The 274,787-nt window shown below is 45.4% G+C and overlaps 1 protein-coding gene across 3 annotated transcripts; it reads left to right on the top strand.

Annotated features, from left to right (window-relative positions):
* Positions 1 to 66,215: 66,215 nt before the first annotated feature.
* Positions 66,216 to 246,398, top strand: INSR (insulin receptor). Of its 3 annotated transcripts, XM_064280451.1 has the most exons (22): positions 66,216 to 66,338; positions 94,483 to 95,034; positions 181,608 to 181,929; positions 186,166 to 186,314; positions 188,775 to 188,919; positions 190,723 to 190,937; positions 192,308 to 192,434; positions 194,865 to 195,115; positions 197,644 to 197,811; positions 202,177 to 202,378; positions 205,897 to 205,932; positions 214,411 to 214,685; positions 217,269 to 217,408; positions 226,664 to 226,823; positions 229,666 to 229,768; positions 231,360 to 231,427; positions 232,159 to 232,403; positions 234,195 to 234,305; positions 234,395 to 234,554; positions 236,104 to 236,233; positions 237,070 to 237,204; positions 241,010 to 246,395. In XM_064280451.1, the coding sequence occupies exons 1-22, from the start codon at positions 66,239 to 66,241 to the stop codon at positions 241,362 to 241,364; spliced, it is 4,149 nt and encodes a 1,382-aa protein (XP_064136521.1). In that variant the 5' UTR covers positions 66,216 to 66,238; the 3' UTR covers positions 241,365 to 246,395. The 3 variants fall into 3 exon arrangements, with proteins under 3 accessions (XP_064136521.1, XP_064136522.1, XP_064136523.1); XM_064280452.1 differs by lacking the exon at positions 205,897 to 205,932 and having other exon boundaries at positions 241,010 to 246,129; XM_064280453.1 differs by lacking the exons at positions 66,216 to 66,338; positions 94,483 to 95,034 and adding an exon at positions 126,547 to 126,681 and having other exon boundaries at positions 241,010 to 246,398.
* The last annotated feature ends 28,389 nt before the right edge of the window (positions 246,399 to 274,787 follow it).

Genomic DNA, 274,787 nt, shown 5'->3' with positions numbered 1-274,787 from the left:
TCACTGGTACATTCTTGTGGCTTTTGTGTCATTTTGTCTCATGGAGGGTTTCCCACATATTCATTGGCCCCCTACTTTACCAAACATGATGTCCTTTCTAGTGGTCAGTCTTTTCTAATGACATGCCCGAAGTCTCACCATCCTTGTTTCTAAGGAGCGTTCTGGCTGTACTTTCTCCAAGACACATTTCTTTGTTCTTCTGGCAGTCAATGCTTTTCGCCAATATCACAATTTGAATGTATCAATTCTTCTTTGGTCTTCCTTTTTCATTGTCTAGCTTTCTCATGCACATGAAGTGATTGAAAAACACTGTGCTTTGGGTCAGGCACACCTTAGTCATCAAAGTGACATCTTTGCTTTTAAACACCTCAAAGATGTCTTTTGCAGCAGATTTGCCCAATGCAATATATGACTTGATTTCTTCACTCCTGCTTCTATGGGTGTTGACTGCAGACCCAAGTGAAATATGAGAACTTCAATATTTTATCCATTTATCATGACATTGCTTATTGGTTCAGTTGTAAGGATTTTTGTTTTCTTTATGTTGAGGTGTAATCCATACTGAAGGCTGCAGTCTTTGATCTTCATCAGTAAGTGCTTCAAGTCCTCTTTGCTTTCTGTAAGCAATATTGTTTCATCTGCGTATTGAAGGTTGTTAATGAGTCTTCCTCCAATTCTGATGCTGCTTTTGTCTGTCAGTTTGCCATCAGGTGTCTATCAGTTTGTCGTACTGTGATGGCTTGCATGTTGCTATGACGCTGGAGGCTACGCCACCAGTATTTCAAATACCCGTGGTAGACAGGTTTCAGTCGAGCTTCCAGACTATGACAGACTAAGAAGAAGGACCCGGCAGTCTACTTCTGAAAAAGCTGGCCAGTGAAAACCTTATAAATAGCAGCAGAATATTGTCTGATTACAGTGCCGGAAGATGAGCCCCTCAGGTTGGAAAAAAAAAAAAAAGGTACTCAAAATACGATTGGGGAAGAGCTGACTTCTCAAAGTAGAGTTGACCTTAATGACGTGGATGGAGTCAAGCTTTCGAGACCTTCATTTGCTGATGTGGCACGATTCAAAATGAGAATGTTGTAGGGGAAAAAACATCACAAAGTTTACTAAAGCCACAAGAAAGTTTTATTCAGCATATATTCAAAAAGACAAAAGTTGAGGAGCAGACAAGAATGCTGCCACAGCTGTGTCTGCTTGAATTCGGAGAATATCACAGAATAGGCAAGGATGTGAAAACAGACAAGCGTGCTGCTACAGACCTGTCTGTCCGAGTCCAGAGAATATTACAGAACAGACAGAAGTGGGAAAACGGACAAGCACGCTGCCACAGCCATATCTGCCGGAGTCCAAGGAAGGTTACGGAGTCATCAGTATATATTAACTTTACAAATGGGCAAAACCTTTGAAAGCTTCACATTTTCACTGATTGGCTAGAAACTGTCATCCTACATTTGAATTGTCTTCCTTAAGGATCACTGGTATAGGTTTCAGGAACGACAGTCAGGAGGGTCTTCATTGGCCCAACAAATTTCTGTTCACTATATGTTAATAGGGAAACCCTGGTAGCGTAGTGGTTAAGTGCTACAGCTGCTAACCAAAGAGTCAGCAGTTCAAATCCACCAGGTACTCCTCGGAAACTCTATGGGGCAGTTCTACTCTGTCCTATAGGGTCACTATGAGTCGGAATCAACTCGATGGCACTGGATTTGGTTTATATGTTAATAGAAAAAGATAAGAGTGGAAAGTCTTTCGTGTTCCGGCTTATGTGAAAGGCTCCCTAAAAAGAATTTTTCTTAAAAGATAATTTCTAAGATTTTCTCATTTATCGTCTTTATCCCAGGGCCCAGTTGATGTGTCCTTGTGAGTCCTTGTGAGCTCTTGTGAGCCCAACTCCAGCTGAGTCACATTCTCTACATTCAAGGACAGGGAATAATGATTCCAATATTATTTCCTAAATCAAGAAGGAACAGCTTCAGACATCCACCAATTAGGAGGCTGGGAGTCTGAATTCAGGGTGCCGGCTCTAGGAAAATGCTTTCTCTCTCTGTTGGCTCTGGCGGAAGATCTTTGTCTCTTCAACTTTTGTTTCCTGGTTTCTTGGAGATCTCCATGTGGCTTGGCATCTATCTTCCCCATTTCTGCTTGCTCAATCTACTCCTTTTATATTTTGTAAGAGATTGACTCAAAACACAGCCTACACTAACCCTTCCCATTAACATAACAAAGAAAATCCACTCCCTAATGGAATTATAACCACAGGCATAGAGGTTAGGATTTACAGCACATATTTTGGGGGACATAATTCAATCCATAACATGTGTGAATCCATCTGAGAGTTTGAATTGCGGATGAAACCATCCTGTTTTTATGGCTTTAACAGGTGACTTTTTCTTCAGCTTGTAGCCGCTATTACTGCAATGGCCACTAGAGGGCAGTAATTTTCCGTGGCTTCTCCTCTGGACAAATGAGGCAAGAAAAACAGGCCAGGGGTTGAAAACCCAAAGGCCTGTAGGGGCCAGGCCATGACCTGAGGGACCTGAGTGTGAGACACAGGTGGCCTTGGGTCTACTCTACTTTCTCCTACTTTTGATAGGAACGTGGTAGCATGCACTATTTCTGCGCTGAGGAAAACAAAGTAAACTCCAGATGGGTTAAAGATAAAATACGTAAAATAAACTAATACAAATTCTAGAAGGAATTTTCAAGGCTATTTTTACAACCTAGCATTGAAAGCCTGTATTTTTTTTTTTTTAAACCATGTCAGGAAATCTGGAGGCCATGAATGAAAAAGACAGAAATATCCAATTATGTATAAATTAACAAGACATTTAGGGAAATAATATGATGAGCGAAACCAAAAAGTAAAGATCAATTGGTTGTCTGAGAAGGGTTGCCCAGGTGCTGTCAGGTTGATTCTGACTCATGGAGACCCCATGTGGGTCAGAGTAGAACTGTACTACTTACAGTTTTAAATGACTGAGTTTTTAGATGTAGATCACCAGGCCTTTCTTCCGAGGCACTTCTGAGCGGACGCCAACTTCCAACCTTTCATTTAGCACCTGAGTGTGCTAACTGTGTGCAGCACACAGGGACTCTCCGAAAAGGGTCAGAACCTTCATATACAAACAGTGTTTACACATTAATAAGAAAAAGGCAAACAAGAAAAATAGAAAACTGAGAAACATGAGCAGCCACTTCTCAGAAGAGCACAACCAAGTAGCCGCAGAACATATGAAAATTAACTCCCTGGAGTTCAGAGAGTGCAAATATCAGGAACAGTGTGCCATCACCTCACATTAAAGGGAGTGGCAAGAACAAAAAAAGAGTAACAGTGTGTATCTGCTTATTATGTTACTGTCATTGACATTAAAGTGAAAATTAGAAAATCCATTTGGGAAATTCTGCAGGTTTAATTTTTCCGTGATTTCCAATACAGTGAAACCTGTAAGAGCTGGAAGTCGATGGGACTGCCTTGTCTTTCCGGGTATCTAAAGTTTTCTGCCTTTGACAGGGTACGGTCTTACCCCTTTTCTATCACTCGTTTTAGTGGAAAATACATGAGTTTTCCTTCTCTGATAAATTTCCACGTTGCATAGTTTCCAGCTTTCACAGGCTTTAATGCGTTTCTTAAAGCTGAACAAGAGTTTTCAAACAATTGTCATAAAATACACAATAATAAAATGATTTAAAAAAAAATTCAAAAGCAATAACACCTACTGCTGGCAGAGATGCAGAGAAGAGTACCGGCACATATTATCATGTCATTAGAACCTGTCTCCCACGACATGTATATAAACCCAAACCCATTGCCATCCAGTTGATTCCGACTCTTAGCGACCCTATAGAACAAAGTAGAACTGCCCCATAGGGTTTCCAAGGAGTGGCTGGTGGATTCAAACTGCCAACCTTTTGGTTAGCAGCCAAGTTCTTAACCACTGCGCCTCCAGGGCTCTCACAAGTATCGGCAGTAAAAATCCACATCTGAGGCCGCCCCATAGCAGCCTCTGCTTTGGGTCATCTTGTTTTTAGTGGTAAAAGTGTGTTTTCTAGGACTCGAGAGCCTTTGTCCATCCCGTCTTGGGTAAGACCCAAGGAGCAAGACACCCAGCGTGGTACCATTTCCAGAGTATAAGGCCTTCCCCTTCTTGGAGTTTTAGAAATTGAGATATGATTTACATGTAAATATCTCTTCACTTTTTCTGGCGTACTCTTTTTAGTGCATAGTTCTATGAGTTTTTTAATTGCTGTAAAAAAAAAAATACACAGTAAAACATTCACCAATTCAATAATTTCTACGTTTACAATGCAGTGACATGGATCACATTCTTCAAGTTTTGCCATCATTCTCACCCTCCTTTTCGGAATTGTTCTTCCCTTGTTAACATAAAATCATTGCTTCCTAACTTCCTATCTAACCGTTGGAGGTGCTGTTGTCAATTTGATCCCTTATAGATGTTTTTGTATTGGTTAAGCTAAAGTATTGTTTGGTTTGAAGACTTCAGGGGATATTTTTGGTTTCAGGTTTAAAGATGATCTCAGGGCAGTAGTTTCGATGGTTCACCCAGCCTCGATGGCTCCAGAAAGTGTGGAGTCCATGATATATTGAAATTCTGTCCTGCATTTCCCCTTTTTTGATCAGGATTCTTCTATAGAATCTTTGATCAAAGCATGCAGTAATGACAGCCAGGCGCTGTCCTGTTCTTCTGGTCTCATGGGAAAGGAGGCAGTTGTTCACGGAGGCAATTAGTCACATATTCCATTTCCTCCTCCTATCCCTGATGCGCCTTCTTCCTCTGTTGCTCCAGGTGAATGGAGAACAATTGTTGTGCCTTGGATGGCTGCCTGCAAGCTTTTAAGACCCTGGGCACTATGCAAGGAACTAGGAGGCAGCAGTCTTATGAGTTTTGACAAATGCGTATAGCCATATAACCATGTCATAATCAAGACACAGAGCAATTCCCTTGCCCGGTAAATTCCCTCCTGGCTCTGTGTAGGCATTCTCTTTCCCTACCCATAAAATCACCGATCTCTTGTCTGCTCACATAGTTTTGTCTTTTCCAGAATGTCATATAAATGGAGGACCCTGAACAAGATGGCTCAAGCATATAGCAAGGATTGTGAGAACGGCGCAGGACTGGGCAGTGTTTCATTCTGTTGTACATAGGGTCGCTATGAAGCAGAACTGACTTAACGGCATCCAGCAACAACACAGTTGTTTTAGCGTCTTGACTCTGGCTTCTTTCACTTAGCACAATGCATTCGAGATCTGTCGATGTTGCTCTGTGTGTTAGTGTTTCCTTCCTTTTCTTTGCTGAGTAGTATTCCATAGTATGGCATACCACTGTTTATCCATTCACCTGTTCACACACGTTTAAGTTGTATTGAGTATTGGGTGATTATGAATATTGTCACTATAAACATTTGTGTAGAGATTTCTATGAGAAAATCAGTTTTTGTTTCTCTTGGGAAAATACTTAGAAGTGGGATTAATGGGTGTTATGGATTGAATTGTATCCTCTCAAAAATAGGTATTGAAAATCCTGGCCTCTGTTCCTGTAAATATGATCCTGTTTGGAAACAAGGTTTTCTTTGTTATGTGAAGAGGTTATACCCAAGTAGGGTGGGTTCTAAATCTAATCACTTCTCAGTTATGAAGAGAGCAGAATGGACACAGAAAACCACACAAGGAATACAGATACCATGTGAGGATCATTTATAAGGCAAGAAATGCCAAGTAATGCACGGGGCTAACCAACAAGGAAGGAATCGACACAGCTGAGACTTTTAGTTTCCAGAAATGTGAGAAAATAAGTTTCTTTAAAGGCACACATTTGTGGGATATGTGTTACAGCAGCACTAGATAAGAAAATGGGTCATATGGTAAATGTATGTTTAACTTCATAAGAAACTTTAAAACTGCTTCCCAAAGTGGCTTCACCATTTTGGCTTCTCACCAACCATGTATGAGAGTTCTAGTTGCTCCACACCCTTGTCAGCACTTGATATTGTCACTTACTAATTTTAGCCATTCTAATTGATGTGTAAGAGGCCCTGGTGGCACAGTGGTTAAGCGACCAGGTGTTAAATAAACTGTTGGTAGTTCAAACCCACCTTGCCGCTCTGTGGGAGAGAGATCCGGCAATCCACTCCTGTAAAGATTATAGCCTAGAAATCCTGTGGAGTAGTTCTACTCTGTCATATGAGTTGAAAATTGACTTGACGGCACCTAACAACCACAACTGATGTGTAGTGGTACCTCATTGCATTAGGTACACTTTATGACATCAAAAAACTTGGTGGCACACTGTATGATTTTCACTGTGGCTTTTAAAATCCCTGGATTGAATTGGGATGCAATAGAATTTGCAGAGGCTAAGAGTGTGGGGGGTTGGGTTCAAATTCTGATTCAGCCAATTACTTGCTGTGTGACCTTGGGTGAGCAACTGAATTTCCTTTTCCGTAATGTGACAATATTTCCATCTCATAGGATTAGATGAGACCAGTCATGGTAAGCAACTGCCAGGCCTTCTCATGGTTTCTTCTGCCAATCTCTTTCCAGCCTCAGGGACTTTGTACTTGCAGTTCCTTCTGGGGGAACATTCCCCTTTTGGTCCCCTTTCAATGATCTAACTCCCTCTGTGTGTGCGTGTGCTTGCTTGCACGCGTGTGCGCGCATGTGTACAGGCAAGAATCTAAGATTAATTCATTAATGCCTTTAAATCCATTTGTGCTTTTTAAGAAAAGCAGCACCTATCCACATTAGAGAAGTTGTTGTCATTAGCCTCCATCGAGTCAGCCCCTGACTCATGGCGGCCCCATGCACAATGGAATGAAATACTGCCCGGTCCTGCACCATCCTCATGATTGTGATCCATACGGTTTTCATTGGCTGATTTTCAGAAGTAGATCACCAGGTACTTCTTTCTAGTCCATCTTAGTCTGGAAGCTCCACCGAAACCTATTCAGCATCATAACAACATGCAAGCCTCCACTGACAGGCAGTTGGTGGCCGCACGCGAGTTGCACTGGCTGGGAATCGAACCTGCATCTCCCGCATGGAAGGTGAGAATCCTACCTCTGAACCACCAACGTCCCCATTAGAAAAATAGACCTACCTGTATGCAGGAGACATTACTTATAGGGTCGAGAGAGGATCCCTGGTGCACTGTGGATCAGGGACCAGGACGCCAGATAAAATATAGGCAACTGGGCTTCCGGTATCTTTATCTGCTAAATGTGGCAACTTTGCTCAGAGTTCCTTTGTGGGCCGGTTTCACAACTTCAGACAGAGCACAGTGCAGGGATGAATGCTGGGCCCCTTTTACCGCTCGCTCTTTTCTGAGGACCCGCCCATTCCCCAGCTGCTGGACATCCAGGGGAACCACAGAGTGCCTTAGAGGCCTCAACAGGAAAACCACATCTGAATATAACCCAAGAACCCAATGTCCCCATAACAAGATATCCACAGAAGGGTCATTTCTTTACATACTTCCAATGACAAGATGCATTCCAAAGTGGCTTCCAGGGCTGGCTATGACAAATAAGAGAGGAGCCACCACCCTCTGGACACCTTCCACATGGCCATTTGAAGTCATTATATGCAGCTTGTCATTTGATCTTTACAACCCTCCCTGGGAGGTAGGTCCCATTGCCCCCATTTTACAGATGGGAAAGCCAAGGCTCATTGAGGTGAGGCCCTGTGACATGCTGTCTCCCAGAGGCTGCAGTGCACAGAAACCTTTGGAACATCTGCTGTGGGAGGGACAGGTTGGGAGGGATAACTTTGGGCAGGCTGGACTGGGGGCCGTGCACCTGTATTGCTAACCCTGCCTGTCTCTGCAGGTGACCCGGTCTCCTGTGGCCAGCGAAGCGGATAGTCTCTGCCCACCACTGCACCCATTGAAGACCTGTCCGAGGACCCAGTGCTCTGTCCCAGAGCTGCTCTTCCCTTCACTGCATTCTTCACGAGGTTCCTTAAATTTGAATCTTCAGATTTCCTGTCATAGTCCACTAGGAAAACACTGAGGCACCATCGTCCCTCAGCTGTGACTTACTACTGTCAGCCCCCATCCCGGTAGCATCTTTTTCCAGCCAAGGCTCCCTCTTGAGGTTTATCTGGATGGGGCAAAGTCATTCTAGGCTGTTGAGTGGGATATACCAAAGTGGGATATACTCAGCTTCTTCTACCTCTAATAGTCAAGGTCATCCAACAATGAGAGGGAGTGAGTATCCCGCTCCTGGGGGCATCCAAGCCCCCTGCTGGGGGAGTCCTGCTTGAAACTTTTAGAGTCAGATTCTATACTGGATACCACTGAGAAGGTCTCCTTTTGGCCCATGAGGGTTGTCTTGGCTAAGAGACAGGGCAGAGAAGGGATCACCTGGTAACCCCCAGCAAACCAATGAACAGCCACTCAGACAGCAGCAGGCTACCCTCTGCCCTCCACCAGTAAACAAGCTGCCGTCAGGACAACTCTGATTAGCGGTGACTCCATGTGTGTCAAAGTTGAACTGTGCTCTATAGGTTTTTCAATGGCTGATTTTTTGGAAGTAGATTGGCAGGCCTTTCTTCTGAGGCACCTCTGGGTGGACTAGAACCATCAGCTTTTTGGTTAGCATGTCTTAGTCATCTAGTGCTTTTATAACAGAAATACCACAGAAGGATGGCTTCAACAAACAGAAGTTTATTCTCTCACAGTCTAGTAGGTAGAGGTCTGAATTCAGGGTGTCAGCTTCAGGGGAAGGCTTTCTTTCTCTGTTGGCTCTGGAGGAAGGTCCTTGTCAGCAATCTTCCCCTGGTCGAGGTGCTTCTCAGTGCAGGGACCCCGGTGTCCAAAGGATGCGCTCTGCTCGTAGTGCGTATTTCTTGGTGATATGAGGTCTCACTGACTCTTTGCTTGGTTCTCTCTTTTACATGTCAAAAGAGATGGGCTCAAGACAAAATCCAGTCTTGTAGATTGAGTCCTGCCTCATTAACATAATTGCCACTAATCCCATCTCAACAACATCATAGAGATAGGATTTACAACACAGAAGAAAATCACATCTGATGACAAAACGGTGGATAATCACACAATACTGGGAATCACGGCCTAGCCAAGTTGATACATGTTTTTTGGGGACACAATTCAATTCATGACAACAACCAAGAGTGTTAACTGTCTGCACCACCCAGGGACTCCCGGCCTCACACTGGAAGTAGCAGATTGTTTGTTGAGCATCTTCTTTGCACAGGCACTGTGCCAGGTGTGGGGTGTCCATGACAGACACAGGTGGTGCGCTCGTGGAGTTCAGATCTACAGGGAATTACAAAACAATACGGTAAATGCTGTAGTGGGAGCCCAAGTGATTGGCTCTTGAGCCCCAGACTTGGGGGTCCAGGAAGTGATGCCCCAGTGAGTGGAGAGGAGAAACCCCTAGTGAGCATAGGACCACAGGGGAACTGGATGTGAGGCCACCTCTCTGCAGCAATGAGAACTACAACGGAGAGTGGAGGAAGATGGAGGTAGAGGCCATTATGTGCTGAGTCTGATGGCTGGGTTTGGAAAGAGTTTTAGGTTTTACCCCAGGGACACTAGGGAGCCATGGGAGGTTTTATGCAGGGAGCAGGGAGGTCTGGGCTTTGTTTTCGAAAGATCCCTCTGGATGGCATGAGGAGGAGGGATCAAAGGTGCGAGCCAAGGGGGAGAGGACAGTGTCTTGGCCCAGGCAGGGGAGGGACAGAAGTGGTGGCTTTAAGGAGGGTTCAGGAGGCAGAAGGAGCTTGGCTTGGTGTGGACATGGGGGATGGGAAGGCAAAGAGGAACAAGGATGCTGCCTGGCTCTCGGCCTGGTTTTCCAGTGGCCAGGGCTCAGGGAGGGTCCAAGGTCAGCACTTTGGACCTGCAGCCTCAATTCCCACCAGTCCCCAGTGGACTGTCCGCCACTTGAGCCTTTGTGTTTGCTGAGCCTGGAATTTTCCAGCCACCCCTTCTGGTCACCCTGGCTGGGAGAGGGCTGGGAAGAAGGACTGCCACCCCAGCAGGTGGACTACAAAGCAGAGGCTGCCCGGGTTGACGCTCTTCCTTTTCCTCTCGGAGGCCATGCCAGGAGTCTGGGAACTGGTGAGGGAGGGCAGTGGGTGGGCAAGGGGTCACCCCTTCCGTGTCTTACTGGACTCAGGGTTCTTTTGGGAGGAGCTGGCCCCCACTGTGGTGCAGCAGCAGAGGGGAAAGGAAGCCCAGGTCTGCAGTGGGAATGGGAGGAGTGTGTTCCAGTCATCTGGACACGTGTTCACGTTGCCTGGGGTGTGTGTCTGGCCTGGTGGAGCAGGAGGTCCGCCTTTGTGTGCGTTCCTTCCTTCCTTCCTTCTTTCATTCATTCATTCACCCGCTATGAGCCAGACAAGCTGCCTGGAACTGCACTGACAGCCTCGAGCCTGGCTTAGAAAGTTCTTTCCCCAGATATGCCCGCAGCCAACTCTTTCTTAATCCCTGCGTGGCGCAAACGGTTTGCTCTCAGCTACTAATCAAAAGGTTGGCCCTTCAAATCCACCCAGTGGCACCAGGGAAGAAAGGCCTGGTGATCTATTTCCATAAGGATTACAGCTAAGAAAATCCTACGGAGCAGTTCTACTCTGACACACATGGGGTAGCCGTGGGTGGGAGCTGACTCGATGGCCCAACGGCGCCTTCTCAGGGAACCCTGCTTCTCTCTGCTGCCATTCTCCAAACCTTCACCTGTTTTATTTTCTTGTCACTCTCTGAAACCATTTCTTTGTTGTTAGCTGCAGTCGAATCAGCTCCAACTCATGGTGACCCCATGCATAGCAGAAAGAAACGTTACCCAGTCCTGAACCATCTTCACAATCGTTGGTGTGCTCAAGTCTATTGCTGTGGCCACTGTGTATTTTGAGTACCTTCCAACCTAGGGGGCTCATCTTCTGGCACTCTATTGGACAATGCTCCGTTCTGCCCCATAGGGTTTTCACTGGCTAGTTTTCAGAAGTAGGCTGCCAGGCCTTTCTTCCTAGTCTGTCTCAGTCTGGAAGCTGTGCTGAAACCTATCCAGCTTGGGTGACCCTGCTGGTATTTGAAATACCCATGGCGTAGCTTCCAGCATTACAGCAACACGCAAGCCACAAGAGCACCACAAACCAATAGACGGGTCATGGTTTTTTTGTTTACATGTGTTGGAATGTCAGTTCCAGGTGGGGGGCGGGCAGGGATATTTGTCTGTCTCCTTCACCTCTGTATCCCCAGTATCTGTGTTTGATGCACAGTTTAAGTGCTCAGAAACGTTTCTGGAAAGAAAGAAGGAGACATTCCCTGCTTCCAGGAAGATCACTGGGTACTAAGAGAGACAAACAATAAAGAGATTTTTTTTTTTAATTGTGCTTTAAGTGAAAGTTTACAAATCAAGTCAGTCTCTCATGCAAAAAGTTACATACACGTTGCTATATACTCCTAGCTGCTCTCTCACTAATGAGACAGCATATTCTGTCTCTCCACTCCATATTCCCCATGTCCATTCAATCAGCTGCTGCCCCCCTCTGCTGTCTCTTCTCCCCTCCAGACAGGAGCTGCGACATAGTCTCATGTGTCTACTTGAGCCAAGAAGCTCACTCCTCACCAGTATCGTTTTCTATTCCATTGTCCAGTCCAGTCCCTGTCTGAAGAGTTGGCTTTGGGAATGGCTCCTGTCTTGGACTAACAAAGGGTCCAGGGACCATGACCTCTAGGGTCCCTCTAGTCTCAGTCAGACCATTAAGTCTGAACAACAGAGAGATTAATAAGCATAGTACAACAACAATAACACCTAATTGCGACTCAACGTTAAGGGATATCTACAGAGCGCCTGAGAAGGAGCCTTGGTGGCTCAGTGCTGAAGCCCTTGGCTGCTAACTAAAACTGTATGGGCCAGTCCTATAGGGTCATATAGGGTTGCTATGATTGGAATCGACTTGACGGCAATGGGCTTGGTTTTGGGTATGGAACACCTGAAATCCCTGGATGGTGCAAACAGTTAAGCTCTTGGCTGCTAACTGAAAGGTTGGTGGTTCGAGTCCACCCAGAGACACCTCTGAAGAAAGGTCTGGCAATCTATTTGGCGATCTACTGTGGAGCACAGCTCCATTCTGACACACATGAGGTCGCCATGAGCCAGCATCTACTGGACAGCAACAGGTTTTCACAGAGCACCTAGCAGACATTGGTGGTTCAGTGATAGAATTCTCCCCTTCCACCCAGTAGACCTGGGTTTAATTCTGTCCAAAGCACCTATGTGCATGCCCACGTGTGTGCAGATGAGTCCCAAGCACACCTGTGAGTGTACCCACACAAGCATACATGTACCCCGAGCATCCCTGTGTGTGTGCCCACGTGAGCACCCCTGTGTGTGGCATGGGTGTATCTGAGCATGCCTGTGTGTGACCACAGAGGTGCCCGCATGGACCTGAGCGTGTCTGGTATTTAAATAGGCATACTTGAGCACATTCTTGTGACCGTGCCCACATATGTGCATACGGGTGCTTGAGCACGTCTGTGCACGGGTCTTCATAAGCACGTGCATACATACCCCCAACATGTCTGCATGTGCGCCCACATGGGCATATCTGAGCTTGTGTACGTGTGGTGCTCCCATGTGCCCTCAGCCCCAGCCATCTCATGAACTTTGTTTCAGGCCCAGAAAAGCCTGGTCTGTCTGGCCTCCCTCTCTCTCTCTCAACCTTGCTTCCGAGACCTTGGCCACCCCCCAAGCCCAATGTACCTTCAAAGAACCAGGATGCAGAGGAGGAAATTCCTCCGAGCAGCTTCCGGTCCTCCTGGCGGTTCCCATGGCTGGGTCCAGAACTCCCTGGAGCAGGAACAGTCTCCTTGGAAAGGACTGCCTGGATCTCGGGGGACAGGATCTGGGACCGTGTGTACTGGGAGTCAGGGAGTGCTTTGCCAGCTGGAACCAGCTTTTTGACTGCACCGCCAATGTTCAGACATGACACTGTTGCTGTTGTGTGCCATTGAGTTGATTCCAACTCATAGTGACCCTAAATGACAGAGCAGAACTGCCCCATAGGTTTCCAAGGAGCAGCTGGTGGATTTGAACCTCCAACCTTTTGGCTAGCAGCCTGAGTTCTTAACCACTATGGCACCAGAGCTCAATATGACACTGGACAATAGTAACAAAAAATGTTTTTGGTTGTTGCTGGGTACCATTGAGTTAATTTTCCACTTGCCGCCAGCCCATGTGACAGAGTAGAACTGCCCCACAGGGTTTCTTAGGCTGTAATCTTTATGGGAGCAGATGGTCAGGTCTTTCTCCTGCAGAGCTGCTGGGAGGGTTCAAACTACCAAGTGTCTCTGAGTGGACATTATGGCACCAAACCCTCAGCACATCCCAAAGGGGCAGGTGTCAATACTACCCCCACTTCAGAGCCAGGGGGGCCCAGAGAGGCAGGATTTGAACCCAGACCTGGGGAATTCCAAACCAGTGGTTCTCAACTGGAGGCGATTCTGCCCCCTCAGAGAATACATGGCAATGTCCGGAGACATGTTTGTTTGTCATGCCTGGTGGGGTCCTGCTGGCTCGGACATATCCCTATGAGCACACTCATGGATTACATCTGGTGGGCGGAGGCCAGGGATGCTACTAAAATGCCTGCAATGTCCAGGACAGCCTCCCACAACAGCAAATCATCCAGTCCCATATGTCAAGTGACTATATGAAGAAGAACGTGACATCAGGATTGGAGGAAGACTCATTAACAACCTGTGTTATTCAGATGACACAACCTTGCTTGCTGAAAGTGAAGAGGACTGGAAGCACTTACTGATGAAGATCAAAGACCACAGCCTTCAGTATGGATTACGCCTCAACATAAAGAAAACAAAAATCTTGACAACTGGACCAATAAGTACCATCATGATAAATGGCGAAGAAACTGAAGTTGTCCATGATTTCGTTCAACTTGGATCAATAATCAATGCCCATGGAAGCAACAGTCAAGATAGCAAACGATGTTGCATTAGACAAATCTGCTGCAAAATACCTCTTTAAAGTGTTAAAAAGCGAAGCTGTCACTCTGAGGACTAAGGTGCGCCTGATCCAAGCCACGGTATATTCAGTTGCCTCACATGCATGGGAAAGATGGACAATGAAGGATTGATGTCCTTGAATTATGGCGTTGGCAAGGGCTATTGAATATGCCATGGGCTGCCAGAAGAAAGGACAAATCTGTCTTGGAGGAAGTCCAGCCAGAATTCTAAGATGTAACATGTCCAAAGTAAGCAAGACTTCTTAGAAGTGAGGATGGTGAGGCTTTATCTTGCTTACTTTGGGCATGTTATCAGGAAGGACCAAGCCCTGGAGAAGGACATCATGCTCGGCAGAGTACAGAGTCAACAAAACAGAGGAAGACCCTCAATGAGGTGGATTGACACAGTGGCTGCGACAATGGGCTGAAACATAGCAACGATTGTGAGGATGGCACAGGACTGGGCAGTGTTTTGTTCTATTGTACATAGGGTCACTGTGAATCAGAACTGATTCATTCAATGGCACCAAACAACAATATTTATGTTTCGTTGCCTCTATGTATTTTTATCTATGTCTATATCATCTATATCATTGTCATGGATTGAATTACACCTCCCCAAAACGCGCGTATCCATTGGGCTGAGCCATGATTCCCGGTATTGTGTGATTTTCCTATATGTTGTAAATCCTGCCTCTAGGATGTTAATGAGGGAGGGTGGGTGGCAGTTGTGTTAGTGAGGCAGGACTCAGTCTACAAGATTTGATTGTGTCTTGAGGCAATCTCTTGAGATATAAAAGAGAGAAGCCAGCAGAGAGATAGGGGGCCTCATGCCACTAAGAAAGCAGTGCCAGCAGGACCTGAGGTCCCTGCGTGGAGAAGCTTCTGGTCCAGGGGAACATTGATGAGAAGGCTGACAGATAGAAAAAGCCTTGCCCTGGAGCTGACACCCTGAATTTGGACTTTTAGCCTACTTTACTATAAAGGAATAAATTTCTGTTTGTTAAAGCCATCCACTTGTGGTATTTCTGTTATAGCAGCACTAGGTGACTAAGACGATCATGTATTCATAACTAGCATATATACCTATACACCTGTATCTGTATCTCTCTATCTCTAGCTGTATCGTCAATATCATGTATCTCTATATATTATGGTTTGAATTGTGTCCCCCCAAAATGTGTGTCAACTTGGCTAGGCCATGATTTCCAGTATTGTGTGGTTATGCACCATTTTGTAATCTGATTAATTATCCTATGTGTTGTAAATTCTAAACTCTATGTAGGGTTGCTATGAGTTGGAATCAACTCTACAGCAATGAGTTTTAGTATGATGTTAATGAGGCAGGGTTAGAGGCAGTTATGTTAATGAGGCAGGACTTAGTCTATAGGATTAGGCTGTGTCTTGAGTCAATCTCTTGAGATATAAAAGAGAGAATAGAGCAGAGAGGAGAGGGCTCTCATTACCACCAAGCGAGAAGAGCCAGGAGTGGAGCATGTCTTTTGGACCCGGGGTTCCTGTGCTGAGAAGCTCCTAGACCAGGGGAAGGTTGATGACAAGGACCTTCCCCCACAGCTGACAAGAGAGAGAAAGCGTTCCCCTGGAACTGGTGCCCTAAATTCAGACTTCTACCTTCCTCAACTGTGAGAGAATGAAATTTCCGTTTGTTAAAGCCATCCACTTGAGGTATTTCTGTTATAGCAGCACAGATAACTAAGACAATAAGTATATGTATTGTTGTTAACTGCCATTGAGTCAGCCCTGAGTCATTGTGACCCCGTGCACAATGAAACAAATTTCCGCCCAGTCCTGCACCATCCCCGTGACTGGTTGTGGAGCAGACTATTGTGATCCATCGGATTTTCATTGGCTGATTTTTTGGAAGTAGATTGCCAGGCCTTTCTTCCTACCCCACTTTGTTTGGTCTGGCACCTCCACTGAAGCCTGTTTAGCATCCTAGCAACACGCAAACCCCCACTGACAGATGGGTGGTGGCTGTACTCGAGGTGCATTGACTGGGAATTGAACTTGGGTCTCCTGTGTGGAAGGCAAGGATTCTACCATTGAACTACCACTAATGTGTCATATGTATGTGTATCCGTGTATGTATATATGTGTATACACACACACACACACACGTATATCTTTATCTAATTATCTCCTAGACTCTCCACTCAATGCAGTGAGTCAAATCAAGTGTCTTAAATGTTATAAAACAACAAGTTCAGCCCACTTTCAAGGGCTGGGGAACAGACTTCACTTTCTAATAGCATTGAAAAGAATTACATCAACCAGAGTAGCGCTTCTACAGCCTCATAAAGTGGGGTTGGGGCTATGGTTCTTTCCACGTGGAGGAGAAGCCCAGCTTGAATGTGTTTGCTCCATGATTCAGGTTCTCTATCCCTGGTGGCACAAAAACACATTAAAATATAAATGGGTTTGGCTTTTTAAGAACTCCGCACTGACCAGCAGCCATTTGAAGCATGTTAAAAACATGGGTTGCAGTTGTCACTGGGTGCCATCAGGCTGATTCTGACTCATAGCTACCCCATGGGACACAGTAGAACTGCCCCCAGAGGGGCCGTAACCTTTACAGGAGCAGATCGCCAGGCCTTTCTTCCTCGGTTTGAACCGACAACGCTTCGGTTGGCAGCTGAGTGCTTAACCATTGCACCGCCAGGGCTCCTCATGCAAATATTTTGAATAAAAATAAACTTTAACCCCAGTTTTCCTTCCTGAGCATGGCTACTGTATTAAAAAAATGAGTCAGCCACTATCTGACGTAGGTGTCTCATATCCTTGAAGAGAGAGCGTGGAAAACTGGTGCCAAGTCCCCTTCCTGAAGGTGGGTAGGGGTGAACCCAGGGCTGTGTTTGAGGACCCAAAGAAGGATGACTTGTTGACTGATCAAAGCCTTCCCGGGAGGGCCCTTCCTGAGCCCAGCCCTGGAGAAGTTCCCACGGGTGGACACTTCTGAAGGCCAGGGGACTTTCCAAAGTTCCTCCTCCAGGGCAGCTATGGCAGCTCCCAACTCTCTGAATGCAGTAATAATAATTTTCACTTTTCTGGGGTGTTGGCTGTGTGCCAGGCCCCATACTCAGACTTTCACAAATGCCATTTTAGATCTTTCTGCCAATAAATTGGAAGCTCTGGTGGCGTAGTGGTTAAGTACTATGGCTGTTAACCAAGAGGTCGGCAGTTCAAATCCACCAGGCGCTCCTTGGAAACTCTATGGGGGCAGTTCTACTCTTGTCTTACAGGGTTACTATGAGTCGGAATCCACTCAATGGCAGTGGGTTTGGTTTTGGTTGGCCAATAAATTGGACCCCTCTCCCCCTGCTCACTCCACTCTTGCCTGTTCTCCAGGCAGACCTCTCCCCTGCCCCAGGACCTTTGCACTTGCTGTTTGCACTGCCTGGTGCTCTCTTGTACAGGAAGTCCCCAACTTATGACAGGGTTCTGTTCTAATGACTCCGTCCTAAGTCGGTTCTGATGTAAGTCGAATACTTCATTTTATTTTCCATTATTATTGCCTTTTATTATCAGTAACTTTATAAATCGTAACATTGAATACCTTTGAGTAAACATCTGAGAATGATAACATCAGCGAATCACATGACGCAACATTGTATGTCGTACACATTACCAGTGATACAAAAACAGACAAACCCGTTGCCTTCGAATCGATTCCCACTCATAACAACCCTATAGGACAGAGTAGAACTGCCCCATAGGGTTTCCAAGGGGCAGCTGGTAGATTCAAATTGCCCACCTTTTGGTTAGCAACCGTAGTTCTTAACCACTGTGCCACCAGGGCTCCGTAATAATAAGATATACGAAAAAAAAAAAAAAGAAAAAGACTGTCATAAGTGCAGTTTGTTGTAACTTGAATACATTGTAAGTTGGGGACTATTTGTATCTTAAAGCAACCAAACCTGTGGCCATCAAGTTGATTTCTGACTCATAGCAACCCTATAGGACAGGTCTGGTGTTTTCTTATTATAGATTAAACTGTGTCCCCCAAAATATGTGTTTTAAATACTGTTACACCCATGGGTATGGAAACTCTGGGGGGTAGTGTTAAGAGCTATGGTTACTAACTAAAAGGTTGGCAGTTCAAATTCACCAGGCGCTCCTTGGAAACACTTTGGGGTAGTTCTACTCTGTCCTATAGGGTCTCTATGAGTCAGGATGGACTCCACTGGCAATAGGTTTTCCCAGGGTTATAATCCCATTTGTGAAATGGGTTTTCTTTGTTATGTTAATGAGGCAGTATTAGGGTAGGGCGTGTCTTAAATCTATCTCTTTCGATATTAAAAAGCACAAATGAAGCAAGCAGCAAGAAAACACATATGGGGGGATATAAATGCCACAACACATGAAATCTCCAAGGAACCAAGAAACAGAAGCTGAAAAGAGACAAGGACCTTCTCCCAGAGCCCACAGAGATAGAAAGCCTTCCCCTGGAACTAGTGGCCTCCATTTGGACTTCTAGCCCCCTAAACTGGAAAAAATGAATTTCTGTTTATTAAAGCCACACACTTGTGATATTTCTGTTATAACAGCGCTAAATAACTAAGACACTTACATTCTCTCTATATACCGCAATAAACAAACAACTGTTAGGTGCCATCAAGTCTCTTCCGACTCATAGCGACCCTGGGCAGAACAGAACAAAACATGCCTGGTCCTGCGCCATCCTCACAATCATTGCTATGTTTGAGCCCATTGTTGCAGCCCTACGTCAATCCATCTCGTTGAAGGTCTTCCTCTTTTTGCTGCCCCTCTATCTTATTCCTCATGCGTCTGTCAGTTTCTCATACTGTGGTGGCTTGTGTGTTGCTACGATGCTGAAAGCTATGCCACGGGTATTTCAAGTACCGGCAGGGTCACTCACGGTTGGTGGATTTCAGCATAGCTTCCAGACTAAGAAGACCAGGAGGAACAACCTGGTGGTCTACTTCTGAAAAAATTGGCCAGTGAAAAACTTATGAATAGCAGCTGAACATTGTCTGATATAGTGGTAAAGTACAGCCAGAATGCTCCCTGGAAGCAAGGATGTCAGACATCCTTTGGACATGTTATCAGGAGGGACCAGTCCCTGAAGAAGGACATCGTGCTTGGTAAAGAAGAGAGTCAGCGAAAAAGGGGAAGCCCCTCAAGGAGATGTTTGACACAGTGGCTGTAACAACGTGTTCAAGCGTAACAACGATTGTGAGGATGGCACAGGACTGGGCAGTGTTTCATTCTGTTGTACTGACTCGATGGCACCTAACAACAACTACCTTACCAAGCACGATGGCCTAACCAAGCAGATTTGCCCACTGCAATGCAACGTCTGATTTCTTGACTACTACTTCCATTGATCTTCATCAGTAAGTGCTTCAAGTCCTCTTCACTTCCAGCAAGCAAGGTTGTGTCATCTGCATACTGAAGGCTATTAATAAGTCTTCCTCCAATCCTGATGTCACATTCTTCTTCATATATTCCAACTTCTTGGATTATTTGCTCGGCATACAAATTGAATAAATATGATGAAAGCATACAACCCTGATGCACACTTTTTCTGACTTTAAGTCACACAGTAAGTATCCCCTTGCTCTGTTCAAACGACTACTTCTTGGTCTATGCACAGGTTTCTCAGGGGCACAATTAAGTGTTCCGGAATTCCCATTCTTTGCAATGTTATGCGTAGTTTGTTACGATCCACACAGTTGAATACCTTTGCATAGTCAATAAAACACAGGTAAACATCTTTCTGGTATTCTCTACTTTCAGCCAAGATCCATCTGACATCAGCAATGATATCCCTTATTCCAAGTCCTCTTCTAAATCCAGCTTGAACTTCTGGCAGTTCCCTGTCAAAGTACTGCTACAGCCACTTTTGAACAATTGTCAGTGAAATTTTAGTTGTGTGTGACATTAATGGTATTGTTCGATAATTTTTGCATTCTGTTGGATCACCTTTCTTTGGAATGGGAACAAGCATGGATTTCTTCCAGTCAGTTGGCCAGGGAGCTCTTTTCCAAACTTCTTGGCATAGTTGATTGAGTACTTCCAGCGCTGTATCTGTTTGTTGAAACATCTCAGTTGGTATTCTGTCAATTATGGGAATCTTGTTTTTTGTCAATGCCTTCACAGCTTGGACTTCTTCCTTGAATACCATTGGTTCTTGATCATATGGTATGTGTTGAAATGGTTGAACGTCAGCCACCTCTTTTGGTACAGTGACTTTGTGTTTTCCTTCCATCTTCTTTTGATATTTCTGCATTGTTCAATATTTTCCCTGCAGAATCCTTCAATACTGCATTTGGAGGCTCGACTTTTTTCTTCAGTTCTTTCAACTCGAGAAACGCTGAGTGTGTTCTTCCTTTTGGTTTTCTAACTCCAGATCTTTACGCATTTCATTATAATACTTTGTCTTCTCAAGCTGCCCTTTGAAATGTTTTGTTCAGGTCTTTTACTTTATCATTTCTTGCATTTGTTTTAGCTACTCTACATTCAAGAGCACACTTCAGAGTGTCTTCTGACATCCATTTTGGTCTTTTCTTTCTTTCCTGTCTTTTTTTTTTTTTTTTGGCCAGTTTAACTTTTTACTTATTCAAAGCAATTACAATAATTGGCTGTACAATGCTACCCTTAATCGATACAATTTTTCTATCACTGTAACCCCTCCCCCCCATTTTCCCCTTCCTTCCCATCCCTGGTAACCAATGCTAAACTTTGGTCTCTATACATTTGCCTGTTCTTGTCTTTTTATATGTGGGGTCATACAATATTTGTCCTTTTGTGATTGGTTTATTTGGCTCAGCATAATGTCTTCAAGCTCCATCCATACTTCATTTCTCCTACTGGCTAAGTAGTATTCCATTGTGTTATAGACCACATTTTGTTCTTTCCATTCATCTGTTTATGGGCATTTACTTTGCTTATACCTTTTGGCTATCGTGAATAGTACTGCAATGAACATTTGTGTACAGGTGCCTTTTTCAGTCTCTGCTTTCAAGTCTTTTGGGACTATTCCTAGGAGTGGAATTGCTGGGTCACATGGTAGTTCTGGTTTTAGTTTTTTGAGGAACCACCATACTGTTTTCCACAGCAGTTGCACCATTTTGCATTCCCACCAGCAATGGATGAGTGTTCCAATTTCCCCACATCCTCACCAACACACGTTATTTTCTGTTTTGATTTTTTTTTAAATCCTCACCATCCTAAAAAGAAAAATGAAAACCAAACCTGTTGCCGTCGATTCCCACTCATAGGGGCCCTATAGGACAGAGTAGAACTGCACCATAGGGTTTTCAAGGAGCAGTTGGTAGATTCGAACTGCCGACCTTTTGGTTAGCAGTGGAACTCTTAACCACTACTCCACCAGGGCTTCCTTTAGGCATCCTAGTGGGAGTCTAATGCTATCTCACTGTGGTTTTGATTTGGATCTCTCTGATGGCAAACGACGCTGAGCATCTTTTCATGTGTTTGGTGGCCATTGGAATGTTGTCTGGTGAAATGTTTATACAAGTATTTTCCCATTTATGATTCAGTTGTCTTTTTGTTCTTAAGTTGTCGAAGTTTTATATGTATTTTGGTTATCAGGTTCTTTTTGGATATATGGTTTCTGAAGATATTCTCCTAGTTGGTAGTTTGTCTTTTTGCTTTTTTGGTAAAGTCTTTTGATGAACAAAAGCTTTTAATTTTTATGAGGCTCCATTTACTTATTTCATCATTTACTGTTTGTGCTTCTGTTATTATATTAGATAATCTATTCTTGAAAGCTAGGCCTGAGATCATTGTCCTCTTTCCTGTCTTTTTAATAACCTTTTGCTTTCTTCATGTATGGTGCCCTTGATGTTACTCCACAAGCCATCTAGTCTTTGTCATTAGTGTTCAATACTTCAAATCTATCCTTGAAATGGTGTCTAAACTCAGGTGGAATATACTTAAGGTCGTATTTTAGTGCCCTTGAACTTGCTGTAATTATCTTCAGCTTCATCTTGAACTTGCATATTAGCAATTGATGTCTGTTCTGCAGTTGGCTCCTGGCCTTGTTCCGATTGATGATATTGAACTTCTCCGTGGTCTCTTTCCACAGCTGTAGTCTTTTGACTCCTGTATATTCATATGCTGAGGTCCACGTGTGTAGTCATTGTTTACGTTGTTGAAAAAAGGTATTTGCAATGAGGAAGCCATTAGTCTTGCAAAATTCTATCATGTGTTCTCTGGCATAATTTCTATCACTAAGGCCATATGTTCCAACTGCTGATCCCTCTACTTTCTTTCCAACTTTTGCATTCCAATCACCAGTAATTACCAATGCATTTTGATTGTATGTTTGATCAATTTCAGATTGCCGAAGCTGATAAAAATCTTCAATGTCCTCATCTTTGGCATTAGTAGTTGGTGTGCAGTTTGAATAATGGTCGTATTAGCTGCTCTTCCTCATAGGAGTATGGACATTATCCTATCACTGGAGCATTGTACTTCAGGATCTATCTTGAAATATTCTTTTTGACGATGAATGTGACACCGTTCCTTTTTAATTTGTAATCTCAGCATAGTATACCATATGATTGTATGATTTGCAATGGCCAGTATCAGTCCATTTCAGCTCACTAATACCTAGGATGAAGCCCTGGTAGTGCAGTGGTTAAGAGATCAGTCTCCTAACCAGAAGATCAGCAGTTTGAATCCACCAGCTGCTCCTTGGAAACCTTATGGGGCAGTCCTACTCTGTCTTAGAGGTTGCTATGAGATGGAATCGACCTGATGGCAATGGGGTTTTTGGGTAATGCCTAGGATATCAATCTTTATGTGGTTCATTTCATTTTTGAGAACTTCCAGTTTTTGTAGACTTATACATTGTATATTCCATATTCTGATTATTAATGGATGTTTGCAATGGTTTCTTCTCATTTTCAGTTTATTCATTGTTATTGGGCTTATTCTCTCTCTCTGCAGCTAGGACGAAAGCTTCATGTGATCAGGAACCTGTCAGGTCTATTTACCGCTGAATGCCCAGCTCCACCACTTACCATCCATGTAGTCAAGTCACTTCACATCCCTGTGCCTGCTTTTTCTAGTCTATAAAATGGGTATGATAATAATTCTTTCAAGTGCTCGGAAAACAATATCTGACACACGCGTGCTCAAATAGTGTTGCTGTTGGATGCCGTTGAGTAGATTTCCATGTGACAGAGTAGAACGACCCCACGTGGTTTCCTAGGCTGTAATCTTTATGGAATCAGATCACCAGGTCTTTCTTCCTTGAGGCTCCGGGGTGGATTTGTATCCCTGACTTTTCTGTTAGCTGCCAAGTGCTTAACTATTGCTCTACCATGGCTTCTATTGCTCAAATGTTAGCCATTACTATTTATTACTAGATGCTCAAAAGAAGATGCATTGAAGGAAGGAAGGAAGCCACCCTGAGTGTACAACTCCACTCATTCATTCATTCACCAAATATTTGTCAAGAACCTGTTAGTTAAGAACATCGAATATACTGTGGATTGCTAAAAGAACAAACTAATCAGTCTTAGGAGAAATACAACCAGAATGGTCCTTAGAAGTGAGGACAGTGAGACTTCAACTCACTTACTTTGGACATGTCATCAGGAAAGACCAATCACTAGAAAAGGACATCATGTTTGGTAAAGTAAAGGGCCAAAAAAAAAAAAAAAAAGCAAACCAAGGGAGACCCCCAATGACTGGATGGACACCACAGCTGCAACCATGGACTCAAAACATACCAATGGTCATGAAGGAAGGAAGGAAGCCACCCTGAGTATACAACTCCATTCATTCATTCACCAAATATTCCTAATCAATGCACCCCACGCCCAGCAGCCGCCACCCGTCTGGTAGTGAGGCTTGGGTATTCCTTCCGTGCTTCCTGTGATGGCGCGGGAACGGGCAGCGTTTCCTTCCGTTGCGCCTGGGGTCGCCATGAGTTGGGGCCAACTCAATGGTAGCTAACATCAACAATAGATGGTAGCTGTTGTTACTAGTTGTTACATATGAAGAGAGTACTTTTTAAATAAGAAATTGTTCTATCTCAGCCACCCCGTCATGTTTAATGGGGAAACACAAGCTTCCCTGTTACAATTAAGGAAAGAATAAGTATTCCTGTTGTCACTACTATTTAGCATTTGGATGTTCTAACCATCACAGTATAACAAGAAAATAATAATAATAAAAAGCATAAATGGTAAGAAAAAAAAAGATCAAATAATCTTCACTTAGAAATGATTAAATTTGTTTACCTTAGAAAACCTAAATGAAAAACTATTAAGAGTAATGGCGATTTAGGAAGCAACAGGGTACAAAATAAATCTATAGATACTAATAGCTTTCCTACAAGCCAGTAATGAATAGAAACTATAATGAGGGAAATGGCCCAATTTATAACAGCAACCAAAAATATGTAGCATGTAGGAATAAATTTGATAATAAATGTATAGGATTTGTGTAAATAAAATCATAAAAATGTTGAGAGATTTTTAAAAAACTGAACAAATAAATATCCCTGGGTGAGAATAATCACTATTATGAAGCGATCGCTATGGTTCAGATACAAAAAAAGATAGATTTATACATCTAGAATTTATTTGGTTGTGTGGATAGAAATGAAGGTAAAAAAAGACTTTTTTTCTAAATGATTAGTTGATTGTCCTAGATCCATTTATTGAACTAGCAGCCCTTTGCCCTCTTGTTTAAAGTTCTTAGTTTAAAAATACCAAAGAATTATCTATAGTTTGGTCTGTTTAAGGATTTTCTGTTCTTCTGTATAAATCATCACAGGAAGCACTGAAGGAATACGCAAGCCTCCACTACCAGACGGGTGGCAGCTGCTGGGCGTGGGGTGCATGGATTAGGAATCGAACCTGGGTCTTCTGCATGAAGAGCAACAATCATACCACTGAACCACCACTGCCATTTTATTAAGTGATTATGACTTGCCTGGCGGTGCAACGGTTAAGAGCACGGCTGCTAACTGAAAGGCTGGCAGTATGAACCCATCCAGGGACTCCACGGGAGAAAGACCTGGTGATCTGCTCCAGTAAAGATTCACCACCTGATGCCGTTGAGTCGATTCCGACCCATAGCGACCCTATAAGACAGAGTAGAACTGCCCCATAGGGTTTCCAAGGAGCTGCTGGTGGATTTGAACTGCCAACCTTTTTGGTTAGCAGCTGAGCTCTTAATCACTGCACCGCCAGGGCTCCCCATAAAGGTTACAGCCTAGAAAACCCTATGGAGCAGCTCTCCTCTGTCACAGAGGTTGCTATGAGTTGAAACCGACTGGCTGCACCGGTAACAACTATTTGCCAGACACTTTTCTCAGCACTTTACTAGGACTGTTTCATTTAATTCTATCAAGCAACCCTCTGAGGTATCTATTAGTCCCATTTACATACAAGGAAACTTAGGCTCAAAGAATCCCAGAGACAACCGGAAGGGGAAAAATCAGGATTAAACACAGGCAACAGAGCTTCTGAGCCTGAGTGTTCAACCAGAGGCTACGTGGCTCCTCTGGCGATAAAATATTCTTCCAGTGTCAGTTTACTAAGTTTTTACTTCAGGGATGAATCACTTTTTTGAAGCTGAACATGCACAACCTTTTTTTTTTTTTACCTACTGTTAATGAATGAGGACATTGGTGGTTCAGTGCTAAAATTCACTTTCCATGAGGAAGACAAGGGTTCGATTCCCGGCCAGGGCACCTCAAGTGCAGCCACCACCCATCTGTTCTTTTTGTCTCTTAAAAGGTTTTCACGTTGCTATGATGCTGAATAGATTTCAGCAAAGCTTCCGGACTAAGACAGACTAAGAAAAAACACCCGGCGATCTGCTTTCAAAAAACAGCCCATGAAAACCCTACAGATTACAATGGTCCGATCCGCAAACCATCAGGACCGGGCAGTGTTTTGTTCTGTTGTGCATGGGGTCGTCAAGAGTCGGGGGCTGACTGGACGCAGCTAACTCATTAACATCTTTATATCTTGAACTGAAACTATTCCATGAAGCTAATGTTAAACTAAACAACATTTTAGCCCAATTAATACTGTTTGCCTTGAGCATAGAGCTCTTATAAAGAATTATCTCTCCGAGTGTAATCTAAAGCACAGATGAGAACTTTGAGGGGCAGAGCATCTAAATTAATGGTGATGGAACAATATGAATAGACAGTGAGAATGGTGAACAATGTGAAGTGTGGAGCCCATGTCATTGAATTGTTCTTGTAGAATTGTGAATGGATGTATGTTTAGTTGTATGTATTGCTGTTAAAAAAAAAAAAAAAAGATTTCCTAATGGTTAAAAATGGTTAGAGAGTGGTAAATGCAAATAATATAAAAAGCCCTGATCTGTAGCATTTACCAATTTCTGTGGTGGAAATGCTCCTGCTTATTTCAAGCTACCGATGTGACATCACCAGACCAGGAGTTAGGAAGTCAAGCACATAGGTGGCTGTTGTGGTGGGTATGACCCAGTATTAACCAGTTCCAGCACACTGCTGCCAACACTGATCCACACTTACATTCTTAGAATAAACCTCTCTGGTCATGGTGACTTATTATTTTAACACACACACACATACAACAGAGTTTACAAAAAACCAAAATCAAACCCATTGCTGTCGAGTCAATTCCAAATCGTCGATTCTGACTCATGGTGACCCCATGTGTTACAGAGTAGAACTGCTCCTTAAGGTTTTCCTGGTTGTAATTTTTACCGAAGCAGATCTCCAGGCCTTTCTCCCAAGGTGCCACTGGGTGGGTTCAAACTGCCAACCTTTAGGTTAGTAGCCAAGAGCAAATCATTTGTGCTGCCCAAGGACCTCATATAGTTGACAGTAGAGTGTATATTCTGTTTTCTCATTTAGTACTCCCAGTAGGGTTGGCAAGAAGATCTTGTAATTGAGCGCACGAATATTTCAGCCCCCCAAAATGTATGAATAGCTACATTAGGGTCATAAATAAATACCATTAATAGCCTCACATCACTTTGGGTCAAGATCACCAACTTAGTTCTGGTGTCAAACTTACCCCCCCAAAAATCCATTTTTGGAGCTTTTTGGTTTTCAGAATTATGCCTAAGAGACTGGGAACCTGTGTTTAATTGAATACTTTTCTTGTCTCTCTCTCCTTTTTTTTTTTGTGAGCTTGGTCTTTGGATTGCTTTTCTTGTAGGTGGTCAGATTTTATATCAGGGTTGGACTGTTTATAGAATGATTAGGAAAGTTTCTACCTATTTTGGAAATCTTTATTTTTTGAACTTTTGAAGCTTGAACAATGGCATAATCATTTCCGATTGACCTTTATCGGAGGTTTTTTTTTGATAATATCTTTAGTTCCTTCCATGATTATTTATTTTTCCATTCAGATGAACTCTTTCTTGAGTTAATGAAGACATTTGTAGAAAACTCATTTTCATTGATATTTTCAAATGTATTAGCATAGAGTTGTACATTATATTCCCTTTTTAAAAAAAATCTTCTTTGTATTGTTGTTGTTAGGTGCCATTGAGTCAGTTCCAACTCATAGCGACCTTATGTACAACAGAATGAAACACTGCCAGGTCCTGCTCCATTCTACAGTTGTTATGCTTGAGCCCATTGGTGCAGCCCCTGTGTCAATCCCTCTCATTGAGGGTCTTCCTCTTTTTCGCTGACCCTCTACTTCACCAAACATGATGTCCTTCTCCAGGGACTGTTCTGTCCTGCTAACATGTTCCAAGTATGTGAGATGAAGTCTGGCCATCCTTGCTTCTACGGAGCATTCTGACTGTACTTCTTCCAAGGCAGATTTGTTCATTCTTTTGACAGTCCATGGTATATTCAATATTCTTCGAGAACACCATAATTCAAAGTCATCCATCTTTCAGTCTTCCTATTCATTGTCCAGCTTTCACATGCACATGAGGCGATTGAAAACACCTTGGATTGGGTCAGGAGCACCTTAGTCCTTAAAGTGACATTGTTGCTTTTTAACACTTTTGCAGCAGATTTGCCCAATGCAATGAGTCATTTGATTTCTTGACTACTGCTTCCATGGGCACTGATCGTGGATCTAAGTAAAGCGAAATCCTTGACAACTTCAGTATTTTCTTTGTTTAACATGATGTTGCTCGTTGGTCCAGTTGTGAGGATTTTTGTTTTATGCTGAGGTGTAATCCATACTGAAGGCTGTGGTCTTTGATCTTCATCAGTAAGTGCTTCAAGTCCTTTTCACTTTCAGCAAGCAGGGTTGTGTCAGCTGCATATCTATGTTTATAACCTCTTTTTTACTTCTGATTTTAGATAATCGTGTTTGTTTTCTTTCTCTGTTTCTTGTGTAAACTGGCTAGAGATGTGACTATTCAGTCCCCGGATTCCTTCCTTTATGCTAGTGTTTCGGTTTGTTCTAACTGATAAAGATTTGCTTTTGTCACGCTATACTAATTCTTTCCTCAGCTTGTTTTGTTTCTATCTTTCTAACTCCTTGAGCAGTGGTCCATTTACTTCCCCAGTAGCACAGTGAAAGAAGGAATTTATTTCATGGAGTGGAGGAAAGAGGAGGGCTGAGGGAAGTAAACCTTAAGCTGGGTTTTGATGGGTGAATAGGAGTTTTCTAGACAGAGAAGAGGGCTTTCCAGTTGAGATAACTGTCAGCCACAGAGGAGTGAAAGACCACATCCATGTTCTATAACTGAGCACTGGCATAGAATGGCTGAATGAATGAATGAGTGGCACAGGTTATCATTTGTAATAATATATTTTTTTGTTTGATTATTTGATTCAGCTGTAACCACCCTATTGCAGAGGCCACAGGTTTCCAGTGCCAACTCCTGGACCTGGCCCAGAGGAGGGGCTCCATAGATATTTATTGAAGAAATGAATGGATTCCCAGGATACCTACTGTGTACCAATCCTTGTTCCAGGCATTGGGAACATGACAGTGAACAGAGACTCCCTGGAGCTGACTGGTAGGGCTAGCAAGGCATATAACAATCAAGTCTGCAAATGAATATAGGGACCAAAATGGTGCAATAAGATACTGAGGGACGGGGTGGACAGGGGCCACTTTGGTGATCAGGGAGTGCCTCTCTGAGGAAGGGACATTCGAGCCAAAACAAGAGAAGGAACCAGCCCTGGGAAGATCCTACAGAGAAGAGTCATGGGGGAAGGAACAGCAAACACAAAGGCCTAGAATTTGTTGATCTGTATGCTGAGCAAATACTCCCAGAAGCTGGACTATATGAAGAAGAACAGGGCATTAGGACTGGAGGAAGGCTCATTAGCAACCTGCGTTAGGCAGATGACACAATCTTGCTTGCTGAAAGTGAAGAGGACTTGAAGCACTTTCTAATGAAGATCAAAGATCACAGCCTGCAGTATGGATTGCACCTAAATGTAAAGAAAACAAAAATCCTCACACCTGGACCAATAAGCAACCCTATGATAAATGGAGAAAAAATTGAAGTTGTGATTTCATTCTACTTGGATCAACAATCAGCACCCATGGAAGCTGGAGTCAAGAAATCAAATTACATATTGCGTTGGGAAAATCTGCTGCAAAGGATCTCTTCAAAGTTGTGAAAAGCAAAGACGTCACTTCGATGCACCTGACCCAAACCATGATCTTTTCAATTGCCTCAAATACATGAGAAAGCTGGACAATGGAAAACGAAGACAGAAGAATTAATACATTTGAATTGTGGTGTTGGCCAAGAATACTGAATATACCATGGAGTGTCAAAAGAGCAAACAAATCAGTCTTAGAAGAAATACAACCAGAACGTTCCTTAGAAGCGAGGATGACAAAACTTCAGCTTACTTTGGACAAGACATCAGGAAAGACCAGTTGGTAAAAAAGGACATCACAGTTGGTGATGTAGAAGGTCAGCAAAAATGAAGGAAACCCTCCATGAGATGGATTGACACAATACCTGCAGCAACAGACTCGAACATACCAATGATCGTGAAGGGGGTGCAGGACCAGGCAATTTTTTTTTTTTTTTTTATACATAAGGTAGTTTTGAGTTAGAGCCGATTCCACGGAAGCTAACAGCAGCAACAAAAGGCGATCCTGGCTGAGCATCTTCTAGGAACTGTGGCTGGAACATAGGGAGTGTGGTCTGAGGCCAGCAGGGGCAGCCAGGAGGGGCCTTTAAAGGACCATCTGGAGCTGTGCGCGTGGAACATCTACCAGGTATTTTTTTTTTTTTTTAAAGAAAATCCCCATCGGTGCAGTGCTGAGAATGGACACCTTGGGGCAGGAATGGAAGCTGCCACGTAGCAGGTGGAGGTAGGAGATGGCGGAGATAGAAGTGGTTAGATGGTTAGATTTGGCAGTTAAAGGTGTAGAACTGCTTTAGCTCAAATGGGACTCCATAGTTTTTATTATTTATCTATCATACAGCTTTGTTGAGGTATAATTGACATACAATGAAACGCACATTTTTAAAAACGTGTAATTTTTATACATTTTGACATATGTATACAACTAACGGAGTCCTGGTGGCACAGTGGTTAAGAGCTACAGCTGCTAACCAAAAGGTTGGCAGTTCGGTGATGGGAACGACGACACACAATACAGGGGAGGTCAGCACAACTGGACTAAACCAAAAGCGAAAAAGTTTCCTGAATAAACTGAATGCTTCGAAGGCCAGCGTAGCAGGGGCAGGGGTTTGGAGACCATGGTTTCAGGGGACATCTAAGTTAGTCAGTATAATAAAACCTATTAAGAAAACATTCTGCATCCCACTTTGGAGAGTAGCTTCTGGGGTCTTAAACGCTAGCAAGTGGCCACCTAAGGTGCGTCAATTGGTCTCAACCCACCTGGGGCAAAGGAGAATGAAGAACACCAAGGACACAAGGTAAATACGAGCCCAAGAGACAGAAAGGGCCACTTAAACCAGAGACTACATCAGCCTGAGACTAGAAGAACTAGATGGTGCCTGGCTATAACCGATGACTGCCCTGACAGGGAATACAACAGAAAACCCCTGAGGGAGCAGGAGAGCAGGGGGATGCAGACCCCAAATTCTTGTAAAAAGACCAGACTTAATGGTCTGACTGAGACTAGAAGGACTCTGGTGGTTATGGTCCCCAGACCTTCTGTTGGCCCAGGACAGGAACCGTTCCCAAAGCCAACTCTTCGTACAGGGATTGGACTGGACTATGGGATGGAAAGGGATGCTGGTGAGGAGTGAGTTTCTTGGATCAGGTGGACACTTGAGACTATGTTGGCATTTCCTGTCTGGAGGGGAGAAGAGAGGGTAGAGGGGGTTAGAAGCTGGTGAAATGGACTTGAAAAGAGAGAGTGGAGGGAGAGAGCGGGCTGTCGCATTAGGGGGAGAGCAATTGGGAGTATGTAGCAAGGTGTATATAAGTTTTTGTGTGAGAGACTGACTTGATTAAAGCACGATAAAAATAATAATAAAAAAAAAGGTTGGCAGTTCAAACCCACCAGGCCCTCGTTGGAAACTCTGTGGGGCAGTTCTACTCTATTGTATAGGATCGCCGTGAGTCAGAATCGACTTGACAGCTAAGGTTTTTTTTTTTTTTTTTTTACAACAATAAGAACAACCCCACACTTGACCCATACTGTTCTCCTTTCTGTCTCTTAAATGCACTTGACTCACTGCTACCTCAGAGCCTTTGCCTTGGTTGTTGCTCTCACCAGGTCTTCTGAGACCTGCTTCTTCTCATCTTTCAGGTCACTGCTCATATATCCTCTCTTCACAGGGATCTTCTCTAAAAAGAGTTTTTTTTTTTTTTTTTAATTATGAAGAATTTCAAGCTTATATCAAAGTTCCCAGTTAGTCTTTATCCCATTGTTGTTATGTTGTTAGGTGTCATGGAGTCAGCTCCAACTCGTGGTGACCCCACGTACAACAGAATGAAATATTGCACAGTTCTGTGCCACTTCCATGATCCTTGGTATGTTTGAGTCCGTTGTTGTGGCCACTGTGTATTTTGAGTGTCTTCCAACCTAGGGGGGCTCATCTTCCACCATTATATCCGACAGTATTCTGTTGTAATCCACAGGGTTTTCACCGGTTGATTTTTGGAAGCAGGTTGCCAGTCCTTTCTTCCTAGTCTGTCTTAGTCTGGAAGCTCCGCTGAAACCTGTTTGCCATGGGTGACCTTGCTGGCATTTGAAATACTGGTGGCACAGCTTCCACATCGTATCGACCTACAAACCTCAACAGTACCGCAAAGTGACAGATGGGTTGTGGTTATCCCATTACTCTGTGTTAATTTCTGTCCAGCAGTTGCCACTCAGCAAAATCTGAAATTATTTTATTTGTTTATGTGGCTATGACCTGTCTTCCCCGTAGAACATGAATTCACGAGAGCGGGGACCACGTCTCTCTTCGTCACTGCTGTTCTCGGTAATTATTTTTTTCTAAAAATTTATTGAAGAATAACACTCATATTGTTTGAAGCAGGGGTCGATAAGGTGGGGTTTGGTTTTAAAACATGTGGGTGGGTAGAAGCTGGTTTGCAATAAGCACCCAAGAGAGCCTATTGTATTTTCTAAAAATGGGGACAACAGTACCTCCCATCCCACATGTTCTTCTTACATCATGACTGTAGTACTCCTCCATCACAAGGTTCTTTACGTACTTTTCCCTTGAACTCAGGAGAGGCAGTAACTACTTTGTGGCCCTACGTGGCCAGGTCATAAAAGGTAGTACAAAATGTCCAGAATAGGCAAATCCAGAGAGACAGAGAGTAGATTCGTCTTTGCCCGGGGCTGGGGGATGAGTAGACAGGCACAAGTTATTTTACTGGGGTGATGATGAAAATATTCTGAAACCGCAATGTGAGATGATTGTACAACTCAGTACATTTACTAAAAAATCATTAAATCGTGTACTTTAAATGGGTAGGTTTTATGTTTGTTACGGATTGAATTGTGTCCACCCCCAAATATGTGTTGTAAATCCTAATCCCTATTATACCTGTGGTTATAATCCCATTTGGAAATGGGTGTTCTTTGTTATGTTAAAGAGGTCATATCAGTGTAGGGTGTGTTTTTATTCTTACTATTTTTATGGTATTTTAGATGAAGGTTTACAAAACAAACTAGTTTCTCATTAAACAGTACACGCATTGTTTTATGACATTGGTTAACCACCCCACGACACGTCAAAACTCTCTCTTGTCAACTTAGGTTCCCAATTATCAGCTTTCCTGTCCCCTCCTGCCTTCTAGTTCTTGCCCTGGGACTGGTGTGCCCCTTTAGTCTTGTTTTGTTATATGCGCCTGTCCAATCCTTGGTTGAAGGGTGAACCTCAGGAGTGACTTCATTACTGAGCTAAAAGGGTGTCCGGGGATGATACCCTTGGGGTTTCTCCAGTTTCTGCCAGGCCGGCAAGTCCGGGCTTTCTTTTTGAGTTAGAATTTTGTTCTACCTTTTTCTCCAGCTCTGTCTGGGACCCTCTATTATGATCTCTGTCAGAGCAGTCACTGGTGGTAACCAGGTACCATCTAGTCGTACTGGACTCAGTCTGGTGGAGGCTGTGGTAGATGTGATCCATTAGTCCTTTGGACTAATCTTTTGTAGGTTGTGTTTTAAGCCGATCACCTTAGAGATATAAAAAGAGCAGATTAGGACAGAGGAGCATGCAGAGATGGGAGAAGACAGGTGCCATGCCATGTGAAAATCAGCAAGGAGCCAAGGAATAAGGACCTTCCCCAGGGCTGACAGAGAGAGAAAGCCTTCCCCTAGAGATGGTACCCTGATTTTGGACTATTAGCCTCCTAAACTGTGAGAAAATAAATACCTGTTTGTTAAAGCCACCCACTCATGGTATTTCTGTTATAGCAGCACTAGATAACTAAGACAATGGCATAGAAATTATATCTCAATATATCTGTTCAAAATAAATTAAAAAAAAAAGGTAATACAGCTTCCTCTTTTTACTCTTGGGATGCTCATACAGTCAGCCCTCTGTATCCAGAAATTCCACATCTGAGGATTCAACCAACCATGAATTGAAAATATGTATATATATATAAAGAAAGTTTCATAAAGCAAAACGGTAGCATTACACAGCATTTACATTGTGTTAGTGTTATGGATGAACTGTGTCCCCCCAAAATATGTGTATCGATTTGGCTAGGTCATGATTCCCAGTATTGTGTGATTGTCCACCATTTTGTCATTTGATATGGCTTTCCTATGTGTTGTAACTTCTACCTCTATGATGTTAATGAAGCAGGATTAGAGGCAGTGATGTTAATGAGGCAAGACTCAATCTACAAGACTAGGCTATGTCTTAAGTCAATCTCTTTTGAGACATAAGAGAGAAGTGAGCATAGAGACAGAGGGACCTCGTACCACCAAGAAATAAGAGCCAGGAGACTAGCACATCCTTTGGACCTGGCTCCCTGTGCTGAGAAGCTCCTCAACTGACAAAGATTGTTGACAAGGACCTTCCTCCAGAGCTGACAGAGAAAGAAAGCTTTCCCCTGGAGCTGGCACCCTGAATTCAGACTTTTGGCCTCCTAGACTGTGAAAGAATAAATTTCTCTTTGTTAAAGCCATCCACTTGTGGTATATCTGTTATAGCAGTACTAGATAACTAAGACAGATGCCACAGAGTCAGTGCCAGCTCATGGAGATCCCTTTTAGAACAAAACGATGCCTCGTGCTGCACCACCTTCATGACCGTTGGTATTTTTGAGCTCATTGCTGCAGCTATTGTCTCAATCCATCTCACTGAGGGTTTCCCTCACCTTCAATCACCCTCTTCTTTGCCACCAGACATGATGTTCTTTTCTAGTGATTGGTCTTTCCTGATGATGCGTCCAAAGTAAGCAAACCAAAGTCTTGCGATCCTTGCTTTTAAGGAGCATTGTGGTTGTGTTTTTTCTAAGACCGATCTGACGGATCATGAAATTGCCAGCTGTGAGCAGCCTATGTCCATCTTTTTGAGCTCCCAAGACTGGTTCTCCACCAGGCAAACATCAAACACATTGTTCCAGTGTGCAAATATAAACACATTGTTTCAATATTGAAACTCTAAAGTGTCCCATGTTGTGAATTAGTTGTCACCCACCTATATTTGCAGACGCCTCCTTCCTTTGTCCCTGCGGCCTCTCTCCAATACCAGAACCTGGGATTTTTTTCAACCTGCAATGCTGAGCTGATGCCAGTGTGCCTTCCAGAAGGTACAAGAGAAAGGCCAGCTGCCTCCAACGGTCTCACCTCTGTGCAGCCCAGGGGCCTGACCTTCCACCAGAGCACAGCCATGAGAATTTTTATTTTTCATTAGAATTCTCCCCACATTCAGATTTTTTTTAATTGTGCTGAAAATATGCACAACAAAACATATACCAATTCAACAATTTCTATGTGTACAATTCAGTGACACTGTTCACATTCTACAAGTTGTGCAATCATTCTTATGTTCCTTTTCTGAATTGTTTGTTCCTCATGAACATAAACTCACACCCCCTAAGAAAAGCTCTTCCTTTTCCCTTCCCCTTCACTTCTGGAACCACTAATAATCTTTGGTGTCTATATATTTGCTAATTTCAATATTTGTGCTTTGGTGATTGACTTATTTCTCTCAGCATGATGTTTTCAAGGTTCACTGGTGTCGTGGTATACATCAGGGCTTCATTTCTCTTTGCGGCTGAGTAGCATTCCATTGTATGTGTAGGCCGCATTGGGTCTATCCAGGCAGCTGTTGATGGGCGTTTTGGTTGTTTCCACCTTTTGACCCTTGTGAAAAGTGCTGCAGTGAACATTGGTGTACAGGTTTCTGTTTGCTTTTCTGCCTTCACTTCTCCTGGGTGTGTACCTAGGGTTGGGATTGCTGGGTTATATGGTAGTTCTATGCTCATCTTTTTGGGGCACCTCCAAACTATTTTTCTCGGTGGTTATACTATTTTACATTCCCACTAGCAATTAATCCTAATTCCATTAAGATTTTTAATGGTTTTCCTTATTTTAAAAGTAATGCATGTTAACAACCTAAGTGCCCATCAGTGGATGAATGGATAAACAAAATGCGGTGCATACATGTGATGGAATACTATGCAGCTAGAAGGAACAATGGTGAGTTCTTAAAATACGATGTAGACAAATCTGGAAGATATTATGCTGAGTGAAATAAGTCAATCACAAAAGGACAAATATTGCATGATTTCACTTTTATAAGAAGACAAGAATAGGTATGCATACAGAAAATAACATTCATTGGTGGTTACCAGGGATAGGAGGGGGAATCACTCCCTAGATAGTCAACGCTTGGTATTTTTGGTGATGGAAAAGGCAGTACCGATGTGGGTGAAGTGTGTACAACCTGGCCAAGGTAAATGATGACACTAAAACGTTTTACTAAGAAATACACAAGAATAAATGGTAAATGCTATAATATACACAATTTTGCAAAAACTGCAATAACAACCAAAAAACATGGGTATGGTTGCATAGGTAGATCTGTATGTTTATATGTGCATGCTGTTATTGTTGTTAGATGCCTTTGAGTTGGTTCTGACTCACAGCAACCCTATAGGACGGGGTAGAACTGCCCCATAGAGTGTCCAAGGAGCAGCTGGTGGATTTGAACTGATGACGTTTTGGTTAGCAGCTGAGCTTGTGCACGTATAGGCATATCGGTAGGCATATGTATACACGTGAGTAATAGAGCACATAAGGGGTACCTCCTGGGATTGGTTGACTGGATTTGAAGGCTTAAGATAATATTCTTGTGGGACAACTAGGTCAATTGACATAACATTATTCATAAACTTTATTTTCTACATTTCAATGTGGTGAAAAGCATCTGGAGTCTTAAAAGCTTGCAAGCGGCCATCTAAGATACAACTATTGGTCTCTACTCATCTGGAGCAGAATAGAAGGAAGGAAACCAAAGACTCAAAGAAGAAACTAGTCTACAGGGCTTATAGCCTACATGAACCATGGCCTCATCTATACTGAGGCCAGAAGAACTAAATGGTGCCTGGTTACTGCTACTGACTGTTCTGACCAAGGGATACAGTAGACAGTCCTGGATAGAATGGGAGATAAACTAGAAAAAAACTCAAATTCTTAAAAAAAAAAAAAAAAAGGGCAGACTTACTGGATCGGTGGAGACTAGAGGAACCTCCGAGACTATTGCCCTGATGCCATTTAAACTTTGCACTGAAACCACTCCTATAGGTAACTTTTCAGCTAAATAATAGATTGGCTTATAAAATAAAGAGCATCACCTGTGAGTATTGCTTTCCTCAAAAAAAAAAAAAAAAATCATCTATATGAGGCCAAACAATCAATAGTTACCCTAGAGCAAAGAAGAGAATGCAAGGGGGGTGGGGGTGGGCAGGGAAGCTGGATTAATGGAAACAGAACAACTAGAATGGAAATAATGAGAATGTAGACACCAATGTCACTAAATAATATATACAGAAATTGTGAAATGAGAACCTAATTTGCAGTGTAAACTTTCACCAAAAACACAATAAAATACAATAATAATAATAAAGTATCTATGCCAAGAAATTTAGAGGACAGCTGTCTGGCCAACGGACTGGAAGAGATCCATATTTGTGCCTATTCCAAAGAAAGGTGATCCAACAGAACGTGGAAATTATCAAATAATATCATTAGTACCACACACAAGTAAATTTATGCTGAAAATCGTTCAGAAGGAGCTGCAGCAGTACATTGACAGGGAACTGCTAGAAGTTTCAGCTGGTTTCAGAAAAGGATGTGGAACCAGGGACATCATTGCTGATATCAGATGGATGTTGGCTGAAAGCAGAGGATACCGGAAAGGTGTTTACGTGTGTTTTATTGACTATGCAGAAGCATTCAACTATGTGGAGCATAACCAGTTACGGATAGCATTGAGAAAAATGGGAATTCCAGAACACTTAATTGTACTCATGAGGAACTTGTACATAGACCAAGAGGCAGTCATTTGAACAGAACAATGTGATACTGTATGGTTTAAAGTCAGAAAAGGTGTGCGCCAGGGTTGTATCCTTTCACCATACCTATTCAATCTGTAGGCTGAGCAAACAATCCAAGACACTGGACTATATGAAGAAGAGCGTGGCATCATGATTGGAGGAAGACTCATTAACAACCTGAGTTATGCAGATGACACAACCTTGCTTGCTGAAAGTGAGGAGGACTTGAAGCACTTACTGATGAAGATCAAAGACCACCACCTGCAGTAGGGATTAAACCTCAACATAAAGAAAACAAAAATCCTCACAACTGGACCAATAAGCAACATCACGATAAATGAAGAAAAGACTGAAGTTGTCAAGGATTTCATTTTACTTGGATTCACAATCAACACCCTTGGAAGAAGAAGTCAAGAAATCAAACGACATGTTGCATTGGACAAATCTTCTGCAAAAGACCTCTTTAAAGTGTTCAAAAGCAAAGATGTCTCTTTAAAAACTAAGGTGCACCTGACCCAAGCCATGGTATTTTCAATTGCCTCATGTGCCTGTTGGAATCAACTCAATGGCAATGGGTTTGGTTTTTTGGTTTCACATCCCAGTGAAAGACGGACAATGCATAAGGAAGACTAAAGAAAAATTGACGTCTTTGAATTATGGTGTTGGCGAAGAATATCGAGTATTCCATGGACTGCCAAAAGAATGAACAAATGTATCTTGGAAGAAGTACAGTTAGAACGCTCCTAGGAAGCCAGATGGCAAGACTTTGTCTCATGTACTTTGGACACATTAGCAGGAAAAATCAGTCCCTGGAGAAGGACATCATGCTTGGTAAAGTAGAGGGTCAGCGGAAAAGAGGAAGACCCTCAATGAGCTGGATTGACACAGTGGCTGCAACAATGGGCTCCAGCATAATAACGATTGTGAGGATGGCGCAGGACCGGGCGGTGTTTTGTTACGTTGTACACAGGATCATTAGGGGTTGGAAACAACTCAACTGCATCTTACAACAACAGCAATGATAAAGTAACACATGTTGTAAGAAACAAAACAAAGTGACACAAAAACGGAGCATGTGGAAGTCTCCTGTGGTGATCCCTAACCTCTGTGAACACTTGTATACCTTCCCACAGTTGTGTATGTGTGTTTTCTTATATTCTCTATCTAGTCCTCAACAAATAAATAATACATATGCATTTTAACACAATGGGGGTAGTAGTATTCTCTGCAACTTTTTTTAGTCCTGCATCTTCCTCACGATTGTTGTTGTGCTTAAGCCCATTGTTGCAGCCACTGTGTCAATCCATGTCATCGAGGGTCTTCCTCTTTTTTTGCTGACCATCTGCTTTACCAACATGATGTCTTACAAGTAGACTGGAACTTGCTTTCCAAAGAGACTGCACCAATATGGCATATTATGAAAGTGCTTATATCTTATGTGTTTGCAAGCCTTGGGTATTATTAATCTTTGTATTATAAGGAGTGAAAAATCATACTCTCTTATATATATAATTGTTAGATAGCTTGGACCTATTTTCAAAAGCTTCTTGTCCATCTGATATGATTTTTTCTGGAAATTACTCATGTGTGTTTCCTACCTATTTATTTTTGGGGAATGCTTGACTTTTTTCTTATTGATTCATAAGAACATTTTGCATATTAAGGATATATATCTAACCCTTGTCATATGTACTGGAGTTTTTTTCCTGTTTTGTATGTCTGTTGACTTAGCTTATTTAATTTTGACAGCTCTCTTCTCCAGGACTGCTATTAAAGATTTTACCAAGTAAAACACAAATTCCCAAGCCCTGTTAGAGGCACTGGAGATGGAACAGTGAATTAGAAAAAAACCGTTGCCCTATGGAACTTACATTCCAGTGGGTGAGACTTGTTTCTCTTTTGGGCTCCCAGATGTCTGTTCCTTTTGTTCTCTCTGCCTGAATTTTCACACTCTGTCTTGCCTGGGACACCAGTTGGGCTGAAATAGGTTCTCAGCCCATTCTCACTTTCTATGCACAGTGGCTGCATACCTCCCACCTCTTCTCATGGGAGGCAGTATAGTCTAGTAGTCAAAGCCACAGTGGCTAAAGTCAGACTGCTCTTGTTTGGACCCTGTCCCCAAAAATGACTAATTGTGAACTTTGGACAAATTACCCAACCTCCAAGCCTTGATTTCTTCATCTGAAAAGGGGAAACAATCATAAAAAGTAGCTCCTACCCCAGGGCCTTTGCACCTGCTCTTCTCTATCTGGCATTCTCTTCTACCAGATAGTCATGTGGCTTGTTCTGTCACTGTATTCAGGCCACTGCACAAACAGACGTTCTTGGAGAGGCAGTCCTGACTAGTAAATCCAAAATAGTAGCCTCTGCCACTCTCTTTGCCTTTATCCTGATTTGTTTTTATACTTAAAACTAACTTTATGTATGAATATAAACCCACTGCTGTTGAGTCGATTCTGATTCATAGCGACACTACAGTACAAAAGAGAACTGCGCCATAGGGTTTCCAAGGCTATAATCTTTATGGAAGCAGACTGCCATATCTTTCTCCCTTGGAGTGGCTGGTGGGTTCAAACCACTGACCTTTCGGTTAGCAGCCAAGTGTTTAACCACTGCACGGCCAGAGCTCCTTATATATAAATATAAGCCTCTTTATTTGTTTTTTTATTATCTGTCTCACCCACTGGAATGTAAGGTCCATAGAGCAAGGGTGTTTTTTGTTTAATTCACTGTTCTATCTCCAGTGCCCGCAACAGTGCCTGGTACATAATAGGAGCTTAGCTAACGGCTGTGAATAAATGCATAATGTTATGAGAGTTGACTAAGATAATGTAGTTAGCACCGTGCCAGGCACTTAGGTAATTGTTGTCATTGTTGTTAGCTGCAATCAAATCGGCCCCTGACTCATGGTGACCCCATGCGTGACAGAACCATCAGTATGATCAGTTTCGGATGGGACCATTGTGATCCAAAGGGTTTTTTTTTTTTTTTTTAAGTAATATTTTATTGTGTTTTTGGTGACGGTTTACGCGGCAAATTAGGTTCGCGTTTGGTAATTTGTTCGATGACATTAGTTACATTTTTTCACAAGGTGTCAACATTCTCTCTAATTGCGTTCTGGTTGTTCCATCCATAGGGTTTTCACTGGCTGATTTTCGGGGGTAAATTACCAGGCCTTTCTTCCTAGTCTGTCTTAGTCTGGAAGCTCCTTTGAAACCTGCTCAGCATCATAGCAACACGCAAACTTCCACTGACAGGTGGGTGGTGGCTGCTCATGAGGTGTGTTGGCTGGGAATTGAACCCAGGTCTCCCTCATGGAAGGAGAGAATTCTACCCCTGAACCACCAATACTGGCCTCGCTTGACTGTATAGACATGGTGAAATGATTAATAAGCTTCTCCAGCAGTGAAATGGAGGTGTTCCCATCTCCCAAGGCCATTGTGAGGATTAACTGCTTGTAAAACACTTAGCAAATGCTCCGTAAATAGGAGCTGCCATCATTCTTACAAGACTGGGCAAGGCACAGGTTGGAATCTTCTAAGTCACAGGGAAATTGGAGCCCCCAAGTGGAAACTCCCTCAACATCCTGAGCTGGGCGAGGCTGCTGAAACTGGAAAGACACAAGCCCTGCCCTGGTGCCTAACTAAGCTTTGGAACTAAGGGTGGGTCCCAGCATGGACGGAGCAAATTGGGGATGAAATGCCCATCCAGCCATCTAACTCCCTTCCTGTGAATGCAGCAAGTCCCTTCTATTTGTCAAGCCTGTTCTAGCACTGGATTCAAGACTGTAGAGTTCTGAACAGAATGTCAGATTCTCATGGAATACAGACTTTGTGGAGCCATTGGGGCTGCATGAACCCCCAAAACTATTGCCCTGAGATAATCTTTAAATCTTAAACCAAAAATATCTCTGAAGTCTTCTTCAAACCAACCAAACAAACAAAAAACCCAAACTCGTTGCCATCAAGTTCATTCCGACTCATAGCAACCTTATAGGACAGAGTAGAACTGCCCCATTGGGTTTCTAAGGAGCGGCTGGTGGATTCAAACCACTGACCTTTTGGTTAGTAGCCAAACTCTTACCCAATACACCACCAGGGCTCCAAATCAAACATTAGTCTGATTAAAGAATGTCTGCTTTGAGCATTATGCTCTTCAAATTGACAACAGCAACTGGAAAGGGCAGATAGGAAGCTTAGGGGGCAGTGACTTTATGTTCATGGGGGAGGAACAACTCAGAAAAGGAGGGCGAGGATAGTTGCATAACGTGAACAATGTAATGAATGTCACTGAATCGTATGTGTAGAAATTGTTGAACTGGTGTTTGTTCTGCTGTGTGTATTCTCCACAATAACAAATAAAATAAATTATTAAAAAAAAGAGTGTAAAGTTATTTCTTAGTGCCCCTAGCCTCCTCCACATTCTTGTTTTAATCCCATGAAATGATTCCTAGTTTGCTATACTGGGAAGAAGAGGTTTACATAGATGCACCAAGTGCCTTTTGCTAGCATCTTAGCACTATGAGATCAGATGCTTTGCGTGTCTGTTTGCTGCCGTGTCTCCAATGCCTAGAACAGCACCTGGCATGTCACAGGTACTCAATGAATATATGTCGTGGCAGAAAGGACTGTCCTCTGCAATCTATGGTTCTCTTTCCATAGCTACAGTTTGCCCAGGGAAGCGGCTACCAGAGCAGCGACTGCAGTTCCCAGCATTCCTTGGGGCTAAGTGGGATCACGTGACCCGTTCTCACCAATGGAATGAGTGCAGACATGATGAGGCCCTAGCCGGGCCAAGACGTTTAAGACTTGTGTGCTGTGTGTATGCCTTTTCTGGGCTCTCTCTTCTTCTACTGGTAGGATGTAGAAATCCTAGGCATGGCAAAGGTTTACAAGACAGAAGGAGTGTGTGCTGGCAAGGATGTGGAGAAATAGGAATCCTCGTGCATTGCTGGTAGAAATGCAAAATAGTGCTGCCGCTGTGGAAAACAGTTTGGTGGTTCCTCAAAAAGTTAAACATACAACTACTTTATGACTCAGCAATTCCACTCCAGGGCGTATACCCAAAAGAACTGAAAACAGGAATGCAAACAGATATTCCTACACCAATGTTTATTGCAGCGTTATTCACAATAGCCAAAAGATAGAAGCAACCCATGTCCATCAACAGAAAAATGGATTAACAAATTGAAGTATGTATATACAATGGAATATTATTTAGCTTTAAAGAGAAGTAATGGTCCTGATACATGCTCCAGCATGGACGAAACTTGAAAACATTTTGAGTGAAGTAAGTCAGATACAAAGGGGCAAACATTGTATGCTCCCGCTTATATGAAATATCTAGGACAGGCAAAAGATAGGCATAAAGACCAAAGTTTATGAGTGGTTACCAGGGGTGGGAGGGAGGCGGAATGGGGAGCTATTGCTTAAGGGGTGCTGAGTTTCTGTTTGGGGTGATAGAAAACATTTAGAAATGTCTGGTGGTGATGGTTGCACAACGTGGGGAATGTGATCAATGTCACTGAATTCTACACTTGAAAATGGTTAAAATGGCTGCTGTTTTGTTATACGTATTTTAATACAATAAAAATATTTTAAAAAGATGGAAGACGCATCCCTGAATCACAACCCAGCAACCAGAAGTACCCATTATACAGATGTGGGAACTGAGGCCTATGAAGAGACTGTCATATATGCAAGCTATTGTGTTAAACCTCTGAAGTGTTGGGGTTTACCACACAGAGGCGCCATGGGAGAAAGGCCTGGCAGTCTACTTCCATAAGATTAAAAAAAAAAAAATTTTTTTTTTTTTTACAGCCATTGAAAACCCTATGGAGTGCTGTTATTCTCAAACGCGTGGGGCCGCATGAGGCAGAATCGACTCCATAGCAGCAGAAAATCTATTATAGCAGCTAGCACTATGTTAACTTGGTGGTTCTCAGCTGGGGGCGATTTATTCCCAGGAGACACTTGGCAGTGTCTGGAGGCATTTTTGGTGGTTGTGACTGGAGAGGGGTGCTACTGGTATTTAGTGAGAAGAGGCTAGGGACGCCTGTCAACATCCTACAATGCACAGGGCAGCCCCACCACAGAGAATATTCTGGCTCCACAGTGCTGAGAGTGAGAAACTCTGTCCTAAGTGAATGAAGGAATGAATGGATGGATGGCGGATGGATGGATAGATGCACGGATGGATGGACGGAGGGATGGATGGAAGGATGGATGGATGGAATGTGTCCCCTTCCATGTTTGGAATGATATAATTTTTTTTTTCCTGTGCTGTTGAGCACATTCCAATCTCTCAGCCAAGGAGAGGAAAGTATCTTTCCATTGAGCACAGGGTAGGCTGGGTGTGGGAGCCTACTCAGAATCAAGTCGGCTTATCAGGCCATTGCTTGTTTTGGCCTTGACCAATGGATGGACTGAGGTTATGACTTCAAAACTGACCTTCAGGCTGGGTTCTAGGAGGTTTATTGGTTGTTGATAATCTGCCCTTGGGGGGCGGTGTCAATGGTGGGAGATTATTGTTTTCTTACTGGGCTGTTTATGGTTATCTGTTTTCATTGCAATTTACAGAAGGCTCCATTTTCTTTTTTGTGGATGCCCTCGAGAAATAATGCTGCTTGTTGTTTCCTGAACGAGCATCAGGCTGTATTGTTGTTATTGTTGTTAGGTGCCACCCAGTTGGCTCTGACTAATAGCGACCCTGTGTACAACAGAATGAAATACTGCCCGGTCCTGGGCCATCCTCACAATTGCTGTTATGCTTGAGCCCATTGTTGCAGCCACTGTGTCAGTTCAGGCTGTGTTAAGTATTGTCTTAGTTATCTAGTGCTGCTGTAACTGAAATACCACAGTGGATGGCTTTAACAAACAGAAGTTTATTCTCTCACAGTCTAGTAGGCTAAAAGTCCAAATTCAGGGAGTCACCTCCAGGGGAAGGCTTTCTCTGTCCGCTCTCGAAGAAAGTCATTGTCATCCATCTTGCCCTGGACTAGGAGCTTCTCTGAGCAGGAACCCCAGGTCCAAAGGATACGCTCTGTTCCTGGGGCTGCTTTCTTGGTGGTATGAGGTTCCCACTCTCTGCTTGCTTCCCTTTCCTTTTTATCGCTTATAAGATAAAAGGTGTGCAGGCCACACCCCAGGGAAACTCCCTTTATATTGGATCAGGGATGCGACCTTAGTAATGGTGTTACAATCCCACCGTAATCCTCTTTAACGTAAAATTACAATCACAAAATGGAGGACAACCACACAATACTGGGAGTCATGGCCTAACCAAGTTGGCACATATTTTGGGGGGACACAATTCAATCCATGACAAATAACAAAAAAAAATCTCACCCGTGGCCACTTGTGTTGCAGAGTAGAACTGTGCTCTGTAGGGTTTTCAGTGGCTGATTTTTCAGAAGTAGATTGCAAGGGCTTTTTCCCAAAGCACCTCTGGGTGGACTTGAACCTCCAACCTTTTGGTTAGCAGCCAAGTGTTTAACTGTGCCACTTAGGGAGTCCATGGAGTCCTGGTGGCGCAGTAGTTACGGGTTTGGCTAACCAAAAGGTTGGCAGTTTGAATCCACCAGTCACTCATTGGAAACCCTATGGGGCAGTTCTACTCTGTCCTATATGCTCACTGTGAGTTGCAATGGACTCAATGGCAATGGGTTTGGTTTTAGGAGAGGGACTTCCCGTGTAAAGTATATCCCCTGCGTAATGTGACTGAAGCATCATGACAGATCTAGGAGGTAGAATCTAAAGTCCTCACAGTGGCCTGTGAGACTCCAGTGAGGCAGGGGTGGCCCAGTGGTGGAGTTCCTGCGTGGCCTCCACTCGTCTGTCAGTAGAGGCTTGCATGTTGCTATGATGCTGAACAGATTTCAGGAGAGCTTCCAGGCTAAGAAGGACTAGGAAGAAAAGCCTGAAGATAGACTTCTAAAAATCAGCCTGTGAAAACCCTATGGATCACAACGGCCTATCTGCTACCGATCATGGGGACGGTGCAGAACTGGACATCGTTTCACGGGGTCCCCATGAGTTGGGGTCCAACCTGATGGCAGCTATCAACAATAACAAGGTGTAAATCGCTTCAACCTGGGATTTCCGATACTAGGAGCTGACAGCATCCTGGGTGACACATTTCCTGCTCTCAGCTTACAAGTCCAGTGGAGACACAGATGAATGAACTGACAATAACAATACCTGGGGTACAGGTGAGCATGGAGCCCTGCAGGCACAGGGAGGAAGGCAGTAATGACGGGTTCGTGTCCTTCATGTTAGGAAATACCACAGTTGGTGATGGTGCCTCCTTCCGCAGTTGGTGATGGTGGCTCCTTCGTGTTAGGAAATACCACAGCCAGTGATGGTGGCTCCTGCCAAGGTTTTCAAAAGGGAGTTGGTGAGACGTGATGATATGGAAGATCTTTCCTTCAGTCTGTGTGGGTGGTGGCTGGAGGAGCCAGGGCTGCATGCCTGAGACCAGTGAGATGTCCATAAAGGAGATTGTCCTGAGACCAATCGATTCCCATAAAGAGTGCAGCCTAGGAAACCCAATGGGGCAGTTCTACTCTGCCCTGTTTTTGGGTGGCGTCAAGTTGATTTCAACTCATAGTGACCCCGTAGGAATCGACTCAGTGACACACAACAACAATAACAGCAAGAAGTAAAGAGCATCCATTGGCCAAGATGGTGGAGGAGCGGTTGGGTTGGGGAATCATACTCCATTCCTGTCTCAAGCCCTCCCCTGGTTGCTGAGGACACTCAGGATAAAGTCCAAATTCCTCCCTCACCAGGCGTAGGAGGCTCTGGTCACCCTTCAACCTCATCTTTGTCGGGTGCCTCTCTCCCAGTGTCTCTGAATCTTCACACAAAATGCCCTCTGTAATCCACCTTGGGGGTCTGTGTGTCTGCTTTTGACCTTGCCCGTTCCTCCCCCTGCCTGTTACCTTCAGAACTCTTGTGACCTTCAGAATCTGCCTTGTTTATTTGTTTGCTCACTCCTTATCCATCTTCCCTAAGAGCTGTTGGGTTTGAGTCTCTCTTTTGTTACATCCCCAGCACCTGGGACAGAGCCTGGTATACAGTTGTTGTTGTTAGGTGCCGTCGAGTTGGTTCTGACTCATAGCGACTCTGTACACAACAGAACAAAACACTGCCCGGTCCTGTGCCATCCTTACAATCATTGGTATGCTCGAGCTCATTGTTGCAGCCACTGTGTCAATCCACCTCGTTGCGGGTCTTCCTCTTTTCCGCTGACCCTGTACTCTGCCAAGCATGATGTCCTTCTCCAGGGACTGATCCCTCCTGACAATATGTCCAAAGTATGTAAGATGCAGTCTCACCATCCTTGCTTCTAAGGAGCATTCTGGCTGTACTTATTCCAAGACAGATTTGTTCATTCTTTTGGCAGTCCATGGTACATTCAATATTCTTCACCAACACCACAATTCAAAGGCGTCAACTCTTCTTTGGTCTTTCTTATTCATTGTCCAGCTTTCACATGCATATGATGTGATTGAAAATACCATGGCTTGGGTCAGGTGCACCTTAGTCCTCAAAGTGACATCTTTGCTCTTCAACGCTTTAAAGAGGTCCTTTGCAGCAGATTTACCCAATGCAATGCGTCTTTTGATTTCTTGGCTGCTGCTTCCATGGCTGTTGATTGTGGATCCAAGTAAAATGAAATCCTGGACAGCTTCAGTCTTTTTTCAGTTTATCATGATGTTGCTCATTGGTCAAATTGTGAGGATTTTTTTTTTTTTTTTTTATGTTGAGGTGTAATCCATACTGAAGGCTGTGGTCTTTGATCTTCATTAGTAAGTGCTTCAAGTCCTCTTCACTTTCAGCAAGCAAGGTTGTGTCATCTGCATAATGCAATCCTGATGCCCCGGTTCTTCTTCATATGGTCCAGCTTCTTGTATTATTTGTTTAACATACAGATTAAATAGGTATAGTGAAAGAATACAACCCTGACGTACACCTTTCCTGACTTTAAACCAATCAGTATCCCCTTGTTCTGTCCGAACAACTGCCTCTTGATCTATGAAAAGGTTCCTCATGAGCACAATTAAGTGTTCTGGAATTCCCATTCTTTGCAGTGTTGTCCATAGTTTGTTATGATCCACACAGTTGAATGCCTTTGCGTAGTCAATAAAACACAGGTACACATCCTTCAGGTATTCTCTGCTTTCAGCCAGGATCCATCTGACATCAGCAATGATACCCCTGGTTCCACATCCTCTTCTGAAACTGGCCTGAATTTCTGGCAGTTCCCTGTCGATATACTGCTGCAGCCACTTTTGAATGATCTTCAGCACAATTTTGCTTGTGTGTGATATTAATGATATTGTTCTATAATTTCCACATTTGGTTGGATCACCTTTCTTGGCAACAGGCATAAATATGGATCTTTTCCAGTCAGTTGGCCAGGAAGCTGTCTTCCCTATTTCCTGGCATAGACGAGTGAGCACGTCCAGCGCTGCGTCTGTTTGTTGAAACATCTCAATTGATATTCCATCAATTCCTGGAGCCTCGTTTTTCACCAATGCCTTCAGAGCAGCTTGGACTTCTTCCTTCAGTACCATCGGTTCCTGATCATATGCCACCTCTTGAAATGGTTGAACGTCGACTAATTCTTTTTGGTATAATGGCTCTGTGTATTCCTTCCATCTTCTTTTGATGCTTCCTGCGTCATTTAATATTTTCCTCATAGAATCCTTCACTATTGCAACTCGAAGCTTGAATTTTTTCTTCAGTTCTTTCAGCTTGAGAAACGCCGAGTGTGTTCTTCCCTTTTGGTTTTTGGTTTTCCATCTCCAGCTGGACATGGTATACAGTAGGTGCTCTATAAACACTTGTTGAATAAAATTTTGGGATGGGAGAAGGACTTTGCAAGAACAGACATGTGGCTAAGATTAAAAAAAAAAGAAAAGTTGCCGTTGAGTCAACTCCAACTCATGGCAACCCGATGTGTGTCAGAGGAGAATTGTGCTCCATAGGGTTTTCCATGGCTTGTATTTTGGAAGGGGATTGCCAGGCCTTTCTTCTGAGGCACTTTGGGTGAACTTGAACCTCCAACCTTTTGGTTAGCAGCCTAGGGTGTTAATCATTTGTACCAACCAGTGACCAAGATCAGAGCTGTTGAAATCCTGTTCTGCAGCCCTGACTTACGGAATTGACTAGATGACAATTTTTTTTTTTTCTTCTGATCACAGCCCTCCAGGGCTCCTACCTCCCTCAGGTAAAAGCTCAAGTTATCCCTGCAGCCCACAAAGCCCTGCACAGCATGCCCACCCCCTCGCTCTCTCTCCCCCTCCATCGTTCTGCTCCAGGCTACATGGGCTTTCTCACTGTTGCTCCAGCACACCAGGCACGGTCCTACCTCAGGCCTTTGCACAGGCTATTCCCTCTGCCTGGAAGGCTCTTCCTACCTCACCTCCTTCAGGTCTGCTCTAGTGTGACCTCATCAGAGGTGACTTCACTGACCACCTTATTTAAAATCTACATCACCCCCCCCTCTATTTCTCTCCAATCTAGACATAAACCAGGGACCCCCAATTACACCTGAGTGCAAAGAAAAGGGGCCGTGGAGGGAAAGGCAATGTGGGCGGGGTAAGAGTGATTCTTGTTGTTTTAGGAAGGAAGAGAATTAAGTACCCTTTCTGAAGGGACAAAGAATCCCTGGGGGACACAATCGGCTAAGTGCTTGATTGCTAGCTGAAAGGTTGGCTGTTCGAACCTGCCCAGAGGTGCCTTGGAAGAAAGGCCTGATGATCTACTACTGAAAACCCAGCCATTGAAAACCTTAGGGATCACAGTTTTTTTTTTTTAATGAGGGGACACAGCCAGCAAACACAGTAGTCATTTTATTGAGCACTTACCATGCACTAAGCCCTGTCCAGGGAGCCCTGGTGCTGCAGTGGTGCAGCACTTGGCTGTTAACCAAAAGGCTGGCCGTTGGAACCCACCAGCTGCTCCTCGGGGGAAAGGTTTGGCAGTCTGCTTCTGTGGATATTACAGCCTTGGAAACCCTATGGAGCAGTTTTATTCTGTCCTACAGGGTTGCTATGAGTCAGAACCTGCTTGAAGGCAACAGGTTTGGCTTGGAAGCCCTGTCCACACCATCCGAACCAGAACCTTATGAGGCCAGTTATTTCTTTATCCTCATTTTAGAGATGAAGAACTTGAGGGTCCGAGAGACAGATCTGGCTCTCGCAGAGCAAGGAAGTGGCAGGGCCAAAATTTGGAGCCTGGCCCATCTGCATCCACAGCTGGGGTGACGAAGCAGTGAAGGTCAGAGGCCTGTGAGAGACAGAAGAACTGACGGGCAGGGTCCTGCAGCTGTGCCGGGACAGGACCTGGATGGCGGGGAAGGGCCAGCCTCAGTGAGAACAAGGACACCCCTTTCCTTCCTCAAGGGTGGAAGGAAGGCGATAAGGGTGAGTGTGGACGGAAGGTCACCAGCTGGGTGTGGGGGAGGTGGAGGTGAGAGGTCATGGGACTGGTGGAGAACGTTGTCGTTGTTAGCTGCCATCTAGTTGGCCCCCTGGCTTGTGGCGACCCCAAGCACAGTGGAATGAAATGTCACTGTTTCATGGCAAAAGTTAAAAAACTGTGTTTAACTCATATGATTGTGAGGGTAGGGTCTCTGGGTGGTGCAAACAGTTAAGGACTCAAATACTAACTGAAAGACTGGTGGTTTGAGTCCACCCAGTGGTGCAGTAGAAGAAAGGCCTGCTGGTCTGCTTCCATAAAGATTCCAGCCAAGAAAAGCCTATGGAGCTCAGTTCTACTCTGTAACAGGTGGGGTCGTCATGAGTCAGAACTGACTCGGCAGCGAAGGGTGTGGAGTTTTGCTTTCTCGGTTTTGAGCGAGGCTCCCTGTAGCATTTTCTCAGTCAGAAAACGTGTTGAGGACTTTTTAGCAGTTGTAGCACACTATTTAGGAGTCCCTGGGTGAGGCAAAGAGTTAAGCACTCGACCGCGAGCCAAAAGGTTGACAGTTCTGAATCTACCCAGAGGCACCTCGGAAGAAAGGGCTGGCAATCTACTTCCAAAAGGTCATGGCCTTGAAACCTCTGTGAAGCACAGTCCTACTCTGCACACATGGGGCTGCCATAAGTCGACTCGGTGGCAACTAACAACAACAACAACACACTATTTGTTGGCACAGATTGAAAAACAGTGTTTGACTCACCCAGGTGCAGGACAGAATCCTTGTATTGTTTCCTCAGTCAGAAACTATGTTGAGAACTTTTTAGTGGTTATAAGACACTGTGGTTGTTAGTTAGGCGCCCTCACGTCAATTTTTGACACATGGCAACCCACTGTGACTGAGTAGTGCTGTTCCCATAAGGTTTTCTTGGCTGTAATCTTCATGGACGCAGATTGCTGGGTCTTTCTCCTGCGGAGCTGCTAGGTGGGTTCGAGCCACCAACCTTTCGGCTAGCAGCCGGATGCTTAACTGTTGCACCACCACGGCTCCTTGTAACACACCATTTAGTGGCAAAAGTTGAAACACAATGTTTGTCTCGCCTAGTTGTGAGGGAGAGTTGCCATGCTGTTTTCTCAGTAAGAAAATATGTTCTAGCACTTTTTCTTGGTTAAAACACACAATTGCATGGTAAGAGCTGAGAAGCTGTGTTTAACTCACCTGGTTGCGAGAGAGAGAGACTCTGAATAGTGTTCTTGCCTCAGAAACTGTGTTTAGCATTTTTTTTTTTTTTGTGGCTGAAACACACTGTTTGGTGGCAAAAGTGGAAAAATGTGTTTACTGACAGAGAAAACCATATACAGAGCCTCCCACAGAACTAGATGCATTAAACAAAGGGTTTAACTTCTGCCACAAAATTTTGGGTTTCAACAAAGAAGTGCTAAATTCATTTTCTGACCGAGAAAACAATATAGGCAGACTCCATCACAACGAGGCGAGCTAAACACCGTGCTTCATCTTTCAAATAGTGTGCTATGACCACTAAGAGTTATCTACACAGTTTCTGAGCAGTAAATTACCACATGCAGGCTTCTTCTCAACCCATTGTACTACTTTTTTTTCCTTCAACTTTTGCCACAAAGTAGAGCGTGATGAGCCCGAAAAAGTGCTAAACACACTTCCTGTCTGAGAAACACTCTTAGGTAGTCTTCCTCACAGCTAGGTAAGTTAAGCACAGTTTTCAATGTTTGTTACTAAATGGTGTATTACAACCACAAAAAGTGCTAAACACATTTTTTTTGACCAAAAAATACTGTACAGAGTCTCGGTCACCTAGTGCTGCTGTAACAGAAATACCACAAGTAGATGGCTTTAACAAAGGGAAATTTATTCTCTCACAGTCCAGGAGGCTAGAAGTCCAAATTCAGGGCACCAGCTCCAGAGGAAGGCTTTTTCTCTCTGTCGGTTCTGGGTAAAGGTCCTTGTCATCAATCTTCCCTGGCCGAGGAGCTTCTCACCTCAGGGGTCCCGGGTCCAATGGATGCTCTGTTTTCTTGGCTCTTGTTTTTTGGTGGCATGAGGTCCCCGTGTCTCTCTGCTCACTTCTCTCTTTTATATCCCAAAAGAGATTGATTTAAGACACAACCTAGTCTTGTAGATTGAGTCCTGCCTCATTAACAAAACAGCCGCTAATCCCACCTCATTAACATCATAACGGTAGGATGTACAAAACATACGAAAATCACATCAGATGACAAAATGGTGGACAATCACACAGTATAGGGAATCATGGCCTAGCCAAATTGATTCACATATTTTTAGGGGACACAATTCAATCTATGAGAGTCTCCCTGTAACACGGTGAGTTAAACATAGTTTTTCAACCTTTGCTACTAAAGCGGCCGCAACCAATCACGGGGATGGCGCAGGACCGGGGAGCATTTCGCAGCGTTGTACGTGGGCTTGCCATAAATAAAGGGCCGACTTGATGGTCGCTAACAACAACGATTATAAACCAGAATACAGTTTCTAGAAGCCAGCTCTTGCTCATCCTTCAACTTACTCACCAAAGGGCATTTCTAAAGTTCCCAGGTGATGACTGGTGTAAAACTGTTTGAAGAGATAAAAAGTGCCAGACAGGCTTGAGATGTTTCTTTCCAACTCCACATTGCACATCAAAGCATTACAAGTATCTGGAGAAGTTACCACAGAATATGTGGAATTTGTCCAAGTAGGTACATTAACAACGTGGGAAATACCTATGTATTATTTGTGGCTAGCCCTCAAATATTCTGTCGTGAAGGCAGGAGAAGAATTGATGCGTTCAGATGGGGTGCTGGTGATGAGTGCTGAATATACCATGGACTGCCAGCAGAACGAACAAAGCAGTCTTAGAAGAAACACAGCCAAGATGTTCCTTAGAAGAAAGCAGTCTTAGAAGGAATACAACCAGGATGTTCCTTAGAAGCGAGGATGGCGAGACTTTGGCTCGCTCACTTTGAACATGTCATCAGGAAAGACCAATCACTAGAGAAGGACAGCGTGTCTGGTAGAATGGAGGGTCAGTGAAAATGAGGGAAACCCTCCATGAGGTGGATTGACACAGTGGGTACAACAATGGACCCTGTCTTAGTCACCTAGTGACACTGTAACAGAAATACCATAAGTGGATGGCTTTAACAAAGAAATTTATTTCTTCACAGTAAAGTAGGCTAAAAGTCCAAGTTTAGGGCATCAGCTCCAGGGGAAAGTTTTCTCTGTTGGCCTTCTCATTAGTTTTCCCTCGGACTAGGAGCTTCTCTGTGCAGAGAACTTGGGTCCAAAGGACGCGCTCTGCTCTTCGTTCTGCTTTCTTGGTGGTATAAGGTCCCCAACTCTCTGCTTCCTTCCCTTTCTTTTTATCTCTTGGAGATAAAAGGTGGTGCAGGCCACACCCCAGGGGATCTCCCTTTACATTGGATCATGAATGTGACCTTAGTAAGGATGTTACAATCCCACTCTAATCCTCTTTAACATAAAGTTACAATCACAAAATGGAGGACAACTACACAATACTGGGGATCATGGCCCAGCCAAAATGATACACACATTTTGGGGGGACGTAATTCAATCCATGACAGACTCCAAGATACCAAAGATCGTGAGGGTGCTGCAGGACAGGGCAGCGTCTCATTCTGTTATGCATGGGGTTTCCATGAGCCAGAACTGGCTGGACAGCAACTAACATCAACCGTAGAAGCCCTTTGAAGATCAGTTGCTCTTGTAGAGTGGTGGTGTAGTGGTTAAGAGCTACAGCTGCTAACTGAAAGGTCAGCAGTTCAAACCCACCAGCCGTTCGGTTCAAGGGAGGTGGCAGTCTGCTTCCGTAAAGATTACAACCTTGGAAACCCTGTGGGGCAGTTCTACTCTGTCCCATGGGGGTCACTTTGAGTCGGATGCTACTGGGTGGCAATGGGTTTGGTTTTTCGGTTATTGGCTGTATGGATTTTGCAATGCCTACTTTTCACCACAAATCTGCAGTACTTAATTCTGCCCCGTAAAAATTTCTGAAGCATAGTTAAAATCTCTAATATCCTGATGGTCTCCGTCACCAAGAATGCTTATCGTTTTAATGCTGGTGGAGCTAGGTAATTAGTAATTAAAGGCGGTGGTCTCAATTCAGTAGCTTTTTGTGTTGTGGGCAGCTTTTATGGAACTATAACCCCTTTATTGAGAGCTAATAATTTTTTTTTTAATAAATAGAAAGTTCCACTCACTTATTCCAGAAAGAAATGGCAGATGGCACCAAACCATTCTGTTCTACAAGAGGCCTAAATAATTGTGTCCTTAAACCTCAGACTACAGATGAAACATAAATCTGCCAAAAAACCACCAATTTAAATTCATAAAAAAAAAACAGTTGCCTTCTAGTTGATTCTGGCTCATGGTGACCCCACGTGTGTCAAAATAGAACTGTGCTCTATAGGGTTTTCAAAGGCTGATTTTTCAGAACTAGATCACCAGGCCTTTCTTTCGAGGTGCCTCTGGGTGGACTGGAACCTCCAGCCCTCCAGTCAGCCACTGAGCTCGTTAACTGTGTGTACCACCCAGGGACTCCAAACTCATAAAGCACAAACTTTTTCTTTAAACAGCTTTGTTGTTGTTAGATGCCCTTGAGTCGATTTATGGCTCATAGTGACCCCGTTTGACTGAGTAGAACTGTTTCCGTGGGGTTTTCTTGGCTGTAATCTTTATGGAAGCAGAGTCTTTCTCCTACGGAGTAGCTGGGTAGGCTCAGCAGCCAAAGGTTTAACAATTGTGCCACAGGGCTCCTTTAAGCAGCTTTATTGAGATATAATTGACACACAACAAACTGTACACATTTAATGTGTATAATTTGATGTTTGGACATATATATACACCTGTGAAACCAACCCTGCCATTTGTATAGTGAGCATATCCATCACTCCAAAAAGTCTCTTCATGCCCCTTTGTAGTCCCTCCTTCCTGTCCCTCCCTGTCCCCCAGCAGCTATTGATCTGCTTTCTCTCATTATAGATGAATTTGCATTTTCTGGAATTTTATACAAATGGAATCATGCAGCATGTATTATTATTGGTTTTTTGGGGGGAGGAGGAGTCAGGCTTTTTTCACTCAGCATAATGATTTTGTGATTCATTCATGCTGTTGTATGTATTGATAATTCATTCTTTTTTTTTATTGTTTATGTAGGAATACACTACTGTTCGTTTATCCATTGAACTGTCAATGGACATTTGGGTGGTTTCCAGTTTGGGACTATTAACAGATAACTAAGGCGTGGACTTTTAAGGTTGTTTTAATTCAACCAGAGCATCTCAGAGTGCCACTACCCACATGTCAGTTTGTGGTACTGTAGTGGCTTGCATGTTGCTGTGATGCCGGAAGCTATGCCATGGTATTTCAGGGTCACCCATGGTGGACAGGTTTCAACGGAGCTTATAGACTAGGAAGAAAGACCTGGTGATCTGTTTCTGAAAATCAGCCAACAAAAACCCTATGGATCACAGAATATTGTCTGAGACTTTGACTTGCTTACTTTGTACATGTTATCAGGAGAGACCACTCACTGGAGAAGGACATCATGTTTGGTGAAGTAGAGGGCCAGCAAAGACAAGGAAGACCCTCAATGAGATGGATTGACACAATGGCTGCAATAATGGGCTCAAACATGCTGGCAATCATGAGCACGATTCAGGACAAGGAAACATTTCGTTCTGTTGTACATAAGGTCATCATGAGTTGAAGTCGACTTGATGGCAGCTCTATCTGTCTGTCTGTCTGTCTATCATCTTTGTATCCATCCATCCATCCATCCATCCATCCATCCATCCATCCATCCATCCATCCATCCATCCATCCATCCATCCATCCATCCATCCATCCATCCATCCATCCATCCTTCCACCCATCCATCCGTCTATCCATCCGTTTATCTATCTATCTATCTATCTATCTATCTATCTATCTATCTATCTATCTATCTATCTATCTATCTATCTATCTATCTATCTATCTATCTATCTATCTATCTATCTATCTATCTATCTATCTATCTATCTATCTATCTATCTATCTATCTATCTATCTATCTATCTATCGATCTCAGAGTGGGAAGGGGCTGAAAGTTTCTTTCTCTGAGGCAGTAGAGCAAAGTGATTTAAGGAATCAGACTGCCTGGTTCAAGTCTCTGCTTAGCTCCTCCTGTGCTTTTAAATCTAAGCCACTGGTACTCAATGGGGTGATTTTTCCTTCCGGGGACATTTGTCTCGAGGGCAATGTCTGGAGACATTTTTCGTTGTCTTGACTGGTGGGGCGCTACTAGCATCAAGTAAATAGAGGCCAAAGATGTTGCTAAACATCCTACAATGCACAGGACAGCTTTCTCCAACACAAAGAATTATCTGCCATTAAGAGACATGAAGGTTTAATTTCAACAGCATAAAGTGGGATAATAATCTACCTTATAGGGTTATCGTGAGATGAGTTAATTCATATGAGGTGCTTGTTGTCGTTAGCCGTGTTGTGTCAGCCCCCAACTCATGGCGACTCTGTGCACAACGGAACAAAACGCTGCCCGGTCCTGTGCCATTCCCATGATCGGTCGTCCATTGACCATTGTGATCCATAAAGTTTTCATGGGTTGATTTTCGGAAGTAGGTCACCAGGCCTTTCTTCCTAGTCTGTTTTAGTCTGGAAGCTCCACTGAAACCTGTCAGCATCCTAGCAACACCCAAGCCTCTACTGACAGCTGGCTGTGCATGAAGTGCTTTGGCCAGAATCGAACTTCAGTCTTCGGCATGGGAGGTGAGAATTCTACCACTGAGCCACCAGTGCCTCGTAGCACTGAATAGATTCAACATATGTAGAATGTGCCTGAGCCAAGCCATGGTATTTTCAATCGCATCATATGCATGTGAAAGCCGGACAATGAATAAGGAAGACCGAAGAAGAGTTGACGCCTTTGAATTGTGGTGTTGGCGAAGAATATTGAATACACCATGGACTGCCAGAAAAACAAATAAATCTGTCTTGTGAGAAGTACAACCAGAATGCTCCTTAGAAGAGAGGATGGCAAGACTGCATCTTACGTACTTTGGACATGTTGTCAGGAGGGATCAGTCCCTGGAGAGGGACATCGTGCTTGGCAGAGTACAGGGTCAGCAGAAAAGAGGAAGACCCTCAACGAGGTGAATTGACACAGTGGCTGCAACAATGAGCTTAAGCATAACAACGATTGTAAGGATGGCTCAGGACCGGGCAGCGTTTTGTTCTGTTGTGCATACGGCTGCTATGAGTCAGAACGGACTCGACAGCACCTAACAACAACAACACAGAATGAATCAAGGGCACACTAAGGAGAGTACAATTGCAGGTTCAAGACTTTGTCAGATAAAAAACAAAGCTGGAGTTAGTAAACCCAAAACCCAAACTCTGAGTCAAAATTGACTTGTCAGCAACAACAACAAGCATACATATACTCTTAGAAAAGTGGGCACAACCGTTGTCCTCAGGGACATGCCACGCCCTCTGTTGTGTACAGATGTTCTCACCCATCCTGGAAGCCCCAGAGAGAGAGCTTCAAGGGCCATGGTCCCCTAGTTATTGAGACCTCAAGGAGTATGCATGACTGGAGGCTTAGTGCAGAGTTACCATGGATCCAGTCAATGAATATGCATGGCTGTATCACGCTCCTTTCCTCCTCAGGCTTGTTGCCAGGATGGGATCTGCGTCATCTCTCACTCCACCCTGCCACTTGTTTACACGTGTTTAAGTGTAGCCAAAGGAGCCCTGGAGCCCTGGTGGCACAGTGGTTAAGAGCTCAGCTGCTAACCGAAAGGTCAGCAGTTTGAATCCACCAGTCACTCCTTGGAAGCATTATGGGGCAGTTCTACTCTGTCCTATAGGGTCTGTCCTATAGGAGTTGGAATCAGCTTGCCAGTAATGGATTTTGTTTTCTTTTTTTTTTTTGTAAGGAGCCTTGGTGGCACAGTGGTTAAAGTGTTCAGTTGCTAACCGAACGATCAGCCATTCAAACCCACCAGCCACTCGTTGGGAAAAAAGAGCTAGCGATCTCTGGAAAACCCATTGCTGTTGAGTTGGTTCCGACTCAAAGCGACGCTATAGGATAGGATAGAACTGCCCCATAGGGTTTCTGAGGCTGAAATCTTTACGAAAGCAGACTGCCATAAGCGCTCACCCACGACGCTGCCACCAGGGCTCCTCCACAAACATTACAGCCTAGAAAGCCCTATGGTCAGCTCTACTCTGTCAAACAGGGTTGCCATGAGTCGGAATCAACTCAAAGACAATGGGTTTGGTTGAAGTTTGGCCTGGCTGCTTCAGAAAGACAAAGAACACCTTAATTTCTCAGGCTATTTTCAAAAAGCCACACAGAGGTCTTTGTCCCACAGGTGATGAAAAATTTCTGGAACTAGACTGAGGCGATGGTTGCACAACACTGTGAATGTACTAAATGCCACTGAATCGCGTACTCTAAAATGATTCAAAGGGAAAATTTCACGTGATGTGTACTTTAGCACAATAAAAATAAAAGAGCAACGGAGCCCTTGCCTTCTCTTCATACCCTTTGCTTGTTACCTGAGACAGTCTGTTTCTTTTTCCCCTTATCAGCTGGAAAACACTATATATGATACAGAGACTCCATTGTGTCGTATAAAATATTTTCCCATCACTGTATATTGCTTATATTTTAATTTTGGTATTTTCACTTTCAGTATTGCATTAGTTTCTTGTCTGTTGCCCTTGAGTCGATTCTGACTCATAGAGACCCTATAGGGCAGAGTAGAACTGCCCCACGACATTTCCAAGGAGTGGCTGGAGGATTCGAAGTACTGACCTCTTAGTTAGCAGCCAAGCTCTTTACCACTGAGTCACCAGGGCTCCATTAGTTTCCTAGAGCTGCCTTAACAAATTACCACAAACTGAGCAGCTTAAAACAAGGAAATGTATAGTCTCACAGTTCTGGGGGCTACCAGTTTGAATTCAAGGTGTCAGCAGGGCTGCACTTTCTCCAAAGGTCTTTCCTCGTTTCTTCCAGTTCCTGGTAGCCCCAGGCGTTCCTGTGCTTGTGGCAGTAGGGTTGTTTTCAGTTGCCTTCAAGTAGCTCAGACTCACGGTAATCCCTGTTGCAGGATAGAACTGCTCGGTAGGGTTTTCCCACCACCTGTCAGTTTGTCATATTGTGGTAGCTGTGTGTTGCTAGAAGCTATGCCACCGGTATTCCAAATACCATCAGGGTCACCCGTGGTGGACAGGTTTCAGCAGAGCTTCCAGACTAAGACAGACTAGGAAGAAAGGCCTGGCAATCTACTTCTAAAAAAAATTAGCCAGTGAAAACCTTATGAATAGCAGTGGAGCATCGTCTGATATAGTGTTTAAAGTGTTAAAAAGCAAAGCTGTGACTTGCAGGACTAAGGTGCACCTGACCCAAAGCCATGGTGTTTTCAATTGCTTCATATGCACGCAAAAGCTGAGCAATGAAAAAGCAAGACTGAAGAAGAATTGATGCATTTGAATTATGGTGCTGGTGAAGAATATTGAATATACCACGGACTTCCAGAAGAATGAAGAAATCTGTCTTGGAACAAGTATAACCAGAATGCCCCTTAGAAGCGAGGATGGTGAGACTTTGTCTCATTTTGGACATGCTATCAGGAGGGGCCAGTCCCTGAAGAAGCACAACATGCTTGGTGAAGTAGAGGGTTAATGAAAAAGAGGAAGACCCTCAACGAGATGGATTGACACAGTGGCTGCGACAACGGGCTCAAACAGCAACTGTTGTGAGGCTGGAGCAGCACTGGGCATTGTTGCATTCTGTTGTACGTAGGGTCGCTATGAGTCAGAACCGACTTGACTGCACTTAACAACAACAACGACAATGCCATGGACTGTCAGAAGAACAAACAAATTTGTCTTGAAACAAGTACAACCAGGATGTTTGTTAGCAGTGAGGATGGTGAGACTTTGTCTCACTTTGACCATGCTATAAGAAGGGACCAATCCCTAGAGAAGGACGTCATGGAAAAAACCCAAACCCATTGCCATTGAGTCGATTCCGACTCATAGTGACCGTATAGGACAGAGTAGAACTGCCCCATAGGGTTTCCAAGGAGCAGTTGGTGGATTCGAGCTGCCAATATTTGGTTAGTGGCCAAAGGCTTAACCACTGCGCCACCAGGGTCCCGGTAAAGTAGAGGGTGAGTGAAAAAGAGGAGGAGATGGATTGACACAGTGGCTCCAACAATGGGCTCAAACATGGCAACGATTGTGAAGACAGTGCAGGACCCGGCAACGTTTGGTTCTGTTGTACGTACGGTTGCTATGAGCTGGAACTGACTCGATGGCGCCTAACGGCAGCGACAACAAAGGGTTTTCAAGGCTGGGACCTTTCTGAAGCAGATCACGAGGTCTTCTGAGGCACCTCTGGGTGGACTTGAACTGTCAACCTTTCTGCTAGTAGCCATCCAGGGACTTGGCTTGTGGTAGTATCCCCCTAATTTCCGCCACCTTTGTCACATGTCACATGACGTTCTCACCCCCGTCTCCCTCAGTGCCCCTGTTTTCTCTCCTTATAAGAACACCAGTCATAAAGATTAGGGTCCGCCCTAATGACCTTGGGAACCCTGGTAGTGTAGTGGTTAAGGGCTACAGCTGCTAACCAAAAGGTCAGCAGTTCGAGTCTACCAGGCGCGCTCCTCGGGAACCCTATGGGGCAGTTCTACTCTGTCGTTTAGGGTTGCCATGAGTCGGAACTGACTCGACGGCACCTAACAACAACAGATATTTCCTTTGGAAGATTAATACCCAGTTCTGTATCCTCCTAGTTTTTTTTCTGTGCTTTTAATTTTTTAAACTCTTTTTCGGTCTTTAAAAAAATATTTTTGTTGTTGTTAAAAATATACAGAGCAGACCACACACCAATTCCAGAATGTCTACATGCAGTTTGTGACATGGATTACATTCTTTAAGTTGCACGACCATTCTCATGCTCCTTTTCCCAATTGTTCCTCCCCGTTAATATAAGCTCACTGTTCTCCTCCATCCCTTCCCTGGCCCCTCCCCCGCCCAAGCTTCCTATCTAAACTTTCCAGTTGCTGTTGTCAATTTGGTCCCACCTACATAGTTCTTTAAAAGAGTACAACGTGTTCTGCATCCCACTTTGGTCAGTGGCCTCTGGGATCTTAAAAACTAGCAAGCAGCCATCTAAGATGTATCAGTTGGTCCCAATCCACCTGGAGCAAAGCAGAATGAAGAACACCAAAGGCAAAAGGAAAATATGAGCCCAAGAGACAGAAAGGGCCACATAAACCACAGACTCCATCAGCCTGAGGCCAGAAGAACTAGATGGTACCTGGCTACCACCAATGACCACTCCTACAGGGAACACAACAGACAGTCCCTGATGGAGCAGGAGAAAAGTGGGGTGCAGAACTCAAATTCTAGTAAAAAGACCAGACTGAATGGTCTGACTGAGACTGGAGGGACCCCAAAAGACATGGACCCCGAACTCTGTGTTAGCCCAAAACTAAAACCATTCCCGAAGCCAACTCTTCAGACAAAGATTAGACTGGACTATAAGACATAAAGTGATATTCGTGAAGAGTGTGCTTCTTAATTCAAGTAGATACATAAGACTGAATGGGCAGCTCCTGTCCAGAGGCAAGATGAGAAAGCAGAAAGGGACAGGTTGAATAGACATGGGAAACCTGGGGTGGAAAGGCAGAGTGTGCTGTCACACTGTGGGGATGGCAACTAGGGTCACAAAACAACGTGTGTATAAATTTTTGTATGAGAAACTAACTTGATCTGTAAACTTTCACTTACGGTACAACTAAAAAAAAAAAGGTGCATTGCCAAAGCAGACTTTCTTTACTAATTCAGTGAAATATTGTTTGGTTTAAAGAAGACTTCAGGGGATATTTTTGGTGTAAGATTTAAGATGTAAAGATTATTGCAGGGCAATGGTTTTGGGGGTTCATGCAGTCTCTATGGCTTCAGAAAGTCTAGATTCCATAAGAATTTAAAGTTCTATTCTGCATTTCCCCCCATTTTGATCAGAATTCTTGTATAGAATCTTTGATCACAATGTTTGGTAAAGGTAGCCAGGCACCATTCAGTTCTCCTGGTTTCATGGCAAAGCAGGCAGTTGTTTATGGAGGCGATTAGCCACACATTCCATTTCCTCCCCTTATTCCTGACTCTCCTTCTTCCTTCTTCCCCTGTTGTTCCAGATGAAGAGAGAGCAATTGTTGTACCTTGGATGGCCGCTTGCAAGCTTTTAAGACCCCAGGTACTGTGCAACGAAATCAACGGGACAATCTCCCTAGGGATAAACACTTAAAAAAAAAGTTGTAATAAATATATTTGTAATAACACATTTGCCATTTCCACATTCTTCACATGTACAATTCAGTGACATTAAATATGTTTTCATGTTGTTAAACCATTGGCATGATCTGTTGTAAAATTTTTTCATCACCTCTGGTAGAAGCTGAATGTCCTCCAATATGCTTTAATTTTTAATTTAGCAAATTATATTTAAATGCATTTTTAGAATTTGTTTTTGAAATCCATTCGTTGAAGACTTTATAGATTTCCCTCTCCAATTACCATACGATTATCTTGGACCTTTCTAGTAACTCACAGTGTTGATAATGATTTTTCCCATTCCCGCAGACTGGAAGATGCCTTTAGAAATAGTATATTAAAAATTGGAGTCTATTTCTAGGTTACCCCTTCTGATATATGAATTCAGCTGCCTATATTTGTGCTTATTTATATTCATTATAGCTTCATAAAGGAGCCCCAGTGGCTCAATGGTTAAATTCTCAGCTGCTAACAGAAAGGTTGGTGGTTTGAACCCACTCCGAGGCCCCACAGGAGAAAGACCTGGTGATCTGCTCCTGTAAAGATTATAGCTTAGAAAACCCTATGAGGCAGTTCTACTCTGTCGCATGGGGTTGCTATGAGTTGGAATCAACTCAGTGGCACCCTACAATAACAACATAGCTTTACAGGATTTTATTATCTGAAGAATGTTAGTGCCTTTCCCAGTTATTCTTCTTTTCCAGATGTTTCTTCCCTATTTTGACCTAATTATTCTTATAGACCAGTGGGTCTCAGCTGGAGGTTATTCTGCCCCGAGGGGACATTGGACAATGTTTGGAGACATTTTTATCACCACAACTGGGGTGAGGAGAGTGCTTCTGGTGTTTCATGGGTACAAGCCAGGGACGCTGCTAAACATCCTACAATGCACAGAACAGCCCCCTCCACAGAGAATAATCTGGTCCCAAATGTCTGTAATCTCAGTTGGAGTTGATTCAATGGCAAGTGTTTGATTTTTTTTTTAAAAGAAAGCATTATAGTTTTTTTTTTTTTTTTAAATGGGTTGGAGCCATTGCTATTAAAATATTTCCTTGGTATTTTATTTTATTTCACTTTGCAGCTATGGTAATGGTCTGAAAAAATTTAGCTCTCTTAGACATGCTGATTTTTAAAAAGTAAGTAATATACTGTACATGGTGAAAAACAATTCAAACAGATTAAAAAAAAGTTACTGGTTTCTCGTATATTCTTTGAGAACCATTTCATGAATCCTTAAATATCTTCACCAAAAATCAGCCATCGAAAGCCCTATGGGGCACAGTTCTACCCTGACAGTCATGGGGTTGTCTTGAGTCTGAGTTGGCTGGATGGCAATTGGTCAGGGAGTCCTTCCTGACCACCCTCCCACCTCATCACACACACACACACACACACAGAATTGTGTAATTAATGACCCTCTCCCCCACTAGGTTGTGAGCTCTATAAGGAAATAGAACATGTTTATTTTGCTGACTGTAATTCCCCGTTACTTATTGTTTAAGCTTCTTCCATTCAGCAAATATTTATTAACCAACAGTGTGTCAGGCAGCAGGAGTAACGAACCGGACTGACTGGGTTTTTGGTTCATAGGGAGGGGAGAAGATGTACTACAAGGTAAACAATAAAAAATAGGGATTCCAGGTAGTTTTAGGTGTGTTATTAAAATATCAGAGGAAAGGAACAAAGGACTCGGGGGTGGCATTTGCAAAGCCTGGTGAGCAAAGGTGTCATTGTAGCATAGAGGTGGAGTCAGCCACGGGAGGGCTTGCTGAAATGTTACAGACAGGGCTGATAGCCAGGTAAAGGCCCAGAGGGAGAAGAGAGTCAGGCCAGGGCCTGTCACACAAATAGTCGTATAATAAAGGGGAGGAAGAATGAATGCCCAGGGCCTAGGATTGTGCTGGTCACTTTCCCAAGCTTTATTTCCTGTGTGCCTCCCCAGGCCTGCAGGTATTGTCAAAGAGGTGAGACCGACCTAGAAATGGTAAATCACTAGTCCAAGGCTACACAGAGAGTGAGGGTTGGGGTCCTGGATTTCTTATACAGAGGCCCCCTTGGCCCCTTCAGGAGGGTGACTGACTACTCACTGTCTAGCCCTATTCACAAATGGCATCACTGCGCATTCAGACACATATGAACTCCGTTGTTTTTGTTAGTTGGTGTGTGGAGTCAATTCCAACTCATGGTGACCCTATGTGTGCCAGAGTAGAACTGTGCTCCACAGGGCTTTCAGGGCTGTGACCGCTGGAAGTGGATCTCCAGGCCTTTCTTCCGAGGAACTTCTGGGTGGGTTTGAAGCGCCAACCATTTGGTTGGTAGTTCAGCGCTTAAGCGTTTACACCAGCCAGGACTCCTAGATGAACCCCAGGTCTGCATACTGAAAATCAGGCGTGTCCACCTACTCCCAGCCCAGGATCTCCAAGGGCCTGGTCTGTTCTGTCAGGATATTCCGAAACATTCTCCTAGACGCCATTTCTCCAACTACAACTACGAAGCGCGCGGCACACACAGGGCGCCGGGCACGTGACTGTCCCCAGAGGCCTGGCGTGGCTCCCGCCCCTAGACGGGGAGTCCAGGGCACCCCGACTCGGGGGAGGGGGAGATCGGAGTGGCTGGCGCGCTCTAGGCTGGGACTAGGGTGAGGTGAGTGAGGCGCTCCGCTCGTCTACAAAATTTAAGGACGTGCTCCAAACCCAAGTAACCAAGATAAATAATATCTAAATGCAGTATTAACAAAAAATTCCAACGAACAACAACAAAAAATGCACTATGAACAAAATACCGAAGTGCACAAGAAAGACAAAGATGTGTCTCGCTGGGGCGGCCAGGGCGGCCTCACGCTCCGGGACACGAGCCGCTGGCGCAGTCTGGGGAGCCCCGGGGGCCTCCAGAGCCCGGCCGGGCGGGGGGAGGGGGCGGGGCGGGATGGGGCGGGGCCTCCCTCCCTCCCCCGCCCCCTCCCTCCCTCCCCCCGCCCCCTCCCTCCCTCCGCCCCCCTCCACTCTGCCTGCCTCCCCGGCGCCGAGTCCCTTCCGAGGCGTGATCCGCGCCGCCTTTTCCCGCGGTCCGCGCGGGGCCCAGCTGACGGGCCGCGTTGTTTACGGGCCGAACAGCCTCGCGCCCGCCGCCCGCCAGCCGCCCGCCAGCCCAGGTGCCGCCGCCGCGCGCCCGTCAGTCCGTCCAAGTGTCCGTCTGTCGGTGCGTCCACCGCCTGCGGCCGAGGGCGCGCGGGACCGCCAGCCGGGAGCCGGGTAGCAGCGCGGGCTCCGGGCCCAGGGACCGCGAGCCGGGGCCGGGCCGCGCCGCTGGGTTGGTGGCGCCGAGGCCGCGCGCCCCTCCCGGGCCGTTGCTGGGGCCCTCCCGGGCGGAGGAGGAGGACGCGCGGCCACCGGCGCCTCCCGGGCGGGCGGCCGCTCGGAGCATGACCCTCGCGGTTGGGCGCCGCGCGCTCTGAGCTGCTGGGACCCCGCGCTCCCGCAGTCATGGGCTCCGGGGGCCAGCGGGGGGCGGCGGCCGCGCCGCTGCTGGTGGCCGTGGCCGCACTGTTGGTGGGCGCCGCGGGCCACCTGTACCCTGGAGAAGGTGAGTCTGGGGCGCGGGGGTGGGCGGGGACATCGCAGCCGACGGCACCCCGCTGTTCAAATGAAGTCCCCGCTAGGGCGCGAGGGCCCGCCCGGGAGCGGGTGGCCCGGACGGTCGCTTCGGCCTCGCGGGGGGCGGGAGGCCGCTGACCTTGGCCTTTGCCCGCTCGGGCTCGCGGCTCGGCTCCCCGCGCGCCTGCCCCGGGCCGAGGAACCTTGCCCCAGTGCCCGCCCCGCGGCGGACGCCTCTCCTGAGTGCGCTCGGACCCACTCCTGCTCCTCCATCCCCACTCCCCCTTCCCCCGGTCCCGACGCGCTCCCGAGGCGGGGCACGCGTCCTCGCTGGGTCGCCTCTGGGAAGTCGGGTCCTAAGGTTCGGGCGGCCTCCGACAGCCCAATGCCTGCCTGGCGTGCACACACGGTTGGATGCAACGCAGATAGTGCCGGACTTGGGGGGGGGGCGGTGTTCTTTGGGGTTCCCGCTGCTGGGTGACGCTGCCCCTGGGTGGGGAATTGTAGACCCCTCGTCGACTCCCAAGAAGCCCTGGTCGTGCAGTGGTTAAGCGCTCCCTGGTAACCAGAAAGGTTGGCGGTTTGAACCCACCAGCCTCTCCGCGGGAGAAAGATGTGGCCGTCTGCTTCGGTAGAGATTACAGCCTTGTAAACCCTATGGGGCAGTTCTACTCTGTCCTATAGGGTCGCTATGAGTTGAAATCAATTCAAGGGCACATAACAACAACTCCGATTTCCTTGGGATTAAGCTGGTGACCACCACTACGGTCCGCGTTTACACATTTGTGTCCTGCTTCCAGATACCCTGAGCCAAACTCTAGCACCGTGGCAACACCTGCAGCCGTTGTAGTAACAACTAGGGGTGGCATACATCATGGTTGTTATAAATAGTATCACTGTATGCCTGGGGTTGGTCCATCTTATTTCTCTGGACCCTCACAGTGGCCCCTGGAGGCTGATAGTGCTATTCCCCCATTTCACAGAGGTGTAACCTGAGGCTCAGATAGCTCACAGAACTCACCTGCTCCAAAGTCAGTGCCAGAGCTGGGACTTGAACCTCTGTCAGTGGGATTCCAGGTCAAGGCTCTGGTTTGCAATCCCTCGCCCTAGGTCCCCTAAACCCTTCCCACCCCTCAGCTTCACCCTTCATGAGGGTTCTTTCCCTGTTAGCCCTGGGGGTGTCTCTGGCCTTAATGAGCCTCACACTCCCCCTGGCCCCATGGGCTGCCCTAAACCCCTACCCCAGCATCCTCCTTGCTCTGGTTGTGGGCCAGGACTGATATAATTGGGATTTCCCACCATGGGGTCTAAAGCTCTGCTTTAAACACATCTGTTGGGTTACTTCTTCACCTATCTCCATAAAAGGAAATAGATCATGGGTGGGGAAGGGGTTAGAGAGGGAAGTCATAGAAGCTCCTGAGTTCCCTGATGTAAACGAGGTAGATGAGAAAGCATAAGCTTTGAAGGTAACAAACCAAGTTTGCTGAGTGGCTGTGCCACTTGGTTTCTCCGAGACCCTGAGTACCTGGTAGGCATCAGGTCTACCAGGTAGACTGCGAAGAGTCGCAGTTGGTTTGGGTTCTCATTAGGAAAACCCAAGACAAGTGATTAGACCTGTGCCCGGCTTCTTGTATGTGCACAAGTATGAGTGTGTACTTCTGCCTGGGCACGCTTGTGTGTGTGTGGCTCCTCGCGCTTCTGTTCCATCTAGGTTTGGTAATTAATTGTGAATCTGTGCCTGAGCTTCCAGGCCTCAAATTTACTGCTGCTTTCTGTATTTACGGAAACCCTGGTGGTGTAGTGGTTAAGTGCTACGGCTGCTAAACAAAGGGACGCCAATTCGAATCCGCCAGGCGCTCCTTGGAAACTCTATGGGGCAGTTCTACTCTGTCCCATAGGGTCGCTATGAGTCGGAATCAACTCGATGGCACTGGGTTTGGTTTTTGGGTTTTTCTGTATTTACAGCTTCCATGAGGTCAGGAGCTTTTTGTCTGTTTTGTTCACTGTTAACATTTCCAGAGCCTAGAACAGTGCCTCGCACATGGCTGTGGTTGTTAGGTGCTGTCCAATCCATTTTAACTCATAGCGACCCTGTGTGAAAGAGTAGAACTGCCCTGTAGGGTTTTCTAGGCTGTAATCTTTACCGGAGTAGAGTGCCAAATCTCTTCTCCTGTGGAGCTGCTGGGTGGCTTCAAACCATCAACCTTTCCGTTAGCAGTTGAGTGCTTAACCGTTACACCAGCAGGACTCCTTTGGCATACAGTAGGTGTTCAGTAAATGTTTCTTTTTGAATGGGGCTAGGAACAGAGCCTCCGAAGGAGCTGCTTGTTCGCCAGATAATACTTAACAGTAAGAGCGGACACTTAGCAGGCGCTGTTCTCTGTGCTGTGCGTATATAACCTGAGTTCATCCTCGGGAAGTTGTTGTTGTTGTTGTTGTTAGTTGCCTTCCATTCGATTTCGACTCATGGTGACTCCATGTGTGCAGAGTAGAACTGCTCCACAGGGTTTTCAAGGCTGTGACATTTTGGAAGCAGATCGCCAGACCTGTCTTCTGTGGTACCTCTGAGTGGGTTTGAACTGTCAACCTTTTGGCTGCTAGTTGTAGGGCCTATTATTATCCCTTTTTGCAGATGAGGGGTGCCCTGGTGGTGCAGTGGTAAAGAGCTCCACTGCCAACCAAAAGGTCGGCAGTTCAAATCCACCAGCTGCTCCTTGGAAACTCTATCAGGCAGTTCTTCTCCGTCCTATAGGGTCGCTATGAGTTGGAATGGACTTGGCGGCAACGGGTTTGCTTTTGGCTTAGTTTTGCAGATAAAGACAGCTGCCCAGAGCTCCAGCAGGTGGCACAGTCGAGATTAGAACCCAGAGCGCTAATTTCTTAAGCAAAGATCATTCTTTCAGTAACTAATTCCTGCCATGTGCCTAAGCCTCCCCCAGCCCTACCCTGGGGTAATGTTTAACAGGATTCTATCAAATAGATGAGATGTGATGCCCCTTGAAGACGTGGGGAGTAGGGGGAGGACCATCTTTCCAGATCATTAATCTCTGTTGTTGTTGTTGTATGCTGTCAAGTAACGTCCTACTCGTAGCGACCCCATATGACAGAGTTAGAACTTCCCTGTCGGGTTTTGTTTCCCAGACTATAATCTTTATGGGAGCAGATTGCCAGGTCATTCTCCCACGGAGCTGCTGGCAGGCTCAAACCGCTGACTTTTCAGTTAGCAGCTGAGCGCTTAACCATTGCACCACCAGGGCTCCTTTATTAATCCCTAACGTCAGCCAATACGGCATTTTGGGCGAGGTGGGGAGGAGGGAAATAAATGCCATTTTTAAGGACCGAAGGACTGTTTCTTGGAGATGTCGTATGAGGCTGTGCCACCCCCACCTGTGGTCCCGTGGAGTCTTCATTGCTGGGTGGACCTGGGCTAGGGCTGCCTTCTCTGTTTCCATTTAGATTGGGTGGTTCTGGCCCCAGGTTCCTTACCGGCATTGCAAAGTCAGAGAACTAAAGCAGTGCGGGGTTAATGAAAATCGGACCTCACAGGTTTCCTGGGTTCAAGTTAGTTGGCCAATTGAGGCATAAGATGCTTTCTTGTTTCCAGACACTCCTGATTTCTTAGGTACCCCTGATTCTCAGGTACCCCTCATTTCTCAGACACTCCTGATTTCTCGAGGGACAGCCACGAGATGTTTCTCTGGTGTGTTTGGTACAAAAGATCCCCTAGTCCCCAGGCAGAACTGCCATCTGCTCAGTCACCTCCCTGTGATGATTCCACACCTCTGCTTCTCTCCTGGAGACTGCCTCTGGCCCCTGCCCCTCTCTGTTATCCCCCTGGGGTCCCCACCTGATCCCACTTCCATTCCGCTGTCAAATCAACCCCTGACCCCATGTATAACCTGGTCCTGTGCCATTGCCATGATCATTTGGAGTTTGGACCATTGTGATCCATGAGATTTTTACTGGCTGATTTTCAGAAGTAGGTTGCCAGGCCTTTCTTCCTGGTCTTAGTCTGGAAGCTCTTCTGAAACCTGTTCAGCATCATAGTAGCAAGCAAGTCTCCCTTGACATACGGGTGGTAGCTGTACATGAGGTGCATTGGCCAGAAATCGAACCCGGGTCTGTCACATGGAGGGTGAGAATTCTGCCACTGAACCACCAATGTTGTTGTCATTAGGTGCCATTGCATCTACTCTGACTCCTAGTGACCCCATGTGTTCTACAGAGTAAAACTGCCCCATAGGATTTCCTAGGCTGTAATCTTAATGGAAGCAGATCGAAGGTCTTTCTCACGTGGGTTTGAACCCCCAACCTGTAGGTTAGCAGTTGAGTGCTTAACTGTTCATGCCATCAGGGCTTTTGGCAAAACCACCACCGTCCCCTTCCTGTTTTATGAGAGCAGGACTTCTTACCCCTGGCACCCTTGACGTTTGGGTCTGGATCATTCTCTGCAGTGGTGGTGGCGTGGCATCCTGTGTACTGTAGGGTGTCGAGCAGAATCCCTGGTCTCCACCCATTAGATGCCAGTTGAGAACCACTGCAGCAGAATTGGCCTCATCTTTGTCTAAGACGCTTCTCCGCCTGGGCCCCTGCTTGCTCCCCTCTCTCCATCCAAGGAGCTCCTTCCACCCACAAGCCTTTCTTGTTTCAGCCTTTAAACATTCAATGCTCCCCAACGCCACTCCCCACCACCTGGCCTGGGTTCCAAGCCTGGGCCCCCACCCACCTCGCTTGCTCCCCTTTCACCCACTGCTCTGCCCACAGCGTCTGGCTTGTGTCTCTACCGCCCTGCTGTGGCTCTCCACAAAGGTAATCCTTCACCTCCCAGTTACGTCTTCTGTGGCCTCACCTCACTTGACCCTTCTGGGTTTGACACTGCCCACTCCCTGCCGCTAGAAGGTGACTTGTCACCTGTTTCTCATTTCTCACCTTTGCTGCTTCTTCTACCTGTGCTTAGAAGCTGGCCCTCATGTCTCGTGGCTCCCTGGATCTTGTTGTATGAACTGCTGTCGAGTTGGTCCCTGGCTCCGTGCGTTACAGAGTAGGCCTGCTTCCTGGGGTTCTCTCGGCTGTGATCTTTAATGGAAGCAGTTTGCTAGGCCTTTCTTCTGTGGAGCCACTGGGTAGATTTGAACCACCAGCCTTTAGTTAGCAGCTGATTGCAAGCAGCTCGTGCCAGCCAAACTCGCAGGACTCTATTATGACCCTCTCTAAGCCTAGATTTTTATTTACTTAGATTTTTATTTTATTTTTATTTACTGGTCTGACTCCATCTAGAATAGATGGCCCTCAGGGGCCAAATCCTGCCCACCGCCTGCTTTTGTAAATAAAGTTTTATTGGCACACAGCCATGCTCATTCATGTACAGACTTTTAAAAAAAAATGTTATTATTATGCTTTAAGTGAAAGTTTACAGCTCAAGTTAGTTTCTCATACAAAAATTTATACACACATTGTTATGTGATCCTAGTTGCTCTCTCTGTAATGTGACAGCACACTCCTTTCCACCCTGTATTTCCTGTGTCTGTCCAATGAGCTCCTTTCCCTTTCTGCCTTCTCATCTGCCTTCAGACAGGAGCTGCCCGTTTAGTCTCATGTATCTACTTGAACTAAGAAGCACATTCTTCATGAGTATCTTTTTATGTCTTATAGTCCAGTCTATTCTTTGTCTGAAGAGTTGGCTTCAGGAATGGTTTTTGTTCTGAGTTAACAGAGAATCCAGGGGCCATGTCTTCCAGGGTTCCTCCAGTCTCAGTCAGACCATTAAGTCTGGTCTTTTTTACTAGAATTTGAGTTCTGCACCCCACTTTTCTCCTGTTCTATCGGGGTCTCTCTTGTGTTCCCTATCAGGGCGGTCATTGGTGGTAGCCAGGCACCATCTAGTTCTTCTGGTCTCAGGCTGATGGAGTCTTTGGTTTATGTGGCCCTTTCTGTCTCTTGGGCTCATATTTTCCTTGTGTCTTTGGTGTTCTTCATTCTTCTTTGCTCCAGGTGGGTCGGGACCAATTGATGATGCATCTCAGATGGCCACTTGCTAGCTTTTAAGACCCCAGACGCCACGTACCAAAGTGGGATGCGCAACATTTCCTTAATAAGCTTTATCATGCCAGTTGACCTAGACGTCCCCTGAAACCATGGTCCCCAGATGCCCTCTCCCTCCACTCTGCCCCTTAAAGTGTTTGGTTGTATTCAGGAGACTTCTTAGCTTTTGGTTTAGTCCAGTTGTTCTGACTTCCTCTGTATCGTGTGTTGTGCAGGCTGTCCTTGATGGCTGCTTTTGCTCTACAAAGGCAGAGTTGAGTAGTTTCGACAGAGAAAGCATGGCCTGCAAATCCCAAAATATTTACTCTTTTGGCCCTTTACAGACAAAATTTGCTGATCCCAGACCTGAAATGAACTTCACGGAGGTTCATTCTTCATGGTGTGCTTGTGTGGAGTATCTCGGTGGTGCAAAGAGTTAAAGAGCCAGGCTGCTAATAAAAGGTTGGAGGTTCGAGTCCACTGAGAGGTGCCTTGGAAGAAAGGCCTGGCAATGTACTTCTGAAAAATTAGTCATTGAAAACCCTACGGAGCACAGTTCTACTCTGACACACATGGGGTTGCTGTGAGGTGGAGTCGACTTGATGGCAACTGTTGTTTTTTTTTTTTTCTCTTTTCATTATGGAGAAAATATTCACAACAAAACACACACCAACTCAGCAGTTTCTACGTGTACAATTCACTGACGTTGATTACATTCTTCAGGTTGTACAACCATTGTTGTTATCGTTTACTAAATTGTTCCACCACCATTAACACCATCATGCCTCCTAAGCAAAAACTTCCTTTCCCCCCTCCTACCCCTGGTAGCCATGGATTATCTTTGGTTTCTGGATATTTGCTTATGTTTCATGTAAGTGAGATCATATAGTATCTGCCCTTTTGTGACTGACTCCTTTCACTCAGCATGATGTTTTCAAGGTTCACCTGTGTTGTGGCATGCATCAGGACTTGGTTTCTCTTTATGGCTGAGTAGTATTCCATTGTAAAAAAAAAAAAAAAAGTATTCCATTGTGTGTATAACCATGTTTTGTGTATCCATCCATGCATTGATGGACATTTTGGTGGTTTTCACCTGTTGGCTATTGTGAACTGTGTTGCAGTGAACATTGGTACACAGGTTTCTGTTTTCAAGGGTCCTTCGTGGCAACTGGTTTTTAAAAGCTCATGTGGTCCCCGGTATAAGTTGAATGAGTAAAGTTAGATGAAACCTCCAAGGATGCTGGGTTTTTCTCTTTAAAGAGTAAACGATAATAAAGGAATTCACACTATTCGTGGAATTTACGGGCTCCAAGGAGGAGAAAAAAGCAGCCAGATTCCCTTGATGGCTGCGTGTGTGAGACTTGAGGATTTATTTAAACAACGATCTTGGCCTTGAATGAGAATTCCGAGCCATCAGCCCTGCTTCTAGAACCCAAGAGGAAGTGGTGTCTGGTGAGCGATCATCTCCCAAGATGCCTTGTGTTTATTCCTGTTAAGAGCACATCTGGGGTGGCTTGGTTTATATTTCACAATTGGATTGTTCAGTAAAACCTGGAAAAGCTGGAACTGATATAAGGCAGAAATCTGTCAGAGAAGGAAACTCAAATATTTTCCACTAAAAGGAGCGATAGAAAAGTGGTAAGACAGCACCCTGACTGTCTCAGTCATCTAGTGCTGCAATAACAGAAATACCTCAAGTGGATGGCTTTAATGAAGAGAAATTTATTTACTCACAGTCTAGGAGGCTAAAAGTCCAAATTCAGGGCATCAGCTCTAGGAGAAGGCTTTCTGTCTCTGTTGGCCTTCTCATCAGTCTTCCCCTGGACTAGGAGCTTCTCCACGCAGAGACCCTGGGTCCAAAGGAGCACTCTGCTCCTGTTGCTGCTTTCTTGGTGGTAAGAGGCCCGCTCCTCACTTCCCTTTCCTTTTATCTGCTGAGAGATTAAAGGTGTTGCAGGCCACACCCCAGGGAAACTCCCTTTACATTGGATCAGGGATGCGACCTGGGTAAGGGTGTTATAATCCTACTCTAATCCTCTTTAACATAAAATTGCAATCACAGAATGGAGGACAACCACACAATACTGAGACTCATGGCCTATCCAAGTTGATACACACATTTTTGGGAGACACAGTTCAATCCATGACACTGTCAAAGGCGGAAAACTTAGGAGACCTGGAAATACAAGGCATTCCCGTTGAGTTCCGGCTTTTGTAGTCTGGATTTTTTGAGTAAAGAAGTGACAAGTAATACATGCTTATCGCAAAAAAAAAAAAAAAAAAAAATTACGAAAATATGGAGAGGAAAAGCAAACCTTCAACACCCTGTCCCCACACCCACCCCCTTCTTGTCGTTGGAGACAACTGTCTTATTTAAAAAAAACACTGTACTGTAAAATTGGCTTTTTTTCTTTCGATGTACCACTTTTAACCCTTGCATAGAGTTGTGTCAACTACCTGTCTGTCTGTCTGCGTTCCTGTGATGGTTTACGTGTTGCCGTGATGCTGGAAGCTATGCCGGTGGGGTCACCCATGGTGGACAGGTTTCAGCAGAACTTCCAAACTGAGACTCGGAAGCAAGGTGTAGCGACCTACTTCTGCAAATTAGCCAGTGAAAACCCTGTGGACCACAGCAGAATATTGTCCAATATAAACCAAAAACCTGTTGCTGTCGAGTCAATTCCCACTCATAGTAACCCTGTAGGACAGAGTAGAACTGCCCCATAGTGTTTCCAAGGAGCAGCTGGTGGGTGTGAACCCCTGATTTTTCTGTTAGCAGCTGATATGGTGCTGGAAAACGAGCCCTCTAGTTTGGAAGGCACACAAAATACACAGTGGTTGCAACAATGGACTCGAGCATACCAACGATCGGGTCGATGGTGCAGGACCGGGCAGCCTTTTGTTCTGTTGTACACGGGGTCACCAGGAGTTGAAGCTGACTCAACAGTAACTAACGACAATAACAACCCTCACGTCACCTTTATCCCCTGACACCCACCGACCAGTTCTTTATCCCTATACTTTTTTTTTGGGATATCTTACAATTGGATTAACATGCTTAATATGGAAAATTTTAAATTTAAGTAGGGGGTTTAAAATTTGTGAACTTGGATATACCATTTCCCATTTAGAATCCCTGGGAACGTATATGGCCTTTTCGTCCCATTTCCATCTGTGTACAAGCCCTTGGTTATCATGTGGACAGTTCAGGAGGAGGTATAGAGTTCCCACTTGTGTTTCAGTAAGGTGTATTCCCGGTATTGATCCTAGTGCCAAAGTGTGCCGTAGCAGCTTTTGGGACAATTAGAAACATTTTGTTTCTGGAGCACCTGGATGGTACAACAGTTAACGTGCTCAGTGGCTAACTGGAAGGTTGGAGGTTCAAGTTCCCCCAGAGGTGCCTCGGAAGAAAGGCCTGGCAATTTACTTCCCAAAAAACCAGCCACTGAAAACTCGATGGAGCACAGTTCTACTCTGACATACATGGGGTCGCCACGAGTCGGTATCAGCTGGACGGCAATTGTTTTTTGTTTGTTCATTTCTAGCAGGATAGGAACCGCAGTTGTGTGTTGCCAGATGCCAGCTGGATAGAGGTTCCAGTTGGAGCTCAAGGCAGACTGTGAGGATTCAAGCTGGATTTCAGATCTGGGTTTTTTCTTCCAATTCTGCAAGGTTTTATTCCTCATCAGGTTCACATAGGAGAGTCTCTTGCTCATGTTACTTGGAGTTTCTTGCTTTTCTCCTTTGTCTTTGTGGAAATGCGTTAAAGGGTGATACTTTCCCAAAACTGCTTTTGTTAGTGGAAAAAGGTAGCTATTCCATATAAGAGATACAAGCTAGTAGGCAGCTGCCTTCTGACTGCCTTTCTGTGATTCTTTGTTACCAGCTTCTTTCCAGGAGTGTCTTCTTTGTTTCCCTCTAGAAGATCAGAGAAGGGATGAGCTTAAATTTAAAAGCACCCTCAAAACTCCACCCACTTGCATTGTATCAATGCCCCCTGCTACTTTTTTACAAAGTGCTGTAGGGCCTTGTGAAACTTGGTGTCCCTCCTCTGTCTTTGGTGCTGCCTGTCCTTGTCTGTAAAGAGCCCTGGTGGTGCAGTGGTTAAAGCAACGGACTGGTAACCCAAAGGTCGGTAGTTTGAAGCCACCAGCCAGTCTGTGGTAGAAAGACGTGGCAGACTCCTTCCATAGAGATTTACAGCCTCGGAAACCCTATGGGGTCGCTATAAGTCCGAATCGACTTGATGGCAGTGGTTTGGCTTGGGTCCTTGTCTTATTATTAAGGAGGGGGTAGGACTCTCAGGTGGTTTGCGCTTGGCTGGTAACTGAAAGGTTGGAGTTCAAACACACCCAGAGGTACTGTGGAAGGAAGACCTGGTGATCTGCTTCTGTAAAGGTCACAGCCAAGAAAACCCTATGGAACAGTTCTGCTCAGTAACACATGGGGGTCACCAAGAGTCGGAACTGAATTGGGCACAAGACATCAACAACAACAACAAGACTCTTTGAGATGGCGGACAAGCCCCCTTCCAACCCTGTGGTTTGATGTTTGATGTATTATGATGACAGAACTGAGTAATTGATGAGAGGAATTACCGTAGGTGTTTCTGAGCTTTGAAAGCAGTGCCAGGCAGACTCGCAGGGGATGTTGGTGTCAGAGTGACTATGTGGCATTGGCTCTCTCTCTGGTTCCCTGTCCTTAAGTGTCGAGCTTCCCAGATCCCCACTTCCTTTCCTTTTTCTCCCCTTCCTTGTAATATTACCCATTGTTACTGTTTGCTCCCAAACTGCAGACCCACATCCCCCAGGGTCCTAAACCCCTGAGACTCAACATGTCCCAAATTATGCCTGTTGTCCTGGCTACCATAAACCGGTCCTCCCTCAGCCCCCCCAGTTCACTGCTGTTGTTGCTGCTGCTGTCAAGTCGGCCCCTAAACTCGTGGAGACCCCATGCCCAAGGGAATGAAACACTACCCAATCCTGTACCATCCCCGTGGTCGGTTGCAAACTGGACTGTTTTGTTTTCACTGGCTGATTTTTGGACATTGATTGCCAGGCCTTTCTTCCTAGTCCGTCTTAGTCTGGAAGCTCCGCTGACACCTGTTCTGCATCCTGGCAACATGCAAGCCTCCACTGACAGATGGGTGGTGGCTGTGCTTGTGGTCCTTTGGCCAGGAATTGAACCCAGATCTCCTGCATGGAAGGCGAGAATTCTACCACTGAGCCACCCCTGCCTCATCCGGGCTCATTAATGACCCCTTCTCTTTCCTACCTCCCCTGGGTACCAAGTCCTGTTGGTGCTGCTGCCTCAGTGTCCCTCTGATCTCACCACAGCAACCCTTCACAGCCGCGCCATCGCAGTGGTTCCATCCCGCCCCGTTTAGCACCTTCTCCACTCTCCTGCCTGAGGCATATTTCTACTTTCCTCCCTTGATCATTCTGTAGCTGCCAGATATTTCCTTTCCCTGGGGAACCTCGCTTTCTTACTTGCAAGTTCCTGGGTGACTCATGGAGGCTGTATTTCTCTCTCTTTTTAATGCTAAGTATATCTCATGCAAGGAACCTTGGTGGTGCAGTGGTTAAGCGATTGGCTACTAACCGAAAGGTTGGCCGTTTGAACCCACCAGCCACTCTGCGGGAGAAGGACCTGGTGATCTGTTCCTGTAAAGATTGCAGCCTGGGACACCCTATGCGGCAGTTCTGCTCTGTCATATAGGATCATTGTAAGTTGAAAATTTACTTGATGGCACCCAACAACAACAGCCTGTCCCATACAATATTTGGGATACGTCGTCGTCGTTAGGTGCCGCTGAGTCGGTTCTAACTCACAGCGACCCTATGTACAAACAGAGCGAAACACCGCCCAGTTCTGCGCCATCCTCACAGTCACTGCTATGTTTGAGCCCATTGTTGCAGCCTCTGTGTCAGTCCACCCACTGAGGGTTTTCCTCGTTTTCACTGGCCCTCTACTTTACCCAGTATGATGTCCTTCTCCAGGGTCTGATCCCTCCTGATAACATATCCAAAGTATGTGAGATGAAGTCTCACCATCCTTGCTTCTAAGGAACATTCGGCCTGCACTTCTTCCAACACAGATCTGTTTGTTCTTCTGGCAGTCCATGGTATATTCAGTATTTTTCACCAATACCATAATTCAGAGGCATCAGTTCTTCCTTGGTCTTCTTATTTCTTGTCCAGCTTTCACATACATATGAGGCAATTGAAAATACCATGGCTTGGATCAGGCACACCTTAGTCTTCAAGGTGACATCTTTGCTTTTCAACACTTTAGAGAGGTCTTTTGCAGCAGATTTGCCCAATGCAATGCATCTTTTAATTTCTTGACTGCTGCTTCCGTTGGTATTGTTTGTGGATCTGAGTAAAATGAATTCCTTGACAACTTCAGTCATTTCTCCATTTATCATGATGTTGCTCATCAGTCCAGTTGTGAGGATTTTTGTTTTCTTTATGTTGAGGTGTAATCCATACTGAAGACTGTGGTCTTTGATCTTCATCAGTAAGTGCTTCAAGTCTTCTTCACTTCAGCAAGCAAGGTTGTGTCATCTGCGTAACGCAGGTTGTTAGTGAGTCTTCCTCCAGTCCCGATGCCCCATCCTTCTTCGTATAGTCCAGCTTCTCGGATTATCTGCTCTGCATACAGATGAATGAGTATGGTGAAAGGATGCAATCCTGAGGCACACCTTTCTTGACTTTAAACCATGCAGTATCCCCTCGTTCTGTTCAAATGACTGCCTCCTGGTCTATGTACATCTCCCTCTTTTTAGTCTGTCTTAGTCTGGAAGCTCTGCTGAAACCTGTCCATCATGGGTGACCCTGCTGATATTTGAAATACCATTGGCATAGCTTCCAGCATCACAGCAACATGCAAGCCACTACAGTACGTGATGGTGGTGAAGAACTGGGCCTGCCTAGGAATCTGCATTTTAATGTGCACGCTCCCCTGTCCCCACCCTAGGTGATTCTTGACTACACTTTGAGAAGTTCTGTGTGATGGCCAAGGGCATAGGTGCTGGGGTCTGAGGGACCTGGGTTCAAGTCTCAGCTCTGCCTCGTCCTTACTGTGTGACCTTGAGAATGCCATGTTGCTCTCTGAGCCTCAGTTTCTTTTCTCTTCTGGAAAATGGGGATTATATCAGCCTCTGTCTTGGAAACACACACACACACACATGCACGCACATGGTGTTTGGCCTCTTTCCTGTGTCCCAACCCATGGGCTTTCCTTCCTGGGTATTTATTGGTCGCCTCTGCCTGCCCTTTCTTCCTGATGTGGACTTCCTGTGGTTACCCTTTAGAATTCTGCTTTAGGGATCCTATCTTTCCAGGTCCATCTGCAGTGCATGGAATTCACGGGTCTCCTCTGACCTTTTCCTCTGCCATGTGAGTATGGCTGGCTGGGCGCTTGCCTTCTCCTCACAAAGATAGAGAAGCCCTGGGGGACAGCCTCCACCATGCTCTCCTCAGGGTTCCTTCTGCTTTCTCTCTGCTGGTTCTCAGTGCCTCCTGTGGAGATCCCCTCGGTGCGTCCTCCAAGACTGATTACATTGCAAGGAATTTCCAGAAAGCTCCGACGGTCTCGGTGGTGCAGGTCTCAACATGACCTTCTTGGGTCCGTGGGCCACAGGTGGCATTATTTTTGTTCTCCATTTCACTTTTCTTTTTTTGTTTTTAATCTTATTGTGGTAAAATATATACAACCAAAAATTTGCTATTTTAACCATTTTTAAAGTGTACAGTTCAGAGACATTTAACTGTATTCGCCTTGTTGGGCAACCATCACTGCTATTTTCAAAACTTTTTCATCACCTCAAACAGAAACTCAGTCTTCTTTAAGCAATAACTCCTGACCCCTCCTCCTCCCAGCCCCTGGTGTCCACTAAGGAATCTGGGTCTCTATCCGTTTGCCTATTCTAGAAAGTTCATATAAGTGGCACAGTGGTTAAATGCTCAGCTGCTAACCAAAATGTCGGTGGTTTGAACCCACCAGCCACTCTGCTACAGAAAGATGTGGCAGTCTGCTCCGTAAAGATCACAGCCTTGGAAGCCCTGTGGGGCTGTTCCGCTGTATCTCATAGGGTTTCCATGAGTCAGAATTGACTTGATGTGGATCATATATACTTTTTGTCTTTTTGTGCCTGACTTATTGCACTCAGCACAATGTTTCAACGTGTATCCACGTGGTAGCATGTATCAGGACTCATTTTTTGTTGTTGCTCTTAGGTGCTGTCACATTGATTCTGACTCATAGCGATCCCATTTGACAGAGTAGACCTGCCCTGTAAGGTTTTCTAGGCTGTCATCTTTTTAGGAGCAGATCACCAGGCCTTTCTCCCTTGGAGCCATTGGATGGGTTTGAACTGCAGACCTTTTAGGTGGTTAGCAGCCGAGCGCTTAACCATTGTGCTGCCAGGGCTCCTTTCATTTCTCTTTACGGCTGAATCATACTCCATTGTATGGATGGACCACATTTTATTTAGCCAGTGATCTGGAGAGGAACCCTCTACCTGGCTTTATGGGTGCCACTGGCCTCACCCCCCAGGTACCCAAGAGTCTACATCAGTGCCCTGGGGCCTCCTGACTGGTGTCTGTGGCCTGAAGCCAGCTCCCACCTTCCACTCAGTCACACTCTTCCATCTGGGCTCAAACAATGGCGCTCAGTCTCCTCTCTCTGTGAGCTATTGCTTCTTGCACAGCATTTTCACCCTCTCTGCGCTCTGCTGGCACCTTTCGTGGGGCTAGGAAGGCGTTCCAGCCCCTGCCATCTCCAGTCAGTCCATAAACCTGACTTCCACCATGCTGGCTCCTTCCTTCCCGGGGTTCCGGGAGTAATACTCCCTAGCTTCTGTCCTTGCCCTGCCTTCATTTTTAATTCAATTTCAGTTGTATGGGGCTTTTAAAAATTTTAATTGTGGTAAACATATAAAACAAAACATTTACCTTCTCAACATTTAAAAAAAGTAATTTTTTGTTGTTGTTGTAAATACACGCAGTAAAACGTAGACCCATTCAACAGTTTCTACATGTGCAATTCAGTGACATTGATTCCATTCTTTGAGTTGTACAACCACTCTCACCCTCCTTTTCCAGGTTGTTTCTCCCCTCTTACCATAAACTCACTGCCGCCCAAGGTTTCTATCTAACCTTTTGAGTTGCTATTGTCCATGTGATCCCATATCAAAAAAACAAAAACAAAAAAAACCGTTGCTGTCAAGTCAATTCCGACTCAGTGAGCCTATAGGACAAAGTAAAACTGCCCCACAGGGTTTCCAAGGAGCGCCTGGTGGATTCAAACTGCTGACCTTTTGGTTAGCAGCCGTAGCACTTAGCCACTACACCTCCAGTTTTTCTGAGATCCCCTGTAGATCCCGTAAACCTGTTACTGAATTCTGACTCATAGCGACCCTGTAAGACAGAGTAGAACTGTCCCATAGGGTTTCCAAAGCTGTAAACCTTTACAAAAGCAGACTGCCACATCTTTCTCCTGTGGAGCGGCTGGTGGGTTCAAATCGCCAACCTTTCGTTTAGCAACTGAGTGCTTAACTGCTGTGTTACCAGGGCTTCTCTGATATAGATAATTCTTTCAAAGAGTGAGTGTTTTAAAAACATTTTTTTGGTAAATGTGTATGTAACAAAACATTTGCCACCTCAACAGTTTTTACGTGTACAATTCAATGACATTAATTACTTCCATCATGTTGTTCAGCCATCACCCCTAATCTGCTCCCACGTTTGCTGTTGCCCTTAACAGGAGCTCAGTGTTCCCGAAGCACTGAGTCCTCCTTCACCCCTCCCACCCGCCCCTGGTAACCATGAATCAACTTTGGTCTCTATGCATTTGCCTTTTCCCAGTATTTCACACCATTGGGAGTCAGACGATGTTTACCTTTTGTGTCTGACTTAATGCACTTAGCATGTCTTCGAGGCTGATCCATGTCGTAGCATGTATCAGGGCTTCATTTCTCTTTATGGTTGAGTAATACTCCATTCTATGATTGGAGCTTTTTGGTTATACGATAGATTGGGTCCCAAAGGCAAAATCCACAGGAACAAAGGATCAAGGCTGTGAAACTCTTTTCCCGTCTGGTCCTTCAGCCAGTCGTTTCTCCACCTTAGAGACAAACAGTGTTGCTTTTTTTTTTTTTTTTTGGGTGTGTGTTTATCCTTCCGAGGAATAGGATGTTTGCATATACAAGCCAATGTGTATATCCATTTCCTTCCCACCCTTTTTACATGAATGACAGCACGTCACACTGACGGATTATCTCTTGTTCTTTACTGCTAATCACATATCCTGGAGATCTTTAAAAAAACTTTTTTTTTGGTGGCAAAATACACAACCAAACATACATCCATTCACAATTTCTACATGTACCGTTCAAATACATTGGTTATATACTTGGCGTTGCATCACCATTCTAGTCTGCCTGTATGGATTCATCAGTATTGATTTAGACTCTCTGCCCCTTAAAGCTTTCATCTGTGCTTTATTTATTTTGTATCAACTGACCTTTTTTTTTTTTATCGTGCTTTAAGCGAAAGTTTACAATTCACGTCAGTTTCTCCTGCAAAAACGTATACACTCATTGTTCTATGACCCTACTTGCTCTCCCGCAATGTCACAGCACAGTCCTTCTCTCCACCCTGTATTTCCCATGTCTGTTCAGCCAGCTCCTGTCCCCCTCTAACTTCTCATCTCGCCTCCAGACAGGGGCTGCCTTTTAGTTTCATGTCTACTTGAGCTAAGAAGCACACTCCTCACCAGTAACATTTTATGTAAAAAAAAAAAAAGTCCAGTCTAATCTTTGTCCGAAGAGTTGGCTGTGAGAATGGTTTTAGTTTTGGGCTAACAGAAAGTCCAGGGGCCATGTTCTCTGGAATCCCACCAGTCTCAGTCAGACCATTAAGTTTGTCTTTTTACCAGAATTTGAGTTCTGCACCCCATTTTCTCCTGCTTCATCGGGGACTCTCTGTTGTGTTCCCTGTCAGGGCAGTCATTGGTGATAGCCAGGTACCATCTAGTTCTTCTGGTCTCAGGCTGATGGAGTTTCTTGTTTACGTGGCCCTTTCTGTCTCTTGGGCTCATATTTTCCTTGTGTCTTCTTTGGTGTTTCATCTATGTTTTAGATTAGCTGTTGTCATTTGAACTCATTTATCTAAGAGCACAATGCTCAAGGCAAGCATTCTTTATTAGTTGAGCTGAACTGTTGTTTAGTTTAATGATGGCATCATGGGATAGCTTTGGTTCAAAGTTAAAAACTGGTTCTGGGCAATAGATTCAGGGGTTCTCCCAGTCTCAATGGATCCAGTGAGTGGTTTTCATATGAATTTGAAGTTCTGTTCCATGATTTTCCTCCTTTTGATCAGGGTTCATCTATTCAGTCCTTGATCAAATGTTCATAATGGTAGCCAGGTACCATCCAGTTTTTCTGGTCTCATGGCAAAGGAGGTAGTAGTTTATGGACGCATTTGGACCTGTAGTGCATTTCCTTCTCTGATTCCTGGGTCGTTTCCTTCCTCTGCTGCTCCAGGTGAATAGAGACCCCGTGTGTCAACAGAACTGTGCTCCATAGGGTTTTCAATGCTGTGAGTGTAAAATGCATACTGCTTTTCCAAGGCTTGGTATGAAAAAAATTCTGTAAAATATCTTATTAGTACTTTTTTAGATATTGATTTCATGTTGGAATGATATTTTGGGTACGTCGGATTAGATAAAATGTCTTAATTTCACCTGTTTCTTTTTTGTAAATAATATTTTATTTTTGATGATAACATACACAACAAACCATGCTCCCATTCGACAATTTCTACACATATTGGTCATTGACATTGGTTACATCCTTCACGTTGTGTCAACATTCTCGTTATTTCTGTTCTAGTTGTTTCACTCCCATTAACTTAATCTCACTGTCCTGCAAACTTCTCATCTATGATTTAGAGTAACTGTTGTCCATATGGCCTCATATAGATCATCTTTTAAAAGAGCACATACTCAAGGGTGACATTCTTTACTTTTTGAGCTGACCTGCTGTTTAATTAAAAGGTGCTTCAAGGTTTAAAGAGTATCTCAGGGGAGTAGTTTCAGGGATTCTTCCAGTCCCAGTGGGTCCAATAAGTCCAGAATCTTGAAGTTCTGTCCCACATTTTTCTCCTTTTCTATCAAGATCCATCTCTTGTGTCCTTGATCAGACATTTGGTAGTAGTAGTTGGGCACCATCTAGTTCTTCCGATCTCAGGATAGAGGAGGCCGTGGTTCATGAAGACGTTGCCTGTTTTTTTTAACCTTTTTATAGAAGATTTAAAATTCCGTATGAGCTTCACATTGTATTTCTATCGGACAGCACTGTTCTAGACCCTACACACTTTGTCAGATCTCCAGGCCTTTCTTCAGAGGCACCTCTGGGTGGACTCGAACTTCCAGCCTTTCAGTTAACAGCTGAGCGTGTTAACTGTTTGTACCACCCAGGGACTCCCTTTATGTAAGAAGTGCTCAGAAAATATTAGCTGTCATCTGGGCCATCGCTGTCATTCTCATCTCCTCTACCTGTGTGTAGAGCGATGATTAGCCATGTGCAACTTATTAGGAACTTGAAGCCTCTGGTTCCCACCTGGAGGGATTAAAAGCCAGCAGAAGCCTTCCCATCTATTTCTGGCACCTTCTTCTGTCCCCATAGTAAATTGCTCTGTTGTCTTGGATTAATAGGGTCATATACAGCTTTAATAAGTTAAAAGTTTGATTCTTTGGAGGTTTTTTTTTTAAAGAAATTCTTTATTGCCCCTTACAATTATAGCTGTTTAATCTTTATTTTTTTTATAACAGCTTTATTGTGACATAATGCACATACCATAGAATTCATACATTTAAAGTATACAAGTCCGTGGTTTTTAGTACAGTCAGAGTTGGGCAGCCATCACCATGTCAATTTTAGAATGTTTTCATCACACCGGAAAGAAGCCCTGTATCCATTAGCAATCCCTCCCCATTTCCCTGGCAACCACTAATCAATCTACTTTCTGTCTCTATGGACTGGCCTGTTCTGGATATTTCATAAAAATAAAATTGTGTCGTATGTAGACTTTTGTGTCTGGCTTCTTTCACTTAGTGTAATGTTTTAAAATTCGTCCATGTTGAAGCATGTATCAGGACTTCATTCCTTTGACTATCAAAATAGTGAATAACATTCCTTTACATGGATAGACCATATTTTGTTTATCCATTCATCACTTGGTGGACATTTGGGTTGTTTCCACTTTTTGGCTACTGTGAATAATGCTGCTGTGAACATTTGTGTACAAGCTTTTGTGTGGATGTAGGTTTTCAGTTCTCTTGGGTGTATACCTAGGAGTGGAACTGCTGGGTCATATAACTCTAAGGAGCCCTGGAGTGCAGTGGTTAAGTGCTTGGCTGCTAACCGAAAGGTCGTGCTTTGAACCCACTAGCCGTGGTTTGGGAGAAAAGACCTGGTGACCTGCTCCCTTAAAGACTACAGCTTAGGAAACCCTATGGGGTCAGTTTTACTCAGTTACATGGGATCGCTATGAGTTGGAATCGATTCAGCAGCACACAACAACATGATAATAACCGTGATGTTCAACCATTGAGGAAGTGCCAGACTGTTTTCGAAGTGGCTGTACCATTTTGCATCTCTACCAGTAGCTTATGAGGGTTTCAATTTCTCTACATCCTTACCATATTATTATCTGTCTTTTTTATCTCGATAATCTTAGGGGGAGTGAAGGAGTCCGTGGGTGGTGCAAACAGCTAGCATGCTTGGCTACTAACTGAAAGGTTGGTGGTTCAAGTGCACCCAGAGGCGCCTTAGGAGAAAGGGCTGCAGATCTACTTCAGAAAAATCAGCCCCTGAAAACCCTACGGAGCACAGTTCCACTCTGACACACACCTGGGGTTGCCATGAGTCGGGGTCAACTTGACAGTAACCAGCTTAAGGGGCTGCAGTGGCATCTCATTGGCGTTTGGATTTTCATTTTCTTAATGGACAACAGCTGGTTAACCTTTGAACACTGTGTGTGTGTGTGTGTGTGTGTAAAAGAAATATACTGTGAGGTCCAGGCTTGGGAAATCCAGAGCTGTGGCCGCACCTGAACTTTGTCACAGTGTTGCCAAACAAATACAGGACTCGTATTTAAATTTAAATTTCACATAAGCAACAAATAAATTTTTAGGATAAGGCTGTCCCAAGTATTGCACGGGATATACTTATTTTAAAAAAGCAAATTGTCGTTTATCTGAAATTCAAATTTGACTGGGCATTCTGTATTTTTATTTGCTGAATCTCCAGCCCTGCCTGCTACTAGTGGGCTCTGTGTCCTTCGGCCCCTGTGTTCCAGAGGTGGGGCTGGGTCTTGTTAGGGCACCAGTGACTCAGTACCTGTTGATGACCCAATAAGCAAGGTAAGCACAGGCTGACTTGTGCTTACTTACAAATATGAAGTGAGCAAAACCCATGTACTACAGATTAGTAGCCATGGTGAAACCCATGTGAAATTATTCACTATGGATTAGTAAGTAAGCACAAGTCAGCCTGTGCTTACCTTGCTTAGTGAGTCATCCGCCCATGTCAGGGACTGTAACTTTGGGAAAAGGGGCTTTGATTCTGTAGGAAGATGTTGTGGGGTTGGGGGAGAGACAGATGCCAGCCATAACCTAGCAGCAGAGACATCGGTGTGGTGACAAAGTGTGAAGTTGTTCACTGCAGAGGATGTGGTAAGTAAGGTAAGCTTGGAGGTCACGAGTGTGTGGGTGGAACTGGTGTCCTTGTCTTCTCAAAGCTGCCATCTAGCCTGGGCTTGGCTGTAGCCCCCCTGCTCAGTTCAGACCCAGGACAGTGAGTGGCGAGGTGGGGGTGAAGGTTTGCTGGTAGCTGGGTGCTGGGGCTCCCTCCTCCCCTGCTTCCTGGTGAGTGTGTGTGTGAGTGTATGGGTGTATATGGGGTGTGTGTGTGTATGTGGTATGTATGTGTGTGAGTATACGTGGTGTGTTGGGGTGTCTGGTGTGTGTGTGTATGGAGTGTGTGAGTGTGTATGTGTGAGTGTGTGAGCAAGTAGCATGTGGATGTGTGTGGATGTGTGTGCACAAGTGTGTACATGAGTGTGTGAATGTGAGTGTGTGTGAGTTGTGTATGTGGTATGTGTGAATGCATGTGTATGTGGTTTGTGTGTGTGTCATGTGGGGTGTGAGTGGGTGAGTGAGCATGTGTGTATGAGTATGTATATGGTGTGTTTGTGAGTGTGTGTATGGGGCCTATGTGTAGTGTGGGTGTGAGTGTGTTATGGGTGTGAGTGTGTATGTGGTGTGTATGTATATGGGATGGTATGTGAGTGTGAGTGTGCATATAGAGTTGTGTGTGTGAGTGTGTGTGTCTTTTCCCTTGACTTAGCTTAATCTGTTCTGTAAGGAATGTGACCCTGAAAAATTGCTGCTTTGTTTTTCCCAATTGTTTGCTGTTTTCTTTCTAATTTGTGCTGCTTTTACGAGTTGTTCTCAGAGGGAGATTTTAAGAGGATTTGCTACTCTTCTTTAGAACAATCTGTTTGCCTCAAAGATACTGGGAGAAGGTTTAGTAGCTTGTAATAAAATAAGCGGGGACTGGGGACTGAGCCTTATATTCCAGGTCCTGGGCCGAGGGCCATGGGCTGGCCGGGTGTGTGTGTTGGGAAAGGGAAGCTGTCTAAAGAGGATTCTTAGAAGTGTTGTAAGGGGGCACACACACAAAAACCCAAACCCGTTGCCATGAAGTTGATCCCGACTCACAGTGATGCAAGGTGTTACACAGCTGAACCGCTCCATAGAGCTTTCTTGGCTGTGATCTTTACAGAAGCAGATTGCCAGCCCCTTCTTTTGTGGTGCTGCGGGATGGGTTGGAACCTCCAACCTTTAGGTTAGTAATCAAGCACAGACCATTTGTGTCACCCAGGGACCTTTAAGGGGGCACAAGGAGAGAGGAAGGGAAGTCAGGGAAGGCTGCCCGGAGGAGGTAGCATTTGAGCTGGCTCTTGAAGGATCAGGTAGATTTAGAAATAAGGAGCTAAGATGTGAAGGGCTTTGCCAACCAATAGCAGGGCTAGGGCTGCCCTGTTCAATGTGACTATTTAAATTTAAATTATTACAATTAAATAAAATGAAATACTCATTTCCTCAGTTGCACTAGCCATATTTCATGTGCTCAAGAACGAATAGCTAAACATCAGCCAGTTGCCATCAAGTTGACTCCTACGCACGGCAACCCCATGTGTGTCAGAGTAGAGCTGTGCTCCACAGAGTTTTTGATGGCTGATTTTTTGGAAGTAGATCACCAGGCCCTTTCTTCTGAGGTGCCACTGGGTGGATTTCCAACCTTGTCTTTTGGTCAGCAGCCAGTTGCTCAGCCATTTGCACTACTCAGGGAGTCTCTTGCCTCTGGTAACCACTAATAAACTTTGGTCTCTGTACATTTGCCTATTCTAGATTATTTCAGTTCATTATGTCGAGGTGTAATTTACCCTGAAGGCTGTAGTCTTTTGATCGTCATCAGTGTTTCAAGTCCTCTTTGCTTTCAGCAAGCACCTCAACATAAAGAAAACGAAAATCCTTACAACTGGACTGATAAGTAATATCGTGAAAAGTGGAGAAAAGATTGAAGTTGTCAAGGATTTCATTTTACTTGGATCCACAGTCCATGCCCGTGGAAGCAGCAGTCAGAAATCAAATGATGTATTGCATTGGGCAGATCTGCTGCAAAAGATCTCTCTGAAGTGTTAAAAAGCAAAGATGTCACTTCGAAGACTAAGGTGCACCTGATGAAGCCATGGTATTTTCAGTCGCCTCGTATGCATGCGAGAGTTGGACCTTGATTAAGGCAGACTGAAGAAGAATTGATGTCTTTGAATTACGGTGTTGGTGAAGGATATTGAATGGACTTCCAGAAGAATAAACAAAGCTGTCTGGAAGAAGTATAACCAGAATGCTTCTTAGAAGGGAGGATGTTGAGAATTTGTCTTATGTACTTTGGGCGCATTATCAAGAGGGATCACTCCCTGGAAAAGGACATCAAGCTTGGTAAAGTAGAGGGTCAGCAAAAAAGAGGAACACCCTTATGGAGATGGATTAACTCAGTGACTGCGGCAGTGGGCTCAACAGCAACAATGGAGAGGACGGTGCAGGACCGGGCGGCGTTTCCTTCTGTTGTACGTAGGGTCGGTATGAGTTGGAAGCGCCTCGACAACAATGTAACAGATATGTCATATAAGTGAGATCATAGAATATTTGGCCCTTTGTGAGTGACTTATTTCACTCACGACCATAGCCCATATGCAAAAATTTTTGTCTGCTTCCTGTTTGTGTAAATAAAGTTTTATTGGCACACAGCTATGCCCATTCATTTACACGTTGCCTGTGGCTGCTTTTGTGCTGCAGTGGCAGAGTTGAGTAGTTGCAACACAGACTGTGTGGCCTGCAAAGCTGAAAATATTTACTATCTGGGCCTTTACAGGAAAGGTTTGCCAACCCTGTTTGTGTTGTTGGGTGCTGTTAAGTTGATTCTGACTCAGGGCCACCCCATGTGACAGAGTAGAACTGCCCCGTGGGTTTTTCTTGGCTGTAATCTTTATGGGAGCAGATTGCCAGGTCTTTGTCTTACGAAGCCACTGGGTAGGTTTGAACTGCCAACCTTTTGGTTAGCAGTTGAGTGCTTAACTCTTGCACCACCAGGGGTCTTTTTGCCAACCCTCCTTCTAGGGTAATAAAGACACAGAACCCAGAGATGACAATGATACGTTTGGGGGAATAAGCAACATCAACATTGTTGTTGTTAGCTGCCCTTGAGTCAGCTCCTGACTCACGGTGAGCCCTTGCACAGTGGGGCGAAACGCTGCCCGGTCCTGTGCCATCCCCATGACCTGTTGCAGATTGGACCTTTGGGACCCAAAGGGTTTTCACTGACTTATTTTTGGGAATTGATCACCAAGCCTTTCTTCCTAGTCCATCTTAGCCTGGAAACTCTGCTGAAACCTGTTCAGCATCCTAGCAGCACACAAGCCTCCATTGACAGGTTATGGCTGTGTACGAGGTGCATTGACTGGGAATTGAACCCTCCTCCCACAGGGACAGCAGAATTCTACTACTGAACCAGCGCTGCTGCGTAACAACAAAACGGCTGACATTAAATGAGCACTGTCTTAGTCAGGGCTCTCTAGAGAAACAGAACCAATGAGATGTGTGTACGTGTGTGTACGTGTGCGTACTTGTGTGTGTATATATATGTATGTATATAAATATATATATACATAGAGAGAGAGAGAGAAATTTACTTTAAGGAACTAGTCACACCATTGTGAGGGCTGGAAAGTCCAAAATCTGTAGGTCAGGCAGCAGGCTGGAGACTTCTGCAGGCTTGTGTCCCAAGATCCATAGGTCTGTTTATAGACTGAAAGTAGACCATACCTCTAGGGACTCCCCTTTCTATTTTTTTTTTTCACTTTTTTTCTTTCATTGTACTTTAGGTGAAGGTTTACAGAACAAACTAGTTCATCATTAAAAGTTAGTAAACATATCATTTTATGACATTGGCTAAGAACCCCATGACATGTGAACACTCCCCCTTCTCGATCTTGGGTTCCCTATTACCAGCTTTCCTGTAGGGACTCCCCTTTCTATTGATTGATTGATTACATTATGAAAAGTGATTACATTACATTGTATTAGACTACATTATGGAATAGCGACTAGTCTAGTGTTTGGCCAAACCACTGGGAACCGTAGCCCAGGCAAACTGACTCAGAAAAATAACCATCACACTCATACCCACACCCACACACAATGTGTGGTAGGTATCACTCTAGTGTCTGCCCAGTATAACCTCATTCATTCTTCCTCCTAGGTCATGAGGTAGGGGAAGAAATGGAGCCTTGGCATTGTGCTAGAGGGTGGGCAGCCCTATTTAGCTGGAGTGCCCACATGGTGTAGGTGATCGAGGGGCAGAACCTTGAGGGCTGTGAGTGGGAAGCGTAGGGCCAGTGGGAGCTACAGAGGGTGTTGGAGCCTGGGAGGGACCACTTTCAGGAGAGTGGGTAGGCAGGCCGTTCACCTAGGGGAGATCAGGCTGGGTGGGAAGGCCTTGTCACACCCAGGTAAAGGGTAATCAGGCCTTGACTGCAGGTCAGGAGAGCAGGTCAGGTAGGAGAGCCAGCAAGGTGGGAAAATTGACAAAACAAATACATTAAGCTCTCCTTGCCCCATTTCTGATGTGGGCACCTTTATTCTCATAAATCATTTCCTGGAGATCTTCCCCACTGACGTGCCATGTTACTCAATCTCCTCTGTAATCTCTTTGTCTCAGTTGCATCAGGTTCCATGTGATTAATTAAGACTCCTTGGTTTAACAGGTACTGCCAAAGGAATCATTTCTTTGCCTTTTGAAGCGGATTACTTAAGCACGGAGACTTTTTGCTGAAATCATGAATCAGGGCTGGTTACAGAATTTGCGGGCCTGGTGCAAAATGAAAATGTGGGGCCCCCATTCTTAAGAATTCCAAGATTGTGACCAAAAAAAGAAAATAGAACAAAAAACCAGTTGCCACTGAGTTGACTTCAACTCACGGCGACCCTGTGCATGTCAGAGCAGAACTGTGCTCCGTGGGGGTTTCAGGGGCTGATTTTTCAGAAGTCGAATGCCAGGCCTTCCTTTCAAGGAGATGGCCAGGCCTGTCTTTCAAGGAAGGAGCCCTGGTGGCGAAGTGATTAAAGGCTTGGCTGCTAACTGAAAGGTTGGCACTTTGAACCCACCAGGTGCTCCGAGGGAGAAAGATGTGGCAGGCTGCTTCCGAAAGGTTACAGCCTTAGAAACACTATGGGGCCGTTCTACTCTGTCCTATATGGTCGCTATGAGTCTGCATCAACAGTGGCCTTGGTTTTCTTTCAAGGCGCCTCTGGGTGAACTCCACCCTCCAACCTTGAAGTTAGGAGCTGAGAGCATTAGTCCTGTGCACCAGGGACTCCAAACCAATGGCCACTCCGTCGCTTCCGACTCATGGCGACCCCGTGTGTGCAGAATAGAACTGTGCTCCACAGGTTTTTTTTTTTTTTTTAATTTTATTGTACTTTAGGTGAAAGTTTACAGCACAAATTAGTTTCTCATTAAAAAATTTATACACATGGTCTTGACCCACCTGGATCAAAGGAGAATGAAGAACACCAAGGACACAAGGTAATTACGAGCCTGAGAGACAGAAAGGGCCATATAAACCAGAGGCTACATCAGCCTGAGACCAGAAGAGCTAGATGGTGCCTGGCTACAACTGATGACTGCCCTGACAGGGAACAAAACAGAGAACCCCTGAGGGAACAGGAGGAGAGCAGTGGGATGCATACCCCAAATTCTTGTAAAAAGACCAGACTTGATGGTCTGACTGAGACTAGAAGGACCCTGGTGGTCATGGCCCCCAGACCTTCTGTTGGCCCAGGACAGGAGCCATTCCTGAAGCCAACTCTTCAGACAGGGATTGGACTGGACAATGGGTTGGGGAGGGATGCTGGTGAGGAGTGAGCTTCTTGGATCAGGTGGACACTTGAGACTATGTTGGCATCTTCTGTCTGGAGGGGAGAGGAGAAAGGGCAGAGGGGGTTAGAAGCTGGCAAAATGGACATGAAAAGGGAGAGTGGAGAGAGGGAGTGGGCTGTCTCATTGGGGGAAGAACAATTGGGGGTATGTAGCAAGGTGTATATAAGTTTTTGTGTGAGAGACTGACTTCATTTGTAAACTTTCACTTAAAGCACGATAAAAATTAAAATTTATACACAAGTTGTTTTGCGACATTAGTTGCAATCCTTGCAATGTGTCACCACTCTCCCCCTTTCCGCCCCAGGTTCCCTGTGTCCATTCTTCCAGTTTTCCTGTCCCTTCCTGCCTTCTGGTCTTTTCTTTTGGGCAGGTGTTGTCCATTTGGTCTCATATACTTGAAGCATATTCCTCACATGTGTTGTTGTTTGTTTTGTAGACCTGTTGCCCTTGAGTCAATTTTGACTCATAGCGACCCTGTAGGATAGAGTAGAACACCCCATATGGCTTCCAAGGAGTGGCTGGTGAAATTGATCTGCTGACCTTTTGGTTAGTAGCCCTAGCTCTTAACCACTGTGCCACCAGGACACTGTTTGTTTAATTAAAAAAAAAAAAAAAAACCCAAACCCGTTGCTGCTGAGCCGATTCCGACCCATAGCCATCTTATAGGACAGAGTAGAACTGCCCCCTAGGGATTCCAAGGAGTGGCTGGTGGATTCAAACTGTGACCTTTTGCTTAGCAGCCGAGCTCTTAACCCTTATGCCACCAGGGCTCTGTTTTTTTCATAGGCCTGTCTAATCTTTGGCTGAAAGGTAGACTTTGGGAATGGGTTCAGTTCAAGGTAGCAGGGCGTCTGGGGCCCATAGTCTCAGGGGTTCCTCCAGTCTTGGTCAGACCTGTAAGTCTGATTTTTTTCTGTGAATTTGAATTTTGTTCTATGTTTTTCTCCCACTCTGTCCGGGACCCTCTATTGTGATCTCTGTCAGAGCACTCTGTGGTGGTAGCCAGGCACCATCTAGTTCTTCTGGGCTCAGGGTAGTGGAGGCTGTGGTTCATTGCGGTCCTTTGGTACTTTGGACTAATATTTTCCTTGTGTCTTTGGTTTCCTTCATTTTGCTTTGCCCTGAATGGGATGGGAACAATAGGTGTATCTTAGCTGGCCGCTGGTAAGCTTTTAAGACCCAGAAGCTACTCACCAAAGTAGGATGTGTAGAACATGTTCTTTGTGAACTGTGGTATACCAGTTGACCTAGATGTCCCCCGAGATGATGGCCCCTGTTCATAGGGTTTTCAGTGGCTGGTTTTTGGGAAGGAGATTGCCAGGCCTTTCTCCTGAGGTGATTCTAGGTAGACTCAAACCTCCAACTTTTCAGCGAGCAGCCAAAAGCGTATGCTATCAGGGCAGAGACCCAAGCATGGGGCCCCTCTGAGCGTGGAGCCCTGGGTGGCTGCTTAGGCCACATACCCATAAAACCGGCCCTTCACTGATCCTTATGATCTACATGTGGCGTGTTTGCTTACCTGTCCTGTTTTCTCTTCCAGTGTGTCCTGGCATGGATATTCGGAACAACCTCACCCGGCTGCACGAGCTGGAGAACTGTTCTGTCATTGAAGGACATTTGCAGATATTGTTGATGTTTAAAACGAGGCCCGAAGATTTCCGAGACCTCAGTTTCCCCAAACTCATCATGATCACTGACTACTTGTTGCTCTTCCGGGTCTATGGGCTCGAGAGCCTCAAGGACCTGTTCCCCAACCTCACAGTCATCCGGGGCTCACGCCTCTTCTTCAACTATGCGCTGGTCATTTTCGAGATGGTGCACCTGAAGGAGCTTGGCCTCTACAACCTGATGAATATCACCCGGGGGGCTGTCCGCATCGAGAAGAACAATGAGCTGTGCTACCTGGCCACCATTGACTGGTCACGCATCCTGGACTCTGTGGAGGATAATTACATCGTGCTGAACAAAGACGACAATGAAGAGTGCGGGGACATCTGTCCGGGCACTGCCAAGGGCAAGACCAACTGCCCAGCCACTGTCATCAATGGGCAGTTTGTTGAGCGGTGTTGGACCCATAGCCACTGCCAGAAAGGTATGCTGGGGATGCAGGGTTGTAAAAGTTTTCTAGAAGGCTTGGCCCTTAGGTTTGGGGACGAGAATTTGTGGCATTTGAATGGATCCAGGTAGAGTCATTCACTAGACCACGGCTTGGCAAATATTTTCTGTAAAGGCTTAGCTAGTAAATACTTTAGACTTTTCGGGCCATCTGATCTCTGGCACACCTATTCAACTTTGCCATTGTAGCAGGGAAGCAGTTGTAGACAACGTGTAAACAAACAGGGCTGGCTGTGTTTCAATAAAACTTTATTTATAAAAACAAGTGGTGGGCCAGATTGTACCTGGTGGAGGCTGTGGTTCATGTGGTCCTTTAGTCCTTTGGACTAATATTTTTCTTGTGTCTTTGGTTTTCTTCATTCTCCTGTGAGTCATGATAGTTTGCTAGCTCGTGTGCTAGACAGTTGAATGTTCCTCTTACGTGGGAGATGAGTAGGAATTGGAGATTATGGACTTTAAAATAACAAAGTTTATTTCTTATCTGACTACAGAAGGAAAATTGCTCTTGGTAGACATTTGGAAAAAGAGAAATGTGCTAACAAAAAGACAGTCATTATTCCACAACCAAAACTGGTGGTAGTGGTTTGTTGAAGGTTTGTTATAATGGGTGTTTAATAGAACGGTTGTGTCTTGATTTACTTTATCGTCTCTATTGTTGAGTGTCTAGATTATTTTCAGTTTTCACAAGGAGGGGGATATACATTTTTGGGCCTAAGCTTTCTCTAGCATTTGTTTCTTGAGACCTGCTTTCCAGAAGTGAAATTTCAACGTCAAAGGCACTTGATTCCGATTACCAAGTGACTTTCCGGAAATGTTGTATCATTGGATGAGGGGACACCTCGGCCAGCTTTGAGACTCTTTCATAATTTGCTGGGGGAAGGAGGTGCTGATGTGTTTTCGTCATTTATATTTGCATTCCTTTGATTGCTACCGGGGTGAACCTTTGAGAAAAAAATGTTTATTTGCCATTTAGGTTTTCTCTTCCTGTTCTTATCCCTTATCCATTTATTTTTTAGTACCTTGGTGGTTTTGAAAAATTAATCCATAGGTGATTTTTGTTGATGTCAATTTTGTCAGTTTTATTTTCAGATGTTCTGTTGAGTATGCTTCGGATGCCTTTATCAGAGGAGCTGAACATATTTATGGAGTCCAGAGCTCAAATTTTGCATACCCCTCCTGTTACTTTATAGTTCCCTGGGTGGTGCAGTTGGTTTGTGCTTGACTACTACTGTCATGGAGTGTAATTGTGTCCCCCCAAAATATATGTCAACTTGGTTAGGCCATCATTCCCAGTATTGTGTGGTTGTCCACCATTTTGTCATCTGATGTGATTTTCCTATGTGTTGTTAATCCTACCTCTATGATGTTAATGAGGCAGGATTAGGGACAGTTATGTTAATGAGGCAGGACTCAGTCTACAATATTAGGTTGTATCTTGAGTCAGTCTCTTTTGAGATATAAAAGAGAAGTAAGCAGAGAGACAAGGGGACCTCATTACCACCAAGCAAGAAGAGCCAGGAGCGGGTGCGTCCTTTGGACTCAGGGTCCGTGTGCCGAGAAGCTCCTAGATCAGGGGAAGATTGACAACAAGGGCCTTCCCCCAAAGCAGACAGAGAGAGAAAGCCTTCCTCTGGAGCTGGCATCCTGAGTTTGGACTTTTACCTTCCTAGACTGTGAGAAAATAAATTTCTCTTTGTTACAGCCATCCAGTTGTGGTATTTCTGTTATAGCTGCACTGGAAAACTAGGACAACTAGCCTTAAAGGCTGGTGGTCAAGCCCATCCAGTGGCAGTTCAGAAGAAAGGCCTAGAGGTCTGCTTCCACAAAGATTACAGCCAAGAAAACCCAAAGGAGCAATTCTGTCCTGTAGCATGTGGGGTTGCCATGAGTCAGAACTGACACGACGGTAATGAGCTTGGTTTTGGTTTCTGTGGCTTTATGCTTAGAAAGCCCTTTCTGTCCATGAAATATTTTCCCAGTTTTCTATTTTAATTTTAATCATTAAAAGTATTCGTCCTGGACATTTGGGATCTGTTTGTGTGCGTAATTTGAAGAGGGTGTCCATTTTTCCCTAAATAACTAGTTGGGGCTCCAGCACTGTGCCTTGCAGAAACCTACACCCCCGTCATCGTGGATCCTGGGTCTGTTTCTGGGTACCCGTTGATATGTCTGCTTCTCCTTGCCCCAGTGTTACGTCGTTTTTAACCATTGTAGCTTTATATTGTGCTTTCGGTTATTATCGTGGTGGAAACACATAACAGAAGATTCTCTAATTCAACAATTTCCACATGTATAATTTAGAGACATTGATCACCTCGAATTCTTCATGTGGCGCAACCATGATCACTATCTTTTCCAAATGATTCCACCACCATTTGTAGCTTTATAATGTTTTCGCCTCCAGGAAGGCAACTTCCACATACATACCCGTGACTTGTTTATTGTTCCATGGGCTCTTTCACATGTTGTGAAATTTTTTCTGGGAAGAATTAGCGAATGTGATTGAAGTGGGTATCTTAAGGGTTACATAACAAAAGATAAGGGAAGGGAGGAAGGAGAGTCATTTTTACCTGAGCTCATAGCTACTGGGAAGCTACAGAGGTTGAGTCATGAGTAGAATCCTTGGAATTTTCAGTGAGGATTCCATCGTTGGAGCCCTGGGGAGGAACCCTGTCCTTGTCTCACATGCCGGATGGCCGGGAGTGGGAGGTGAGCACAGTGAGGAATGGCATAGAGCCTGTGCCTCTTTTCAGAGACGGGGCAGGGAAGGGAAAGAGAATGTGGTTGTTTGTGTCAGTAGTGGCTCTGGGGAGGGAACAGTGTTTATTATGCCGTGGAAAAATCTTGTGAATGCTGGCAGGTCCAGGACAGAAAGAAGCTAAGCTATGAATAATAGCCGAGAAAGAGGATCGTGGCTGGGCAAGCTGTTGGTGGAAGGAGTGAGACCACCCATAGCTTTGGAGTTTTTTTTCATTGTACTTTAGATGAAGGTTTACAGAACAGACTAGCTTCTCATTAAACAATTAGTACACGCATTCTTTTGTGACATTGGTTACCAACCCCACGACATGTCAACACTCTCCCCTTCTCAACCTTGGGTTCCCCATTACCAGCTTTCCTGTCCCCTCCTGCCTTCTCCTCCTTGCCCCTGGGCTGGTGTACCCATTTAGTCTCGTTTTGTTTTATGGGCCTGTCCAATCTTTGGCTGAAGGGTGAACCTCAGGAATGACTTCATTACTGAGCTATAAAGGTGTCCAGGGCCATTCTCTTGGGGTTTCTCCAGTCTCTGTCAGACCGGTAAGCTTGGTCTTTTTTTTTTTTGAGTTAGAATTTTGTTCTACGTTTTTCTCCAGCTCTGTCCAGGACCCTCTATTGTGATCCCTGTCAGAGCAGTCGGTGGTGGTAGCCAGGCACCGTCTAGCTGTGCTGGACTCAGTCTGGTGGAGGCTGTGGTAGTTGTGGTCCATTAGTCCTTTGGACTAGTCTTTCCCTTGTATCTTTAGTTTTCTTTATTCTGTCTTGCTGCAGACGGGGTGGGACCAGTAGAGTATCTTAGATGCCTGCTCAGCAAGCTTTTAAGACTCAAGACGGTACTCAGCAGAGTAGAATGTAGAACATGTTCTTTATAAACTATGTTATGCCAGCTGAGCTAGGTGTTCCCCGAGACCGTGGCTTCTAGCCCTCAGCCCAGTAATTCAGTCCCTCAGGGAGTTTGGCTGTGTCTGTGGAGCTTCCATGACCTTGCCTTAGACAAGTTGTGCTGGCTTCCCCAGTATTGTGTACCGTCTTAACCATAGTTTTGGAGTTTTGTAGAAGAACGGGGAAACTCCGGAGGCGGGGGTTGGGTGTGTGTAAATAAGCGGGTTCAGGTGACATTTTAGATACATTTGGAGATAGAAAGTTGGCTTTCTCTTATGGTAAGTGAGAAAAGGTTGTGTGGGACATACTGTGTGAAAGCGTGCACAGGTGTAAGGGGGAGTACTGTGCTCCTTGTTTTAGAGACCAGAGAAGCTATTTAACTTGCCCCAGGCCACACAGCTAATAAAAGAGTTGGGGTTTGTGCAAAGTCTGAGACATAATAAGAAAAAGCATGCGTTATGAAAACCACGATGAGATACCACTTCACACCTACCTTGTTGTTGTCAGTTGCCATCGAGTCTGCTCCAAATCATGGCGATCCCGTGTACAGCAGACGTTGCCTGGTCCTGTGCCATCTTCATGATTGTTGGTATGCTCGAGTCCATTGGTGCAGCCACTTATTTTGAGTGCCTCCCAATCTAGGGGGCTCATTTTCCGGCACTGTATCAGACGATGTTCTGGTGTGATCCATAGGGTTTTCCTTGGCTAATTTTTGGAACCTGATCGCCAGGCCTTTCTTCCTAGTCTGTCTTAGTCTGGAAGCTCTGCTGAAGCGTGTCAGACCACTAGGATGGCTATTATCAGAAAATAAATTACAAGCGTTGGTGAGGATGTGGAGAAATTGGAGCCCCCGTGCATCGGTGGTGGGAATGTAAAATGGTGCAGCCGGTATGGAAAATAATCTGGCAGTTCCTTAAAAAGTTAAACATAGAGTTGCCATAGAAGCCAGCAATTCCACTCCTGGGTATAGACCCAAGAGAACTGAAAGCAGGGACTCAAACAGATCCTTGTACACCCATGTTCACTGCGGCATTGTTCACAATACCAGAAAGGTGAAAACAACCCAACAGTCCCTCAGCAGTTGGGTAGATGAACAAACAGTGGATACATACAATGGAATATTATTCAGTCAGAGAGAGAAAGGAAATCCTGAGGCATGCCCCAACATGGATGAACCTCAAAAACATGCTGAGTGAAATAAGCCAGACACAAAAGGACAAATACTGTATGATTCCGCTTATATGAAATGTCTAGAATAGGCAAATGCATAGAGACCAAAGTTTATTAGTGTTTACCAGGGCCTAGGTAGAGGGGAAATGGGAAATTATTGCTTAAGGGCTACCAACTTTCTCTTTGGGGTGTTGAAAAACTTTTGGAAATGGTGGTGACGGTCGTTGCACAATGTGGGAAATGTAAGTCATGTCACTGAATTGTACACTTGAAAATGGTCAAAATGGCAAATTTTTTGTCAAATGATTTTGCCACCATTAAAAAAAACAAAAACAAAAATGCGCTTTTTCAGGGTGTCCCCCGTGCTTAGAAATGGGGGAGGCGCTTCTAGCTGGTAGAATGGGAATTTTTTTTTTTTTTAAGTCCGACGCTGAGTTCTCTCGGTTGAGTTGCTTGTTGGAAATGGGTCTTGAGACATAATTCAGGACATTCCTTGGTGGATTTAATCTCTGCATCCGTTTTCGTCAAAATAAACAGCGGTGCTAGGAGCGGTCGAGTGTGCTGCCCACGATCATTGTCCGTCCCTTGATGTTTTGAGCAGGCTTTTGTCTTTGGCTCTTGAGAACAGGCTTGTTTTTCCAGGGCTGGGAGTTGCGTCACGGGCACTATGGGGGCGGTGCGGCTGCAGGAGTGCTCCCGCTGGCACCTGCTGGGGTACCGGGTCCCTGTTGTTTGGCTTTGGGTCGTTGTCAGTGGCAGGATTGCTCAGGTGAAAGTCCCTGGCTGCAGGTGTCAGGGGATGGTTGTTCTTTGATCCGTCATTCTTGCGTGTTGAGGAAGAGTCACCTCCAGAGTTTGAAATGCTGACGGTTAACCTTGCTGCTGTGGTGTTAGAAGGCTTGTTGAACATCGAAGGTTCCTGGCTGGCGCAGAGGGCGTGTGCTTGGCTGCTGCCTGGAAAGTTGGTGGTTCGAACCCACTCAGCATCACTGCAGAAGAAAGGCCTGGCAATCTAAAAAGTCAGCTATTGACAACATGTGGAGCACAGTCCTACTCTGACACATGGCGTTGCCAGGAGTTGGAGTCAACTGGAGGGCTACTGGTTTTAGTGTGGGCTCACTGCTTGTGGCCTGAGAGACCCGCCTCCAGCACCTAGCACATGGATTTGGGTGAAGATGCCAGGAGAGGCCGCCTGCAGGGACCCCTGGACGGGCAGAGTGAAGACGGCTTCTAGAGACGTCAGGCCACTCAGCATGTTTACTGAGACACTACCATGTGCCAGAGAAGCCCTGGTGGAGCAATGGTTAAACACTTGGCTGCCAACAGAAAGTTTGGGGATTTGAACCTACCCGGTAGCTCGGTGGGAGAAAGACCTGGCGATCTGCTCCTGTAAAGATTACAGCCTAGGAAACCCTATGGGGAAGCTCTATTCTGTCACATGGCGTTGGTATGAGTTGAAAATTGACCTGACAGCACCCAGCAACAGCAACTTTGGGCCAGGCAGTGGGGTGCTGAGGGCAACAGGACACTGGTCCCAGCCTCCTCGAAGCACACCGCCTAGTGGCAAATGCAGATGTTGAATATGTGACTAAGTACATTGGGGGAAGAGTTACAGGGTGATCCCAAGGGATGAAACTAGTCTTCAGGGTCAGGGAATAAACATCTCCCCCAAAGAACTGGGGTGTCATTAAGGCCCCACAGGTCGACCTGTTTCTAAGTGCCTAATGAGAATTGTTCAGAGTCAGGCTGAACTGGATTGGAGCCCTGTTTTGCTTTTCCCTGGTGGTGAGTTGAGTGAAGCCTCAGTCTTCTGATCTGAAAAATGCATATAATTGTGGGACCTTAGAATTGTGATTTGGAGGGGTTAAAGGAGACAGTACAAGGAGTGCACTTAGCCTGGCACCCTGTGAGTGTTCCAGATGCATGAATGGTGGAAATAGAGAAGTTTCTAGTAAGTGCCGTGGCCCCCTCTTTTCTGGGCGGACCTCGTGTCTGACCTTCGGCTTGGGCTGCAGAGGAAGGTCCACTGTGTGACCTGCGGATGAGGGGTGCCTGCTGGACTTGTAGCTTGGAGGGAGGACCACCTGCTCACCTGGTACCACAGTTTCCGATGCTCTGGGGAGCCCTGGATCTGGGATTTCAGGGGGGACCAGAAGCCACAGGGTTTGCCTAATCAGCTACTTTAGCTAAAACCACTCACATTTTCCTTTTCGGAGACCACCCCAGCTGCTTGCTGCCATTCAGAGGGTAGGTGGGGCCCTGTGTGTGCTGGGTACCAGGGGAGGTCTGTCACTGAAGTCATATATGGGCTGTTGGCAAGAGTGTGAGAGTGGGGGGCAGAGGAGCACACCTCTTCTCCCTGGGTTTGAGTTTACACAGTTACGGACTGACTGGAATCCCTGGATGGTGTAGAAAGTTAACATGTTTGGCCGCTAACTGAAAGGTTGGAGGTTCAAGTTGAAGTTCACCCAGAGGTGCCTTGGGAGAAAGCCTTGGCCACCTACTTCCATTTCAGGTCAGACATTGAAAGCCCTGTGGAGCACAGTTCTACCCGGACTTACGTGGGGTGACCAGGAGCTGGAGTTGACTCCACGGCATCTGGTTTGGTTTTGATATGGGTTGAATTGTGTTCCCCCAAAAGCCATGTTAAAGTCCTAACCCCCAGTACCTGTGAGCATGACCTTGTTTGGAAATAGGGTCTTTGAAGATGTTATCAGTTATGTTAACCCAAGGACAGACCAAACCAGAGTGAGTCCTAGTCCAGTCTGAGTGATGTCCTTGTGAAAGAGAAGAGACACAGAGAGACCGGCAGAGGGAAGACGCCACGTGAAGACAGGCAGAGGTTGGAGGGATGCACAAACCAAGGGCACTGGCCGTCATCAGATGCATGGAGAGAGGCGTGGGACAGGTTCTCCCTCCGAGCGCTCAGACAGAATCAACGCTGCTGACACCCTATTTCAGACTCCGAGCCTCCAGAGCTATGAGATGATAATTTTGGTTCCCCGGGAAGCGGGGAAGCCCTGGTGGTGTAGTGGTTAAGAGGGGCTGCTAACCAAAAGGCCAGCAGTTTGAATCCACTAGGCGCTCCTTGAAAACCCTACGGGGCAGTTCTACTTTGTCCTGTAGGGTTGCTATAGTCTGAATCGACTCAGTGGCAAAGGGTTTGGTTTTTTCGGTATAAGCTACCCAGTTTGTGGTACTCGGTTCACAGCTACCCTAGGAAACTAAAACCCACCCACCTCCACATCAAATTCTCTGGAAGCTTTGATACTCTGTTTGCAACAGACTTAACTAAATGTGTACTCACTCTCTCTTTAAGGAGCTCTAGTGGCACAGTGGCTTGGCTGCGTACCAATAGATCGGCGGTTCAAGCCCACCAGCAGCTCTGTGAGAGAAAGATGGGGCAGCCTGCCTCCATAAAAATCACAGCCTTGGAAACCCTGTGGGGCAGTGCTACCCTGCCCTACAGTGTCCCCATGAGTCAGAATTGACTGCGATGGCAATGGGTTAGTCACTCTTTAAGGGTTTGCGTTTAGGTAGAAGTTGCAGCCTCATACTGAAACCCCTCGCCCCCAAATTTTTAACTTACCCGTGATATCTTAATAATCATAATCGTCTTTGAGGTCCCTGGGCGGCAGAAACGATTTGCAGTCGACCACTAACCTAAAGGTTGGTGATTTGAACCCACCTAGTGGCACCATGGAAGAAAGGCCTGGCAATCTGCTTTCATAAAGAACACAGCCAAGAAAACCCCATGGAGTGCAGTTCTACTCTGACACACACGGGGTCGCCATGAGTTGGAATTGACTTGATGGCAGGGGGTTTGGTTTGGTTTTGGTCGGCTCTTGGTCATGCACTTATAAAGATGAGGGGGACATTCAGGGATGGATAAAGGCTGTTGTAAGGGGAAGCTGAGGGCGTCCCCGCCTCGGCCCAACACGGCCCCTGGTTGGCACCTACGGGAGAAGGCTGCAGAGTATCGGATGCCACCCTTGGCTCTCAGGAGCTCTCAGATTGGCTCAGAAAAGGCGAGAGTGAATTAGCCATTCAAGGCAGCCTTCAGGGGATGTCACAAGGCAGGACAGCACCCCCCCCCCCGCCTGCCACATGAGTCATCTGGTCCCGTGATTCTCAGACACGTTTGTAGCTGGAGCACCTGGAAATCATGATGTTCTCTAGATAATACCATGCGGTATTGATACCTTAAATTCCTTCATGGCTATGTCACTTGTAGTCGATGTAGAAAATAGGGTAGCCGTACATGTGCACATAGGCATTGAATAAAGCAAAGAAAGACAGTTGAAGTTAGCAGGATGGTCCATTTGAGCTCTTTGTTCATACTTAACTCCTTTTTGTTTCATTACAGAGCTTTTAAAAATGTAACAGTTGCTGCTGAGTGCTTTCTGACTCATGGCGACCCCCGTGTGTGCCAGAGTAGAACTGTGCTCTATCGGGGTTTTCAGTGGCTGATTTTTTCGAAGAGGATTGCTAGGCCTTTCTCCCAAGTCACCTCTGGGTGGACTTGAACCCCCAACCTTTCGGTTAGAAGCTGGGTGTGTTAACCATTTACACAAAAAGCACCACACTGAAAAAAAAAAAAATCCATGGTTATTTTAATTCCTTTATCATGTTGGGTAGCAACAGAAATGATTAGATTTTTTAAAAAATCAGCTTTTGATTTTGGAGATGACTGACTTTTGGATGGCAGGAAAGGAGTGCTCTAGGGAGCAAGTTTTTGAGCTTCCCCCTCCCCACCACCCCCAGGGAGATGAGTTGTCATTGGAGGTTGTTTCGTATTAGAGTGGCTAAAAAGATGCACTTTGGGTCCCTGGGTGACGCAAATGGTGCTTGTCCACTAACCTAAAGGCTGATGGTTCAAACCTACCGAGAGGTACCTCAGAAGAAAGGCCTGGTGATTTGCATACATAAAAATTACAGCCAAGAAAACCCTATGGAGCTGTTTCACTCTGTAAAATGGAGTTGCCATGAGCAGAATCAACTCAAAGGCAATTGGCTTTTTTTTTTTCTTCCGGTTTTGGCTTGTGTGGTAAGCAAGGCTTAGAAGGAGAGTGAGAAGGAAGGGTGTTCCAGGGGATGGAATAGCAGAGGCAAAGGCTCAGAGGCCTTTTGTAAGGGAGACTGAGTAGGCTACTTCATTGCTGCAGAGAGTCTCCAGCCAGCACACGGTGCTCATGTGCCAGAATGCCAGGAATTTTCTTGCGGGGGCCATTGAGGGGTGATGAAGATTACACTGAGGCAGTTCGAGTCCACCCAGAGGTGCCTTGGAAGAAAGACCTGGTGATCTGCTTTGGAAAAATCAGCCATTAAAAACACCATGGAGTACAGTTCCACCCCGACACACACGGAGTCGCCATGAGTCGGAGTCAGCTTGATGGCAGTTGAGTTTTTTCACGCAGAGAAATAAATGGGTGCAGTCCTTCTGGGGAGATGGTGGGGTAAAGTTAAATCCATAATTATGGAAATGGGGCTCCTGGCTGGCTGCCTTGAAGAAATGCCTGGTAACCGGTAGGACGGGTTTTTCTTTTTCTCCCTGCCATTTGACTGAATTCATTGACCAGTTATTTCCCATCATGTCACCAGACCCTTTGTCAGAATTAAGATCTGGTCTTGGTGATTGAGCATCTGAAATGTCTCAGGAGCTCCCTGAGCTCAGCAGGGTCTGTGGGAGCCAAGGCACCCCAGATAGCCTGTGCTCCTCTCTCCCCCACCTGCGCTGATGGAAGGAAGCTGCCTTTCCCAGGGAGGAGATGGGGTCTTTTTCTCCTCTCCTCCTTTCCACCTTCCCTCTCCTCCCCTGTCCTCTCTTCTCTCTTCTCCTCCTCTCTTCTCTCCTCCCCTCTCCTCCTTTCTTGTTCTCTCCCCTCCTCCTCTCCAGTGTCCTCCCCTCCCCCCTCCTCCCCCTCCTCCCCTCTCCGTCCTCCCCTTTCCTCCCCCTCCTCTTGTGTCCTCCTCCCTCTACCTCCCTGTCCCCTGTCCCCTTCCCCTGTCCCAGGCTTTAAAGTCTGCTAGCTCAGGCTAAATGTTTGCTAAAACTTTGAGATAAATTATGTCTAGAATGGGAAAAAAGGGAAAGAATTGCTTTCCCTGCTCGCCCTCTCCTGCTGTGGCCCTATGAGTAGCAGCAGAGTGGCTCCTCTCCTCCAATTCCAGGTTTGGGAAGTGTCCGTGGACACCTACACCACAGGACATGGAGGCGCTGGATGGAGGGGCCAGCTCCATCTTCCGATTGGTGCTGGGGCACCTGTCAGAGAAAGCACACAACTGTCATGTGCCTGGGGTTTGAGTAAAGAGTCACCTGGTCTTTTTATTACAGAAGTTTCTTTGCGTCATAATCAGGGGGAGCCTTGGGTCTTTAATGACCCCCAGGCTCATTGGCAGTAATCCAGAGGGGCGAGGTTTTACCTTGAGTGTTTCCAAGTGCTTGCCTCTGAAGGAAACCGTTCCCATTCGAGGATCGGATAAGGGGAGGGTTAGAGGCCTGGTGCCCGGTCACCGTCACGTTAACACAGGGTGTGGGACTCACCAGCATTCTTTGTTGATCATCCGCAGCCAACGGGACCCTGCCACGGGCTACCTGGTTGGTGGTGACAAGGCTAAGGACTTGCACATTGGCAGAGAAGTAGAATATCATAGCAGGAGATATGCAAAGCAAGACGGGTTTGATCCAAAGGATTCACAGTTTATTTTCTTATCCTTAAATTTTTTTTTTCTATTGTGGTGAAATGCATATAACATAATATTTACCATAAGTGACATTTAGTACACTCACAGTGTTGTGCAACCATTCCTACTCTCTAGTTCCAGAGCTTTCTCATCTCCCAAAAGGACACCTCTACCCGTTAAGCAGTCACTGCCCATTCTCCCCTCCCCAATCCCCTGGCAACCACTAATCTACTTTCTGTCTCTATGGATTCGCCTGTTCTGGGCATTTCATGTGTAGATCCCTGGGTGGTGCAAACAGTTTGTGCTCGACTACCAACCTAAAGGTTGGTGGTTCAAACCCACCCAGTGGCACTGCTTAAGAACGTCCTGGTGATCTGTTTCCGTAAAGATTATAGCCAAGAAAACCCTATGGAGTACGGTTCTACCCTGTAATACACGGGGCTGCTGTGAGCCAGAATCGATTTTTTGTTTGTTTGTTTAGACATTTCATATCAACGGTATCAGACAACATGTAGTCTTTTGTGTCTGACTTCTTTCAGTTAGCATAATGTTTTCAGGGCTCATCCATGTTGTGGCAGGTCTCAGACCTTCATTGCTTTTTATGACTGCATAATATTCAAACGTATTGATGGGCTTCATATTGTTTATTCATTCATCCATTGATGAACTGTTCACCTCTTGCTCTTGTGAATAGTGTTGCTGTGAACATTTGTATACAAGTTTTTGTGTGAGTACCTATTTTCAATTCTTTTGGGTATATGGACCTAGGAGTAGAATTGCTGGGTAGAAAACCCTCTGGGGCAGTTCTGCTGTGTCCTGTAGGGTTACTATCTTAGTTACTTAGTGCTGCTATAACAGAAATACCACAAGTGGGTGGCTTTAACAAACAGAAATTTATTCTCTAACAGCCTAGGAGGTTAGAACTCCAAATTCAGGGTGCTAGCTCTTTGTTGGCTGTAGGGGAAGGTCCTTGTCATTAATCTACCCCTGGTCTAGGAGCATCCGGAGGTATGGACCCCAGGTCCAAAGGACGCACACCACTCCTGGCTCTTCTTGCTTGGTGGTAATGAGGTCCCGCTTCTCTCTGCTTGATTCTCTCTTTTATATCTCAAAAGAGATTGACTCAAGAAACTCCCTAATTCTGTAAATTGTGTCCTGCCTCATTAACGTAACTGCCTGTAATTCCGCCTCATTAACATCATAGAGGTAGGATTTACAACACATAGGATAATCACATCAGATCACAAAATGGCAGACAATCACACAGTACTGGGAATCATGGCCTAGTGAAGTTCATACACGTTTCTGGGGGACACAATCCAATACATAATAGTCGCTGTGAGTCGAAATTGACCTGACAGCACACAACAACAGCAAATGACATCGTGGTAACTCTAAGCTTAACTTATTGAGTCAAGGTTTCTCTTTTCCTTTTGCTTTCATTATTTTAAAGCCATTTTATTATCAAAGAAAAGACAAACTCAGAAAACCACACAAAACAAATGTATAGCCTAATGGGTTAACTCTAAAGTGAACACACTTGTAACCCTCCACCCCGGCATAAAAATAGCACTTTTCCAGCCCCCGCTTCCCCTGACCCCCTGTAGACTCACATCCCAACTATACCGCTGTTTTCTCCCCCCAAAGTGTAGTAACTGTCTTATCTTTTGTAGTGGTCATTTCCTTCTTTCAGTATAGTTTTATCACCCCAGTATGAACCTCTAGACAATATATTTCAGTCTTGCCCATTAAAGAAAATTGATATATCTCTCTGGGTCTACAGCAGTAGTTCTCCAATGGGGACACTTCTGCCCCCTAGGGGACATTTTTGGTTGTCACAACTGGGGATGGGGTGGTAGTTGCTGTTGTCATCTAGTGGGTGGAGGCCAGGGATGGTGTTCAACATGCTACCATGTACAGGACAGCCCCCACTACAAAGAATTGTTGTTAGTTGCTGTCTAGTCGGGTCCAACTCGTGGCGACCACATGTACAACAGAATGAAATGCTGCCCAATCCTAGACCCTCTTCACAGTTATTGACATGCTCAAGTCCTGTTACGGCTGCTGTGGGCTTTGAGTGCCTTCCAACCTAGGAGGCTCATCTCCCAGCACTGGGTTAACGTTCTGTTGTGATCCACAGGGCTTTCATTGGCTAATATTCAGAAGTAGATTTCCAGGCTTTTCTTCCTAGTCTGTCTTAGTCTGGAAGCTCTGCTGAAACCTGTCCACCATGGGTGACCCTGCTGGTATTTGAAATATTGGTGGCATAGTTTCCAACATAATAGCAACATGCAAGAAGCTACCACAGTACGACCAACTGACAGTTGGGTGGTGGTAAAAAACTACAGTACTTGGTGTTCTCCTATCTGAGCACTGTCCAGGCCCCGCTCTGCTTAACTTCCAAGATCAGACAAGATTGGGTACATTCAGAGTGATACGGCCGTAGACAGGCAAAGAAATGTTGTTAAGTGTTGTCGAGTTGGTTCCGACTCATAGAGACGTGTAAAACAGAATGAAACACTGCCCTGTCCTGTGCCATCCTCACAATCGTTGCTGCGTTATCACAGCCACTGTGTCAGTCCATCTTGTTGAGGGTCTTCCTCTTTTTTGCTGACCCTCTACTTTACCAAGCATGAGGTCCTTTTCCAGGGACTGATCTCTCCTGATAACATATCCAGAGTATGTGAGGTGTAGTCTCACCATTCTTGCTTCTAAAGAACATTCTGGCTGTACTTCTGAGACAGACTTGTTCGTTCTTCGGCAGTCCATGGTATATTCGGTATTCTTTACCAACACCATAATTCAAAGGCATCAATTCTTTGATCTTTCTAATTCATTGTCCAGTTTTCACATGCATATAAGACGATTGAAAATACCATGGCTTGGGGTCAGGTACACCTCAGTTCTAAGTCAACATCTTTTCTTTTTGACACTTTAAAGAGGTCCTTTGCAGCAGATTTGTCTGGTGAAACACGACGTTTGATTTCCTGACTGCTGCTTCCATGGTTATTCATTGTGGATCCAAGTAAAGTGAAATCCTTGACAGCTTAAGTCATTTCTCTGTTTATCATGATGTTACTTATTGGTCCAGCTGTGAAGATTTTTGTTTCCTTTATGTTGAGGTGTAATCCATACTGAAGGCTGTGGTCTTTGATCTTCATCAGTAAGTGCTTCAAGTCCTCTTCACTTTCAGCAAGCAGGGTTATGTCATCTGCAGAACCAAGGTTGTGACTAAGAAATATCCGTCCCCAAATGTCAGTAGTGCCGAGGTAGAGAAACCCTGATCTGTAGGTTCCCCTCTGTTCATTCTTTTCCTTACATTCTCTCTGTTGGAGAACGGGCCTGTTTGGCTTGGGAGTGTCCCTGAGGCTGGGCACTGCTGACCACACACTCGTGGTCCATTTCAACATGCCCTTTTGACCTCTGGCTCCAGAGAAAGGGTCAGACTTGGGTTCAAGGGTTATTTTCTTTTATTAAAAAAAAAAAAATTTTATTGTGATGAAATACACATGCGTACTCGACTGCTAACTGAAAGATTGGTGGTTCGAAGCCCCCAGCGGCTCAGCGAGAGAAAGATGTGGCAGTCTGCTTCCGTAATGATTTCTGCTTTGGAAACCCTATAGGGCAGTTTGGCTCTGTTCTATAGGGTCTCCATGAGTCAGAGTCAACTCAATGGCACATAACGAACAACAGCAACGTTAATATTTGCCATTAGTGGCATTTAGGACCTCCATGGTGTTGTGCAACCATCACCACTATCTGCTTCCAGAATATTCTCATTGCCCCAAAAGGAAATCCTGTGCCCATTAGGCACTGTGACTCCCTGGCAGAGTTCCATGTACCCCTAGCAATATTGGCTGTAAATCATTTTCAAAGATCATGGTGATTGCTCCATTTCTTTTGCATAACTGTGGGTGGTGAGGACTCCCTGGGTGGCGCAGATGTTTAACGCTGCGCTACCAGCCTACATGTTGGTGGTTCAAACCCACCCAGAGGCGCCTCAGAAGAAAGACCTGGTGATCTTTGGAAAGGTCACAGCCTTGAAAACCCAACGGAACAATCTGCTCTGCACACGTGGGGTCACCAGGAATCAAAATCGACACGATGGCAACTAGCAACAAAGATGTCGCTGCATGTTAGGTGATATTCAAGGCCTGTAGTTTTTGTCTATGAGGTGTTCTCAGGCTTCTAGGCCAGGTTTTTTTTTTTTTTTTTTTTATCACCATGGTTTCTGGGAGGGGGAAACAGTATTTGGCCCTGCATTTTCCACATGATCCCTCTTTCCTGAAAGTTCTGTACCCAGCATGTTGCTTGGCCTTTTGTTGTTGTTAGGTGCCGTTGAGTTGATTCCGACTCGTAACGACTCTATAGGACAGAGTAGAATTGTCCCACAGGGTTTCCAAGGAGTGGCTGGTGGATTTCAAAAGGTCAGCAGAGTCCAGTTCTTAACCACTGCGCCACCAAGGCTCCTGGCCTTTTGTCGTACTGGTTGTCTATTCAAATAGCATCAGCGAATCCTTCCCTAGTGTCCTCACTCTTAATTGTAGTTCATTTCTCTTCTCATTCTCTCTCTCTCTCTCCCTATGCCCTATTGTTCACCACAGTACTTACTTCTACCTGACATCCTATTAGAATCCCTGGATGGCTCAAACGTGTAAGTGCTCAACTGCTAACTGAAAGGTTGCCGGTTCGAACTCACCCAGAGGCACCTCGGGAGACAGGCCTGGCGACCTGCCTCGAAAAGTTGACAACCTCTGAAAACTCCCTGGAGTGTGGTTCTTCTCTGACACACGTGGGGTTGCCATGAGTCGGAATCGACTTGACGGCAACGCACAGCAACAATGACAACGACACGAGTGGTGATGTGTCAGCTGATATTTGTTCTAATATCTGAGAATTTTGTTAGGCACTAGAACAGAGCCCATTGGCCTTCCTCTTTTAGTTTATGATAAACAAGGTACAGACTGGACTTCAGGATGTAACTTGGCCTTCTTTACCAAGGACAGTTCCGCTAAGAAAATTATTTTTGTAAGTGAGTGAGATATGAGGGTTGTTTTCAAAGGAATTTTACAAGGGTGAGAAATAAGCAAGCAGTTCTGTGTTAGGGTTCGTGCCTGTGACTGAAGACTGAGTGGGTAGAAGATGTCCAGACGAAGGTCAGAAAGAAAACAATCGATGAGTCGGGGAAAGGAAAGACGTTCCAAGTGATGACGATAAAAAGCTGGAGGATTGTCTTAAGGATTCCAACTGATCCACAGGGGGTGTAATTCTTCCCAGTCCTTCAGTTTTGAAAGGTTGCCTTCAAAAGAGACCCACAGCCTGGGGCACAGCTTGGGTGATTTTGGAACTTCTAGGCGTTGGGATAGGTGTTGCTATGATACTAGAGGGGCCCTGGTGGTGCAGTGGTTAAGAGCTTTGCTGCTAACCAAAAGGTCAGCAGTTCGAATCCACCAGTCACTCCTCAGAAACCCTATTGGACAATTCTATTCTGTCCTATCAGGTTGCTATGAGTCGGAATCGACTTAACGGCAGTGGGTTTTTGGAGCCATGGTGGCATAGTGGTTAAGAGTTCAGCTGCTAACCAAAAAGTTGGCAGTTCAAATCCACCAGCTGCTCCTTGGAAACCGAATGGGGCAGTTCTGCTCTTCATATAGGGTTGCTGTAAGTTGGCACTGACTCGATGGCATTTAACAATAACAATGATATTAGAAGCTATACCACCAATATCTCAAATAACAGCAGGGTCACCCATGGTGGACGGGTTTCAGCAGAGCTTCCGACTAAGACAGACTAGGAGGAAAGGCCTGGTGACCTCCTGAAAATTAGCCAGTGAAAATTTTATGGATAATTAGATTAACACAATGGCTGCAACATGGGCTCAAACATAGCACCAATTGTGAGGATGGCGCATAACTGGGCAACGTTTCATTCCGTTTTACATAAGGGCACTGGTCACTGTGAGTTGGAACTGACTCAAGGGCACTAACAACAACAACAACAAGCCATTTGGAGGGGTCAGTGGTAGTTCAGTGGTAGAATTCTTGCCTTCCATGTGGGGGACCCTGTTCTATTCCTGCCCAGTGTACCTCATGTGCAGCCACCATCTATCAGTGGAGACTTGCGTGTTGTTATGATGGTGAACAGGTTTCAGCAGAGCTTCCAGACTAAGACAGACTAGGAAGAAAGGCCTGGCAATCTGCTTCCACAAATCAGCCCATGAAAACCCTACAGATCACAACAGTACGATATGCAACCAATCAGGGTGATGGAGCTGGACTGGGCAAGCATCTTTTCCACTGTGCATGGGGTCGCCATGAGTTGGGGGCTTACTAACAACAAAACCATTGGGAACATTATGTTTATTAGTGTCTCGTGTTGGGGATTGTGAAAAACAACCATGGGCATTTGGTGTAATGAAAAAGAGGCATTGGGGGGAATGGGAAAGTGGACATAGCAGCACTCTGGCCCTGAGGTCTCGGAAAGGATCAGGGAGGCTAAAGCAGACCCAGGTCCCAGGAGTTACAAATTCAGCATTAAAGAAGTCAGAGAATGACATCGATTGTTTTCTCCTTGACCCAACGTAAGAATGTTATCCACCCCAGAGGCCAACACATTTCTAAGTTTTTCCATTGCTTCTGGCAGGGAGGCGCTCTGATGGTGTAGTGGTTAAGTGCTTAGCTGCTAACTGAAGTGTCAGTGGTTCAAAGCCACCAGTTGCTCCTTGGGAGAAAAGATGTGGCAGTCCGCTTCCGTAAAGATTTACAGTCTTGGAAACCCTGTGGGAGCAGTTCTGCTCTCTCTTGTAGGGTCACTGAGTTGGGATTGACTCCATGGCAAATGGGTGATGGTGGGCTCCCGGCAGATTTGCATGTAGGGCAGTCCCTCAAAGCAGGAGACCTTCCAAAGGCAAGTGGTGTGTGGGGCTTAGGGGACACCAGAAGGGGACAAGGGCAAGAGAACTCCTGGGGGAGAGGGGAAATGTGGGGGGGACTTGCTTATCTAGGTGATGCCCCTCAGCAACGACAGAGAGCCTGTGGGCCAGAGCAGCTCTGGGTCCTAATAACTGCAGGGCTTATCTATCCCCATATGGCCTTGTTGTTGTTGTTAGGTGCCCTTGAGTCAGCTCTGACTTATAACAACCCTGTGTATAATAGAACAAAACACTGCCTGGTCTTACACCATCCTCACAATAGTAGGTATGTTTGAATCCATTGTTGCAGCCACTGTTTCAGTCCATCTCGTTGAGGGTCTTCCTCTCTTTTGCTGACCCTCTGCTTTACCAAGCACGATGTCCGTCTCCAGGACTGGTCCCTCCTGATGACATGTCCAGAGTAAGCAAAGTCTAGCCATCCTCGCTTCTAAGGAGCATTCTGGCCGTACTCCTTCCAGGACAGATCTGTTCGTTCCTCTGGCAGTCCGTGGTGTATTCAGTATTCATGCAGTGGTGGCTCGGCGGTGAGATTCTCACCTTCCGTCTGGGAGACCTGGGTCCAGTTCCTGGCCATGGCTTTTCATGCACAGCCACCACCCTCTGTCATCAGAGGCTTGCCTGTTGCTATAATGCTGAACCAGTTTCAGTGGAACTTCCAGACTGAGATGAACTAGGAACAAAGATCTGGTAATCTGCTTTTGAAAATCAGCCCATGAAAACCCTAAGGATCACAGGGGTCCCAAGGAGACTCCATGGCAGCGAACAACAGCAGAGGATTAAAGCTGTTGAGCACCTCCTCATGGACCTTCTTAGCTCTTAATTGCCACTCTTGGGTGGGTGGAAAGCAGCCCTGATGGCGCAGTGGTTAAGCACTTGGCGACTAATTGAAAGGTCAGTGGCTCAAACCCAGCAGCCTCTCTGGTTCTAATTGACCTTTCAGTTGGATTCCGTAAAGATTTACAGCCTTGGAAACCCTATGGGTGCAGTTCTGCTCTGTTCTACAGGATTGCTATAAGTCAGACCCGAATTCGACGGCAGTGGGTTTTCGGGTGGCTGGATGGGATTTGGAAACCCTGGTGGCGTCGCGATTAAGTACAACGGCTGCTAGCCAAAGGTCGGCGGTTCAAATCCACCAGGCCTTCCTTGGAAACTCTGTGGGGCAGTTCTACTCTGTCCTATAGGGTCGCTGTGAGTCGGAATCGACTCGACGGCAGTGGGTTTGGTTTTTGGGTTTAGATGGGATTCAGGGAGGGCAAAGATGTTGTGGGGTGTGGTCTTGGTGGTGACGTAGAACCAGCTGTACTGCCAGTAAGGTGGCTCCACTAACCACTTGTGGCTGTTTAAATTTACGTGAAGTAAAATGAAGTAAAATCTAACATTTCCTTCCTCAGTTGTACTTTCAAAATGTCGAATACCTTATTGGGCGACACACACACAGAACATTTCTGTCATGACGGAAAGTTCTATTGGGCAAAGCTGTTCTAGAGCATTTTCGTCAGTGGTTAAAAGACAGCTCTGAAGTCAGATAGGCCTGAAGTTGACTCCTGTTATCTGCCTAGTGACCTTGGACAAGTTGTTTAGCTTCTCTGAAGCTCCATTTCCTCATCTGTAACGAGGGAGTGATGTTGTCGGTAGCAGCTATCAAGTCCATTTCCGCTCAGGACGATCCCGTGTATACAGAGTAGAACTGTGCTCTGTAGGGTTTTCAAGGCTGTGACCTTTCAGAAGCAGATCACCGGGCCTTTCTTCAGAGGTGCCTCTGGGTGAATTCAAACTGCCAACCTTGTGGCTAGTAGTTGAGCATGTAACCGTTTGCACCACCCAGAGACTCCTGAGGGATGATAGGAGAACCAATCTCAGAATGTTGCTGTGAGTAGGCTAGATGTACATAGAAAGAAAGGAGCCCTGGTGGCTGCCAATCAGAAGGTTGGCGGTTTGAACTCACCCAGAAGTTCTGAGGGAGAAAGACCTGGCCACCTGCTCCTGTAAAGATTACATTCTGGAAAACCCTATAGGGCAGTTCTACTGTCACATAGGGTCACTACGAGTCAAAACTGACTCCACCGCATGTAACAATAACACCGCGTGGAAAGACAATTTTTCTCCACTTTTAACTGATACGTGCTCTTTTGCTAAAAATGAAAACCTCACCCTTTTTCTCTACCTTAAATTTTTCCCCCTAAATATAAAATATGACACTGAATGTTTTTTCAACCTCTGTAGCTCCTTGAGAGGCGCGGGCCTAGAGGAAGGAGTGGCGTGGGAAAGCTTAGCACAACAATGAGGTTATTATAGGTCTACCCCAGCAACAAGGGGAACAAGGAAAGGGCAGGTGTGTCGAGTGCTAAGTGTGAGTGTGTCACGACCATGGGTGACCAAGAATGAGGAATGCGTCAGCTTCTTCCTGTCCTCTTCTCTGGCTGAGCAACAGGGAACAGAGTGCTTTCTCAGGGTAAGTGGAATAGAATGGATGAGAAAACGAGGACGAGAACTCTCAAAAAGGGGAGGGAGGTTGTGTGGGAGGGGACCTCAGCCTGAGTCTGTCTTCCTGGCTGGGCATTGAGTGGCTCAGTCAACTCTTGATTGCCAGTGTTAAAAATAATCAAAACTCAAAGACATTGAAGCATAAGGTTTATTTTGAGCAGTTATTCTATATGCGTATAGGGAGACCATTCTGATTAAAAAAAAAAGCAAAGGGCTCAAGATAGGCTAGTTATAATGAAGAGAAGAGGAGGGAGGAGAATGAAAGAGCCCCACTGGCTAATCTTCACGGGATTAGTTGAACCCTGCCCTCCCCCTTTACTGAGATCAACTGATACCAGGTTACTGAGTGGTCTCTGAGAGCCCTGCTGGTACAGTGGTTAAGTACTCGGCTGCTAACTGAAAGGCTGGCAATTCAAACCCACGAGTGGTTCCACTGGAGAAAGATGTGGTAGTCTGCTTCCGTAAAGGTTACAGCCCTGGAAACCCTATGGGGCAGTTCTGCTCTGTCCTATAGGGTTGCTGTGAGATGGAATCCATTCGACAATTGGGTTGGTTTTTTTTTTTTTTTTTTTTTTTTTATTTGGTAGGTGATCTTTGGCCTACCTGCTAATAATTTTGGGTCAGGAATTTTTACGGTTAATATTTGGTTTTGTGGGTGAGAAAAAAACCTTAAAGTAAGACATCTATTATTAATTTTTCCTCTTTGACACCAGTAGTGGGAACATGATTGTGAGGATGGTACAGGAACAGGCAGTGTTTCGTTCTATCGTATATCGAGTTGCTACGAGTCGAACCGACTTGATGGCACTTAACAACAATGGGAACCTACAGGGAGTAGTTGAAATCACAGTTTTTTTTTTTTTTTTTCCATTGGGAGGACATGAAGTCCCTGAGTGGCACAAAAGGCTAAGCGCTTGACTAATAACTGAAAGGTTGGCGATTCAAACCCACCCAAATGCGCCTCAGAAGACAGGCTGGCAATCTGCTTCTGAAAAGGTCACAGCCTGGAAAACCCCATGGAGCGGTTCTACTCTTCACACTTGGGGTCGCCATGAGTCGGAATCAACTCGAGGGCAGTTAACAACAGCAACGGAGCTTTCTCGTGGACGTTGTATCAAGTTAGCTTATATAGTGAAACGGACCACCCCAAAATGTAATGGCTTTACACAACAGTCGTTTATTTAGCTGGTGTTTCTGTAGGTTAGCTAGGCAGGCATTTTGGTCTGGGCTAGGGTTTTAGGGCTAGGGTTTGTGGAAGCCTGGAAGCAGCAGTTGAGAAATCAAACGACTCATCGCACTGGGCAAATCTGCTGCAAAAGACCTCTTTAAAGTGTTTAAAAGCAAAGATGTTACTTTAAGGACTGAGGTGTACCTGACTCAATCCATGGTGTTTTCAGTTGTCTTCTATGTATGTGAAAACTGGACAATGAATAAGGAAGACTAAAGAAGAACTGATGCTTTCGAATTATGGTGTTGGCAAAGAATATTGACTATACCATGGACTGCCAGAAGAGTGAACAAATCTAATCTGTCTTGGAAGAAATACAATTAGAATGCTCCTTAGAAGCAAGGATGGTGAGACTTAGGGTTAGGGTTAGGGTTAGGGTTAGGGTTAGGGTTAGGGTTAGGGTTAGGGTTAGGGTTAGGACATACTTTGAACATATTATCAGGGGGGACCAGCCTCTGGAAAAGGACATCATGCATGGTAAAATAGAGGGTCAACAAAAAAGAGGAAGACCCTTAATGAGATGGATTGACAGGGTGGCTGCAACAATGGGCTCAAACATAGCAATGATTGTGTGGATGGCGCAGGACCGAATAGCATTTCGTTCTGTTGTACAAGGGTTGCTATGAGTCGGAACTAACTTGACAGCACTCAACAAAACAACAGGGTTAGGGTTAGTCAGGCTGGATTCTCTCACATGTCTGGGATCAGCTAGTGGGTTGCCTGGTGACTCGAAAACCTAGTGTGGCCTCACTTATATGTATGGAAGATGGTGCTGGCTGTCAGCTGGGACGCCTTGGTTTTCCTCCCTGTGGCCGCCCATCCTTCAAGAGGCCAGCTTGGTCTTGGATCACGTGATGGCCCCAAGGTTCCAAGAACAGGCAGAGGTCAATCTCTAGTACACACTTTTTAGGTCTGTGTTTAGATCATGTTTGCCGATGTCTTATTGGCCAAAGCAAGTCACAAGTCCAAGTGAACATATTGAAGGGGTGGGGAGATAGGTTTCACCTGTTGATGAGAGGGGACGCATTTGTGGCTGTTTTTTTTTCTCTTTTTTTGTCCACAGAACCCAAGGATCGGAAACAGAGGGGCTCGTGAAACATGTTAGCCAGGACTTAGAGTTCAGTCAGACGCCAGAACTACGTGTGGTGTGACTGAGAATCTAAAATGATTTTTCTGAATAGTTATTTAATTTCCCCAATTCCATTGATTGAATAATCAATTCTTTCCCCAGTGATTCTTGATGTTTTATCACGTGTTAATTCAATCAGAAACCATGGCCTGCTTCTGCAATATCAATTCTATTTCGTTCATCTGTGTCTCTTCTTCCCCATTACCGTACTGATTTAATCATTATAGATTTAGAACATATTTTGATAACTGGTGGATGTAGTTTTTCTCTATTACACTTTTTTGCAGTGTTCATTGTTCTTGTTGAACTTAAGAATCTCCAATTCTACCCTCTCCAACAAAATAAGAAAAAAATCTTTACAAAATCCATTGAGATTTTGATTTTAAAATTGTATTAAATCTACATGAATTTAAGAAGTCAATACCTTAGTATTTTTTCTTTCCAGGCAGATATGTGATCACTTTCTCCATTTGATGAAATCTTTTATGTTGTTCCTTTTTCATATTTACCTGTATGTTTCTTGTTATGAGAATGCCTGGTTCTCATATCGTAGTTTTTGTTGTTAGTTGTCACTGTGAATAAGCAGATTTATCCTGAATCCAGATCCTTTGGTAAAATTGATTGTCGTTGTTGTTAGTTGTCGTTGAGTCGATTCTGACTCATAGTGACCCCTTGTGACAGAGTAGAAGCACTCTGCAGGGTTTTCTTGGCTGTAATCTTTATGAAAGCAGATCCCCAAGTCCTTTATTCTGCAGACCCATTGTGTGGGTTTGAACACCAACCTTTTCAGTTAGCAGCTAAGCAGGTGAGTGTTTTCGCCACCATGGCTCCTTGTAAAATTGATAGTAGGTTTTTAATTTTTTCATTTGTTATATGCAATTTTATCCTCTACAAATGTGTTTTTTTTTTTTTTTTATCCTTTCTAATAGTGTACATCTCTTTTCTGTTTTAAATCTTATTTCTATTGACTAGGACTTCTAGACTAATATTAAATATTTAACAATGGTATTACTTGACATCCATGTTTAATAGATTTCCTAATATAAAATCATCCTTGCTTTCCTGTGGTAAACGCTACTTAGTCATGATGAATTATTCTTTTAGCATAATGTTCTGTTTGGTTTGCTAAGTTTTGTTTTGCTTTGTTTCGTTTTTTGGATTTTTGCCATTTGTGTTCATGAGTGAAATTGTGCTGTGTTTTTGTTGTTTTCTTTTGTAATCTCTTCATCAGGTTTTACTATCAGATATTCTAGCCAGATAAAATGAATTAGGTAATTTCCATTTAAAATGCTTTAGAATTATAGCGTCAAGACTAACAGTCCCTTGAACAACCCCCCTGAAGTATTTGTTAAAGAAATCTTAAATAGTGCTATGATCTTTTGGGGGAATAATTCTTTGATAATTAAAAAAAAAAATCGTACTAGGTTCTTAGAGAATTCAGCTTAAAACGTTTTTTTAAACCTCAGGTAAAATCTTTTGGAATCAGCTTTTATGATTCATGTTTTCTTAGTAATCATTTCATTGAGATTTTCACATTTGTCGTTGGGTGCTGTTGGGTCAATTCTGACTCATAGCAACCCCACATGACAGAGTAGATCTGCCGCATAGGATTTTCTATGTTGTAATCTTTATGGGAGCAAATCGCCAGGCCTTTCTTCTGTGGAACTGCTGATGTTTTGGTTAGCAGCCACGCACCACCAGGGCTCCTTTTTTTTTTTTCACATTTAAACTCAAAAACTAAACCCGCTGCTGTCGAGTTGATTCCGACTGAATTTGTGATGAAAAGTAGGCATTACAAAGTCTACGCAGCCAATAACCAAAAAAACAAATGCATTGCTATCAGGTTGATTCTGACTCAGCGACCCTGTAAGACCGAGTAGCGCTGCCCCGTAGAGTTCCCAGGGCTGTAATCTTTACTGAAGCAGGCTGCCACATCTTTCTTCCATGGAGGGCTGGTGAGTGTGAACCGCTGACCTTTCAGTTAGCAGCCGAGTGCTTAACCACTGCACCACCAGGGCGTTTTCCACATTTAGCAGCATGCAATTATACTTAATATAGTTTTTTTTTTTTTTTTTTTATGGCGACCCCATGTATGTCAGGTAGAACTGTGTTCTATAGGGTCTTTTTTTTTTTAATTTATTGTGCTTTAGGTAAAAGTTTATACTTACTATAATTTTGTTGTATATTCTCCTTTTTCTCTGTATTTGCCACTTTTGCTTATTTATTTATTTTTTTTTGGAAAAGCATATCTGGGATTTATTTCATTTGCCTCCCCCCCCCAATTTATTAATTACTGTTAAAATTTTAATTCTTTTTATTTTTAGATTATTTGGGGACATGCTTTTCTTTCTGTTCTTCTTATTCTGGTGTTAGATATTCAGGTGACTCACTAGCCGCCTAAATCCTTTTAGGAATAAATTGGAGGATGTGTGAATGAAGAATTCAGTCTCATTCTTTTAATACAAGTAAGACTTTTAAAGCCATGAATTTACCTCTTAATGTGGCTTTGGCTACTCTCACAGATTTTGGCTATAGAACAATTTTGTTCTCATTCTTTTCTTTTTGGCTTTTTAATTTAATTTGTTCTCATTTTCTAAAGAGTTTATGATGATAAATTTTTGCCAATTTAACATTTTTGAGGTGTACAGTTTAGTGATGTCAGTTACACTAATCATGAGGTACAGCCGTCTATGATGAAAATTTTGATTTATTTTTGATCATCATTAATAGAAAAGCTGCTGTCGTGTGCCTGCTTTCTTTCAATCACTTTATATAAATTATCTCATTTAATTTTAATGGTCAGCCTATGAATTATCCTTGTTTTATAGTCTGTTTCACAGCAGATGAAACCAAGCTCCAAGAGAGGTTAAATGACTTGCCCAAGTTCACACAGATAATGGGGCAGGGGGTGAGATATGGAAAGTAGAGGGCACTGGGATTTAGTCCATAATCTGTTTTGATTCTAAATCATGTGACCAAGTAGAACTGCCCCATAGGATTTCCAAGGAGCGGCTGGTGGATTCGAACTGCCAACCATTTGGTTAGCAACCAAGCTCTTAATCACTGTGCCACCAGGGCTCTGGCAACAGGTACACTGCCTCTCCAGTTGAGTGAGTTTTAATCACTGGTTGTCAGGGCTTAAAAAAAACTATCATTTTAATGATTGCCTCAGTCTCTAGTTGATGGGGTTTAAAAATAAATTAACTTGTAGTTTTGCATGAGCAGCCCCCAAATGGGACCTGGATGATTTCTGCATTTTATAATTTGTCGCAGTCTCTTGGTGGCTAAGTGGCTGCTGGGTTGGCTCTTGTAAATGTCTGTGAAAGCTTGAAGCGTAAGTGAGCTTAGAGTCAAAGCTTGGAGCCTAGAACTCCACTAGGAAAAATTACCCTGCAACCAGTGTGCACGTGGTTGTTGTTGTTAGGTGCCATTGCAGCGATTCTGACTCACAGCAATCCCATGTGACAGGGTGGAGCCGCCCCGTAGGGCTTCCTAGGCTGTAATCTCTGTGAGAGTGGGTCATCAGGTACTCCTCCCACAGAGCCGCTGGGTGGGTTGGAACTGCCAACCTTTTGGTTATCAGGCGGGCGCTGAACCATTGCACAAGCACGTGGAGTGTGAAAATAAAGGCTTGACTGCTGGCAAAATGTCCCTGCCCTACCAGAGTTACAATTTGTTTCTGGAAAGTTCTGATTCCACGCTCGCTTGATTACCCCAGCTGCCTTGCCTCCCAAGACAGCTGGAACCAGTTTTTCCAAATGTACTTTCTCTCTCCTTCCCTCATCATGTGCTTGTGGTTTGGTGATGCTGGCTTGGAGGAGTGAGGGCTGGGCCAGGGCTGAACTTGACCTGTGAGCTGACCTGCTGTTTGGCCCTTGGGTCTATTTCTGGGCCTTGCTCTCAACGTGAGGATGCTTCAAGCCAAGGCAACTTGCTGTGACGTCAGGCAGTCAAACCTTTTCTTTAAATCGGTCTGTGATTCATCTTTATTTTTATGGGCCCGTATCACATTAGAAGTATTACAGTAGGAGTTTTTGTTTGAAATCTAATAAGGGTTTTAATCTGCCATCTGGAGCCTGTGCGCCTTGTACTTTTTTATTGTTCATGACTAAGAGTTGTGTTAGGGGGGAATGGGTTTGGCGAGGTTGCTAACATCCGCCTGGAGTATCAGTCCCATTACCCAAACCCTCTGTTTTCTGTCTTGGCTGCAGCTGGAGTCTGAGAGCATGGTCCTGCCATGGGTTTCTTTTATTTTATTCTTTTTTTTATTGTGGTGAAAATATACACAACCCCCCAAAACAAACAAGCAAACAAAAAACAAGCCTGTTGCTGTCAATTTAATTCTGACTCATAGCAACCCTATAGGACACAGTAGAACTGCCCCACAGGGTTTCCAAGGAGAAGCTGGTAGATTTGAACTGCCAACCTTTTGGTTAGCAGCCGAACTCTTAACCACTGTGCCACCAGGGCACATGACCCAACATATGCCGATTCAACAACTTCTACATGTATAATTATTTCACAGGAGAAAGACCTGGGAATCTGGTCCTGTAAAGATCTCCCCCCCGCCCGAAAAAAAAAAAAACTCATTGCTGTTGAGTCAATTCTGTCTCAGAGTGACCCATAGGGCTTCCAAGGCTGTAATCATTACTGAAGCAGACTGCCACATCTTTCTCCCGCAGGGTGGCTGGTGGGTTCAAACCGCTGACCTTTCGGTTAGCAGCCCAGTGCTTAACCACTTGCCACCAGGGCTCCTTTTCTGTAAAGATTACAGCTTAGGAAACCCTATGGGGCAGTTCTACTCTGTCCTATAAGGTCATTATGAGTCAGAATCGACTCGAGCACAGTGGTTTAATCACTAATAATCTCTAGTTTCTATATGTTTGTGTATTTCATATAAGTGAGATCGTACAGTACTTATCCTTTTGAGACTGATTCATTTCACTCAGCTTGATGTTTTCAAGGTTCATCCGCATTGTGGCATGCATCAGGACTTCATTTCTCTTTACGGCTGCATGATATTCCATTTTGTGTATAGACCACATTGTGTTTATCCATTTATCTGTTTTTTTTTTTTTTTTGTGCTTTAGATGAAGATTTACAGAACAAATTAGTTTCTCGTTAAAAAATTAGTACACATATCATTTTATGACATTGGTTAACAACCCTACAACATGTCCACACTCTCCCTTCTCAACCTTGGGTTACCTATTACCAGCTTTCCTGTTTCCTCCTGCCTTCTTTCTATTCCTTGCCCCGGGGCTGGTATACCCCTTTAGTCTTGTTTTGTTTTTATGGGCCTGTCCAATCTTTGGCTGCAGGGTGAACTTGAGAGTGACTTCATTACTGAGCTGAAAGGGTGTCCACGGGCCATACTCTCAGGGTTTCTCCAGTCTCTGTCAGGCCAGAAAGTCTGGTCTTTCTTTTTGAGTTAGAATTTTGTTCTACGTTTTTCCCTAGCTCTGTCTTGTGATCCCCATCAGAGCAGCCAGCGGTGGTAGCTGAAGTGTGTCTAGTTGTACTGGACTGAGTCTGGTGGAGGCCGTGGTAGATGTGGTCCATTAGTCCTTTGGACTAATCTTTCCCTTATATCTTTAATTTTCTTCATTCTTCCTTGCTCCCAAAGGGGTGAGACCAGTGGAGGATCCTACATGGCTTCTCACAGGCTTTTAAGACCCCAGATGCTACTCACCAAAATAGAATATAGAACATATTCTTTATAAACTGTGTTATACCAATTGAGCTAGGTGTTCCCTGAGGCCATAGTCCCCATAGCCCTCAACCCAGCAATTCGGTCCCTCAGGGAGTCTGGATGTGTCTATGGAGCTTCAGTGACTCTGCCTTATTATTATCCATTCATCTGTTGATGGGCATTTTGGCTATTGTGTAAAGTGCTTCAGTGAACACTAGTGTACAAGTTTCTGTCTGTGTTTCTGCCTTCACTTCTTCAGGGTCTGTACCTAGGAGTGGAATTGCTGGGTCATATGGTAGTTCTGTGTTCAACTTTTTGAGGAGCCGCTAAAATGTTTTCTACAGTGGCTGTGCCATTTTACATTCCCACCAGCAATGGATGAGAGTTCCAGTTTCCCCACATCCTCGCCAACATTTGTTATTTTCTGTTTTTTTTGTCTTAGCCACCCTAGTGGGAGTGAAATGATATCTTATTGTTGTTTTGAGCGTCTTTCTGATGGCTAGGAGCCCTGATGGCGCAGTGGTTAAAGCACTTGGCTGCTTATCTAAAAGGTTGGTGGTTCAAATCCACCAGCTACTCTGCGGGAGAAAGGTGTGGCAATCTGCTCCCCTAAGGATTTACAGCCTTGGAAACCCTGTATGGCAATTCTGCTCTGTCCGACAGCATTGCTAGGAGTCGAAATTGACTCAGAGGGACTGGGTTTGTTTTTTTTTTTTTTTTTGGTTTTTGCTTCTGACGGTTAACGACGCTGAGTGTCTTTTCATGTGTTGTTGTTTGATTTCTTGACTGCTGCTTGGAAAAATATAGATAAAAGCAAAAGCATTAAGTCACCCTAAAATCCACCCCAGAGCCATAACTTCTTAACTTTGATGCGAAATCTTCCATAATTTTCTCTGCAAACATTTATGAGTCAAATGGAATCATGTTATGCATTAATAAAAATGAGACTCTATGAGGCCAGAGAAAAATCTACTTTTTTTTTCTCTTAGATTTAAAACTATCTTTCCTTGTAGATATGAATCTATATCAGGTTTTAAATTTCTGCGCTGGCCAACAGTTGAGTGAGTTTACTGTTATCACCCAGGGTCTCCATTTGAGTCTTACTTAATTTGATCCTCACTGTGTGCTAATAATGGCTGGCTAGTTAGCTCAGTTGGTTAGAGCATGGTGTTAATAATGCCCCAATCCTGGGTTTGATCCCCGTATGGGCCGCTTTCTCTTGGAAACCCTCATGGTGTGCTGGTTAGGGGGTATGGCTCCTAACCAAAAGGTCAGCAGTTCAAACCCACCAGGCGCTCCTTGGAAACTCTATGGGCAGTTCTACTCTGACCTATAGGGTCACTATGAGTTGGAAATGACTCCATGGCAACGGGTTTGGTTTGCTTTTTTTTGGGTGTGCTAACAGAGAAACCCTGGTGGCATAGTGGTTAAGAGCTGTGGCTGCTAACCAGAAGGTCAGCAGTTCAAATCTACCAGCCGCTCATTGGAAACTGTATGGGGCAGTTCTACCCTGTCCTATAGGGTTGCTATGAGTTGGGATTGACTCAACAGCAATGGATTTTTTGGGTTTGGGTTTTTTAATAGAGAAGCCCTGGTGGCGCAGTGATTAAGAGCTCAGCTGCTAACCAAAAGGTTGGCAGTTCAAATCCACCAGCCACTCCTTGGAAACCCTATGGGGCAGTTCTACTCCGTCCTCTAGGGTCCCTATGAGTTGAAATCAACTTGATAGCAACGGGTTTGGTTTTGGTGTGCTAATAGAGGAGGCCTGGTGGTGCAGTGGTTAAGTGCTCTGTTGCTAATTGGAAGGTGGGCAGTTCCAATCTACCAGTTGCTTCTTAGGAGAAAGATGTGGCAGCCTGCTTCTGTAAAGATTACAGCTTTGGAAACGCTATGGGGCAGTTCTACCCTGTCACATGGAGTCGCTATGAATCGAAAGTGACTGGATGTCAGCTAACAACAACAACAATGACTAACCTAAAGATCCGTGGTTTGAATCCACTCAGGGGTCCTGAGGAAGAAAGGTCTGGCAATCTGCTTCCCTAAAGATTACAGCCAAGAAAGCCCTGTAGTTTCTACTCTGTAACATGGGGTCGCTGTGAGTTGGAATCAACTCTATGGCAATGGGTTTGGTTTTGGTTTGTGTTGCTAATAAGCGTGGTAATCCTTGTGACAACTCTGCTGGAAATTATTGTAGTCTCCCATTTGATAGACGAGGAAACTGAGGCACCAGGAGAGTAGCTTGGCCAATGTCAGAGATTCTGAACCAGCTCTGTGCAATGTGGTCTGCGCCCCCGTGTGTCTCAGTGACCCCACCTCAGCCTCTCAGCTGCTCCCTGCAGGCTTCCTACCTGCCCTGCAGGGTTGTCCTAGTTATCAGTGGAGACGTGGCATGGAAAGGTGTGGTATAGCCTTGTGACATTCTGTACAAATGTGAGCTGCAACCCAACAAGTCTCCTGTCCTATCTTATCTAAAAAAAAAAAAAATTTTTTTTTAACAGAACAAAGTATGATCTGCACAATCCCTCCCTGAGCCAGAGGTGATAGATTCTGAAAGTGGGTCTTCTTGCATCCGGGACTCTGCAGGGAGATGGAAGCTGCCGCCTAGCAGTGCTGGGCGTGTGTCCCAGGAAGGGGCCGACTCAGCAGGCCTTGCTTCGGATGTCACAGGTGCCGTCATCATTCCGATTTGGATTTCAGGTGTTGGGTGAAGGCGGGGCCGCTTGCTAATGGCCTGGGCTTCTCCTGGGTGGATTCCACAGCAGGAATCCATTTGCTAGACTTTTCTTTTGTTTTGTTTTGGTTTTTTACGTGAAAGTTTACAGCTCAAGTTAATTTCTCATACAAAAATTTGTTCCTATGTTGTTATGTGACACTAGTTGCAGTCTCTATAATGTGACAGCACACTCCCCCTTTCCACCCCGGGTTTTATGCATCCATTCAACCAGTTCTTGTCCCTTCCTGCCTCCTCATCTTGCCTCTGGACAGGAGCCGCCCATTTGGTCTCATGTATCTACTTGAACTAAGAAGCACACTCTTCACAAGTATTATTTTGTTTTATAGTCCGGTCTAATCTTTATCTGAAGAGCGGGCTTCCGGAATGGCTTTAGTTCTGGGTTAACAGAGTGTCTGGGGGCTAGACTTTTCTGAGCTGGTTGTTGTTGTTAACTGTCGAGCCAGCTCCGACTCCTGACAACCCCATGCACAATGGAACAAAGCACTGCCTGGTCCTGCGCCGTGCCTGTGATAAGCTGCAGACAGGACTGTTGTGATCCGTAGGGTTTCATTGACTGATTTTTCAGAAGTAGATAGCCAGGCCTTTCTTCCTGGTCTGCCTTCGTCTGGAAGCTCCGCTGAAACCTGTTCAGCATCACAGCAACGTGCAAGCCTCCACTGAGAAATGGGTGGTGACCGCGGATGAGGAGCATTGGCTGGGAATCGAACCCGGGTCTCCCACATGGAAGGCGAGTGTTCTACCACTGAACCATGACTACTTCTCTCAAAGCCTAACCAGGTACAATCACCCAGCACAGGTCTGCATTCCCTGTCCCAGGCACTGGGGTTTTTGTTGAGAAAATTCAGAGGAACAGGTCAGAGAAGTTTCAGCAACACTCATGTTGTACCGATCATATGCACTTTGGGTAAAGTGAGTTGGAATTTTCTACCTGAGCAGGGCAAGTGTCTGGTGGCCCTGGGCAGTCGATGGTTTCATTTGGAGAGTGGCTTGATGCTGGAACAAACATGCAGGCCACCCAACTTCACTGCAGACCTACCCTGTGTCCAGTCCGACACTGAGCTGTCAGGGGTGCTCATGTGGAAGGTGTGTGTTCTTTGTCCTCGGGAGCTGTGATTTTGGGGGGCAGAAGTCTGAAACCTCAGCCCCCTCCCTTTGTATTTTTCTATTCAGCATTTCACTGTGTGCTTCATTTGATTTTTTCGATTGGAAATAATGACCAGGTAGAATGGTGCAAACAGTTCACGCTCTTGGCTGCTAATTGAAAGATTGGAGATTTGAGTCCACCCAGAGGTACCTCAGAAGAAAAGCTTGGTGATCTCTTTCTGCACGACCAGCCATTGGAAGCCCAGTGAAGCACGGTTCTGCTCTGACATGCATGGAGTTGCCATGAGTTGCAGTCAACATGACAGCAGCTGGTTTTTTAGAAATCCAGCTGGAGAAATGGTCACCCGTGTTTTGAGGTCACGTGGCTGCAGTTTAAACCTTTTGGCATTAAGTCGATTCCAACTTATCGTGACCCTACAGGACAGGGTAGAGCTGCCCCATAGGGTTTCCGAGACTGTAGTCTTTACGGAAGCAGACTGCCACATCTTTCTCCCGCCAAATGACTGGTGGGTTCGAACCGCTGACCTTTTGGTTAGCAGCCGAGCACTTAACCACTGCACTGCCAGGGCTTCTTGGCTGCAGTGTAGCCCCTGGTAATCCGAGGAAGGGGGCCACTGAGGGGCATCTTAGCCCATGGGAGACTCTGTGCTGGCAGAGAACGGGGAGGGAAGTGGGAACAGTGCGTAGCTCCTCCACCCTGGACTCTGGAGGCTCTCTGAGGCCTGAGACCTGTCCCGTCGTTGGACTTACTTCCCCTTCCCTTCCCTCTTGCGTCAACGCAAAGCTGGACTCCTGTCTCAGATCACTTTCTATGTTGATGTGACAGTGGCATTTTCCCAGGAAATTAGTGCTTCACTTATTTATTTTTCTTAACAGACGTTATTTTTTAGAGTAGTTTTAGGTTGACAGAAAACTGTGCAGGAAGTACAGAAAGTTCCCATGGCCCCCCCCCCATTATTAACATCTCACAGCCCTGTGGTGCATTTGTTATAATGATGAACCAATATTGATGTATCGTTATTAACTAAAGGCCGAAGTTTACATTAGTTTCCATTGTTGCATAGGTCCTACGTCCTTTAGGTAAAGTGAGTTGAAATTTCTCACCTGAGCAGGGCAAGTATCTTTTTGTGTTGTACCAAACCAGGAAAACCAAACCAGTTGTCCTGGAGTCAACTCTGACCGTCATGGATTGAATTATGGCCCCCCCCAAAATGTGTATATCACCTTGGTTAGGCCATGTTCCCAGTATTCGGTGGTGGTCCTCCATTTTGTGATTGTAATTTTATGTTAAAAGAATTAGAATGAGATTGTAACACCTTTACTGCGTCACATCCCTGATCCAATATAAAGGGAGTTCCCCTGGGGTGTGGCCTGCACCACCTTTTATCTCTCGGGAGATAAAAAGGAAAGGGAAGTAAGTAGAGAGTTGGGAACCTCAGGACACCAAGAAAGCAGTGCCGGAGCAGAGCGCATCCATTTAACCTGAAGTTCCTGCACTGAGATGCTCCCAGACCAAGGGAAGACTGACAGATAACAAGGTCCCTCCTCCAGAGCTGACAGAGAGAGAAAGCCTTCCCCTGGAGCCGGCGCCCTGAATTCAGACTTCTAGCCTACTGGCCTGTGAGAGAATAAACTTCTCTTTGTTAAAGCCGTCCACTTATGGTATTTCTGTTATAGCAGCAGTAGATGACTAAGACAGCGACCCCACATGTGTCAAGAGTAGAACCACGCAACTGTGCTCTGTAGGGTTTTCAAGGCTGTGATCTTTCGGAAGCAGATTGCCAGGTCTTTCTTTCTTTCTTTTTTTTTTTTCTCTCCAAAATTAAAATATTTAACTCTTCAGAAGACACTGTTAAGGGAATGAAAAGACAAGCCACAGGTGGGAGGAACATATTTGCAAATCATGTAACTGACAAACGACTTGTGCACAGAATATATAAAGATTGTTCAAAACTCAACAGTAAGAGAACAAACAACGTGATAAAAACACGGGCAAAATATTTGAACGGACCCTTCAGTAAAGAAGTTATGTGGATGCCAGCTAATCACATGAAAAGCTGCTCAGAGTCACCAGTCATTAAGGAAATGCAGACAACGACGTTAAGATACACGGCATGCCCATCAGAATGGTCAAAATTTAAAAACAAACTACAACTGACAGTGCCAGGTCTTTCTTCTGAGGTGCCTCCAAGTGGGTTTGAACCCCCAACCTTTTGGTTAGTAGTCGAGTGCCACTCAGGGACTTCTTTGTGTCACACAGTCCTGTGGGTTTTGACAAATGCATAATATCATGTATCCACCATTTCAGTATCATGCAGAATAGTTTCACTGCCCTAAAATGGCCCTGGAATCCACTCATTCATCCCTCCCCACCTCCCCTTGAGCCCCTGGCAACCACTGATCTTTTCACTGTCTCTGTAGTTTCGCTTGGAGCCCTGTGGCACAGTGGTTAAGAACTTGGCTCCTAACCAAAACGTTGGCAGTTCGAATCCACCAGGGATCCTATAGGGTCGCCATGAGTCAGAATCGACTCGACGGCAACGGATTTGGTTTTTTGGTATAGTTGGGCTTTTTCCAGAATGTCCCCTAGTAGGAATCATACAGTGTGTAGTCCTTTCAATGGCCTCTTTCACTTTCAGTGGCCTCTTTCAGTCAATATGCAGTTAAGGTGGTGCCATGTGTTTCCGTAGCTTGATAGCTCGTTTCTTTTCAGTGCTTTATTTTTTTCTTCTGTTTAATTTGTTTTGGGGTATTGAGAGATGGGGACTTCCTTAATGTGGGACTGAAAACTGTTATGGATTTAATTTGTGATTCCGCATACTCTAAGGAGCTCTGGCGGCGCAACGGTTAAGGACTCGTCTGCTAACTGAAAGGTTGGCAGTTCGAACCTACCCAGCAGCTCTGGGGGAGCAAAACATGGCGATCTGCTCGCGTAACAATTACAGCCTAGGAAACTCTATAGGGCAGTTCTACTCTGTCATGTTGGGCCACTGTGAATTGAAATCGGCTCCACTGCACCTAAAAACAACAACATGTTTAATCTGAATCTCTTCGACTGATTTTCAGGGCCTGGGTGGCCCGGCCAAGTCTAGGCTGGGAGGGTTCTCTTTCAGCCCTCTGGGAGACTCACGAGTGTAAAAATGGATTCAAGGGGGAAGAAGCCCTTCCCTTTGAAACTTCGCCTTCGTGCCTTCTTCTTCCTGGTTTTACATGGAAAGTTTATGATGTGAGGATACATCCCAAACTGTGGGTGTACATTTTTTTTATTCAACTTTATTGAGTTTTAATTTACACACAATAAGATGCACCTGGTAGAGCTCTATAGCAGTCCCTAGGTAGCACTATTGGTTAAGCGCTACGTTACTCACCAAAAGGTTAGCGGTTTGAACCCACTCAGAGGCACCTCAGAAGGCAGGCCTGGTGACCAGTCTACTTCTGAAAACTCGGCCATTGAAAACCCTGTGGAGCACAGTTCTACTCAGACGTACACGGTGCCGCCCTGAGTCTGAATTAACTTCACAGGAGCCGCCCTGAGTCTGAATTGACTTCACGGGAGCTGGTTAACTGGTTAATAACCTTCTGAGCGTCTTTCAAGGGTGGAAAAGCTGGAGGCCGAGCCTCGTCCCGTTTGTAGACTGTTGACCGGGTTTAAAGTTCAGCAGGCCGGTGTTGAGGCAGAAAGGAGAGATGATTGATTTAGAATGATGATTGGATTCTGGCAGACGCTCTCGTGAGCATCTGTGAAAAACCTATTTCCAGAAATATTTTTTAAGAAGGGATTAAAAAAAAAAAAACCCTTGTTTTCATGATTTGAAGATATGAAAGTGAGTGTTATGAAGTCTCATCCTTAGGCCCTGGTACTCTGAATTGTCAATTTTCACACTTTTCCTCTGGAATATGTTGCATTGAGAAAGATGCACAAGAGAAGGGTGTGCAACACTTGTATGGCTTAGCAAATACTCATAAGGGAACACCCAGCCCAGCCCAGCCCAGCCCAGCCCAGCCCAGCTCAGCTCAGCTCAGGTCAAGCTCCTTGGAAGATCCTGTTCCAATCATAAATCCTTTTCTCTCCCCAGAGATATCTGTTTGTAAATGACCCTCAAGACTATACATGTTTTTTTCACAATTGCATTTATCTATCTGTTTATTTTTTGAAAAGATTGAGGTTGTCAAGGATTTCATTTTACTTGGATCCACAGTCAACACCCATGGAAGCAGTAGTCAAGAAATCAAAAGACACATTGCATTGGGCAAATCTGCTGCAAAAGACCTCTTAAAAGTGTTGAAAAGCAAAGATGTCACCTTGAGGACTAAGGTGTGCCTGACACAAGCCATGGTATCTTCAATCACATATGCTTAAGAAAGCTGGACAATGAATAAGGAAGACCGAAGAACTGACGCCTTTGAATTGTGGTGTTGGAGAAGAATATTGAATATACCATGGACTGCCAAAAGAACAAACAAATCTGTCTTAGAAGAAGTACAACCAAAATGCTCCTTAGAAGTAAGGATGGTGAGACTCCGTCGCACAAACTTTGGACATATTATCAGGAGGGATCAGTCCCTGGAGAAGGACATCTTACTTGGTAAAGTAGAGGGTCATCAAAAAAGAGGAAGACCCTCAACGAGATGGATTGACTCAATGGCTGCGACAGTGGGCTTGAGCATAGCAACAATTGTTAGCACGGCACAGGACTGGGCAATGTTTCGTTCTGTTGTGCATAGAGTTGCTATGAGTCAGAACTGACTCGATGGCACCCAACAGCAACAATAGCATCTATTTATTTTGCTTTTTGCATTTATTTTTAATTGTGGCAAAAACACACATATCAGAACATTTGCCAGTTCAACAGTTTTTTTTTTTTTTGCGTATAATTCAGTGACATTGATTACATTTTTTGTGTTGTGCAACCATTAAAAAAAAAAAAAAGTTGTCATTGAGTAGATTCTGACTCTTGGCAAGCCCATGCCCCACAGGGTTTTTCTTGCCTGTAATCTTTATGGAAGCAGATAGCCAGGCCTTTCTTTTGAGTTACCTCTGGGTGGGTTCGAACTGCCAACCTTTAGATTAGTAGTTAAGCAGAAGCAGTCATTGCCACTATCTTTTTCGAAATCATTCCACCACCATTAACAGAAACTCAGTGCGCCCTAAGCAGTGACACCGCCTTTCCCCTATTCCTACCCCTAGTAACCCCTAATAAGCTTTAGTTTTTATATTGTTGCCTATTCCATTAAAGTGACATCATACAGTATCTGTCCTTTTGTGACTGACTTATTTCCCTCCGCATCACGTCTTCAAGGTTCATCCGTGTTGTGGCGTGCATCAGGACTTCATTTCTCTTTATGGGTGCATAATATTCCTCTGCGTGTATAGCCCACGTTGTGCTTATCCATTCATCTGTTGATGGTGCACTTCTTTTAATGGTGGTAAATATATAGGTAACAATACATTTGCCATTTCGACAACCTTCACACGTTGAATGACATGAATTGTGTTCCTCAGGTTGGGCAACCATCACCATTCCCCATTCCCCTAAATTTCCCATCACGCTTAACGGAAGCTCAGTGTCCCAAGGCTACGTTCTTAACAGCTAACTGTTGACACATATACGATACTGCACACATTTCAAATGGATCCACAGCATTCTATTCATGGTACAAAAACCGTGCAGTCAAATCAGGTGAAATTCACTACCGTTGTTTTTGTACATCTGGAACTTTGGCCTTCAGAAGAATCCCATACTGGCAGCGACTTAATACCACGTTTCAAACACCGAGCGTGTATTCCATCACGTATGAGGATGTATCATGCTGAGTTCCAGGGAAATCCAAAGCTAAGATGTAAATAGGAAACCCTGATCCATAAAGGACCTGGCAGGAATACATGGTTATATTTTCAAAGGCTGTTTAGAAGCTCCTAGCACTAGGGTGGTATCTACAAATGCCAAATTATCAAAACCAAAGATTAAAAACAAAACAACTTAACAGCCGTGTTCAAGGAAGCACTCTGTCTTAGCGATCAAGGGCTCTGATGAGTTTCAACCACAACCCACTGGGTGGATTGTGTATCCTTTTCGTATCTCTGTTTTCCCACCTGTAAAATGGGAAATATAATCCAAGCTTCCTCATGGAACTGTTAGAAGACTTAACTGAGATAATGCACGTAAAACATTTAGCACAAAGTCAGTGCTCGTTTCCACCCCGTCTGTCAGTGTGGTTGTACTGTGGTGGCCTGCGTGTTGCTGTGATGCTGGAAGCTATGCCACCAGTGTTCCACATAACAGCAGCGTCACCCACGGTGGACAGGTTTCAGTGGTGCTTCCAGACTAAGACTAGGAAGAAAGGCTTGGTAATCAACTTCTGAAAATCAGCCAATGAAAACTCGATGGATCACAACAGAATTTTCCCTGATACAGTGCTGGAAGATGAGCCTCTTAGGTTGGAGGGCACTTGAAGTACACCATGGCTACAGCCATGGACTCGAGCATACCAGCAACTGAGAAGGTGGTGCAGGACCAGGCAGTGTTTCCTCCCTGAGTCGGAGCTGACTCAATGGCAACTAATAAGGACTCGTTTAGAGCTATAAAATCAGGGTTCAGTTTAAGGAGGGTGAAAGAGAAAGCAGTTGAGCAAAAGCCATGTTAAAAAATACAGTTATCCATGTTTCTTTTGTTAAAAACAAAACATGACATGTATACACACACATACAAAACCACGTTTATAATCTGTAGTTTCGGGTTATTAAAGAACTTTGGTAAGAGTCAGAGTAAATACATCTTTCATTAGTTAGGAGCAAAAAAAAAAAGATGTTTGACTCTCCTGGGGTGCTCAACGTTATACGGACTGGATGTCCTCAGTATGAAAGTGTTGGATCTGCTGGGTGGCAGGGTGGACCAGTGGGCAGCTTTAGGGGGTATGGAAGAGTATGGCATGGAGTTTCTGTCACTGACCATCTGTTTCCCAGCACTTAGCATCAGGGCTTGATTGTGGAAGTTTCTGGAAGGCTGCGGTCCTGTTTTATATCTAAATCCCCCTTACCTAGCACATGTCAGAGGACACTGTGGTGCAGTGGTTAGAGGCTTGGTTTGTAACCCAGCCCCACCACTTCCTAGCTGTGGGACCCTGGGCAAGTTACTGGACTTCTTTGGGGACTCTCAGTTTTCTCATCTATAAATTAGGAATAGAGATGTATCCACAAAGTTGTGATTCAGAAAGATAATGCTGTAAGTGGTAAGTACTCAGCAAGTTGTAGTTACATTGTTGCTGTTATTATGATTGGTTGTGGTTGGCTGCCGTCAAGCCCACCCTGACTCATGATGACCCCTCGCACAGTGGAACGGAATGCTGCCCTGTCCTGTGCCATTCCCTTGATCAGATGTGGATTGGATCGCTGTGATCCACAGGGTTTTCATTGGCCAATTTTCAGAAGTCGATTGCCAGACCTTTCCTCCTAGTCCATCTTAGGAAGCTCTGCTGAAACCCTGTTCAGCGTCATAAAACACACAAGCCTCTGCTGACAGATGGGCGGTAATTACTTTTTACTTTTAATTCATTTTTAATTGAGATATTTATCACACAATAAAATGCTTAGATGTTCGGTTTAATGAGTTTTGATGTATATATACATTCATATAACTACCACTGGAAGCAAGATGAAGAAAGAATGTTTCCATCACCCTAGGCAGTTTTATTCTGCCCTTTCCCAATTAATTCCACCTGTCCCCTAGGCATGTCGTACTACTGTGATGGTTACTAGTATCATTAGGTCCCTGCGTGGTGCAAACTGTGCCGGACTAATAACTGAAAAGTTGGCAGTTAGAACCTGCCCAGCAGTGCTGTGGAAGAAAGGCCTGGGATCTACTTCCAAAAAAAAAAAAAAAAAAATCAGGCATTGAAATCCCTACGGAGCTGAGTTCTACTCTCTAACCCATGAGGTTGCCATGAGTTGGAATCGACTCGACGGTATCAGGCGTGTTTTTATTAGTATCATTATTGATCGTAATTGTTTGAATTATTTTTTGAAGAAGACGAGAGCGGAGAAAGGAATGGTTAAAGCAACGAAGGATCTGGGGCAAGAGTGAGGGTAGCTCATCTAGGAATCCTTGTCACTACAAGAATTCTCACGCCAATCATGCAAAAATTACGGTACATGCCTGGGACTCAGACATGGCTTATTGTTGTCGTTGAGGCGTTTACAGGCAAGCAAGTTCAGGATCAGGAACTCCCCCCCATCCCACCTTTTACTAAACTTCTAGAATGTTCCATGGAGATTCCCTGCTTTTTAATTTCCTCCACGCAGGCTATCCCAGGCAAGTGGGCAATTCTAAGTTTCTGTAATTCAGTGGCTCATGGCTTCTGGCTCTCAATCCAGAGGCCGCCCAGGACCTTGAGCGAGCCAAGGGAGTGAGGTCCCAATGCCCCGAGCCAGGCGGGGGGGCTGTAGGCTTTGAAAGGCCACAGCTTTGGCTACAGACACGTGTTCCTTTGGCGTTCACTTTGTTCAAAACACATTCCCTAGATAGTTTGTCTTCTGTACAGACCTCTGTGGTTCCGTGGAGTGCTGGAGGGCCTTGCTGTGTCAACAACAGTCTGAATTAATCTCTCCTACGAGACTATATAGGAGTAGGGGTGATTCAGTGGTAGAATTATCGCCTTCCATGCAGGAGCCCTGGGTTCGATTCCTGGCCGGTGCACCTCATGCCCAGCCACCTGTCAGTGGAGGGTCGTGTGTTGCTAGGATGCTGAACAGGTTTCAGCAGAGCTTCCAGACTAAGCGAAGAAAGGCCTGGTGATCTGCTTCTAAAAATCAGCCAGTGAAATCTTTCTGGTTCACAATGGTCCGATCTGCCACCGATCACGGGTATGGTACAGGACTGGGCAGTGTTTCATTCTGTTTGGATGAGCTTGCCATGAGTTGGGGGTCGACTCAATGGTGGCTAACAACAAGGAGAGTCTGTGAGCTAATATTTATGGGGGTGGGGTCCCACTGCAAGCCAGATACTGCGTGGATTATCTCACTAGCTGCGCAGATGTGGTGGGCATCGTTGTTCTTCCCATTTTATGGAGGAAGAGACTGAGGCTTAGAGAAACATAAATAGCTTGCACAAGATGACCCAGTTGCCTCCAGGGTGGGCTGCACCTCTGTTCCTGACCTGAGCCTGGAGCAGGTGACTTTTCTGTCTCTCACCCCGTCATGGATTGAATTGTGTCCCCCCAAAACATGTGTCAACTTGGCTAGGCCATGATTCCCAGTATTGTGTAGATGTCCACCATTTTGTCATCTGATGCGATTTTCCTATGTGTTGTAAATCCTGTCTCTATATGTTAATGAGATGGGACTAGTGGCAGTTATGTTGATGAGACTCAATCTACAAGATTAGGTTGTGTTTTAAGCCAATCTCTTTTGAGATATAAAAAAGAGAAGCAAGCAGAGAGACATAAGGGACCTCATATCAACAAGAAAGAAGCACTGGGAGCAGAGTGCGTCCTTTGGACCTGGGTCCCTGCCCAAAGATGCTCCTTGACCAGGGGCTAATTGATGACAAAGACCTTCCTCCAGAGCCGACAGACAGAGAAAGCCTTCCCCTGGAGCTGATGCCTTGAATTCGGACTTCTAGGCTCCTAGACTGTGAGAGAATAAACTTCTGTTAAAGCCATCCACTTGTGGTATTTCTGTTATAGCAGCACTAGATAACTAAGACCTCCACCCCGCAACCCCTGTCCATCACCAAGGCTTCTCTCGCTCTCTCTGTTTTTATTGTGGTGAACCCTGTTTTTATTGTGGTGGATATGTGTGTGTGTGTGTGTGTGTTTATAACCAAACATCTGCCATTTCAACGTTTTTTACATGTACAGTTCAGTGACATAAATTACATTCACCATGTTCTCCATGGTATGCAACCATCACCACTATCGTTTCTGAACTGTTCCATCACCCTTATCAGAAGCTCAGAACCCTGAGCGATGCTAAGCAATGACTACCCCTTTCCCCCTCCCTCCCCTAAACCTACTGCCACGACTCATATCGACCTTATAGGACAGAGTAGAGTTGCCCCCATAGGGTTTCCAAGACTGTAAACCTTTACAAAAGCAGACCGCCACATCTTTCTCCCATAGAATGGCTGATGAGTTCGAACCACTGACCTTTTGGTTCACAGCCGAGCACTTTAACCACTGCACCACCAGGGCTCCTTCCTCCCCTGATACTCACTAGCAGACTTTGATCTCTCCACGTTTACCTATTCTAGATATTTTGTATCAATGGGATCATAGAACATTTGTCCTTTTGTTACTGACTTATTTCGCTCAGCATAATGTTTTCAAGGTTCACCGGTGTTGTGGCATGCATCAGGACTTCATTTCTCTTTACGGCTGAGTAATATTCCATTGTGTGTATAGACCACATTGTGTTTATCCAGTCATCTACTTGTTGATGGACATTTCAGCTGTTCCCACCTATTGCGCATAGTGCTGCAGTGAGCATTGGTGTACATGTATCTGTGTCCCTGCTTTCACTTATTTTGGGCAGATACCTGGGAGTGGAATTGCTGGGTCATATGGAAGGCCTGTCTCTTTAACCTCCTAGACAGACTTCAAGTCCATCACCTCTGCCCAAGTTGCTTATTCACAAACTGGTGCTTTCAGCCCACCTCCTATGTGCCAGGTACTGTTTCAGGCACCAAGGGCAAGACAGTGAACAAATCAGACCAAAGTTCCTGTTCTCACGAGGCCAGTATTCCCGGAGAGGAGAGTGGTACAGATGCCGAGAATAAGCTGAAGGTGGTGGGAAGGAGTTTGGATTTTATTCCACTGTGTTGCCAGCTTGGAAAGGGTTGGGAGCATCTTCTCCCACTTGGAGAGCTGGGTGGCTTTTTCATCTTTTATGTCTTCAGTATCCACTCGGTGATTGCAACATGGCAGGCAGCAGAAATATTCGGTAGATGAAAGAGTAAACCATCTGAATCTGTTTCTGGAATGAAGTGTGTGAGTTTAAGTCTGTGCAGGGCAAAGGGGCGACTGTCAGGAAGGTGGAGAAGAGAGAAATGGGTTCTCATGTTCAGGTGGGGCTGGCTGGACTCATGGGCTGGCTGTGGCTGGGTAGTGGCATCTTACAGATCCCAGGACACCTCCATGGTGGCCCTGATAGGTGAACTCCAACCATAAGTGGATGGATGGGTAGACTGGTGGGTGAGTGGATGGGTGTGTAGGTGGATGGATGGATGGATGGACGGTTGGGTGGGTGGGTGGGTGAACAGATGCACGGATAGGTGCGTGGATGGATAGATGGATGGGTGGGTGGGTGGATGGGTGTACAAGCGGATGGATTGATGGGTGGGTGGATGGATGGGTAGATGAGTGGATGGATGGATGGATTGACAGATGAATGCATGGATGGATGGATAAATGGATGTGTAGGTGGGTGGGAAGAGGATAGATGGATGGGTGAAGAGGTAGGTGAATGGATGGATAGATGAAAGAATGGGCAAATAGGTGGGTTTAAAAAAAGTAGGTTTAAAGCTGGAAAAGGTGATCGAGGTCTAGAAAGTTCACTGTGGAATTCACACTCACATCTTCTAAATCTCCTAAAGTTGGACGTTTGCTCTTGTCAGCCATTCTGTTTGTGGTTTACCATTGCTTCTGTCCTGGGAAGTTCTTCTCATTCCATGCTTAGGAAACATTCACCTATATTTCAGTTGTTGCTGTTTTTTAAATAGTTCGCGTTTTCACATCTGTCTGGGGCCTGCCACACCTTTACTGTGTGATGAGAATCTTGAACAGTCAACTTTGGCAGCGTTGTGGGCTGAATGGCCCACGTCACTGGGCTTTGTTTTGTAGTCAGTTGCTGTCAAGTTGGCTCTGATTCATGGAGACATTATGTATTAGCAGGACAAAATGTTGCTGGTCCTTCACGATCATTGTCAGTCTGCTCGAGTCCATTTTTGTAACCACTGTGTATTTGGAGTGCTTTCCAATCTAGGGGGCTCCTCTTCCAGCACTATATTGTGATAACCCTTTATTATTTTGTGTGCTTGTATCTATCAGGGTCTGCTTTTTGAGCTACGTATTCTAAACCATCGACCTCTGCATTTCTTCTTGCATTCACATCACAATAAAAAGGATCGTAAAAATATCTTTCAGGGTAATTTTCCCTATTTTTTTTTCAAAAGCACCCTAGCTTTGTTTATTCTTCCAAAAATTTAGAAAATGTAACCAAGCTCCAAAAAAAGGAAAAAAACAGATCTGAAGGCCCTTTGTGGGTTTTATTGTGGAATGTTAAGCCTATAAATTGATTTGGAAAGAAGTAGCATCTTAACAATATTTACTTATACTATTCTACACCATAGATTTCTTTCGTATTCTTAAAAATGTTTTATGATTTTTTTCTTCAGACAGAATCTGTCCACTTTTTGTGAGGTTTGCCACCAGGTTGGGTGGTTAGACTATACCCTCATTCCTCCATCTACCCATCCATGCATTCTTGTATCCATTCATCACTCTATCCCTCCATATATCCATCCATTTTCCATTCGTCTATCTATCCATCAGTCCATTCCCCCTCACTCAATCCATCTATCTTCTTACACATCTTCCTAACCTCCCTCCTTCTTTCCTCCATCCCTTCTTCCACCCATCCGTTCCTTCGTCCATCCATCCATCCATCCATCCATCCATCCATCCATCCATCCATCCATCCATCCATCCGCCCGCCCACCCGCCTGCCCCCCCACCTGCCCACCCGCCCATCCATCCATCCGTTCACCATCTTCTGTCCGTCTACTCATCCACCCACCCATTTATTCCTTTACTCACCCACTCATCCATCCATACCAACCACTCATCTACCTATTTACCTATTCATCTACCCCTTGATCCATCCATCCGTCTATCTGCCCACCCGCCCATGCGCCCACGTGCCAACACGTCCACCTGTCCATCCATCAGTTCATCACTCTGTCCCTTCATATATCCATCCATTTTCCCATCCATCCATTTATCCATCAACCTGTTCCCCCCACCCTTCATCTATCCATCCTCCTGTACACCTTCCCTCCCTCCCTCTTTTTTCCCTCCCTTCCTCTCTCCATTCCTTCTTCCATCCATCCATCCACCCATCCATCTGCCCACCCCCCTCCATCCATCCAATATGAGAGATTTTTAAAAAGTATTAAAAGTGGTTATTTTCCAAAATACAGGATAAAAATCATGTTTTCTTTGCTTACCTTATTAAATACTTACTAGTTCTAAAAGCCATACAGTTGATTCCTTTCAATTTTTCCGACTCTGTGATAATAGCACCTGCAGATAGCAGTGATTCACCGCTCTTCAGTAATGATGCCGGTTATTACTGTTAACCTTGTTACAGCAGGGGCTTCCAGGACGGTGTTAAATAACAGAGTCCAGCGTGCGCAGCCCAGGCTCGTTCCTGATTTGAGTGGAATGCCTCAATTGCTTTACTGAAGAGGCTAATTATATGATTGTTAAGGCTCTCGGCCTTCCTGTTTTAGCCACACTTCGTAAATGGGATGTGATCGTGGACTCCTGACTGTCTCATATATCCAGGGGATATGAATGACATTTGTCCATTTGTAAGGACAGCAAAGTCAACTTGTTAAGCTGTTAAAATGGCCTTTAACCCCCTCACTCCCATCTTCAAGCAGAATGGAGCCTTGGGTTTATCACCTTCTGCCAAATAGACAAGCTCAGTCGTGGCTTCCCATGGGGGTGGAAAATGGTGTCTTTTTTAAAATTTATATATCTGTTTTTTCATTGTGGTGAAAATATACACACCAAAACATTGGCTAGCACAACGACTTCCACATTTACAATTTAGTGACATTGATGACGTCTTTCATGTTGGGCCACCACTCGCCTTCCTTTTCCAAAATAGTCCACCACCGTTAACATCAATTCAGTACCCCCCAAAAAGAAACTCTCCCTTCTCCCCTCCCTTCCACCTCTGGTCACCACTAACAATCATTGGCTTCTGTATGTTTACCTCTTTCATATAAGTGAGGTCATACAGTATTTGTCCTTCTGCAACTCACTGATTTCACTCAGCATGATGTTTTCAAGGTTCATCCATGTTGTGTCATGCATCAGGACGTCGTTTCTCTCTATGGCTGAGTAGTATTCCATGTCACCCAGAGACTAAGGTGCGCCTGACCCAAGCCTTGGTATTTTCAACCTCATCATATGCATGTGAGAGCTGGACAGTGAATAAGGAAGACCGAAGAAGAATTGATGCCGTTGAATTATGGTGTTGGCAAAGAATAGTGACTATACCATGGACCGCCAGAGGAACAAACAAATCTGTCTTGGAAGAAGTACAGCCAGAATGCTCCTTAGAAGCAAGGATGATGAGACTGCATCCTACATACTTTGGACATGTTGTTAGGAGGGATCAGTCCCTGGAGAAGGACATCATGCTTGGTAAAGTACAGGGTCAGCGGAAGAGAGGAAGACCCTCAACGATATGGATTGAAACAGTGGCTGCAACAATGGGGCTCAAGCACAGCAACGATTGTGGGGATGGCTCAGGACCGGGCAGTGTTTCGTTCTGTGGTATGTAGGGTCACTATGAGTCAGAACTGACTCAATGGCACCTAACAACAACAACAACAGTATTCCATTGTACGGATGGGCCGTATTTTGTTTACCCATTTATCTGTTGGTGGACGTTTCAGTTGTTTCCACCTTTTGGCTACTGTGAACAGTGCTGCAGGGAACACTGGTGTATAGGTTTCTGTCTCCTACCTTTCCACAGAGGGTCCTGGGCCTGGGAACTCTCCGGGTTCCATGCCCTCACTGGGGCAGGACCTCCCTGGGGTCAGGGCAGGTCTCAGAGCTGCCTCCACAGTGTGACCAGAGAAAAACTGCCTTTATGCAGGGGACCCAGGGTTTCCTGGGACTGTTTTCTTGTGCCCTTAGAGAAGCCCCAGGTTTGGGATGGTCTGGGCCAAGATTGCAAGCAGTTTTTCTGAGCAATGCCACCTAAATTTCTGTGTCATAACATCACCTTAGCTTGAAGGTCCTCGTATCATACTGCCTTGATTGTGGAAAAGAAAAAAACCACCTTTCAGGATACAGTGTTAAGAGTTGAGGCTACATTTCAGTTTTCTGTGGGGAGGAAGGGGGAACCAAACCGTGATACTGCTGGGAGTGCCTGGGTGGTGAAAATGGCTAACATGCTCAGCTGCTAGCTAAGAGGTTGGAGGTTCGAGTTCACCCAGAGGCGCCTTGGAAGAAAGGGCTGGTGATCTACTTCTGAAAAATCAGCCATTGAAAACCCTGTGGAGCACAGCTCTACTCTGACACTCAGGGAGTTGCCATGAATTGGAGTCGACTCCATGGCACCTGCAGAAACTTACCCTGCTGATGTAGTTTTCATCGATGTGGGTTGCTTTTCTAGCCTGCACCCTGCATAGCTCAATGGAAAAGTTCTTGTGTAACGTTCTGGACTGTGCAATAGCTACCAGTCCTGTTGGTGAAAGGGGAGGCCCATGTCAGAAGTTGTTCTCAGCTGGCGAGATTCGATAGCAAACTTGCTTTTGAAAACGTAAGTGATTTTTAGGCAAGAACACAAAGTTTACTCAATGATTAAGCAGTTGTTTAGCACGCATCTCACTTCGTCCCAGAGGGACTGCCTAGCACAGCATAGTGACTTGGTTAATTTTCTAATCTCTGTCGCTTCTTGTGTTCTGGTTGTCTGGTGGAATTCTCACCTTCCATGTGCAGAGACCCGGGTTCGAGTCCCAGCCAGTACACCTCATGCGCAGCCACCACCTGTCTGTCAGCAGAGGCTTGTGTGTTGCTAGGATGCTGAACAGGTTTCAGCTGAGTTTCCAGATTAAGACAGACTAGGAAGAAAGGCCTGGCGATCAGTGTCTGAAAATTAGCCAGTGAAAACGTTATGGAGCACACTAGTCCAATCCACAACCAATCACAAGGATGGCACAAGACCAGGCGACGTTTTGTTTCACTGTACGTGGGGCTGACGTGACATCAGCTAACAGCAGTAGCAACAAATCTTTAACTCCAATTCTGTTGACAATAAATGAAAAAATTTCATGCTGGAAACTCAAGTTGTTCAAGAAACATCCGTGTTGACCACCTGGAGTGTAAAAATCACGGAGTATCTGATGCTAAGTGTTGAGAGGCAAGGCTTCCATGTGGTTCCAGGGCCAACTTTCCTTGTTTCATTGGTTTCCAAGGTAAGATTTGAACTGTTTACTAAAGGAAATGAGCGTAATAACTCTCCTCTGGCATACTTCTCCGGGTCCAAGCCGGGCTGCCGCAGTGCTGTTGCTCAAGTGGAGTTGAAGTGGGAGGAGGTGTGTCTTGTCAGCATAAGGGATTTTTATCAGCATTTTTGCAACTTAGAAACTGGTTTGGAGTGGGGTGTTCGGAGGTAAAGTTGAGCTGGTTTCTAGTATTTATCTCCTCTTTCAGCCTTTTTTTTTTTAGTGTTGCAGCCGGCCATCTAAAAGACAGGACTTTTTTCTTTGGCATGAAAGTCAGGAAGACATGGTGATGTTGGCTTTGTTGGAGTGGAAAAGGGGGATTCCCATTCTGGGTGGGATTACTCTTTCTCGGCACTGTTGATGTTTGGGGCCAAATCGTTCCCTGGGGTGGGGGCCGTCCAGAGTTTCTTAACCCCAGTACTGGTATTCGGGAGTGGATAATTCTTTGTTTGGGATGGGGCCATCCTGTGCATTGTAGGGTGTTGAGCAGCATCCCTGGTTTCCACCCTCTTGATGCCAGATACAACTCCCTCCCCCCAAATTTGTAACAAACAAAAATGTCTCCAGATACTGCCAAATGTATGGGGTCAAGGCAGAATTGCCCCGGGTTGAGAACTCCTGCACAAGGCTGGGACAATCTGGATGGTGGCCCACTTGCCATTTTCCTCTGCTCCTTTCCAAGGCCAAGTGGAAACCTGGAGCCAATTAATTGTCAGCCGCCCACATACAGAGTCAGGGATTTGGCATTGCTGTCTGCTGACAAAAACTGTATCCCCACCCTTGGAACAGGGATCCGCAGAGCTTTCAGGTTAAGACCAGGAAGAAGGGCCTGGCAATCTACTTCTGAAAATCAGGGAAAACCCTATGAAGCACAACAGTGCGATCCACAATGGGTCATGAGGATGGCGCAGGACCAGGCGTGGTGTCTGTTGTGGATGGGGACGCCGTGAGTTGGGGGCCAACAAGAGGGTAATTCACAACTGCCACCCCCCCCCCCCCAGAGGACCAAGGAATCTGAAGAAATAGAGTGATTTGTGTCATTTAATGTGGGCTGGATTTATGTATTTCCCAGTTGCTGTGCTAGGAGGGGAGCAGTGGTTAAGAGACCCACTGCTAATGAAAAGGTCGCAGTTTGAATCCACCAGCCGCTCCTTGGAAACCCTATGGGGCCATTCTGCTCTGTCCTACAGGGTGGCTATGAATCGGAATCGACTTGAGGGCAACAGGTTTGGGTTTTTTTGTTTTTCATGCTAGGAGGTAAGGATGTAGCAGGGTAAAGCAGAAAATCCTGGTCCCTGTACCCTCAGAAGATGCCTGTTAAACCCCTAATCAGTGACATCATTGACTAGAGAAATACAAGGGGCCAAGAGTCGAGGCTGAGAACTAGAGGACCCCTTGCTAACCTGGGGCAAAGTCCAGGGAAGGGGACCCTTCAGATTTGTATATCATTCCCCCCCCACACACTGAGTGCGTTACACACAGCATTGCTCTTGTTCGCTGCTGTCCTGCCAGCCGCAACACATGGCGACCCCATGCACCTGAACCAAATGCTGCCTGGTCCTGCACCGTCCCTATGACTGGTTGCTGATTGGATTATTGGGATCGGTAGGTTATCATGGGTCGATTTTCAGAAGTAGATAGCTAGGCCTTTCTTCCTAGTCTGTCTCAGCCTGGAAGCTCTGTTCAAACCTGTCCACCATGGGTGACCTTGCTGGTATTTAAATCCCAGTGGCATAGGTTCCAGGGTCACAGCGGCATACAAGCCACCACAGTACAACAAACTGACAGATGGGTTGTGGAACAAAATCATGTTGTCGCTGGGTGCCGTCAAGTTGATTCTGACTCCTGGTGACCTCATGTGTTACAGACCGCTCCATAGGGTTTTTTTGGATGTAATCTTTATAGAAGCAGATGGCCAGGTCCTTCTCCTGTGGAGCTGCTGAGTGGGTTCGAACCTCCAGCCATTTGATTAGCAGCTGAGCGCTTAACCTTTCTACCACGAGGTTTCCTTGGAACATAATCATAGGGGTTCTTGCAAGTGAAAGAGGAAGACAGGGAAGAGAGAGAAAACAGGATCATGGAAAGCAGGGACTGGAGTGATGTGGCCAAGGAAAGCCAGTAGCCTTAGAAACCGGAAGAGACAAGGAACAAATTCTCCTTGAAGCCTTTGGAAGGATTGGCTCTGCTGACACTTTGATTCCGTTCCGTTACTGTTGTTGTTAGGTGCCGTCGAGTCGGTTCCGACTCATAGCGACCCTGTGCACGGCGGAATGGAACACTGCCTGGTCCTGCGCCATCTCACAATTGTTGCTATCCTTGAGCCCATTGTTGCAGCCGCTGTGTCAACCCGTCTCGCTAAGGGTCTTCCTCGTTTTAGCTGACCCTCCTTTACTTTACTTTTACTTTGATTTTAGCCCTGTTAAGCTCATTTTGGAATTCTTACCCCCAGAGCTGTAAGAGAAGAAGTTTGTGTTTTCTGTTTCTTGTTTTTTTCTTTATTTATTACGGTGAAATATACACACCAGAACGTTTGCCAGTATAACATTTTCTGCATTTGCAATGACATAGACTCCATTCTTGTGCGACTGTTATTGCTATCCTCTTTTGCATCATTCTACCACCATTAACATAAACTCAGATCACCAGGCCTTTCTTCCAAGGCACCTCTGGGTGGAGTCAAACTGCCAACCTTTTGGCTAGCAGCCAAGTGTGTTCACCGTTTGCACCACCCAGGGACTCTGACATCAGAAAAGGAGGCTAAACGTTTTCCAGGAGTTGGTGACTTTCCAAGCAGAGCATTCTGCTTTGAGTCTCTTTGTGTCTTTCGAGCAATGACAGAATGACACAAGGGAAGACATCGTTGGAGCAGATGTGGATAGCAGGAGGACGGCTGGCTGCCCTGCCTGGATCAAGAGTCTGGGAGGTCATTGTGACATTTTGGCAGTGATGTTCTCCTCAGATTTAGACAAATGACACAAGAGGATAAATACGAAGAACGGTGACTTTCCACTGTGTCATTGATTTAAATTTTTACATCCTGGGTGCGCATGGCTCGGGGCTCTGAGCTGCTTGTCCAAGCCTGGCCAGCGTTCACCTGACTAGTGGAGACTCTGGAGCCTGTACACTTGGGTTCGAATCCTGGCTCAACCACTTCCTTGCTGTGTGACCTTGGAAGTTACTAAACCCTCTCTGTTTCCTCATCTGTAATATTGTGTTGTTGTGAGCTGCTGCTGAGTCAGCCCCCAACTCACGGAGACCTCAAGTACAAGAGAACAAAATGTTGCCCAATCCTGCGCCCTCTTCACAGTCATTGGTATGCTTGAGTCCATGGTTGTGGCCACCGTATATTTTGACTACTTTCCAAACTAGGGGCATCATTTTCTAGCACTATATCCAACAAGGAAACCCTGGTGGCATAGTGGTTAAGTGCTACGGCTGCTAACCAAAGGGTCAGTAGTTCGAATCTGCCAGGTGCTCCTTGGAAACTCTATGGGGCAGTTCTACCCTGTCCTATAGGGTCGCTATGAGTCAGAATCGACTCGATGGCACTGGGTTTGGTTTTTTTGGTTTATATCCAACAATGTTCTGTTGTGCTCCATAGGGTTTTCATTCGCTCTTTTTCAGAAGCAGACCACCAGGCCTTTCTTCCTAGTTTTAGTCTGAACCTGCTGGTATTTGAGATACCAGTGGCATAGCTTCTAACATCACAGGAACACACCAGCCACCATAGTACGACAAACTGACAGGCGGCGGCATCTGTGATACAGGGATAAATAATCGTACCCACCTGGGAGGTCTTGGTGTGGATTACATGAAACAGTTTCTGCAAATCCTCTGAGACAATGCCTGCCGTGGGGTGTCTTCCATTACCTCTAGCTCTTTCAGGTTCTAAACCCCCTGAACTTTGTGTTGAAATCTCCCCACACGTGCAACCAGGCTGCCGGCTGGAAATGTATTTTCCATCCTGAGTAAACATGGTAGAAAGGAACGTGAACCCAAGGCCAGGTTAGAGAGACCTGGCTCTGTGACCTTGGGGAGGCTTTTAACTTTTAACTTGAGTGCCAGCAACTGGTTTCCTCCGGTCAGGCGGTCGGCAGGCCAGGTGTCTTAAAGTTTCTGCTGTCTCCAATCCCTTGGTTTATTTGTTCAGCAAACGCTGATGGAGGGCAGGCACAGGGGGAAATATGACCCAGACCCTGGTTTTTCAGGCGCCTTGGTGGACATGCAAAGAAATGAAAAAAAATGTCTGAAGAAGCAGTTTCAAGGCCCAGGGATGGAGGGACGTCACTGCTGGGAAACATAGTTCCTCTTGTCCCTGTGATTTTAAAATCAATTCCCCCCTCCCCCCTTCAGATGAGTAGTAAGCAGCTTAATTACAAGAGAAAACACCTCTGTAAAGTTGCCATCCTTAAAAGGTGTGTTTTTAAGGAGCTGATTCATAGAGTGCTTGGCTGGGCTGTTCATATATGACTGGTCTGGGGAAGTTCAAGTGTCTGTGACCTGTTCAATTAGCACTTGTTTCCTTTAAAACCCTTACTAATAATATTTTTATTATTGGGGTAAATATATAGGTAGCAGAACATTTGCCATTACCACAGTCTTCACAAGTATAGTTCAGTGGCATTAAATATGTTCTTCATGTTGCTCAACCAATACCATTGCCCGTTCCTGAATTTTCCCGTCACCCTTAACTGGAGCTCGGTGTCCCTTAAGCTTCGAGTCCTCCTCACCCACTTCCACCTGCCCCTGCTAACCACGAATAAACTTTGGTCTCTGTTCATTGTTGTTGTTAGGTACCATCGAGCTCATTTTGGACCCATAGCAACCTCATGTGACAGAGTAGAACTGCCTCATAGGGGTTCCTAGGCTGTAAACTTTACGGGAGCAGATCTCCAGGTCTTTCTCCCGCAGACCCTCTGGGTGGGCTTGAACCACCAACCTTTCAGTTAGCAGCCAAGCCCCTAACCGTTGTGCCACCAGGGCTCCTGATATGCTTGCTTGTTCTAGCTATTTCATGTAAGTGAGATCATACATATTTGTCCTTTTGCGATGACTTATTTCACTCAGTATAATGTTTTCAAGGGTCATCCGTGTTGTAGCATGTATTAGGATTTTATTTCTCTTTATTGCTGAAAGGAGCCCTGGTGGCACAGTGGTTAAGAGCTTGGCTGCTAACCAGAAAGGTCAGCAGTTTGTATCTACCAGCTGCTCCTTGGAAACCCTATGGGGCAGCTCTGCCCTGTTCTATAGGATGGCTATGAGTTGGAATTGGCTTGACCACAAGGGGCTTGGTTTTTGGTTATGGCTGGATAATATTCCACTGTATGGGTGACCCACATTTTGTTTATCTGTTTGTCTGTGGATGGACATTTTGGTTGTTACCACCTTTTCACTATTGTGAATAGAGCTGCAGTGAATCCTGTTGTCATGGATTGAATTATGGCCCCCCCTCCCCCCCCCCAAAAAAAGTGTGTATCAATTGGGCTGGGCCATGATACCTGGGTGATTTTCCTATATGTTGTAAACCCTGTCTCTCTGATGTTAATGAGGGAGGATGGGCGGCAGTTGTGTTAGTGAGGCAGGACTCAGGCTACAGGATTGGATTGTGTCTTGAGGCAATCTCTTGAGATATAAAAGACAGAAGGAAGCAGAGAGACAGGGGGACCTCATGCCACCAAGAAAGCAGCGCAGGGAGCAGAGTGAGTCCTTTGGACCCGGGGTCCTGGTGCAGAGAAGCTCCTAGTCTGGGGGAAGATTGATAAGAAGGCCAACAGAAAGAGAAAGCCTTCCCCTGGAGCAGACACCCTGAATCTGGACTTTCAGCCTGCTTTACTGTGAGAAAATAAACTTCTCTTTGTTAAAGCCATCTACTTGTGTGGTATTTCTGTTAATAGCCGCACTAGATGACTAAGACAGTTGTTGTAATGTGTATTAGGACTTCGTTTCTTATTTCACTGAGCATGATGAAAACACTCATATTAACTTGTGTCTCTTCTAGGATGCCTTCTCAGATGAACAGAATTTCACCTTTTTAGTCTTGTCCCATTTTAGCTGTTTGGGTTCTCCTTTATGTCCTGTTGAATGTAGTAACTATGATTTTGAAAGATTTTCTTTCAAAATTGAGGTGAAATTCATGTAACATAAAATTCACCGTTTTAAAGTGTACGATTCAGTGGCATTTACTGCATTCTCAATGTTGTACAGCTCCCACCCCTGCCTGGTTCTAAAACATGTTCGTCACCCCAAGAGAAACCTTGTACTCCCCATTCCGTCTTCTCCCACTCCTTGCCAGCCTCCAGGCTGCTCTCCGTGTCTGCCCATTCATCTCTTCTGGACATTTCATATAAATGGGATCAGACATGATGGTGCGTTTGTGCCTGGCTTCGTTCACATAGTGCCGTGTCTTAGAACCAACAGTCGAGGTCCCTGTTTTGATAGGCCTGAAATTGGTGAATGCTCGAGTCCGTCAGTCTGTCATACTGTGGTGGCTTGTGTGTTGCTATGATGCTGGAAGATTTCAAATACCAGCAGGGTCGCCCATGGTGGACAGGCTTCAGCAGAGCCTCCAGACTAAGACAGACTAGGAAGAAGGACCTGAGAGTTCACTTGTGAAAAAATTGGACAGCGAAAAACGTTATGAGTAGCAGCGAAACCTTGTCTGATACAGTGTGCGAAGATGAACCCCTCAAGTTGGAAGCCACTTAAAATATGATTGGGGAAGAGCTGCCTCCTCAAAGTAGAGCCAACCTTAATGGTGTGGATGGAGTGAAGCTTTCGGGGCCTTTATTTGCTGATGTGGGAGGACTCAAGATGAGAAGAAACGGCTGCAGACATCCATCAATAATCAGAACATGGAATGTATGAAGTATGAATCTAGGAAAATTGGAAGTCTTCAGAAATGAAATGGAACGCATAAAAATCAATATCCCAGGCATTAATGAGCAGAAATGGACTGGTATTGGTCATTTTGAATAGGACAATCATATGGTCTACTGTGCCGGGAATGATAACTTGAAAAGGACCAGCATCACATTCATTGTGAAAAAGAACATTTCAAGACCTATCCTGAAGTACAGCGCTGTCAGTGATAGGATAATATCCATATGCCTACAAGGAAGACCGGTTAATACAACTATTCTTCAAATTTATGCACCGACCACTAAGGCCAAAGTGAAGAAGTTGAAGATTTTTACTAACTTCCACAGTCTGAAGTTGATCAAACATGCAATCATGATGCATTGATAATTACCGGTGATTGGAATGTGAAATTTGGAAACAAAGATGAAGGATCAGTAGTTGGAAAATATGGCCTTGGTGATAAAAACGATGCCGGAGATTGCAAAGAGCTGGAGATAGAAAACCAAACGGGAAGAACACGCCTGCATTTCTCAAGCCAAAAGAACTGAAGGAAAAATTCAAGCCTCAAGTTGCAATAGTGAAAGATTCTGTGGGGAAAATATCAAACGACACAGGAAGCATCATAAGAAGATGGAAGGAACATACAGAGTCACTGTACCAAAAGAATTGGTCCATGTTCCCACATTTCAGGAGAACTGATGGTACTGAAGGAAGAAGTCCAAGCTGCTCTGAAGGCATTGGCGAAAAACAAGGCTCCAGGAATTGATGGAATATACCAGTTGAGATGTTTCAGCAAATGGATGCAGCGCTGGAAGTGCTAACTTGTCTGTGACAAGAAATGTGGAAGACAGTTACCTGCTTAGCCGACTGGAAGAGAGCCATATTTGCCGATTCCTGAGAAAGGTGATCCAACAGAATGTGGAAATTATCAAACAATATCCCTAATACCACACACAAGTAAGATTTTACTGAAGGTCATTCAAAAGGGATTGCAGCAGGATATCTACAGAAAACTGCCAGAAATTCAAGCTGGATTCAGAAGAGGATGTGGAATGAAGTGATATCATTGCTGATGTCAGATGGATCCTGGCTGAAAGCAGAGAATACCAGAAAGATGTTTACCTGTGTGTTATTGACTATGCAAAAGCATCCGACTGTGTGGATCATGATATATTATGGATAACATTGTGAAGAACGGGAATTCTGGAACACTTAATTGTGCTCATGAGGAACCTGTACTTAGACCAAGAGGCAATTGTTAGCACACAACAAGGGGGTACTGCATGGTTTAAAGTCAAGAAAGGTGTGCGTAAGGGTTGTATCCTCTCACCATACCTGTTTAAGCTGTATGCTGAGCAAATAATTTGAGAAGCTGGACAATATGAAAAAGAACACACATCAAGATTGGAGAAGACTCATTAACAACCTGTGTTATGCAGATGATACAACCTTGCTTGCTGAAAGTGAAGAGGACTTGAAGCACTTATTGATGAAGATCAAAGACCACAGCCTTCAGTATGGATTACACCTCAGCGTAAAGAAAACAGAAATCCTCACAACTGGACAAATAAGCAACATCATGATAAATGGAGAAAAGATTGAAGTTATCAAGTACTTCATTTCACTTGGATCTATAATCAACCCCCATGGAAGCAGCAGTCGAGAAATCAAACGGCATATTGCATTGGGCAAATCTGCTGCAAAGACTATTTTAAAGTGTTGAAAAGCAAAGATGTCACCTTGAGGACTAAGGTGCACCTGACCCAAGCCATGGTGTTTTCAGTCACCTCATATGCATTCAAAAGCCGGACAGTGAAGAAAGGAGATCGAAAGATTGATGCCTTTGAATTATGGTGTTGGCAAAAAATATTGAACATACCGTGGACTGCCAGAAGAACAAACAAACCTGTCTTGGAAGAACTATCAGCTAAGTCAAATGGTTTGCGCCACCCAGGGACCTTTAGGTGGTCCGTTGTTATTTATCACCCATTTTACAGATGGAAAACTGAGGCCCAAGGATGTTGAGTCATCTGCCCAACTTCGCGTAAGAGGCAGAGTCAGACATTGAACTTGGTCTACCCAGCTTCGGAGTCTGGGCTCTTTTTTTTTTTTTTTATTGTGCTTTTAAGTGAAAGTTTACAACTCAAGTCAGTCTCTCATACAAAAATTTGTGTACACCTTGCTATATACTCCTAGTTGCTCTCCCCCTAATGAGACAGCACACTCCTTCCCTCTACTCTATTTTTGTGTCCATTCAGCCAGCTTCTGACCCCCTCTGCCCTCTCATCTCCCCTCCAGACAGGAGCTGCCCACATAATCTCATGTGTCTCCTTGATCCAAGAAGCTTACTCCTCATCAGTATCATTTTCTATCATGTGGTCCAGTCCAGTCCCAGTCTGGAGAGTTGGCTTTGGGAATGGTTCTGTCTTGGGCTAACAGAAGGTCTGGGGACCATGACCACCGGGGTCCTTCTAGTCTCAGTCACACCATTAAGTCTGATCTGTTTATGAGAATTTGAGGTCTGCATCCCACTGCTCTCTTGCTCCCTCAGGGTTTCTCTGTTGTGTTCCCTGTCAGGGCAGTCACAGGTTGTAGCTGGGCACCATCTAGTTCTTCTGGTCTCAAGCTGATGTAGTCTCTGGTTTATGTGGCCCTTTCTGTCTCTTGGGCTCATAATTGCCTTGTGTCTTTGGTGTTCTTCATTCTCCTTTGCTCCTGGTGGGTTGAGACCAATTGATGCATCTTAGATGGCCGCTTGCTAGTGTTGAAGACCTCAGGTGCCACTTTCCAAAGTGGGATGCAGCATGTTTTCTTAATAGATTTTATTATGCCAATTGAGAGTCTGAGCTCTTGACTCTAACTGGCTGTACAGCACCGCCTCCCGGCGCCACCAGGATGGAAAATTCTTTGAGTCCCTGTGTGTCCCCTGAGCCCAGCCCAAGGCCAGTTGTTGGACTGCAGAGAGTGTGTGATGTGAGTGGGGAGGAGGGTGTTGTCATTATCACAATTCCCACATGTTGCCTTGGTGGTCATGGGCAGAAAAGCAGCTGCCAGAGATTCCCACAGTTCAAAAACAAAAAAACCCAAACCTGTTGCCGTCCAGTTGATTTGAGGAATCTACTGGAAGGCAGGGGGCGTTGGCAAAAGCAAAGAATTAAGAAGCCTGCGTTCAAAGACAACACGCTGTGAATATTCAAATGGGGACTCTGGAGTTCGAATCCGAGCTCCATCTACCCACCAACTGCGTCCTTGGTGAGTGACCTTGAGCAAGTTACTGAACTATCTCTGCTTCCTTGTTTACAAGATAAGGATAATGAGTAGTCCCTACCATATATGGACAGGGGCTGTGGTGGCTCAGTGGTGGAATTCTTGCCTTCCATGCAGGAGACCCAGGTTCGATTCCCAGCCAGTGCATCTCATGTGCAGTCCCCACCCATCTGCCAGTGGAGGCTTGTGTGTTGCTAGGATGCTGAACAAGTTTTAGCAGAGCTTCCAGACTAAGACTAGGAAGAAAAGCCTGGTGATCAACTTCCAAAAATCAGCCAGTGAAAACCCTGTAGATCACAACAGACTGATCTGCAACCGATCGTGGGGATGGCACAGGGCCAGTCAGCATTTCATTCTGCTGTGTGTGGGGTTGTTTTGAGTCAGGGGCTGACTCCGTGGCAGCTGACCACCACGGATCCAAACTGGTCTGAGTCAGTGACATGGGCGAGCGCCCCAGACTCATAGATGTGGAACTGGCAAGAGAAAAGGGGAGCCAGCCGGCGGCCCGTCCTGCCTCTCAGACAAGCTGATATTCCCTGCAAAGCAGCTTTGTTTGGCAGAAGACGTGTTTGTGGCCTGTTGCCCGTAGTATCTCCCTGGATAAGCTTGCGGATTGTTCCAGACTGAGCCACAGCTTCCCACTCCACAGCCTCCAGCTCCATCGCAATCTGTCCGTGAGAAAGAAGACACCTGCTCAGCCCAGTTACCTGCCCTGTGTAAACGTGGTTGTGCATGTTTTGGTTTGCAGGGGTCACTGGGCTGTGGGCTTTCCTTTTGTTATAAGTCACTTTAATTTGTTACTAGTAATAATATCCGGAACTTACCTGGCCCGAAGCCCCAGGTCATTAAGAAAACACTGTGGAACATTCGTCCTTTCAAAGGCTGGCTTTGGGAAAAGCAGGGGACAGAGAAAAAAAATTTGCCTGGAGGCACTTCGAAAACTGAAGGGGAGAAATAAGCCAAATGAACCCCCAGTTTGATCTCCAGGGATGATTTTTCCAGAATTACCTGGAAATTACAGATGGGGTCCCCGGGGTGGCACAAATGGTTTGCGCTCAGCTACTAACCGGAAGGTTGGTGATTTGAACCCGCCCAGCAGCGATGCTGAAAGGAAAGCCTGGCGATCTCTGTCTGTAAAGATTACAGCCAGGAAAACCCTATGGAGCTCAGTTCTACTCTGTAACACAAGGGGTCGCCATGAGTCAGAATCAACTCAAAGGCAACAGGTTTGTTTTTTCCTTTGACCAAGGACAGTTCGGCCAAGATATCTGGGTCGCTGCCTGGGACACAACATTTAAAAGAAAAAAACAACATTTAAGGTGGTGCAAAAACCTTAGTCATCAAGGCAAATCCAGTAGTGTTTTCATCCAATGTTTTAAAAAATCAAAACGAATGCCAAAAATTTCAAAATTTTAAGTAAAGGCGGGCATCAAACCTGTTTACCTTACCCTAAGCTTCTTGGCCCTGAACCACTGGAGGCACAACGGTTAAGCGCTTGGCTGCTAACTGAAAGGTTGGCAGTTCAAATCCATGCAGCAGCTCCACAGGGGAAAGACCTGGCAATCTGCTCCTGTAGAGATTACAGCCAAGAAGACCCTGTGGGGCAGTTCCACTCTGTCACACGGGGCTGCCAGGAGTTGGAACGACTTGACGACACCCAACAACAACATTATATCTCAGCCCTGTTGAATCTTGTCTTTAATTAAAATTTTGATATTTTTTGTTCTTCATGGACTTTCTGGCATTTGTTTTGATTTTTTAAAACCTTGCATGGAAATATTATTTCTCTTGATGACTTCGTTTTTTGGCGCCACCTCAAATTTTGCACTGAGGTAGATGCCTCACCTGCCTCGCCCTAGTCTCTCAGCTGGGAAGATCTAGATAATTTTCTCAGATCTGGGTCTTCTGTTTTTGTCTATTTCCTAAATTTGTGTAAGTTTCGAATGAATCAAGTTCCTCTTACTGATTTCTTATGGAAAGGAGACACCCTCTGTCCTTTTGGTTTTTCCCTTCTTGAATTAAATGATGTCAACACAGACTATTAAGAACCTGTGGGAGCCCTGGTGGTGCAGTGGTTAAGCACTCGGCTGCTAACCAAAAAGGTCAGTGGTTTGAACCCACCAGCTGCTCCTCGGGAGAAAGATCTGGCAGCCTACTTCTGTAGAGATTACAGCCTTGCAAACCCTAGGGGGCAGTTCTACTGTGTCCTATAGGGTCGCTATGAGTTGGAATCAACTTGACGGCAATGGGTTTGGCTTTTGGTTTTTATCACTTAGTTGCACAAACTCTCAGATTTCCCTCGATCTATGCCTGTCTCTCTTTTTGTTGTTGGCTGCCGTTGGTCATGGCGACCCCCTGCACAATGGAATGAAACACTGCCCAGTCCTACGCCATCCCCATGATCGGTTGTAGATCGGACCATTGTCACCTGTAGGGTTTTCACTGGCTGACTTTTGGGAATAGATTGCCAGGTCTTTCTTCCTGGTCCATTTTAGTCTAGAAGCTCTGCTGAAACCCGTTCGGCTCATAGCAGCGCACAATCCTCCGCTGACAGAAGGGTGGGTGGTGGCTGCGCATGAGGTACACTGGCTGGAAATTGAATCCGGGTCTCCTGCCTGGTAGGCGAGAATTCTGTCACTGAACCACTGACTGCCTGCTCCTCTCTTTTTCTTAAATAAAGGGATGTTATATATACAGTAGGACTCCCCGGGTGGCCTAAACAGTTAAACGCTTAGCTACCAACCAAAAAGTTGGCATTTCAAACCCACCCAGAGGTGCTTCAGAGGACAGGCCTGGTAGTCTGCTACCCGAAAGCCATGGCCTTGAAAACCCTACGGAGCACAGTTCTACTCTGACACACGTGAGTCGGAACCCACTCTGGTTTGATGTTTTACTCCTGCACTGGTTGAAACTATCTGTGAAGAGGATTGCAAGGAAAAGTAAGGCCCCAGAGCTTCTTGTATGTCTCCTCGGAGAAGACTTCTGTGCTCACGCACGCAGCTGCCTCACATTCGTCTGCCCCCTTCCTGCACAGATAATACTTACTCGCCGCTCTGCTCCTTGGCTTTCTCCCTTAGAAACATTTCTTGGAAGTCGTTCTGAGTTTATGCTTGTTTTGTGGCTAAGTTCATCCGTAATTTATTTATCCAGCCCACAATCGATGGTCATTTCCAGCTCTTTGTTATTATCAGCAGCGGAGCAGTGACCGTCTTCATATCTGAAATGCACAGAATTTTTGTTTTGAGGCGCGATGCCTGAGTGCTGAAAACATTTTAGACCTTGCTGTTTGAATTGGAACCGGGTGGATGAGCTAGTATTCAGAGATGGGGGTGGTGCAGAACGTTCTGTATTTTCACCAGTAAGCAATTCAAGCATTATTTTTATGCTGAAACCCACACGAGTCTATAATGGAGTAAAAGGCACTTCTTTAATGGCGTTGATTTCAACATTTGCATAAATTCAGGAGCGGAAGCCGGAGATTTCAAATAGCAAATGTCTAGTTTACGCAGGCTGCGTGGGGTGGAGTGGGCTTACACGTTCATTGCTCTCTCTGCAAGGTGTGCTTGGCGGAATTACCGGTTACCCGCTGCCATGGAGTCAGCCACAACTCATGGCGACTCCACGTGTGTCAGAGTAGAACTGTACTCCATAGGGTTTTCAATGGCCGAGTTTTCAGAAGTCCATCTCCAGACCTTTCTTCCTTGGTGCCTCCGGAACCTCCATTCTTTTGGTTAGCAGCCGAGCGTGTTAACCATTTTCACCACCCAGGGACTCCAGGAGTGAACTAGTTCAGGGTAGTGAGAGGGGTAGGGGGCTCATTTAGGTAGAGTGGCTGGCAGAGCCCCTCTGACGTTGACATTTGAGCTCAGAGCAGAAGGAAGAAGTGCAGCTCTGTGGGAGAAATGGGGGCAAAGTGAGTTCCAAGTAGCCGGAACAGCATGTGCAAAGGCCCTGAGGTGGGAAAGGGTATGAAAGAGTTTAAGGAACAGATAGAAAAACGTGAGGCAGATGTGCAGAGGGCAAAGGGGAAATGGGCAAGATAAAGAGCAGAGAGGTTGTCAGGGACCAGCCTGGATTTCAGATTTTTATTGCCTGGTTGTCCTGTGTCTCACCTGCTCTGTTGCCATAGAGCCAGTTCTGACTTGTGGTGACCCCATGTGTTACAGAGTAGAACTGCTTCATAGGGTTTTCTTGGCTGTAATCTTAATAGTAGCACATTACCAAGCCTTTCTTCCATGGTGCCTCTGGGCAGGCACAAACTGCCAACCTTTAGGTTAGTAGTAGACCATAAACCGTTTGCGCCACCCAGGGACCTGCCTCCCCTGAGGTGCAGAATGACCCTCACAGCAACAGTAGGTGGCCCACCAGTACAGTTGCCTTTGAGTCTTCTCCAACTCACAGTGACCCTGTTTGTGTCAGAGTAGAACCATACTCCATCGGTTTTCAGTGGTTGAGTTTTCAGAAGTAGATCTCCAGGCCTTTCTTCCGAGGTACCTCAGGGTGGCCTCGAACCCCCAACCTTTTGGTTAGCAGCCAAGTGTGTTAACTGTTTGCCCTACTCCGGGGGCTCCATAGGTGACCTAGTTATCCTCAACTTTACAAAAGGGGAAACTGAGGCTCGGTCACGTTAAAACCCTTGCGCAAGGTCCCAGAGTCATGGAGTAGCGGATTCCACCCCAAATCTGTCTGATTCTCGCGCCTTGGTTCCTAACCACTGGCCCACCTATTCTTTTTTTTTTTTACTTTTATTAAGCTTCAAGTGAACGTTTACAAATCCAATCAGTCTGTCACGTATAAGTTTACATACATCTCACTCCCTACTCCCACTTGCTCTCCCCTTCTTGAGTCAGCCCTTTTAGTCTCTCCTTTCGTGACAATTTTGCCGGCTTCTCTCTCTCTCTATCCTCCCATCCCCCCTCAAAACAAGAGTTGCCAACTCAATCTCAAGTGTCCATCTGATATAATTAGCTCACTCTTTATCAGCGTCTCTCTCCCACCCGCTGACCAGTCCCTTTCATGTCTGATGAGTTGTCTTCGGGGATGGTTCCTGTCCTGTGCCAACAGAAGGTCTGGGGACCATGGCCGCCGGGATTCCTCTAGTCTCAGTCAGACCATTAAGTTTGGTCTTTTTATGAGAATTTGGGGTCTGTATCCCACTGATCTCCTGCTCCCTCAGGGGTCCTCTGCTGTGCTCCCTGTCAGGGCAGTCATTGATTGTGGCCGGGCACCAACTAGTTCTTCTGGTCTCAGGATGATGTAGGTCTCTAGTTCATGTGGCGCTTTCTGTCTCTTGGGCTCTTAGTTGTCGTGTTGGCCCACCTATTCTTACGTGGAGGGTCTCAGGAAGATACTGCCTCGGGTCCCTCCATTAAACCATCCTCCTTGGTTTAGTAGTTCCTCAGCCTCTCTGGAAGGATGGGGGCACTGGAGGCCCAGTGCTTATTTTGGCTACCCCCACCCCAGTTTCCATGGAGCTCCCAGCCAGCCGAGGGCCGTGGGTTTCTCATCGGTGTGATAATTGTTCTCTGAAGCTGGTCAAAGTTATGACGCTTGTTTTGTGTCTGGGTGTGTTAGACCCCGTTTTCCTAAAGCACAGTTTCTATTTGGGTACCTGCTGTTTAGTTTTCCAAGGATTTTTTTTTTTTTGGAGGGGGGTGTCATTATGGAAAGTGTATTGGATTTTATCTTTGCATCCTGTGGAACGCGTGTGAATACTGTGCAGGCAAGGATAAGAATTGCCAAGGAAACAAATAGGAAGGAAATTCTGGGGAGAGGTCTGTTTTAGAGCCAAGAATCACCTTTGATCTTCAGATTTCAAAGTGGGAAACGCAAGGCAAGGTGGAGCTTTCACTGAGGAGTTGTTGTTAGGTGCCATCTCGTTGATTCTGACTCATAATGACCCCATGTGACAGTAGAACTGCCCCATAGGGTTTTCTATGCTGTTATTTTTATGGGAGCAGATTGCCAGGTCTTTCTTCCGTGGAACTGCTTGGTGGGTTCAAACCTCCAACCCTTCAGTTAGCAGCTGAGAACTTAACCACTGTAGAACCAGGAACAAATTTGCCCTGAAGTTTCTTCTGGCAGCCACCTAAGGGTTACGTGGCACCAGACCAGTGACATGTCCGAGGGGCTCGTTGTCTTTGCTGTAGCTGAGTTCCAAGAAGCAGAAATTTTTGGTAGTTTCAGGTGGTTTTCTGGGGGTGCAAGGGCAGGAAGCGGGGGGCAGTTCTTCAATGTTAATGCCTTTCCACACCCAAGGCCAAGCTCCTGACACTGGTTTCTTTAGCCAGGGTGGGGAGACATAACCAGCTAGACTCATGTTTTATTTGAGAGCCTAGCTTTATTTCTCTGCGTGAGAATTTCTCTCCTTCCAACTTCCTTGTGCCGCTCCAGCGCCCCCCCCCCACGTTTGTGTGTGTGAACTAACTTAGCTATACTTCCTGGCTTGGGTCTTCCTCGTTTTAGTTGGAGCTGAAAGCCGCTGAGGCCCAGGCTCCCAACCTTCCACTGCATTCCATAATCACGGCCCTCAGGGAGGAATGCGCCCAATCGCCCTCCAATTATGGTTTCCTTAGGAGGCTATTAAATCTTGATTTCTGAGAGGAAAATTGGATACTTTGTGTTTTCCCTTTAAGGCTAAAGTTTTTCTGCTACTGTAGGCAAGCTCTTCTAGAAACTTCCAAGTGGTTCCTGTAGGTATCAATGGGAAGTGTGGTTATTTTACCAGGATGCGATAGTTTGGGCTTTAGGAAGAGCATGTTTCGTGTTTTTACTTTGATCCCCTGACAGTTCTTTTAGGCTCTTTCCTTCTAGGAGGTCTCTGGGTGGGGCAAATAGTTTGCACTCGACTGCTAACCTAAAGGTTAGCAGTTTGAGTTTGAACACACCCAGAAGCATCACAGAAAAAAGGCCTGGCAATCTACTTACGTGAAGATAACAGGGAAGAAAACCCTGTGGAGCAATTCTCATCTGTTACATATGGGATTGCTATGAGTTGGAATCAGCTCGATGGCAATTTTTTTTTTTTTTTAAGTTTTCCTTCTAGGGGTGGAGGTTACTGTAGGTTGACAGGAGAGCGTAGGGGGTGTGGATTTTGTTCCAACGGACGTAGAGGTGGCTGGTTGTCACCTTTATGCACTTGGCTCTGGGGCCTGGAGGGCAGGGATGGCCATCATTTCTGCCTCCTCGTGCCTACCTGGCCTGCCTGGCACAGGTACCTGTTTGGGTTTGCTGATGTGAGCAGACTGCAGTGACCAGCTGGACTTCCAAACCTGCCATCAGGCCAGGGACGTCAGCGATATTGCATCTCAGTCCACCCACTATGTCTGCTGGGTTTGAGGGGTAACACACAAGAAGGGGAGATGAACACGGTTTCCCCAAGAATGCCTCAAGGGGGAGGAAATGAATGTTTCTTGGGGGACGCTTTAAATTTGGTCATTGAACCATCCAACAAGGAGCACTGGTGGCGGGATAGTTAAGTGCTTGGCTGCTAACTGAAAGGTTGGCAGTTCAAACCCACCCAGTGGCTCTGCATGAGAAAGACCTGACAATCTGTTACTGTAAAAAAAAAAAAAACCATTGCCATCAAGTCGATTCCGATTCATAGTGACCTTCTAAGACAGAATTGAAGCGCCCCGTGGGGTTTCCAAGGGTGTAATCTCTATGGAAGCAGACTGCTACATCTTTCTTCCACAGAGCCGATGGTGGGTTCCAACCACTGACCTTTCAGTTAGCAGCCAAACACTGTAACGACTGTGCCACCAGAGTGCCTTACCCTGTCAAGATTACAGCCTAGGAACCCCTGGGGGGCTGTTCTACTCTGCGGCATGTGGTGACTACGAGTCAGAGTTGACTCGAAGGCACCCAGTAACAACAACCATCCAACACCGCCCCCCCCCAGTGTGATGCTGTGGCTATTGTTAGCTGCTGTCAGGTCAGCCCCCCACTCCTGGCGACTCCATGCACAACAGGATTGGACCATTGTGATCCACAGGGTTTTCATTAGCTGATTTTCAGAAGGTTGTAATCTCAATTATGTGGCCGAATCTGAAACTGAGAAACGAGACACCTTAAGTAGCTGCTCCTAGTGCTGATGACAGAGTACCTGGATAGCATGAAGATGGTTAAGTGTGTGGCTACTAACTGAGAGGTTGGTGGTTTGAAGCCACCTAGAGGCTCCTCGGAAGAAAGGCCTGGCAGTCTGCTCCTGAAAGGTCACAGCCATGAAAACCCTATGGAACATAGTAGTACTTTGCACACGTGGGGTTTCCATGAGTCAGAATTGACTCAGTGGCAACTGGTTACTGGTAAGTGCTGATGGCACACTAAAAACCCTGCCCTAGGCCCTACAAGGTGCCTGATGCTGTGCTGACTACGTTTTGTGCATCACCTGACCTGATCCTCAAGACAGTCCGAGGTACTATTACTGTCCCCATGCTGTTGTTGTTAGTTGCCATTGAGTCAGCTCCGATTCACGGTGACCCTGTGTACAACAGAACTAAATGTTGCCCAGTTGTACCACCTTCATCATCATTGTTCTGCTGCAGTCCGTGTTTGCAGCCACTGTGTATTTTGAATGCCTTCCAACCTAGGGGGCTCATCTTCCAGCCTGCTATTGGAACTCTTCTATTGTGATTCATAGGGTTTTCTTTGACTTATTTTTCGGAAGTAGACCTCCAGGCTTTTCTTCAAGGTGCCTCTGGGTGGACTTGAACCACCAACTGAGCACGTTCACAGTTTGCAGCGTCCAGGGACTCAGGTAGAAGGAGAGGTGCTGTAGAGTGTTCTTGAGGAGCCAGCGAAGTCCGAAGACCCCATGACAACGGGGCAAACTCATTCATTGCTCTCACTGACATAGTACGGGTGGGAAATGGATTTCCCTCCATTCAGAGGAACCCCGTCATGTTCTTTCTTTTTTGAAAAATAATTTAGTTTTTTTGTTGTTGAAAATATACATAGCAGAACATACAACCAATTCAACAATTTCTACATGTACAATTCAGTGACATTGGTTACATTCTTCAAATTGTGTAACCATTCTCATCTTCCTTACTCTTACTGTTCCTTCCCTATTAATATAAACTCACTGCCCGCCCCCCAAGCTTCCTATCTAAGCTTTCAAGTTGCTGTTGTCAATTTGATCCCATATAGATAGTTCTGGGAGCCCTGGTGGTGCAGTGGTTAAGAGTTTGGCTGCTAACAAAGAGGTCAGCAGTTCAAATCCACCAGCCGCTGCTTGGAAACCCTATGGGGCAGCTGCGCTCTGTCCTATAAGCTTGCTAAGAGTTGGAATTGACTCCATGGCAACAGGTTTTTTGGGTTTAGATAGTTTTTAAAAGAGCACAGTGTTCGAGGCAGACATTCTTTACTAATTGAGCTAAATTATTGTCTGGTTTAAAGAAGACGTCAGGGGATAGTTTTGGTTTAAGGTTTAAAGATGATCTCAGGGACTCTGTCATTTCTAAAAGCGTAGCGGTGTTTGAGGTGTACACACGGGGCGTGTCCCGAGAACGGCCACAGGGCTCCTGGCACAGAGACACGACACACTGAACTTCTCGACTGGAAAATAAAGCAGCCAGACTGGCTGTCGAACCGAGAGCAATAAGGAGAGAAACTGAAAGTTTGTCTCCCTTTTGTCACGATGGGATTTGAAATTGGATTTGAATTTGAAATCATTCTGGCTTAGGATTCTATTTCGTGGTGTCCCTGCAGAAGTTCACTATATTCTCCTGTTTACTTTTGCGCGTTAGGAGGTGAGGGAATTTTCTCATTTCCTTGTCAGTTGTGGGTGTAGCCGCTCCCAGGAAACTGGCTTCTGTTGACCTCCCCGCACTCAGGACCACCACGTACTTGTCTACTGAAGAGCCATCAGTCATGTGATCAGACCTCTTTCCGGCTGAGATTGTCCCCAGGGAAACCCTCCTGACAATTCAAACCTTCTGCAGGGACTGATTTCAAGTGCTGACATTCCCCATCCCCACTTCTTTGTTCCCTTGGAGGCTGCGGTTGTATCTCTCTATCTCCTCCTCTCCCCACTACTGAAGAATGGTGATACCTAACACAGTGAAACCTGTGAGAGCCGACCGGACTGCCTTGTTTCTCAGGGTCTTGCAAGTTTTCTGCCTTTGACAGGGTGCGGTCTTACCATTTTTCTCTCATTCTGTATTAGGAGCCCTGGTGGTACAGTGGTTAAGAGCCCGGCTGCTAACCAAGAGGTCAGCAGTTCGAATCTACCAACCGCTCCTTGGAAACCCTATGGGGTAATTCTACCCTGCCCTATAGGGTCACTATGAGTCGGAATTGGCTTGACAGCAAGGGACTTGCATTAGTGGAAAATATGTGAATTTTCCTTCTCTGATAGGTTTCTGCCTTACACAGGTTCCGGCTTTTGCAGGTTTTAATGTACCAAAAATGACACCGAAAATTTAAACATACTGGCAAAAAAGAGCCAGAGAAAAATAAAGAATTCCAGGCAATTGACAGAGACTGGAGAAACCCTGACACCCTTTCAGCTTAGTAATAAAGTCACTCCTGAGGTTCACCCTTCAGCCAAAGATTAGACAGGCCCATAAAACAAAATGAGATAAAGGGGCACACCAGACCAGGGCCAAGGGCTAGAAGGTAGGCAAGGACAGGAAAGCTGGTAATAGGGAACCCAAAACCCAAGGTTGAGAAGGGAGAGTGTTGACGTGTTGACACGTTGGGGAGTTGCTGACCAGTATCATAAACCAATATGTGTACTAACTGTTTAATGAGAAACTAGTTTGTTCTACAAACCTTCATCTGAAGTACAATAAAAAAAAAAGAGGCATTGCATGGATTGAAGGGATGATCCATAATGCAAGTCAGCTAGCATAGAATCGAACTTTAGAGAGTAAATTGTTAGGGGCACAAGGAGACACGGAGAAACCTGGGGGAGATGCACACATAGCCCTGCTCGTGTGTGTGAGACTCAATTAGGCAACAAGGTGTTTAATAACATGGTTAATAAGATCGCGCTAACAGATACGGGCTGAACTTTGTGCTCCGCCAGCAGAATACACATTTTAAAGTGCTCTTGGAAGATTCAGAAGAATTAATCATCTGTTAAATCTTAAAAAACAAGAAACAAAACCCAGTACAGTCCAAAAAGCACACATTGCACTGTCTGTGATCTCTGGCTGCCAGTAAAGATAATTGGAAATTAATTTTTAAAGGCCTAACCTAGCAAAGGGACACAGCAGTGGTTCAGTGGTAGAAGTCTTGCCTTCCATGCAGGAGACCCTGAAGAAGGACATCATACTTGGTAAAGTAGAGGGTCAGCAAAAAAGACGACCCTCAACAAGATGAATTGACACAGTGGCTGCAACAATGGGCTCAAGTATAACAGCCTTTATGAGGATGGTGCAGGACGGGGCAGTGTTTCATTCTGTTGTACATAGGGTTGCTATGAGTTGGAACCGACGTGATGGCACCTAACAACAACAACAAATTGACTGGAAAACAAATTGAACTGACAAGTTGAAGAGCTGGACCTTTTAGAACTGTGCTGCCCAATAGGTTATGATCCACACGAAAATTAGGTTAAAAATTCAGTTTCTGAGTCACATGGCCATGTTCCTAGCTCATGGTGGCTACATGTGGCTTATGACTTCCAAACTGGACACCAAAGACACAGAACTTTTCCACTACTGCAGAAAGTTTATTGGACAGCACTATTTTAGAGGGAAGACTGAATAGTCTAACTAAGAAAAAAAAAGGGGGGGAGGACAAATAGTGAACATAAAATTAATGGAAGTGGAGATATAACTTAAAATTCTGAAAACATTGTAAAGACAGCTCTGCCAATAATTTTGGAAATATTAAAGTAACTTCTCTTACTGATTTAAGTGCTTGTTTCATTTGGATTGATTTTTTCTTCAGCAGTAAATTAAGGCTCTGAATTTACCCCTTAGAACAGCAATGCCTGCATCTTATAAGTTGCGTTCTCTTATCATCATTAATTTCTAAACAGTCTGTCAATTTTACATTGACTCAAGGAGCAGAAAACCTGAGTGGGGTGCAGCAAGTTTATGTTAATCGGGGTGGAATGACTCAGAAAAGGAGTATGAGAATGGTTGCAAAACCTGAAGAATGTAATCAGTGTCACTGAATTGTACATATATACTGGTGTATATTTTGCTGTGTTTATCCTCCACAACAACAAAAACAAAAAGAAATTATATTAAAAAAAAGAAAATCTAAGTAGGCTGAAACCCAACAACTTTTTTAGCTACTCCTATAGCTAATTAAAGGAGCCCTGGTGGCACAGTGGCTAAAGCGCTTGGCTGCTCACTGAAAGGTCATTGGTTGGAACCCACCAGCCACTTCTCAGCTGTGACAGTTTACTTCCATAAAGATGACAACCTTGGAAACCCTATCAGGCAGTTCTACTCTGTCCTGTAGGGTCGCTATGAGACGGAATTGACTCGATGGCAGTGAGTTTTTTGGTTTGGTAGTTAGTTACCTAACCTGTAATTATTACGTACATAAATGAGGGAAAATTTTAACAATGTCCACAACAAGCAAACAGGAGCCCTTGCACCTTAGTAACAGTGGTTGTCAGGATCAGGCTAGGGTGGTTTGAGGTGTGACTTGGCAACCACAAATGCAACCAAAAGTGTGTCTCCAGCCCTGATGTTCTGGACACCACCACCTCAAACCACCATGTCTAAATCTGAGCACCTATGGGTTGTTCTTCTCATTGGTGGTGTCCAGCTGCCCGAGGTAGAAACTTGGGCGCCGTCCAGTTGGTAAGTCCTGGCAAATCACCTTGATTGCCTCAGAACCTAGCCTCTTCTCCCCATTCCCTCTGTACCCCATCCACCATGGAGCCAGAAAAGCTATCCCCCAAAAGTGGGTCTTGCCCTTTCTGCTTAAAACCCTTCTTTGGCTCCTCCTGCAGGGTAAAGTCCAGACCCCTAGGCTCCCCATCCTTCCTCTCTGGCCAGGTCTCCCCCCTCTTATCCCCTGTACTTTGCCCTTAGTCAACTCTGAACTGTTTATAGTTCCCTGAAGGCAGCCTGATGATTCACACATTTGCACATACCGTTCCTCTTCTGCGAGAGAGCCACCTCACCTAATCCCCCACCGTTTTCCTATGGGATGTACGGTGTCTCTACTGTGTGCACCTACTACGGCTAGCTCTGGGATGCAATAATAAGTAACCCTTCATGGAACTTAGCAGTCTTTTGTGTATCCTGGGAGGGCAGGGATCATGTCTCGATCCATTGTTGCATCCCAATGCCTGTTGTTAGGTGCCCTTGAGTTGATTCCAACTATAGCGACCCTACGTACAACAGAATGAAACACCGCACCATCCTCACAATTGTTATGCTTGAGACCATCATTGCAGCCACTGTGTCAGTCTCTCTTGTTGAGGGCCTTCCTCTTTTTGGCTGACTGTCTACTTTACCAAGCATGATATCCTTCTCCAGGGACTGATCCCTCTTGATAACATGTCCAAAGTGTGAGACCATCCTCATCTCTAAGGAGCATTCTGGCTGTACTTCTTCCCAGACAGATTTGTTCATTATTCTGGTAGTCCATGGTATATTCTAGTGCCTAGATGGGGCCAGATGCAGGTGAGCCGGGGTGGGGAAGAGGTGAATAAAATCCAGTGTAACCCTGGGATGCCATACCTAGTCCCAGTCTCTCATGGAGACCCGGGTTTAAGTTCAGACTCTGCGACTTGCTAGCTGAGTGCACACTGTTTTGTTCCTAAGGGGAATGGTCGTTTGAATAATAGGGTTGTTGCTGTTAGTTGCCTTCAAGTTGTCTCTGACTCATGGTGACCTTATGTATAACAGAATGAACTGTTGCCTGGTCCTGCGCTATCTTCATGATCATTGCTGTGTTTGAGCCCATTGTTGTGGGTATCGTGTCAGTCCGTCTCATAGAGGGTTTCCCTCCTTTTCACTAACCCTCTACTTTACCAAACCTGATGTCCTTTTTTGGCAATTAGTCTTTCCTGTATTTTGCATAATCGGGTTGTTGTTGTTAATTGCTAAGGAATCAATTCCAACTCATTACAGGGTTGTTGTTAGTTGCCCTTGACTCCAGTCAGACTCCTGGCGACCCCATGTGTATCGCAGTAGAACGGCTCCATAGGGTTTTCAAGGCTGTGACCTTTCAGAAGCAGATTACCAGGACTGTCTCCCTGGGTGCCACTGGGTGGGTTTGAACCAGCAACCTTTCAACTAGTAGTTGAGCGTTGTACAGTGGCATCACTATAGGAGTGTGTGGGGGGGGGGCGTGGGCTGCACCAGGTGACACTAAAATGACTGTCTATAAAATTTTTGTGCCGTGTTTCAGTAGAAATTGATTATTTCTCATAAAAATACTCCTGTAAGTTATAGGAGCCCTGGTGGTGCAGTGGCTAAGACTTGGCTGCTAACCAAAAGGTCAGCGGTTTGAATCCACCAGTAGCTCCTTGGAAACTGTATGGAACAGTTCCCCTCTGTTCTGTAGGGTCGCTGCGAGTCAGAATTGACAGTAACGGCTTTTCTGGTTAGTTATCACAACAAACACATTTTTTATAAAGCCCAGCTTAAGTGTGTCAATCTACCTACAAGGCTAAAACTCTGTGCTAATTTACTTTTTGAACCTTCTCACGCCCTCGGGTCAGAGCTGTCATCATCACCCAATTACAGTAATGCTTCGAATCACGTGGTTTCGTCTGTCTATGCTGCCAGCACCTGCTGTTGTTTTTCTTGCTGCCAGCGTTCTTATAGTCACTAATTTTGTCAAAATTTCTGGTGTTTTAGCTACAGTATTGTCATAATTAGTATTTTTGAACTTGTATCAATAATTTTTTCAGGAATGAAGTGTAGTAATTAAAGGAAAAGAAGGAATGATACACGGGAATTACAATTTACTAGTAACAGTATAAAAAATCATTACTAAGGATTCTGTATGGTCTGGTATGGGAGGAGGTCTGTGGGATGGGGGTGACACCCTGAGTTACATTCGGGGTGATACCACCCCTATTGCCCCTACTGCTGCTTTAGAGCTTTAGAGGATTGGAGTCGTTAGGTGCCATCCAGTCAGTTCTGACTCATAGTGACCCTGTGTATAACCGAATGAAACACTGCCTGGCCCTGTGCCATCCTGGCAATAGTTATGCTTGAGCCCACTGTGGCAGCCACTGTGTCAATCCATCTCTTTGAGGGTCTTTCTCCTTCTTGCAGACGCTCTACCTTACCAAGCATGATGCCCTTCCCCAGGGACTGGTACCTCCTGATTAGAGGATTAATGAGATTTTATTAACAGATGTGGGTTGAATGTTATATTCTACAAATGGAATGCACATTTTAAAGTGTATATTGGGGAATTTTGCTGTGTGACCCTGTGGGGGTGGCTAAATGAGGTAATGCCTGTTGGCAGCCTCCATTGACTGGAATTGTAAACACACGTGGGTCACGCAGGTTTGAATGTGTTTAAAATGCACGGGGAGCATTGGCTTGAGGACACCCCCAAAAGCACCACGCAAATTTTCACGAGTTTAACCCTTGGTTTTCTGGTGGAAAAGGAGCCCTGGTGATGTAACCGTTAAGCACTTGGCTGCTAAACGAAAGGTTGGCAGTTCGAACCTCCCCACCCCCGGGGCCTCCGGTGGAGAAAAGACCTCCCTTGAAGATTACAGCCTAGAAAACTATGGGCCAGTTCTGCTGTGTCACGTGGGGTCACTGTAAGTCGAAATCTATTCCAGGGCACCCAGCAACAACATGGGGTGGAGACGTTGAGGGGAAGCTGGAGAGCGCTGCCTTGGGAGCCCAGAGATGCAGGGACCCCCCAGTTGGGGTGTTTTGCGCTGTGACCCTGGCGAGCCGCTGCCCCTCTCTGGGCCCCTCCCGAGCGAGGCCCGGGGTCAGGGCACTCCTCGGCCATCCTGGGTGCTGCCACGCGGTGGCCCGGGCTCCTCCCGGGCACACGCCCAGCACCGCGCGCCAAGCCACCCGGTTGCTGCTTGGGGCGGCTCGCGTCGTCGGTTTCTCCTTTCCCTTCACTTTTTGCACAGTTGAGTCCGCTCTGGGCCGCCCCGCAGAGTCTGCACCCCCCCAACGGCCCTCCCGGGCGCCCCCGACCCAGCGCTGCTTGGCGAGCCGAGCCCCGCGCCCGGGGCGGGGCCAGTCAGCAGCCCACCCGCCCATTGGCTGAGCGCGAGGGCGGCGCTGTGGCCGCCACCGCAGCCCGGCCTGGATTCCGCGGAGCGGAGTGCGCCAAGAGCTTTGTGCTGCGCGGGCCGCCGCAGACTCGCGCGGGCGGGGCCTTGTGCGCCTTGGGCCCGCCCCCCGTGGCTTGGGCCCGACCAGTCCTGAAGCTGCCTTAGAGGGGGTGGCCCCCTGGGGCTCCGCCCCCCTCTTGGTCGGTGCGCGCCGTATATCTCAGAAGAGCCTCCGCAGCTCGATTTCGAAGGCAGGGAATCTATCAGCGCGCGTGGGGGTGGCATTGGCGGGGAGAACCACTCGCGCTTACTCGCACTTTCCCGGTTCAAGTGCACGCACTTTCGTGGCTGCGGTGCTTTGACTGCGGTTCGCTGCTCCTCGGGGATCCCAGGCTCCAAAGGTAGTCTGCGGAGGAGCTGTCAAAAGTTCACGCTGTGCCACCGACCTTGCCATTAAATCGTTTACTTGGTTCAAAGGGGAGGAATTTCCTGACAACGTGCAGGCTGCGCCCCGGGGCTCCGGGGACTCTGCCATCTGGTCCAGGGTGGTCGTGGGAAAGAAAGGCTTTGATTGGAAACAAAGTAAATTATTTTAAGGAGTTTATAAAACTCACACTTTCGGGGAGAGCTAAGGGCCATGTCGTGAACGTGCCCGCAGCTCCGTGACGCAACCGTTCTTTGGAAATTTATGGAAAGCAGTCATTTTTTTTTAAGAATAAAGCTTGATTTTTTTTTCTTTGTTTAAAGGACAGACTTTGGAAAGGAATAGCAAAATGTTATTAACATTTGTCTTTCTATGAAAACATGTAATAGTGGTTTTTAGCATATAGCTTATTGATTAAGAAAAAACCAGACCGATTTGAACTTAAAAAGGAAGGCAAAAAAAAGTCAGCGACTACATTTTTGTGCACGTCATTTATAACGGAGTGCTATGTTTGTCTCCTACTAGTTTAGCTTTTAACCTTGGTGGTCCGAAGTGTTAACGTCCTAGGCTGCTAACTGAAAGGTTGGAATTCAAGTCCACCCAGAGGTGCCTCAGAGGAGAGGGCTGGTGATCTACTAGAACATCAGCCACTGAGAACCGTGTGGAGCACTGTTCTACTCTGCTACACACCACTGTTTTGTTGTTTGACAAATTGGCAACTTTTTATCTTGATGTGATTTCAAATTTATAGAAAGTTGCAAGAACTGTACCTAGATTCCTCAACTGTGTACGTTTCATCCTGTTTTATTTTTTCTCTCTCTCTAATTAAAGATACACACACTATATCCATGCCATGTCTCTTTACCAACCCAAACCCTTTGCTGTCAACTAGATTCCGACTCACAGAGACCCTGTAGGACAGAGTAGAACTGCCCCCATAGGTTTTCTGAGGATCAGCTGATGGATTCAAACTGCCGACCTTTTGGTTAGCAGCCGTAGCCCTTAACCACTGTACCACCAGGGCTCTTTCATGTCTCTGTAGACTCTTTTAATCTAGAATAGCCCTGGATAGCACAAATGATTGTGCTCGACTACTAACCTAAAGGTTGGTGGTTTGAACCCACCTGGCAGCACTGTGAAGGAAAAGCCTGGTGATATGCCTTCTTAAAGATTGTTGTGTGCCATCAAGTTGATTCCGACTCATAGTGACTCCATGTGACAGAGTAGAAATACCCCATAGGGTGTCCTGGACTGTAATCTTTTTGAGAGTAGATTGCCAGGTCTCTTTTGCAGAGCAGCTGCTGGGTTCAAACTGCCGACCGTAGCAGCGGAGTGCTTAACTACTGACCTACCAGGGCGCAGTCCTACCCTGTAATGCTTGGGGTGGCCGTGAGTTGGAATCAACTTGACAGCACTGGGTCCCCCCGCCCCAATCTGGAAGAGTTCCTCAGTTTTCTTTGTCTTTTATGACATTGATGCTTTTTCTGAAGTGCAAGCTGGTTATTTTATAGAATGTCACCAAATCAGATCGTTAATCTTTGGAAAGAAAACCGCACACGTTGTGTCCTCCTCAGCACATTGCATCTGGGGCTTATGTTGTCAGTTTATCCCGTTGTTGGTGGCGGTATTTGAAATGTCTTTTGACTTTGGAACTTCTCAAGAAGAAGTGCATTTTCCATTAAGTCTCAGTGCACGAAATGTGTATAAATGAAAGGAAACTTTTATGTAACACGGTTTACTCTTGCCATGCTCTTTATGCTCTGAATTTTTCTTCCTTCCTTCCTCCCTTCCTCCCTGCCTCCTCCCTCCCTTTCTCCCTCCTTCACTCCTTCCCTCCTTCTCTCCTGTCCTCCCCCCTCTCTTCTTTTTCTTCCTGCAGGAGGGGGCCAGGACAGTGCTAGACTGAACTTCTTGAGGGCAGGGGTGGGGCTTCTGTATCCCCTGTGTTCTGATGCTTGTTGAATGAATAAGAGAACAGAGGTTTCCTTGTGCTTCACACATGTCTGCTATAGTCCTTGGCATGCTGTGACATCCAATAAGTATTTGTAGAATGCATGAATAAATGAGATGCCAAAAGTTTATTCAATAGTCCATAAAAACAGAGCTGTTATTAAAATACGCTAACAGACATAGTTTCCCAATCCTCTAGGTTGATGATTTTAAGAGAACCGTTCGCAAAAACTTCTCTTTGTGTATGTGGTTGTATGTGTGCTTTAGGTGAAAGTTTACAGAGCACATTAGTTTGTCATTAAACAATTAATACACCCGTTGTTTTGTGACACTGGTTGCCAACCCTGCAATGTGTCAACACTCTCCACTTCTCCACCCCAGGTTGCAAAAACTCTTAAAGATGCCTGTCATCTGTTCTCGCACAGTCACTACTGGAATTTTGAGGGTAGGTTTATGTAACCGATCAAGAGCATTTACTTATTGACTATTGTCGTTGCTAGTTATTGACCGTAACAGTATTACACAGAGTCGTTCCACCGGCCTGAAAGGCCCCGTGCTCACCTATTCCAGAACCCTCCTTCCTCCCCCTGAACCCCTGACCACCACTCATCTTTTCACTGTGCTTGCAGTTTGGCCGAATCTACTTTGCGGAGGCAGCTCTTCCCTAGTCGTGTTTTGAGTGCCTTCCAACCCGAGGGGCCCATCTTCTGGCACCATGTCAGACACTGTTCCACTGCTCTTCATGAGGTTCTCACTGGCCAGTTTTGTAGATCACCAGGTCCTTCTTCCTAGTCTGTCTTAGCCTGGAAGCTCTACTGAAACCTGTCCACTACAGGTGACCCTGCTGGTATTTGAACAACTGGTGGCAGCTTCTAGCATCACAGCAACACCCAACTCACCACAATAGGACAAACTGACAGACACTGGGGGAAGACCCTCATTGGGACAGACTGACACAGTGGCTGCAACAACTGGCTCAAAATAGCAATGATTGTGAGGATGGCGGAGGACAGGGCAGTGTCTGGTTTGGTTGCACATATGGTTGCTATGGGTTGGAACTGACTTGATGGCACCCAACAACAACATAATTTTGCTAAGGAACCCTGGTGGCACGGTGATTAAGCACTCGGCTGCTAACCAAAAGGTCAGTGGTTCGAACCCAGCAGCTGCTCCTTGAGAGAAAGGTATGACAATCTGCTTCCGTAAAGACTTATAGCCTTGGAAACCCTATGGGGTAGTTCTACTCGGTCATGTAGGGTCACTAGGAGTTGGAATCAACTCAACGGCAATAGTCTTTTTTTTTTAAATAGTTTTGCCTTTTCCAGAATGTCATATGGTTTGAATTACATAATACCTAGCTTTCTCAGGTTGACTTCTTTCACTAAGCAATATGCATTTAAAATTTCTCTGTGTCTTTTCATGGCTTAATAGTTTCTTTGTACTGCTTACTGATACTCCATTGTGCAGATGTGCCACAGTTCATTTACCCATCCCGCTAAGGGTAGAAGTTTCAAAAAGTCAAAAACATGACTCTTTGCAAAAAAAGTGTCGAAGATTTCTTTAATCCATTAGTGTGGGAACCAGCAGGGGACAAAGCCAAAGTATTTATCACTGAAATACTATTGAAAAGTTGGATACAAGACTGCTTAGTGTCCTACAGAGCAGTAAAACTGTAATCTTTAGGGGTTGTCGTTTCTACTTGAGAAAAACGATTTGCGATGTATCCATCTATAAGTTAACCCTCAACTTCGCAGAGTCCAGGTCCTAATTGTCTGTCGTACTCTGGTGGCTTTGTGTTGCTGTGATGCTGGAAGCTATGCCAGCAGTATTTCACGTACCAGCAGAGTCACCCATAGCAGACAGGTTTTGGCAGAGCTTGCAGACTGAGCCAGAGTAGAAAGAAAGGCCTGGCCATCTACTTCTGAAAATCAGCCGACGAAAACCCTGTGGGTCACACACAACAGTGTATTGTCCAATATAGTTGTGGAAGATGAGCCCTCTAGCTTGGAAGGCGCTCAAAACACACAGTGGCCGCAACCATGGACTCAGACATACCAGTGACGGTAAAGATGGTGCAGAGACGGCCATGTCTCGTTCTGTTGTACGTGGTGTGTTGCCATCGGTCAGAGCAGACTCAATGGCTGCTAACAGGTCCTGATAGAAAATGGTCAACTACTGATACATTTCACCACCTGTTTTTGTAAATAAAGTTTTGTTGGCACACAGGCATGACTGTTCATTTACATGTTGTCTGTGGCTGCTTTTGGTGGCGCAGTGGCTGAGAGCTTGACTGCTAACCAAAAGGTCGGCAGTTCGAATCCACCAGCCACTCCTTGGAAACCCTATGGGGCAGTTCTGCTCTGTCCTATAGGGTCACTATGAGTTGAATTGACTCAAAGGCAATGAGTTTGGTTTTTTTGGTAGTTGCTTTCATGATATAGCGGCAGAATTGTCTTTTCAAGAAACTCTGCGGCTCGCAAAGCCTAAAATATTTGCTGTGTGGTTCTTTATGGGCAAAGTTTGACAACCCCTGTGCTAGAGAATTCTGTAATCCTCGGGTTTGCCTTTAAACGGGGCTCCAGCAGCGAATCTTTTGCCCTGTTCCCAAGTGTGTTGTATAATTTTTCTTCGCATTGTCTAGGCTGAAAGCCTTATGTGTTCGGGAAGTTTTTGTTAGGCCTTTGTTGACGCCTCTTTTGAATTAAAAGGCCCCAGCCCAGGAAATGGGCCCCTTCCTGCTCTCATGTACTCCCCAAGAGGGAGCCCCAGATAATTGTTCTCTGGCTTATTGCTTCCTCCAATTGAGTTTCAGCCTCAGGTCCCTGCAGTCAGATGAGTGATAATGACAATGGTGAGAATAACGATGACGATAAAAATAACTTTGTTGTGTGCCGTCAATTCCGACTCATCGCGACCGTGTTGGACAGAGTAGACCTGCTTCACAGGGCAGATCACCGAGGAGCTCCCGGGTGGGTTTGAACTCCTGACATTTTTGGTTATCAGTCAAATGCTTAACCATTGCACCACCAGGGCCCCTTAATCACACCCCATGTTAATGGTGGTGGAATAATTTGGAAACAGTTGATGGTGATGGTTGCACACCATGGTGGAGACTCGAAAGTGCTGTGAAGTCCTTCCTCTTGTCTTTTTTCTCTCTAACTGGGCACATGTTCACTGAGTTCCTGCCGGGCACCTATCACAGGCATGGGGCTCGCAGGCCTGGTTGTCACAGGCACTCCCTTGGACTCTCCTCTAGGCGGATAGTCAACAAGCATGCAAGATAATTTTCTAAAATGACCCAAGCTCTAAGGAAAATGTAAGCAGGAAACATGTTGGAGCATGACTTGAGAAGCAGGGAGTGATTTCCTATGGGGGGGTCAGGGCAGGTCTTCTAAGGATCCAGTCATGAAGGGATGAGGGAGAAGGGTGCTCTAGCCAGGTCGAACAGCAGTGCGAAGGCCCTGTGGTGAGGCCGAGCATGAGTGTGCGAGGGACAGAAACAAGACCAGAGTGGCTGGTGCCTGGGTGGGAAGAGGGACTCGAGGGTCTGGCAGAGACCAAACCACAGGCGGCCTTGCAGGCCTTGGCAAGGAGTCTCTGTCCAGTACAGGAGCACAAGCCACCCATAACTAAGAAAACTGAAATAAAAAAGAACTAAAATTGAATATAATCAAAAGATTAAAAGTTGGGTTCCTCAGTGGCACTGACCACATTCAGTAGCCACAGGTGGGGGTGGTGGCTACCATGTTCGACAGCCCAGGATAGAACATTGCCATCATTCTAGAAAGTTCCATCAGACTGTGCTGCTCGCATGTGGATGTGGCCTTGGGGCATCACTTCTGTTCCCTGGGTCTACCTGGTGGGCAAAGTTTGCTGCAACAGTCACGGAGTCTGAGGATTTCGGGTGAATGTCATTGTTGTTAGGTGCCATCTCATTGATTCTGACTCATAGTGACCCGATATAATAGAGTAGAACTGCCTTGTAGGGTTTTCTAGGATGTAATCTTTATGGGAGCAGGTGGCCAAGTCTTTCTCCCGTGGAGCGGCTGGTGTGTTTATACCCGCAACCTTTCGGTTAGCAGCTAAGCGCTTAACCCTTGCTCCACCAGGACTCCTTTTTGGGTGTCTAACAATCCCATATTTCCAAACTGTATCAAACTGCAGGGAGCGAGAGAAGGAAGTGCCTCGGAGAACAGGTGAGCTTCGATGTCTGTTCACACTCAGGGAAGCTGACTGTATCTATATGGTGGAGATACTGTACAATGGTGTGCTACTCCGTATCTTTCGCCGGCAGCTCTGGGTTCAGTGACATCAGGTTGTTGTTGTTAGTTGTCATCGGGGCTGATGACTAGTGAGACATCAGGAGGACAGGAGGAGTGACAGGCTACTGAGGGAGCCAGGTGGAGTCAGCCTTCCATGGACACATTCTGTTGTGTTAAACAGACAACTCTCTCCAGCCACAGGTCTTCGCACGGGCTCTGGCCCCCACCTTGAGAGCCTTCTCCTTCCTCCCCATTCGTTTTCTTGTTTTCATTCTTCAAGTTGTGCTTGAAGTATGTGCTATTGCCATATCCAGTTACACGTTTGTTTGTGTGTCCGAGGAGTCCCAGGGAGGCACAAATGGTCAGCACGCTCAGCTGCTAACCAAAAGGTTGGAGGTTCAAGTCCACCCAGAGGCACCTCCGGAGAAAGGCCTGGTGATCTGCTTCCACAAAATCAGCCACCAAAAACCCTGTAGAGCACAGTTGTACTATGACACATGTGGGACCACCGGAAGTCAGAGTCAACTCCACGGCAAATGGTCCCTTTGGTGCTAGAGCTGATGTTATAGATTAAATCATAAAACATTTCTAACTTTCGCCTCTGTCATTTTGTCTCACTGAGGCTGTGTATGACATTGGAATGCCTTTAACGTCTGACAACAAGGAAATGATTAAAGTGATGCTTACAAAGACCACAGAGCAACACGAAAACTGTGACCCCTTTGTATATTCACTATGATTGCAACTGTAAACATGGTCGCTCACATAAACCGGCCAAATAAGAATGAGGACAGAGAGACATTTTAAAATGATGGTTTGTCCACTCAGAGGCACCTTGGAAGAAAGGCCTGGCCATCTACTTCTGAAAATCAGTCAGTGAAAACCCTATGGATCACAGCAGTTCAGTCTGTAACTGATCATGAAGATGGTGTAGGGCCTGGCAGTGTTTCATTCTGTTGTCCCCATGAGCTGGGGGCTGACTTGTTAGCAGCTAAGAATAATAAACAGATTTGGAGGGTTGTTGTTGCTGGGTGCCGTTGAGTCCATTCTGACTCATAGTGGTCCCATGTAACGGAGTAGAACTGCCCCATAGGGTTTTCTAGGCTGCGATCTTTACGGGAGCAGATTACCAGGTCTTTTCTCCCTAGGTGCCACTGAGTGGGTTTGAACTGCCAACCTTTAGGTTTACAGTTGAGCATTTTACAGTTATGCCACCAGTAGAAATGGTTAATGTGGTCAACTGCTGACCTTGAAAGGTGCCTTGGAAGAAAGGCCTGGCAGTCTATTTCTTGAAAATTCAACTGTCGAAAACCTTATAGAGCACAGCTCTACTCTGACACGCCTTCGGTCACCACAAGTCGGGGGCTGACTTGACAGCAGCTGGTGGTGGTGGCGTGTTCGAATAATCCCTTTTAAGATCCTATTATTTTCTGCTTTGAATTTTTTTGTTGATACCATGTGTTTTCATTAATGGAAGCATGCTGAATCATTGAGTGTGTCTGAATTTTTGGTAGGTGGTATGAATTTTTTTCCTAGCCCCCTTTCAAAAGCCTACCCTCAGGGTCCACAGGGACAATACATTGTCCCACTAATTGGAACCCTGAAAAATCACATTGTCCCACTGGAGTCTACTGGGACGTATGGGTTCCCACATAAAAATTTTCTGTTTTTCCTACCAACAAGTCACACACCTCATGCAATAATATCGTGTAGAAAGAATAATTTGTGGCACACACCTTTTTTTTTAGTTTCAAACAGTTATAAAGTCTGGGGACCGTGGTTTCAGGGGATACCTAGGTCAGTTGGCATGACAAATTTATTAAGAAAATGTTCTGCATCCCACTTTGGTGAGTGGTGTCTGGGGTCTTAAAAGCTAGCAAGCAGCTATCTAAGTCACATCAATTGGTCCCAACCCACCTAGAGCAAAGAAGCACGAAGAACACCAAAGAATCAAGGAAAATATTAGTCCAAGAGACAGAAAGGGCCACATAAGCCAGAGATTCTATCAGCCTGAGACCAGAAGAACTAGATGGTGCCCGGCTACCGCCAATGACTGCCCTGATGGAGCAGGAGAAAAGTGGGGTGCAAAACTCAAATTCTAGTAAAAAGATCAGACTTAATGGTCTGACAGAGACTGGAGCGACCCTGGAAGATGTGGCCCCAGACTCTGTGTCAGCCCAAAACTAAAACCATTCTTGAAGCCAACTCTTCAGACAAAGATTAGACTGGATAAGACATTAAATGATATTAGTGAAGAGTGTGCTTCTTAGCTGAAATAGACACATGGAACTAAATGGGCAGCTCCTACCCTGAGGTGAGATGAGAAGGCAGAAAGGGACAGGAGTTGGTTGGATGGACATGGGAAATCCGGGGTGAAAAGGAGGAGTGTGCTGTCACATTATAGGGAGAGCAACCTTTGTTATAGGGTCATATAACAATGTGTGTATAAATCTTTGTATGAAAAACTAACTTGAACTGTAAATTTTCACTTAAAGCATGATTTAAAAAAAGAAAGAAAGAAAAAAAAAAAGCCCCTGCCTTGTGGCACCGTGCACTGTTGGTGGGAATGTGGCTTCCCAATAAACCTGAGAACTGGAAAAAGTGAGTGGGCAACTGTAAATCCCGCATATCCTGAGAGGGTTTATAACTAACGTGTTTCCTCTGTTCGACTGTGTACTCTAGAAAGCAGGGTCTGTGGCTGTCTTGTTCCCACAGTACCTGCAATATCCAGAATAATGTCTTAGCAAATGGTTGTTGAAGCAATAAATGGCTTTTGGGCAAGTTGCCTAACTTTCCTGTGCCTCAGTTTCCTCATTTGTAAAACAGAGATAATAACTTACCTACTTCATAGTGGTGTAGTGGCATGGTGGAGCTGGCTGGCCAGAGCCTATTATGAAATTTCCAGTAAATTGTGAGTTGGTTATTAAACACAGCTGCTATAAAGAATTAAACTGTATAAACTTACAATTAAACAAGTTACATTAGAAACAAAGGTAATAAATGCTCAGAGTTTACCATTTCCTAATAATCTTTCTCCATTTTACTTTTATTTATACTTCTGAGGTTATTTGCTACGATTGTATCGATAGGGCAGAAATACTATAGAACAGTGTGCTACTGTGTATCTTATGCCAGCTCTGGGCTTGGTGACATCAGGTGGTTGTTGTTAGTTGCTGTTTTAGTTATCTAGTGCTGCTATAACAGAAATACCACAAGAGGATGGCTTTAACAAAGAGAAACTTATTCTCTCATAGCCATAGAGACTAAAAGTCTGAATTCAGGGTGCCAGCTCCAAGGGAAGGCTTTCTCTGTACCAGCTCTGGGGGAAGGTCCTTGTCATCAGTCTTCACTTGGTCTAGAAGCTTCTCAGCACAGTGACCTCAGGTCCAAAGGACACACTCAGCTCCCAGTTCTTCTTTCTTGTTGGTATGAAGTCCCCCATGTCTCTGCTTGCTTCTGTTATCTCAAAAGAGATTGGCATAAAACACAACCTGATCATGTAGATTGAGTCTCATCAACATAACTGCCGTTAATCCCATCTCATTAACTTCATAGAGACAGAATTTATGACACATAGGAAAATCATATCAGGTAACAAAATGATGGGCAGTCACACAATACTGGGAATGAAGGTCTAGCCAATTTGACACACAGTTTTGGGGGGCACGATTCAATCCATAACAGTTGCCATCGAGTTAGCTTCAACTCATGGTGAGGTGACCCCATGTACAACAGAATGAAACATCGCCCAGTCCCGTGCCATCTTCACGATCATTGGTATGCTTGAATTCATTTTGTGGCCACTGTGTCTTCTGAGAACCTCCCAAACTAGGGAGTCTTCCAGCGCTACATCAGATGATATCCTGTTGTAATTGATAAGGTTTTTATTGGCTAATTTTCGGAAGTAGATCCCTAGGCTTTTCTTCCCAGTCTGTCTTAGTCTGGAAGCTCTGCTGAAACCTGTCCACCATGGGTGACCCTGCTGGTATTTGGAATATCGGTGGCATAGCTTCCAGCATCACAGCAACATGCAAGCCAACCACAGAATGACACACTGACATCAGTGATGGGACATCAGGTTGGTAGTTTGAAACTGGCCTTGGTGGCAAGTGCTATAAAGTAGTCTCTCCTACCTCCCTTAAAAGCAAAAACCAAACCCGTTGCCATTGAGACGGTTCCAACTCATGGTGACCCCATGTGTTGCAGATAGAGCTATGCTCCGTAGGGTTTTCTTGGCTGTAATCTTTATGTGAAAGGCGATCACCAGGCCTTTCTTTTGTGGTGCCTCTGGGCGGGTTCACACCACTAACCTTGAGGTGAGCAGTCAAGTGCAAACCGTGCGTGTCACCTGGGGGCCTCTCATAGGCAGTTGTTAAGGATTTATGAGCACATTACTGGTTTGGGGGGCTTCAATGCGTGGCGTGTGGTAAGTGCAGTTACTGTTCTGCTTGCCATTCACTCCTGAACCCAGTGGCATATTGAGGTCCACTGGGAAGTCTTTCAGGATTGCTGCCCGTGCAGACGTGCATCGGGCAGAGCCACTGACCAGCTGTTTTCCGTCTCTCTCCAGTTTGCCCGACCATCTGTAAGTCTCACGGCTGCACCGCTGAAGGCCTGTGCTGCCACAGTGAGTGTCTGGGCAACTGCTCCGAGCCCGACGACCCCACCAAGTGCGTGGCCTGCCGCAACTTCTACCTGGACGGCAGGTGCGTGGAGACCTGCCCGCCCCTCTACTACCACTTCCAGGACTGGCGCTGCGTCAACTTCAGCTTCTGCCAGGACCTGCACAACAAATGCAAGAACTCACGGAGGCAGGGCTGCCACCAGTACGTCATTCACAACAACAAGTGCATCCCCGAGTGTCCCTCTGGATACACGATGAACTCCAGCAAGTGAGTTCTGAGCGTGGGTCTGCGGGGCGGTAAAGAGGGTGGGACCGGGGGTGAAGGATGGTGGTGCTGCCAGTTAGAACTGCATGTAAACTTCAGGTTAATGGGCTTTGAGCGAGGGGGCCGCTGATGACAGAATGCCGGGGTCCCTTGGTACCAATACCAGTTGTGTCCAGTTGGCTCCAACTCACGGCGGCCCCAATGTGTCAGAGTAGAACTGCACTCCATAGGGTTTTCAGTGGCTGGTTTTTTGGGAGTAGATCACCAGACGTCTCTTCCAAGGCATCTCTGGGTGAACTCGAACTACCAGCCTTTCAGATAGCAGCCAAGCATGTTAACTATTTGCACCACCGAGATGTTTTCTTTTTGTTCCTGGGCTTTAGGTTAGTTGTTGGCAAATTTCTTCTTTAAAGAGCTAGCTAGTGAATATCTTTGGCTTTGCAGGCCATGGGATCTATTCAACTCTGATGCAACTATTCAACTCTGCCGTTATAGCACAGAGGCAGCCATATGTACTATGTGAACAAATGGCTGTGTCTGTGTCCCAATAAAACTTTATTTACAAAAACAGACAGTGGGTCAGATTTGGCCCATGGACCAGAGTTTGCCAACTCCTGCCTTAGAGGATTGAGGAGACTGAAAAAATGGATCAGTGTCATAAAATGTTTCTGTTGAAGTGGCAGGGTGACAAAGGCGGTTCTTGTTTTGCCCCACACGGTCCGCAATTCTAGCTTCTACACGAGGACCGCCCCAACCATATTAATCCCAGAGCTTACCTCTCCCTTCCAGACCCCTCTTCATCCTTGGACGCATACCTCAGGGCCCAGACTCTTTCCTATCTCATCCCCGGGACTATAACGCTTCAGACATCTCCTTGTATGTCTTAGCCTTCTGTCTCCCTGACCATATTAGCTGCTACCTAGACTGCCTGGTCATGGGGTCCGTGGTGGTGCAGTGGTAGAATGCCCACCTTCCACGTGGAAGACCTGGGTTCAGTTCCTGCCAGTGCATCTCATGTACAGCTACCACCTGTCTATCAGTGGGGGCTTGTGTGTTGCTGGGATGCAGAACAGGTTTCAGCTGAGGTTTCAGCTAGGAAGAAAGACCTGGCAATCATGTTCTGAAAATCAGCCAGCGAAGACCCTACGGATTACAACGGTCCAGCTTGCCACTGATCATGGGGATGGCACAGGACCGGGCAGCGTTTTGTTCTGTTGTACTTAGGGTCGCATGAATCAGGGGTCTACTCAATGGCAAATAACCCCAACAAACAGCTGGTGAAGCAGCGATTGCAAGGACTACAGTCCCTGCCTTGGTGGTGCAGTGGTTAAAGTGCTCAGCCATGAACTGAAAGGCCGGCAGTTCAACCCCAACAGCTGCCCCACGGGGGGAAGATATGGATGACTGCTTCTGTAAAGACTATAGCCTGGGAAACCCTATGGAGCAGTTCTACTCTGTTCTGTAGGGTCGCTATGGGTTGCAATCAACTCAACAGCAATAGGTATGGTATGGGTGCAATCCCTGCCACCCAAGTGGTTGTTTGGGGCCGATCTCTTAAAAGTAGACTCTGAGATAGGGATCTTCCAGCAGGGGGTCAAATGGGGCGAGTTCTTGGAAGCAATGCCTGTGAGGAGCGCGGGAAGCAGGGTTGGGCACCAGGAAACGTTGAGTTGCAATGCAGTCTCCAGCGAAGCCCTCAGGTGATTCCACGAGGGGCTTTGGAGGAGGGAAGGCCCTGCAGAGATACCCTGGATCGAGACCCAGGACAAGCCTTTGTACCTGTGCACTGACCCGTTACTGGTTATGGGCTGCACAGTGGTCAGGTTGCATTTCCGAGGTCAGCTTCCTGCTGTGAGCGAGCAGTGAGCCACCAGCAGCTGGGAAATGAATGTCTCTGGCCTGAAAGAGAGACTTGGATGGCATGTCACTGACGACTTTGGAGTCGTTGATGGTGGCCGGGGATGAATGATGGGCTGCCTCTGGCTCCGTGGCTGGCTGTTCCAAAGCCAGGAAGAGGTCCCGCCTTGTCCAGCCATGTCCGCAGGGGCTCCAGCTCTGGAAGAGGAATATGCTGTTTTTGACTGTGTCTCTTTTAGGAGTCACTGGTGACGTAGTGGTTAAGAGCTGCAGCTGCTAACCAAAACGTCAGCAGCTCAAATCCACTGGGCCCTTCTTGGAAACTCTATGGGGCAGTTCTAATCTGTCCTGTAGGGTCTCTATGAGTCAAAATTGACTTGACGGCAATGGGTTTCTTAGGATTCACAGTGGATGACGTCTTTAAACTCATTCCTTGGACCAGGGTCTCTCTACTTCAGTGCTGTTGACAGTTGTTGGGTAATTCTCTGGGACAGGGCCATCCTGTGTGCTGTAGGGCGCTGAGCAGCATCCCTGGCCTCTACCCACTAGATGCCAGCTGCACTGCCCCAAGGTCTTAATAACCACAGATGTCTCCAGATGTCGCCTAGTGTCCCCTGGGAGGCAGAAGCATCCCCAGTTGAGACCCACTGGGTTGGGGGATTCCATTGACCCCTCTGGGTCCTGTAATCAGGACCTACTGAAGTCCTAGGCTGCTGCCCACGCTTAAATACACAAACTGACTGGTTTGGAGAATCACAGAAGTTGGACAATCACCCGGATTTACACCGTCCAACCCACTGGGAGTTTATTCTGGTGTAGAGTGTGAGCAGGAATGGAACTCAAAATTTTTTCCCAAATGATTACTGCAAGGTTTCTCTACCTCAGCAGTGTTGACATTTGGGGCCAAATCCTTCTCTGTGTTGGGGGTATCCTGTTCTTTTTAGGGTGTTGAACAGCATCCCTGGCCTCCACCCACCCGATGCCAGTTGCACCCCTAAAGTTATGACAGCTGTGAGTGTCTCTAAGCCCATTGCCATTGAGTTGATTCTGACTCATAGCAACCCCATAGGGCAGAGTAGAACTGCACCATAGTGTTTCCAAGGAGCAGGTGGTGGATTTGAAATGCTGACCTTTTGGTTAGCAGACCCAGTCCCAGGTAAGAAGTGCTGCCTTAGCGGATGCTGGCTGACAGAGAAGGTGCTGCTGTGTGGGCACACAACACACCCCATCTCTAAGCTTGCTGTGATTAACTTCAAGACAGAAGATGTCGAGTCCTTGGTTTCCCCCAGAATCTTCTGTGTGGACTGGACTGCCCTCATGTCTGATGTTTTCTGCAGCGCGTGAACCCAAATGCACTGTCTCCAACAGGGAGAACCCCCCTTCCAGATTCTTCTCAGGGCTTTGTTGTTTTCCGAAGGATGGTGCAATCAAACCATTTCCTACCATTTGGGTGAGAGACAGCCGTGTTTTCTCCCTTTGGTGGTGAGTCAGGTTTCCACTGCCACACCGAAGGCCGTTTGTTCATACCGTTAGCTTCTTTGAGGAGCTATTTCAGTGTCTCGGGGTCATAACCAAGTTAAAAAAATCTGTTTCCTGGTTTTTGTATGGAGAGCTTTACAAAAACAAAACAACACCAAACAAACCAGAAACAGACGCACGTTGAAGGGCCTTGCAGCTGACCTGCTTACGTAGGAAATCTTTCTCTTCAAGGCCTGAGAATTAGCCAAGCGAGCATGTTCTGGCGGGAAATTTTATTTCCCTGGGTGGGGAGGGTGGGAAGGAAAACAGCCTTTATTTTGGGTCTTGGGGGCCTCTCTTTCAGTGTTTGCGAAGCCTGCAAAGTACGTACGTTTTGTTTTGCTTGTTTTTTTTGATAAAGCCTATCAAATGGCTTTGTTGGCTAAAAATAGGACTGTGTAAATCACCTTTGCCTGCCAGATGGAGCTATTTTTTGCCAGTTTATTACGAAGGTTGGGAAAATGATTCTATTCCTTTTGATTTCATTTCTGTTTTTTTTTTTTTTTTTTAATGCTGGAAATAGAGTGGCTATTAGTGTCTGCTGGTAAGACATTTGTTTAAAAGACATTAGCTTTAGTGCTCGCTTCGGCGACACATCTAATACAAGACATTAGCTCTAAATTAAAGGTGTTTTCCTCCCTGATAACAAAAACCAAGAAAAACCTGTTGTCTCCCGTAAAAAAAAAATGTTCCAGGCCCAAATGTCGTTAGCACTGGAGTTGAGAAACTCGGCCCAGAGGGTAACGGTATAAAGTCCTGTCACTTGGGACCCTGCAGAGCATGCCATCTGTCAGGTCGGGGGTGGGGGGTCTTGTGTGCATCCCCTGTGCCTCCCCTGACCTCTTTGCTGTGCTTTCTCTTCAGCCTCATGTGCACCCCATGCTTGGGCCCCTGCCCCAAGGTTTGCCACCTCCTGGAGGGCGAGAAGACCATCGACTCGGTGACGTCTGCCCAGGAGCTCCGGGGGTGCACCGTGGTCAACGGGAGCCTGATCATCAACATCCGAGGAGGCAGTAAGTCCCCTGGGGAGCGGATGGGCGGGCAGGCAGGGACCTGCTGAGCTCCACTGTGCCCGGGAGCAAGAGGGAAACAGCCGAACCCAAAACCTCTCTGATGATTGGGCACCACACTGCCCCACTGGTTGCCGTCAGGCCAGTTCCAACTCATGGCAGCCCCCTGTGTGTGAAATAGAACTCCTCCATAGGGTTTCAAGGCTCTGACCTTTCCGAAGCAGATCACCAGGACTTCGTTCCTAGAGATACCTCTAGGTGGGTTCAAACCACCAACCTTTCAGTTAGTGGTAGAGCACTTAACTATTTGTCCCACCCAGGGACTCCGATGGCTGGGCAAAGAATATGAAACTCAAAGAGGTGATTTTAACACCATCCGTCAGTGGTTCTCTCATTAGTTGGACTCCACGGAGGCGTTTGCTTCAAAACCAGAAATCAACAGCCTAGTCCTGACCCTACCCCCAGAGGTTCTGCTCGTCCATGTTTGGATTTGGGGCATGTAGGAATTTGTTTTTTTCTCTCTCCCTCTCTCTCTTTTTTTTTTCTTCCAGTGGTAAAAATATATATAACAAAGTATTTGCCAATTCAACAATTTTTACATGTCCAATTCAGTGACGTTGATTACTTTCATCATGTTATACAAACATTGTGACTATTTTTTTCCAAATTATTCCCACACTGTTTACAGAAACTCAGCGCCCCCAAACAGTGTCTCTCCCTTTTGCCTTCCCTCCCACCCCTGGTAACTTTGATCTCTTACGTTTGCCTACTTCATATAGTGGGATCATACAATATTTGTCCCTTGGTGGCTGACTTCATGTTTCCATGGTTCGTCCATGTTGTTAGCTTAGTCATCTAGTGCTGCTATAACAGAAAGACTACAAGTGGGTGGCATTAACAAAGAGAAATTTATTCCCTCACGGTTTAGGAGAATAGAAGTCCGCATTCAGGGTGCCAGCTCCAGGGGAAGGCTTTCTCCCTATGTCATTTTTGGGAGAAGGTCTTTGTCACCAAGCTTCCCCAGTCAAGGAGCTTCTCAGTACTGGGACCCCAGGTCCAAAGGATGTGCTCTTCTCCTGGCTCTTATTTCTTGGTCCCCCTGCCACATTAACATACCTGCCCCTAATCCCACCTCATTAACATCATAGAGGTAGAATTTACAACACATAGGGAAATCACATCAGATGACAGAATGGTGGGACGGTCGCCCAATACTGGGAATCGTGGCCTAGCCCAGTTTGCATACATTTTTTGGAGACACAATTCAGTCCATAACAGATATATCAGGACTTCGTTTCTCTTTATGGCTGAGTAGTATTCCATGGTATGGACAGACCACATTTTGTTTATCCATTCATCTGTTGGTAGACACTTGGGATGTTAACACCTTTTGGCTGTTGTGAATAATGCTGCAGTGGACGGTGGTATACCAGGAATTGGAATTTGTAACAATCAAGTAGTAAGTTCTGTTATATGAGTTTGCAGACTATGTTTTAAGAAAAACTATCATTTTCATCACAATAAAGCTTTTTTTTTTAATCCTATTAAAAAAAAATGCTGTCATAAGGAAAAAGGCATCCTGTATGTCTCTTTATTCTGCAAACATTTATTAGATAGTCACAGTGAACAAAGCAAAGTCCTTACCATGGCAGAGCTTACAAATAAATCAATGTATAGCATAAAGTCAAGTAGTGGCAAAAAAAAAAAAAAAAAAAACCTCTCCATTTGTCATACTGTGGTGACTTGCATGTTGCAATGATCTGGAAGCTACGCCACTGGTATTTCAAATACCAGCAGGGTCACCCATGGTGGACAGGTTTCAGCAGAGCTTCCAGACTAAGATAGACTAGGAAGAATGTCCTGGTGATCTATTTCTGAAAATGAGCCAATGAAAACCCTGTGGGTTACAATAGAGTATTGTCTAATGCAGTGCTGGAAGATGAGCCCTCTAGGTTGGAAGGCACTCAAAATACACAGTGGCCACAGCCATGAACTCAGACATACCAACAATCATGAACATGGCACAGGACTGGGCAACACTTGGTTCTCTTGGACATGGGGTTGCCATAAGTCAGCCGACTCCACGAAAACTAAGAGCAACAACAGCAGAACCCACAGTAAGGACTTCAGTTGTGTTCTAAGCATGGTGGGTTTTGAGCAGAGCTCATTTGCAGCCTGTAGGTTGACTCCAAGGAGCCCCTGGTGGTGCAGTTGTTAAGAGCTTAGCTGCTAACCGAAGGGTTGGCAGTTTGAACCCACACAGTGGCTCCACAGGAGAAAGACGTGCTAATCTGCTCATGTGAAGATTGGAAACCTATGGGGCAGTTCTGCTCTGTCCTGTAGGGTCGCTATGAGTTGGAATCAGCTTGATGACTATGGGTTTGATTTTTCTTTTTTAGGATGATTATGGGACAATGAAAATATTTCCGTAGAAACCTACTAAATATTCTCTCTTTTCCCTAGACAACCTGGCAGCTGAGCTAGAGGCCAACCTAGGTCTCATTGAAGAGATTTCAGGGTATCTCAAAATTCGCCGATCCTACGCTCTCGTGTCACTTTCCTTCTTCCGGAAGTTACGTCTGATTCGAGGAGAGAGCCTAGAAGTCGGGTATGTGGGCCAGGTTCTGAGTTTGTGGCCAGAGTGCTGACAATGAATTTTGTGAATTAGAAACATTTAGGGGCATTGGCGGTTATGGGGGCAGTGGTGATTCAGTAGTAGGATTCTCACCTTCCACGCAGGAAACCTGAATTTGATTCCCAACCGGTGCCTCTCATGCACAGCCGCCACCCATCTGTCAGTGGAGGCTTGCATGTTGCTATGATGCTGAACAGTTTCCAGACTAAGACGGACTAGGAAGAAGGGCCTGGTGATCCACGTCTGAAAATCAGCCGTGAAAACCCTATGGATCACAATGATCCGATCTGCAACTGGTATCGGGGATGGCACAGGATCGGACAGTATTGCGTTCCATTGTGCATGGCGTCACCATGAGTTAGGGGCCAACTGGATTGCAGCTGTCAACAACGAGAGTTCTGAGTAGCCACGTTTCAGATGCCCAAGAGCTACATGTGGCTCTCGTACTGGACAGAACAGGCCTGGACACTTCCCTTACCCCACCCATTACACGCTGAGTAGCCCGCTAATCACTGGAAGGAACAGTCAAGTCACTGAGCTATTCTAGAACCATCCGTGGTTTCCCTCTGCCTACTGAGAAGGGCCACACATTCTCAGTCTAGCATGTGGTGTTCTTGAGGGACTGGCCCACTGTAGCTTTTACAGGCTCGTTTCCTTTGTCCTCAGGCCAGAACAGGCTTATCTGCTCTTCCCTGGTGGGCCTGCATTGCACTCAGCTGCTTCCATGTCTTTGATCCTTCCCCTCTGCAAAACCTGTATCTCAATCCACCACCATCTTACCCCTCCCTTCAAGACCAAGTTCAGACACTTTCCTGGCTGCAAAGACTTCCTCATTCTTGGGGAACATCTAGTCAATTGGCATAACATAATTCATAAAATGTTCTACATCTGACTTTGGTGAGTAGCATCTGGGGTTTTAAAAGCTCGAAAATGGCCATCTAAGATACATTTACTGGTCCTATCCCATCCAGAGCAAAAGAGAATAAAGAAAACCAAAAACACGTGGGAAATGTTAGCCTAAAGGACTAATGGATCACAAGCACCACAGCCTCCACCAGCCTGTGCCCAGAACAACTAGATGGTGCCTGGCTACTACCACCGGCCGCTCTGACAGGGATCACAATAGAGGGTCCCAGCCAGAGTGGGAGAAAAATGTAGAACAAAATTCAAATTCACAAAAAAAGATACCAGACTTACTGGTCTGACTGAGACTGGAGGAACCCCGAGACTGTGGCCCCTAGACACCCTTTTAATTCAGAACTGAAGTCACTTCCGAAGTTCACCCTTAAACCAACGATTACACAGGCCTATATAAAACAGATAACACATGCGAGGAACATGCTTCTTCGTTCAGTCAAGTATGTGAGACCAAATGGGGAACACCTGCCGTAACACAAAGACGAGAAGGCAGAAAGGGACAGGAAAATGAGACAAATGGAAACAGGGGACCCGGGGTGGATAAGGGGAGAGTATCAACACATTACAGGGATTGCAACCAATGTCACAAAACCATTTGTGTATAAATTGTTGAATGAGAAACTAATATGCTCTGCAAACTTTCACTTAAAGCACAATTAAAAAAAAAATTTATAAATTAAAAAAAGATTTCCTCAGCTCCCCCTCTGCTCATTCAACCAATGCTTACTGAGTATGTGCCAAGCACGTGGGAAGAACTGGGGCCGTAGCACTGAACTAGAGGGACCCCAGACCTGTCCCGCCATCTTGGAGTTGAAGCAGATGAGCATTGAATGACTCGATGTGTGTGTGTTTCTATAGGAACTACTCCTTCTACGCCTTGGACAATCAGAACCTAAGGCAGCTATGGGACTGGAGCAAACACAACCTCACCATCACTCGGGGGAAACTCTTCTTCCACTATAACCCCAAGCTTTGCTTGTCAGAAATTCATAAGATGGAGGAAGTTTCGGGAACCAAGGGGCGCCAGGAAAGAAACGACATTGCCGTGAAGACCAATGGGGATCAGGCATCCTGTAAGTGGTGCTACCCTGGTCTGTTCAGCCCATGGACCAGAGAACGTGGCTGCCCTCCCAACACTGGCCCCCAGGGGATGTCCCCGCCCCATCGTGAGCTAAGACAGCCATATCTAGGGAAGACTTTCTGAAATACTAAGAGCAGGCATTGTACATCTTGTCTCTATGCCTATTGCACAGAGGATGGTGCCTGATAACGGGAAGGTACCCAAGTAAGCATTACATGGATGGATGGATGGACGGATGGACGGATGGAGGAATGAGTGAGTGAATGAATATGTAAATGAGTGACACCTACTTATTATATATGTATCAGGCCCAGTGCTAAAGCTGAGGAGTTCAAAGATGAGTAAATGCCTGTGTCAGTTTTTGTCTTCTGGGAAACAGATTCCAAGTGGGGTCAGAAGTGCAAACAAGGTACTGGGGGTAATGTCTGTGGAATACGAAAGGGGGAAAAAGGAGGGTTGGGCAGGGAGAACCTTCAGACTGCAGGGTGGGTCTGACCCTGTCAGTGGACAGGGGGAAGTAAGAAGAGTTGGGCAGGGAGAACCTTCAGACCGCAGTGCATCCTGGCCACGCCTAGCGGGAGTTCCAAGGCTAACATTGCCATAGAGAATCCCGTGTTGGAGAGAAACGTCAGGCCTGGGCTGTGCTCAGTCATGGGTGGGTGCTGACCAGGGAGAGCGAGGCTTTGGCTCAAATGCTGCAGAGGACCCTGAAGACCCCACAGCTGAGGCTAACTGCACTCCCCAGCACAGGTTCTTTCCTGAGGGGTATCTCAATGGTGCCCTCTCAGGGCTTATATAACACCCACACGAGGAGCTAGTTCCTCACGGCAGAATGTGGTTCAACCTATGGGGACCCAGAGAGGGAAGAGCAAGGTGGAGTTGGAGCTTAAAGGACTGGATTCCGGGCAGAGGGGATTACCCTGACGTCTCCCTCCGCATGCTCTCTATACTTCGTTTGTGTGTGCTCGTTTGCACCGGAGTCGGATCTTCTGAGGTTAGTCTCGAAAGTAAGTATGCAAGACAAATTTGTGTCAAGATGAATGTTTCTCTTGCAAATCCCAGTAACGATTGGCCTGTTGCCCTCCAGCGTTGCAGTGGACAGCTGTTACTCAGTTGAGCACCCGGTGAAGTATTTGGCTTGCGTTAGGGGCCTAGTTACGTGGCTGGTTCTTGTGTTTGAACCCCTGTTCCTACTCAGTGGGGTGAGATGTTCACGCAGAGAGGGGCACATCGGAATGGCAAGGAGATGTCAGACTGTCCTCTCCCTTCTCACAGCAACTCCTGGAAATGTGCCGTCACCAGCCGTGGCCTGAAACGAACCATTTGTACTTATGTAGCTTTTTTTTTTTTTTACTTTTCTAGGTGAAAATGAATTACTTAAATTTTCTTACATCCGGACATCTTTTGACAAGATCTTGCTCAGGTGGGAGCCATATTGGCCCCCCGACTTCCGAGACCTCCTGGGGTTCATGCTTTTCTATAAAGAGGCGTAAGTACAAGAGCGAGGAGTTTAGGAGGCAGTGTGGGGATCGGAGGTCAGCGAGCTTTGTGCCTGTTGTGTGTGACTCAGTTACCTTCCCCTCTGGGGTTTGTTCCTTTCTATTTTCCATTCTATGCACTGAACAGATCTCATAGATTTCATCTTACCATCTCACCAGTTGGTGGTGTATGATGCTGATGTTGTTAGGTGCTGTCCAGTTCCTACTCACAGTAACCCTAGGTACAGTAGAATGAAACACTGCCCGGTCCTGCGCCACGCTCACAATCCTTGTTATGCTTGAGCCCAGTGGGGCAGCCACTGTGTCAGTCCATCTTGTTGAGGGTCTTCCTCTTTTTCACTGACCCTCTACTTTACCAGGCATGATGTCCTTCTCCAGGGACTGGTCCCTCCTGATAACATGTCCAAAGTGTGTGATGCAGTCTCGCCATCCTCACTTCCAAGGAGCACTCTGGCTGTACTTCTTCCAAGACAGACTTGTTTGTTCTTCTGGCAGTCCCTGGGATATTCAGTATTCTTTGCCAACACCATAATTCAAAGGCATCAATTCTTCTTTGCTCTTTCTTATTCGTTGTCCACCTTTCGCATGCATATGAGGTGATTGAAAACATCATGGCTTGAGTCAGGCGCACCTTAGTCCTCAAAGTGACATCTTTGCTCTTCAGCACTTGAAAGAGGTTTCTTTTTGTCAAAAGCCAGACATTGAAGCAAACATGTTTCTTTTGGAAATCCAGATTGGCCGACTTCCTGGAGGAATATTCCATTCTGCCCCTCATGTGTATGACTCCACAGACATTCTCAGCGAAGGAGCTCAGTCTCCCTAGTAGTTTTGAGTAAACAGCTGGGCTGGAATTTTAAGGAAGGTAGTAATCCAGGAGCGGGCGTTGGTGGTTCAATGGTAGAATTCTCATCTTCCACGTGGGACAACCGGGTTCCATTCCTGCCCAGCGCACCTCATGTCTGGGAAGGCTTGCATGTTCCTATAATGCTGAACAGGTTTCAGCAAAGCTTCCAGACTGAGACAGACTAGGAAGAAAGGCCTGGAATCGGTTTCAGAAAATCAGCCAGTGCAAATCCTGTGGTTCACAGTAGCCTGATCTACAACTGGTAATGGGTTTGATGCAGGACTGGCAGCATTTTCTCCCGTGGTGTATGGTGTTGCCGTGAGTTGGGGACCAACTTGATGGCAGCTAACAACAGCAACAACGGCGGTCCAGGTGGTAATACTGATAATATTAGAGTTAATAATTAATATTAATTAATGATTAATAATAAAACGAAACCAAAAAACGAAACCCAGTGCCATCGTGTTGGTTCCCACTCATAGTGACCCTATGGGACAGAGTAGAACTGCCCCGTAGAGTTTCCAAGGAGCGCCTGGCACATTTGAACTGCCGACCCTTTGGTTAGCAGCTGTAGCACTTAACCACTATGCCACCAGGGTTTCCAGTGATTAATAATATTAATTAGGAATTAATATTAATACTAATAATAGTTCCATCTCTCAAGATTTAGTATATGACTCATAATATAATATACCATGGACTGCCAAAAGAGCGAACCAATCTGTCTTGGAAGAAGTGCGGCCAGCATGCTCCTTGGAGGCAAGGATGGCGAGACCGTGTCTTACATACTTTGGACGTGTTGTCAGGAGGGATCAGTCCTTGGAGAAGGACATCATGCTTGGCAGAGTACAGGGTCAGTGGAAAAGAGGGAGACTCTCAACGAGGTGGATTGACACAGTGGCTGCAGCAATGAGCTCAAGCATAACAACGATTGTAAGGATGGCGCAGGACCGGGCAGTGCTTTGTTCTGTTGTGCATAGGGTCGCTAGGAGTCGGAACTGACTCGACGGCGCCTAACAACAACAATGTAACTCATAAGGTCGCTGCTGCTATTATTGTTGTTGTTATAAGGAAATTGAGACTTTGGGGCTGGCTGCTGCTTTTTCTTTGGGCTCTCCTTTATCTCTTTCCTTATGCCATCCGATGGGGTGAGTGACCTGGAGTCTTTTTAAAACGAAAGAATAGTTTAGCTTAACTAATAAAGAACATCTGCCTTGAGTATTGTGCTCTTTTAAGATCTGTCTCTGTGGGATCATATTGACAACAGCAACTCAAAAGGTCAGATAGGAAGTTTACAGGCCAGTGAGTTTACGGTAATGGGGAGGAACAACTCAGAAAAGGAGGGTGAGAATGGTTGTACAACTCGAAGAGTGTGATCAGCGCCACTGGACTGTACATGTAGAAATTGCTCAGTGGGTGTATGTTCTGCTGTGTACATTCTCACCAACAACAAATAAAGAAAAAAGAAGATTGGGTGGATGAGTAGGTCACAGCCCAGTGTAACTGTTTGTAACTTGTCCACTTCTGCAGTTTTCAGAGGAAGTGGTAACCACTGTCTCCTGTTTTGTCTTGGAAGCCCCTATCAGAATGTGACAGAATTTGACGGGCAGGATGCCTGTGGTTCCAACAGCTGGACGGTGGTGGACATTGACCCGCCCCAGAGGTCCAACGACCCCAAGTCACAGCCCCACCCTGGGTGGCTGATGCGGGGCCTCAAGCCCTGGACTCAGTACGCCATCTTTGTCAAGACCTTGGTCACCTTTTCTGATGAGCGCCGGACCTATGGGGCCAAGAGTGACATCATCTATGTCCAGACAGATGCTACCAGTAAGTGTTGTCACTATGAACTTGAACATGGATCAGACATCTTGCCATTATCAGGCCGGCACAGCAATGTCATATGAGACGCTCTTTTGCATGGTTATTGCTGTTACAGGTGTGGGGCTTCGAGGTTTATATTTTCAGAGGATGAGGCCGTAGCCACAAGGCTTCTGAGGGGAATGTATATTTTTTCCTTCATGAGGCTCCCGGGGTGGTTCAAATGGTTAAGCACTCGACTGTTAAGTTAAAGGTTGTCAGGTTACAGTCTACCCAGAGGTGCCTTGGAAGAAAGGCCTGGCATTCTCAGACCTGCGTCTAAAAGGTCACAGCCATTGACAACAGAGCACAGTTCTACCCTGACACACAGGGAGGGGGTCCTCACGAGTCGGAATCGACTCGATGGCAACCGGTTTGGTTTCTGGTTTTTATTCTAGAAAATTTTCAAACATTCACACAAGCAGGAAGAACGGTGATTCCCCCATATAACCATCACCCAGCTTCAAAAGTTATCAAGATTTTGCCGTGTTTGCTTCATCTCTACCCCACCTTGCCTTACACACACATACACGTATACACACAGTTTTATCGGCTGGAGTATTTATAGCAATTTAGCTGTATTTTTGTAAATCATCAGTTCTTTTTCCTGGAGCAGTAGTTATCAACCAGGGACAGTTTCATCCCCAAGGAGACACATGGCAATATCTGGAGACACTTTTGGGTGTCCTGACTTGGGGGTTGCTACTGGCATCGAGTGGGTGGAGGCCAGCATTGCTGCTGAACACCCTACAGCGCACAGGACAGCCCCCACCATAGAGAATGATCTGGCCCTTAATGTCAATAGTAAGGAGCCCCAGTCACACAGTGATTAAGTGCTCAGCGGCAAACCAAAAAGTCGGCTGTTTGACGCCACCAGCCACTCTATGAGAGAAAGATGTGAAGGTCTGCGTCTGTAAAGATTACAGCCTTGGAAACCCTGTGGGGCAGTTCTACTCTGTCCTGTAGGGTCACTATGAGTCGGAATCAACTCAACAGCCGTGGGTTTAATGTCAGTAGTGCTGAGGCCAAGAAACCCTGGGTTTAATTGGAAAAAAAAATTAGGTTGATCCCTGCTCACACCCCATAGCAGAATAAATTTCCAGTCAGTTAGACAGTGTTCACCTTCCAGGCTCTGTGATGTCACTCCTCTCTCTCTCCCCACCCAGAGTGTGTATTTAGAAGTGTGCAGCGTCCTGGGACGTCAGTAGGTCAGATGATGATGGGACAGCAGAGTCTTCTGGGGGGTGTTAAAATAATCAAAGCTCACTGAAGTTTAAACATAAGGTTTATTCCGAGCAGTTATTCATTCTGTATGCATGTAGGGAGGCCATTTTGATTCCAGAAAAAACAATTAGCTTGAAGAAGCTAGGTACAATGAGGCTTATAGAGAGAAAAGGAGGGAGTGATAGAGAAGATATGCCACCGGCTAATCTTAATGTGATTGATCGAACCCTGCCCTCGCCCTTTACTGAGATCAACTGATACCAGTTTACTTCTGGCCTGGCTGCTGATAATTTGACCCTCCTCCCACCTGTAGCCATGAGACCTTTTGAGATTTAAATTGGAGCCGCGGTGGCGCAGTGGCTAAGAGCTCGGCTGCTAACCAGAAGGTTGGCAGTTCAAGTCCATAAGCTGCTCCTTGGGAATGCTATGGGGCAGTTCTACTCTGCCCCATAGGGTCACTAGATCGAAATCGATTCAGCGGCAGTGGGTTTGGGTTTGGTTTGAAGACTGTCCTTTTCTGGCAGGATAAGACAAATTTATATTGCTATAGAACAGTTTCTGGCAGGCTTTTGCAGTTTAGGTCAGGTTTTTTATGGTTAATAGTTGGTTTCCTGGACATGAAAAACCCTAAAATCAAAGTAAGATGTCTGTTATTAATTTTCCTGTTCATTAGGGGTCGTGGAATCCCCGAATCCAGTGGGTCTCATACGGGTGCAGTTCCACCCCAGGGGACACTGGGCACAGTCTGCAGAAATTTTTGGTTGTCACCACCTGGGTGGGGGCGCTACTAGCATCCAGTGGGTGCTGCTCACACCACACAGTGTACATGACAGAGCCCCCATGACAAAGGATTATTGTTGTAGGGTGCCGTCAAGTCGATTCCGACTCCCAGCAACCCCACATGACAGAGTAGAACTGCCCCATAGGGTTTCTTAGGCTGTAATCTTTATGGGAGCTGATCACCAGGTCCTCCTCCCAGGAGACACCCGGTGAGTATGAACCACCAACCTTTCAGTTAGCAGCTGAGTGCTTAACCGTTGCACCACCAGGGCTCCTGCTTGACACACAGAACACAACAGTCTGTGGTACAAATGAACTGTGATGTGGTAACCCACCCCCTTGTTGGGTGATCATTCCAGGTGTCTCCATTTTTCCCAGATTTTAAATAACACTGTAGCAAACATCCTCGTGATTTCCTTGTGTGCTGGCCACTCGACAACCCACACTCTCATCCTCTTATCCTCATGGTGGACCTGTTCCCTTTCTCCTTCCAGATCCTTCCGTCCCTCTGGATCCAATCTCAGTTTCTAATTCCTCATCCCAGATTATTTTGAAGTGGAAACCCCCTTCGGACCCCAACGGCAACATCACTCACTACCTGGTTTTCTGGGAGAGGCAGGCGGAAGACAGTGAGCTGTATGAGTTGGATTATTGCCTCAAAGGTGAGTGCCGGCAGGTGTGCTGGGAGCGGCTGGTTCCATACACGTCATCCACTCTGTCCCCTTTCCACGGAAGCCCCTCTTTCCCCACGTTGCCCAGTACGTGTACATGGGTGCACACACACATGCACATGCGTGCACACACCATTGTATCTCCTGTGAAAACACACACACGTCTCTAAATATCTTAACACAAGTACACATCCTGAAGCCATGCATCCAAACCAGATACTTCCCATGCCCTGGCAGCATCTCCTTCTGGAACTTTCCCCTCCTCTCTCTTCGTTTCTTCCCCCACATTCCCCACCCCCCATGCTGATGTGATGTGGCTGAGTTAACCCATATAGGACTTCTGTGCAAAGCTAGAAACACAAACAGGAGTGTTGAGAAGTCATCAACAAAGCCGTGGAAGGGTTTGGGCCCTGTTTAGACCCTTTAGTTTGAGAAAATGAGCCAGTGGTGCCTCAGTGGCAGAATTCTTACCTCCCCTGCAGGAGACTCGGGTTGGATTCCTGGCCGGTGCACTTCACCTGAAGCCACCACCGTCTGTTCGTGGAGGCTTGTATGTTGTTAGGATGCTGAACAGGTTTTAGCGGAGCTTCCAGACTAAGGTGTACGAGGAAGAAGGTCCTGGTGACCTCCTTTTGCAGATCAGCCAGTGAGAACTCTATGGATCACCACGATCCAGTCCTCGACCAGCTGATCACGGGGATGGCATAGCACTGAGCAGTATTTCATTCTCTTGTGCATGGGGTCACCATGAGTTGGGGGCCGACGTGACAGCAGCTAACGTGACGTAACGTAACATGACACAGCATAACTTAATGTGATGTGTAGTAATACAACGTACCTTAACATAGTGTAGCCTCGTATAACATGTTTTTAAAAAGGCTTTTCCAGATCACGGTTGAAGACTAGAAGAAGTAATACTCTCTAATTCTCTCCCGTACTTTCAATTACTGGTTTTTTTACACAAATAACGCACACCTTCTACATTTGTTTGCCAACTGTGCTCTCCCCCCAGGAGGTATTTTCATAAGCTGCTGTGCCTTTTTTTTTTTGTACATTGCTGTAAAAAACTAGCTTAGTGGCGCCTATGAAAATGCTTCACAGGGGAGGGCACAGTTGGCAATTAAACACAGAAGACGTGCATTATTTGTGTAAAAATACGTTAAACATTTATATGAACTTTTTTCCCCCCAGTTTTTAATCCTGTGTATTTAATGTGACTCCCTCCATCTGAAGGAAAATGGAAGGTCCTATTTGAAACCTCAAATTAGTTTGTAAAATTTGGTTTAATATTAATTTGAAACTGGATTTAAAAGAAAATCCCCACCAAACCAAAGAATCCTAAGTCACTTTTTTTTCTTTAGGTTTCCCTCCTCCCTCTCCTTCATTTGCTTTCCTTCAGATTTTTTGGAATTGGGGATATCCTCAGCCCTTGACTTTGGGGATGAGGTTGGAGGAGGGTGGCTGGTGAGACCAGAAACCCCAGGGTTTGCCCTTGGTGCCTTCTTTGACCTGCTGTAGGGCTTTGGGCGAGTCACGGAGTAAGCTGCTGTGTCCATCTGCCTCCTTTTCGGGAGAAGGGGCAGAGGACACATGGTCTCTGGGAGCCGTCCCAACTCTTCAGTCATATGCTATATGTATGCCTGTGACCTCATCCCCCTCCTGAGCCGAGGGTTACAAGCGTGATTTATCTCCTCGGCTGCTTTATATAACTTGAGAGCAAGCCTGGTTGCTGGCTTGGCTGTGAGCTGTTGGCCCAGTATTCAAGTAACAGAAACCACCAGCTAGAGTCGTTACCTGCCTCATCAGTGCTGTACTTTTATGGTTCCGGAAAAAACAGAGGCACCTCACCGTAGCCACCACCCGTCTGTCAGTGGAGGCTGGCATGTTGCTAGGATGCTGAACAGGTTTCAGCAGGGCTTCCAGACTAAGCCTAGGAAGAAAGGCCTGGAGATGGACTTCCGAAAACCAGCTAATGAAAAGTTGTGCATGGGGTTGCCATGAGTCAGGAGCCAATAACGGCAGCTAACAACAAGAAGTTTCATGCTGTGGATGCTAGAAAGGGACAATGGGCATCAGGAGCCTTGGCAGTGCCCTGTGAACATCCTTTCCTCTGCAAAAAAATGTCACGAGCCCCTTTTACTAAGAAAATCCTACCTTATTGGTTTTTTCTTTCTTCAACCCATAATGCCGTAACTAGTCCCCTCAAAGTCAAACTAGCCAAGGTATTCTATGTCTGTTAATAAACTTAGAAGTCCCTGGGTGGTGTGGTTGGTTAACACACTCAGGTACTAACCTAAAGGTTAGAGGTTTGAACCCACCCAGAGGCGGCTCAGAAGAAAGGCCTCGTGATTCGCTTGGGAAAAATCAGCCATGAAAACCCTATGGAGCATAGCTCTACTCTGACACAATGGCAACTGGGATTAAGAGTCCACAGGCTTTCAAAGCTTTACGAACACTCATGCTTCCAAGTGGGTATTCGCTGTTCTCCGGAAGGCATTTGACCCTCATCTAGAGTTCACTGTCTACCCTCGAGGCACTTAAGGGGCTGCAATAAATGGATTTGCTTTTGCTCAGCAGACATCAGGCATCCGGTGAGTGTGGAGCGCAGCCTCGAGGGCTCAACATGGGAAAGATGATTCTGAGGGTCCTTCATGGGTTTTATTCTATAATGAGTGTTTTTGTTGTTGGATGCCATCGAGTTGATTCTGACTCAGAGAGACTCATGGGACACAGTAGAACTGCCTCGTGGGGTTTCCTAGGCTGTAATCTTTACAGGAGCAGATTGCCAGGTCTTCCACCCTCTGAGCAGCGGGGTGGGTTTGCACCGCCAACATTTTGGTTAGCAGTGGAGCGCTTAACCCTTGCGCTACCGGGGCTCCTCTGTAAGGAGCGGTGTTGTCCAAACCTCATGGCTGTGTGAGCAGGTTCCAGAGAGCTTAAGAGGTGCGATTGTGTCACACGGCAGGTAACAGGTGCCTCTGGGATGTGATCCCAGGCCTCAAGACACCACCAGGGGTTATTTAAAAACCAGCTTTGTATTTTCAGGACTGCTACCTGGAGAAGGAAACTCTGGTGGTGCAGTGGTGAAGAGCTTGGCTGCTAAGCAAAAGGCTGACAGTTCAAATCCACCAGCTGCTCCTTGGAAACCCTGTGGGGCAGTTCTCCTCTGTCCTGTAGGGTTGCTATAAGTTGGAATCGACTGGATGGCAACAGGTGTGGTATGGGTACCTGGAGAAGAAAGGTCCCTGAGTGGCGCAAATGATTTGGGCTCGACTCTGAGTCAAAACTGACTCCATAGCACCTAAGGAGAACAAGATGTGGGATTGGCTCATTGCTTTACTTAATTTCAGGATTGCTGAAAGGTCTTTTTCTCTGAGGCAGAAAAAAAAAACAAAAAAAACCCCACACATCAGTGCTGTTGGGTTGATCCTGACTCATGGCAACTCCATGTGTGCAGAGCAGAACTGCTCCATAGGGTTTTCAAGGTTGTGACTTTTCAGAAGCAGGTTGCCGGCTTTCTTCCAAGATGCCTCCGGGTGGGTTCGAACTGCCAACTTTTTGGTTAGTAGTCGAATGCTTAACTGTTTCTGCCACCCGGGGGCTCCTGTCTCCAAGACTACTCCATAAAAAAATAGCACCGCCACACACCCTCTGTCCACTCCCCCAGCTTTTAAACATGCACCACCGTCTTATCCATGGCATATGCATTTATTAATTTATTGTGAACAGCCCCCCCCCAGCCCATTAGAATGTGAGTTCCAGCAGAGCAGGGACATTGTCTGGGTCCCCTACAATCCCAGCCCCACAGGGTTGTGGTGGCTGATAGTTTCCAGAACACGTTGACCTGCCTTTTCTGTTGAGGCTCACAGGACGCTGGAGAGGGAGGTTTTAATTTTTGCAGTGGAACTCAAACCCAGCCCCTGGCCCCAAGCTCTGTCCTTTGGCTGTCGTTAGTTGCTGTCAAGTCGGCCCCTGATTCCTGACCAAGCCCATGCACAATGGATCAAAATGCTGTCTGGTCCTGCACCATCTTCATGATCAGTTGAGAGGGACCATTGTCATCCATAGGGTTTTCATTGGTTGATTATTGGAAACAGGTTGCCAGGCCTTTATTCCTAGTCCATCTTAGATTGGAAGCTCCACCGATGAATGGTGACTGCACATGAGGCCCACTGGGTGGGAATTGAACCCAGGTCTCCTGCATGGAAGGGGAGAATTCTACCACTGAGCCACCAGTGCCCCCTCTGTCTCTTGTGTACAGCCCCTCTCTCTGTGAAAGCCCCCTTTGGTTTGTGTGCATGTGCTGGTGTCGGGGGCAGCGGGAGACCCAAACCCCTCTGCTCTGCCTGTCCGTAGGGTTGAAGCTGCCCTCCCGGACCTGGTCTCCACCGTTCGAGTCTGAAGAGTCCCAGAAACACAACCAGAGTGACTATGAAGAGTCAGCCAGCGACTGCTGTGCCTGTCCCAAGACCGACTCTCAGATCCTCAAGGAGCTGGAGGAGTCCTCGTTCCGCAAGACATTCGAGGATTACCTGCACAATGTGGTTTTCGTCCCCAGGTCAGACTCCTCGCGGGCACCAGGGGGACAGGCGGTACTTAGGAGACCCGATGGAGTGGGGGCCCTGAGCCACAGGAGAGTGGATGGAGCCTGAGTGGAGACTTTTCCTCAGATAGAGAAAAAGACCTTGCAGGTCAACAGGGAGCTTCCCAGGAAGAGCAAATAATTAGGAAAAAAAAAATTCTATTCTGAAGAAACCTCTTCAGACTCAATGTGTGCGTTTCCCTGTGTCTCACAAAATCACTGCCCCAGCCTCCAGGTTTCTGAGCTCTGAGATGCACAGTTAGCTAATGGAGGCCGGTCCTAAGAAAAGCCTGCCTGCCACCTGTTTGATTTATCCCAAGTCCAAACTCAGCACGGTCTCTTTACATTTTAGCCACACTAGCTACCGTTTGGAAACCCTGGTGGTTTAGTGGTTAAGAGTTGGGCTGCTAACCAAAAGGTCAGCAGTTCAAATCCACTAGGCACTCCTTGGAAATCCTATGGGGCAGTTCTACTCTGTTCTGTAGGGTCGCTATGAGTCAGAATTGACTAGACGGCAGCAGGTTTGGTTTGGATCTACCATTCACAGCACCATCAAAAGCCAATGGCTTCCCCTGTTTACATATGTTGAGTTTCCTTGAGCTTGTAAAGGGACTTGCTGATCTACTGAGAAGGTTTGTGGTTACAAAGTCAATGGGTACCGGCCCCATCTCTCTCTCATCCCCATTCACCTGGGGCCAGGTCAGTGGGCACTGTCCCGTTCTCTGTTTCTCGGGTCTGATTTTCCATTGCAGTGACTCACAAATTCCAGGGAAAGGGCAATATTTAATACAGCAGGAAAAAGGATACTAACACATAGGGCGAGGCCCAGCAGGGGTCTCTACGCAGAGCTTCCATGCCCCCAGGGGACACGCTTTCCCTCCCGAGAGCAGATGCTCCCTCTGTCCACCCAGGAAGCTCCACTGAGCCTTGTCTTCCAAGGCCTCTCGGCCTCCCCACGTGGCCATGATAGATGACATCATGCCTCCTGAGGCTTCGTCACCGTCAGGCCGCAGGTGGTCTCTCCTGGCCTGGTCAGACCCCACTCACTGGCCTCAGGCGTGGTCGGCTCTCAGGAAGCAGGACCAAAGGCCAGACTGTTGACTGCAGGGGGTTGCACACCTCGCAGCAGTAAAAGCGACTCCAGGCCTTTCATCTCTTCTTACCTGCCCTGCAAGCAAAGACACTCAGGTAAAAAGCATGTTCCTTTAGGTCAAGGTGTCTCAGCTACATTCACAGACGTTTGTGGAAATGGGTTAGATGAGGGCTTCCCACGCATGTTTCTCTGCAGGCTCCACCTTCAGAGTCCTCATATCCAGTCACAGGTGCGTGGAGATATAGGTACGATGTGCCCCATGCTGGGCTGCGTGCGTGCTTTTGTGCCCAAGAGGCAGAATAGTGGAGCAGTCAACAGTGAGACTCAGGAGGCCTGCCGCCTGGGTTCTAGCTCCTGCCCTCCTACATACTAGCTTGGGCAGGTTCTCTCACCTGTCTGTGCCTCAGTGTAGTCATCTGTAAAATGGAAATAATAATAGTTCCTGTCTCTTAGGGTTATTGTGAGGGTGAAATGTGTCATTCAGGGATTCTCAAACTCAACACTAGCTGGAGCTGGATCATTCTCTGTGGTGATGGGGGCTGTCCTGTGTTGAGCAGCATCCCTGGCTGCTTCTACCCATGAGATGCCAGTAGTACCCCCGCCACAGCTGTGACAACAAAAAATGCTTCTAGAAATTGCCAGATGTCTCTGGGGGCGGGGGGCAAAATCGCCCCCCAGTTGAGAACCACTGAGTTAAGTAAGGATAGAGTGAGTCAAGTGCTTGGAAGAATCTCTGGCATATCGTAAGTGGCCAATACTTCCTCTGTCTCCATTGTATTATTTCATGAATCTTCACAGTAACCCACCAAAGTTCTTATGGGTCTGAAACCTGTTTTTCTGAGCTGATGAGTGACTTGGTGCTGCAGCAAACGGCCTGTTTGGGGTTTGAGTCCAGATTGGTATATCCACAGCTGGGCCCCCTCCCACCTCTCCACTGTTGCCTCTCTCTTCACTGGCACTTTAGCACATGAAAGGTTGAAAGTTGGAGTCCACCCAGAGGTACCTTGGAAGAAAGGCCTGTCAACCTGCTTCCAAAAAACCAGCCATTTGAAAACCCCCTGGAGCACAGTTCTACTCTGACATACACGGAGTTGCCATGACTTGGAATCAACTCGTGATGACTGGTTTTTACCCGAAAGTATCTGATACCTCATGGTCTCGGGAACATCTAGTTCAGTTGGCATAACATAGTTTATAAAGAAAATGGTCTACATTCTACTTTGGTGAGTAGCATCTGGGGTCTTAAAAGCCTGTGAGCGGCCATCTAAAATATTCTACGGGAGCAAGGGAAAATGAAGAAAACTAAAGATACAAGGAAAGGATTAGTCCAAAGGACTAATGGACCACAACTACCATGGGCTCCATCAGACTGAGCCCAGTACAGTGAGATGGTGCCTGGGTACCACCACTGACTGCTCTGACAGGAATCACAGTAGAGGGTCCTGGACAGAGCTGGAGAAAAATGTAGAACAAAATTATAACTCAAAAAAAGACCAGACTTACTGGCTTGACAGAGACTGGAGAAACCCTAAGAGTATGGCCCCCGACACACTTTTAGCTCAGTAATGAAGTCACTCCCGAGATTCATCCTTCAGCCAAAGATTAGACAGGCCCGTAAAACAAAACAAGACTAAGGGGCACACCATTCCTGGGGCAAAGACTAGAAGGCAGGAGGGGACAGAAAAGCTGGTAATAGGGAACGCAAGGTCAAGGTGAGAGCATTGACACGTTGTGGGGTTATTAACCAATATCGTAAAACAATATGTGTGATAACTGTGTAATGAGAAGCTAGGTCTGTAAACCTTCATCTAAAGTACAGATATCAAAAATATCTGATACCGTTGGCCATTTCCCAAGTGAGTCAAAACCCCAAAGGGTTTATGTTGGAAATCAAACAGGATTTTAAAGTGTATCTCTTCAAATGTCCACCATTATTACTCATCCAAGTGAGGCTTTTCTCCAGAACCATCCATGTGGAATGTGTTTTCATTGTTTGTTTTCTTTCTGGCATTTTCCCCCATGACCCTGGGTCCAAAGAGTGCTAAGTGGGGCAGCACTGGCATTGAAGCTGTTATTGTCTTACTCATCAAACACAAAACCTTCTCCTGACGTGGGGAAATTGCTGAGTCTGTCCTGATTTTTCAGCACAGTCAGGTCTGAGGCCCACGGGGAACCTCAGCAGCAGGCCAGGTCTCTGGGAGAGAAAGGTATTTTCTCTGACTCTTTTTTTTCCCCTCTTGCTGGATTCCCCTGTACCAGCTGGGGAAGTTGTGCTTCATCCCTGCCATCAAATGATGGTCAAGGGCAGTGGTCTGGGGCAGGGCCGTCTGGGGGTCAGAATCGTGAGGTCTGTCTGCAGAAGTTCCATCTGCCCTCAAAGCGGTTGATTTTGTTTCCACAGAAAAACCTCTTCAGGCCCTGGCGCCGAGGACCCTAGGTACGACTCACCTGTGGGACGTCTGTCCAGGGCCGGCGGGCCAGGCGGGCAGGAAGCATGCTGTGTGCCATGAAGATTCCAAGGGCTTCTGGGGCTTATTGCATGACATGGGGCCGCGCTGATGGGATGACGCTTCACAAGCTCCCTTTAAATGTCTTCACACTGAAATGAGATCTGGGCGTGAACTCAGGGAATAATCTTAACTAACACACGCTTTTGAAAAAATAGAATCCACAGGGCACTGACCGGGCACCTCCCAGATAGGCTGCACATTACCGCCATCCACTCACTAAATATTTGTCAACACCCACTGTGTGCACAGAACTGTGCCCAGCACCGAGTCACAGACACATGAGGCGAGGTGCCCCAATCCAGCAGTTTATACTAGAGTGAGAGAGACTGATATGGAAGCAGAGCATTTTTCTTTGAGGTGACAAGTGTAGGGGTGCTGGGTATCTGCATTCTGTGAAGGAGGGTCAGGGAAGCTTCCTCTTGAGTTGTGTTGGCTCAGAGGAGAAAAGCGGGAAGGTATTCCGAACAAGAACGTGGGCAGAGGCAAGGAGGTGGGACGAATGGCGGGCTCCTGGGGAGCCAGTGAGAGGATGACTGGCTGGGAGGGGAAGAACTGGAAGCGAGAAGGGAAGGCAGGTTGAGGCCCAGTATTTTTATGTGTGGCCTGATCTGACCTCTAGTGTCTGCTAGGAATATAATCTGCAGCAAGGACATGTTGCAGTCGATTCTGATTCACAGGGACCCTGAAGGACAGAGTGCAACAGCCCCATCGGGCTTCTGAGGCTGTAATCTTTAAGGAAGCAGATTGCCAGGTTTTTCTCCTGTGAAGCAGCTGGTGAGTTCCAACTGCTGACCTTTCCAGGGTTCCTTGAAGTGATGAAAGACCTAGACGTTTGTGGCCTTGGTGCAGACCAGGGTTTCTCGCCCTTGGCACACTTGATATTTGGGGCTGGAACATTCTTTGCTGTGGGGGCACATTCTATGTGCTGTAGGGTGTTGAGCAGCATCCCTGGCCTCCACCCACTCGATGCCAGGAGCTCCCCACTTCCCCAGTCATGACAACCACAGTGTCTCTCGACATGGCCAAGTGTCCCCAGGGGACAGAATTTCCCCTGGTTGAGAACACTCCTGGATGAGTGCGAGATGGTAGGGTAATAAAATGACGCTTAGTAGGGAGTCAAGTAAGTCATTGGATGGAGCAAATGGTGAACGTACCTGGCTGCTAACTGAAATGTTGGAGGTTCAAGTCCACCCAGAGGTACCTTGGAAGAAAGGCCTGGAGATCTGTTTCTGAAAAATTAGCCATTGAAAACCCTATAGAGCACGGTACTACTCTGATACACGTGAGGTTACTGTGAGTCAGAATCGACTCCACGGCAATTTTTTTTTTTTTGGAGCGAGTGCAAGAGGCAGTTGATGGTAAGCATCCCCAGATCTTTCATTACCAGGTTTGGTCTTTGTGGAGATAATCCTTTTGGTATATACACATTTGGCCTCTTTGACAAGACCGTTCTGTTTTCAAGTTGTTCAGATATCAATTTCTCAGTCTCACGGGTGGTTATTCATTAGACACCAATATCTTGGCCGTTTTTGTGAGGCTAGTTTGTGCCTGTGTAGAAAAGTTCTGAATCCCGCCAACGTGGGTCTGTCTGTAGCTTACTATGGAGGTGCAGCTGTCTTCTTTCCTATCCAAGAATGTTTGTGGTCTTTTAATGCAAAAAGGCCACGGAGAAAGTCTTAGTAAGCACCCCAATGTAGGAATTAGTGTCTTATGTCATGTTTTCTGACTACACTGCAGTAAAAAGTAAATGTTGATTTCCAAAATTTGAAAAGAATACTCTACTTCCTGGTGATTAAGTTATTGGCTTAAATAATTAACCAAAAGATCCGTGGTTCAAATCCACCAGACACTCTGTGGAAACCCTATGGAGCAGTTCTACTCTGTCCTATAGGGTCGCTCTGAGTCGGGATCAAACTCGACAGCAGTGGGTTTCGATTTGGATCAGAGTGGACACTGAAACTTCTGTGGAAGTCTGCTTGAAAAATACTGAAGTTGTGAATAACTTTCAGAATATTGCCAAAGCTGGACTTTGACTCAAATTACTAGACTTAAATGGTCTGATGAATAAAGACTTAAAAATGTAAATGTATTAGGAAGAGAGAATCAACAATAGCTAAGCCTGTGGTGACTGGGGAAGGAGTCCTGGTAGTGGAGTGGTTAAGCTCTCAGGTGCTAACTGAAAGGTTGGCAGTTCAATCCCACCATCTATCTGCTCTGTGGGAGAAAGATGTGGTAGCCTGCTTCCGTAAAAGATTTACAGCCTTGGAAACCCTATGGAGCAGTTCTGCTTTGTCCCATAGGGTCACTATGAGTCAGAATTGACTCGATGGTATTGGGTTTGGTGGGTTGTTTTGTTTTGTTTTTTATGATGACTGGGAAGGAGGCCTGGTGGCACGATGGTTAAGCACTCGGCTGCTAACCAAAAGGTTGATGGTTCAAACTCACCAGCCGCTCCATGGGAGAAAAGACCTGGCGATCTCATCCTGTAAAGGTTACCGTCTAGAAAACCCTATGGGGCAGTTCTACTCTGTCACACGGGTTCACTAGGAGTTGAAATTGACTCCCCAGCACCTAACAGCAACAACATGGCGACCGGCTAACTTATATCCTGTTATACGTAAGCTCGTCATTAGTTGGAACCAACTCAATGGCAACTAACATCATGGTAACTGTAATCTAGGGAGAAAAACACAAATGAGTAGAAATAAAGAAGGTGATATAAAGCTAGGGTTTGAGGAAATTTTTTAAATGTTGAAACCTCTGGACAACCACAGGCTGGTAAATTTGAAACTTGCGGTAAGGTAGGAAAATTTAACTTGTCTAAACTGATGCAGGAGCCTGGTGGCATAGTGGTTAAGAGCTTAGGCTGCCAGCCAAAAGGTCAGTAGTTCAAATCCACCGGCCGCTCCTTGGCAACTGTATAGGGCAGTTCTACTCTATCCCATAGGGTCTCCAAGTGTTGGAATCAACTTGACGGCAACAAGTAAACTGATTCAGGAAGCAGCAGAAAATTAAGTAGTCTAATAACCTTGGAACCCCTGGTGGCATAGTGGTTAAGTGCTACAGCTGCTAACCAAAGGGTCGGCAGTTTGAATCCGCCAGGCGCTCCTTGGAAACTCTATGGAGGCAGTTCTACTCTGTCTTACAGGGTTGCTATGAGTTAGAATCGACTCGACAGCACTGGGTTTGGTTTGGATTTAATAACCTTGGAAAAGAAGACTAAAAAATATTTATCAGTGAATTTTCTCCAAAAAGGCCCTGGGCCCAGAGAGTTTTCTAGATGAGTTCTTTCAAACACCGAAAGACCCACTGTTTCCTTAGATATAGAAACTGTCCCAGAGCCTAGAAATCTATGTAAATCTTCCCAGTTCATTATATGAAAACCAATATAACACCACTCGCATTAACTCCACTGGAAGAAAACCACAGGCCAAGCTAATAATTGGCTTTAGGTCCAAATGTCCTAAATAAAATACTCTACTGGCCACAATATCATTTATCTCAGAAATAGTTTATGATCAGGAGGTCTGATAATCTATTTCATCAAGGCGCCCAGTAAGAAAAATCATAGACCTTATTCAGTAACATTAATTACCAATTCCTAATTTAGAAAAAGAAAAATAGAAGAGGCCTCCTTTAAAACAAGGAATAGAATAATTCCTCAACAAGATAAACGGATTAAGTGCTAGACTACTAGCTGAAAGGCTGGCAGTCCTAACTCAACAGGCCTGGTGATCTGCTTCTGAACGGTCACAACCTTGAAAACCCTGTGGAACAGTTCTACTCTGCACCTATGGGGTCACCATGAGTCGGAATCAACTTGTGGCAACAAACAAAAGCAAAAATATTAAACCAGCAGCCAAGCTAACACCATTCTTAAAACTGTCCCTATTGGAGTTATGAACAAAGACACCCAATCTCACCATTACTAATTAACATTTCTCTTGCCGGAAACCCTGGTGGCATAGTGGTTAAGTGCTATGGCTGCTAACCAAAAGGTCGACAGTTCGAATCCACCAGGCGCTCCTTGAGAAACTCTGTGGGGCAGTTCTACTCTGTCCTGTAGGGTTGCTATGAGTGAGTTGACTCGACGGCAACGGGGATGGTTTTTCTTGCTGTCTAGCCAGTGCAGTAAGACTCAAAACAGACTAGAATTGTCAATAGTGGGCTGTGGGAAATAAAGTCACTGATATTTGCAGATAGTCTATTGTAGTTGGAGGCAAACCACATGGGCTGGCGTCCTGTTTTTGTAAATGAAATACTGGAATGGAAGCACACCCATTTATGTACGTGTTATCTGTGGCTGCTTTTGAACGACCATGGCAGAGTTAAGTAGTTGTGGCAGAGATAAAGTATTTACTGTATGCTCCTTAACAAGAAAAGTTTGCCAGCCCCTTTTCTAGTGGATTCCATTAAAAAACCAAGAAAATCAACTGTGACACTCTGAGAGTGAAAAGTAGATATAAACATAATAATAATTTGTAATATCAGCAAACAAAAAGTAGCTTTTAGATATACCAGCAATAATTAGAACATAAAATAAGGGAAATATTCCTTTCGGAATAGCCATGAAACCTCAGTGTACCTCATCATAACCCCATTTAGAATTTACTTGTAGGGAAAAATAAATTTTTTTTTAACTGATATAGAAACTTTTACAAATAAATATGAAAGACTGTGTTTCATATTGGTTAAGAAGAACTCATTGGCAAAAGCAAACTGGGAATACTTTGTGGTTTAAAGTCAGGAAAGGTGTGCATCAGGGTTGTATCCTTTCACCATAGTTATTCAATCTGTATGCTGAGCAAATAATCTGAGAAACTATATGAAGAAGAATGGGGCATTAGGATTGGAGGAAGACTCCTTAACAACCTGCGTTATGCAGATGACACAGCCTTGCTTGGTGAAAGTGAAGAGGACTTGAAGCACTTACTGATGAGGGTCAAAGACTACAGCCTTCACCATGGATTACACCTCAACATAAAGAAAACAAAAATCCTCACAACTGGACCAATAAGCAACATAATGATAAACGGAAAAAAGATTGAGGTTGTCAAGGATTTCATTTTAGTTGGATCCACAACCAATACCTGTGGAAGCAGCAATCAAGAAATCAAACGATGCATTGCATTGGGCAAATCTGCTGCAAAGGACCTCTTTAAAGTGTTGAAGAGCAAAGATGTCACCCTGAAGACTAAGGCGCGCCTGACCCAAGCCATGGTATTTTCAATCGTATCATATGCATGTGAAAGCTGGACAATGAATAAGGAAGACGGAAGAGGAGTTGATGCCTTTGAATTGTGGTGTTGGCGAAGAATATTGAATATACCATGGACTGCCAGAAGAATCAACAAATCTGTCTTGGAAGATGTACAGTCAGAATGCTTCTTCGGGGCATGGATGGCGAGACTGTCTCAGATATTTGGACATGATATCAGGAGGGACCAGTCCCTGGAGAAGGACATCATGCTTGGTAAAGTAGAGGGTCAACAAAAGATAAGACCCTCAAGGAGATGGATGGACACAGTGGCTGCAACAATGGGCTCAAGCGTAACAACCATTGTGACAATGGTGCAGGCTCAGGCAGTGTTTCCTTCTGGTGTACACAGGGTCGCTATGAGTCAGGACTGACTCGATGGCACCTGACAACAACAGTCTGCTTTACTTAAGGTCAGCTAGTTTAATCACATGTAACTACTTCATAACATGAACTAACATGGTGTTGCAATGGCTAAAGTGCTCAGTGGCTAACCAAAAGGTTGGCGGTTTGAACCCACCAGGGCTCCCTGGGAGAAAAGACCTGGCAATCTGCTCCCGTGAAGATTTCAGCCTAGGAAACCCTGTAGGGTAGTTCTCCTCTCTCCTGTAGGGTCGCTATGAGTTGAAATTGACTCAGTGGCACACATCAACAACAGAGTGATGTTTGGCCAAACAGCTGGGCCCCGTAGCTGGGCCAGGTTGACACATGACATTAACTATCACAAATAATTAAGGAAAGCACTAAAACCTCGTGGAAAAATAGGCAAAGGACACGAGGGATTAATTTCCTGCAGAAACACAAAGAACTGATAGAGGGAAAAAGAGCTCCAGTTCGTAGTACAAAGAGATGTGCAATAAGCAGGTGTCATTTTTTTATCCATTAGGTTGAAAATCTAAAAACTCCTATTAGTCCTCAGTGTTGGTGAGGTTGGTCCTGAGGTGCAGTTTCCAGATCACAGTTTAGCCAAAGGTTTAGTATCCCCTTTGGCTTAGTGGTTTCTCTTCCAGGAATCTACTTTTAGGAACTAATAAGACAATCAGAGTCCCTGGGTGGTAGAAATGGCTAAGCGCGTGATTCCTGAAAGGTTGGCAGTTTGAATCCACCGGAGAGGATGGGGTTGTCTTGAGTTGAAATCAGTTCAGTGGCAACGTTTTGAAAATTCAGTCAGACAATGATTACAGCAATATCTATAATCCAAACCGACTGCCGTCGAGTTGATTCCGACTCATAGCGACCCTATAGAACAGAGTAGAGCTGCACCATTGAGTTTCCAAGGAGCGCCTGGTGGATTTGAACAGCCGACCTCTTGGTAGCAGCCGTAGCACTTAACCACTGCGTCACCAGGGTTTCCATATCTATAATAGCAAAACAAAAATTTTTACTTTCTTCTATATAGATATTATATCTATAATAGCAAAACAAAAATTGGAAATACCTTCATACTGAAAAATAGGAGAATGGTTAAGCAAATTATGGTTCATATGTTAGCTGGACTTTTTCACAGCCATTCAATGTTTTCCAAGTTTTTTTTGCAATGCTTTTTTTAATGAGGAGGAAAACCCTAACATTGACAAAAAAAAACACAGAAGCTTAAAACATTATGTTGTGAGGGAAATATTTGATGTCATAGAAGAATGCTTCCCATGTAATAAGTGAAAAAAAGTGGGTTATAAAACAAATTTGATCCTAATTATACTCATGTAATATTTATCTTTCAAAAATTCCCAAAGGGAGCAGTGGACAGTGAAATTAACAATAGTTTAAATTTTCTTCTCTTACTTTTTTTTGAATTCTTAAATTATTAGGCTATCAACATTTATTTCCTCATATAGTGAAACCTGTGAAGGCCGAAAGCCCACAGGACTGCCTTGTTTTTCCAGGTCGCCCAAGTTTTCTGCCTCTGACAGGGTGTAGTCACCACTTTTCTGTCACTATTAGTAGGAAATATTTGAGTTTTCCTTCTTTGACCGGTTCTGGCTTTCACAGGTTACCGTGTATGTTTTTTTCTGCCCCCATTTACTATGTTAATACCCCACATTTACCATTGCAACCATTTTATATAGTTCAGTGGTGTTAAGATCGTTCATGATGTGTGCTATCATGAGCACCACTGCCTAGGTCTAGAACTGTTTTCATCGCTCCAAATGGAAACCCTATACCCATTACACAGTCACTGCCCCTCTTTCCTTCCCCCACAGTCTCAAACAACCACTAGTCTGCTTTCTGCCTCTACGGATTTGTCTATTCTGGACATTTCATACCAGTGGAATCATACAATATGTGGCCTCTTGTGTCTGGCTTCCTTCACTTAGCATGATTTTTCAAGCCGGATCCTCACTGTAGTATAATCGGAAACCCTGGTGGCGTAGTGGTTAAATGCTACGGCTGCTAACCAAAAGGTCAGCAGTTCAAATCCATCAGGTGTTCCACGGAAACTCTATGGGGCAGTTCTACTCTGTCCTATAGGGTAGCTAAGAGTCGGAATCAACTCGATGGCAATGGGTTGGGTTGGGTTGGGTTTGGTAGTATAATCGGTACTTCATTCCTCTATCCATGTGCTCTTAAGGGGGAAAAAAAGCATGCCAATTGTGTACGAGTTTTGGTGGAGCTACCCTTGTGAGTCTGAGTGGTAAGATTGCTTTACCAAGAATGGAAACTTAATCGCTTCCAGTTATGCAGGTGGCCTGGATAGTCATCAAAATTAGAGGACGTGTTTCTCCTGTTGAAAGGGATGATGTTGGTTGGCCAGTAGCTTGGGCCATTGGGCCAATGCCTTTGGCAGATCTTCCAGAAAGGCTAACTCTTACACGCTTTTGGCATCTTATTTTTAACTCTGACCCTGGATGGCCTATTAATCTGCAAAATGGAAACCTGAAATCAAGCATGTGAAAGGGAATATATCAGTGTCTGAGGCTCAGTCGATGCCCCTGGAAACCACTCATCCAGCCCTCATGGGATGGGGTGGCCCTGACACTTACCACGTCTACCGGGGTATCTTGAAAGCCTCACTGGGTTTAATTTCTAGTAATTTGCATTTTAATCCCTGTGCATTCCCCGCCCCCTTGCAATAGTCTTCATTTTCAGCCCGTTATCCCCAGCATTATTCTTGAAGATAATGACTGTGTGTGTCCTCTTGTCATTACAGGCCATCGCGGAAACGCAGGGCCCTTGGCGATGTTGGGAACGTGACAGTGGCCGTGCCCACGATTCCAGGTTTCCCCAATGTCTCCTCAACCAGAGTGCCCACTAGCCCGGCAGAGCACCGGCCCTTCGAGAAAGTGGTAAACAAGGAGTCGCTGGTCATTTCTGGCCTGCGTCATTTCACTGGCTATCGCATCGAAGTGCAGGCTTGCAACCAAGATGCCCCAGAGGAAAGGTGTAGCGTGGCAGCCTATGTCAGCGCCAGAACTATGCCCGAAGGTGAGTCTGCTTGCCCCGGGTTGGCACATCACTGGGCGGGAGACCCAGGCTGCCCGAAGGGAAGCCCTCCACGCTCTAGGCAGTGTGTATATGAACTTTAACTTACTCACATTTCTCAGGTTTTTAATGACATGAAACTTTAGAAACTATTCACAAGCAATGAGAGGAATAAAATTAAATACGTATAAGCAGTAAGAAAAATAAAATTCATTTAACCCTAAATCCCTGTAATAAGCCCTGTTAACCTCTTGTATCTTCTTCCAGAACTTACCTTTTGTAAAAACAGAATCATGCTGTACAGTTTTTAACACCCTTTTTTTGGGGGGGGGGCACATAAAAACATACTAATGGCCGTAGATATGCCATTGGTTTTAGTTTAAAGTCTTCTCTCGATGGACATTTGGGTTGTGTTGCAATATTCTGTTTTAAAAACAAGATAAACATCTTTGTGCACTTCTCCAATTATTTCCTTTAAATCCATTTGTAGATCTGGAATTGCCTGCTCAAGGTATATGCAGTTAATAGTATGATGGTCTGTTTTTGTCACTTGGCCCTCCAGAAGAGCTGCACGCGTTTACCTGGGTTAACCAGTAGTAGGAGATAACGGCCTTTCTGAAAGCCAATTCCTGTGTATACGCAGCTCAATTTCTGGACTCTTTCTTTTTATTGTGCTTTTGATGGAGGTTTACAGAGCAAATTGGTTTCTCACTAAACAATACATATATTGTTTTGTGACATTGGTTGCCAACCCTGCGACGTGTCAGTACTCTCCCCTTCTCGACTTGGGTTCCCCATTTCGGTTCATTCAGCTTTCCTCTCCCCTTCTGCCTTCTCGTCCTTGCCCCTGGGCTGGTGTGCCCATTTAGTTTCCTATACAGAGTTGAGCTATTGTTTGTTTTATGGGCCTGTTTAATCTTTGGCTGAAGGGCGAACCTCAGGAGTGACTTCAATACTGAGTTAGCTGAGTGTCGGGGTGGGGCTTTCTTCAGTCTCTGTCAGACCAGTAAGTCTGGTCTTTTTTTGTGAGTTTGAATTTTGTTCCATATTTTTCTCCAGCTCTGTCCAGGACCCTCTATTGTGATCCCTGTCAGAGCGGTTGGTGGTGGTAGCCAGGTACCATGTAGCAGTGCTGGGCTCAGTCTGGTGGAGGCTGTAGTAGTTGGACTCACTGTTTCTTGTCTTCAATGATTTGTCCATCACTTTTGTACTCTGATACCACACCATTTAAATTATTATCATTTTCCAAATCAATTTTATTGAGATATAATTTACATATAATAAAATGTGCAGCTTTTGAGCATATAGGAAATTCTGTGGATAACACTTACTAATTTTAAAATAAAGCAACATGGAGATGGAGAGCTAGTTCTGAAAATCTCCTGAGACTGTCCCTATCATGAGATTCCTGTCTCTGTGTTTGTGCTTTCCTCCAATGATAGTAAAAACAGTGATTAGTTTTTTGAGCACTTTCTATGTATCATTCACGTTTGAGGCACTTTTCATATAATAAAACCAAGCCAGCGCTATCCAGTAAGCCCCAACTCATGACAACCTCATGTGTGGCAGAGTAGAACTGTGCTCTGTAGGGTTTTCATTGGCTGATGTTTTGGAAATAGATTACCAGGCCTTTCTTCTGAGGTACCTCTGGGTAGACTCGAGCTGCCAACCTTTCAGGTAGCAGTTGAGCACATTAACAGTTTATGCTACCCAGGGACTCCTTTTGTATAATAACCCCTTTAAATCCAGATAAGGCATGTAGTCTAATCAGTAGTTGTGTACCAAGGTCAGTTTCTTGGTTTTGATAATGCGCTATATTTATGTGGGGTGTTGTCATTGGGGGAAGCTGGATGAAGGGTACACAGAACTCTTTTTTTTTTAATTCAGGTGAAATCCAGATGATAAAATTAACTGTTTTAATGTGAACAATTCTGTGCATTTTGTATATTCACAGTGTTGTATAACCATCACCACTATCTAATTCCAGAACAAAAAAAGAAACCCCATGCCCATTATATAGTCCCTCCCTATTTCCTGCTGCCTTCAAGCCTTTTTTTTTTTTTTTCTAGTGCCATCGAGTTGTTTCCGACTCTTGGCGACCACTTAGGCAACCACTAATCTACTTTTCTGTCTCTACGAATTTGCCTCTTCTGGACACTGCATATAAATGGAATCATATGATATCTGGCTTTTTGTGTCTGGCTTCTTTCACTTAGCATGATGTTTTCAAGGTTCATCCACACTATAGCATGTATCAGTACTTCATTCCATTTAATAACTGAATGGCATTCTAGTGTATGGATAAACCATCATTTGTTTATCCATTCATCCACTGATGGACATTTGGGTTGCCTATGTACTATTTTTGCACCTTCTTGTGAGTCTAAAATTATTTCAACAGAAAAAGTATATAAAGAAAACAACACGTTTTTTATCTTCCCAGCGGTCCTGTGAGGTGAGTTTTTTAATGTCTGTTCTCTGTAACCAGCTCAAGGTCACTCTTCTGGTGAGTGGTGGGGCTGGAAATTGACCCAGGTATCAGTTGTGTCCCTGCTGTTAACCGTTACTCCCTGCTGCTACTTACAGCCAAGGCTGACGACATCGTTGGTCCAGTGACCCATGAAATCTTCGAGAACAATGTCGTCCACTTGATGTGGCAGGAGCCAAAGGAACCCAATGGTCTGATTGTGCTGTACGAAGTGAGTTATCGGCGATATGGCGATGAGGTAAGGGTCTTGATGCTTAGGCTTGGGCCTTCAAGGCTATCCTTAGTGCTCTCCTTCCTCTGCTTAAAACCTGTCCCAGAGGCTCCCAAAGCAGACTTTTTGTTGATTGCTTTGTCATTAGGGCCTAGAGCCTTGATCTAAACTTTCCTGGAAAATGGGTCAGAAATGTGAACCTACAAATTTTTATTTCTCTCCCCAGTCTCTCATATTGCCTTTCAGCTCTGTCCTACAAGTTAGACAAGGGTAGCCTATGTTTTTGTCCCTTCTGACATAACTGGCTCACTTCACTTTGGAGAGAGTTGTCTGTGTCTGGGAATAAATCACTTGATGCCTTAATATGTGACCTTTTGTTGGGTGCCTTCCCGGAGAAGGTGCTAGACACTGTGCATGGTGCTCAGTGAACACAGAGATCAACAGGAGACAGACCTAATAAGAGTAACAAAATGGACTCAGCTGCTAACCAAAAAGTTGGCAGTTCAAATCCACTCAGAGGCTCCTTGAAATAAAGGCCTGGTGATCTGTTTCTGAAACATCAGCCTTTGAAAACCCGAAGGTACACAGTTCTACTCTGGCACACATGGGGTCACCATGAGTTGGGGTTGATTTAACGACAACTAGTTTTGTTTGTTTGTTTGGTTTAAGACATTATTGAGGGCAGTGGTGGTTCTGTGGTAGAATTCTTGCCTTCCATGTGGAAGACCCAGGTTCAATTCCCAGCCAGTGCACCTCACACATAGACACCACCCATCTGTCATTGGAGGCTTGGGTGTTGCTATGATACTGAACAGGTTTCAATGGAGCTTCCAGACTAAAGTGGACTAGGAGGAAAGGCTTGGAGATCTACTTCTGAAAATGAGCCAGTAAAAACCCTATGTATCCCAGTGGTCTGATCTGCAACCCCAGTCAAGGGGATGATGCAGGACTGGGCTGCGTTTTCCATCTCCTGTGCATGGGGACGCCATCAGTCAGGGGCTGACTGGAGGGCAGCTGACAACAAGTGACTATGAAGTTATATCTCATTGTGAATTTGATTTGCATTTTCCTGAAGGCTAATTCTGGGAAATTAGCCTGGGTAGGCAGTGGGAAGGAGCCCTGGTAGCACAGCATTTAAGTCCTTGGCTGCTCACCTAAAGACTGGTGGTTCAAACCGACTGAGGGGCTCTGTGGTCTGGGGATCTGCTTCTGTAAAGGTCTACAGCCTAGAAAATCCTATGGGGCAACTCTGCTCTGTTACATGGGGTTGCTGTAAGTCGGAATCGACTCAATGGCACCCAACGACAACAAGCAGTGAGAACCAGCCCTGGAACTAGGGTAGGGTGAGGGTAGAGGAGCAGATACCAAGGCACGTTCTGGGCTTGTGGGCAGTGAGGAGGGGAACAGAGTCTGCGGCAAGCACCACGTGCATCCACTGTGGACTCCCCTAGGTTATTCCTGCAGCTGTGAGTAGCTCATCCTGGTTTGTCTGGGACAAGCCCCACGTCCCAACAACCCTGCAGTCCTAGGTAAACCCAGACAGTTGGTCACCGATTGGGATTGGACCTAACCCTAGCCCTAGCCCTAACCCCAACCCCAGCCTCTAACCCTAGCCCCTGACTCTAACCCTGATCCAATCCCAACTCTGACCCTAACCCCAACCCCAGTCCTGTCCCTATCCCTAACCCTAACCCTACTTCTCCCACTGCCTATAGACCCTCCAGCTTGTAGGGCCAAGCATCCCCAACAGGAATCCCACTGCAGCCTCTGCCCCACACAGCCCAACCCCAAGCCCAGCCAGACCTACCGTATTAGCCCTTGAGGGGAGCAGAGAAATGGGGGAGACATTCAGGAGAGAGTTGGGAGCTTGCTTTTAAAACATCTTTTCGTAAGCGAGACTGGACAGTTGCTTCTAACTTTTTCCTGATTGCCTAGCAGTATTTTCATAAAGAAAAAAATACCATAGAACTTTTTTTTTTTTTAACACAGTTTATACCTTTGGGGTATGATTTCACCAGTTTTCCAAAATTCTCGCCAGTATTTGATGGAAGGTAATTTAAAAACAATTTTTTTTTTTTTGGCTAGTTCAACAGACAAAATCATCTCTGGGTGTTTTCTTAGCATTGCCTCTGAGTATCGCCCTCTGTGAACCTGTCCTTAGAGTTGCTCGTCCTCTCAGCACGTCCCCCACCCTACCCTTGGATATCCTTGCCCAAGGGAAACCACCCCTTCCCTGGAAAGATGTCCACTTTTTGTGAGTTCCTGTCCTTTGCCTCAGTATCTTTTGGAGTTTTGACCCTTTTCTCATATCGTAGTTTGTTAATTTGTTTATTTGTATTTAGTAAGAATTGTTATTGTTGTTGGGTGCCGTCGAGTCAATTTTGAGTCATAGTGACCCCATGTGACAGAGTAGAACTGCTCCAAAGTCTAGCTGTAATCTTGACAGAAACAGATGGCCAGGTCTTTTCTCTTGCAGAGCTACTTGGTGGGTTCCAACTACCAACCTTTTGGTTGGCGGCCGAATGCTTAACCATTGTGCCACCAGGGGTCTTTTCAGTAAGAGTATGTACATATAAAGGTCCCTGGGTGGCCCGGAACAGTTTGCATTCATCTATTAAGCTAAAGGTTGGCAGTTTGAACCCACCCAGCGGTTCTCCAGGAGAAAGCCCTGGCAGTCTGCTTCGGTAAAGGTTACAGCCTTGAAAACCCTATGGAGCAATTCTACTCTGTAACACATAGGGTTGCCATAAGTCAGAGTCGACTTGGTGGCAGTGACGTTGGGTTTTTTGTTTTGTTTTTTGGTGTCTGTGTGTGTACACGTGTGTGTGTGTGTGTGCGCGCGCGCGTATAAAGGACCTCTTGTGGTACAATGGTTAGCACTTGGATGCTAACTGAAAAGTTGGTGGTTCGAACCCACCAGTGGCCCCACAGGAGAAAGACTCCCATAAAGATTACAGCCAAGAAAACCCTATGGGGCAGTTCTGCTGTATCACATGGGGTCACTGTGAACCTAAATCAACTGCACGGCACCTGATAACGACAACGCATGTATGAATCTCCATTCAGATATCATGTGCTGAGAAGAAAACAACAGCTCTTATGTAACATTCTGAACGGGAATGCATAACCTGAATCCAGCTGTGAAGAAGCAGCATACAGACCCCAAAAACAAAACATTCCATTCTTTAAAAATGCTGATGTCACATTTGGTTAGAGGAATTTAAAACATAAAAGTTCTTATAATTTTATTAAGTAAGTGTTTATCCTCTAGTACAGATAGAATGGCGACCCCACAGGTGCAGAGTAGAACTGCTCCGTAGGGTTTTTCAAGCCTGAGACCTTTCAGAAGCAGATTGCCAGGCCTGTCTTCCCAGTGCCCCTGGGTGGATTCAAACCGCCAACCTCTCAGCTTGTAGTTGAGCACATGGGATTGCTGAAAGCTCGAATCGCCTTGACAGCAACTAACAACATCATATATAATAGGGTAAAGTTAAATTTTAATTCATCACATCTTGGTCAAAGGTTCTCTGGCAGAATCCTGATCAAAAGGGGGAAAATGGAGAACAGAATTTCAAATTCTCACATACTCCAGACTTTCTGGAGCCATGGGGTTGGATGAACCCTGAAACTGTTGCCCTGAGATAATCTTTAAAACTTAAACCAAATACTACAGCTAAACTGGTTAAAAAAAAAAAAAAAGTCTGCTCTGACCATTATGCTCTTTTAAGAACTATCTATATGGGGTCAAGTTGACAACAGCAACCGGAGGATTAGATAGGAACCTTAGGGGCAGTGAGTTTATGTTAATGGGGGAGGAGCAACTCAGAAAAGGGGGATGAGAGTGGCTGCACAACTCAATAGGATCAGTGTCACTGAGTTGTATGTGTAGAAATGGTTGAATTGGTGTTATGCTGCGTATGTTATCAACAACAACAGCAAAAATTTTTTTTTTAAACCTAAATTTTAATTCATCACTGTTCACATTAGGGTAAAGAAGGTGGATTTATAAAGTACGAATTCTTAAAGCTTTATCACACGGAAGATTTCACGATAGTATGTTGTAACAAATCAAACCAACTTAGATTATAGGAAAAAAGATTAAAAAAAATTTTTTTTTGAAACCTAAAAACTAGTTTCTTCTTTCTTTTCTTAAACCCATTGAGTAATGTCTCCCCTTTCTTCTCCCCTTCCCCCCAGCTCCTTGTGACCAAGAGTCTACTTTGATGTCTATAAACCAAAAACCCATTGCCATCAAGTCTATTCCGACTCGTAACCACCCTAGAGGACAGAGTAGAACTGCCCCATAGGGTTTCCAAGGAGCAGCTGGTAGATTCGAACTGCCGACCTTTTGGTTAGCAGCCGAGCTCTTAATCCCTGTCTCACCAGGGCTCTGTACATTCTAGGTATTTCATTTAAGTTGGATTATACAATATTTGTCCAAACTAACATCATGTTTTCAAGGTTCATGTTGTAGCATGTATCACTACTCCGTTTTTGTTTTGTTTTGTTTCTCATGTTTGCACAAACTTTTATGTGATTGGCATTTTTGTCTTTGATTGGGCTTTGATTCTTGTTTGGTTTTTGTGTTTTAGTGTCTCCTGAGAGCACTCCTTCCATTATGGTCCCTTCCTGGTCCCCACCCTCGAGCTGTCTACATTTTCCTTTTGTCCCGGATAGCAGCTACCTTTGGTTTCTATATTTGCGTATTTGTCCCACTCTGTTTGGTGACTCATCTGACTTGGAAGAACCTTTGGACTGGAGTCCCTCCCACTCCTTAGCCCCCACTGCCAGCCGGTTTGTTTTCTAGCTGTTCTTGTCACATGGTGAGCTTGGAAGTTTTTACATTTCTTTCTCTCCCCCCATCTCCTCCCCCTACAATTTTCCAGCCCAGTTCACTGCATGCACTATTAGCCTGGAACTGTTTCAGAAAGTTTTCAGAAATTTTGGCCTGACGCTTGCAGGTTTTTGTCGTTTTATTTTGCAACGAGCCTCGTGCCTCTCACAGTAAGCTCTGGGCTTATCTCTAGTTCCATGTTTATCACAAGGGTGCGTGCTCCACTTCATTTTTCCTCCTCTTGCCAGACTTTGAGGTGAATCCCGACCCTTTTTTTTTTAATTGTGGTGCGATATATATAACAACAGCAAAACTATTCTAACCATTTATTTTTATTTACTTTTGAAACTATTGTGCTTTAGGTGAAAGTTTACAGTGCAAATTAGTTTCTCATTGAAGAATTTATACACAAATTGTTTTGTGACGTTGGTTGCAATCCTCACAATGGGTCAGCACTCTCCCCCTTTCTACCCCAGGCTCCCTGTGTCCATTCTTCCGGTTTTCCTGTCTCTTCCTGCCTTCTGGTCTTTGCTTTTGGGCAGGTGTTGCTTCTTTGGCCTCATATACTTAATTAAACAAAGGCGCGTGTCCCTCCTGTGTGCTTTGTTTGTTTTATAGGCCTGTCTAATCTGGCCGAGAGGTGAACTTTGGGAGTGGCTTCAGCTCTGAGTTAGCAGGGTATGGGGGCTATCGTCTTGGGGGTTCTTCCAGCCTCTGTCAGACCAGTAAGTCTGGTCTTTTTTTGTGAATTTGAATTTTGTTCTACATTTTTTTTCTCACTCTGTCTGGAACTCTCTATTGTGATCCCTGTCAGAGCGGTAGGTGGTGGTAGCCAGGCACCATCTAGTTCTTCTGGGCTTAGGCTGGTGGAGGCTGTGGCTCGTGTGGTCCTTTAGTCCTTTGAACTGATATTTTCCTTGTGTCTTCGTTTTTTTGTTCTCCTTTGCTAACCATTTTTTAAGTGTACAATCTAATGACATTAATTACAGTCCCTGTGTTGTGCAACCATCGCCATTGTCTATTTCCAAAAGTTTTTCATCTCCCCAAACAGAAACTCAGTACCCTTTAAGCTCTAGCTCCCCCTTCCCTCTTCCCCAGCCCCTGGTAACCACTAATAAACTTTCTGTCTCTGTGCATTTGCCTATTCTAGATATTTCACACAAGTGAGATCAGACACTGTTCGTCCTTTTACGTTTGTCTTATTTCACCCAGCATATTTTTTTGTATTTCTATTTTTATTGTGCTTTAAGTGAAAGTTTACAAATCGTTGGCCTCTCATACAAAAATTTATGTATACCTTGCTATATATTCCTGATTGCTCTCCCCCTAATGAGACAGCACACTCCTTCCCTCCACTTGCTCCTTTCTTGTCCATTCAGTCAGCTTCTGACCCCCTCTGCCCTCTCATCTCTCCTTCAGTTAGGAGATGCCAACATAGTCTCGTGTGTCTACTTCATCCAAGAAGCTCATTCTTCACCACTATCATTATCTATCCCGTAGTCCAGTCCAATCACTCTGTGAAGAGTTGGCTTTGGGTATAGTTCGTGTCTTGGGCTAACAGGAGGTCTGGGGACCATGACCACCAGGATCCCTTCTAATCTTAGACCATTAAGTCTGGTCTTTTTAGGAGAACTTGGGGTATGCATCCCACTGCTCTCCTGCTCCCTCAGGGGTTCTCTGTTGTGCCCCCTGTCGGGGCAGTCATCGGTTGTAGCCGGGCACCATTTAGTTCTTCTGATCTCAGTCTGATGTATTCTCTGATTTATGTGGCCCTTTCTGCCTCTTACCCAGCATAATGTTTTAAAGATTCGTTCATGTTGTGGCATGTATCAGGACTTCATTCCTGTTTATGACTGATATTCCTTTGTATGCATACTACCACGTTTTGTTTATCCATTCATCTGTTGATAGACGCTTGGGTTGTTTCCACCTTTTGGCTGTTGTGACTAGCTGCAATGAACAGTGATGCATAGGTAGACCATAATGATGATTTAAAAAAAAAAAAAATCAAAAGGCAGCACCTTGGGAAGAAAAACCCAAACCACACCAATTGCTGTCAAGTTGATTCCAACTCCGGGTGGCCTCATGTGTGTCAGAGTAGAACTGTGCTCCATAGGGTTTTTGTTTGTTTTTCTTTTAAATGATATTTTATTGTGTTTTCAGTGAAAGTTTACACAGCGAATTTGGTTCCCATTTAACAATTACTACACAAATTGTTAAAACTCTGGTGGCATAGTGGTTAAGTGCTATGGCTGCTAACCAAAAGGTCAGCAGTTTGAATCTACCGGGCGCTCCTTGGACACTCTATGGGGCAGTTCTACTCTGTCCTCTAGGGTCGCTATGAGTCGGAATCAACTCGACAGCAATGGGTTTGGTTTTTCTGGGTTTACACAAATTGATCAGTGACATTGGTTACAGTTTTCACAATGTGTCAACATTTTCATTAATTCCTTTCTAGATGTTTCATTTCCAGTAATCTGGTTTCCCTGTCCCCTTATCTGTCCATCTTTGCTTTAGAGTAATTATTGACCATTTGGTCTCATACACAGTACTCATGGGTACTGTTCTTTATTTTATGAGCCAATCTGTTATTTAGCTAAAAGGTGACCTCAGGGAATAGTTTCGGTTCAAGGTTTAAGGAGTATCTCAGGGTGATAGTTTCAGGGAGTCCTCTAGTCTCAACCAGTCCATTAATTCAGAACTTTTTAAGAATTTCAGTTCTGTTCCATGTTTTTCTCCCATTTTACCAGGGATCAATCTATTGTGGCCCTAATCAGAATGGTCAAACGTAATAGCCGGGCACCATCTAGTTCTTCTGGTCTCGGGGTAGATGAGGCCGTGGTTTGTTCCGTAGGGCTTTCAATGGCTGATTTTTCAAGTAGATCACCAAGACTTTCTTCCTGGGTGCCTCTGGGTGAGTTCAAACCACCTCTGGGTAGGTTTGAACCACGAACATCTCAGTCAGTAGTCAAGCACTTAACTGTGCCACACAGGGACCCCTGTGGGAAGGAAGCAGCTTTTTATTTGTCCTTAGGCATCAAGCCCATCGAACCGTTTGGTGCTAATGCAGAGACCACGTGGGTCCCTTCTTTTCCCCCTGTCTCTAACTTGCTGGAGTCCGGATGATAATATCCCACCGTGGCTTCAAGGAGGAATTTGTAGCCAGGCGATTCTAGGTGCCAGGGCTGACTCTACCACTTACCAGCCAGGAGATTTCAGACAAATCGTTTAATCTCCTAAATCAGGGGTCAGCAAACCATGGCTCTCAGGCCGAATCTGGCCTACCACCTGTTTTTGTACAGCCTGTGAGCTGAGAATCATTTTTACATTTTAAAATGGTTGAAAAAAAAAAAATCAAAAGGAGAATAGCATTTCATGACATGTGAAAATTATATGAAATTCAAATTTCAGTGTCTGCAAAGTTTTATTGGCACGCAGCACCACCATTTGTTTATAGATATTGCATCTTATATGGCTGCTTTCACGCTACAGTGGCAGAGTAGTTTTGACGGCGACTGTCTGGCCCAATTAGCTGAAATTGTCTCTGGCTCTTTACAGAAAGAGCCAGAAATAGTTTGCCAGCCTCTGCCCTAAGCTGTGGTTTTGTCGTCTCCAATGTGAGGATAGGAGTGTCTGGATGGAGCAAATGGTTAAGCACTTGGCTGCTAACCGAAAGGCTGCCGATCTGAACACCCAGAGGCACCTCGGAAGAAAGGCCTGCCTATCTACTTTTGAAAGATCACAGCCATTGAAAACACTATGGAGTGCAGCTGCAACTTAATGGCAACGGGTTTTTGTTTTTGTTATTTTGTTATTGTAAGAATAGAGGGCCGTGGTGGTTCAGTGGTAGAATTCTCGCCTTCCATGCTGACGACCTGGGTCAATGCCTGACCAAAGCACCTCATGCACAGATACCATCTGTTTGTCAGTAGAGGCTTGCGTGTTGCTCTGGTGCTGAACAGGTTCCAGCGCAGCTTCCAGACTAAGGCGGACTAGAAAGAAAGGGCTGGTGATCAGCTTCTGAAAATCAGACAGTGAAAACCGTGTAGATCACAATGGTCTGATATGCAACCAATCGTAGGGGTGGCGCAGGACCGGGCAGCATTTCACTGCGTTGTGCGTGGGGTCACAATGAGTCGGGGCTGACTCAGGGGCAGCTGACAGCAACAACGACAACATGAGAAGAAGAGTATCTAAACCACAGGGTTGCTGTAAGAATTGAATGAACTGATCTAGGCCAAAAGCTTGGTTCCCGGCTCAGGAAGTTTGGCTCTTACCACTAACGTAACCCCTGGGTCTGTTTCCTTATCCACAGAGCTATGGTTCTCTTACTCCACGTTGTCATCCCCGAGTGGGGTCCAGCCTGTGAAGGCCCCGCCTGGAAGGGACCTTCCCCAAAGGACACAGCACAGCCAGCTTCCTCATGCCCTCCTTACCTTGTCTTCCAGGAGCTGCACCTTTGCGTCTCCCGTAGGCATTTTGCCCTGGAGCGGGGCTGCCGGCTGCGAGGGCTGCCCCCAGGCAACTACAGCGTGCGCGTGCGGGCCACCTCCCTGGCGGGCAATGGCTCCTGGACCGAAGCCACCCATTTCTACGTAACAGACTACTGTAAGTCTCCATGGCAACTTGGGTCGGTGGGGTCTGTGTTTGGCCCCGGAATGGGTCGGGGTAGCTTGGAGACTGCAAGTGCTGAACACTGGAATGGTTTCAAGAGGTTTTCAGAGCTGGCACTGGGCAACTCTGAATCAACACCTTAACTCCTGTTACTATTATGTCCATCTTTATTATGAGATGAGCCCTCCCCACCAAGATGCCCACCCCGCAAGCCTTGGATGGAGTGGAGCTTCCCAAGCAGGAAGTGCTCCCAGCGTGCAGTCAGCAAGTGTTGATGATGGACGGGCGAGTGAGCCAGATGCGGTGGGGCCAGTGAGGCTGGGAGAAGTGGGGAAGGCTGAGGTAGTGAGGGAGGACTTTCTGGAGGCAGTGACATCTCAGCAGAGACCTGGAGATTGAATGAAGGAGTGGAGCCAAGGAGGGAGAAGGTCAGCTTGGGCTTACCGTAGCAACCCAGACACTTGAATGAGCAAACACACAAATGACTTGGCAGGGGTGAAGATTGCAGACCGGGAGAAGCAGGAGCTGGGGTGTGAGGGGTGAGGTGGGACTTTCCTGTGCTGGGAACTGTGGGAGAGCAGACAGTGGGAAATGGGGCTTGCAGGGGTGGTTCTGATCAGAGTCAGGACTGGGGCCAGACGAGCGAGGCACCCAGGGTGCATAATGGAAGGAGTCGCTCACCCCTTGGGGAGGGGCCACCCCTGCTCTTGCAGGACCTGGAGCAGAAGCGTCTCCTCCAGTTTTGCACCCTGGATGCCCCACCTGCCTCACCCTAATCCCAGCTCTGGCTCTGATGGCAGCTGGAATCTGAGGAGTGGGCAGGACTGTAGAGTCTGAGAAGCACAGAAAAGGGACAGCAAGGCTCAGATTTTGCCCTCCATGCCCCAAACTATAGAGACCACTTGGTACAAGCCTCTGAATTCACCCTACCCCTGAGGAAGGAAGTAGAGACAAGAAAGGGGCCCACAAACGGAGCACGTGACTGGACGGTTTCCATTTCTCTTGTGCCATTCAATCGCCCACTGCTGACAGAGACATTCTGTGTGCCGGGAGCTCCCCAGGACAGAGTGAGGCCATTTGCTGTCACTTCAGAAGGAGGAGGAGGGGAGGGTTCCTCAGAACCATGCCCTCTGTGGAGGGCAGTGTTGTGCAGTAGTTAGTGCTCGCTCAGCCAGCCCCAGTTCAAATCCCTGTTCTGCCCTTGAGCATCTCTGTGACCTCGGGCAAGACCTCTCTCCTCTATGAGCTTTTGTTTCCCAATCTGTAAATCGAGATTCCTCAGAGCACCTACCTCCTTGTTTTAAACCAAAAAACCAAACCAGTTGCCCTCGAGTGGATTCCAACTCATGGCGACCCCGGGTGTGCAGAGTAGAACAGCTCCGTAGGGTTTTCAAGGCTGTTTCCTTTCAGAAGCAGGTCACCAAGACTTTCTTCCTGGGTGCCTCTGGGTGAGTTCAAACCACCAGCCTCTCCGTTAGTAGTCGAGTGCGTAAGCGATTACAACCCCCAGGGGCTTCGTCCTTGGCTTCTGTGACAATTAAATAAGGTCGTTGTGTAAAGCTCTTGGAACAGTGCCTGTTCAGTAAAGTGTTATTTTAAAGACCTGAAAGGGCCGAGTTCTCTCCTCAACTCTTCCTGGGCTTTCAAGAGTCTGAGTACATGGGCATGTCTATATTTACAGACAATTCAGCCACGCATGGAAGTTTTAAAAAATGAAGAAGCTGCTTAACATTATTCAGCAGCTTTAAGAGGCGTTCTATGGGAAATGCACTTTTCTCTGCTTAGCCTGGTGCTCATCCTGGCAACCAGGACGCCCACAAAGCTGTGGTTTTGCAAAATATTTTTTTAATGGAAGTGAAATTCACAGAACATAAAATCAGCCGTTTTACAGTGAGCGGTTCAGGGGCATTTAGTACCTTCCCCACGTTGTGCAGCCACTACCTCTGCCTAGTTCCAAAACACTTCCCCACCTGACAATCAAACTGGAGTCCCTGGGTGGTGCAGACAGTCCAAGCACTTGGCTGCTAACTAAAGAAGGTTGGCAGTTTGAGTCCACCCAGAGGTGCCTTGGAAGAAAGGCCTGGTGATCTGCTTCCACAAAGATTCCAGCCAAGAAAACCCAACAGAGCTTGGTTCTACTCTGTAAATACGTGGGGTCGCCAAGAGTGGGAATCAACTCGCAGCGGATCTGGTTTTGGTTTCCCGTTAAGTGGTCACTCCCCATTCCCCCTTTGCCCCAGCCCCTGGCAACTAGCGAAGTGCTTTCTGTCTTTTACTCTGGACATTTCGTGTACATGGAATCATGTGATCTGTGGCTTTTTGTGTCTGGAACAAAGCTGTTAATGGGCCAGTTGCCCAGTGAGGATGGGCAGGACCTTCTGGCACCCACAAGACACTGACTGGGGAATTGTTCCCCTGACAGGGGTGAGGTGGGATCTCGACCAGCTCGAGATAGTGCAGTGGAAATCATGGGGATCCTTGTTCAAAAAGTATGAAGAATTTCCAGGTGGCAGCAGTGGAGTGCTGAGCTAAGCAAGGGGTCCTGTGTGACTGTCCAGGCCACCTGCCTGTACCACGGGCCCTGAGAGGAGGTGGGAAGCAGGCTGGTGATGGGCTGTGGTCTGGCAGGGGCGTGCTCTCTGGAATACAGACCTCCCAGCCTGCCAACCAGCCCCAGTGAGCCGTTTCAGGGTTGCCGGAAAATAAGGGTCTGGGAGACAGCAGAGAGAGGCCCAGGGACAAGAGGAGAGAGAAGGGACGAGGATAACCCACCAGTACAGGCGTCAAGAGACTTTGATGCTGGCGATTCCACCTTTATTTTCTTACTCTGTTTCAGTGGACGTCCCATCAAATATTGCAAAAATCATCATTGGCCCACTCATCTTTGTCTTTCTCGTCAGTGTTGTGATTGGGAGTATTTATCTATTCCTGAGAAAGAGGTGAGTGCAGTGACTCTGGGGAAAACACACGCACAGGTGGGAGAAAGACCTGTTTCCCTGAAGATTACAGCCCAGGAAAGCCTCTGGGGCAGTTCTGCTCCATTACGTGGGCTCCGTATGAGCCAGAATCCACTCAGCGGTGCCAAACAACAGGTATAGACAAGGGTACCTGGGTGGTGCAAATGGTTAACACCGACTTGGCTGCCAACCAAAAGGTTGGAGGTTCAAGTTCACCTAGAGGTGCCTCAGAAGAAAGGCCTGGCAATCTGCTTCTGAAAAATGAGCCACTGAAAACCTTATGGGGCACAGTTCTACTCTGACATAGATGGGTTCACCAGGAGTTGGACTCGACTTGACAGCAACTGGAAAAAAAAAAAAGAGCAACATCTAAAAGCTGTTCACCCAGCAGAGTGGTGGAGCCAGCTGGCAGCAGCTCACAAGAAACAACTGTTAAATTTTCAGGAAATTCGCCAGCCAGTTGTTAAATATGACCATTGTTAAAAATTAAGTAACGTAAGCTTGCCTTTCACTGGTGGTGCAGCGGTTAAGAGCTTGGCTACTAACCAAAAGGCTGGCAGTTTGAATCTACCCGCCGCTCCTTGGAAACCCTGTGGGGCAGTTCTGTTCTGTCCTGTACGGTCGCTATGAGTCGGAATTGACTGGACGGCAACAGGTCTTCACCTTTGTGAATACTTTGACGCTGCCCAATTCAAATCATATCTTTTCACAATAAATATATTCTGGGAGCCCTGGTGGCGCAGTGGTTAAGAGCTTGACTGCTAACCCAAATGCTGGCAGTTCAAATCCACCAGCCACTCCTTCGAAACCCTGTAGGGCAATTCTGCTGTGCCCTGTTAGGGTCGCTATGAGTCAGAATCGACTCCATGGCTATGGGTTTGGTTTTTTTGGTTTAATAAATATTAAGAACTCATCAATTCCTCATTGTCTTACTTAAAACCTCTAATTGCTGTGGAGTCGATTGCAACTCATGTGTCGGCGTAGAGCTGGGCTTCATAGGGTTTTCAATGGCTGATTTTTCAGAGGTAGATTGCCAGGCCTTTCTTCCAAGTTGCCTTGGTTGGACTCGAGCCTCCAACTTTTTTATTTAACAGCTGAGCATGCTAAAAGTTTGCACTATCCAGGGACTCCGAGACAGTTGCGCAGAGAAGCATAAATTGCAATAAAAGCCCCCCGTGGTGAACAGTCCTATGTTGATGCACCAAAGTAGCTGTTTGATGAGTTTCCACTCAAAACATAAGTCCCTGCCCCAGGCTGTATCCAGGCTGCTGATAACTGTTTCTGTTTGCTCTGGGGTGGAGTTCCTGGGTTGAGCAAGCAGTTAAGCACTCAACTACTAAGTGCACCCAGAGGTGCCTCAGAAGAAAGGCCTGGCAATCTGCTTTCAAAGGATCACAGTCTTGAAAACGCTATGGAGCACAGTTCTACTCTGCACACATGGGGTCGGGATGAGTCAGAATTAACTCTGTGACAACCATTTTGTGTTTTCGGTTTTTGCTTTGGGAGGGGGTTGTAAACTCCCCCAGAGTTCCTGGGACTCTTAAGTCCATGTGCTTTCATTTTTCTCACCCAGGCAGCCAGACGGTCCATTGGGACCGCTGTATGCTTCTTCAAACCCTGAGTACCTCAGTGCCAGCGATGGTGAGTACCGTACCCTCCCCTGCTGTCCCGGTGCCATTACCATCCAGTGAGTGTCACGTGGCTGCAGTTGGCTGGCTTATAAGCCAGGGCTGGGTTGTCCAGGACAGCCTCACTCACATGCCAGGTGGCTGGTGGGCTGGGTGGCCTCAGCTGGGACCATGTGGTCAGCCTTTAGCAGGCTAGCTGGGGCATCTTCGCTTGTTGCTCTGGTGGTTCCCAATAGCAAGACAGGCCAAGTCCCAGGGCAAAGGCCCATTTTAGGCCTCTCTTGGGTCCATCTCACTAATGCCCATGGGCCAAAGCAGATCACATGGCCATGCCCAGATACAAGGGCTAGGGGAATAGATTCCCCCTGATGGGCGGAGCTGCCAAATACTGTAGCCTTTGTTTCAACCTACTACAACTTCTCACCCACCCCCTGGGCACTTTGCAGAAACCACAGCCTCCTACGGGAAGCTGCACCATCTGTAGCAAGGGTTCTGAAATCAGACAGAAAAAATGGGGGTACAGGATCAGCTCAGCCCTTCTTGGCTCGGACCCTGGATAAGTTGGGGCTCCTTCCTGAGCCTCTTCCGTCCTCTCCTCGAGGGCAGGTCCTGAATCTTAGAAGTCACTTTCAGGAGCATTTGCAGGGACTCCGATTCGGGTCAGGCTGGCCAGGGCACGGCAGTGGGCGAGGAGGGTAGCCCCAGGGACCCGCCAAGGACGCTTTCTAGATGAGTGAGGAGTAGTGTTTCCCTGCTCTGTCTACGTGCCTGACGAGTGGGAGGTACCCCGCGAGAAGATCACCCTCCTGCGTGAGCTGGGCCAGGGCTCCTTCGGCATGGTGTACGAGGGCAATGCCAGGGACATTGTCAAGGGCGAGGCGGAGACCCACGTGGCAGTGAAGACAGTCAACGAGTCAGCCAGCCTGCGAGAGCGGATCGAGTTCCTCAATGAGGCCTCTGTCATGAAGGGTTTCACCTGCCACCACGTGGTGAGTCCTGTGTTTGCCCTGAGGTCCAACAGAGGCTTCAGTCCATGCCTCCCCTGCCTCAGCCACTTCCTCTGGGTATGCTGGGTGTGGACCCCTGCCCCACCCTGGCCCCCTCCAAGCATCCTAAAGGTCACAGGCCATTCTCCAATCCCAGCCCCTCCCATTTCACCAGAAAGCAAACTCTATCGTTGTTCTTTGATGCCGTTCAGTTGGCCCCGACTCGTGGCAAGCCAGACTGTTGTGATCCATAGGGTTTTCACTGGCTGATTTTTGGAAGTTGATCGCCAGGGTTTTCCTCCTAGTCTGTCTTAGTCTAGAAGCTCTGCCGAAATCTGTTCAGCATCATAGCAACATGCAAGCCTCCACTGACAGATGGGTGGTGGTTGCAGATGAGGCTCATTGGCCGGGAAGTGAACTAGGTCTCCCAAACCAGACAACATTTATATGTGTGTGTGTGTGTGTGTGCGTGTGTGTGTGTATACGTATGTGTATAATATATATTGGAAACCCTGGTGGCGTAGTGGTTAAGTGCTACGGCTGCTAACCAAAAGGTTAGCAGTTCAAATCTGCCAGGCACTCCTTGGAAACTCTGTGGGGCAGTTCTGCTCTGTCCTCTAGGGTCGCTATGAGTCGGAATCGACTCGACGGCACTGGGTTTTGGTTTTTTATAATATATATGTGTATATATATATGTGTATAATATCGGAATCGACTCCACGGCAATGGGTTTATGTGTGTGTGTGTGTATACATATATAAATATATGTCTGTATCTATGTCTATATATGAAGCCCTGGTGGTGCAGTGGTTAAGAGCTCGGCTGCTAACCAAAAGGTCAGCAGTTTGAATCTACTGGCTGCTTCTTGGAAACCGTATGGGGCAGTTCTACTATATATACGCCTTCTCACTTATTGACTGTCTTGTTATCTGACATTTCATATTTATGACTGTAGTAAAAAATCTACATCCAACTATTTTGTGCACTAACAACGTATATCTGGCAGTAACGAATGCCGAGGTGTGAGGCAAGAGTAATGCTGGCCGTGATAATTAAGGTTATGTGTCGACTTGGCTGGGCCATGATTCTCAGTGGCTTGGCAGTTACATAATTTGGCAGTTATGTAGTGATGTAATTTGGCAGTTATGTGATGATGTAATTTGGCAGTTATGTGATGATGTAATTTGGCAGTTATGTGATGATGTGGTCATCCTCCATTTTCACATAACACTGATTTCACATAATGACCTGGTTTTTGGAACCTAACCATGTTGATAAGTGAGGGAAGGGTGTGTGTGTGTGTGTGTGTGTATATATATATATATATATATATATAGTGAGAGAGCCCTGGTGGTGTAATGGTTAAGCGCTCAGCTGCTAACTGAAAAGTTATCGGTTCAAACCCACCAGCAGCTCCATGGGAGAAAAGACCTGGCAATCTGCTCACGTAAAGATTACAGCCTAAGAAACCCTGTAGGGCAGTTCTACTCTGTCATGTAGGGTCTCTATGAGTCAGAATTGACGGCACACAGCAACACACATGTGCGCACACACACACAGATTTTTATAATGTTATTACACATGTCATCAAACATTGTAGTAAAATGATACTGTATATTATAAAGTTATTACAATAAAAGTATTATTATAATAAAACACATATAAATAAAACCTTAATGGATAGAAAAAGGGAAACCTATCCAATGAAAAGACAAGCAAGGAATATGAATAGGCAATTCACAGAAGAGGACAAAAAAGAAAAAGAATGACAAGAACCCCATGCTTATGCCGCAGGTCCGCCTCCTGGGGGTGGTGTCCAAAGGTCAGCCGACGCTGGTGGTGATGGAGTTGATGGCTCACGGGGACCTGAAGAGCTACCTCCGTTCGCTGCGGCCAGAGGCTGAGGTGAGCTGCCTCCAAGGTACCCAGCAGAGCACCTGCTCCTGGCCCAGGGCATGTGTGTCACTGAACATGACCCCATGTTTCAACTTTAGAACAATCCCGGCCGCCCTCCCCCCACCCTGCAAGAGATGATTCAGATGGCAGCTGAGATTGCAGATGGGATGGCATACCTGAATGCCAAGAAGTTTGTGCACCGGGACCTCGCAGCTCGCAACTGCATGGTGGCCCACGATTTCACCGTCAAAATTGGAGGTTTGTTGGCTTTCTGCTTGGAAATGTGTGAGCAAGCCCAAGTTGGATTTCAGAAGGACTTTTCTGTTGTTGAGTCACTAAATTTTTCCAAAAACAAAAAAGGGCAGGATGATGGACCAGGGTTCAGTCTTCAAACTGTAATTTAATGGCATTCATTCATTAACTCACTCATTCACTTCCCCAAAAAATATTTATTGCATGTCTTCTATGTGTGAGACATTATAGTTGGTGTTAAATATCTAACAGTGGGTAAGTTACCATGTTCCTGCCCTCATACAGATTGCAGTCTATCTACGCTGTCCAAAACAGTAGCCATTGGCCACATGCGGCCATCAAAATCAATTAAAATCAGTTACTTAGCCACACTGGCCACATTGCAAGACCTCTAAGAGCTACATGTGGTTGGTGTCTACCATATTAGACAGTGCAGCTAAAGACCACGTCCCTCATCATGAAAAGCTCCGTTGGATCGTGCTGTTCTAGGTGAACAGTAAAATAGTTAGCAATTCTATTGACAAGATCCTTAAGGCTAGGGAAACAGCTCTGAAGGAAATCAAGAGTTCTGTGATGAAGAAAAGCCAGGGGTAGTGGTGGCTCAGGAAACCCCTCTATATGGAGGTTACATTTTAGTCAAGGCATGCAGGATGAGAAGAGGCTGGCCTGGGTGATTGTATGCCCGGTGGTGGGCACAGCACATGCAAAGACCGGGAGGCCAGAAAGAAGGCTGATGTGATTTGAATAAGATGAATGTAGAGGGGACCAGAGCAGCATGAGATGTGAGGTTAAGGAGAGACAGGAACTGGACCCAGAAGGATCTTGCAAGTTATGTAAAGTCATTTAGATGTTATCCTACTTAGCCAACGGGAATCAGGAATTAATGTGATCTTATTTATGATCCCAAAAGCATTCTCCTACATAGCCAATGGGAAGCAGGAAGTGACACGATCCTATTTATGGTAGCTTGTCTTGGATGATGCACTGTCAGAGGGCCATGGTGGGGTGAGAGCCCTGCAGGTGAGAGATGGTGGAGGAGCCTGGGTGGGGCCAGGGTGATGGAGAGGAGTGGACAGATTAGAGAGAGATGCAGAGGGAAAGTGGACAGGACTCACTGTTGCCTTGGATGGGGGGTAGGATAAGGGACAGGCATGGTCAAAGGAGGGTTTCTAGCTGGGCAGCTGGTGCTTGGTGGGTCCTACCCACTGGGAGCAGTAGATTTGCCGAAGAAAGTCAAAATTCAGTTTGGGATGCCTGTGAGATCATGGCAGGAAGGAAGTGTTGCTGAGAGTGGGATTCTGAGCTGCAGGCCAGGGCTTTGCTCTTTTTCACTTGGTGGTTCTTCTTCTCCCCCTTCAGTGGTGGCCCATGCTCTCTCCGCATCCCCACAAATACCCTCAGAGTCCATTCTGACTGGAATTTGCCCTCCGTACATGCGGAACACACTGGGAACGGGTGGACCCACCTAAGGGCTCCATAAGGGGTGGGGCAGCGAGATGGCGGACTCCTGGGCAACAGGCTGAACATTAAGAGTGTGTGAACTGTGTGTTGTCAGACTTTGGAATGACCAGAGACATCTATGAAACGGATTACTACCGGAAAGGGGGGAAGGGCCTGCTCCCTGTGCGGTGGATGGCCCCGGAATCGCTCAAGGATGGTGTCTTTACCACGTCTTCTGACATGTGGTGAGTTGTGCGTGGACTGGCAGACGGAATGCTGGGTTTGAATTCCGGGTGCCCCACTACCGTGCCCTACAAGAGGGGGTGATCAAAGCTTGCCTTCCTCACGGCCTCTTCCCTGCCACACCTCCATTTCTCCATCAAGAAAACGAGGGCCAAGTCCTAACTGAGGACCCTGGCCCAGCAGACCTTAGTTTCCAAGTGAGGCTTATCTTACAGGCCTTTGTACACTGCTGCATGCATTGTGTGACCAGTCAGCCAACCCGGGTTCTTAGTAAGCCAAGAAGGGGTGTGAGTATGTGTGTGAATGTAAATATGTGTGTGTGTGTGAGCGGACATGTGTGCGCCTGGGTGTACATGTATGGGTGTGCGTGTGTTTGAGTGTGAATGTGAATGTGTGTGTAGTATGTGTGTGAGTGGGTTTTGTATATATGTGTATATGTGGGTGCGTGTGTATGTGGGCATGCATGTGTCTCAGTGAGTGTGAATGGGTGTGTATATGCATATAAGTGGATAGGTATATATATGTGTGTGCGTGTACATGTGTATGGGTGTGCGTAGGTGCATGGGTATATGTGTGCATATGTGCGCGGGTGCTTGTGTGCATGAGTGTGCGTGTGCTTGAGTGTGAATATGGGTACGTATGTGTGCATAAACGGATATGTGTGAAACAGAGATATGTGTATAAATGCCTGTGTATGTATGTATATCTCTGTGAGTCAGAATCGACTTGACGATAACAGGTATGTGTGTGTGTACACGTGTGTGCATGTGCGTGTAGGTACATTGTATGGGTGCATTTGGATGACTTCTGTGTCACTACTGTCACCTGTCATTCACAGGTCCTTTGGTGTGGTCCTTTGGGAAATCACCAGCTTGGCGGAGCAGCCTTACCAAGGCCTGTCTAACGAGCAGGTGTTGAAATTTGTCATGGATGGGGGGTATCTGGATCAACCTGACAACTGTCCAGAGAGAGTGTAAGTATAGAGAGGGTGTGAAGTGTCCGGGGTTTTCATGGAAGAGGCATTGCTTTGTACACAAATGCCTGTATTTCTGTAGCCCATCTTTACATGCCTGCTTCTGTTTACACATCCTGCCTTTATGTGCATGCCTGTGTTTGCATAGCCTGTCTTTACATGCATGTGGTATTTTATATCATATCTTCACCTGCATGCCTGTATTCGTATAGCCTGTCTTTCACATATGCCTATATTTTTGTTTCATATCTTTACCCATGCTTGTATTTGCATATCGTGTCTTTACATGTATGTGAATTTCCACACCCTCTCTCTTCATGCATGTATGTATTTGCATATCTTATCTTTACGTGTGGAGCTGTGGTGGTGCGGTGGTTAAGAGCTTGGCTGCTAACCAAAGGTGGGTAGTTCGAATCCCTCAGCTGCTCCTTGGAAACCCTATGGGGCAGCTCTACTCTGTCCTATAGGGTCACTATGAGTCAGAATTGACTCGCTGGCAAAGGTATCTTTACATGCATGCTTGTATTTTCATGTCATGTCTTGAAATGTATGTGTCTGCATATTCTGTCTTTGCAGGAATGCTTGCATTTGCCCGTCACATCTTTGGAAGGTTATATAAGAAACCCGTGACAGTGGTGGCTTCAGGCAAAGAGAGCTGGGGAACAGGGGTGGGAGAGAAGCTTATGTTTAACCGTCTGCTCCTTATACCCTGGAAATTTTGTAAAGCATACGCATATGTGTTCCAAAATTGTACTTTGTTTTAAATCTTTGCTAAAGGACCAAATGGGCAACACGCACACACAGTTAAACACTGAGAGAATTGACCAGCCTCACTAATAATCCAATAAATAGAAGTAAAGTACAAGAAGGCCTATCATTCTAAATTAGCAAAATTAGCAAAAAGAAAGAAAAAAAAATTAAAATACTATTTAGTGCTATATAGTGCTAGCCAAGCTCTGGCTAGATAACCATTCTTATCCTCCTTTGTGATCGCTATTCACACCTATGTTATTTAAAGTTAAAAAAAAAAAGAAAATTGAAATGACCCAAATATCCAACAATATAAGAATTGCTAAGTAAATCAGTAAATTAATACGATGTCGCAATTGAGATGTTAAATGATGCTTATGAAAATATTTTATAACTTGATGGATATGCTTATGTTAAAATATTAAGTGAAAAAAGTGTGTATATGTTTTCAAATGTGTCCAGATAGAAAGGACCTTCTGGAAACCCTAAAGGACATTCTGGTCCTTTCTATCTGGACACATTTGGAAATATAATACATACACACTTTTCTCATTTAATATTTTAACATAAGCATATTCAGTATATATGTGTGTGTGTATATATATATATTTAATATATATGTAATATATATCCCCAAAAAACAAACTCACTCCCGTCAAATCGATTCTGACTCATACATAAAGCAGAAAACCAAATCCATTGCCGTGGAGTCAATTCTGACTCATACCAACCCTATGGGACAGAGTAGAACTGCCCCATAGAGTTTCCAAGGAGCGCCTGGTGGATTCGAACTGCCAAACTTTTGGTTAGCAGCCATAGCACTTAACCATTATGCCACCAGGGTTTCCATATATATATATATATATGTGTGTGTGTGTGTGTGTGTGTGTATGTATATATACATATATACATGCATATATAGAGAGCCCTGGTGGCACAGGGTTAATAGCTATGGTGTGCTATGGCTGCTAACCTAAAGGTCAGTAGCTCAAATCTACCAGCCCCTCCTTGGAAACCCTGTGGAGTAGTTCTACTCTGTCCTATAGAGTCTCTGTGAGTCAGTATTGGCTTGATGGCAACAGGTTTCTTCAGAATCGACTCAGCTGCAGTGGGTTTGGTTTTATATATATATATATATCAAAGACTTTGTGTGTGAGTTGTATTTTCTCTGTATTTTTGAATCCTTTCTAAGTTTCTATGATTATCTGTAAAGTTCTCTATTAGTATTTACTAAGAAAAACTATTGCTGTTGCCCACCTGAAAATCCACAGAGGGGACCCATTTTAATGCTTCATCCCCCCAAAAATGAGACATCAGCTTAAAAAACCCTGAAAGAGTACAAGGCAGGGTTATTTAGAAACTCCAGGTAAACATTTCTAAACATTGGCTCCTGATATCCTTTCATAGTCACAACAATTCATTGTCAGCCTTAGTTCCAGGTCCAGAGAGATTAAGCAGACCCTAGGGTAGAGGTAAGGAACCCTGGTGGTGCAACGGTTAAGCTCTCAGCTGCTAATCAAAGGGTCTGCAGTTCGAACCCCCCCAGCAGCTCCTTGGGAGAAAAGACCCGGCGATCTGCTCTAGTAAAGATTACAGATTAGGAAACCCTACGGGGCAGTTCTCCTCTGCCCTGTAGTTTGGCTGGGAGTTGGAATCGGCTTGACAGCACCTAACAACATGGTAGGGGTCAGCAACTTTCTGGAAAGGGTCTGTTATAAATATTTTCAGCCTTGTGGACCACACGGCCTCTGTTGTAACTACTCAGTTCTGCCGTTCCAGCACCAAAGCAGCCATAGACCATCTGGAAACAAATGAGCATGACTGTGCACCAAGAAAACTTTACAAAAACCGTCAGGGGCCAGATCTGACCCACAGGCAGGAGTTTGCCAACCCTTGCCCTAGAAGGAGTTAGAATGGGAAAAGGAAGAGGTAACGTTGAAAGCACACCCTCTCTGCCCTCATCCTGAGTGTTCTTGGCAGAGTAAAATCACAGACCTGAAGTCCCAGGTGGCCTGTGAGGATGCACAGCTGGGGCCTTTTGTGCCACGGGGCACGAGGGAAAAACAAAAAGCATAGCATGCATTGTAGAGAAGACCCCCACAGCAGCATGTCTCTGTCAGGTGGGTGCCCTGTGGCCCACTTGGCGGTCAGGACTGGTCCCATGCCTGAGCCCCCACCCACCCACCTGGGAATGAGGGCTAGGCTTGTGGAAGGGCCTCTGGATCCGGCCCTCTAAGTTTGGGATCCCCACAAGTCCCAAGCACCCCAACCCTGAATGATCTTTCCACCCAGAAGGACTGCTGGTTGGCACAGGGAAGCCTTGTCAAGCAGCCCCCGGAACCAAACCCACTGCTGTTGAGTCGACTCTGACTCATGGCAACCCATGTGTCACAGTAGGACCATGCTCCACATGAGCTTCAGTGACTGATTTGGGGAAAGCAGGTTGCCGGGCCTTTCTTCCGAGGCGCCTCTGGGTAGACTCGAACTGCCAACCTTTTGTTATAGCTGAATGCATTAACCGCTCGTACCACCCAGACTCCTAATTGGTTGCCATCAATTTGACCCTGACTCATAGGGACCCCGTGTGTTTCAGGGTAGAACTGGGCTCCATAGGGTTTTCAATGGCTGATTTTGGGGGAAGCAGATCACCAGGCCTTTCTTCCGAGGCACCTCTGGGTGGACTGAAGCCACCAAACCGTTGTTTAGCAGCTGAGCACCTTAACCGTTTACTCCACCCTGAGTCCGGGAAATAAACCAAGTGAGAGAAAAAATTGGGGATGTCACTACAGATTGATGAAAACTGTTCAACAGGTGGCACCTTCGGGAAAAGCCTTCTTGACCTGGTTTCAGAATGGGACAGTCCATTTGGCTTGCTCTGCAAAAGCAGGTTTCAGCACCAATAGAATTGTCGCTCCTGCCTTGACTGTTGCCCAAACACATGGCCGCCATCTGATGTGAGCTCTCATTGTCTGTGGCCGGCAGCCGAAGGGCTGGGGGCCACTAGGCAGGCCCCCAGCCCCGTGTCTGCCCACTGACGTGTCCCTCTGTCCCACAGCACCAGCCTGATGCAAATGTGCTGGCAGTTCAACCCCAAGATGCGGCCGACCTTCCTGGAGATTGTCGACCTGCTCAAGGACGACCTTCACCCTAGCTTTCCGGAAGTTTCCTTCTTCCACAGCGAGGAAAACAAGGCTCCCGAGAGTGAGGAGCTGGAGATGGAGTTTGAGGACATGGAGAACATCCCCCTGGATCAGTCCTCGCACTCTCAGAGGGACGAGGCCAGGGGCCGGGACGGCGGGTCCTCGCTGAGCCTAAAGCGGAACTACGACGAGCACATCCCCTACACCCACATGAACGGGGGCAAGAAGAACGGGCGGATTCTGCCTCTGCCCAGGTTGAATCCTTCCTAACGGTGCCTGTTGGGAAGGGTCCCTGTCTCTGCCTGCCTCTGGTGTGAAGGCCTTCAGAAATCTCAGGATTCTCACGACTCTGCTACAGTGTCACCCCGAACTCAAGAGATAACGACTCTACGTTTGTGGTCATCCTAAGACTTAAAACACATTTGTTGGATTGACAATTTGACTCATCGTCAGCGGATTTAACTGTGAACATGGAGGGGAAGGGGTTTCCTTGGCTGCCGGGCTGCCGGCAACCGTGGCTTCAAGCCAGGATGTTATTATTATTATTTTCTTTTTTCTAGTAGATGGAAAGAAAGCACCCGTTTCTACAAAGTTTTTTTTTTTTTTTTTCCTTGCTGGTGTCTCAGCTACAGTATAAAACCTAAAACTTGTCTGTGGAACAGAAGTTTGAAAAGAAAAAGTCTGTTCCAGCAGAATTGCAAACATTAGAGCTTCGGGAAGATTTTTTTTTTTTTTCCAGGCTGAAGGAAATTTTTTTTTTAATTTTCACAAAATCAGTTCCTCAAATTGACCAATAGCTGCTGCTTTCAGAAGATAAGAGTCTGCAGTCTGGTGTGCGTTCACGTGTGTGCACGTGTGTGTGTGCGTGTGTCCCGGTTAGACACAGGGTGTGTGTGTGTTTGTGTGTGTGTGGGTGTGTGTGTGCAGAGTACTCACGCTGGGTTGATGCTTTGGGGTTGGCTCCCGAAGGTTCTGCTCTTCCCGAGTGTGTGAGCCCATTTCCCTCCCTCCTTTCTTCCTCATTGACCGGGAGATTGTGCCCGGGACAGAATCTTCTTGTGTCCTAACTTGAGCCTCAGGACTCCTCTCCCTTAACTTTGGTGAAAAACGTTTTCCAGGAGCCGAGGGAGTAACATTTAGTTTGGAGTAATGGATCTTTTCAAGACCAAACAAAGCCAGGACAAAAAGAAAGGAAAAAGACAAAAAAAAAAAAAAAAGGGAACTGAGGTGACAAAATGTTTCAAGAATATATTTGTAACATATTTAATTTTAAAAAATGTCCAGCATTAACCTCGTGAGTTATCGACTCTTGGGAGCATCATAAAGCAGGTGACCTCTTTGTTTGGTCTTAAAGGCATCCATTTTCTGGGAATAAAGCCACATTAGCTGCTAACCCTTTTGGACGTTGTAGGCCATGTTAAGGGTGTGGGCAACTGTGTCTTATAGGTGGTTTGGTTGTGACAGCACCATCTGCTGGAAGATTCCTGCTCGGTTAAGCTGGTGGCGACCTAGAGCCAAGCCCTGTCTTCGCTGGCACCTGTGGCTCCGTGGTCCTTTGGTTCCCCGCGGGTACTGCACGTGCTTCCTTCCAATCTGGGTCTGCGTTTTCTGCAGTAACTGTGCAAACGCGACAGCATCCAATCCCAAAGAGCAACCTAGACAGGTGAAATTTTGAGAACACTAAACAAACACTATAAAGCAAGACATGCTGAAAACACCTGTTGGCCCCCTCGACCCTTGGAGCATCTGACTGTCCTCAGGACTGACCTTCTAGAAGCTGCCCTGCGCCCAGCGACCTCAGATGTGCCAGGCGTGGGCAGAACTCTCAGGTGCCTATGGCATTGTAATCCCAAGGAGAGTGGAGTCTGGAGGGGAAGCCAGCAAAGGACCTTTACACCACCGAGGAATCGCGGATGGCCTTGAATCCGTAGTTTCTTCTCTTTGGGAAGAGAACTACAGCTGCTCAAATAAAGGACACAGTGAACTCTTTTCTTGGGTTCCTCAAAACCGTCACCCACAGGTTATCCCTGAGTGCGTTTTCTCACAAGTCTTTGACTGCTTTCTTCTCTTCTTCTTCTCGTAACAGTTGTGGGACTAAGAATGGAATAGAGGCGTAATCCTCAACCTCCGAGCCTTCTCAGTTAAGAACACAGGTAGACACAAATCCCAATGGTCCATTGCTATCTTATTTATATGATCTGAGAAATTAACAGCATGTAAAATATTGCCAGCGAGCCTCAGTGATCGGATACAAGAAGCAAGAGTACAAAATTTATTTTCGCCAAATTCGTTTTGTAAATAGAAGAGGGTCTGTCAGTAAATTATAAAACACGTAGATCTAGGTGTGTTGTTCTTTTCATAGTGAATTTGTAGTGGCCGCAAACTACGTTAGCAGCAATTTTCATGTTTTTCTAATTCAGAAAGGTTTTCTTACATTTAGGGGAAAAATTATTTATTTTAATATATAAAATCACTGTAAAAATCACTTTCGTAAAAAATGAAGCGCATGTAAATTTTTATCAAAGAAAATAAACAGGTGGATGTGGGGTGATGATTTTTTTGTTTTTCAGCACAGTCTACCTCAGTGTATTGTTAGGATGTAGTTAATAACGGACATCTCGAGACTTCAGAATTCTGCCTAGATCCCGTCTGAATCAGGGGAAACCCAGATCAGCCGATTCCGAACACCAGGGACCAGGAAGAATTGTGAGGGAGGGAGTCGGGATGGGGAAGGTGTAACGCGTGTGAGCACAGATCCTTTTTCTCCTGGTTGTCAATATTCTTTCTGAATTCCATCTGCCTGCCTGTTTTTCCTTTTTTTTGGAGGCGGAGGGGGCGAGGGGTCCTCCATCAACACTGCTTCCCAACATGAACCAAGCTTCAGGCCGCCATGACATATCTGATGTGTGGGGTACCCCAACCCGGCCTACCCTCTTTTGGTGAGAAGTGGGCGCTGCATCTCCTGCTGAAGCAGACAGCTTTGGTTCAGAGCCAGTGTTCCTCCTACCCATCCATACTCCTTCAGTGAGCATCCAGTGTCCTGGGTCTCCAGTGGATTTTTCTTACCCTTTTAGGCTGAGGACGCTCACTGGGAGCAGAACAAATCATACTCATGGGTACCTCAGACACAAACACCCAAGTCTATGCCCCTTTTTATTTCCTGAGTGGAAAGGGGGCATTATGGGAAATCCCAATCCAAAACCCACGAGCACAACAAAATGTGAGGCCCCCGGGTTGGGGTTTCATTGACTTCCAGCTGATAGTGCTTCATCCTGTGTGGCTTTGAGAGCCCATGTGCAGGTCGGGCAGGGCTGCTCTTTTCAAACGTGGGGCACTGCCCTGCAGACTCGCCCTTCTCCACCTGCCCTGGAAAAGGGACGCATGTTGGGCCCCCCTGTGTAGTGGGATTTCACCAACTACATTTAGCTGTTTCTTCTGCCACAGTGAAAAGAGCAAGCAGCTGTTGGGTCAAAAGCCTTCTTTTGCATCAGAAACTGTTGACTTTGTAACAATAGAACTTTGGTTCTTTAAAGTGATGTATCTCCTGGGGGTTTGGAATGATGGGTTTAGAAAAGCAACGGAGCCATGCTTAGGTTGAAGCTTTGCATTTGTTTTTAAAGATGATTCACTACTATTAAAACCCATTTCATTAACTTGGTGGAAGACATGTAGTAGTTTCTTCTTCTGGGAGAAGAATACCAAACACATCACTTTCACCCTGGATCAGTGATGACAAGCACAGATCTGAAAATGTTTGCATTCTTGGCGCAGTGCTGGGTGTGTTGTTCTAAGCTAGTAGGAGGGTGGAGTGCTGCTGGTTCTCTGGAAATAGACTGAACACAACCGAGAGAAGATGTGGGGATTGACGCAAAGGTCTACACATCCGATCTTGTGACCGTTGGAGACTATGCCACTAATTGATGGACAGATCTTCCACCGTCTCCCACCAGGGTGACAGTCTGCTATGAAAGGTTCTTTTCGGGTATTAGATGTTTGCTCGTAGCCAGCTGTACCACTGGTCTCTGGGCAGGAACACTGTCAGGGCGCAACCCATGCTGGCTGTCTCGGTAAGTGATTGGATGTGCTGTGGTCTCGATGACAATCATTTTTCTACTTCACAGTGGGTGGAAGCTTGGGGTTAAATGTCTTTTGGATGCCACCTAGTGAGCCCTTGACACCTTGGACTCTAGTAATGATGGTTTTGTTGGGAGTGGGGATGGGGAATGCTGATTTTATACAAAATGCACGTGGAGTGGTGTCACTGCAGAAGGCCTTCCCGAATGATCTTCAGAGTATCAATTTACAGCAGAGGAGAGGCTGGGAGTGGAAGAACAGATCAACGCTTGAACCGAAAGAATGTGATGGACTTTCAGGGGCTGTGACTGAAGGTGAACGTTTCCTTAGGGGTACGAAACAATGATTTCTTTTTAGCTCAGTGTCACCTTCTCGTGCCAGCGAAGGCCTCAAACCAGGCTCCAGCTAAATTTTTATTTGGGTGTTGGCAATAAAAATCCTTGTTAAAAAGCAGATAGGTAATGGACTTGGGACTCCAGGCCCCACGTCAGAAGGAAGGAATGGCCCAAAATGAGTGCGTGTCCACACAGACATTCAAGCACGGCTTGTTTAGTCTTCGTACTTGGCGTCAAAGTTGCTGCTCCTTGCTCCTTTGTGTGCCTGGGTGGTCTTGGCCCTGTGTATCAGCAGACATCTCCTGTCCACGGTCAGCAGTGCGGGATCCAATGTGCCGTGACTTAAGCAGAAAGCTCAGAAACACACATAACCCACAAAAACTCAATTATTGTTTGTTCAATGTTTTCCTACAAGAGCCAAGTAGTGACATGTACAGAAAATGCCTTTTTGGAATATTGAAATCGTTCTGCATGTAAAATATTGGATAATTAATTACCTGTTTATATTAAAATTCTGAATAAATTATCTGAGAATATACTTGTTTTTGAGTGATGTTCATGCTAGGACCTGTGGCCTGTGTAGCATTGTGGCTGTGGGTTAGGTTAAAGGAAATCTCCCAGGAAGTCGTGGGTTCCTATTATCACCCTGAGATCGAGGATCTGCTCTCAGGGTGGGTGGATGGGCATGTGTGAGGATATCCTTTGGCCAGGGAGGGACCTTGGATTAAAAGAGGATTTTGAACAGCTGTCCTGTGGGCTGAATACATAGCGTAGGGCATTAGGAGACAGGCTCCCTCTCTTCAGCTCCCTGTGTGACTTTGAAAAAGCCAAGTAACCCCATGTAGGACAGGTTACAGGTTACAAAAGTCCAACTTACATACAACCTATAGGTATGACCTAACCCCTGTAAAGCCTATTAAAAATTTGAGGCTTAGGAGGCAGAGCCAACATGGCGGTATAGACAGAAGCACCACACCGTCCCTCTGCAGCAAAGACGCGAAAAACTAAAACAGACAGAAACGTCAATCCTGGAACCCTAAGCATAAAATGAAGGGATAGAGAACTAGATCGAGCCCTGAATGGAAGAAGAAACTGACAAAGAATGAGGAAAGGTATGGAGTGGAGGTCCCCTGCCAGCTTATGTGCACAGCTGCCAAGGACCCCAGACAGGGAGTATGGGAAGGCAACTTCATGGGGCTGCCAGGAAGAGACAGAGCACCTGCTTTGCACATCACATCCTCTCCCCTCCTGCCACCCTGAATGGCACGCCAAGCGCTGTACCCTCTAGTGACATCTGCACAGACCTCCGGCAGTGACCCTGTGCTGCCCCAGCCCCACCCTATCAAGCACCAAACCCCCAAGTAGCACCAGTGAGGACCCCCGAATCTCTGGATCCCATCCTGCACTGTCCCCCAGCTCCACCCAAAATAAAAAGGATCATAACAGAGTACTATGAAAAACTACTCCGGCAAATTAAAAAACCTAGAAGAAATGGACAAATTTCTAGAAACACACTACCTACCTAAACTAACAGAAACTGAAGTAGAAAATCTGAACAGACCCATACCAAAAGAAGAGATTGAAAAGGTTAAAACAAACAATACCCAACCCTCCCAGTGAAAAGTCCTGGCCCAGATAGCTTCACTGGAGAATTCTACCAAACATTCAGAGAAGAGCTCACACAAGTACTACTCAAACTATTTCAGAACGTAGAAAAGAAAGGGATGCTTCTGAATTCATTCTATGAAGCCAGCATAACCATGGTACCAAACCCTGCCCTATGTGGTTTCCAAGGAGTGGTTGGTGGATTCGAACTGCTGACCTTTCTGTGAGCAGCTGAATGCTTAACCACTGCACCACCAGTGCTCCAAAACTAGGCAAAGACACCACAAGAAAAGAAAATTACAGACCAATATCTCATGAATATATATGCAAAAATTCTCAACAAATATCTAGCCAGTAGAACTCAGCATCGTATCAAAAAAATAATTCACCACAACTAAGTGGGATTAATACCAGTTGTCAAGGATGGTTAAACATTAGAAAATCAGCCAATGTAATCCACCATAAAAATTAAATAATCACATGATCATCTCAATCAATGCAGAAAGGTATTTGATAATGTCCAACACCCATTCCTGATAAAAACTTTCAGTAAAATAGGCATAGAAGGGAAATTCCTCAACATAATAAAGGGCATCTATACAAAACCAAGAGCCAACATCATTCTCAACAGAGAGAGGCTGAAAACATTCCCCCTGAGAACAGGAACAAGGCAAAGATGCTCTTTATCACCACTCCTATTTAACACTGTGCAGAAGTCCTAGCTAGAGCAATAAGGCAAGAAAAAGAAAGTATACCCAAGCTGGTAAGGAAGAAGTAAAACTCTCCCTATTTGCAGATGATACGATACTATACATACATAGATAACCCGAAAGGCTCCACAAGAAAACTACTGGAACTAATAGTCAGCAGAGTAGCAGGATACAAGATAGACATACAAAAAAATCAGTTGGATTCCTACACACCAATAAAAAGAACTATGAAAAGGAAACCAGGAAAGCAATACCATTTATAATAGCCCCTAAAAAAAAAATCCAATTAAAAAGTGGACAAAGGATATGAACAGACACTTCACCGAAGAGGACATTCAGGCATAACAGACACATGAGGAAATGCTCAAGATCACTAGACATTAAAAAAAAAAAAATTTTTTTTTTTTTTTTTAGAGAAATACAAATCAAAACTAAAATGAGATACCATCTCATCCCGACATTACTGGCACTAATTTAAAAAAAAAAAAACGAAAATAACAAATGTTGGAGAGGCTGCGGGGAGAACGAAACTCTTACGCATTACTGATGGGAAGGCAAAATGGTACAACCATTTTGGAAAACTATATGGCACTTCCTTAAAAAGCTAGAAATAGAAATACCATGCGATCCAGCAATCCCATTCTAGGAATATATCCTAGAGAAATAAGAGCCGTCACACAAAGAGACATATGTACACCCATGTTCGTTGCAGCATTAGTCACAATAGCAAAAAGATGGAAACAACCAACCTAGATGCCCATGAACAGCTGAGTAAACTGTAGCACGTGCAGACAATGGAGTACTACGCAATGATAAAGAACAATAATGAACCTGTGAAACACCTCAAGCCATGGATGAATCTGAAGGGCGTTCTGCTGAGTGAAATAATTCAATCACAAAAGGACAAATATTGTATGAGATCATTATTATAAAAACTCGTGAAAAGGTTTACACAGAACGAAACAACCTTTGATGGCTACTAGGGAGGGCGGGAAAAACATTAACTAGACAATAGATAAGTGGTAACTCTGGTGAAGGGTAAGACAGTACACAATATTGAGAAAGTCAACACAAGATGAGCAAGGCAAAGTCATAGAAGCTTCACGTTGTTGTTGTCAGGTGCCGTTGAGTCGGTTGTGACTCGTAACAACCATATATACAACAGTATGAAACACTGCCTGGACCTGCACCATTCTCACAATCGTTATACTTGAGCCCATTGTTGCAGCCACTGTGTCAATCCATCTTGTGGAGGGTCTTCCTCTTTTTTGCTGACACTGCACTTTACCAAGCATGATATCCTTCTCCAGGGACTTGATCCCTCTTGACAACATGTCCAAACTATACGAGACTCAGTCTCCCCATCCTTGCTTCCAAGGAGCATTCTGGCTGTACTTCTTCCAGGACGGATTTGTTGGTTCTTTTGGCAGTCCATGGTATAGTCAATATTCTTTGCCAACACCACAAATCAAAGAGGTCAGTTCGTCAATTCTTCTGTCTTCCTTATTTACTGTCCAGCTTTCGAATGCATATGAGGTGATTGAAAACGTCATGGCTTGGGTCAGGTGCACCTTAGTCCTCAAAGTGACATCTTTGTTTTCAACACTTTAAAGAGATCTCTTGCAGCCAGTTTGCCCAATGAAATGCATCTTTTGATTTCTTGACTGCTGATTCTGTGGGTTTTGATTGTAGATCCAAGTAAAATGAAATCCTTGACAACATCAATCTTTTCTCCATTTATCATGATGTTGCTTATTGGTCCATTTGTGAGGATTTTTGTTTTCTTTATGTTGAGGTGTAATCCATACTGAAGGCTGTGGTCTTTGATCTTCATCAGTAAGTGCTTCAAGTCCTCCTTGCTTTCAGCAAGCAAGGTTGTGTCATCTGCATAAGGCAGGTTGTTAATGAGTCTTCCTCCTATCCTGATACCCCGTTCTTCTTCATATAGTCCAGTTTCTCGGATTATTTGCTCAGCATATACATTGAATAGGTATGGTGAAAGGATACAACCCTGAAGCACACCTTTCCTGACTTTAAACCATGCAGTATCGCCTTGTTCTGTTTGAATGACTACCTCTTGATCCATGTACAGATTCCTCATGAGCACAATTAAGTGTTCCAGAATTGCCATTCTCTGCAAGCCACGATGTACCCTAAGGAGGATCAATGTCGGCAGGTTACAAAATACAAAGTACGGCCTCATTGGTTGCTCCCCTTGGTTGAATTGGGAAAAAAAAAAACCATTTTGGTTTATGGAGTTAGGGTGGTGGTACACTGCCATCTTCAGGGCATATTTTGGTATTAAAAAAGAATGGCATAATTTGTTCTGATCCACACAGTCGAATGCCTTAGCAGAGTCAATAAAACACAGGTAAACACCTTTCTGGTAATCTCTGCTTTCAGCCAGGATCCATCTGACGTCAGCAATGATATCGCTGGTCCCACGTCCTCTTCTGAATCCGGCCTGAATTTCTGGCAGTTCCCTGTCGATGTGCTGCTGCAGCCACTTTTGAATGATCTTCAGCTAAATTTTACTTACGTTTGATATTAACGAAATTGTTCAATAATTTCTCCATTCTGTTGAATCACCTTTGGGAATAGGCATAAATAGGGATCTCTTCCAGTTGGTTGGCCGGGAAGCTGTCTTCCAAATTTCTTGACATGGATGAGTGAGCACCTCTGGCGCTGCATCTGTTTGTTGAAACATGTCAACTGATATTCCATCAATTCCTGGAGCCTTGTTTTTTGCCAATGTCTTCAGTTCAGCTCGGACTTCTTCCTTCAGTACCATGGGTTCTTGATTATGTGCTACCTCCTGAAATGACTGAACGTCAATTCTTTTTGGTGCAGCGACTCTGTGTATTCCTTCCATCATCTTTTGATGCTTCTTGTGTCATTAAATATTTTGCCCCTTAGAACCCTTCACTACAGCATCCGCAGGGAATGTTGTTACCATAACAAACGCAAATTCGCAGCCCTCATGTGGATGACTATCTAGGATGTTCTCAGTTTTTGCTTTTGCTTTGCTGCGATTTTATAAAAGTTTCAGTGCGTTTTCTGGCACATGATCTTGGGGCACAGGGGATAAGGGAGATAGGAATTTTATTTGGCATTTTGTGGCTCTGGGTTTGGGCCCTTTTGTTAGCTGACGTGTGTGTTGGAAAAGAAACTCCTCGCAGAGCTTGTAAGCCACGATGTACCCTAAGGAGGATCCATGCCTGCAGGTTACAAAACAAAGTAGGGCCTTGCTTGTTGCTACCCTTGGTTGAATTGGGAAAAGTACTGTTTTGGTTTGTGGATTTAGGGTGGTGATATACTGCCACCTTCAGGGCATACTTTGGCATTAAAAAAGAATGGCTCTTTGTTGTGGGCCTTTGGAAAATGAATTGAAAGAGCAGAAAATCCTGAATCAAGGAGCCCTGGTGCACAACAGTGGTTAAGCACTCAGCTGCTTACTGAAAGGTCAGCAGTTCGAACCCACTAGCTGCTCCATGGGGCAAAGATGTGGCAGTCTGCTTCCATAAAGATTTATAGCCTTGGAAACCCTATGGGGGCAGTTCTACTCTGTCCTATATGTTGCTTTGAGTTGGAATAAACTCAACGGCAATGCGTTTAGAGGGGCTACAAAGGAGTCCTGGTGGTTCAACAGTTAAGTGCTCGGTTGCTAACTGAAAGACTGGCAGTTCGAACCCACCCACCAACTCCACGGGAGAAAGACCTGGTGATTTACTGCTGCAAAGATAGTTAGGTGCTGTCAAGTCAGTTCTGACTCATAGTGACCCTAAGTACAACAGAACGAAACACCACCTGATCCTGAGCCATCCTCACCATCTTTGTTATGCTTGAGCCCATTGTTGCAGCCTCTGTCAATCCATCTCATCGAGGGTCTTCCTCTTTTTTGCTGACCCTCTACCTTACCAAGTATGATGTCCTCCTCCAGGGACTGATCCCTCCTGAGAACATGTCCAAAGTATGTGAAACATAGTCTCGCCATCCTTGCTTCTGAGAAGCATTCCGGCTGTACCTGCAAGACAGGTTTGTTCGTTCTTTTGGCAGTCCATGGTATATTCAATATTCTTCACCAACGCCATAATTCTGTAAAGATTACAGCCTAGAAAATCCTGTGGGGCAGTTCTACTCTGTCATGCGGGGTTGGTGTTGTTGTTAGGTGGCATCGAGTCAGTTCCGACTCATAGCGACCCTATGCACAACAGAATGAAACACTGTCCGGTCCCGAGCCATCCTTACAATCATTGTGCTTGAGCTCATTGTTGCAGCCACTGTGTCAATCCACCTCATTGAAGGTCTTCCTCTTTTCCGCCAACCCAAGCATGATGTCCTTCTCCAGGGACTGATCCCTCCTGACAACATGTCCAAAGTATGTAAGACATGTATGGTTGCTATGAGTCAAAAATTGACTCAAAGTCACCCAAGAACAGAAGGGCTACAAAATTGTGACAAAGGGCATCCATTCAGCTTTTGTTCTGTCTCTCATGACAGAACAGCTAAGAGAAATGATTCAGGTGTGATACCTCCAGATTTTGAATCTCTTTTTTTTTTTACCAGGTGTGTGAGCTTGGGTAAGTTATTTAATTCCCCTGTGCCTCAGTTTCCACATTGGTAAAGCAGTCTCCTAGTTCAGGTCCTCCCAAAAGCAGACACCAAAATGGAATCAGACATGTAAAGGAGGAAGAGGAGAGGGAGGAGAAGTCTTTCTCAGTGCCGTTCTGATGAGTGCCCCAGAGCAAACCTTGCCCATTAGAGGGCCCCTGAACTGGGCAGAAATGGCCGGGCTCTGGTACCCCCATCAAGCTCAGTCATTGCCTGGGAGCAGGCCAGGGACAACTTGCCTTTGGCATGAACCCTGCGGCAGGTCTGGGGGTGTGGCAGCTGGAAGCTGTCAGTTAACTGAGCTCCCCCAAGTTCTCTTGAAGTGAGATTTGAACAGCGTGCTCCCGTGGCCACCACAAATAGGGATAATAACAACACCTTCTTTGTAGATGTCGTGTAGGTTAAATGAGTTAATACCTGAAAGCCCTCAGCACAATGCCTAGCTATTTAAGTGAGTTTATATTATTTTTAACTGACTTTATATTATTTGGAGCCCTGGTGGCCCAGTGGTTAAGAGCTTGGCTGTTGGCAGTTCAAAGCCACTAGCTGCTCCTTGGAAACCCTGTGGGCCATTTGTACTCTGTCCTATAGGGTCTCTATGAGTCAGAATTGACTCAATGGCAGTGGTTTTTTGTTTTGTTTTGTTTTTTTAAATATTATCCATGAATGAACAAATCTGTCTTGGAAGAAGTACAGCCAGAATGCTCCTTAGAAGCAAAGATGGCGAGCCTATATCTCACATACTTTGGACACGTTATCAGGAGGGACCAGTCTCTGGAGAAGGACATCATGCTTGGTAAAGTTGAGGGTCAATGAAAAAGAGGAAGACCCTCAATGAGATGGATTGACACAGTGGGTGCGACAGTGGGCTCAGGCATAACAAAGATTTTGAAGATGTCACAGGATTGGGTAATATTTCGTTCTGTTATACACAGGGTTGCTATGAGTCGGAACTGGCCTGACAGTACCTAACCACAACATATTTTCTATCACATCAGGGAAATAGTGTCTATCCCTATTTTACTGACTGTTTATGAGGAAGGGAGCTTAGGGTCTGGTCCATTGCTAGTCTGGATGTGTTCTGTTTGTCCCTCCAGGACCACCCTCCACGCTTCTCCACATTGTTCTCTGCCTCAGAAGGCTGACTCAGGTGGGTTTCATCAACACGCACCCTTGTCCTCTGGTTTCTGGTGGTTTCTAAGAAGGAGGACCAACAAGAAACCGGAGAGAGAGGGGACAGTGGTTAGTCCTCTGGCCCATTCCTTGCTTGGGCTCAGCAGCTTATGACAACAGTGGTTTCTTTTCTTGCTCACACAGCACGTCCCCTGCACGTTGGCTGCAGCTCTGCTCGTGTCATATTCAATCCACGATCCAGGCTTGTGGAGAAGTTGGGAATTTAGAAGATAGACAGGAATATAACTGAGAGAACATTTTCCCCTTCTGGACTGACTATCTCCCAACTTCTTTTTTTTTTTTTTCAGGAGGGACCAGCAGCATGGACTGAAAAAATTTTTTTAACTTTTATTTTATAAATGGAACAATTAATAACAATAGCCAACCTTTAAAAAATTTTTTTTTTCACGATGGTGAGGTCTTTTTTTAAAAATGTATTTTGTTGTTGTTGAGCAACACAGCAAAATATACACCAATTCAACAGTTTCTACATGTACAGTTCAGTGACATTGATCACATTGAGTCGGGCAACCATTCTCACCCTCCTTTTTCTGAGTTGTTCCTCCCCCATTAACTTAGACTCATTGCCCCCAAAGCTTCCTAACTAATCTTCCTATTCTGCTGACAATTTGATCCCATATAGATAAATCCTTAAAAGAGCACAATGCTCAAGGCAGACATTCTTTACTAGTCAAGCTAAGTGGTTTTAAGAGGACTTCCGGGGATATTTTTGGTTTAAGGTGGTGAGGTGGTTGTTACTGCTTTTTTTTTTTTGGTGTGGTAAAATATATAACAGAACATCTGCCAAGTCACCATTTTTTACGTGTACAATTCAGCGATACCGATTCCATCAATCATGTCGTGCTACCATCACCATTAACAGTGCGTTCCAGTGACTCCCCCTTTTATGAAGGGGCCTCTTGCCAAGTACATTTTCCTCTATTTGTCTTTTGTTTTTGCCTTGCATATATATTTTTTAATGAAGTCAGTCTTATTAATCTTTTATTTGTGGCTTCTTGCTGTATGCCATACTTAAAAAGACCTTCTGCCTTCTGTCCGCCTCTCCCCGGCACTCTGGCAGGGCGGACCGCCCCGCCAGCGCCCTCCCAAGCGCTGGGCCAGCTGCTGCATCCCCAGAGGGGTCACTCCCGGCTGACTGACATCATCCCACTCAGCGCTGACATCAAAGCTGGGGGGAACCAGGCTGAGTACGGACACATTCGTCCTTGTCGCTGGCGGGGACCGTCCTGCTGTCCTGGTCAGACCACCACCCAAACCCCCCTCGGGCAGCGGCAGGGCTAGGGAAGCAGGGATATGGGGAGCCCTTCTCGTCCTCGCCTCCCCATCCCGCCGCGGCTCTACCCGCCGCTCTCCACTCCCGCCAACCCGCCAGGACCCCACTTCTTCCCCGGCGGGGTTAGGGTTCTCCTCCCATAGCCCCTTCTAGGCTCGGCTCTCTCCGTCCCTCCTCGGCTGAGCTCGGTTTTCCCCGTCACTCCCCGGCTCGTCTCGGTAATCTCCGCCTGACTTCGGCCCCCTTCGCCTCTCCCCGACTCTGCTCGGCTCTCTCCGCCTGGCCTCGGCTCTCCGCCGGTCTTCGGCTTGTCTCGGCAGTCTCCGCCTAGTCTCGGCTCCCTTCGGTGTTCGGGCTCTTCTCAGCTCGGCTCTCTCCGCGGGCTTTGGCTTTCTCGGCTTCTCAGTCTCAGTTCGGCTCCCCCAGTCAGTCCCTGCTCTTCGCTTGCTGGCTCGGCTCTCTGGACCCGAGAAGTGTCTCTTAGTTATGAGAAGGGTGTACTAACTCACCTCCCATCATTAAAGTATCGGAGTGCCACTTTCCCCACTTCCTAGCCAATACATTACTTTATTAAACTTACAAAAAATTGTACCCAATCTGATAAATGAAAAAGGAATTTTTGGGGAGCCCAGTAGGAGACTCTGCACCTTCCTTTGCAATGTAATATTGTCCCCAAGGAATCTCGGTGTAGTTTTACTTTCCGTTTTTCTTTTCATGGGTGCAGTTGAGTATCTCTTATGACTGAGAGTTGTTTGTGTTTTGCTTGAAATGACATTTACCCATTTCTCTAATGAATTTCTGGCCTCTCGTGGTGAGTTTTTTTTTTTTTTTTTTTAATGAAGTCAATCTCATTATTCTTTCATGTGTGGCTTCTTGCTTTATGCCATACTTAAAAAGACTTTGTTCTTTGCCCCTCTTCCTGCACCATAAGATAGTCCAAGATCACCTTGTACCTTCCCTCCCCCAACAACAATCAACCACTTCTCCAGAGAAGCCTGGTTCCTTTTCTGAAGGATGGTACTTAAAAACCAAGATCTGGGTGTTAGATGTCTCATTGCTACTGGGGTGCCATTGCTTCTAGGCCTCCTCAGCCAGCGCAGCTTGGAAATATATGTATGTATACCGACCCATGCATACACATCTATCTGTCTGTCTATCATCTATCTATCATCAATCAATCATCTGTCTGGAGACATACACCCCACACACAATTTATACGGATACCTTGGATTCCAATCCACCACTATAAGGTTTATTGTAGCTAACCCTCCTTCCTTCGATAATGAGAAGCTGGCTCTCATTACCTACAATATATTTACTTAGTTGTTCAACCTAGTAAACACACAGTTTCAGAATTGCTAACCCATGCACTGTGAGAAACAAATTTACTAACTCAAATACAGTATTTGTGTGCAGTTTTTTTTGTCTGTGGACTTACAGTATCTAGTCCAAATATGGTTTTCCAAAGTAAGTAGGTTTCTTCCCCACCCGCTTCAGTGTGGTTATGTTACTCATTTGTAATAGTTAGGTTCAATTGTTATAGTTTGTATTTCATTTTTGGTTACCACTACAACTTGGTTGAGTTAAAAATTTTTACGGTTTTGATACAGAACAGTTGCATCACCCCTAAATTCCCTTGTGTTGCCCCTTTGTAGTCATACCCTCTCCCCATTCCTTATGTCTGACAAATACTGATTATTTTGTCCTTATCTACAGTTTTGCCTTTTCTGGAATGTCATATAATGGAATCACACCATACCATATAAGACTTTTTGGCTCTGGCTTTTTTCACTTAGCAAAATTAATTTCATATTCAAATTGAGATATAAAACATTTTCCTCACCCCAGAAAGTTCCTTCGTGTCCTTTATTAGTCAATCCCTGCTCCCATATTCAATAACTGTTCTGATTTGTTTCCTTCTACAAAATATTTTTTGCCTAGTCTATAAATTCATATAAATAGAATCATAGAGTATTTACTTTTTTTTATGTGTCTGGTTTCTTTTGCATAATCCTAACAATGAATTTTAATTCATAAGAAAAGGTAGGTACTCTAATTGTTCTCGTTTTATGGATGAAGACACTTATGCCCCAAAAGTTTGTTACTTGTCTGAGGTAACCAGGCTATTAAGTGGTAGAGTCTGGACGTGAACCCAATCTCTCTTACAGAAGCTCTGTGCTATTGAGCACTGCCTTTGTACCAGGCATGGTTTGAAGCACAGGATCTACAACGATGACAATGTAGTCCTTGCCATCATGGTGCTTACAGCCTAGTGAGAATTGAAATGGGGAATAAATGTTAGCCAAATAAAAAAAAAGAGAGATTCACTCAGATGGTAATAAATATTATGGAGAAAAATCACTCCCAATAAATGCAACAAGGAGTGTAGGAATTGAAGACTCGCTCATTTATCTGGAATGAGAAGTGAAGCTTCCCACTTCATCAGGGCGTTTCAGCAGAGACCTAAGTGAATTGGGAGAGTGAGCCACGTGGCTATGTGGGGGTAATACCAGTTTAGGCAGCACAGAGACCAGAGGAATAACTGGGCTGGGTGACAGAAACAGCAAGGACATCAGTGACTGTAGTGGAGGAAGCAAAGAAGGGAGTCGATGAGGTCAGTAACGTAGTGGGTACTGAACATCTGGGACCTTGTAAGAAACAGAAAGGACTTTTTCCTATACTTTCAGTGCATTGGTGTACCCGTTAGGGTCCCAGCAGGAAATATATGGCACACCCAGACCATAACAATTCAAGTTATTTTAATTAAGGGAGTTTCAGATACACAGGTAAATACCCAGGAGGTGACTGTGATGGTTAAGATTGTGTCAACTTGGCTGGGCCATGATTCTCAGTGTTTTGGCAGTTGTTTAATGTTATGATCAATTTCCTTTTGAAATTTGATATGTGATCACCCCCATGATGGAATCTGCTGAGTGGTACCAGCAGGGGTGCAGCCTGTGGTGGCTCACCGCCCCCTCAGCCTTCATCTCTTGGCCTTCCACCATTTACTTCCTTCCTGCTCGCCTTGCAAAGGTTGTTGGCTTGTTCTGGATCCAGTAGCTGTCTCTTGTCTGACCTCTGGTTCTTGGGACTTGAGCTAGCAGCTTACCTGTCCATCTTGGGATTCACAGATCTCCATGGCCTGTGAATGAGAGTCCTGCTCCCCAATCTGCCTATCTTGCGTTAGACAGCCCCTGCAGCTAAGTGACTTAGGAGAAACCTTGTGGTCTTGTGTGCCGACCTTGGGGGTTCCTTGACCACCACAACCTGTGAGCAGGAGCCCTGCTCTCCAACCTGCTCATCTTGAGTTTACCAGCTTCTGTGGCTCCGTGAATTGGGAAAGGACTCTATCCTGATCCAGGGACTTGGGATGTCCAACCCCTACAATCACGTGAGCTGTTTCCTTAATATAAATCTTTCTCTATGCATTACTGGTTTTGCTTCTCTAAAAAAAAAAAAAAAAATTTTTTTTTTTTTTTTTACAGAACCCAGCTTAAGACAATGACCTCACTCTCCTCCATTACTCTGATCTCCTGCCTGAACTCCCTGTTGGCCGGCCCCAACCAGAAGGCCTAAGGCAAATGAGCCCATTGATGTAGCCCATGAAGGGTAACCTCCCTAGGCACAGAGAAAGGTAGAGAAGAGTAGGTCTAGGAGGACAAATGGAAGATATTAAACACTGTCCATTCTTCTTTCGCTTCTTGACGTCAACTCTTGCCCTTTATCTAAGTGATAAGTTCATATCCCCATACAAGATACAAACGAAGTCCACCAGCTACCATATTATCCTAGGGTGATGTCAATTTGGTCACACTGCTAACAGAAACCTAAAACTTTTCCCACAACCAGTGTTCTTCATATAAGATGGTAGTGGTGGTTGGGCACACTGGGGTGGAGGGAAAATGAAGAGAAGAGTGGGAAAAATTAACAGATAACCAAAAACAGCTGCCATCTGTTCATCTGTTCCTGCTTTTGCAGCTGGTCTTGAGGCCTGAGTTGTATTCTGCCACAACTCATTCCATGTTCCTCTTCCTTTCTGTCAGCCCCTAATCTGAATGGGACCCTTTAACCTGATAGAGTCAATTTTACTCTGAGGTGGGGATTTTTGTTTAGTGGAGTTTAGTGGGGAGAACTGTTGGAAAGAACATCACTAAAGGAAGGAAGCATGGTTGGGCAGAAGAAGCTAAACTGTCAGTCACAACTGAAGATTCAGTTAATCCCAAGGGGGGCTCTGGAGCTAGGATAGCCCTTCAGGGGTGTCCCAAATTGAAGCAAAGGAATTGGGCCTTTCTACCCTCTACATCAATTGGATGTGGGCTACCCCGGGAGAGAGGCCATAATCTTAGGTGTGGCACTTTCCTTTGGGTTAAAGAAATTGCCATGGGATGGCATCTGTGAGCTGTCAGTGGCCAACACTTCCAGCAGGTGGGGGAGTAAGTGCTTTAGTTGTGAAGGAAGAATTTGGACAACACACCACTCTACCCACTACATCCACCTCTTGTGCTGCTCAGATCCAATTGCTTCATCTAGGATTCTGCTTGGTCTTGTTGCCTGAAGAAACTTAACTATAGGAAGATTAGTGGGACAAGTTATAGGCTCTCACCCTGCCCCTACAGAAGAGCATCTGAGAGCTGCAACTGGTACTTATTATCACACTCCTCTACTATTCTAGATTCCCTTCACCCTTGGCTAGCACCTCAGCTCACCTAAGTAGCTTACCTAGAGAGATGATTCAGACTCTGATTCCTGAAGGATCTGAACACTTGGTGTCTTAGACTGGGTTCTCTAGAGAAGCAAAACCAGTAAAGTGTATAAATATATATAGAGAGGGATTTATATATAAAAAAAAAAGCTCATGCAATTGTAGGGGCTGGAACATCCCAAGTCCATGAATTAGGGTAGAGGCTTCTTCCCGATTCACGTAGCCGCAGGGGCTGGCGAACCCAAGATTGGTAGGTTGGAAGGCAGGGCTTTTGCTCACATGCTGGGAATATTGATGAATCCCAAGACTGGAAGGCAAGACCGCAGGGCTTCTCCTGATTCATGTAGCTGCAGGGGCTGGAGAACTCAAGACCGGCAAGTCAGAGAGCAGAGCTCTGCTCATAGGCTGTGAAGATCGATGAATCCCAAGATCAGCAGATAAGCTGATAGCTCAAGTTTCAAGAACCAGAGGTCAGATGAACAGGAGGCAGCTGCAGGATCCAGAGAGAGCAAAAAGCCAGAATGTCTACTTATATTCGGATGCAGGCCACAATCCCAAGGAAATGCCCTCTCAACTGATTGGCTACTTACAGCAGATCCCATTATGAGAGTGATCACATATAAACACTGAGAATCATGGCCTAGCCACGTTGACACACAATCTTAACCATCACAGTCCATCCCTTGTCAACTTAGCACATGTACACATCTCCTTAAATCATACATAATCTCTGAATAGAGACAATTATAAAATCATACTTGTGCCTAATGTGATACAACTAACATGGGTATGACCAAAAACGCACTAGCCCCATTTACATCTTATATTTTATAAGTGAAGAAAACAAAAATATTTGATGCACACAAAAAAACCAGACTCATAACAATTACAGTCCTCATTTCTGCAACTGGTCACGTGGCTGTAACTGGTATTTAGAACTTTCTTCTTCCACCACCCATTCCATATTCTCTTTGCCGTCAGCAAGTACCTCAGCTGGTTGTAGTTCTTTGCCTGGTGGAGTGAACCAAACCTTCATTCCTGAAGGGTCTGGGTCATTAGTAGTCATGTATGAGTTGGAATTGACTCGATGCCAACGAGCTTTTAGTTTTCCATTGACTTTAATCACAGGACATGGTAGCACTAATAGATGCCCTAAGGGATGGCCTGCATTCCAGACATACTCTTCTTTACCTCCATTATGTAATATCAATCCTATTTCCTCTTGATAATCAGGATAAATCACACCAGCCAGTATGATAACTCCTTTCTTTGCCTGTTGATTCAGAGGCATAAGGAGCCCAAAGTGGCCAGGTGGCATTCTTAGCTTCTAGTTCAGTGGAATCAGTAATGTGTCTCCAGGTTGGAGCACTCCTCCTTTGGAACTAAGACCTCTAGACCTGCAGAGCATAAGGTCACCCAGAGACAGGAAGCAAAAATCTTGCAAGTGGGTCACTAGGGGTAATAGTGAGTGGTGCCATTCGCATTTCCACCACTTGATTTCTGGACCCATGAATCCTGGCTATGGGAGAAACAGCACCATGTATCGGACTCTGGTTTAGATCATGTACAGCCTCCTGGAAAACATTGCCCCAGCTCTGCAAGGTATTGCTACCTAGCTGGTGCCATAATTGTGTCTTTAGAAGGTCATTTCATCTTCCTATCAAGCCAGCTGCTTCAGGATGATGGGGAACATGGTAAGACAAAGTGAATTCCATGAGCATGGGCCCCCTGCTGCACTTCATTTGCTGTGAAGTGAGTCCCTTGATCTGAGGCAATGCTCTGTGGGATACCATAATGGTAAATAAGGCATTCTGTAAGTCCGCAGATGGTGGTTTTGGCAGAAGCATTGCATGTAGGGAAGGCAAATCCATATCCATAGTGTCTATTCCAGTAAGAACAAAATGCTGCCCTTTCTATGATGGAAGTGGTCCAATGTAATCACCTTGCCACTAGGTTGCTGGCTGATCACCTTGAGGGATGGTGCCATTTCAGGCTGCTGGCAGATTGGGCACTCAGCAGTGGCTGTAGCCACCTATTACCTGCTGGAACTCTAACTGATGTACTAATTCACTGAAAGTATGAGGAAGTCGTAACGATGGTCTATAAAAGCCCAAAGGATCAGGATCCATCATATCTCCAACCATATCAGCTTCTACCACTACCTTCTCCCCAACTTGTTCTACTCCAGCCACGCTGGCCTCTTATGTTGTGGGGCCTTGCATGCCAGGCTACCCTTACAACACATATTCATTCACATGCCTCAGTGTTGCAACTCATTTAGGTTTCTGCTCAAACGCCCCTTCACTGAGAGGCTTTCCCTTCCTAATCTATATGAAACAGCAAGTCTCCAATCTTCCTTATCTCTCCTACAATGTATTATGGATTTAACGATGTCTCCCAAAAATGTGTTTTAAATCGTAACCCATATACCTGTGGTGACCTCTTTAAAGTGTTGAAAAGCAAAGATGTCACCTGGAGGAGTAGGGTGTGTCTGACCCAAGCCATGGTATTTTCAATCAGCTCATATGCGTGTGAAAGCTGGACAATGAAAAGGAAGACCAAAGTAGCATTGATGCCTTTGAATTATGGTATTTGTGAAGAATATTAAATACAGCATTGACTGCCAGAAAAACGAAAAAATCTGTGTTGGCAGAAGTACAGCCAGAATGCTCCTTATAAGCAAGGATGGCGAAACTTGGCCTCACGTACTTTGGATGTGCTATCAGGAGGGACCAGTGTTTGGAGAAGGACATCATGCTTGGTAAAGTAGAGGGTCATCAGAAAAGAGGAAGACCCTCAACGAGATGGATTGACACGGTTGCTACAATTATGGGCTCAAGCAGAACAATGATTGTGAGGGTGGTGCAGGACTGGGCAGCATATCATTCTGTTGTACATAGGGTCATTGTGAGTTGGAACTGACTCAACACCACCTGACAACAACATACCTGTGGTTATAAACCCATTTTGGAATGTTTTTTTTGTTATGTTAATGAGGAAACATTAGTGTAGGGAGTATCTCGAGTCAATCTCTTTTGAGATATAAAGAGAGCAGAATAAGCAAGCAGAGATGGGGGAAGATAGATGCCAAGCCACATGAAGATTGCTGAGGAACAGAAGCTCAGAATAGACAAGGACCTTTTCCCAGAGCTGACAGAGAGACAAAGCCTTCCCCTAGAGCCGGCAGCCACCACGTGTCTGTCAGTTTGTTGTACTGTGGTGGCTTGCATGTTGCTGTTATACTGGAAGCTTTGCTACTGGTATTCCAAGTACCATCAGGGTCATCCATGGTGGACAGGTTTCAGCAGATCTTACAGAAAAAGACAAATTAGGAAGAAGGACCTAGCAGTCTACTTCTGAAAAAATTGGCCAGTGAAAACTTTATGAATAGCAGTGGAATATTTTCTGATATAGTGCCAGAAGATGAGCTCCGCAGGTTAGAAGGCACTCAAAATATGACTGGGGAAGAGCGGCCTCCTCAAAGTCGAGTCGACCTTAATGACATGGATGTAGTCAAGCTTACGGGACGTTCATTTGCTAATGTGGCATAACTCAAAATAAGAAAAAACAGCTGCAAACATCCATTAATAATTGGAATGTGGACTGTACTAAGTATGAATCTAGGAAAATTGGAGTCGTCAAAAATGAAATGGCAGGCATAAAGATTGATATTCTAGGCATTAGTGAGCTGAAAAGGACTGGTACTGGCCATTTTGAATTGGACAGTCATGTGGTCTATTATGCTGGCAATGACAAATTGAAGAGTAGTGACGTCACGTTCATCATCAAAAAGAACATTTCAAGATTTATCCTGAAGTACAATGCTGTCAGTGATAGGATAATATCCATGAGCCTACAAGGAAGACTAGTTAATATGACTATTATTCAAATTTATGCACCAACCACTAAGGCCAAAGATGAAGAAATTGAAGATTTTTACTAACTTCTACAGTCTGAAATTGATCAAACATGAAATCAAGATGCATTGATTATTACTGGTGATTGGAATTTGAAAGTTGGAAACAAAGGAGAAGGATTGGTAGTTGGAAAATATGGTCTTGGTGACAGAAATGACCCCAGATATTGCATATAGAATTCTGCAAGACCAACAACTTCTTCATTGCAAATACCTTTTTTCGACAATATAAATGGCGACTATACACGTGGACCTCGCCAGATGGAATACGCAGGAATCAAATCGGCTACATCTGTGGACAGAGACAATGGAAAAGCTCAATATCATCAGTCAGAACAAGGCCAGAGCCCAACTGTGGAATGGACCATCAATTGCTTATATGCAAACTGAAGCTGAAGAAAATTAGAACAAGCCCACAAGAGCCAAAGTATGACCTTGAGTATATCCCACCTGAATTTAGAGACCATTTCAAGAATAGATTTGACACTTTGAACACTAATGATCAAAGACCAGACGAGTTGTGGAATGATATCAAGGGCATCATACGTGAAGAAAGCAAAAGGTCCTTAAAAAGACAGGAAAGAAAGAAAAGACAAAAGTGGATGTCAGGAGAGACTCCAAAACTTGATATTGAACATCGAGTAGCTAATCTAATGGAAGAAATGATGAAGTAAAACAGCTGAACAGAAGATTTCAAAGGGCGGCTCGAGAAGACAAAGTAAAGAATTATAAGGAAATATGTGCAAAGAGCCGGAGTTAGGCAACCAAAAGGAAAGGACACGTTCAGCATTTCTGAAGCTGGAAGAACTGAAGAAAAAATTTAAGCCTCCAGTTGCAATGTTCAAAGATTCTATCGGGAAAATATTAAACGATGCAGGAAGAATCAAAAGAAGATGGAAGGAGTGCACAGAGTCATGTTACTAAAAAGAATTGGTCAACATTCAACATTTCAGGAGGTAGGATATGATCAAGAACTGAAGGAAGAGGTCCAAGCTCCACTGAAGATGTTGGTGAAAACCAGGGGTCCAGGAATTAATGGAATATCAATTGAAATGTTTCAACAAACAGATGCAGCACTGAAAGCGCTCACTTGTTTATGCCACGAAATTTGGAAGACAGCTAACTGACTGGACGAGGTCCATATTTGTACCCATTCCAAAGAAAGGTGATCCAACAGAAGGGAGAAATAATTGAACAATACCATTAATTAATATCACACACTAAAATTTTGCTGAGGATCATTCAAAAGCATTTGCAGCAGTACATCTACAGGGAACTGCCAGAAATTCAAGCTGGATTCAGAAGAGGACCTGGAATGAGGCATATCATTGCTGACATCAAATGGATCTTGGCTGAAAGCAGAGAATACCAGAAAGATGTTTACCTATGTTTTGTTGACTATGCAAAGGTATTTGACCGTGTGAATCGTAACAAATTATGGCTAACATTGCAAAGAACGGGAATTCCAGAACACTTAATTGTACTGTCACTTTAATGACTAAGGTGTGCCTGACCCAAGCCATGGTGTTTTCAATTGCCTCATATGCATGTGAAAACTGGACAATGCATAAGGAAGACCAAAGAATTGATACCTTTGAAATATGGTGATGGCAAAAAATATTGAATATACCATTGACTGCCAGAAGAACCAATAGAGCTGTCTTAGAAGGAATACAGCCAGAATGCTCCTTAGAAGCAAAGATAGCGAGACTATGTCTCACATACTTTGAATATGTTATCAGGAGGGATCAGTCCCTGGAGAAGGACATCATGCTTGGTAAAGTGGAGGGTCAGCAAATAAGGGGAAGATCCTCAATGAGATGGATTGACACAGTGGCTGCAACAATGGGCTCAAGCATAACAAAGGTCATGAGGATGGCGCAGGACCAGGCAGTGTTTCTGTTGTACGCAGGGTTGCTATGAGTCGGAACTGATTCTATGGCACCTAAAAACATCAAAAGGACTAAGACAAATGGCGTACCCCCAAAAGATCTGTTAAAGTTCTAACCCCAAGTACCTGTGAACATAACCTTGTTTGGAAATAGGGTCTTTGAAGATGTTATCAGTTAACATAAGGTCATCCAGAGCAGACTGAATCTTAATCCAATCTGACTGCTGTCCTTATAAAAGAGGGGAAGAGATACAAAGAGACACTCATTGAAGATGACTAAGTGAGGGTCCATCTACCAGCCCAGGAACACCACGAATTGTCTGGGGCTACGAGAAGCTGGTAGAGACAAGAAAGGATCCTCCCCTAGGACCTTCAGAGAGAACATGGTCCTGTGGCACCCTGAACTCAGACTCCAAGCCTCCAGAACTGTGAGACAATAAATTTCTGTTCTTTAAAGCCACTCATTTTGAAGTATTTTGTTACAGCAGTCTTAGAAAACCAATATACAATGCTTTATATTTCCGCACAGCACTTACAATCACATTTTCTTGGTTTTTCTACAATCTGTCCCTCCTCTATTAGAATTTAAGTGCTGCAATGGCAAAGTTTAATTTCATTCATTGCTATAGATATAGTGTCTCAAATAGTGCTTGGTGCATGGAATTTACTCAATAAACAGGTTAGTGGCCAAAAGCCTAGGTTTCAAAACTGGGCTCTACTACTTACTAGCCAGTGAACTCAGGCAACTAACTCATTCTGTGCCTGGTCACTCATCTGTAAAATGGGGTTAATAACAGTACATACTTCATAAGCTTATAGTGAGTACCCCATTATTATTCACAAAGCACTTAGAAGAGTGCCTCGTTTTGGGGAAGTGATATATGTATGTATAAACTAAAAACCAAACCCAGTGCCATCGAGTCAATTCCAACTCATATCGACCCTATAGGACAGGGTAGAACTGCCCCACAGTTTCCAAAGAGCACCTGGTAGATTCGAACTGCTGACTGTTTATATATATGTATGATCTTTAATTATTAATGTATTACAATTCTTTGCTATGAAAAAATACGGTCCCTACATGAAAGATTCACAAGAAAATATCTAAACCTGTATCAGCCTAGTTACGTTGCACCAAAGTATATAAAGCAAAAATGATAGAATGACAGGAAGAATTTGTCAATCCACAATCATAGTTTTAATACATCTCTCTCACTAAACCAGGTCAAGAGAAAAAATCTGAAAGTATGTAGTACATTTGAAACACAATTAATTAGTTTGAGTTAATGGACATATGTGCTGTACCCCCAAATCAGAGAATAAACGTTGCTTTTAAAGAGACATGGGGTATTTATAACAATTTAATAATTAACGCTTTATCAGCTAGATATGGCATTCAGCTGGAAGTTAAGAGAACATACCCTCAAAAACAGAATATTTTGACTTTAATCACTTAGGGGTTACTTTTAATCATGAAGGGAGAATTCTAGGAATAAGCAAATAACCAAATTTGATGCAGCCAATCAGAGGTTTTGGGGGAGCCATAATCATTGTGATTTTTTGCTGCACTGTGGTTTTCATTGTCATGGTCAAAATATGGCTCTTTCCACTCTAGACCTTGTGTTCACACAGAAAGAATTGGTATCAAAAGAAAATAGGTGAGAACAAGCTAGATGGTGTTCCTCCAGTGACTTCTACCTAGTCTTCATGGACAGCAGAGTGGGACAAAGACTCTCCAGGCTTCAGGAAAGTTTGGTACACCTCAGTACTGTCAATACTGTTCGTGGGCAACTTGAACACACACACAAATTTTTTTTTTTTCCTGTAAGTAAATAAGGGGAGAATGGACACTGGGAAAGAAAAGAACAATATTTGCCATACTGGGATAGAAAGATAAAAAAGAGCCAATACCATGAAGTCCACATATTCTGATAAAAATACCATTGAATTAGGAAAAAAAGCGTATAAGTATTGTCTTATTTCCACTATGACAAACTAAATTGCTCCATTGATATTCAGAAATATGTTTTTGTATATGCAATGTATTGATTTTTTTTAAGCATTCGTTATAATAAACTTATTGTATACAAAGTTATGTAACTTAAGGTTTATTTGAGGGGATATTTATAGCCATAAATGTTTATGTTAAAATAAAAATACTGAAAATTAATGAGCCAGTGGCCCAAGCTAAGGATGTTGTTGTTGTTAGGTGCCATTGACTCGGTTCTGACTCATAGCAACACTATGTACAACAGAAAGAAACACTGCTCAGTCCAGTGCCATTCTCACAATCGTTGTTATGCTTAAGCCCACTGGTGCAGCCACTGTGTCAATCCATCTCATTGAGGGTCTTCCTCTTTTTCACTGACCCTCAACCAAGCATGATGTCCTTCTCCAGGGACTGGTCCCTCCTGATGACATGTTCAAAGTATGTGAGACAAAGTCTCACCATCCTTGCTTCTAAGGAGCATTCTGGCTGTACTTCTTCCAAGACAGATTTGTTGGTTCTTCTGGCAGTCCATGGTATATTCAATATTCTTCACCAACACCATAATTCAAAGGTGTCGATTCTTCTTTGGTGTTTCTTATTCCTTGTCCAGCTTTCACATGCATATGAGGCGACTGAAAACACCATGGCTTGGCTCAGGTGTACCTTTGTATTCAAGGTGACACTTTTGCTTTTTAACACTTTAAAGAGGTCTTTGGCAGCAGATTTTCCCAAAGTAATGTGTCATTTGATTTCTTGACTCCTGCTTCCATGGGTTTTGATTGCGGATCCAAGTAAAATGAAATCCTTGACAACCTCAGTCTTTTCTCTGTTTGTCATGATGTTGCTTATTGGTCCAGTTGTAAGGATTTTTGTTTTCTTTATGTCGAGGTGTAATCCATACTGAAGGCTGTGGTCTTCGATCTTCATCAGTAAGTGCTTCAAGTCCTCTTCATTTTCAGCAAGCAAGGTTGTGTCATCTGCATATTGTAGGTTGTTAATGAGTCTTCTTCTAGTTCTGATGTCTTGTTCTTCTTCATATAGTCCAGCTTCTTGGATTATTTGCTCAGCATACAGATTGAATAAGTATGGTGAAAGGATACAACCCTGACGTACACCTTTCTTGATTTTAAACCATGCACTAGTTCCTTGTTCTGTCCGAAGAACTGCCTCTTGATCTATATACAGGTTCCTCATGAGCACAATTAAGTGTTCTGGAATTCCCATTCTTTGCAATGTTATCCATAGTTCGTTATGATCCACAGTTTTATACTTTTTATTCTCAGTATAAACTACATTGTGGCCACTCAGTGAAGAGCTGTGGCTGAAGCATCCTTCTATCGATTATATTCCCAAGGATTCCCTTTAGTATAAGTTCTCCAAAATCCCATGCGCCACCAAGGGAAGAATCACTGAGAGCTCCCCCACAACTAATACACTCATAAGTTTTGCACACAGGGGGTGTTTTCATATTTTTTCCAGTATAGGAGGCATCTTTGGAGGCTTCCCTTCATTCTCCATATTCACAACTATCTTTACAGTGTGTTCTCACAGCTTTCCTAAGAAATGTGGGAAAATGTAAGGCTTTATAATACTGATAACATTCAGTAGGTGTTTTTCTTCTGTGTGAGCACTCACTTGTCTCAAAAACAAAAACCAAAAACTGAGAGAGCATTCAAGGCTTTCCCACAGTCATTGCATTCACAGAACTGAACATAATCAGATAAGTTATTTGCCACTTTATAACAAGAATTGCCCTTCTTCCCTTGTCCAATAACACATTCATTTCTTTTTCAAACCTCCCCAGCACATTAAACATCCACATTTCTAGCCACATTCTGTTCATGACGACAGCTTTCCCCATAGCTTGCAATTCTTTCTGAGCCCTTAATTTCCATAATTCCTCCAAGAGTCTCTTCAAAACATGCTAGGGCCTTGTTATCAAGCACATCAAAGTTCCTGCAGTCTCTACCCAGTAACTAATCCAAACCCTCTTCCCCGTTTTAGGTATTTGTTAGAGACGCACCCTCACTATCTGATATCAAATTCGGTCTTAGCTAGCTAATGCTTGTGTAACAGAAATAGCACAACGGGGTAGTTTTAAAGAACAGAAATTTATTTTCTCACAGTTCAGGGGGTAGAAGTTCAAATGCAGGGAGTCAGCCCTAGGAAGTCCTTGTCTATTACAGCTTCTAGTACCCACCAGCAATCCTTGGAATTCCTGGGCTTGTAAATGCATCTATATCTTATGTCTTGCTCTTTCCTGTGTTTGTCCATTCTGCTCTTATTATAACTCAGCAGTGATTACGTTTAGGACCCACCCTAGTCTGGAATGACTCATTGACACAGCAGAAACCCCTATTTACAAAAGGGCCAAATTTACTGAACAGAGCCTAGAATTGCAACACATTTTTTGGGGGACACAATTCAACCCATAACTATCTTTCTCTCCGGTGAGTACCCACATGTCTCTTAAAAAATGTGAGAATATTCAAGTCTTTCCCAAATCACTGCCTTCAGAGTAACTGTGCTGTCTTTTGGGCTGAGTGATGTGAATCCTTGAGCTGCAGGCTTTTTCACATTTATATACAGAGTATTTCTCTGTCGTATGATTTCTCATGTGTGTCTTAAAGGATGATTGTTCCCTGAATGATTTTCCATTCTGATGACATTTAAGGGGTTTTTCCCTTACTGAGTTGTCATTTCACTCCCTGGAAATAAGATATCAGTGGAGGCTTTCCTATAGTTATTGCATGGCTTAGGTTTCTCCTAAGTAGGTAACCTTTTGTGTATAGTAGGGTGAGAATTTTACCACAGGTAATGCAGTCATAAGGTTTCTCCCCAGAGTGAGTTAATATGTGGGTAACTGAAAGCTATTTCATATTAATTAGATTAAGAGGATGAGGGTCTATTAAAGTCTTTCCTTCACTGCTTTTATGGCCAGCCTCCAAGGTGGTTCCCGATGATCTCCCACCCAAAAAACAAACAAAAAAACCACTGCTCTTCCCATAAGAATACTAAGAAATACAACACGAAATCTGTGCCCAGCCCAGAAGAACTCTGAGTTGGTGGGAAAAGGACAGTAGCAAGGACCTACACATGGACCAAATCAACAACAAAGTCCCATACTTTGTAAAAGAAGTGTTTCATCCACGGCCAACTCCCCCTCCCAGTGCCATGGACTTATAGATGGCTACAGTGGGGCAAGCATACTGACAGCTCCAGCAGAGACTGGTTCCCCAGCAAATACACAGCTTGTCTGTGCACAGAGAAAGGTCCACAGCTCTGGCCAAAATTAACAGGACAGATGTCTCTGTGATCTGTTTAGGGTGTAGCTGCCCCTCCCTCTCCTCGCTCCACCTACAGATGGTTGCTGCAATTCTAGTTGACCCACTGGCGTGCTTGAGCATGGGAAAGGGTGTAAGTGGGCCCTCACAGAGTGGGTAGAGAGCTGTGAACTAGGATGGAGGACGGCAACCAAACTTGCCAGCAATTCCTGATCAGTTTCGAGAGTCACAAAAAGACATAAAAGCACTAGAGTAGGGGAGAAAGGTATAATAAAAGAATGAAGGCTGTGTCTCCTGGTGGACAGACTGATAAGTCATGTCCCTGTCCTGATTGGGAGTCACTGAAAGACTGAAACTTTGGTTTGGAGTTTTCCAACCATGAGGAGAAGGAGCAATATGCAAAGTATGAAGGCCCTGCCCAAGGGTTTCTTGCAGAAAGTAGTGCTTTCAAAAACACCAAATAGTGGGGAGAATTGAGAAAACTAACATCTTGTAAAATTCTAATGTCCTGCCTTCAACAATAACTAAAAAAAAAGTCACAACACACACAATACTGAAATGATAGCTCATCCAAATAAGCAAGAAGGGAGGAAAATCATATGTATGAAAGCCTGAATAACAAACAGATTGGAAGAATATAAGACAACAGTATTATACAAGTCCAAAGAACTAAAGAAAAACACAGAGAAAGAACTAAAGGAAATCAGGAAAAAGGTGCAAGAACAAGATGAGAATTTAAATAGACAAACACTATATATATATATATATATATATATATATAAACCAAACAGAAATGGTGGATCTGAGACAATAAGTGAAACGAGAAACTCATTGGAAGAATTAACAACACATTTGAGCACGCAGAAGAATCAGTGAACTAGAAGACAAGGGAATCAAAATTATGGAGGCTGAAGAGCAACAAGGGAGAAGATTCAAGACTGCTGAGCACATTTTAATGAAACTATGGAACAACATTAAGTCAAACAATGTATGCATCGGGAATCCCCTAAGGAGATGAGAGAAAGAGACAGAAAGAATATTTGAAGAAATAATGGCAGAAAACTTAACCAAACCTGACAAAGAACACAAACCTACAAAACCCAAGCTCAACAAGCGCCAAGAAGGATAAACCAAGAGATCCACACCGAGACACTTTATGGTCAGGCTCTCAAAAACTAAAGGTAAAAAGAGAATCCTGAAAATAGCAAGACAGAGTGAACGGTCATGTGCAAAAGACCCGCAATAAGGGTAAGTGCCAACCTCCCAGAAACCTTTGAGACCAGAAGGCAATGGAATGACATGCTCAAAGTGCTGAAAGAACAGAACTGTCAATCAAGAATACTATAACCAGCAAAATTAATGAGGGTGAAATTAAAACATTTCTAGATAAACAAAGCTGAGAAAGTTCATGTCCACTAGACTGGCCCAATACGAAATGCTAAAGGAAGTCCTTCAAATGGAAAACAAAGGACATTAGAAAATAACTCCAAACTGTTTATAGAAAGATCTCCATTGAAAGTAATTATAAAGGCAAGTCTACGGACAAGTTTTAAGGTATTCTTACTCGGTAAGTCTAATTGTTATGTCCTTTAAGCTTTATAATGACAAATGCAAAAACCTAAGTATAAGTTTATATTACAGGCCACATGATGTATAAAGATATACTTGGTGATAACGACAATATAAACTTGGTGGGGGGACTGTACGGGCAAGGACTTTTTTTATGTTACTGAAGTTGGTATAAGTTTTAAAAAACGTGCTTTAGGTGCAAGTTTACAGCACAAACTAGTTTCTCATTCAAAAATTTATATACAGATTGTTTTGTGAAATTGATTGCAATGCCCACAATGTGTCAGTACTCTTCCCCCTTTCCACTCTGGGTTCCCCATGTCCATCCATCCAGTTTTCCTGTCCCTTCCTGCCTTCTCATTTTTGCTTTTGGGCAGGTGTTGCCCATTTGGTCTTATATACTTGATTAACTAAGAAGCTGTTCCTCACGTGTCTCACTGTTCGTTTTATAGACCTGTCTAATTATTGGCTAAAAGTGGACTGTCATGGATTGAATTATGTACCCCCAAAAATATATCTATCAACTTGGTTAGGCCATGATTCCCAGTATTGTGTGGTTGTCCTCCATTTTGTGATTGTAATTTTATGTTGAGAGGATTAGGGTGGGAATGTAACACCACACTTACTCAGGTCACCCCCCTGATCCAAGGTAAAAGGAGTTTCCCTGGGTGTGGCCTGCACCACCTTTTACCTCTCGAGAGAGAAAAGGAAAAGGAAGCATGCAGAGAGTTGGGGACCTTGTATCACCAAGAAAGCAGCATGAGTAGCAGAGTGTGCCCTTTGGACCCAGGGTCCCTGCGCCTGAGAAGCCCCTTGACTAGGGGAAGATTGAGGACAAGGGCCTTCTTCCAGAGCCGACAGAGAGAGAAAGCCTTCCCTTGGAGCTGACGCCTTGAATTTGGACTTTTAGTCTGCTTTACTGTGAGGAAACAACTTTCTCTTTGTTAAAGCCATCCACTTGTGGTATTTCTGTTACGACAGCACTAGATGACTAAGACATGGACCTTGGGAGTGGCTTCAGTTCTGAGTTACTAGGATGTCCAGCGGCCATAATCTCAGGGGTCCTTCCCATCTCTGCCAGGCCAGTGAGTCTTTCGTTTTTTGTGAATTTGAATTTTGCTCTACATTTTTCTCCTGCTTTGTGCAGGAACCTCTATCCTGATCCCTGTCAGAGTGGTAGTGGTAGTCAGGCACCATCTAGTTCTTCTGGGCTTAGGCTGGTGGAGGCTGTGGTTCATGTGGCTAATTAGTCCTTTGTATCTTTAGTTTTCTTCATAGTCCTTTGCTCCAGACTGGATGGGAAAAAAACAGATGTCTCTTACATGGTCACTTGATACCCCAGATGCTACTCACCAAAGTAGGATGGAGAACATTTTCTTTATGAGCTATGTTCTGTCAATTGCCCTAGATGACCCCCAAGACCATGGTCCCCAGCCCTCAGCCCCAGTAACTCAGTCCCTCAAGGTGTTTGGATGTATCTAGGAAGCTTCTATGGCTTTGCCTTGGTCATGTTGTGCTGACTTCACCTTATTGTGTTGTCTTTCCCTTCACCAAAGTTAACTCTTGTCTACTATCTCAATCGTGATTTCCCTTCCCCATCCTAATAACCATCAAAGATTATTTTTCTGGTGTTTAAAACTTTTCTTGAGTTTTTATAATAGTGGTTTCATACAATATTTATCCTTTGGTGATTGACTTATTTCACTCAGTATAATGCCTTCCAGATTCATCCATGTTATGAGATGTTTCACAGGTTCATCATTGTTCTTTATTGTGTAGTATTCCATTGTGTGTATGTACCATAATTTGTTTCTCCATTCTTTGATGGGCACTTAGGTTATTTCCGTTTTTTTTGCTATTGTGAATAATGCTGCAATGAACATGGGTGTGCATGTGTCCATTTGTGTGACGGCTCTCTTATGTCTCTAGGATATATTCCTAGGAGTGGGATTGCTGAATCATATGGTATTTCTATTTCTAGCTTTTTAAGGAGGAGCCGTATCATTTTCAATAGTGGTTGTACCACTTTACATTCCCACCAGCAGTGCATAAGAGTTCCAATCTCTCTGTAACCTCTCCACTATTTGTTATTTTCTAAGTTTTTTTTGGATAGTGCCAATAAAATTGGGGTGAAATGGTATCTCATTGTAGTTTTAATTTGCATTTCTCTAATGGTTAATGATGGTGAGCATTTCCTCATGTGTCTGTTAGCTTCTTTGATGAAGTGTCTGCTCATATCCTTTGACCATTTTTTAACCAGATTATTGGTCCTTTTGTTGTTAAAGTATTTTCATACTTTATAGATTTTAGAAATTAGACCTTTGTTGGGTATGTCATAGACAAAATTTTTTTCTGTCTGTAGGTTCTCTTTTTACTCTTTTGGTGAAGTCTTTTGATGAGCATAAATTTTTAATATTTAGTAGCTCCCAGTTACCTAGCTTTTCTTCTGGTGTTGTGCATTCTTAGCTATGGTTTGTACTGTATGCCATTTATCAGGGACCCTAGCATTGTCCCTATTTTTTCTTCCAGAGGTTGGTAT

This window comes from Loxodonta africana, chromosome 3, assembly GCF_030014295.1.
Source record: "Loxodonta africana isolate mLoxAfr1 chromosome 3, mLoxAfr1.hap2, whole genome shotgun sequence".
Lineage (NCBI taxonomy): Eukaryota > Metazoa > Chordata > Mammalia > Proboscidea > Elephantidae > Loxodonta > Loxodonta africana.
The sequence above is the reverse complement of the archived record's forward strand: the minus strand, read 5'-3'. Positions and strand labels throughout refer to the sequence as shown.

Bases quoted from the DNA above. Each gene is read 5' to 3' on its own strand.
- INSR (XM_064280451.1), top strand. From the start codon at position 66,239: ATGGGCTCCGGGGGCCAGCGGGGGGCGGCGGCCGCGCCGCTGCTGGTG. The intron at 214,686-217,268 runs GTGAGTCTGCTT...TGCTACTTACAG, and splicing joins CGCCAGAACTATGCCCGAAG to CCAAGGCTGACGACATCGTT. The intron at 234,306-234,394 runs GTGAGCTGCCTC...TTTCAACTTTAG, and splicing joins CGCTGCGGCCAGAGGCTGAG to AACAATCCCGGCCGCCCTCC.